Source organism: Lepisma saccharinum, chromosome 23, assembly GCF_977018435.1.
Source record: "Lepisma saccharinum chromosome 23, izLepSacc3.1, whole genome shotgun sequence".
Taxonomy (NCBI): Eukaryota; Metazoa; Arthropoda; class Insecta; order Zygentoma; family Lepismatidae; genus Lepisma; species Lepisma saccharinum.
The window spans coordinates 13,521,733-13,810,090 of NC_139251.1; the positions used below are offsets into that span (position 1 = coordinate 13,521,733).

Below are 288,358 nucleotides of genomic sequence, written 5' to 3' on the forward strand. Positions count from 1 at the left end.
CAAGTTAGAGTTGAACCAATTTATGAAATGTTACAACGATTTTTGGGATCAAAATATTTCTCTTCTATTGATTTATCGTGTGGCCATTTCCAGATCCCATTAACTCCAGAATCACATCTTTATACTGCTTTCTCATATCGTGGTAGACAATATTTATTTCGAGATCTTCCCTTCGGTATACGATCTGCTGTGTCCATTTTTCAAGACAGGATGAACAAAATTTTCACGAGAGAATTCAACAACTTTGTTGTTTGCTATTTAGACGATCTCTTGATCTTTAGTAAAACTTGGCAGGAGCATTTAACACACCTGGAAGCTGTTCTGAAAAAATTGAAAGATGTTAATATGTCCATCAAGTTTTCAAAGTGCAAATTTCCTTCTAAAAAAATTGCTTTTCTTGGACATATTGTTTCTGGAAATGAAATTAAGGTAGATACGTAGTAGCAAGAATTCTGCTATAATAAATTTTCCAACACCAAATAACAAAAGGTCACTTCGAAAATTCTCGGGTTTAGTTAACTGGAGAAGAAAATTCGTGAATAAATTTGCAGAAGTTGCCCATCCACTTTATGAACTTCTAAAGTCGAATATTCTCTGGACGTGGAAGGAAGTGCATGTATAAGCTTTTGAAAGGTTACGTGATTTGGTTATATCTCTTGAAGCTTTAGTACAGCCTAATTTTTCTAAACCTTTTAACATAAATGTAGATGGTTCAAAGAAAGGTATTGGAGGTGTTTTATGGCAAAATGGAGAGACACCAGAAGATAATCCCAGGATTATTCAATATGCAAGTAGAGTTCTTCGTGGTAATGAGTTATCTTACAGTACCCATGAAATCGAATGTTTAGCAATTATTTTTGCTTTTGAGAAATTTTATATTTATGTAGCCGGAACTAAAATTAATTTGTTCACAGATCATAAATCTCTTTCTTGGCTGGAGTCAGCAAGAACTTTAAATCCACGTTTAAATAGATGGTATTTAAAACTGCAAGGTTTTGATTATGATATCCACCATGTTTCGGGAGTAAACAATCAAGCGGCTGACACATTAAGTCGATATCCCGATACTACTACAGGAAATATTTCTTTATCCAAGTTGTTTATTAATAACTTAAAATTGGATATTATTGAAGAAGCTACTTTGGAATTCTGGAAGGAGTCTCAACATCGTGACGCATATTGTAGTGCTTTAATTGAGAAGATAGAGAACGGAAATCTTTCCAAGTCTTGTAAGACTCTGTATGCTTTCCAAGATAGCATTTTATTTTTAAAATGTGTTTCTGAAGATAATTGGAGATTAGTTGTGCCAGTTTGATTAAAAAAAGGTAAAGTGTTCCCCTGTGCTTAGCACCACGCCATGAAGGCGTATAGGGGGTGTGGGGGTAACGCCCCACACTTTCTTGATCCGGTCGTGAGTGGGGGTGATGTGATCAGCATCACGCCCCTGACCGCCTTTACCCCCCAGGGTTTCCCCCAGGTACCCATGTTATTCGACACTGGGTGGGCGCCGGGGCCGCTTCCATCGTTAGAAAAGTTCCCGGATTTGAACCGGCCGGGGATCGAACCCGGGACCTTTAGCATGGTAGTCAGACGCGTTACCGACTGAGCCACCGCGGCCAACTTGATAATACCGAAAATCTTACATAAACTGCATGATTTGCAAGGACATTTTGGATATAGAAAGGCTTTCAGTAAATGTAAGAAATTATATTATTGGCCAAAGATGAACTTCAGTATTAAACAGTATTTGAATAATTATTTAACTTGCACCAGAACTAAACAAGCTGTTTTGAAAAATGAAAAGGATGATTTACACGTTTATTCTACCAGTCCACATTATTTGATTTCAGTTGATTTGATAGGACCACTTCCGAAATCTCAAGGTTACACATTTATATTGACTGTAATAGATGTAATGTCTAAGTTTCTTATGGCATATCCTTTAAGGAAAGCAACATCTAGAGAAGTAATTAATAAATTTAAACTGCAATATTTTTATCATTATCCTGTATGTAATACTCTACTGTCTGATAATGGTTCGCAATTCAAGTCACAAGAATGGAAAACTTTTGTGGAAGAATTTAAAATGAGGCATATCACAACTTCAGTTTATTCTCCGTTTGCCAATCCTTTTGAACGATACAACAAGGAGTTAATTAGATTATTTAGACTGTACATAAGCAAAAATCATGAACATTGGTCAAAATATTTAAGTTTTGTTTTAGGACTATTAAACTCCGTATCTGAAGTAACGGGATATACTCCAAATGAATTATTTTTGCATTATGAAATAAGAGATCCTGTTTTAAACCAAATTGATTGGCCTGAGACATTGAAAGCAGTTCCTTGGAAATATAAATGTTTAATTGCCAAATTTCGTGTGAAGGAAAAATATAAAATCAAGCCTAAGGAAACTAGTGATAGATACAAAAGGATAGAGACAAATGATATAGTATTAGTAAAAAACCATGGACAAAGCAGTGCTGAGTGTAAACGAATACACAAATTTATGGACTTGTGGCTTGGCCCATATTTAGTTAAAGAAGCCAATGGTAACTGTTGTGAACTGTTATTGTTGGATGGAAAGGGAACTGTACAAACACATAATGTATCCAATTTAAAGAAATTCAATTGTAGTCAGGAAAGAAAGGACGAATTATGTAAACTTAAGTAATTTCAAAAGATTTCAACATCCTTTTATTAAGAAATGTTAATATGTTTTAAATAATTATGATATGTTTTAAATATTTTCTGTGTTAATTAATGACAATATGTATGTCATGAGAAAGTTTGTTTTCATTGTAATTTTTCACGTTATCTAAAAATTTTAAAACCAATGGTCTAAAATTTTTCTCCGAAGGAGGGAGAATGTTGTGACTGTTTTCAAATTGTAAAATGTATAATCACTTCTTGTGTAAAAGAAAAAGAAAGAAATGATATAGCATACTGTTTTGTTGCGTAGCAACCAGTTGTAAAAAACAAGTAAAAAAGAGATAACAAGAACGTTTTGCATATAGTTCGAATCATAGTAATTGGTGCATACTTTACATATTTTTTCAGTGCAAATAATAAGTATACTCATCAGAGAACAGTGTTGTGATTTTGAACTATATACATTATTGTTATTTCATAATTTGCTGTGAAGTAGAACAGTGATTTACTGAGTATAATGTAAAATGCCTCTACGACACTAGCATAGTGAGAAATGTTTTTTAGACGAGGATGATAAATAAACACCCAGAAATAATCACCCTCTCAAAAAATCCAGAACTCAAGCCTGAAATCTTCGATGAGAGGTGTGTATCTTGTTCTAACTATATTTGTGTGTTTTCGTGAGTAGATATGAAGAATCGTAGCTACGGAACCATTGAGAAGATATCCTTCGCCAAGATAGAGAATCTCTATATCCCTTGTGATAGAGAACCTATTAGAAGAATGAAAGGACAGATTAAAATATTAAATTTGATGTTTATCCTTTCGTCAAAATGCCTAGAAAACAATATAATATACTTGTTCACTGCTAGAAAAAAAAAGTTTCCCATGGTGGTGATCGAACCCAGGCCTCGCTGATGAAAACTCTGCACGCTAGCCAACACACTATCAATAACACTACATTTTCTTTTCTCCAGTCAGTCTGTTTCTTCCTCAACACATGAAAAAGCAAATTCATCTTAATTTCACTGATAATTGTTTCATTGACAATTGATAGAAACCACGTATGTCAAAAATAGACGCATTCTTTCTGTGAAATATCCCATGCTTCTCCGTTTACTGTTATTTGGACATTCACTTGGAAGTTAAAATTTAGCTTTGTCTGTGTGTTTTCACCTGCATGTGTGTGACAAGAGTGGTGTGAACGTGTGTTTGATGTTGTTCTAGGTATTATTTTCGTTCAAAGCATTAATATAATTGTAAAATATAGAACTTAGTGTAATGCAAGGAGTGAAAATATAAACCCAGTCCGTCAGGTTCGTTCCCAAACAACATTAAATAAAGGAACGTAACGTGGACCGAGTATTATTCCATGTCGAGAACACGAGACATTAATTCCGACAATCTTCATCTCGTATTTCTCTTTGGCATCACTGCTCAATTTCCCAAGATGTATACCCTTGACTGGTATACAAGCCGCAGAATTACAATGCTGTTTGGGTTGTCTACTCACAAGGCGCTTGGTGGTCAGACACCGAGGGCTTGCTTCAGTGCTTCTTCAATAGGGTCGTTACAACCCACCAGTGTCCAAGACTGTACAAGATATGAGAGTTTATGGCGGCCAAATCAAGTAGGTTATAAAAGAGCTGTACCGGCCACCTTCTGCTAGCAGCCTTGACAAAATATTTACGAGCCATTTGGTCTACAATGTCTACACCAACTTTCTGCTGGTTGTAAAACAAAATTGTTTCTGGTTTCTTCTTTTCGTGAGCAGTCATTACCTGTACGTCAGTTTGAAGAGTGCTCAATATCAGTACGTTTTTGTTTTTCTTGCATTGATATGCGGTTAGTGTGATATCGTCCACTGTTTTGAGTACGTCTGTGGTATACAAATCTTTATTTTGGGAACGTACTGAAGCTGGAATTTCCCTCCTGATGCTTCGGATAATACCAAGGAATCTTATTTCGTTATTTTTTAGCGAACTACATGTTCAGAAAGAGAGATGTTTGTTGGCCTCTTTTCATCTTTTCCTAGATATGGAAAACTCTTTACAGTATATTTGTTTTTCACTTCAAACAAGCATCCAAAATTTGACGCCATATTTGTCCGGCTTGGTACCCATGAACTGAATAAACGGACAGTGAGATTTCGTAATTTCATAGGAAAGAGCTGCTCATCAAGTATCGAGATTGTAGCACCTTTGGGAATTTTCAATGCACTGATACCAAATATCATAAAATAAGCAAAACCTGTCAGTTTTACGTCTTTCGCTTCTCGTAGATTTGAGATCAAATCTTATAAATCTCATTATTTCTTCAAACCTATTTCTGGACATGACATTCCGAAAGAAGCTGCAGCCCAAGTTTTCAGACCAGAGACACTTTACACTTACGCCATTCATCCGCATTGCTCCACGGAAATACAACAAGGCAATTAATGCATCAAGCTCATCTAGAGAAATCGACCAGTTAGGATCATCTAAAACTCGACGGGCCTCAGCTTCTGTACACTTTTTTATATTTCGCAACATGGTATCAGTTACAACCAGTCTGAATGCACTTGCACAAGTATCATCCACATTACGCGTGGCATGTGACGTGGGTCCTGATTTGGTACGAAGTATATCATGTTTTTGTAATCTTCCGCATGTCTTGTTGTTTACATCCAATACCGTCCACACAGTCTGATCCGGAGCCACTTCACTACCACTAATGTGAGTAGAATTCCCTTGTTCAGATTCTTCACTTGAATCACTTGAATCACAATCAGTACATTCGACATTTACGTCAGAACTACTGAAGACATCTTCTTTGTCAAGGTCTGTAACATCTTGGCTTTCAGTCCAGCTGTCACCAGAAACACTATCGTCAATATCCTGCAACTGTGCTAGAATCTCTGCCCCTGTAAGTCGTTTACTCCCTGCAGACTCCATAATTTACAAACACTAAAACACCTTGCTTGAAAGCAACCACAATGTTTGTTCACAATTGTTTCATGGGCATCTATAATACACCTTTACAAAAAGGTATCTACAAGAATCGAAAAAGTCGTGTTTTTTTTATCCAGGGTTAAAAAATAGGCAGGTGTCAAAATGACCCCCCTGGTAGTTGTAGGTAAATCATCAGTTTTAAAGAAAACCAATAATAATTTAAATCTGATATTTAGGGTGTAATCACAATGATTAGAGAGAAGAAAAGTGACGCCACCTGTTGAGCACATTTTAATTAATGTTCAAATTAAAGAATGATGAATGACGTTGAGGGGTCAAAATGACCCCTTTGGTAGTTCGTGTGTTAAGTATGCGTTATAGGCCAGCAAGTTGTTGGTTGAAGTTCTTCTAATGTGTGGAAATATATGTATAAGAACATATGAAAATGTTATGTGATTACTATGGTGAAAAACAAGTGTTTAAAACGCGGGGAAAACAACGTGTCCTCAGTTATATCTACCGATCGCTGCAGTCGAAGTGCAATTTGAAATACTTTGACTTCCAGTCCACAACTTGAAGACCGCACTGCAAGACCATTCTCGGAGGATGCTCGCTTCAAGTACGGTCTCGGACACGGCCATAGTGTTTTCATTACTTGCACTGTGCTTTATTCTTTTGGCCATAGTTATAAACCTACGTCTCATCCTGTGCAATTGTTGTGATTGATTGATTTAGTTTATTTTACTTCGCGTTTTGTGTTTCTTGGCTAATTTGCGAAGATGAGGATGAGTGATGAAATTATGAAATTGATGAATGGACATTCACAAACAACCAAGCCCCAGCGGGACTCGAACCCGGGACCCTTGGCGTCGCAGCGCGATGTGCTAACCATTCGGCCACAGGGTCCGGCGCTCTGGTGATAAATTCCTCTTGGTTTTCTTAGCAGGTCGGTAAAAGGTTTTGGGAATATCTGTCTCGGTCGTCCCCAGTGTTGCCACATGAGGAGAAATTTCCCTTTTGTAGGGAAAATCGGACCGAATTTTAAGTGAAAAGGGAAATTCGATTAAAAATACAACAATTTCAGGGAAATTTTAATACATGTGACTACATTATTACAGTTTATGTTAAGTTCAAATTTCGTATCCACATATTTAAGTTTTATTTATTTATTTTGCTGTTCCTTTTTATTTCTTTGAATATATCTATTTATATATCTGTTAAGTTTATTATAGGTCGCTTTTCTGAATCATCGGATAATTGTAGCCATGAGGATTAACGATTAAATTGATTCCTGAATAGGATTCGAACCTGGGACATCTGGCCAGAAAGCGATGAGCTAACATACTTGTGAAAAATTTGTTTAACATTTTTTTATTCATACGAACATGGACGAACGGAAATATTACTACTACTGCTGGCACTACTACTGTTGCTAATAATAATTGTTGTTGTTGTTATTATTATTATATTTGTTAAGACCACTTTGTTAAGACCACTTTGTTATGTAAACGGGTCTTTCAAGATGTTGTGTACACTAACGAACTCTAGGGTTAAATATAAGAAGTAGAGATGACGTCAGGCGTGATCTGATTGGTGCTGCACAAGACGAGCTCGAGTGTTCAAGAGCTACCAGGAAGGCTGAGGCACTCGAGGTCTGGATAGTACGCCGATCTGATACACTGCACGTACACTAGCGTTATTCATGTAAGGTAGAGTTCGTTAAGTCTAATTGGTATTTGGTATGTCTTTAATTTAACTTAGATGAATTAATGGAACGATAGAATGGTTCCAAAAGATTTGGTTAACCTTATTATATTTTTCAAGTTGGTTTCAATACATGCAATAAAACTCATGTTAATATATAACTTCATCTGGTTTCTTTGAAACATGCTGGTTTTAATTGTAACATCTGTATTTTTCAATGAACATTCTCGAGACGCATAGGACTATCTATAGCATGCTCCACTGCGCGGTCACATCAGCCTCGTTTCCTCACGGGAGTTTGGTTTTCTCGAAGGAACCGAGGGTGGTGATAGGTGAAGGTGAAGGGCAAATTCGGTCCAAAAAGGGACATTGTTTCCTCAGATTGTGGCAACACTGGTCGTCCCTCTGGAAGGGTGTGATAAACCGGGAACCCAACGAGCTGAAACCTTCATTGTATACAGGTGGCCCATGATGATTTTTCCACAGACTTCATACTATTCTTGACTCTGACAGCTTGTTCCCGAGTGCTTATGAGGCGATCTTCTACGATTGCACCCTCAATTTTATTGACGTTGTCAACTTGTCACACCATCCCGGTCCACAGGGAACAGGAGCCTTTTCCACCTATGTCCGACCAAATTTGAATTGTTATGCAGGTGCTTTATGTCCTTAAAGAATGAGGCATCTGCGCCGTACAGCGTCGTCATCTCCTGGAAATGGTGTTGGGAGTGTGTTGGATTAGAGAAACTAGAACCTGATAAATTATCTGTACTCCACTGGCTTCATCCTCACACCTTCTGATAACATTACAGACGTAAAACAAAAATGGTTATTAATTCATGGCTACAAATTACAGTGTGTTCCACGTAAGGGTGCATGTTTATTCACATGCACCTTCATCTTTGTACGACTACTGTAAGTGATTTGGGACATCTTTATTGAACGCCCCTCGTATATATAGCCTATACAGTGGGCGCCCTCTTAACCGGTGTCGCTTCAACCGGTCGTCGATTTAACCAGGCGCTTAGCTGAGGAAGTGCCTCATACGGCACTTGTCGCGACGGATTCTTCCAGTTTTTGTTAAATTCTCTATTTTCAGTTAAGCAGTGGACGTATTGTTGTGCGGACGTTGTTATTGCTTGTTTAATTGGCGAGATTGATTTCTGATTGATTATTGATTTCTTCTACTCTAGAATACAGTACAGCCTTCTTTAAATACGTGTAGTACTGTGTGTTCTTTTAAAGATGTAGTCTACAATTGTTTAGTTTTAAAAATGTGTCATACTGTACGTTAATGCATGCAGTAGTTTTCTGGTAACACTGTTTAGCCTTGTTTCCATGTTAATAAAACAATCAAGTGCTGACTAAGGCAAAATTTATTGTAGGAAAAAAATACATTAAAACGTAACGTTTACACCCTCTAACAGGGTCTCCTCAGACAGAGATTCACAATAATTTCACTTATTATGTCCACTGTATATATGCACACACAGTTTGCAGGATTTTTTTTCAGAGAGTGTGGAAGTAGAGCTTAAAGCATATCGCCCATTGAGACGCGAGGAAACGCGGCAACAGAACTTCTATTGTCTGCTTCTATTGAAATCAAATGGTGTAACGCCCACTACACGGAAACGCGCCATCCCGGACTGCTGAGTGGAAAATTCCATCTGCTTTTCATAGGGTAGTCCGCCCATGTACCGCGCCGCCATGCTCAGAAACACGCCGCCGAGCGGAACATTTTCCATGCTCGGCTACAGAGGGGCCGAGCATGACGCTTACCGGAGCTAAACGAAGAGACGCGGAATTACACGAGAGGGCATTTGGAAACGGGACCAAAAATTCCCACCCTGGAAATCCTGCAGACGTCTGACACAGAAATTCAGAGTATCGGTTCCGCGCGTTTCGCCGTAGTGGGCCTTATACGATTTGATTTCAATAGAAGAAGACAACAGAAGTTCTGTTGCCGCGTCTCAGTGGGCGATATGCTTTAAGCTCTATCCTTTCGACATCTCCTACTCTGTCCACAGTGGCGGCGATTAGGGGGCGAGGGGGGGCAGTTGCCCCCAACTTTTCACAACTTTTGCTCCCTAGGCATCCACTATTATCATACCTGCACATTTGTAGAGATTACACACATTAATTTATTATATTGATGAATCTATGATGAATTTTCCTGGAAATGTCACTTAATAAACTATCATCACCCTGTTTGCATTTGCATGAAATACATTCAAATTAGAGTTCAAGATTTCCTTCTGCCCGCAAAGCATAAAACTGATCAGCATGTTAGAATATCCGCAACAAAAAGTTGTGAAACCAACAATACAGACTTGTTTCGTAGTAGCTGTGTTTGTCATTGAAAACAATTACAGGTAGGATGGAAATTTAGTACCAATATATCAAAAAAGTATGTTGTATAAGAACACTGTCTTTAGAGTGTAGGGTAAATTATGTCTAATTATACACATGATGACCATGGCAAAAAATCCTGTGCACGTAGAGGTGAATTTACCACGGTGGTAAAATTATACTACGAGCAATCACACCCTATTAGCCAAAGACAATGTGCGACATAGTTAACTTTTAGTCCACTTTATGCTCAGATATGTAAACCTGGGCTGGACATCATACAGTTTCAAGTTGAATTCAAACTACTGTGCAATGTGCCTTCACTTGGAATCGAACGCAGATCCTTTGCAAAGCGAGATCTTTAATAAAATGTAAGTAGTGTAGGAATTTATTATGAGGAATCACAGGCTATAGACCGTGTTAAAAATGTAAACATAAACATTGGTGAGGTCTTGCCCGGTCCCCCCGGAACTTCCGGTTTAGGTCAGTCCCCGTTGTTGCCAGTGCAGATTCACCGGCATACGAAGTAAGAAATGAGCGCTTGTTTTCATGTGCGACGATAGTCAAGAAAGGTATTTGTTAAAGTTCTACTATGAAGGAGTGGATGTCTAGAATCCGTTGGATGATCAACTGCAGAGCAGATTATTAAAATATGACGTGTCTTTGTGGCCGCCAGTTGTACCCTAACTATTCTATGGTATAGCATACTACATACAAGTGTCTCATATACACGCACGACGAACTCAAAACGTACAAAAGTTTAGATATATTCAATTATTTTGTAAATAGAAAAGTGAGGGAAAGATAAGTGTATAAAACTAGTGATATTATTATATTATAAAGTAAAGTAGAGTAAAGTAAAGTAAAGCTTAAGTGAATCTTTGCCAACAAATCTGCAGAAGTAATGACACATAACAAATGCTAAAGTAAATATATGTGCTTTCAACGTCGCCTTTCCGCCTGAGAGATTTAGGGAAAACCTATGATATGGCTTGCCACTTTCACTTTCACGAATATACTTCAAACAACAAGGGAGTTTTCAGACTGAAGCAACAAGCGATATCGGGATTTCGCACAGAAGCATTGGATCTAAAGCAAATCATTCACCATCCACGCTTGCGCAAATAACAGGCCGGGGTAACACAATGCACGGTATTGATAAAACGGCCCAGTCCGAGCGACAAGCGACACCTCCAATTTGTCGTGTCCCTTTAATTCGGAAGGTGTTTTTTATTTTTGAATGTTGGTTTCCAAGAAACATGTATCGCTGCAGCCTGAAAGCTTCCTTTCGAACCAATTCATCAGGAGAAAATGCACGTGTCGCTTGGACTGGACTATTGTTTTGTCAGCACCATGCATCGTGTCACCTCGGTCTGTTGTACTCGTATGCAAGGTGAATTGTTTCCTTTAGAGTAAAGGGGCTGTCGCGTGTCGCTTCGGTTTGAAACCTCACTAAGAGGCGTGCTTTTCACCACAACACAATACGCAGATAAACGATCAACATGCTAAACAAAATGCAGGTCGTACAAATACTTTCCGGGTACCAATCCTTTCTTCGTTCTGCTTGTATCAACAGGTTTCGTCTCTCTACGTCCTTCGGAAACCTACGAAGTGATACTCGACTCAATAAATTTGTTCCCGATCGAACTGTGAAACCATATCCTACACAGTTGACACCCTATTTGCTTGTAAAAGAATCTCCACCTTGCTCTTTCATATTAACGTCCATAGCACCTTAAGCGTAACCGGATGTTCGAGGGGGACCAGACAAGTGCGCATGCTCCGCAGTAGCTCCGCCTTTAACACCGTCAATAGAGTGTCTCAACCTTAAAAGTCAGTATGGAAGTAAATGGAGTACTTCCCTCTCTCTCTAATATATGAGTTTTGCCAATAGCTCTGTCCTTCTCTACCACCGCTGCGTTGCTAGATGTTACAACATTTACAAAATGTAAAAGTAAAAAATTTCAGTGAAATCATTATCCTGGAGAGTTTTTTATGCTCTATTTACTGACGGCATTATATAACCTGTCATAAATTCATGTGATCTGAATTTTTCATAATTATGCAATTTTGCAAAACGCTTAATTTTTTTTCTAGTAAATACTTCAAAAGCCATAAATATCAAACCGCTTGAACAACTTCGCCAGTTTTTTTTCAACGGGATCTATGATGTTTGTAGATATGATATTCCTCGCCTGAGTGAATTAATTTGCTTACGAGGAGAGTTATATAGTTATACGTATATATATATATATATATATATATATATATATATATATATATATATATACACATTGGATATTTTGTATAAATCATCAGACCGTAACACGAAAAAGTTGGTTAGCGAGAAACTTTTCGGTTTGTCGCGATATAAATGTATACCAAGCGAGAAAAGTGTTGACCATTGTTTGAAGTTATTTTTAGAATGCATTGTTACTCCACACCACCGTTATTTACAAGGTTATTAGGTTATTTATTCCACAATTGTAGTTTGTTTATGCGGGCTGTCTCGCGTATGAAATTCATTGCGTGCCATCAAGGTTACAATTCAGTTGCAGGCAGGTGCCCCGGTTCGTAGGAAGTGCAGTGTGCTTTATTTTCCGTAAAAAATGTATCTTAATGTTTGTTTTTTCATTTTTAAAATTCTGTTTATGTAAAGAATACAACATTCAACGAAAGAAGTTACAATAGTTGCGTCGTGTAGTACATATACATTGCAAATGTAAAATTGTAAATAGTTACGTCGAAATATAAACATTTACATGCAAATCTTGAGGTAACTATCGTTTTTTTTCCAAAATGCATCAAATACATAGATTTTGATGATATCCTATACGATATTAAGGAAGTAAATTTGTCGCAATCATTAACAGCGACTCGATGCGACTCCGTTTGTTGATCTGGCAACGCCGCGCTCCATTTAACCCATACTGACTTTTAAGGTTGAGACGCTCTATAGTATGGGGTTGATATGTTTCCTCTTACATTTCTCTCTCTCTTGTTCGATCCACCACAGGATTTCGAGGGTCCTGGATTCAATTCCCGGACAGGTGATTCGCATCTCATTGTATTTGTTCTTTAATTAATCTTAACTTATCATAAAATAAGCAGAATAAAATAAACTGACACAACAATATTGATTTGATTATATGTGTGCACTAGTGAACGTAACGTAGAACTTTCTCAATATATCAATTTCTCCTTCATTGCAGTCATGAAGCTATTGTAGCCTTTCAAAGATTTTGTTATGGTATTACCATTCCTGAATGGCTCAGAGTTTTTTTTCACTTACAAGGTCTAATTTGTATTAATCAACACAAAATTAGTGTACAAGACGAACTTATCACAGGACCTGGATTACTGCGATTTTGAAGAGTCGGTTGTTGACTGTTGTATATTGTTGGCATGCTTCTGAGCCTCATATTTGAGGTGTTGTTTCTATTTATTATTATTTATTTTCCAATTCGAGTTTTAAGACTATCAACCGTCCTCGTGACAACGTATTTTCCCTGCCGAAAAGAACCACTCTTTGGTAGCTGTTCGAAATCTTCCGTTTCTTAATGGCAGTGACCATTTATGAGAGAGATGGATATTATGTATGTGGATAATCCTAGGAAGTTGTCGAAGTGCACTGCAGACTCAAACAATCATAGTTCAATTCTTCTCAGTCGTTTGGCAGGTGACAAAGGTAGAGACCAAGGTATATCTCTTGAATTAAACATCAACGTTCTCTTCAACCTGATGATTTATATCTGTTCGATCACCCCTCTCGAAGCCCATGGTCATAATGGCCTTGAAAAGATTATAACTGTACTTGTAGTACACTGTAAAAACGACGTAGTCAAAAACGAGCAAAATTTAGTAACTTTTGACTAAATCAAGTACTCAAAATAGCACCGACCCGATTTTCGTCAAAAGTGACTACATGCATTTAGTCATTTCATTTCAGTGAGTTATATAGTCAAATGCAAGAAATCAACTTAGTCATATTTTGAATAAAATGTAGTCAAAATTGAATAATCATCACTTCTCAAGCCTGAGGTGGATTTATTCATTTTTGACTAAAATTTAGTTAAAATTTAATAATTATTGCTTCTCAAGCCTGACCTGGATTTAGTCACTTTTTGACTAAAATGTAGTCAAAATTGAATAATCACTACTTCTCAAGATTGTGGTGGATTTATTCATTTTTTTACAAAAATTTAGTCAAAATTGAATAATTACTGCTTCTCAAGGCTGGGGTGGTTTTATTATTTTTTCATTAAAATTTAGTCAAAATTGAATAATTACTGCTTCTCAAGTTTGAAGTAGATTTAGTCATTTTTTTACAAATTTAGTCAAAATTGAAGAGAAACTACTTTCCAAGATTGAAATAAATTTGTCGTTTTCAAGTTACCTTTAATAAAGACCAGTAAGTAGCATATCTATTAAACGGATAGGTGTGTTAGAGAAGAAAACTTATGGATATTTTTGTTACTTATTTCTCTGTATCTATTTTAAAAAAATAATTGAGAATGGATATTTTTGTGAGGACAGACAAGGGACACACTGCTCTGCTTGAATTATTTTCCGAAAATAAAGTAATAAATATTGAATTATTGATTGATTGAGTTGAATTGTTTTTAGGAAAGAAAGTACAAAGTCGGTGTTATGGACATAGACAAAGAATGTGCCAATCAATCGTAATGTTTGGAATAAAAAATGACATAACAAAATGGGGATTAGGAATTGTAGCTGGCTCCAAAATGGGGTGTGTTTTTTGATTGCAGGTTCCAGTAGAATGCCGAGAAAAATGGACACATCTCCCTTATCCCTGTATGTTAATAGCCTGAACGCTACACTGTCGATGCTAAAAAAATTGCGAGCTCCTGATATCACATTCGCTAATAGAGAGTGGATCATGGATCGATTTCCAGGCTCCGTAATCAGCGACCTCATGGAAGCTGCCATTATTAAGTGCTGCGTGTCCTTCAACAGAATACTTCGAGAAAGCGCAACAAATGAGAGGCTGCTTTTCACGCCACGAGTCACACGAGGAACCATTTTCTGCAAACCAGAGGATTTTCTTTTGCTCTCTGTTAGGTGTAAGAATTTGAAACAGCTGGTGCTCGTCAAAACCGATTCCCAAGGAAGCATAAGCAACATACTGAACATGCCTCGTCTTTCTCAGGTTATATTTATACATTACCCACATCATTTGATAGTGTACAATCAAGATCTGAGACGCCTATGGCCCCCTAGACTGCTGGACTCCTCCAGGAAGATAGTTGAGGAGCATTTACTCAGCGTGGGATGTCGGCTTTGCGATGCGATTCCCTTGACAACAGTCACGAGTGTCGCCAGTTCGCTGATACCTGTTGAACTCTATCTTCCGGGAATACCCTTGTCGCCTGCGGAAATTCAACAACTTCTTGTCGTTTATCCACGGATCAGAGTCCTCCGTCACAGACACCTGTTGTCTGCTTTGTATTCCCTGCATAAGAATACAGACGAAGCCATGCTGCGTCCTCGCTACGAGCTGAGGAACCTCGACTATGTTAGGTGGGACATCCATGATCTTCTTCAGCGTTCGACCACTGAGGAAATCCTTAAGACCGAATTAGATGTCCTCGAGGCCGTTCGGTTGGCAGTGCGCCTTTGTCCGAGAATAGGCGTGGTGTGTGTAACTTACAACTTCAATGGTCCTCCTCCAGCACATCATGTTTTGGATATCTTGTACACTCTCGATCATATCCAGGGACTCACTGTGTCAGCGAACTACAACATCGTAGACATGAACAGGAAGTTGTACACGTGCCTGAAGAAACACGGGAGAAATATAAAAACCCTTGAACTCAACAACTTCATATCTTTGGACGCAGAGTTAATTGTGTTCTACTGCCCGAACATGATGGGTTTCTTCTTGTACGATGTATCATTGACGCACGAGGTTGTTCGTCCAAAAGAATTTCAGCAGACGGAACTGATTAACCTTCGAGATCTGTGCGTCTGCAATCAAATAGACTTCCCCTGCATTTTGTGGCCAACCATACTGACCTCGCGATTGCTCACCATCATAAAGCTCTTCAACATTTCTGTAGACCTGAATGTGTTGGATCAAGTGACGGCATTGAACTACTGGAGGGATTTACGAGGACTTTTCGTGGTAAACTGCGAGAGCCTGAGAAGACAACATATCATGAGCCTACTTAACTCTGACAATAACTTACGGGAAGTCGAAATCTTATTTTGCACTGGAATAACGGAAGAAGATAAGAACACGATCGAGAGACGCATATCAGAGATGAAGTTTGACATAAAATGTAAGTTTCGTTGCTGGAATTAGATTTTCATAGAATATGTGTTTCACTCCAGCTCTGTTTTACAACCAGATATTTTCTGATTATGATTGTGGTAATCCCTTCTCTTCCTACATATGACCTGCAAAACACCCCAACAAAGAAGTGAGGTTGATTTGACTAACTTTATGATTTTAATGCATGTTGTAATCTAGAGCATATAAATGCCAGAAAATAAACCACTACTCTGATGGTACAGATGTTTCAAACCATTAAAATAACCACAGGAGCGATAGTCTCGCTACCATTACGGCCATACGAAATGAAATACAATGATTGTTTATATTTGTCAGTAAAGTGTGACAATGTGTTCGAATTGAGAAAATGTGGGGGAATATTTACGCATATTGTAAATGCAATGCAATTTCAAGTACATGTAAAGAAGTTGAAATTATGTTGAAGCATTTACTTACGATACGGAACAAAAAAATATGTACCCATATGAGGTAAAAAATGTATATGGATTAGAATTGCGAGCTAATGATGATATAAATGCCTCAAGTTATAAGTTTATAACTTATAATAAACGAAATGACCTGTTGCTTGAGCCGATATATCATCTGAAAACTGTGATCAAACTCCCTTCGTTGTGCGTGTACACAGTGGCGCAGGAACGGGGGTTACAGGGTATATTGTACCCCCTAAAGTTTTCGAGAGGTACAGTACCCTCTAAATTCGTAGATTCAAATTCAAATTCAAATTTTCTTTATTAAAGGGCGAGGTTCAGGCTGTGGCTGTTCTCCCACCTAACCCCGTTTGACATTTACCTAGTGTATATAAACAAAATCATAAAAAAGAGAAGAAAAGACAAAATAAAAAAAAACAAAATAAAAAAATGGTTACAAGGAAAGAACAAAGACGAGATTTTAAAAAATCAAGACAACACGTAAAAAAGAAAGAGAAAAAACACATTCATTCACACGCACACACACACATTAAAACACACATACCAAACATTTCTGAGCAGGACATTCACGCACGGATGTTGAGATTGATGTACATGATTATGCTAGTTTTGTGAGGTACAATAGAACAACGCATACGTAAATATTACAATATAGTTGTAGATTTGTCAAGGATTGGATTGGATTGGCGAGGCTCGTATGTAATCTAAACTGTATTGTGTAGTGTTACTCGTGGGAGCTTGAACAGAGATCAAGTTGTACCCCCTGTACCCCCCTAAAATAATTTTACAGGCGCAAGGTGCTGCTGTCAAAATAACCTACGTCCTAATAGCTCAACACAAAAATATTATATTGTTTACAATCATTATCTTCCTTTGCAATAAAATTCAGATCACTTTAAACTTATTCTATACATTGTGGTACTAGTTCGCTTCATTTGTGTTCTTGGAAATCTTTTTAAAGGGATGGAAATTGTTTTAAAAAGAGTGTGAAACGATGGAATAAGATAAAGTTTAATTTCAGGAAATCACGCTGCAGGCTAACTCTTCGCTTGTGTAGGGCAGGGGGGGGGTACAGTTTTCTAAAGAGGTAGTCGATTGATTAATAAGATATAAACTTGTTTCAGAATAATATAGGATCAACTTCCTTCCTATCGATTTTTCAAATAGGGTTTTCCTAAAGTAAATATTTTCAGAATTGTTAGAAACAAAATTGTGGGAATTTTTACGACCTATTAAATTACATAAACTTTTCATATTCCATCACTATAAACAGAATTTATAATTTTCCCATTTTATGCATATATAAATCCGTTGAAAATTCCACATAATTTAATCAATTAAATTATTTGTAAGATACTTCTATTTCTATTTAAACTGTAAATCCTGTCCCGATTACCCTATCTGAGCATAAAGTGAATGTAAAACAAGTTTTGACAAACTTCTGAATCGAGACCAAAACGAGAATAAGCACAAACAAGAACGAGAAGGGCCTCTTCATTCAGGAGACAAGCGGAGAATATGGAAACCTATGTTTCTGGTGAACTATTGTCAAACATCTATAATCCTATTGAGAGATAGGAAACGCACTAAGTCCATCCCTCCCTCTGATAAATCACAAGTCACGCCCTGTTTTAATGCCTAGGCAATATCATTGTTCCATTTTAACTTATAACGATATCGAGATGAGTCAAGTTAATTAATAAAATCAAACTATAAGAAAATTATATAAGTCAGGCGAATACACAAGATGTTCCTGTAGGTTCGATGCTTTGCCAATAGCTTCGTCAAGAGCACTGTGGTGCTTAGATTTGATCCATTTTGTTGCGATTTTTTCTGCATCAAAGCAATGTACTGGAGGTTCATTAATTGTAAGGAAAAGCAAGTTTAAAAGTATCACAAGTTCTAAATAATTTCTCTGATTAGTTGAGGATAGTTTTATAGCACTGAATCCGCTTTCACATTGAGCTGTAGATATTGGTATAATTTCGATTGTATGCATAAGGTCTTTGAGTGAGACGGCAATGTGTTAGAGGTGTTTACCCAGCCACTTGGCAAGTAACAGCAATCGGAGCAGAACGGGCTGCTTATACACTGAGTCCTTTGGATTTTCTTTCATTAACATCCAACCTCTCTTCGCGATTAGCCAAAGTTGGCATTATAGCGAAGAAAAATAATTCAATGAAATATACTTGCTGCCGTGGAGCATATAGTACAAGTCATTCCATTATAAATAACTGCTATGTCAAATGTTTTATCAGTCGATTGGGAACAATCACGACTCAATTTTTAAAGCGATACAACAAGCACAACAGCTCTCAACAAGTGCTCTAAGTGCATTAAAGGAAATCTGCCCAACAAGGCACAGTTTTTAGTTTTCGATAGATAACTACTTTTTGGAACACGCTCTAGAAGTCTGAGAAAATAACGAATATATCTCAAAGAGACTAGATATGGTATGGTACACATCCACCACAAATTGCTTACGATATTTTTATGGGACTAAAATTATCTGAAATGAACTGGAACTCTATAAGTATGTTATATTTAATAATACCATTTACATATCCAGTGAGTCCCTGGTTGGGATTTGTCCTGCAGGGTTGAAATGGCTAAAGACAGAGTGTGGGGAAATTTCTCCCATCCCCCTTCAAATCGCACTCTGCATTAAAATGAATAGATGTGTGCTTGTTCTTGACTTTCATATCACAAACTTCTGATTTTGTGTTCAATTAAATTACAAATGAACCAATAACGATGTCTAGATATGTTTTGTTATTTGTTTTTGAAAGCTGTTTTTAAAAATATCTGTAGATTCTAAAAAGTTAAGAAAAAAATATTATTTATCAAAACTTTTAAAAAAAATAATCGTGTGTGCTGTTCTAAAATTGAATTTTCCATGCTCCCTATATATATGTGGGGGGGATGCATGAGAAATTCAATTTTAGAAATTTGTATGTGTGGAGGTTGAATTTTGTACCCCCCCAAACGAAAAACGTTCCTGGGCCACTGCGTGTACATACCTTTAAATACTTTTAAATTTGTCAAGAGTAATGCATATAATGCAGTTTAGAAGGAAACTGGTACCGTACTACATTTTACCAGGATGCGTAATTCTACGGAAGGCACCAAGATTAGTTTTCTTTTATGTTTAGTATTATTTTAAAATATCTTGTACATTAACACTAGATCAAGATGCTGACGTCATTAATCCCTATCATGTTGGATAAACATGGCTGAAAGTATAATTGAACATCGTAACATATAAAAAAAATTGAAAGACCAGCGAACTTGCAGGGAGGATAGTAATCTGTGCAGGCCTACATGATGCCCCCTGCGTCATAGAAACTTCTGCTGGACAAAAGTAATTGAATTTTGAAAACAAAATAACTAATAAACAATTTTAAAATATTTTTATTGATTATATTCCACTGCTGTTTATCCTCGTTCAAAAATGCGAAACTGGTGGATTGGTTTATTTATTGAATTGTGAATATTTAGCATTGCTTGTTTCTACTTGCGAGCTCACCGCGACGATAGAAATGAGTAGACGATTAATGAGACGATGCCGGTGAGAAACTTTGTAAGGGGAGAGGGGAGGTTCTGGGTTCGAATCCCAAGAATTTGTGTGCGTCCCTTATAGTTTCATAAATCAGACGCAGACCATTAGGTAGTAGTGTTTTGGTATCCAAGTTTTTTAAAAGTAGTCCAATGCAGCATGCAATCACTGGTAAATCGTGGGCGACTTAAGGGGCTTAAAACTCCCGTCCCCCTGCCGGAATTTTTCATTTAACATTAGGGCTAATAAGGTTCGTGGTTTCTCGAGTAGGAAATAAAATCCCGTAACCTAATTTAACAAGACAAATCATTTGTTGTTATTACACATGAAATTTCTGATTTCGTGATCAAAACGAACGTCGGTTTGGAGATGATGACAGTGACTCACCGACTCTCTAAGATCCAAGTGTAAAAGGATAGACAAATTCAGTAATTTAACGAAGTCCTTTATTATTATTATTATTATTTGGCTTCGATTTTTTGCCATTTTTGACTAATGATGACAATTATTGTAGTGGTGATTACATATGTAATTACATTATATGTTGCTGCTTTGGCAACATTGATGGAAATTTTGAAAAAGTACAAAAGCCTTCAAAATATCAATGCAAAACTTTAACACCGTTTATAAAGCTGGGGAGCGTTATCCAAAAGTAATTAGAAAAGTGCATTTCATTTTAGCGAGTGTAATAATTGTCTATGCTTTCTGTTTCGTGCGAAACTGTGCATTCTCAGTAGAAATTACTCCTGGTTTTAAAACACTTTTTTTAAAAAAAAAAATTAAGTGTTTGGTTTGTACATATCAAGATAATAACGTCAAAGAAACCTCATTATCCTTTTTCTTCTAAAATTAGTAGGAAAGAGAAAATAGGTGTTTTTCATGTCTATGTTGGAGATTTATTATTTATATTCAGCTTGAAATACTTGAAACTATCATTAATACTACAATAACAAATCCTCTTTGTGGTTGCATATAAACAAAAAATAAAACTTTATTTTGAAATGGCATTTCTTTAGTTTGAACATTGTAAAAAGTTGGACCATAAATGTAATACAAGGAACATACAACTTCAAAAATTTGGGCACTATCTTTTTATGTCCGGCAGAAATTATAATTGATACTCTTCCAAAACACAACAGCTTTATTGCTCTTTCACTAAAAGCTAAAGAAGGACATGATACTGTACAAAGGTGTGATTGAAAATGCACTTTCAACATAATACAAACCTCTCAACGTACTTAAGAATATAGCCTTAAGCAATATGACATGTTCTCTTCAACACTGTTAAGTTTATATCAACAACCAATGTCTAATAATAGTTATGATGTCACTATTCAATATTTATATCAATTCATTTTCGAAATTCCGTAGTTTAATAAAGTTTTCATATCACACGTTGATTATTATGATTCTTAATCAAGAATGTTTTTAAAACTTGTTATACAGTGCGTTCGTCTTGACTCCTGCCCGAGATAGCGCGTGACTGCAGAACGGCGAGGCACGGCGCGAATGCTGGTATTTTCGACACATTACGGCCCACTTATTTTTACGCACATATCTTTAGCATGCAGAAAAAATGTATTTATATTGCATAGTGAGTACTAGCCTGTGTTATAAGAGTTGTTTAAAGTGATGGCCAACTGCAGTCACACACTGAAGAAAATTTGCTTCTGTAGTCCAAATTTTCATTGTTTCAAAGCATGTACGTAAATAATAATATCTTCAATGATTAACCTAATTTTATTAAGTTTGTCCAGTCTCATAGATCACGTCAGTGTTCGTTTTTTTTCTGTGTAATCCCAGTGTGTGTGTATATATGTTTAATAAGATTGCGTGTGTGTGGGCCTCCCCGATGGTGCAGTGGTAGCGTTGTTGACTTGTAATCAAGGGTCCCGGGTTCGATTCCCAGTGGAGGCACATAGTGGCTCGGATGCCACTCTAAACTGTAGGTCCAGTCCAAATTACCCTTATTGTGTAAAAAGTGGACTTAAAACATCAAATAAATCAATCAATCAATAAGATTGTGTGACCATTGAAATGAGTGGCCGAAAAATTCATGTTAAAACTAAGAATCTTTACGTGTTGAAAACTGAATCATGCGGCGCCGTGGATAGCTTACAGAGGCGCCGCGAAATGTTCCATTAATTTCACTGAAATGACACTTATTCCAATGTATGTGCTTATTTAGTACTTCTTATGTGTAAAATATTTCTGAATTTGAAACATGTGTTTATTTTTTTAACTTAAGGCAAGCAACCTAACCACACTAACAGAGCGTTGCAAGTGTTAGATAGGTTTACATTCTGACTTGGGCGCCGCGGAAAAAATCTTGAAACGCAAAGGGCGCCTTGAAACGAAAACGTTTGGTAACAACTTCCTACACTATAGATAAACTGAAAAACAATATAAGAACATAACTTACAAAAATGACGGAAGGAACTTTTGCGTGTCAATCAAAATTTGATCAAAATATGCCGGGAATGTATGGCCATCACTTTGAACAACTCTTATAGCACAGGTTAGTACTCGCTATCTAATATAAATACAATTTTCTGCATGCTAAAGATATATGCGTAAAAATAAGCGGGACGTCACGGGTCAAAACTGCCGGCATCCGCGTCGTGCCTCGCCGTTCTGCAGTCACACGCTATCTCGGGCAGGAGTCAAAACTAACGCACGGTATTTTCTTAACTAAGACACGTCAGGCTACAAATATAACAGCAAACTCATTTATCACTGTTGAAAGGTACATGACTTGTCCATAAAATTACAAAAACACAACAAATACTTAAAGGGAGAATTAACTCATTGGTGATACAGTTAATTAGCATTAACAACCTTGTCCCTTATGCGAGAACAGTTCTGCACGTGTTGACTGAGCTTACATAAAAACTTCGTTCATGGCAAATCTACCAGAAGCTTCAGTCCATTTCGCTCGTGCATGGATAAATGAGTCACGATACATCGAACAAAACGGCCTGACTCAAGTCCTTGCAGCTCGTGGCTCGTGAGACCTCCTCCTCTCCATTTCCTGAGTCAAGACTCTGAACATCTCAGGCTGAGACCTCCTGCGGTACTCCTGCTGGGCGAGGTCAAACGGAGTCAGGTTTTGTTTCGTGCGTGCAGTCAAGTCGCAGGTCTCCGCCTCCATTAGCATCTGCAAATAAAGGGAGAAATCAACTCAACTTTCGAAACGTGAAGACATGAAAACATTGCATTTGTAATTTATATTCCTATTAAAGATAATGTTACATGGTTTCAAACGACTACCATCATTGGTGACGCTGCTGTCATGGACTTACAGCAGAAGCGGTTTACAGGTTGAATTATAGTTCTTCGACGTGTGTGTGTGTGTGTGTGTAAGTAAAAATTATATTAAATAAAAAATAAAAAGCAGACTTAATTCAGGAAATGCGTGTTTCTTTTCTCTTCATAAACCTTTACCTTCTGGTATAATACGTATCTAAGAAACTAAAAGGTAAAATACAGAAAACAGTAATTTTTCCTATAGTAGACTATTACGTGGACGTAAAAGTTGGTCCCTTCCATTAAAAGAGGAACATAAATTAAGAGTATTTGAAAATAAAATCCTTAGAAAAACATTTGGACCTAAAAGGGATGAGGAGACTGGAGAAGGTTACATAAATTAGAACTGCATAATTTGTACTCATATGCAGATATTATTAAAATTATTAAATCAAGAAGACTTAGGTGGACATGCCATGTGACACGAATGGGAGAGGAAAGAAGAGTTTACAAGATTCTTGTTGGGGAACCTGATGAAAACCTTGGGAAAAAAGGATGGAGGGGGGGTTATTTTAGGAATACAAAACAAATTCAGATCAACCACCATAGAATTAGCTGACCTACCAATTGAATGTGTCCTCGAAAAAACTGTAATTAACGATATTATGTCTCTGTATATATGCATAGTATATTTCCCACCCTTGTGTACTATTTCAATTCACGAAGCGTTTTATGAAGCGATTTATTCTGTATGTCCTCCCGGTTCACGCATAGGGGAAGGTGGGGGACTTTGCAACACTTTTCAGTTTAATTTTTTTTATTCAAAAACTGTTACAGTTGGAACAAGTTACAAATATGCTATGAAATGGTACATCTTTTGGCTACTTAAGAAACAAATATGAAATTTTAATTTTGAACCTCAAGTGAGAAAAGTCTGTTAATTTAAAGCAGGTCCGAGTGTTGCTATGTGCCCCATGCATGGGGTAAGTTGCAACAGTGTTTGGGGTACGTTGCAACAGGGATTATGCGTTGTCTGAATGACACTATTTGCAATCAATGCACACAATATAAGGATTTCTCTCCGCGCACAGCCAATGGGACCACATTTTGCATTGTTTGCACTGCACCCAGTCTTCTTCTTCTTTGTAGGATTCTCCACACACTAAACAGTGATATTCTTTGCAAGAACTTTGGAATAATGTTTCCTTGCACGTAATTTTCTTCTTGCCCTTTTCTTTTGCTCTACTCTTCTTTGCATCTTCCAAAGCCTTCAGGTGTGTCTGTTAGAATGGCACTTCGTTTACGTTTACGATTCGTCGTTTTCCTGGGTTCAGCCTTTGGGTATGGACGAACATTTTCAGAAGAGAAGGAAACTTTAGATCTACTCACTACTGAAGACATTTGTGTGCCACTTGGACCCGGCATTTCAATTTACGAAAGCAAATGTTCATTTTGAACATCACCTGAGGATGATTTTGTTGGCAGTGCATCGCACCTGGCAGTTTGGACTATGTCATCACTATCAGATACGGGAGGCCTACTATCTACCTGTCGTGCTGGATTTGGTCGATCTGAAACGAAACACGACGCAAAGTCGCTTTCTTCGAATACCTCAGAATTGAAGGGAAATATTCCTGTTTGAACAAAACCTGATGTTATGTTGGTAGGGGTAACTGTTTTCAGAAATGCTGTTTTAGCTATCTGTGGTATGTCGTAGATTGTAAGAGTTTTTCCTGGATGATTCTTATGCCAAGAATCAATTGCTCGGCCACACACTTTCTTAAATGGACCAAAAACACTGACATCTAACGGTTGTAGTCGATGCGAACAGTGTGGAGGAAATGACAAAAGGGTAATATTATTATTTTTGCATTCATCTAAAGCTTAGGATTCACCTGAGAAATGAAGTGTCGAATGAATTGGACAAACGTTTCCTCAATCATCCAACCTGAACCAGTAGCTGCTCCAATGCAGTCTGTTGGGCCATCTCGAATGAAATGGTCCCGAAAGTTCTTACGTGAAAATATTAGCATTGGAGGTATAAAAGTCCCTTGAGCACTAACTGCCACTGCAACTGTCACAAGTTCACCTCTTTCTGCACTGCTCACTATGTCAACCTGTTTTGTTCCTTTTTCGAGCTACAACCTTATTTTGTTTCATGACAGTTGTGACACCAGTTTCATCCATGTTCCAAATTCTTGAGGATGAATAATTGTTTCTGGACAGAACTTCGGAAACTTTGTCAAGAAACATGCGCACATTTTCTTTGTTGAAACTGGACATTCGTGCTAAAGAAGTTGATTCAGGCAAGCGCACCGATAGTTCTTTGTTTCTCTGTAGGAATCCCGTGACCCATTCAATACCAGCCATTCCGTTTACAGACCACGATGAAGGAGCACTTATATCAAACTTAACTGCATAGAGATGAGCCAATTTTCGCACTTCCTGTGGTGTTAATCCAAACATAATCTCACTGGAACGCTGCAAGTACATTTTGAAGATATTCTCTTCTTCCTCTGAAAACACTTTTCACGGTTTCGCATAACCACAACTTATGTTCTGTCCCTCATGAGGACCACTTTCTTGTAATTTCTTCTTTTGTATGTATCTTGAGAGGGTTGAATAATGAATGTTGAACTCTGCAGCCACTTGTCTTAAGCTGACATTTTTGTCATCTTCGTGTTCCAGGACTAAATTTGCTGCTCTATCCATCACATCAGGCGGTGTAGTCCCCTTTTGGGTCTTCCTCTTGTAGTTCCTCATTTTGCAGGCTACCTAAAACAATAGAAATAATAATAATAATAATAATAATAATAATAATAATAATAATAATAATACGGCAACAATTATACAGCAATTCGACAACAATAGTTGGAAACATAAGAAGGAACAATTTTTTAGAAATAAATCTGCAAGACGAAAGAGACCATTTCAGAAAGCATAACAATATTAATGTTCCGTGCTGCTACTAGAAATTACATGCACATGATTATAAACAAGAATTCATTCACAATTTACGTATTTATCTAGCACTACTAAGTGAAATATAGTGTTCTCTTGCCGTACTGACGTGCGTGTAATTTTGTATAACAATAAATAAGTGAAAATTCAAAATGTGTGTTGGTTACTGAATATAGGACTAAATATATGCGATCACATTTTTCTTTTACTTGAAAAGATTGTAAAATTAGTAAACAATAAACCGTATTTCGATTTATCACATTCGGGACAGTGAACAATTACATTCAACATCTTATTAAAGCGCTGGTCTGTCATGGGGCAGTTTGCAACATTGTGGGGTTAGTTGCAACATCCGTTGCAACTTGCCTCGCCGACTTGTTTGATTAAGAAAGCTATTCTTGGCTCCACAAAAATTGCATAACATAAATGGCAATATCACTTTCCACACCTTCAATAAACATGCTTTCAATTGACCACATGTCGCATCCTGTGGTCATTTATAGGAATTGCGTATTAAAAATTGTAAGAGATTCTTAAAAATTACTCACCGTCCTCAAAATTCTTCTTTCTTCCTCCACTCTGACAACATCTGAAAAACTGGTGTAACGAACGGTTCATCAGAGACACCTACCAACGTGTGTTGGAACGACAGTAAGCGCAACGCAGTAGAGCCATCCTACATAACAGAAAAAGCACTGTTGCAACGTGCCCATGTTGCAAAGTGCCCCACTTTCCCCTACTCCTCGTAGGTGATTTTAACTTGCCGGAAGTAACAGGTTCTAATTATGATTTCAGCAAAGGCTCGCAAAAATCTAAAACTCTCTCCAACTTTATGTCTTACTACAATTTAAGTAGTGTAAACAATGTGTTAAACACCAACAACAAAACACTAGATTTAGTTCTGACTAACGTCCAAAACGTGTCGGTCTGTAAAGAAACTGAAACGTTAGTACCGGAGGATGAATATCACCCCCAACTTAGCATCGAATTCTTTGTTTCGAAGCATGTTAAAGTAAATAAAGAGAAAACAATTAGCATGCGTAATTTCCAAAAAGCAAACTTTGAAGTAATGTACCGTGAAATTGCTACCATCAACTGGGAAGAAATATCCAATCAAAAGAATGTAAATGACGCGCTTGATATCTTTTACGAAAATCTTGATAAAGTTTTCGAAGTCACCGTCCCGTACAGAAAGAAATCCATAACATCACGATATCCTAGTTGGTTCACCAGTGGCATAATTAAAAACATTAAAAGCAAATCCCACCACCATAAGAAATGGAAACGTGGAATTGGTAATACCAACTTTCATCGTGCACAGTTTGAAACTCTCCGCAAAATAACCAAAAGGCAAATTGAAAAAGCTTACAGGAATTACATATCAGAAACAGAAAATTATATAAAACTCGATTTTAGACACTTTTGGTCCTTCGTCCAAAATAAAGGGAGGAAAAATACGTCCATGCCCCTCAAATACAATGACACTACACTAGACGATGACGAGGCAATTGCGAACGCCTTCGTCCAGCATTTCCTTTCCACCTATAAGAGCACGCCCGCGAATTACGACTGCAATTTAATCGAAGACCACCAAAAGATAGACGTAGGCGAAGAATTTGTACTAAACGCAATCAGTATTGATGATGTTGAAAAGGCAATAAAAAAGTTAAAACCAAAGAAATCTTGTGGCCCTGACGGCATTCCGCCCTACGTGTTAAAAGGTTGTGCAAGCTTATTAGCCCTACCCTTAATGAAAATATTCAATCTTTCCCTAGCTACGTCTGTATTTCCCAGGAAATGGAAAACATCTACAGTGCGTCCCGTACCCAAAAATAGTGGCACCGGTAACATTGAAGAGCATAGGCCCATATCTTTATTGTCTGCGCCCGCAAAAGTTTTCGAAAGTATTATTTATCAAAGATTGTTGTCACACATATCCCCAGTAATATCTGCAAACCAACACGGCTTCGTCCCGGGTAGATCCACTGTTACGAACCTATCCCTCCTAAGTCATTTCGTTGCAAGTAATCTAGAAGAAAGAAAGCAAGTAGATGTCATCTATACAGATATATCCAAAGCCTTCGATAGAGTAAACCACGATATTTTGTTGAGTAAACTCTCGTGTTACGACCTCTCCAAACCAGAACTAAATTTCTTTGCTTCTTATCTAAAAGACCGTAAGCAGAACGTATCTTATAATGGAATTTTAACAGAAGAGTTCGCAGTTTTCTCAGGAGTCCCCCAGGGTTCGAATCTCGGACCTCTGTTATTTTTAATTCTAATCAATGACTTACCAAAGTACCTGTGTGACTCATTCAGACTCTTATACGCGGATGACTTAAAATTCGGTAGGACTATTTGTAATATTGATGACTGCAAATCCTTACAAAATGAAATCAATACAGTAACAAAATGGTGCGAAATAAATGATCTTAATCTGAACATAGAAAAATGCTGCACGATGACATACTCGCGCAACAGAAAGCAAATTGAATTCGATTACAAAATAAATAACACAAAAATTAAAAGGGTTAACGAGATGAGAGATCTAGGAGTTACATTTGATTCAAAACTTACATTTGCAACACATGTTGAAAGGGTCGTAAATGAGGCACACAGGAACCTAGGGTACGCAATTAGAATGAGTAAAGAGTTTATGAACAAAGAAATAATGAAAATAATATTTAACGCTTTAGTCCGAAGTAAAGTAGAATATGCAGCAGAAATATGGGCTCCTCAGGACAAAAAGTACACGCATAAAATAGAAATGCTACAGTCTAAATTCGTAAGGTACGCCACTTATAAAGAAACAGGCATATATCCCCGATACGAATCATACACTTCCCTCTGTAAACACCACAACCTGCCTTCTCTCAGCAAAAGAAGGAAGATGCAATTGCTCTGTTTCTTATACAAAATCATGAACAATAATATTCAAGTGGAACATCTTCTAGAACAAATACACATACGTGTTCCTATCTCCAAGACACGATTCAAAGGGGGCCTCTTTTACTGTAGTAACAGAAGATCGAACATCATAAATAAATCACCTATCAGGAGAATGTGTGAACTGTACAACAGATGTTCCGAAAGGGAACCAAAATTAGACATATTTCACATGCCTATTGGGACATTCAAAAATGTTATTCAAGGAATGGAAGAATAAATGTCAACAATGTAAACATAAACGCAATATTTGTAAATATATATTTCTTTCGTAGTTTATACTCAATTACATATATGTACGTACTTTCTAGTGTGTCAATTATTTACAGGTCATTTATTACACACATAATTAATATATTTCTTTAATGTAAATAACTTCTATCCTTGATTTATCCTTGTTTATTTTATTCCATATTTTATGTAATTTATAATATATTATATCAGTATCTTATATATATTGTACATGGTGGTAAAGATCTGAAATACTGAGTGTAAAGATAAATAAGAAATGTAGAACAATGTAATTGGGCATTCGCCTGTTGTGTTCAGTAACAAATAAATAAATAAATAAATAAATCATGGTAAGAGACCTGTAGGAAGGCAAGACGAAGATGGAGGGATATCGTTGAGATGGACCTAAAGGAAGGAAAATATTGGATTGATTTTCCCCAGGATAGGGGGAGATGGAAGGCTTGTGTTGCTGCAACATTAAACCTTCGGGTTTAAGAATGCTAGAGAGTTAGTTAGTTATATACAGTGCTTTACGCTAAGGTGCGCGGTACCAGGTGAGAATAAAACTATTGATATTTTATTTTAACGAAAGAATCATGTGTGTAACTACAGATTCACGATCATTTACGAACATGTAGTACAATACTTGAATAATTCTTGTAATGAACAGAGTAGCATAATAAACCAAGTAGATGCGTACCGGAACCTTTCTTGCTAGATAAAACACTGTAAGTTTTATAAATACAAATATTATTTGTTTCCCCACATGTGAACTTATGAGTTGAGAATTTCATACCGAGGTTGAAAGGACTTGTCTCCTCTTCCCGTAAAAACCAACAATGAGAGCAATTTAGTAAGCATAGATAAATATCTCAATTATTCATTAAAAATATACCACCTTTGCAGTCTTAAGGTTATTGTCCAATTGACCAAATACCCAGTGATGTCTGTAGAGTTTCCTGTACAAGGATACTGCAGAATAGTTGAATTTTGTAAATAGTGAAATTAATTCTCCGTTCCAACACAAAAAACTGTAATCTTATGGCCTATGGGGAATGCAAGTATTCAGGTATTGCGCCTCGGAATTCATTCATTTGTCTCTTTCATCTGATCAAGAAAAATCCAGAGGGTAAACCCACCAATACAACACGAATTACAGTGCTTCTGAACCAGTAACTGTAACCCCTGACCCTTCGTGAGCAAACAAGACAAACTAGAACAATAAACACTCGCCGATCTCCGTGGCAGAGTTGTTAGCACATCATATTACGAGAAATCATCCTCACCTTCGCAATTAGCCTGGAGTGGCAAAACAGCGAAGTAAAATAAACCATATCAATGAACAATCAATAAAATTAATAACTATACGCTCTTTAACTTAAAATATGCATTTTTGTAAGGAGCTTAGGGGCATATTATATGTGACTGCACCCACCAGAAAATATTCCATCCCTCTCTCTGCCTCCAAACCTATTTTATCTCTTATGAATTCGCAAACATTGCATTGTTGATTGATTGAGTTTGTGTTTTCAGTCCACTTTATGCACAGTAAGGCTAATGGTGACTGGACCTACAGTTTAAAGTGGGATCCGAACCACTATGTGCCTCTACCGAGAATCGAACCCGGGACCCCTTTGACGTACATGGTCACAATCTGTATTGCAGCCCCGGAAAACCGGAATTGTGAGAACCAGTGAAATGACAATAGTGTACATTACAAGTGCTTTTAAGCTCGCTATTCTACTACTACTTCTTCATTTTAAAGATAATTTCAGAAATGTTAGAAAGAATCAAATGTTAAATATATATTTCATTGATTGATTTGCTTTATTTTACTTCGCTTTTTGTGCCACTTTTGGCTAATTGCGAAGATGGGGATGAGCGATGATACTGATGAATGGATACTCACAAACATTCATGCCCAGGCTGGGATTCGAACCCGGGACCCCTGGCGTCATTGGGAAAAGACGGATATAAGTATTTCGGGAAAAACGATTATAAATATTTCTGTTACAACATATGCAATATAGAACTTACATTAATACTTATTAGGTTATACATGTGTTCGTGTTTCTGTTCTAACAACCGCAGGAGGGATGTGGTAAGGTCCCTTTTAACATAAAGAAAACCACAGTTTCCGATGTTAAGAAATGTTATCTTACAACGTGAGGCGGAAATTATCACAACATACTCTTTCTTTCTCACGAAGGAATTGTACTATGCATGACTGCGTTCGGACATAAACCAGACACACTTTTCTCAGAACATTGTAAGAATGAAAATGTAATCGAAAGCACATGACTCCGGCCCGTAGCTAGAATTGATCTCCGGGGGGGGGGGGGAGGGGCTCACGGGTAATCAGGGGGCTTTGTAAAGCAAGTCCAATTTTCAAACGTTTAACAGTATTAAATGACGGTAAATTATGTGTGTGGGGGAGAAGGGGTCATTAAGTTATATAACATTTAGAAATATCATACAAATACTACATTTTTCTATATCTTTTAAAACATCCATTGTTGAAGTGTTGACTGCTACTGAAATCATGCCTTACAGCACACTTCATACTACCACAGAGTACATTCCACCCCCGGCGACAGCAATGAAACTCCCCTTCATTCCGAAAACTTGGAAGCTGTTTACCTTTGACGCAGATGTGGAGGGAATTTGCATGATGACATCAAATTGACAGATTTCTGTCTAAACGACAAGTTGCAACAGGGGCAGCAAAGGTACCGATAAAGAAGCTCCCCTCTGAAAGAACTTTCTGGAGTCTAGAGATGAGAATCTTGCAACTTCTTAGACTTTTTCTTATAAATAAGATGAACAAATGTATTAGCTGTTGTTCATGTTCTGAGAATTTATACTTCATCAAAGCTGTGAGCAAAATATTTGCTGTCTACATTTTTACTCTTCAGTGCAAACAAATTACACCAAATGGTTTTGCTTAATGTTAAGGGGGCTGATGGCAGTGCCAGGAGGGCTCAGCTCACCCTGGCCCCTGCCTGGCTACGGGCCTGTCATGACTTGGGGGAAGTTGTAAGTTGTAGTAGTCAGAATTTATCACTAGAATTGCTCAAATGTAATGTTCATTTTTTTTTTGAAATTACTTCAAGCGTGTACAGGGTCAAGGAAGTTAGTAATAAGGTGTGTTTTATACAGCGTATATTGATACATTTGTAGGTTGAATTGTATTTTCTGCAAATGTGCTGTATAAAGAAACAAACTGCCGGAGTACTAAGTGAGGCGACTGTACGAGATTCAGAGTAGGTATGTGTTCAAGATGTTCGTTCCGTTGACTCTTTTGTTTAGTTTCTAAAGACAATCTCAATGATTTGTTTATTATTTTTAACTTTGCTTTTATGCCAATTTTTACTAATTGTGAAGATGAGGATGAGTGTGATATGATGAAAATAATGAAGGGACACTCAGAAAGAACATCCAAGAGATTCGAATCCGACTCTCAGTTGGAGCTGGTTCAATAATGATGTGGGCACGTCAGAACTGCGAACATTACACCCATCACAAAATAGGGCAAATACAAAAAAATCAGACCAACACAATGTGCGTTTAATGAAGTAAAATATGCTAATCCTACATGGATGAGTCTTCTTACAATAATTGATTGATTGACTTTATTTTACTTCTTTTTTTTCTTGCCACTTTTGGCTAATTTGCGAAGATGGGGATGAGTGATGATATGATGAAATTGATGAATGAACTAACTAACTCTATAACCTTCCTAAACCCGAAGGTTCATGGCTGCAGCAACACAGGCCTTCCATTTTTCCCTATCCTGAGCAAGATCTATACACTCTTTTCCATCCCTACCAATTTCCTTTAGGTCCATCTCAACGTTATACCTCCATCTTCGTCTTAGCCTTCCTACAGGTGTCTTACCGTCAGGTTTCGCAACAAGAATCATGTAAACTCTTCTTTCCTCTCCCATTCGTGCCACATGGCCTGCCCACCTAAGTCTTCTTCATTTCATTATTCTAATAATATCTGGACATGAATACAAATTATGTATTTCAAAATTATGTAACCTTCTCCACTCACCTGTCTCCTCATCCCTTTTAGATCCAAAGATTTTCCTAAGAAACTTATTTTCAAATACTCTCAATTTATGTTCCTCTTTCAATGTAAGGGACCAAGTTTCGCATCCATATAATACTACAGCAAAATTACTGTTTTCTATATTTTAACTTTTAGTTTCTTAGATATTAAACGAGAAGACAAAGTTTATGAATGGACACTCATAAATATCCATACCCAGGCCGGGATTCGAACCCGGAGCCCTTGACGTCGTAGCGCGATGTGCTAACCACTCCGCCACGGGGCTCGACTCTTCTTACAACAAGAAAGCGTATGGAAGCACATAACACTGTTCAAGAACAAAAACAAAAAACAAGGATACTTGAATGAATCCAAATACGTATATAATCCAAATAAACCACTTCTCAGTTTTGGACTTTTAACCACTGTGTGAATTTTAGAAATACCAACGTTTCGGAGGCTGATTCTTCCTCCGTCTTCAGAGCAGTTTGTAATCTACTAAATCATAGTTCAGTCCCTGGATACATGATGTGTGTCCTTGTGACCGGCAGACGAGGTGGAGCCTTGGCCACCATTTATTCTCACTCTCCATGGATGCGTTCTGAAAGTTTTAACGAAACGAACGAATTCAACCAAGATAACTGGGCTCGTGAACCTGGTGAAACCAGTTATTTTACAGACTTCTGGGATGCTCTAGACGAAAGCGCAGGTGCAGCGTTTGTTTATAGAAATTTTCCGCATGGCGTCCAGTGGAAGACATGTCCTTCTGGCAGAAATAAACTCTACTGCGGACACTGTGTGTTACTCATTTTAATCACATTGTAAGAACAATTAAGGCACACTCATCTTTCGCATGTTGCGTCATATAGGTCTCGGTTAAAATTATAATACATTTTCCGAATTAGTGCAGTTTGAAACCATCATGCAGGCGCGTTGTTTGCAAGCAGCACACGATTCTCACCGAACAAACCAGCCTCCTGGTCTGTGCGTTTGGTGAATCTCGTTTTTTCACGAGACGCACGGAAAGCGACTTTTGGGACAGCATAACGAATCTCACGAAACGCACGGAAGCACTTACGGGACAGCCAGTTGTTATAACTCGTTTAACGCTTTAAACTCGTGCGACTTTCGGAATGAGCCCCATATGGACACAGTCCCAAAACACATCATGTGTCCAGGGATTGAAGTATGATTTAGTAGATTACACACTACCCTGAAGACGGAGGCAGAATCAGCCTCTGAAACGTTGGTATTTTTAAAATTCACACAGTGGTTAAATGTCCAAAATTAAGAATAAATGAATTACTACTGATCAGCTACAATGAAAACACTATAATTATGTTTTAAGCACAATATAGTCCTGTGCATTACGATTTGGTTTTACACTTTACTTTTAAACATTGTTTTCATCTAATCGTTAACCAAACTTTAACATTAACAATTATTTTACAAGTTCATCCAATTCATATACAGGGTGTCCCATAAGTAATAGAGAAAACTGACCCAGGTGAAAGTACACGATAATAGAAGCAAAAAAGTCCCAGTAAACATGGGTCTGCAAACGAGCCGTTTTCGAGATAATCGCGAATGTGTGATTACAAGCCGCCACTGACTTCATTGTTTGTAAACGTCGCCCAAGTTGGTAAAATGCTAATAATGTGTGCGAATGTGTGGTTACAAAGCCGTCATTGATTGCATTATGTAAACACCCGAGTGCTTTACTACTTGCGCGTCCCGAGGTTTGCTCTTTTTATCCATCCTGTTTGATTCCAACGCCACATCCAGGACGACGTTTACAAACACTGAAGTCAGTGACGGTTTGTACCCACACGTTCGCACACATTATTAGCATTTAACCAACTAGGACGACGTTTACAAACAATGAAGTCAGTGGCGGCTTGTAATCACACATTCGCAATTATCTCCAAAACGGCTCGTTTGCAGACCCATGTTTACTGAAACATTTTTTGTTTCTATTAACGTGCACTTTCACCTGTGTCAGTTTGCACTATTACTTTTGAGACACCCTATATATAAATGTGACCTGCACTTTAAAGTAGTATCCGAACCACTACGTGCCCCAATGTAAATATTATTTCTGAAAATGAAACTGGGAGTCTGGCAATGGCAAAGCTAAAGGATATCACGAATTTCTTAACTACCCCATTATGAGTCAACAGTATAGGTCCAAGATTAGTCATCTATTTGATAACTACGTTTTATTAATGTGTTAACAGCAACCCAATACCTCATCACTTGCACTAGTGGAAAATAAATTCAATTAGTCACACAACATAATGTGATACATTGTTAGCCACGAAGTGTGCTGTTTCATTAACCTCGTGACTTTACAAATGCAGTTGCAAAATGGTAAGATCAGGAGTGTCATCGCTAAGCCTACAAGAATTTAACATAATTTGCTGTCTCCATATTTCATTATTTTCGTTATTTTACGTGGCATTTCCAGTTATTCTCAATGAGTAATGATGAAGAACTAACGAAATGAATGGTGGAATAATTACAATGAAAGCTTAACCAGGGTTCGATCCTGCAGCCTGTGTATTCAAATCTCAGTACTGTCTGCAGATTTCATTGTCTGTAATTTACTTCATTCGTTTATTATTATCGTTTCTTTATTTCTCTATCTATTCTTCCTATCCTTCTTTTTCTAGTTACCTGCTCTTTTCCCTTCCTGCATCTTGATACTAAATTTCTGACTTACTCTCTGTTGGTGTATTGGTGTATTTTTTCTCTTATTTTATATTTCATTATCTTCCTTTTTTCTCCTTTTGTACGTTTTCCTTTATCGTATATTTTAAAGGTGTGTAATCTGTCAGAAAGAATGAAAATTATACTATATGCGGCTGATTATTCTAGTACACACTAGATGTGAAATATGTTATTTTTGAAGTTTGTATAGTAATTGGGGGCTCTCGAGTAGCCAAATCGTTAGCGCTCCCAACTTTGGTGCGAGTGATCCTGAGTTCGATTCCTGATGGGAGCACCCAAAATTTTGGCGTTTACCCAGCATCGTTAGAACAAGTTGGGAACTATACGTGGAAAGAAGTAGCGGGATCCCGTCTCGAAAGCCAGAAAACAGCTGCGATGGGACTCGTTCGCTGACAGCTGGCTCCTAAAGTGTTGTTGCACCACGGAATTTAGATTTAGAACAGTAATTGAGGTGAATGTTTGGAAAAAATGTGTTCTCAAAATACTACCATCACTGGGACGTGTAAGAGTTGGATCTCCAACGGTACTGATACGTTGAGTATCTCAAAGCAAGGAAGTTTTTATTGGCCTTACTCTGAGATGTGGAGGTTACAGCATGAACCTCTGTGAAGTCAATTACCTGTGCAGCAGGCAGAAGGCAATTTCATTGAGCACGTACTTGCCGACAACTGGAATAATGTGCAGAACGTGCCTGGACTTGTGTTTGTACCTATGCCTGTGGCGTAAATACAAATTGCCCTGTATCAGCGAGTATAAGATTTTAGAATAAGCCGTTAAGATGCAAACATAAACTAAAAACTCAATATGCTGAGCAAGGCAGAATTTATTTTATTTTAAAACATAATCCAAACGTTACGTTTCAACCTTCTAGCAACGGTAAAAATAGCGAAGAAGGCAAACAAGAAAAAGGAAAACAGGTAAGAAGAAGGGATTGTCTACGAAGTGAAGTGTAAAGAATGTCAGATTGGGTACATAGCAGAAACAAAAAATAGGATTAACGACAAGTTGAAAGAACATAAGGATGATGTACGACTTAAGAGAGAGAGAGAGAGAGAGAGAGAAATGCGATATTTAAGCACACAAGAGAAACAGGACATGACATAGAGCGAGATGAGGCAGCAGATAGGAAGGGAGAAGAGAGTACTAGTGAGAAAATGGAAGGAAATAGAGAAGAAAGGGGAAGAAGACACAATGAACTGGAATGGGGGACTGAAGATAAACAAAAAAATGGAAGAAGGTGTTACAAAGAGTGTAAAAGACAAGAAAAGAAGGAAGAAGAATGAAGAAAGAAAGGATAAGGAAAAAGAGCGTGAGATAAAGAGTCCAACCACGTTCCAGATGAAAGGAAATGTTTATCTAAATCGCCTGTCAGGTGAAACAACAGGTGGCAGGAGAAGGCCACCTGCTGGAACAACTGGAATGCAATGTTCCAGATAAACAACTTTCTAATAATCTTGTTTGGAGGAAAGTGATTTTTGTGTGTGTGTATATATATATATATATATATATATATATATATATATATATAGATATATATATATATATATATATATATCTATCTTTCTGTTTTGTACCTTATTTCATTTGTATTTGGTACAGAGTCTGAAGAAGACCTTGCTAGAAGGTTGAAACGTAACGTTTAGTTTATGTTTTAAAATAAAATAAATTCTGCCTTGGTCAGCATATTGAGTTTTTGGTTATAATGGAAACAAGGCTTAATGGTGTTATAAATAAACTATTTTTTAAGATATAAAAGAGGGGGAAGCCAGAGAATTTCCCGCCTTCTACTTTTTCATTCCCGACTCTACATTTATATTTTCATTCATAACCAGGGAAAGAAAATTCCCCCCTCTGAATGTGTACTCTATGATTTTTTTGTGAAGCATTATTGTTTGAGTCATAATTCGAGCTTGCTGTTCACTGTGTTGTGGAGAAAGATACAGTCATTGCACTTTAAATCTTCTATGGATACTTTTTATTTCATGTTCACCTAAAACAGCAAAAATCAAAAGGATGTGTGCGAGAGTGGTCAAGTAGTGGCAACAACAATGATGGAAATTAACATAATGACATTTGTTAGGTGGCACCTTATCAGTCTGTGTCGGCAGTATAAAGAATTATCTGGCCCTTGTACATTTCTTTTCGAGTCGTGAGCTCAGTGCAGCTATCAGTTGAAAAGAAAGAGAAAGTGGTAGAGAATGCTAAAGAAGATACCAACTTAGTTATTTGTAGTCGAACTTTGTCTTTCCAATGTTGTATTTCCTCAAACAGTTTTCATTGTTTCTGCAGGGAAGAAGTGCTAGTGTAATTACTGCACGGCATAAACTGGCTGTTTTCTCTAAACAAAGCATTTATGAGTGTACCACTAACTCAAACGTCTGAAGCTGATGAGAAAAATATCGCATTTCCTTCAGGGAGTTACTGATAAACATTAATTCCAGATTTGAAGATCATGGAACATTCGAAGAAGCATCTGTTTTGAACCATGAGGACTGGCCAGAAAATGAAACAGAACGTATGTTATATGGTGACAAAGAAATAATTTTCTTGTGTGGTAAAGGGCCTCCCCGATGGCGCAGTGGTAGCGTCGTTGCCTTGTAATCAAGGGTTCGATAATCGGTAGAGGCACATAGTGGTTCGGATTCCACTTTAAACTGTAGGTTCAGTCCCGATTAGCCTTACTTTGAATAAAGTGGTCTAAAAATAGCAAATCAATCAATCAATCTTGTGTGGTAAGGTTAAAATAGTTCGCAACGAATGCAAAAACATGAAGACGACCTTAAGGTGATTTGCTGAGTGAACCTACTGCAATTTTCAACTCTACCTAAAGGGACGATTTTCCTGTGACAAAACTTTCTGAAATAATGCTACAGGAAGGACAGCATGCTGCAACACATATTTATACATTGAAAGGGGGGGAACTGGGGGGGGGCAAGGACAGCTTATTTTTTCTTTGAAAACAAGGCTTAGCATTAAGAGGCCATAATGTGGGGACAAAAATTGGGGTAGGGGACTGCCCCACCACGCCCCCTTATTTGCCGCCACTGAAAAATAGTTCTGATGTTTCCCCCCTCTCTGCATTTTCTTCAATTCGAACACTGATCGCATAAGCACCCTGCTTGCTTTTAGTGACAGACCTGTTGATCGCAATGATTCCATTTTTTGGTTAGATCAGTGCTCGAAGTGAGGGAGGGTGTCAGGGGTTGGTATTCCCCAGCTTGCAAAATTTTCACAAAGCGTCCATCCCCCAACTCTCTCATTGTCATCACGTTTAACCACAGGAACATTCCCACGCTAACCCCAAGACCCGACTAAACACCCCCACTTCTCCCAGCTAATATTTTCAGCTTCAGGCACGTTCAGGCAGAACGTACATTTACAGCGTTACTTTTCTCAATGATACAAGTTGTCGAATGCGCAAATTTCTAAGTGTATATAATCTCCCTTATCCTTGTTTTTCTTATCGACATGTTGATAGTGCATTGTAGACTTGTTAAATTTCGTTTCATTATAACACAAATTAAAAGACTGAAATAGCATGGTGTACCTGTACGATTATCTCATTCTTGCATTTTCATGCCAATCACAACTTTGAATTAAGGAATTCAAAAGTCATGTGGCTCTGTTGTCAAATTTTCAACCGCAATCAAGCGGAGGGAGTGTTGGCGATGCAATGAGCTGTTTACATGGTGGATAAAAATCATGATTTTTTATTTAAAAAAAATAGAAAGGCCTTTTTTTGGTAAACGGCCTTGTAATATTCGTGTATATGAACGGTTTGATTAAAGCAAATTAAAAATATACGCTATGTACAAGGTGGCGCAAAAGTCATCAACTGATTTTCTTAGCCTATAGGGACGTTGGGTTTTAAATTAAACAAAGTAGTTTCTTTGCGTTAAACTTTTATTAATACTTGTAAATTTTATGTCCTCAATTTTTAAAGATAACATCTAATAAATTACCACTATTCGAATTGATGCAAATTTGGGGTCTTTTTATTGCGTTTTCCATGGTGTTGGAAATCTGCGGGGAAATGTTTTCAATTTCATGCTGAATATTGTCCTTTAGTTGCTGTAACGTCTCTGGCTTATTCACATAAACCAATGCCTTCAAATATCCCCAAAGGAAAAAATCTGAAGCGGTCAAATCGGGGGACCTGGCCGGCCATGGCAAATCACCAAAACGGGCGGGGAATGTTATGATTACTCTACCGAAAAGTGTCACGCAAAATTGTCACAATTTTTTCACGTTCTTGTGGGGTATACTTATTCATTTTCGCACACAATAAATTTCGTGAGTATCTTCTATTTAACTGACAAAACACTACTGATATAAACAGCAAGATGTCAAAATAAAGGTCAGTTCAAATAGGATGATGACTTTTGTGAGTGATTTCAATCAACCTGTTTTAAATCAATCTACCTTGGCTGTTTACCATGTAATCCTGTCCTTGCGTTGCCAAAAATGTGCGGCATAGTCGGTGGCAAGTGTTAGGATCATCATGAAAGGGGAAATGTACACAGCGAAAGCAGAAGCGTTGGTTTAAGTTTTTCACAACGCAAAGGAGGGAAATCATACATACGGCACTTGGAAACAAGCGAAGGGGAAGCGAGAGACCAAATCAAATTACTATCCATTTTAGTTCACGAGTTTACCGGCCTTCTTCTCATCTTGGTTTAGAACTTGAGCTCTAAACTGGTCTTGAGGGTAGACAGGGGGCAATGCAGCGAATCCTTGGTACACTCTCCGTGAAGGGACACGCTCTGTAAATTCCAAGCAACATAATCAATCAAACGAGTTACAAAGTTCTCGACACTGGGAAGGTTAAATCTGCACATGATCTCAGACAATGGTCCGATATGCTGGCATAAAACGAAGCAAGGAATGCAATTTCTTTCCTTAATGGCGCCTGCACAACGCGATTGGCTCTTTGCACATCGTCCGTTTCAGCCTCGCAACTGCGCCTTATCGCACAAAGGTCCCTCTATGTGCAGCTTCGAAGCGGTACGCCAATGACTAAGTCGGGATGTGAAAAGAAAAGGAGCCTGACAAGTAATGATTCATTACTATAGCCTTTGAATCTAGAGAAGAAGGCTTGCAGCTATTGATCAAATGTTTAAAAAAATGTACAGAACGAAACGCTTCATTCGCTTTCACGACCATTCCAACAAACACACTGAGGATTGTTATTGATTGGGCGATATATATCTCGGGACGATATATCGCAATATTGAAAAAATATCGTCCAGGCGATATTAACTAGACGATATATCGTCACGATATTTGGCGATATATGTCGTGGAGACGATCTATCGCCGATATCACGATACGGAAAAAAAACAAACGTATCGTATCGTCTGTGACGATATTTTCTTCACGATATATCGCGGTATCGTCCATCCCTATATTAGCATCCCGCCCCGTCCGAAATACATTTAAAAATAGTAATAGTAATATTGAAGCACGAATACCTTTATATGTACACAAACATGGGCCATTCTATATCATAAGTACCCCTGAATCTTATTTTTTAAAAATTAAATGCAATGCTGTAACTTTATCTTATCTTGTAAGTGAGGAATCTAAAATTTTCATTTGAATAAAAATTCAAGTATTATACATTTTAAGTTAGAAGGTAGAATATATTTTACATATTGTTTGCTTACATAAACTTTTATATTTACTTTTGCTTTCAACTGTGTCCCACCCGTGATACCAAAAAACAATTAATTACTACTTTAACAGTTATATCACTCAATCAACTGCATTAGAATATTCAAAGGTCAAGTACCTTTTCTCTTTGTCTTAAATAATTTATTTTTTTATCATTTGACAATTCACAGAAATTAAAATAAATTTCTAAATAAGTAAAGAGGCAGTGTTTCGTCTGTCCTACGTGACACAAAATTGTTTACTTTTAACTGTAAATCTGGGAAAGTATTTTAAGGGTAGTTATGTTTAATCAACAGTGTTAAGTTTCATATTTTGTAGCAGAGAAACTGTTAGAAAAATGTTACTTTCCCGCGTGTCCCATCCGTGACAATGGAATGCCATATATACTGTATATACACTCGATTTCTTTCCTAAGCACAGCTCTGCATAGTGTAAAGGATTGGAACTATCGATAAACCACTGATTGGAACCGACCTCCGTGGCGGAGTGGTTATCACAGCTCGCTATGACGCCAGAGGTTCCGGGTTCGAATCCCGGCCTGGGCATGGATGTTCTTTGTGAGTGTCCCTTCATCAATTTCATCATATCATCACTCATCCTCATCTTTGCGATTAGCGAAAAGTGGCAGGAAAGCGAAGTAAAATATATGAACCTCACGGCTCATATGCATGTGCCGTTAATTCTTCGCAATTGTTTATGTATTATTTGAATTATTTTGTACTTGTGAATCTTCTATATTCCATCATTGCATAAACAAATTGAATGATAGGAAGATTATTACTGGTCTTATAATCCGCTAATATTTTCTACTAAGTAAATCAAAAACAGGCAATTTTGTGTTTTCGCAGGAATAAACGAAGACTGGGTGTGTCTGACGTCACCACGTGTATACTTGGAGTGACCTGGAAGTAGGAGTATCCATCACTGCCCCATTCAGTCGAGTGTCGCGGAGCAAAAAGGCCGGGCACACGTATGGACGCACCACTCCACGAATGCACCATCGAGGAACAGCGCGCCGTCGTGCGCTTTCTGTGCTCGGAGGGAGTCAAGCCGGCAGAATAATAATAAGAAGCAATAGCGCAATGGAACATATACTAACTTCATCATCTGTATTAATTCAAAGTTTCAAATACAGTAAGCAACGTATGTGTAGAAGCTATATTTACTGAGGTATCGACATATTTGAAACGTACTTCAGGCATCGATAAGTTAATTCTCCGCGTTGTGGAGGGGAGAAAACACTGGTGACCAGATACATATTCTTACATTTGCGTGTTTGAAAATGTCAAAGAGGAAGGTATGTGGGGAAAATAATGAACGAACGTCAATCTAGCATATCGGGTGTGCAATCGCAATCTGATGTTCAACGGACATGACGCAATCACCGGATACTGCCACTCGTAACAAGGTCGAGTGACGATCTCAGATTGTGGTTTTTAGTGGAGAGATGAAAAGGAATTCGATTAAAGCTGTCATCTTTTACTCCGTGATCAAGTTCCTACTGACGCATAATCATTTCCTTTTTAGCTTAGGGACAGACCTAAACATATTTGCAAGTCACCAACTTGCAGACTCGGTAAAAGTGAAAGTGACACATAGTGACACAATTTTTGTTACTGGCATATTCATTGCCATATACAAATAAAAAGTTTGGGTGTCCCTGTTTAGACGGAATTGTTTTCAATATTTCGTCCTCTGAGAATGTAAATGTTCTACGTTCAATTTTTCATTTCTTCAGGAGAGCCCATAAAGTTTGACATGATATATTTATTGAACCTTTGTCACCATTGCGCTGAAAGTTTGTATCATTGCAAAGGTTGATATATTGAAGCCTCTCTAAAAAGAAGTAGTTGCTTGGTTAGATATTTATGCTGTAATTAATTATTGAAAATTCAGATAGAACAATTGCACGCAACACTAGTTTTGATTTGAGAGTGCCAGTGTTGTTACAAAATAGAACACTGCATTCTGGAAACGAGATGGAGATGAAACAATTTCATTGTGAATTTGCCATTCGCTAGCAAAGTAAAATAACTAATTTGTATTTTGGGAAATCAATGAACTAGTTTGATATGACCAACGACAGGTGCGGTCCTCCATTCATATTGAAGGTTAGGCGTATAGCTGACAACTCTGCACTGTAAAAAGATATGTCAAGAAACTGCAATATGAGGTCATGGATGTCCCCAAGGTAAAATATTCCGGAGATAAAATAGTCTCCCATTCGGATCTCCGAGCGGGGACTACTTTAGGAGGTCCCTGGACTAAGGATAAGATCTACATTAGGAATAAGGATATTAAATTAGGCACCTGGAATGTTCTGAGCCTTTACCGGCCTAGGGCATTTCAGTGTACAGTTAATGACATAGTTAAGTATAAATTAGATTTAGTAGCTGTCCAGGAAGTTAGGTGGCCAGGAGAAGGGAATTGTAAAACTAAAAATTATACTTTTTTCTATGGTGGTACTGAAAATCATAATTTTGGAACAGGCTTCTTCATAAATAATAGAATTATCTCTGCTCTTAAAACAGTAGAATTTATTAATGATAGGATATCATATGCAGTTTTACAGGGTAGGTGGGGTAAAATTATTTTAATAAACATACGAGTACATGCAGCAACGGAAGATAAAGATGATAATACTAAAAATGTTTTTTACGCAGAGTTAGAACAGGTCTTTGATAAATTTTCCCAGTATGATATGAAAATTCTGCTGGGTGACTGTAATGCACAGATTGGTAAAGAAGAGACATTTAAACCCACGATTGGTAAAGAAAGTCTTCATGAATTAAGTAATGATAATGGTATAAGATTAATTACTTTGCAACCTCAAAAATAATTTAATTGTGAAAAGTACCACTTTTAAACATAAATATAGCCATAAATATACCTGGTCTTCTCCAGATGGTAAAACTCATAATCAGATAGATCATATTCTCATTGATAAGAGAAGGCATACTAGTGTAATTGACGTTCGTACACATAGAGGTGCTGACTGTGCCAGTGACCATTATTTAGTAATTGCTAAATTAAGAGAAAGACTCGCAGTGATAAATCATAAGCAACAAAATCTAAAAGTTCTAAAATTTAATACAGGAAAATTTGCTGATGAAAGAATTAAGAAAGATTACCAAATTAAACTGTCAAATAGATTCGATGTTTTGCAGGATTCAAATGATTATGAAAATATAAATGAAATAGACGTAAATAAGAATTGGGAGCACACACACGTAATGCAATAGAATCAGCAGCTAAAGAAAGTATAGGATACCATAAACCAAGAAAAAGTAAGCCATGGTTTGATAACGAATGTCATAATCTAATAGAAATAAGAAATGAGGCTAGACTTAGGTGGTTAAATAACTCTGATGATACAAATCTAAGCACTTATAATAGAATAAAGCGAGAAGTTAACCGCACGTTTAGAAGTAAAAAAAGAGATTACTTGAAAAGTAAAATTAACGAAATTGAAACAAACAGCAAAAACAAAAATGTCAGAGATTTATATAAAGGTGTAAATGAATTTAGAAAGGGATGGCAACCTAAATGAAACTTGATAAAAGATAAAAACGGTGATTTTTTGGCAGATCCAAGCGATATTTTAAATAGATGGAAGTACTACTTTAATGACCTCTTAAATGTTCATGTAGGAGATAAATCAGAAGTAAATGAAGTACACACAGCAGAACCATTAGTTCCAGAACCTAACTTGACTGAAGTTAAAGATGCTATTAAAAGGCTAAAGAATAAGAAAGCACCTGCCATTGATTTAATACCAGCTGAGGTAATTAAATATGGTGGAAATTCGTTAATATGTCAAATTCATAAATTAATTTGTTTAATATGGAAAAAAGAAGAAATCCCTCAACAGTGGAAAGAATCCATAATTGTTCCTGTGTTTAAAAAAGGTGATAAAATGAACTGCAATAATTACCGTGGAATTTCTCTACTCTCAACAACATATAAAATATTATCTAATATTATTTTAACAAGACTAACCCCATATGCTAATGAAATTATAGGTGATTATCGATGTGGATTTAAACGTAACAGATCAACTACAGATCAAATTTTTCACATCAGACAGACACTTGAGAAATAGTGGGAATATAATCAAAGTGTCCATCAGCTATTCATTGATTTCAAAAAAGCATATGATTCAGTCAAAATAGATAAATTATATAATATATTAGTCGAGTTTGGAATACCTAAGAAGCTTGTTAATATGATAAAAGTATGCACCAGTGAAACAGAAAGTAAAATTCGTGTGGGTATTAATGTGTCTGACAAATTTACAATTCATGATGTGTTAAAACAAGGAGATGCATTATCTCCATTGCTCTTTAAATTTGCCCTAGAATATGCTGTTAGGAAGATAAAAGAAACTAACGAAGGACTAAAAGTGAACGGTGTGACTCAGATGGTAGCATATGCAGATGATGTAGACTTATTAGGGGATGATATAAATACAATTAAGAATAATGTTAAAATATTTTTCAAAGCAGCTAAAGAGATAGGTTTGGAAGTTAACAAAGAGAAAACTAAATATATGCTTACAGGCCGAAACCAAGTGTTAGGTATTAATCAAAATATAATTATTGATAACAACTCGTTTGAACCAGTTTCCAAATTCAAGTACTTAGGATAATACTAACAAAAGAAAATGATGTTAAAGAGGAAATAAAAAGCAGACTTAATTCAGGAAATGCATGTTACTTCTCTCTTCATAAACTCTTGTCTTCTCGTTTAATATCTAAGAAACTAAAAGTTAAAATATACAAAACCGTAATTTTGCCTGTATTATTATATGGATGTGAAACTTGGTCCCTTACATTGAAAGAGGAACATAAATTGAGAGTATTTGAAAATAAGGTCCTTAGGAAAATATTTGGATCTAAAAGGGATGAGGAGACAGGTGAGTGGAGAAGTTTACATAATTTAGAACTACATAATTTGTATTCATGTTCAGATATTATTTGAATGATTAAATCAAGGCGACAGGCCATGTTGCACGAATGGGAGAGGAAAAAAGAGTTTACAGGATTCTTGTTGGGAAACTTGAGGGTAAGAGACCTGTAGGAAGACGAAGATGGAGGGAGAACGTTGAGATGGACCTAAAGGAAATCGGTAGGGATGGAAAATAGTATTTAGATCTTGCTCAGGATAGAGACAAATGGAATGCCTGTGTTGCTGCAGCCATGAACCTTTGGGTTTAAGAAGGCTAGAGAGTCAGTCAGTCAGTCAGTTTGATAGTCTATTATTCAAAATGTTTGTCTGCTAACAACAAAAGTAAGAACTGAAGATCACTACTACAGCTAAGCAGCTCCCACAAGTGACAGGTTAGAATGCAAGTGATTAAACCTTGTACTCGGATGGCGCTTGTGGTTGGTTGAGGAAATTGTCGTAAGGTATCATTGGCTGTTGGAGTTTGCATGCTCGTGGCTGCTTCCAAATTCTTTACATGGACCAGAAACACTCTCAAGATATCAATATTGCATCAGATGAAAGCAGAGATGAAGCAATTACATCCTAAATAGACCACATTCAATTCACAGTCGATTTGTTTAGAATTTGGAGATAGAATATTTTTTGGAATCTCAATGGACGATTTGAAAACGGCAATTTGCATTTCCGAGTTCGAAAATGTACAGTTTTTTTCTGTTTTCCGGAGTTGATAGACTTGATACATATCTTTTATTCCATTAGTTTGTCAATATACCTGAAATCTGAAATAAACTTCACACCACTAACACTGTCGTTATACTCATTAAATTATCGCATTCAACTGATTTCTCTGCCACAAAAAAGATATCGACTGTTAACACGACGGGAGAAATATTGAGAAACTGCAAAATGTGTAATTTTTTATGGTTAGTTGACGATCGGGCATTCAATTTTATAAGTATTTTATAAATTCTATTTAGAATAAATTTAGCAGTTTATAATGACTGACCTTATACATGATGATACGCCTATTTTTCTGCAGTGCAAACTAAGAATTTGATTTTAAATTTGTTGTTTTAAGAAAGTTAGACTAATCGGGAATTGACCTGCAGTTTAAAGTAGGACCCAAATCATTGTGTCATGTGCCTCCACCAGGTATCGGACCTGGGATCCCTTGATTACAAGGCATTGACGTCACAACTACACTATTTTTTTAAAAAGGAAAGCCCCTAAGCGGCAGCTTCCCCTATCGCACTTCATTCACTCATATCCATTTCCTCAAATCTATATTTCAGTTCTTTCAGGACAGATAATCACAAACATCCATGTCCCGATTCGAACCCGGGACCTCTGGCAGTGCAGCGCGCTGTGCTAACCACTCTTTTTTTTTCCAAAAAGGAAATACCCCCTACACGGAGGTATCCCCCCGAACCCAGAACCTCTGGCGTTGTAGCGCGCTCTGCTAACCACTTTTTTTTTTTTTTTTATTAAAGGAAATACCCTCTACACGGAGATATCCCCCAGCATTCACTCTTTTTCTCACTTTTACACTTTTCAATTCTTACATTTTCTTTGTTTCTTATCAACTGGACGAACACAAATACCCATGCCTTACCCGGGACTCGAACCCAGAACCCCTGGCGTTGTAGCGCGCTCTGCTAACCACTTTTTTTTTTCTAAAAAGGAAATACCCCCTACACGGAGGTATCCCCCACCATTCACTCTTTTTCTCACTTTTACACTTTTCAATTCTTACTTTTCTTTGTTTCTTATCAACTGGACGAACACAAATACCCATGCCTTACCCGGGACTCGAACCCAGAACCCCTGGCGTTGTAGCGCGCTCTGCTAACCACTTTTTTTTTTTTTTAAAAAAAAAAAGGAAATACCCCCTACACGGAGGTATCCCCCAGCATTCACTCTTTTTCTCACTTTTACACTTTTCAATTCTTACATTTTCTTTGTTTCTTATCAACTGGACGAACACAAATACCCATGCCTTACCCGGGACTCGAACCCAGAACCCCTGGCGTTGTAGCGCGCTCTGCTAACCACTTTTTTTTTTTCTAAAAAGGAAATACCCCCTACACGGAGGTATCCCCCACCATTCACTCTTTTTCTCACTTTTACACTTTTCAATTCTTACTTTTCTTTGTTTCTTATCAACTGGACGAACACAAATACCCATGCCTTACCCGGGACTCGAACCCAGAACCCCTGGCGTTGTAGCTGCTAACCACTTCGCCACGAAGGTCGACCCCACTCCGCCACGGAGTTCGACAGTTTGGGGAGGCAATTGAAATCTATCACAAAGGAACTTTTCATAATGATTGTGTTTTAATGAGCATTTATAAACTAATTCTTCGTTGATGGATTCTTTATTGTCATCTTCGTAGCACTAAGGGAAGGCTCGGGAAGAGGTTAAAGGGAGCGCACATACGCAATTGAATAAATTGATGTAAACGCTTTCTTTCTACACTGAAGTTTCACACTTGTGAACTCTGATACACTGGCATTTTTCCAAAAGAAACGTTGCTCTTCGTATTCAGTCGTTTCAGAGGTTATCTCTCGCAAGTTTTTATGGTGTTAATCAACATAGCTAAAAATAATGGCAGTGTCCGTTGGTGCAAGTCTGCTCTAACCGTTTCTCAAGATCTACTGGAGCTGTATTCTTGATATATGAAATTCGAAAAATGTACGATGGCTGGAAATTTACTATTGGGAACACACATGTAGGTATTATCACAGTAAACACAGCAAGTTCTCGGAGCAGAGCTGTTGGATAAAAGTTCAATTTGCCGGAAGTCATACTACATCATAGAGTCATCAATGGCTTCTAGAGGCAACTGAACCACTTTTTGTAACCAATTGACATTCTATTAAACAGTGCTCAAATTGAAAACTCCTAGCTAAGGGCGTGTTGGGGGAGTTTGGGGATAGGTGGGGGAATGCTTGTCGTATGTATGAACATGGAGAAAATGCAGTAGGTGGGGGTTCCTTATGCAAATTATCATAGCTGGGAGATGCTTTATGAAAATTTTCTTGACTGAGGTATGGCATTCCCGGCTCTTGAACATTATTAGAAAGAAAGCTGAAATTAAAATTTCTCTACAGAAATGATTTTGCCACCGATTTTGCACAATATTCATTCACCATTGCCAGTACTTTGAACAAGATTGATTGATTGATTAAATTGCTTTATTTTACTTCGTTTCTTGTGCCACTTTTGGCTAATTTGCGAAGATGGGGATGAGTGATGACATGATAAAATTGATGAATGGACACCACTCACAAACATCCATGACCAGGCCGGGATTCGAACCCGGGATCCCTGGACTTTGAACAAGAGCATTAGATAAAATATTAAACGTACAGTCATGTGTTGTAAAAATGAGGCACCTAGATCCTGAAATACTCACTTCCCAGTGCCACATTATAATGAGGCTTGTTAGCAAAAACTAACTGTAGGCGGCAGCACGATTACGCTTGAGACAGGCAACTGTTTTATTTAAATGCACGGGGTAAGCGATGCTGGACGTGCTGTTATTATATTAAATTGCAGTTTAATTTGATATTAACTTGAGAAGTAATGTCATAACACATTAGATGAAAAATCAGCGCATTAAAACAAGAATTTAAAAAAAATTATCGTTGCGACAGAAGAAATTATCTCAAAAAACGCTAAATTCTTAGCTTCACACGTATGCAATGTTCGGAAACTTATAAATTATCACATTATCTACAAGGTTTACAACACATTTTTACTACCTAATTCGGTGACAAATTACGTTGAATAGCACACTACATTGCGCTCCAATGTAAAGTTTAAGGCAACCAAACGACGAACGAAATTCTCCTCGAACACAACTATACTAGCGCCACCACCGGAAAAGTTTGGCAACGAAGAGCCCCCATTCTACGGCAATGATCAAACTTTTTATTGAATACTTGCTATTCAAGTTCGCCCAGCGCCGTAGAGTTAGGCAACACACAAAACACCAAGTGCTACCGAAGGATCTGGGTTTGAGTCACGTCCTGGACATATGCATTTTTTTTATGTATGTTCCTTCATTGGTTTCATATATTCTTCATGTTTATACTTCTGTAATGAATACAATTTGTGAATAGATTGCATATGTATCCATCGTAATTGAAGTTGTATTGTAATTCTGTAATTTTGTAATTATTATTTATTATCATTAATATTAATATGTACGCCTTCTGTAATTGGAGGATATACCTCTGTTGAAGGTAATAATAAATAAATAAAATAAATAAATATTCATTCATTCTTAGTGAAAAGTGGAAGAAAAGCGATAAAATATAACAAAAATACAAAATGAAGCAATCCATTATTCAGGCAAGAGACTTCTATTCTCTTTCCGCAGTAAGAACGCAGTCAATATAAGCAAATAAACATGAATTTTGAAAGATTCTGTTGGTTGTTCGCATGGCAGCTGTTCAAGAATCTTGCGCGTTGCAATATAGTGCATGTGATTATGCAACAACACTGAACGTATCTGCTATATCGAAGTAGTGAAAACTTTTATTATGAGCTGTGCAATTACGACTGATATGTTCATGGCAAAATAACGCCAGAATTAACACATATTAAAGGAACTATTTCTCAAAGGTCACGTGGTTTTCTTTACTTTAACTTGATTCTCACAGTGAATGGAGAATACATGTTTGTTGTTATAAATTATATAACTCACAAAATATCTCGAGTTATCCACCTTAATTCCTTTCGCACACACAACGAAACAAATGAGGTGCCCGCGGGAATGTTCCTCAGGGGGGCAGAATCATACAAACTTTATTATTATTATTATTATTATTATTATTATTATTGTTTTTACTACTACTATTACTACTAGTATTTATACTTGTTTCTTTAAAATAACACATTTGTAATTTCCAAATTCTGTATATCTATAAACAATTTGCATAATTGTATACTTAATATATTAATTCATGACAAAATGTTGGTTTCTATACTTAGATCAGTGTAAAATAGACTGTAACCTACTTCAAATAATAATAATATCTGCTGTAACTTACTGTCACAGAGAGCAATATTTTTTGTTATTAAATATCGCTACAATTTCACTATTCGAATTACATTAACTATTTCCAGAAATCTCAGGGGGGGCAAGTGCTCGGATTGAAAACAAAGAACGGATGTCCTAGCTTTGTTGAATTATGAGCCACCAATTACCTAATTAAGGAATTTGGAATTTCCAAGATCTGACATCTCATACGATACTCACGTAACATAAAAACCCGTTTTCTGTTCAACCTATCGAAGCGTTTACCCCGCTAGCAATGTTAATTGAACCAAACACGCGAAAAAAACGGGAGTAAGCAAATATACACACCAGAAAGCCTTTTTTATGTAACATTTTGCGATATAGGCGTTTATAGAAACTATAGAAATGAGCAATCAGGCTCTAAGCAACGTGAAATCAATTTAAAATATAAAAGCTTATGTTTCACTACAAAAGAATTTTAAAATTTGTTACAAAAGGTAGATAGGCAAAAACCCGCAGTTCGACATCACTAGCTACAACCAGAGTGCTTTTACATGTAAAGTTAATTTTAAAACTTTAAAAATGGCTTAGCCTTTTCGCTCGGACAGGCCAATCAGGATTGGACTTAACAGTATGGTTCGATATCTGGATTCCTTCATTTTACAAGCTGGCAGCATTAGCTACTACGTCATCGGAGAGTGAAAATAAATATTGCACACACCATTGTCAACCCTAGAGAACGAAGATGAAAGATTGGTTGCAGAGAAATTAAATCATGCACTGGACAAAGAATATTAATAGGCTGGCGAGGGAAACGTCTTGTTATGTTCACCGACGAACTTCAATGAACTTTTTCCGGTGTCACAGAACTTCTTACGCGTCCTTCCAAGATTGAATATCCTGGCTGCATGACTTGCAGATGAAACTAGGCTTTAGACTAATGGATACTTACGAGTGCAAAAACTATAAACAAAACAACTAACTGCAATAACTGCAGGGACGTTTCCGGCACAGAATCCTCTTTAAACACAGATTTTCCTTTTAAAATAGATTGTCAAATTAATTCGAAGTTGGTAAGAAATAAATTATATGGCAAAGAAGCTATCGTAACCTTATTCACTAAATTTCTTAGTACACCACTGAGTAATACAAGTATTGCTCGTTGCAGCGCTGCATTCTAAATTCATTTTCGTGACCATCCCGATCTAGTGGTAACGTTGTTGCCTTGTAATCAAGGGATTCCCGGTTTGATACTCTATTGAGGCACATAGTGGTTCGGATCGCAATTTAAACTGTAGGTTCAGTCCGAATTAGTCTGTCTGTACACAAAGTGGGCTTAAAACAAAAACTCAACGCATTCGTTTTCTTTACAACGTAAGGCTTCTCTTCATTTCTAGTCGAATGCTATCAGTTATCCGAAAGAAATCCAAGATCACTGTTTTACTGTTGCTTGGTTGATTAAATTTCCGTCTTCTATTACATTTGATTAATCTCTGCCGGAAGGTGAAGGAAGTTCAAGTTGCCATCCCAATACTTGATCCGGCTTTGATATCTCATTGGGTGTAAGTGGTGGCCCTTCCACGTGGTACACCCAATTGTCAACCTCACTTACACGTAGTACACACTGGACTGCAGACTAACGAGGCTTTGTCGTCTGGACCTACGGCCGCTATAATCCTCTGTAGGGCTGTGTGTGTGTTGTCCAGTGTTTTTTCCTTGTGTGTGCTGAGTGTCACTATACAGCCTAAGCTTCTAAGCCAGGTAAGAATATTTTAATCCCTCGACTATACTATTATGTTATATTATGTTATGGTAAGGGGCTGGACCCCGTGCACGGGAGCAAAATAGCTTAAGTGATGACGCACCAAAAATTTCAAATTCAATAAATCAATTTGTTACCTCATTCTAGAAATGGAAAAGAGTTTCAAAAATTTTGAAGTCCATCATTCCCATTATTGGTTAGAACAAAGTTTCAGAAACGACTGTGTTACGAACCCAAATGTTTGAGCTTCGTACACCACGGAGCAGTTTATTGCTTACACTGATACTGATATTGGTCCAACACTGAGAACAACTGCAAAACTCTGGCAAAAAACAAACCATTATTATCACTTCATAAGTCGCTGGAATGTCTTCTTCCCAACATGATATTTTGTTGTTTGTCGTGAAATTATCGTGTTTCTTTTCTTTACGCAAGGCTCGGTTCCTGAATTGAATCCTGAACCACGCAGGGTATTAAAAGCAATGCTCGAAGTGAAGGGGAATGTGGGAGGATAGCATCAGCTCCAACCAGGAAAATTTACGCAAAGCATCCCCCAACTTGAAAAATGGGAGCACACCATCCTTTACTAGCCCCACATAATAATTCTCAATTCGAGCACGGATTAGAAGTAATAATTGCTAGTAATACAAGTAGTAATTACTCGTATGGCGTATTAAGATTGCTGCGAGTTTCATATCTAACTCTCCGAAAATGCAGTCTAGCCAGATATTTAGATATAAACAAAATTTAGACCGTTTTCAGCGTTAGGAAAATCGGTTTCATTTCCACTTTGAAACGCCGCGACGAACCTCTCAAATTTCGTTCAAATGCAATACCAGACCATTCGTCAATATGTAGTCGTATAAAAATGTTATACCTGTAAGCTCTAAATTTATGGCAGTTGACGCTATCACACAATTTGTTGACTCCTCTCACCCCTCCAATGAACACAGTGTGTAGAACAAGTGATTCCTTTACCTCTAAGATTTTCATTCCCTTAGCTTCATACGTATAGTTCACGTGACAATGATTTGCTAATTTAGTCTGCTTAGTTTTTAAAATGTCAAAAATGAGGGGGAGGGGTATTAGTACTGAGAACATTTTGAACGCCATTTATACCTCTTTGTGATTTTCACCTCGAGATCGATGTATAGAATAGTCCCAGGTTCAGAATTCGAACATGGATCTTCTGATTACCAGGCAATAAGTCAAACTGTATAAATATAAACTTTGAGCCTGTGCTAAGTAAAAATGATAACTAATAACCACCGTTTTTGGTGTTACTTAAGACTTGAAGCCGAGGCTTTAATGTAGTTAAAAGTAGCAAAGTCAGAACGTAAGATTCTATAAAAATTCTAAACGTTTTCTGCTCAGTACGTTCATTTTGTTTTCTCGGAACTATTTTCTCAACTATTAATTAATTTATTAGGTGTTTTTTTTCGCGTTAAGTGTTAGCCCACATTATCTTAATATTTATACTTAGCATGTTCTGAGAAAACACATCTTTGTATTGTTCTAAGAATCACCAAGTGTCTCAAACACTTCGGAGGGCGATTTGTACTTTTAATTCCGAAGCGTGTCGAGAACTGCATTCCATGTAGCACGGGCTGGAGGCCAGCTATTAGAAAGCAAGGCGCTTGAATATATTACGAGCTACGTGGAAAGAGCTGCCCGGGGGATGTGGGCGACTTCACAAAGAAAGATGACCTGTGTGCTTCATCTACCATGGAGAAATCTTATGCCATCGCCTCTTAGAGTGACTTCTACTTTTTATGCTTACAATGGCTCTTGTCACAATATAAAGTATAAGTATCTTATTTCGCATGTCAAATCTTATTTACGCGTATTAGCTAGATTTCGCAATTTAGGTATCTTTTGAAAGGCAATTTTGATTTTCCTTTGAGAAAACTTTGCGTTATAGTATGAATACTAAACTCCATACCAGCTAACTGTAGACCAGGCGAACGAGAACAAGTAGTGACGCGAGACGGCTCCACCAATGAACAGTGAGAGAAACGGGATTATGTAATGGGCGACGGGAGTTACCCGATTTCCCCCTTCGCACTGTAAGCGTTGCAAACTTTTGAAAACGATAATACCGAACGCACATTGCACATTTTTGTCTCCAGGTTCGTACGATTGGTTTAAGAATTTCTTAGGGAAATATTAGGGATAAAACTGCAAGAGCAAATTTTAACAAGCCGTGCCTTAAGCGTACGGACTAAGGTCTGTACCGTACGTCCGTACATGTGCGGTCAGGACCGTACTGACCGTACGGTTGGCAACGCTGCACTTTCACCACTCGATTTTCCTCCTACTCCTCCTCTGCTGATATACGCGGCCCTACTCTACAGTTAGCTGGGACAGAGTATAGGTGTTTTCTGATAACGTACCCTAATTTGCTCTGAGGGTTCAGATTTGGTACAAGCAAAAGAAGAGAGCGGTGCTTGCCGCCTTCATACATTTTCAAGAAATTTGTTCTCTATATTACAACATATGTGACTGGCGAACTTCTCCTCTCCCCCACCTACACACAGCAGATGAAGATCTGTCTATCTGACCGCTGCTAAATCTACTGATCCGATGTCGTTTATGTAAATAATGAATATAAGAAGCATAAATCACATACAGACCTCAACCAATAATCAAAAAGTAAATTGTGTATGGTGTTGGTGTGTTATATATCCTAACCCCAATAGTTTAAATATGTAGGCCAAATGCAAATATCTCTAAGCGAAGCAGAATTTGCTAGAACAGTTATTACATTATTATCGGGTATACTTGCAGCTACATTTTCTTATTCCTGAAGCTTTTTAACAGTGCAGAGTGAAATGATTGTTTTTTTAATAATTGGCAGTACACTAGGGCTATGTTATATTGCAGAATATAAAGAAATAAAATAACATAATGAAAATAAGTCATCGTAATTAAATTAAATTTGATATGCGTGCTCTTCGTAGAAGGCAAACACAAGGAAGGTACATTCGGAAACCAGAGTTCAATGATACGGCTTTATTAAGAAAAGCCACAAGAGAATTATCTTGGCAGTAGTCGGGAATACCATGATTCACTGGGTGCTGATGTAAGGCTTGAAGGAAGAGGTAAATGCTAAATAACTCTTTAAAGGAAATGCTGCTTCCGTTGCATCAGTCTTTGCCTTTATTCTGCGTCATGTATTTTCCTTTAACAAAGTTCCATTTCCACCAAAGCGAAGAGCAATGTCACCATAACTAAGCGAGATAACAAGGTTCCGGAAAGTGAAAGCATAGACTCATATCTCAATAATGGTGTCCGGACACACCTCCCCCCGAAAGACTTACCAAGCATAGAATTAAATAACTATAAAATGAAGTTGATTTATTTCCGCAGAACTTACATAAATATTAAAATGAGGTTGTGATTATACAGCTTTGAATTTATAGTGGCTGTGAAAATTTAAGTGTACTACTACTACCACTAATCATATGCAAAAAAATAATGATCAGGACTTTAGTTTTCATAAGCTGGACCTAACAACATTTTCTCAATTAAAACAAAACCAATTTTAAAAATTTTTCACATAATTTATTTGGTAGTTTAGTGATCTTATCTACGCATCAGCTAGATCATGAAACAATAATATGTTAACATGTAATAACAATAATTACTATAACTGGCCTATTTCAATAGTGTTAACATACATAATAATCTTATTAATATATTAATTATGAGCTTCATTATTATTATTATTATTAATACATGTTAGATACTTGGGTTAGACCCCCGCCGCAATTCAGTTATAGATAACATGCCTGAACTAAATCTAGTGTAATACTTGAAGGGTGCCGGTAAGTGGCTAATATGTTTGTCTCCAAAAATGGAGGAAGCGAACAGTTTATCACTAAAAAGTGTGCTTCCTACAATAATATAAATGAATGCAAGGAAATAGTATACCTTAAGAAAATGCACTATAGTCATTAATTTATTTGGACATATTATACGAAAACAAAGATATATATGGCTCACGTGGGTTACTTGCCTTGTCGGGAAAATGGGACACTTAATATCTATTTCATAAATATTGATTCCTGACTTCACGCTTCGCTGTCAACATGTCAACGTATTATACCTTGTTCTTTTTGTAATCGTTGAAGTGTGAAGTATATATATATTTTTTAATTTTGTTATATGTCCAGGGACCTCCTGATTACAAGGTGACGATGTTACCACCACGCCATAGGTGAAACTCGAAATGTGAGTAAAGAAATCGGATTCAAATGATAATTAATGTTGATATAAATTATTTTCCTCACTATGTATCACTATGTAATATGGACTTCGGAAAAAAAAGTTGCAACTATCTTCACTTTCAACCAGTGCTGCAAAATTACCACACATCCATCTGTGGACCATATTACAAAATATTCAGTGAAAACATTATCGGAAAATTATATCGTAACCTTGTATTAACTATTTTCCTTTAGATTGACTTCAAATCGCTGTCAAATCGCTTTCATGCTAATGGAAAAGGAAGGTTAAAAAAGCTATTGAAGCATCAAGTAAACTAATTCATTTCGTTGTGTGTTTCTATCATAAAATACAAGGTCGCTTGAAGTGAAATAATGATTAGCTAGCAATCTACAAATGTCTAAATCTACACAGGAACGTAGAAAATCTTCATTGAAGGAAACTTCAAACGAGAAATTTGGCCTCTTTAGTTTCAAATGTTTCTTTGATTGATTTGATTTATTTTACATCGCTTTTCTTCCACTTTTAGCTAATCGCGCAGATCATAATGAAAATATCTAGTATCAAATATCCCTTTGCTATCGCAATTTGTAACAAGCAACACAAAATTACAAAACATATAATTTACAAATTATTACAGTAAGGAGGGACAAGAGGAGCATGATTCCCGGAAGATGAATGTGAACGTGAAAGGATATATTTCACACTTACAATTTCATGTTAGTCACAATAATTAATGTCAATTATTATAAGAGCTTCCCCCCTTTCAGGAACATAACTACCAACTGAAGGAATGCTTTTATCAGGGAGAAACACTATTATGGAGGGAATATGTTTCGTTTGCCCCCCCCTGGAAAAAATGCTTTGCTTGCTTGTCCTTCCCTGGAAAAAAATCATGTACTTATTTATTATCAGTAGGGCTCAGAAGTTGAGAAAAGTTTGCTGACTAAAACAGACACTGACTAAAAGAAAGACAAGAAGGTCTTCAAGATATTAAAACGGTATGAAATGGAGAAAAACAGGCAAAATAAACCAACCTCTTTATTTTTATTTTAAACTTGCGTTTGCTAAATTTTATTCCTAATGATGGAAATTAACATTTAGCGAATTCCCTTTTCACCTTCTGAACTTTGGAATTGAACGCTTTAATGATACCAAACCCAGCAAGCAACTTCCGTAAGGTTCCAGGAAAAAATGCTTAGTTATAAGTTACCAATTCTTATGCTTTATCACTCTTTCAACGTGGAGCCATAAATGGAAATGAACGCAATATTTTACGACCATTTCGAAAGAACTTAAAATGCCGCCTATGTCTTTTTCTTCATTATTTGGAAATGGAAACCTTACAGTCAATATGTGCAATAGCTTCGAGTGCAATTACGGCAATCAAGTATTGATGTGCCTAGAACGAAGATTATGGGAACATAAATGTCTAAAATTACTTTGCGTTAATACAATACTCGCATTCGTTCGTGCTACCAAATCCACTATTCATACATTCCTTTCATCTTGTACGGGCTCTCGCGTATAATCGTATCGATAGCGTCCTCGTCTTTGGTATTAGCAATCGCGGGTACGATTCTGGTGAACCTTAGTGCCCACATTCAGCATCGTGACTACAATATGGAAGGAGCTACGTGAAAAGAGAATGTAGGAGACTTCGGTTTAGAAAGCCAGACAACAGCGGTGATGACACTATATCAATGACCATGCTCATCGAATGAAAATGTTGCTTTCCAGGCCTTAACCTTCAAAGAGATGTGTCATTGCGTTTAGTTTTAGATTAGTTTAATTTCACCTAGGTATGTGTCCAATAACGTCTAAATCATCATAGGAACATAGAATTTTAAAAAAATACCAAGAATGATTATTTCAAACTCTACAAAACCTCTGTCCGTCGGATCGAGATTTGTATTTTTGTACATGATTTGACTTTTTTTTACTACTACTTCACACCAGTTGCGGAAATGAGATCATTAGATGAAACTAGTGAAATAAAACCTACAAATATCCCTGTTTGGACAATCTTACTTTCATCAATCTAGTTGTAACGCCCCTGCGTGATCGACATGTTTGTTTACTTAAAGCTGGGTTATTATGAGTTATAATGTCAGTGGCGCAACCACAAGAGGGGCAGGGGGTCATTCCCTCGACCACAGACATAAACCAAATAAAAGGGGCAAACACTAAAGAAACAAGAAATACTAACATAATCTAACAGAAGTATGACGAAATAGAATATTTAAGATGGAATTATACAGTGTCTAGAAAACAGAAAGCACCTAGGATACTTGAACATACGCCTAATCCAACACATGAAACAAACTTTGAAACATCCAATGCTTAGAGAAATAGATTATGAAATATTAGATACTATAACCTACCAAATGAAAGAACGATTCTTCCAAAGCTACGATGAAACTCTTAGCAATTGCGTTACCATCCCCAGTTGCTGAATGGGAGAATGATAAAAAAATTGAGATCGAAATTACTGCGAATGGAATTGAATGGGATTATTACATCCAGGAGATGAAAATGTTTCCCCGACTTTATGTTGAATTGCCGACATTCGCAAATTAGAAAATCTTCGTCAAGAAAATTAAACGGTTTTTTCCGTGTGTGTGGAAAGTCATTACTGTTGGTCGTGCCAGCAACGACGACAACATTAGAACGGTCCTTCCATAACAAATAACAGAATAAAAACTTCTATGACTTGTTCATGTTTAATAAAACAGTCAAAATGTTGACCAAGTCTGAATTTATTGTAAAATATCACAATATAAACATAACGTTTCCACCCTCTAACAGGGCCTTCTGATTTCATTTTAGTGTGAATCTTTGTCTGAAGAAGTCCGTGTTAGAGGGTCGAAACGTTATGTTTATATTGTGTCATTTTACAATAAATCCTGCCTTGGTCAGCATTTTGAGTGTTTTAATAAAAACTTATTTAAGAAGCACATTGTCACCATGGATGTCCGCAGGATATCTTCCAGGGATGGACAAGCAAGGTACGAGTATGTTTCCCAAGAGTGGCAAACGAGACACATATTCCGCCATAAAAGTGTTGTCCCCTCAAAAAACACTGCTTCAGTTTGAAGTTATCATGTTCCTTGAATGGCCTTGTAGTAATTAACATATATTACTGTAACTGAAATGTATATTTTTTTTGTAGGCCGTGGCTCCCATTGCTCCCCTTCCAGACGTCCATGCTTGTCACAGACAAGGCTCAACTTTCCGTACTTCAAGTAGGCTATATACGGGAATTGCAAAAACAATCAACGTAGAAGCAATTGCTGCAGAATTCTGGAAACTGAATGCTTGATTGATAGAGTTGGAGTTTTAAGTCCACTTTATGCACAGTAAGGCTAATCGGGACTGGACCTACAGTTTAAAGTGGGATCCGAACCTCTATGTGCCTCCACGCCTTGATTACAAAGCGACGTCGCTACCACGTCGCCATCGGGGAGGCTGGAAACTGAATGAGGACCGATTTCAGTATTTGGATAATAAAAAAGCACCTTTGTTGTTGCAGGGTTGATAAAGGTCCAGGAATTTTAAATAAATTGAATTCAGGTCCAGGAGAGAAATTCAGCAAGCGTAAATGGTTTCTGGACTGTAAAGAACCTTTTTATCTGTAAAGTATTTCAATTCGGTCCAGGAACATTTTCTCCGGCTGAATTTAAATTCGGTTTAGGGACCTTTTTTTCGGCTGAATTTAAATTCTGTCCAGGAACCTTTTTTCCGGATTAATTTAAATACGGTCCAGGAACGTTTTTTTTATGAAACAATACGCAACTTCAACCTAATTTAAATTGTGCGAGAGAAAAAGCTTCCGATCCTGCAGCAGAACCCAATAGAACCCATTAGAATTTATGGGTTCATGGACCTTCAACAACCCTGGTTAAACAGTGTCATCACCTCTCAATATTGATGAAAAGGAGTCGAGATGTTGTGAATCTTATCTCTTACTCTGATTTGGCAACATTCGTTCTAAGTGTGAACGTCTGTACTAATTTGAAGTTGACAGCAATAAAAGATAATGAGAAAGTTGCAGCTGGAACGAAACTGCAAGCAAACGAACCAAGCCTTCCGTGCAGTTGACGCACGGACTCCGCTCGCCGGCCACCTAACGACACGAAAGCCCTTCGTTCCGTGTTTCCTACAGCACAGCAGAGGGAAAGACTGAACTTGGGGGACATTAATCAGCTCGAGGACGGAAAAGTTCATTACCCCATCCGGTCTTCGCGCGATATTAGTTTCCATTGAAGCGAGGAACCAGTTTCTGCGTTGGGCAGGTTCCTATCTTGTGACAGAGACTTGAAATCCAGCAGAATGCAAAAGGCATACCTTTCCTAGACAACTAAGACACCTTACATGTTGATGCGGTTGAATATTAATGGAGTCCGGTAACCATATTTTATGTAGCTCGTGCACTGTCTAATACTACTAAACAGGGGCGTAAGGGGCGACCTTCCACGTAGTACATTCAATGGCCAACCTCACTTCCACGTAGTACACCCTGCACAGCATTTTGCTGACGAACGAAGCTCTGGCGTCTGGACCTACGGCCAGTATAATCTTTGTACGGCTGTGTGTGTGTTGTCCTGTGTTTTGTCCTGATTGCCCCTTTAAGACTCTGCTTTTATCATATTTTAACATTTTAGTTGCACGACATTACAGTTACTTTAGTTATGGTAAGGGGCTGGAGCCTGTATAATGTTACGGGTGCAAAATAACCTCAGTGCTGACGCACCCAAAATTTTAAATTCAAATTAAAAAATCAAATTAAATTATACTATTAAAACGGTAATTTTTAACAATTTTAAGTCCATATCTAACTCCATGTTTTGGTGAAAATAACTAAATATGAATTTAAATATTAAGCACATTTTTACTACATATGAATCCGTCCCCTGCTCATTATTCTACGAAATGCATTGCGGGGCTTCCCCGATAACGTAGTGGTAGCGTCGTCGCCTTGTAATCAAGGGGTCCCGGGTTCGATACCCGGTGGAGGCACATTGCACAGTGGTTCGGATCCCGCTTTAAACTGTAGGTCCAGTCCCAATTAGCCTTACTGCGCAAGTAGAAGTTGAACGCGATAAGGACAGTTTTCTTCGTGGGTGGTCCTTTAATTGCACGTACTTATAACTAATTTGCACGGGTGTTAATTAATTCGCACGTACTTAGAATTCATTTGCAAGTACTTAGAATACTTTACATTTATGTATTTGCATGTTTATAACTTTTATGAATATATATTTATTTATTTTATGAAAAAATATGTATATAGAAGGTAATTAGAGGTACTAAAAGCTATGCATATGGTTTTATATTCATTACTGCAAAGTATGTAATGTATGAAACTATAATAATTAATGTTTATAATATTGAAAATAAGTTTTCTATGGTTTATGAACCGCTATGAAAGGTGTTAATGGTACGAAAGAAGACGGTCCCGGTACTCGAACCCGCGATATGTAACGGTAATAAATATAGTGCACTATGTAATACTGTTATATGGCATATAATATATTGAGCGGAGAAGAACTATGTATAACGTGTGAGCTGAGTCTGATGCCAGACAGACAGAATGAATTAATATTCCGCGCAGGTAGAGGAGAAAGGAATTTGGGGGAAGCGCGTTCAAGGTCAAATGACGTCAGAACGTCAGAACAAAGGAAGAATCTGATTGACCAATCAGAGAACGCGTCGGTAGATTTTCAGAACCGGTTTTTTCAAGGTTAACCAGTACGCAAGAACAGGGGAAAGCTATGCAATACTGTAGGGCAGGGGAGGGATTGATCCAGACAACAAAGGATGTCTGGAAATGCGCAGCAAGGGTCAAATCTCTGAAGCTATGCCTCATTTGTAGAACTGGTTTCCGCCGCCAATTAATATTCCGCTCAGGGTTGCCCCAAGGCACAGGACGCTTTAGCGCAGGTTTTTTTTATCTGTACTATGAAGAAGGGAGAGCTATTAGGGACGGGGCCTACAGTTTTCACCATTTGCTTTTATCACGGGGTAACGAACCTAGGACCCTTTGATTATTGATTTAGGTAGTAAATGTATGTTACTGTGTGCTATTTAACTTAATTTTGAGTTTATTTTTTACCAAACTTTGACTTTATGTCAAACATTTTCACAGCTTATCTTTATTTTTACAAAAATAACACTATTTGTACTATTCAGGCAACATTTTTATTAAATTTTGGACTCGCAAAGATATTTTTACAACTTTCTAATTTATTATTTTACAATTTTATGTTAATTTTTTTACCAAAATAACACTATTTGTACTATTCAGGCAACACTTTTATTAAATTTTGGACTCACAAAGACATTTTTTTCAACGTTTAACTTATTATTTTACAACTTTATATTAATTTTTTACCAAAATAACACTATTTGTACTAATCAGGCAACATTTTTTATTAAATTTTGGACTCACAAAGACATTTTTTCAACTTTTAACTTATTATTTTACAACTTTATGTTAATTTTTACCAAAATAACACTATTTGTACTAATCAGGCAACATTTTTTATTAAATTTTGGACTCACAAAGACATTTTTTCAACTTTTAACTTATTATTTTACAACTTTATGTTAATTTTTACCAAAATAACACTATTTGTACTATTCAGGCAACATTTTTTATTAAATTTTGTATTTACAAAGAGATTTTTTCAACTTTTAATTTATTATTTACAAGTTTATGCCTATTTTTTACTCAAATAACACAATTCTATCTGGTCAGGAAAGACTTTTAGTTACATTTTCGACACACAAAGTGTGTGTTCTCAACTTCTATCTGTTTATTTCACAAGTTTAGGCTTATTATTACCAAAATAACACAATTCAATCTGTTCAGGAAAGACTTTTAGTTACATTTTCGACACACAGAGTGTGTGATCTCAATTTCTATCTGTTTATTTCACAAGTTTAGGCTTATTTTTACCAAAATAACACTATTTATACTATTCAGGAAAGACTTTTAGATATATTTTCGACACACAAAGTGTGTTTTTTTAACTTCTATCTGTTTATTTCACAAGTTTAGGCTTATTATTACCAAAATAATACAATTCAATCTGTTCAGGAAAGACTTTTAGTCGCATTTTCGACACACAGAGTGTGTGATCTCAATTTCTATCTGTTTATTTCACAAGTTTAGGCTTATTATTACCAAAATAATACAATTCAATCTGTTCAGGAAAGACTTTTAGTCGCATTTTCGACACACAGAGTGTGTGATCTCAACTTCTATCTGTTTATTTCACAAGTTTAGGCTTATTATTACTCAAATAACACAATTCTATCTGTTCAGGAAAGATTTTTAGTTACATTTTCGACACACAAAGTGTGTGTTCTCAACTTTTATTTGTTTATTTTACAAGTTTAGCCTAATATTTACTCAAATGACACTATTTATATTATTCAGGCACCATTTTTATTACATTTTGGACTCTCAAAGACACACACACACACACACACACACACACACACACACACACACAGAGAGAGAGAGAGAGAGAGAGAGAGAGAGAGAGAGAGAGAGAGAGAGAGAGAGATTTTTTCCAAGTTTACAGGATTATTCTCTAGTTTACTCAAATAACACAATTTAGATGTGTTTTGAATTATATTTTGGATGCAAAAGTATGTTTTGACAAGTTCTACCCTTTTATTTTACAAGTTTAGGCTTATTATTACTCAAATAACACAATTTAATCCAGTCAGGAAGGATTTGTTATTATATTTTGGATGCACAAAGAGAGGTTTTCAACTTTTTTATTGATTTTTTGCAGGGTATGTATTAATTTTTATTTATTTTGTTTTGTATCATATATACATTTACAAATTTTTAACTTAGAGTTTAGTATTTATTTAATTTTTTTTCAAAAACACTAAAAAAAAGTACTTTTAGCTAAAATGTAAGCCACAGAATATATTATTATTATTATTATTATTATTATTAGGGTTTACTGATTTCCACTATGCTATTTTTGGTTCTGTATTTCTATATGTATTTATTTAGGGCAGGTTACGCCTGCCACGTAGGAAAGTTTGTTTATTTTAGAGTTTGCTGAGTATTTTGTTACTGCTATACTAGGTAAAAGTTTTCTAAATATACCAGATAGAGCTCTATATACTTTTGTTTTTGCTATTTTGGAGATGATGCGATCAGCACCACTCTCCATCTGCTTTTTATTTTATGTACCCAATATTATTTTGAGGCTTAGTGAATTCTAGAGCCTATTTATGCAGGAGAGAGGACTTGAAAATTTTGATCTCAGACAACCCACAACTATTTGTCAGAGTATTTTAAAGGATATTTTATACTTATTATGTGCCACTAGAATATCAAAGCTTGCTTAATTTTTATGTCTGTAACGCATTTATTGTATTTCTAGCTAAGGCTTACTGGATAAAGTACACGAAATGTTTAACATTTCAACTATTTGCTTTTATACGAGGGCAATTTTTAGTGTAACGAAAATTATGATGTGTCTATGAGGTCTGAAACCCCTTTACCGAGGGTCCATATTTGGACGCTTACTAATATTGTTTTTTTCCCTTACATATAACAATTTAACAATATAATTACAATACGAAGTTAACAGACGGCTTAGGGGCCTAGGTCCACTTTCCAAACTTTTTTCTATGCTAGAAGAATAATTTAGCTTTATAACCTTTTTCAAGGTATTTTTTTAAGTATTACTGGATTTTTTGGGTGCATCAACATTTGGGTTATTTTCATTTGGCTTATTATACGAGGCTACAATCACTATTTGAACACTGAAATTCTCTGATTGAAACTAAAAGCTTAGGCTGTAACTAGGGACTTAGTATGTATATCGACAATTTATAGGAAACACGAACCGTACAAAGGATTGTAGGTGACGTAGGACCACACGCCAGAGCTTTGTTAACCTGCAAGAAGCTCTTACAGCTAATATTACGAGGAAATGAGGTTGATTTTTTACTGTTTCACAAGAATGCTATTTTTTATACAACCAATATTTGATTTTTCAAGTAACTACATGTACCAGAAGTACTTACAGGCCAACTCTAACTAGACTTCGACTTATTCTATATCAGGTGCTAAATTTATAAAGAACTATGATTGTGTATATTTCTGAGGAAGTAGGCAAAAGCAGATTACCCGATTAAAGTATCTGAAAAACAGATTTTTCTGTGTAAGTATATTTTTATTGACTGGATTATTTAACAGATCAAACAGGAAGACTGCAAAATTCATTAAATGTAGTTCTATAGTATAGGTGGTTTCAGAGATATAAAAAGAACAAATATAAGATTTCGCTTTTTTTTTTTGCTTCTGAGGCTAATCGCGACGCTAAGGGTAAATGGCCAGGAAATGTAACGGAGGAGAAACAATCCCAAAAGTTATGGGCTGCATGTAAGTTAATACCACAGAGATATTACAGTAGGTGTAGGTTCTTCCACCAGAACATTTCTATTATAATAATACTGGTTATGCTGTACTGTTAGCTAAAGATGCTGATATTTGAGAAACTTAAAAGCTTATTTGCAAAAAAGCTTACTCACGACTTACTGTTGCAAAAGATCCGATGACAAAATTTAAAAATTGTAATCGCCCAGACAGGGACTCGAACCCTGGACAGATAGGTTAAAAGCCTAACGCTATACCAACTAAGCTATCTGGGCACAAGGTATTTTTTTCTTGAAAAGTTAGTTATGTTAAGAAATATATTGAAACATTTGAGAACACTTTTGGTCTGGTTCGACAGAGAAGGAGACAACATTTCCAAATTTTTACAGACTAGGTGTATTTTTCCACTATAGAGGCCTTCACTATATGTAATTCGAAACGCTAAAGTTCAGCTAGCTTCCAAAATCCAAAATTGAGGCAAAGATTGTGTTTGACGAGATTAACAAGTTACAATTATATCCAGTTACGGACAAATAAAGCTAAAACTCTCAGATTTACTGTACTAGCCAAGTTTTAGTAACATTTTCTTCACTTTAGTACTAATACCAAAGAAATAGGTATATTTTATTTATAATTTGACAAAATGTACTAGTATTTAATTCACAAAGTTAGGTAAAAAAACAGTATTTTAAAAAAATATTGTTACTGCCTTCAAATTTTATGTTATTTAGCCACTAACAACTGGTTTACACTGTTTGACATCCTTTAAATAGCAAAAGAAGGAATTATTTGTTTAGTATTTTTACTACTTTATATTTATTTAAGAAAACAATACTACGGTTTAACTTAATTTTTAACAAATTGTTACTAATTTATATATCAAAGTTATGTTATTTAGAGTGTTTGAAGGCGTATAAAGTTAATATTTGTACTTATCAGTGCAACTAACAATTATATTTTACACACAAAAGATAATGTTTACAGTTAAATCACTTGAATCAGAGAATAATATTTTACAGTAATTGATTCATTCAGCACTAGTCAGTACTTTTATGCATCAGAAAGTTTTCTTAATTTTCTATTATGCATGCTATTTTGTGCTATTCTTAAAATGTATTTCTAAGGCAAACTGGTTTAATTTTCTGCTTATAATGGAAAGTTGACATAGTTTTCGCACAATGCTTTGTACATTTGTTATATTCACTACTTACAATTCAAATATTATGCTTATTTAATGTATAACTAACTAACTCTCTAGCCTTCTTAAACCCGAAGGTTCATGGCTGCAGCAACACATGCCTCTCATCTGTCCCTGTCCTGAGGAAGATCTATATACTCCTTTCCTTCCCTACCAATTTCCTTTAGGTCCATCTCTACATTATCCCTCCATCTTTGTTTTGGTCTTCCTATTGGTCTTTTACCATCAGGTTTCCCAACAAGAATCCTGTATATTTTTTTTTTCCTTTCCCATTTGTACCACATGATCTACACACCTAAGTCTTCTTGATTTAATTATTCTAATAATATCTGGACATGAATACAAATTATGTACTTCTAAATTATGTAATCTTCTCCACGCATCTGCCTCCTCATCTGTTTTAGGCCCAAATATTTTCCTAAGGATTTTATTTTCAAATACTCTCAATTTATGTTCCTTTTTCAATGTAAGGGACCAAGTTTATTTACTGTATTTAACTTTTATTTTTGTAATTAACAAAAATTAAAAGCTTATACTGTAGTTATTATATTTTTTCTATCAGCTTATTTTCAAATTAATATTATTAGGTATAGTCTTTGATTTATAACTATATTGCTTTTTTATCAATTTATCTAAGAGTACACGCAGACAAACACATGTGTACACACTTTTATGTAAATAGATATGCCTTTTTTCAATATTTTAGTATGAAGATTGCACTTTAGCTATTTAAGCAAGGGTAGGAAAGGTAGGATTTCTGAGAATTTGTTGCAGGATTTTGTTGTCCAAGTATAGATGAGAACTGAGCTGGGAGACTGTTTTGAACCTTTTCATGAGAGTTTGCATGTGAACTGTATGCAAATTGAGCACTATTGACTGTGCATGCTTCTAAGTTTTGCTGTTATTTTGCATCAAGTCTGTGAGACTGTAGTCAGTTTTCCCATTTCAAGTAGTTTTTATTGATTGTATTTGTATATGTTGTGGGGACTTAGCAGTTTTATGTTATGAGGCACTTTGTTGTAGAATATTTTTACATGATTGTTTTGAGATATTGAGTGTCTGCTGTTTTACTTGTAATTATTTTCCTTCTTGTGTTGTGTATTTGACTATATTTTGTCCAAGTTCGTATTATTTAGAATAATTGTTATTGACTTGTAGATGTAGGGAGTAATAATCCTTTGCAAGATGCCCTATACTTTAGTCTGAACATTATTCTTAGTGTTCACTTTTGAAGCCTTAGTATTCTGGTAGTATTATTAATGTAGAGGTAAATTAGGCTGAAACGTAGGCATTTTTTCTGATAAATTATACTCACTTAGTTGTTTCAGCAGGTAGAAGTTGCATGATGGTTTACTGCTGATGATGTTCATTTGCTCTTTTTATGTACTACGTATGATGTAGCTTACTTGAGTAACTGGAATTTTCTACTGAAAAAAGGATTGCTTGTCTATTTTATTCCTATGTTGTTAAGTTTGTCCATAAGCAAGCCATGTTTTTACTCTATTCTATGCCTTGGAAGAATCTAGATATATTGTGTTTGCAGTTTTATGTTTCTCTAAGGTTTCAGCTATGTAGTTTTTTAAACTGTGCTATGGCTTAACTATTGATTTCTTTTTCTGGAAGCCATGTTGGTTCTGTGTATTCCTTTTGCTGCTTGAATTTGACTTAGGTTGTTTGCTTTTTTTCTTAGATCTTTATTTGTTCAGTAATTTTTAATTTTTTTAATATTCTTTTACATAAAAAAAATCAAAGTACATTGGTAAAGTCAAAATGTGTTAAAAATCAATTTTTCAAAGTTAAAGTTTTAAAAATACAATTTTCTAAAATTAAAAGTTATAATAGTACATTTTTGTTAGTAGAAGTTTTTATACTAGGGCAAATTATTTTGTTGTTAATGTAAAATTTGTTAGTTAATGTAAAATTAAAGTAATTAAAAATCAATTTTTCAAAGTTAAAGTTTTAAAAATTGATTTTTAACACATTTTGACTTTAACAATGTACTTTGATTTTTTTATGTAAAAGAATATTAAAAAAATTAAAAGTTAGAAAATTCCAGTTACTCAAGTAAGCTACATCATACGTAGTACATAAAAAGAGCAAATGAACATCATCAGCAGTAAACCATCATGCAACTTCTACCTGCTGAAACAACTAAGTGAGTATAATTTATCAGAAAAAATGCCTACGTTTCAGCCTAATTTACCTCTACATTAATAATACTACCAGAATACTAAGGCTTCAAAAGTGAACACTAAGAATAATGTTCAGACTAAAGTATAGGGCATCTTGCAAAGGATTATTACTCCCTACATCTACAAGTCAATAACAATTATTCTAAATAATACGAACTTGGACAAAATATAGTCAAATACACAACACAAGAAGGAAAATAATTACAAGTAAAACAGCAGACACTCAATATCTCAAAACAATCATGTAAAAATATTCTACAACAAAGTGCCTCATAACATAAAACTGCTAAGTCCCCACAACATATACAAATACAATCAATAAAAACTACTTGAAATGGGAAAACTGACTACAGTCTCACAGACTTGATGTAAAATAACAGCAAAACTTAGAAGCATGCACAGTCAATAGTGCTCAATTTGCATACAGTTCACATGCAAACTCTCATGAAAAGGTTCAAAACAGTCTCCCAGCTCAGTTCTCATCTATACTTGGACAACAAAATCCTGCAACAAATTCTCAGAAATCCTACCTTTCCTACCCTTGCTTAAATAGCTAAAGTGCAATCTTCATACTAAAATATTGAAAAAAGGCATATCTATTTACATAAAAGTGTGTACACATGTGTTTGTCTGCGTGTACTCTTAGATAAATTGATAAAAAAGCAATATAGTTATAAATCAAAGACTATACCTAATAATATTAATTTGAAAATAAGCTGATAGAAAAAATATAATAACTACAGTATAAGCTTTTAATTTTTGTTAATTACAAAAATAAAAGTTAAATACAGTAAATAAACTTGGTCCCTTACATTGAAAAAGGAACATAAATTGAGAGTATTTGAAAATAAAATCCTTAGGAAAATATTTGGGCCTAAAACAGATGAGGAGGCAGATGCGTGGAGAAGATTACATAATTTAGAAGTACATAATTTGTATTCATGTCCAGATATTATTAGAATAATTAAATCAAGAAGACTTAGGTGTGTAGATCATGTGGTACAAATGGGAAAGGAAAAAAAAAATATACAGGATTCTTGTTGGGAAACCTGATGGTAAAAGACCAATAGGAAGACCAAAACAAAGATGGAGGGATAATGTAGAGATGGACCTAAAGGAAATTGGTAGGGAAGGAAAGGAGTATATAGATCTTCCTCAGGACAGGGACAGATGAGAGGCATGTGTTGCTGCAGCCATGAACCTTCGGGTTTAAGAAGGCTAGAGAGTTAGTTAGTTATACATTAAATAAGCATAATATTTGAATTGTAAGTAGTGAATATAACAAATGTACAAAGCATTGTGCGAAAACTATGTCAACTTTCCATTATAAGCAGAAAATTAAACCAGTTTGCCTTAGAAATACATTTTAAGAATAGCACAAAATAGCATGCATAATAGAAAATTAAGAAAACTTTCTGATGCATAAAAGTACTGACTAGTGCTGAATGAATCAATTACTGTAAAATATTATTCTCTGATTCAAGTGATTTAACTGTAAACATTATCTTTTGTGTGTAAAATATAATTGTTAGTTGCACTGATAAGTACAAATATTAACTTTATACGCCTTCAAACACTCTAAATAACATAACTTTGATATATAAATTAGTAACAATTTGTTAAAAATTAAGTTAAACCGTAGTATTGTTTTCTTAAATAAATATAAAGTAGTAAAAATACTAAACAAATAATTCCTTCTTTTGCTATTTAAAGGATGTCAAACAGTGTAAACCAGTTGTTAGTGGCTAAATAACATAAAATTTGAAGGCAGTAACAATATTTTTTTAAAATACTGTTTTTTTACCTAACTTTGTGAATTAAATACTAGTACATTTTGTCAAATTATAAATAAAATATACCTATTTCTTTGGTATTAGTACTAAAGTGAAGAAAATGTTACTAAAACTTGGCTAGTACAGTAAATCTGAGAGTTTTAGCTTTATTTGTCCGTAACTGGATATAAATGTAACTTGTTAATCTCGTCAAACACAATCTTTGCCTCAATTTTGGATTTTGGAAGCTAGCTGAACTTTAGCGTTTCGAATTACATATAGTGAAGGCCTCTATAGTGGAAAAATACACCTAGTCTGTAAAAATTTGGAAATGTTGTCTCCTTCTCTGTCGAACCAGACCAAAAGTGTTCTCAAATGTTTCAATATATTTCTTAACATAACTAACTTTTCAAGAAAAAAATACCTTGTGCCCAGATAGCTTAGTTGGTATAGCGTTAGGCTTTTAACCTATCTGTCCAGGGTTCGAGTCCCTGTCTGGGCGATTACAATTTTTAAATTTTGTCATCGGATCTTTTGCAACAGTAAGTCGTGAGTAAGCTTTTTTGCAAATAAGCTTTTAAGTTTCTCAAATATCAGCATCTTTAGCTAACAGTACAGCATAACCAGTATTATTATAATAGAAATGTTCTGGTGGAAGAACCTACACCTACTGTAATATCTCTGTGGTATTAACTTACATGCAGCCCATAACTTTTGGGATTGTTTCTCCTCCGTTACATTTCCTGGCCATTTACCCTTAGCGTCGCGATTAGCCTCAGAAGCAAAAAAAAAAGCGAAATCTTATATTTGTTCTTTTTATATCTCTGAAACCACCTATACTATAGAACTACATTTAATGAATTATGCAGTCTTCCTGTTTGATCTGTTAAATAATCCAGTCAATAAAAATATACTTACACAGAAAAATCTGTTTTTCAGATACTTTAATCGGGTAATCTGCTTTTGCCTACTTCCTCAGAAATATACACAATCATAGTTCTTTATAAATTTAGCACCTGATATAGAATAAGTCGAAGTCTAGTTAGAGTTGGCCTGTAAGTACTTCTGGTACATGTAGTTACTTGAAAAATCAAATATTGGTTGTATAAAAAATAGCATTCTTGTGAAACAGTAAAAAATCAACCTCATTTCCTCGTAATATTAGCTGTAAGAGCTTCTTGCAGGTTAACAAAGCTCTGGCGTGTGGTCCTACGTCACCTACAATCCTTTGTACGGTTCGTGTTTCCTATAAATTGTCGATATACATACTAAGTCCCTAGTTACAGCCTAAGCTTTTAGTTTCAATCAGAGAATTTCAGTGTTCAAATAGTGATTGTAGCCTCGTATAATAAGCCAAATGAAAATAACCCAAATGTTGATGCACCCAAAAAATCCAGTAATACTTAAAAAATACCTTGAAAAAGGTTATAAAGCTAAATTATTCTTCTAGCATAGAAAAAAGTTTGGAAAGTGGACCTAGGCCCCTAAGCCGTCTGTTAACTTCGTATTGTAATTATATTGTTAAATTGTTATATGTAAGGGAAAAAAACAATATTAGTAAGCGTCCAAATATGGACCCTCGGTAAAGGGGTTTCAGACCTCATAGACACATCATAATTTTCGTTACACTAAAAATTGCCCTCGTATAAAAGCAAATAGTTGAAATGTTAAACATTTCGTGTACTTTATCCAGTAAGCCTTAGCTAGAAATACAATAAATGCGTTACAGACATAAAAATTAAGCAAGCTTTGATATTCTAGTGGCACATAATAAGTATAAAATATCCTTTAAAATACTCTGACAAATAGTTGTGGGTTGTCTGAGATCAAAATTTTCAAGTCCTCTCTCCTGCATAAATAGGCTCTAGAATTCACTAAGCCTCAAAATAATATTGGGTACATAAAATAAAAAGCAGATGGAGAGTGGTGCTGATCGCATCATCTCCAAAATAGCAAAAACAAAAGTATATAGAGCTCTATCTGGTATATTTAGAAAACTTTTACCTAGTATAGCAGTAACAAAATACTCAGCAAACTCTAAAATAAACAAACTTTCCTACGTGGCAGGCGTAACCTGCCCTAAATAAATACATATAGAAATACAGAACCAAAAATAGCATAGTGGAAATCAGTAAACCCTAATAATAATAATAATAATAATAATAATATATTCTGTGGCTTACATTTTAGCTAAAAGTACTTTTTTTTAGTGTTTTTGAAAAAAAATTAAATAAATACTAAACTCTAAGTTAAAAATTTGTAAATGTATATATGATACAAAACAAAATAAATAAAAATTAATACATACCCTGCAAAAAATCAATAAAAAAGTTGAAAACCTCTCTTTGTGCATCCAAAATATAATAACAAATCCTTCCTGACTGGATTAAATTGTGTTATTTGAGTAATAATAAGCCTAAACTTGTAAAATAAAAGGGTAGAACTTGTCAAAACATACTTTTGCATCCAAAATATAATTCAAAACACATCTAAATTGTGTTATTTGAGTAAACTAGAGAATAATCCTGTAAACTTGGAAAAAATCTCTCTCTCTCTCTCTCTCTCTCTCTCTCTCTCTCTCTCTCTCTCTCTCTCTCTCTCTCTGTGTGTGTGTGTGTGTGTGTGTGTGTGTGTGTGTGTGTGTGTCTTTGAGAGTCCAAAATGTAATAAAAATGGTGCCTGAATAATATAAATAGTGTCATTTGAGTAAATATTAGGCTAAACTTGTAAAATAAACAAATAAAAGTTGAGAACACACACTTTGTGTGTCGAAAATGTAACTAAAAATCTTTCCTGAACAGATAGAATTGTGTTATTTGAGTAATAATAAGCCTAAACTTGTGAAATAAACAGATAGAAGTTGAGATCACACACTCTGTGTGTCGAAAATGCGACTAAAAGTCTTTCCTGAACAGATTGAATTGTATTATTTTGGTAATAATAAGCCTAAACTTGTGAAATAAACAGATAGAAATTGAGATCACACACTCTGTGTGTCGAAAATGCGACTAAAAGTCTTTCCTGAACAGATTGAATTGTATTATTTTGGTAATAATAAGCCTAAACTTGTGAAATAAACAGATAGAAGTTAAAAAAACACACTTTGTGTGTCGAAAATATATCTAAAAGTCTTTCCTGAATAGTATAAATAGTGTTATTTTGGTAAAAATAAGCCTAAACTTGTGAAATAAACAGATAGAAATTGAGATCACACACTCTGTGTGTCGAAAATGTAACTAAAAGTCTTTCCTGAACAGATTGAATTGTGTTATTTTGGTAATAATAAGCCTAAACTTGTGAAATAAACAGATAGAAGTTGAGAACACACACTTTGTGTGTCGAAAATGTAACTAAAAGTCTTTCCTGACCAGATAGAATTGTGTTATTTGAGTAAAAAATAGGCATAAACTTGTAAATAATAAATTAAAAGTTGAAAAAATCTCTTTGTAAATACAAAATTTAATAAAAAATGTTGCCTGAATAGTACAAATAGTGTTATTTTGGTAAAAATTAACATAAAGTTGTAAAATAATAAGTTAAAAGTTGAAAAAATGTCTTTGTGAGTCCAAAATTTAATAAAAAATGTTGCCTGATTAGTACAAATAGTGTTATTTTGGTAAAAATTAACATAAAGTTGTAAAATAATAAGTTAAAAGTTGAAAAAATGTCTTTGTGAGTCCAAAATTTAATAAAAAATGTTGCCTGATTAGTACAAATAGTGTTATTTTGGTAAAAATTAACATAAAGTTGTAAAATAATAAGTTAAAAGTTGAAAAAATGTCTTTGTGAGTCCAAAATTTAATAAAAAATGTTGCCTGATTAGTACAAATAGTGTTATTTTGGTAAAAATTAACATAAAGTTGTAAAATAATAAGTTAAAAGTTGAAAAAATGTCTTTGTGAGTCCAAAATTTAATAAAAAATGTTGCCTGATTAGTACAAATAGTGTTATTTTGGTAAAAAATTAATATAAAGTTGTAAAATAATAAGTTAAACGTTGAAAAAAATGTCTTTGTGAGTCCAAAATTTAATAAAAGTGTTGCCTGAATAGTACAAATAGTGTTATTTTGGTAAAAAATTAACATAAAATTGTAAAATAATAAATTAGAAAGTTGTAAAAATATCTTTGCGAGTCCAAAATTTAATAAAAATGTTGCCTGAATAGTACAAATAGTGTTATTTTTGTAAAAATAAAGATAAGCTGTGAAAATGTTTGACATAAAGTCAAAGTTTGGTAAAAAATAAACTCAAAATTAAGTTAAATAGCACACAGTAACATACATTTACTACCTAAATCAATAATCAAAGGGTCCTAGGTTCGTTACCCCGTGATAAAAGCAAATGGTGAAAACTGTAGGCCACGTCCCTAATAGCTCTCCCTTCTTCATAGTACAGATAAAAAAAACCTGCGCTAAAGCGTCCTGTGCCTTGGGGCAACCCTGAGCGGAATATTAATTGGCGGCGGAAACCAGTTCTACAAATGAGGCATAGCTTCAGAGATTTGACCCTTGCTGCGCATTTCCAGACATCCTTTGTTGTCTGGATCAATCCCTCCCCTGCCCTACAGTATTGCATAGCTTTCCCCTGTTCTTGCGTACTGGTTAACCTTGAAAAAACCGGTTCTGAAAATCTACCGACGCGTTCTCTGATTGGTCAATCAGATTCTTCCTTTGTTCTGACGTTCTGACGTCATTTGACCTTGAACGCGCTTCCCCCAAATTCCTTTCTCCTCTACCTGCGCGGAATATTAATTCATTCTGTCTGTCTGGCATCAGACTCAGCTCACACGTTATACATAGTTCTTCTCCGCTCAATATATTATATGCCATATAACAGTATTACATAGTGCACTATATTTATTACCGTTACATATCGCGGGTTCGAGTACCGGGACCGTCTTCTTTCGTACCATTAACACCTTTCATAGCGGTTCATAAACCATAGAAAACTTATTTTCAATATTATAAACATTAATTATTATAGTTTCATACATTACATACTTTGCAGTAATGAATATAAAACCATATGCATAGCTTTTAGTACCTCTAATTACCTTCTATATACATATTTTTTTCATAAAATAAATAAATATATATTCATAAAAGTTATAAACATGCAAATACATAAATGTATTCTAAGTACTTGCAAATGAATTCTAAGTACGTGCGAATTAATTAACACCCGTGCAAATTAGTTATAAGTACGTGCAATTAAAGGACCACCCACGAAGAAAACTGTCCTTATCGCGTTCAACTTCTACTTGTGCATAAACTGGACTTAAAACACCAATTCAATCAATCAATCAAATCAAAATGCATTGCAGGGTGTACTACGTGGAAGAAAGGTTGACAGTTGAATGTTTTATCGGTCATTGTCTTACACCCCAGCAATGTTCAGGAAAGACACTCATATAACACCCACAATAAGCCCGAGATTCTAACCCAAGACCTTCGATGGCCAGATCATTAGTTCACCGTTTAGCTCGCTCGATCACCGATTGGACGAGGTTGATTGTTGAGTCGTAGTACACGAGGAACGGTCTGATCGACATTATTGCATTAAAGTTGTGTGTGGTATATTCTCCTATGTCATCCTCTTAGCTTTACATACTTCCGAAGGGCAACCACGAGAAAGTATTGGACATTGAAGTAAATACTCTGGTCCAAATTGTTGGAACATTGTTTGTCATTTACTCAAGGATGTACTACTGCATTGAAAGAATTTCACTTTAATGGAAAAGACTAATTATTATCCTAATGTGCAACTGTGTGCGGCGTCTGTCTGTAATCAGACATTGTAATTGTATATACAGGGTGTCTCATAAGTAATAGCGCAAACTGACACAGTTGAAAGCACACGATAAAAGAAGCAAAAAAGTCTCATTAAACATGTGTTCGCAAACGAGCCGTTTTCGAGATAATTGCGAATGTGTGGTTACAAGCCGGCACATACTTCGATGTTTGTAAACGTCGTCCTAGTTGGTAAAATTCTAATAAAGTGTGCGAATGTGTGGTTAGAAGCCGTCACTGATTGCATTTTATAAACACCGAGCGCTTTACTCCTTGCGCGTTCCGAGGTTTGTTCTTTATTTACAAAACAGAGCATTTCCGAAAGGTGGCGTTGTAATCAAACAAGATGGATAAAAAGAACAAATCTCGGAACGCGCAAGGAGTAAAGCACACGGTGTTTACAAAATGCAATCAGTGACGCCACACATTCGCACACATTATTAGCATTTTACCAACTAGGACGACGTTTACAAACAATGAAGTCAGTGGCGACTTGTAACCACACATTCGCAATTATCTCGAAAACGGCTCTTTTTGCGGACCCATGTTTACTGAGACTTTTTTGCTTCTTTTGTCGTGTACTTTCAACTGTGTCAGTTTGCGGTATTACTTATGATACACCCTGTATAATCTACAAGTACATAAGATCACTGCACTCGCAATACTTTTGAGCTACTTAATTTCTCTTTTCTATTATGGTTTTATCTTATTGAACATACGCCTCTAATAACAAAAGAAAAAGAAGCAATTTCCAAAAAGTTAAGTGGTTAGTATTCGTCCAACTGAATTGTAATGAATTATGGACATGATTATTTTTCGATTCTTCTTCCTTCCTTTTATGGTTATTTTACGTCATTTGAAACCTCTAGAATAAATTATGAGGAATAATAATAATAATCCTATAATACACTATAACAATTCTATGGCTCAGTCGGTAACGCGTCTGAGTACCATGCTAAAGGTCCCGGGTTCGATCCCCGGCCGGTTCAAATCCGGGAACTTTTCTAACGGTGAAAGCGGCCCCGGCGCCCACCCAGCGTCGAATAACATGGGTACCTGGGGGAAACCCTGGGGGGTAAAGGCGGTCAGGGGCGTGATGCTGATCACATCATCCCCACTCACGACCGGATCAAGAAAGTGTGGGGCGTTACCCCCACACCCCCTATACGCCTTCATGGCGTGGTGCTATGCACAGGGGAGCACTTTACCTTTTTTTTAACAATTCTATGTTTGGCAGTAACTTAACCTTGACGCTAAAGATCGCATAGAAAAAAATAATGATTTTTTTTAATTGCAGTGCTTTGCAGGCCGAGCACGTTGTTGAGTTAAAGCCCTACAGGAAAGCTTTCGGCAAAAGAACACAAAAAGACGACAAAGACACAAGCATTTCTGTAAGGAGCCTATTGTTACAATGATCCGAGCAGTTATCCAAACCTAATATGTAATCAGCACGCATCCAGGCCAGTCTATACCTTCGTTTATTCATCTTCCAGTTTTCGGTTCCAACACAAGTCCTCGGTGAGGGTGGCGAGGTGGGACAAGCAAGTAAAGAAGGCCTATTTAAGCTGGGAGCTGAGTTTCTTTTTCTTTCTTCTGAACTGAGGAACAACAAAAAAAGATCTTAACAGGCGATGATGTACGAGCTAACTTGCCTGTGCATGGAATAATGCAAGGACTGAGAGGGGCGACAGCTGTTCGCGGGAGCAGATGTGCGGGTGATGTAACTTCTGAAGGAGTCTACGAGAGGAAACATAAACAGCTACAAAATCTTAGCTTGTGCAGACATGTCGGTTTGCTTATATGCAGTTGATTTTTAAACTTCCACAGTTAAAAGTTTCTTGAGGCAGTTGTCATATATAGACAGTTCGCACGATACATGTACTTCAGAACTGAAATATATGGAACTATCGCTATTCCATCCTATATTATCATGCTGAAAGTAGATAATGGACAGTTTATGTCATGAAAAATGTTGGTATCGTAGTTAGCTTAAGCACGTTGAGCTTCAATATTCACCTTTCTTGTTTGTTTGTTCATTTTACTTCGCTCTTCCGCCACCAGGAAACGGATTTATATGGAGTAAAAATGTGTTAAATGTGTAAATACATATTAGTTATTTTCATCAAAATTTGGGGTTAAATATTGATTTAAAATTGTAAAAAATTACATTTTTAATAATACAGGACACTACATGAGCTACATAAAATACAGTACGTTTACATTAATATTAATTGAAAAACAACACAAAATATGTTTTCATTTTCTGTTTCCAAACAAATTAATAATAAAATTTTGTTGTAAGTGTTCGAACGTGAATTTCCTTTCGTTGTTTCTTAAGATGGATTTACTAGGGACGTTCAATATATAAGTTTCCCTGTGCTATAAAATATTGTTTAAAGCAATGCCATTAAAAAGAAGCACATGGTTGACAAGCAACATCCTTCGTCTACAAGGAACAACAATCGATTCGTTAGCAGACGTGAAGGCGCATGCGCTCAAGGGCGAAAAGTAAATGCTTGTTCGGAAAACGCGGGCTCGCGTCATAAGGAGTTCAGAAGCATGGATGCTAAGGGTGTTCTGCTTATGGACTTTTTGGAACGAGGAAGAACAATTAATGCTGACCGTTATTGTCAAACATTGGATAAACTGAAAAACGCAATTCGACATAAGCGACCAGGTCTCCTGTCAGCTGGTGTCATTCTTCTTGACGATGACGCTCGCCCCCACTCAGCAGTGCAAACACAACACAAAATTGAAGAATTGGGGGTGGGAACGGCAGCCTTACCCTCCATACAGCCCCGATTTAGCGCCGAGAGATTTCCATCTTTTTCCGGTGTTAAAGTCTGAATTGCAAGGTTATCGTTTCGAAACAGATGAAGAAGTGAAGCTTGTTGTGAGAATAGTGCTCAATAGCCAGAGCCCTGATTTTCTTGCAAAGGATATGGACAAATTGGTGCAACGGTGGGACAAATGCCTGAATCTCTATGGGGATTATGTGGAGAAGTGAGGAAGGATCCTCCTACACATGTATGTATGGTTTTCTCATGTATCTTAAAAATAAAATATTTTACAGCATACGGAAACTTCTATATTAAACGACCTTCAGTATCGCAAGAAGTAATGGGAGTGTATTTCATATTTGTCAGTCATTCACAAGAAATTCACGAAGTAAAATGAACAAACACTCAAGAAAGGTGGAAATTGAAGCTCAACGTGTTTAAGCTAAGTGGCGGCGATTGGGTCCAAAAACTGGGGGAGGGGGGCAAGGTGCCAAAACTAGGGGGGCAAAGACAGTATATTTCCCTTTGTAGATAAGATTTAACATAGTGCGGGGGCAAAAGTGGCGAAAATTGAGGGGCAACTGCCCCCTTCACCCCTCCTAATCGCCGCCACTGGATACCAACCTTCTTCATGACACAAACTGTCCATCTCTACTTTCAGCATGATAATATAGAATCAAATAACGATAGTTCCAACATATATGTATTTCAGTTCTGAAGTACGGGGAGATGTACAGTAGTAATTGCGCGAATATGGAGTATATGTTGAGAAATGTTCTGAAATGTGGAAATAATGTGTAAAAAAAAAAATATGTAAAATATGAGCCAAAAACTAATATGTGTACAAATATGGAAAATAAAAACTTAATTTTTCAAGTCTACATGCCGTGATGCGCAAAGATAATATAAGATATAACTGATTTCGGCTTCATACATAAATATGTACGTATAAATCCGTTTCCTGTTCATTATCATGCTGAAAGTAGAGAACGAACAGTTTGATGACATGAAGAAGGATGGTGCCGTATAGTCTGCTTAAACACGTTGTGTTTGATTTTCCATTTTTTTGTATATTTTTTTTAGGAAGGGAGTATTTTACTTCGCTTTTGTGCCACTTTTGGCTAGTCGCGAAGATGAGGATTAATGGTGACGAGATGAGATGGATGAAGGAACAGTCACCAATACACATGTACAGAACACAACACAAGCCTCACAGAGGATTCTACTTACTGGCTGTGAGTCGAGACGCCAGAGCCTCATTTGTCTGCAGAATGCATTGCAGGGTGTACCACGTGGAAGAGAGTTTGACGATTGAGTGTCCTCAACGGCCACCTCAATGATTAGATGAAGTTAATGACACTCACAAATAACACCCACACTCAGTGCGAGACTCGAACCCAAGACTTTCAATGGCCAGATCATAAGGTCGACCGCTTAGTGCACTCGGCAGGGTTGTTAAAGGTCCAGGGATTTTAAAAAAATTCAATTCCGGTCCAGGAGAGAAAATCAGCAAGCGTCAATGGGTTCTGGACCGTAATGATCCTTTTTATCTGTTAAGTATTTCAATTCGGTTCAGGAAACTTATTTCCAGATCAATTTAAATAAGGTCCAGGAACTTTTTCTCCAGATAAATATAAATATGGTTAGGCCCGACCCTGTGGTCGAGTGGTCGGTCGACCTCCGTGCCGGAGTGGTTAGCAGAGCGCGCTACAACGACAAGGGTTCCGGGTTTGAGTCCCGGGTAAGGCATGGGTATTTGTGATTGTCTGTCCTGAAAAGTCCTGAAAAAGAAATGTAAATGATGTGAGTGAATGAAGCGTGATGGGGAAAACTTCCGGTTAGGGGCTTTCCTTTATATAAAAAAAGAAAAAAAAAGTGGTTAGCACATCGCTCTGCGACGCCAAGGGTCCCGGGTTCGAATCCCGGTAGGGCTTGGTTGTTTGTGAATGTCCATTCATCAATTTCATCATTTCATCACTCATCCCCATCTTCGCAAATTAGTAAAATAAACTAAATCAATCAATCAAATATGGTTAGGAACCTTTCTTCCGGATCATTTTAAATATGATCCAGGGACCTTTGTTCCGGATCATTATAAATCCGGTCCAGGAACCTTTTCTCCGGCTGAATTTAAATCCGGTCCAGGAACCTTTTTTCAATTGAACAGAACACAACCTGTACCGAATTTAAATTGTGCGAGAGAAAAGGTTCTGATCCTGCAACGGAACCTAATATAACCCATTAGAATTTATAGGCCTTTAACAACTCTGGCGCTCGGTCACCTGTTGGACAAGGTTGATTGTTAAGTCGTAGTGCATGAGGACCAGTCTGATCGAGATTTTTGCATTAAAGTAGTGTGTAGATCATCATGTCATCCTCTTAGCTCTCCGATGCATTAATAATTGGCCATTTGGACGACCAAGAGAAAGCACTGGAAACAGTCTGGTCCAAATCGTTGAAGCATTGTTTGCCATTTACTTAAAGAAAAGCAAGGAAGTCCTACTGCACTGCAAGAATTTCACTTTAATGGAAAAGACAAATTATTTTCTTAATGTGCAATTGTGTGCGGCGACTGTTTGTGTCTATCTTCCGCCATTCTTCCTGCCCAGCGTTACGCACCACGCGTCGGATGCTTGTTGCCCGTGAAACAAGGCATCGTTCGTCCCCTGCTCGTGTCGAGGTTAAACGGAACCAGCGTGTTTTCTCACAATAGCCAACAGCTGGAATTTATGCATGCTCCCTTTGCTATGCCGGGAGAAATATTTTGTTGTCTTGCTCTATTTGGAAGGCGAGGAAAAGAACTAACACAAGAAAACAAACATTTTCCTATTTTGTGTTTAGTTGCCGGGGCAGTCCTTTATTTTTTCACCCTTGTCCAGATTTTGTTCCTGGATGAAGTCGGAATGTGAAAATGCTCTTTTTTTATATATATATGTTTTTCTGTTTCCTTGTAACAATCTTTGCTAATAAGCCTAGTTAATTTAATTACATGTAATCATGGGCGTCGCCAGAAATTTTTGTACGGGGGTCAGGCAATGGATAAAACTTGAACAGTAGAAATAACAACAATAATAATAACTATTATTATGCTCATGATTAATGATATTATAAACTAATAAAAAAAATATTCCAAATGCATTATTCTTATTATATTCGATTCGCTAAATCCAGCAAATGTGTTTTTCTTACATTTCAAACAGTTATCTACCAAAATGCACAGTTATTCTCAGTGCCGGCGATTGGGGTTCCAAAACTGTGGGGCAAGGTGCCAAAACGGGGGGCAGCGGCTAGGACAGTTTACTTTCCCTTGGACCTTGGTAGATAAGGTTTAAGGCAAAAGTGGCAAAAAGTGGGGGGCAACTGCCCCCACGACCCCATGATCGCCGCCACTGGTTATTCTATTTCGTTATTAATTTTTACACACCTCGTTAAAAAAAAAACTTTAAAAGTTGGGAGGACATTTGGCCATAGTGTTTGTTGTGTTGGAATTTTGAGAATTGTGAAACCATTCATTCTTGGGTTTAAATGTCAGATGACGACAAATATACTGGTTTCTGTATTTAACTATCATCTTTTCGATTTAATGCAATTTTTTTCTTCGTTATTCCATTCGAATAATAAGTAACTGAACTTTATCTATGTTATTAACAATAAAAGTAACAAACTTTCTGTTTTTTGTAACTTGAAATGAACAATGCTAAATCCTATGGGGGGCAACGGACCTGTTTGACCCCCCATTCTCGACGTCCACGCATGTAATACTTTGTTCAAAAATGTAAGAGAAAAATACTAATTATGTTATATTGTCTCATGATAAGAGAAAGTGAAAAATTGTTGTGACATTTTTAAAAAATTATTTCAGTGGGTGGGAGAGTGGGGAGTCCTTGAGTAAGGCATGAGTGCTTGTATCACTGTATTTGTCCCATCACGAATTTTATCAGTTCAACATTCACCCTCACCGTTGCGATTATCAAAAGGTGATAGAAAAGTGACGTAGAATAATCAAAATAGAAATCGAAAAGCTTTATGTTTTCGTAGTTTACAGCAGCAACTTCGTCGTAGAAGAACAACAAAACAACATGGCGACAGAATGGCGATATATAGACCCTATTGGTGAGTTTCTAGGAAAACGTCCGGACTTTACGCTTTGAAAAATGGTAGCCTTATCATAAACCAATTCCTCTTCTACAAATATCATCTCATTTACTTAAATCAATTGAATATAAATTGAACGATTTCTCGTGTATATTTGCTTGAACAATTAAAAATTTAACATGATCTAACTAAACAAAAAATATAGATTTCCCAGATGGATCAGTTGTAACACTCGTCGCCTTCTGATCAATTGTAGACACATGGTGATTGAAATTCCACTTTAAGCTACAGGCACAGTCCCGATTAGCCTATCTGTGCATAAAGTACACTTAAAATTTTAAATAATATTGATAAAGTTGTTATAACACCAGTAAGCCTTGGTTCCATGATAACCAAAAACTCAATATGCTGACCAAGGCAGAATTTATTTTATTTCAAAACAAACTAAACGTTATGTTTCAACCTTCTAGTAAGGTCTTCTTCAGACTCTGTACCAAGTACCAAATGCAGAGTCTGAAGAAGAACTTGTAAGAACGTTGAAACATAACGTTTAGTTTATGTTTTAAAATAAATTAAATTCTGCCTTGGTCAGCATTTTGAGTTTTTGGTGATAAAGTGGATCAAACTTGGTTCAGAAATACAGATCTGAAAATGTTTTAGTGTCAGTTGTTGCAATATTCTGTTCGTACTGTGTAAGCTTCGTAAATTTTCGATTCTCCTTCGAAATAAGTATTGTTTTTTTATGTGTATCAGGAAGATTGGGGGGTAACCTCACTAAATTGTAATTATCATGAACTAAGAAAATAAAAACGCGATGTAAAAGATCTGCAATACAAGAGCATTGTCACAGGTTTTCTCTTTTCTGACGCTTAAAATGACTCTTACGGGCATTGACTCTTACTTCACAGATAGCAAAATCCTGAGACTTTGGGGTAGAGGTTGAGAGTTTTACTAGTGTGTAGGTTATTCGCACGGTATATAGACCGTGTTTTATCCTCTACAGGACAAGCATATTTGGTGAGTCTTTCTTGTGGCTATTCATCTTCAAGAATCCGTGAAAGGAGTCCAGCCAGTACTCTATTGTCACCTCAAAGCACGCTATGACTCACGCTGGAAGAGTCAAGGTCAAACTTTACACGGTTGTGCAGCGATCTGTTATGAATTTTGAAAATCCAGTTGTTGGGTGAAATAGAATGTCTTTTAACCTAAATAATCTCAGGCAGTTTCGTTTCGTGATTAGACCAGATTAGCAGCGAAGCGGAGTAAAATATAAACAAATAAATCATGCAGTATCGTAATTATTCGAAAAGGACTCTCTTCAGTCTTGTTCGTTCGTTTAATGAAGGGTGAGAATTAACCGGGAGGATGTGGGGGTCCCCCCCCACACCAGCCCCAAGTATCACTGACGACAAAGATAAATCTTCTTCCCTGTCAGGGTTAATTTTATTTCCCACAACAATATTTTATTAACATTTGCAACACATATTTCTCAAATGCAAACTTCTTCATGAAGTTCGGGTCTCCCCGATGGCGTAGTGGTAACGTCGTCGCATTGTAATCAAGGAGTTCCGGGTTCGATACCCGGTGGAGGCACATGGCAAAATGGTTCGAATCCCACTTTAAACTGTAGGTCCAGTCCCTATAAAGTGGACCTAAAACAACAAATCAATCAATCAATTCAAGAAGTTTGAAAATATGATCCTTAGGAAAATATTTGGACCTAAAAGAGATGAGGAGACAGGCGAGTGGAGAAGGTTACATAATTTAGAAGTACATAATTTGTATTCGTGTCCAGATATTATTAGAATGATTAAATCAAGACGACTTAGATGGACAGGCCATGTGGCACGAATGGGAGAGGAAAGAAGAGTTTACAGGATTCTTGTTGGGAAACCTGATGGTAAGAGACCAGTAGGAAGACCAAGAAGAAGATGGAGGGATAATGTTGAGATGGACCTAAAGGAAATCGGTAGGGATGGAGTATATAGATCTTGCCCAGGATAGGGACAGATGGAAGGCCTTTGTTGCTGCAGCCATGAACCTTCGAGTTTAAGAAGGCTAGAGAGTTAGATAATAATAATAATAATAATAATATGAAATTGTCTGTCTGTAAAGGATAATACATTTCCTAGCTTCTCCAAAAGCAAAACGTTTAATGTGTATATTGGTTTAATGTAAAGTTTTATACTTAACTCAAGATCTGGGGGTTGGTCTCCGTGGAACAAACAGAAATAATCATGTCTAGGTCGGGACTTGAACCAAGAACCATTTGCAACGAGGTAGTAAGTCGAGCACTCAACGCGCTCGGCACATGTTGCTGTGAAATTATTCAGCTGGTCTCAGCCTGTTTTTGGGCGGAAAGTTGGCATAAATCCAAACTTATGAACTCGGGATCAATATTACAACACTATAGAAAACCTGACGCGAGTCCGTCAGATTCACTTGACAATTTAGACTTTTTACTAATCATTCTAACATTTGTATTTCCTAATAGGAATCTCAGTATTCCACAATGACGACACAATTCAACTTTTGATGTTTGTACGATATCGTGTGTCACCAAACGTGGCCCGCCTGACGTATTCACGTAAGCTGTAATATTTACTATCAGATTTACGTCAAATTAGTATGTAATAAACAATTCGGTAGCTGTAACAACTATATAAGGACCTCCCCGATGGCGTAGTGGTAACGTCGTCGCTTTGTAATCGAGGGGTCCCGGGTTCCATACCCGGTGGAGGCACAAGTGGCTCGGATCCCACTTTAAACTATAGGTTCAGTACCGATTAGCCTTCCTGTGCACAAAGTCGACTTAGAAGTCAATCAAATATATTATTTTCTATCGCAATCAACGAGCTTACCTAATGTTTGATTTAATTTATTTTACTTCGCTTCTTGTGCCACTTTTGGCTAATTTACGAAGATGGGGATGAGTGATGGTATGATGAAATTTATGAATAGACATCACAAACGTCCATGTCCAAGCCAGGATTCGAACCCGGGACCCCTGGCGTCGCAGCGCCAAATATCAGACACACAACTCTAGATCTTTCTTTTGAGTTTGTGTCAAGATGCAGGAAATTTAAATTCTTCTTGCAATTCCGTAAATAAACTACTTGCTCATTCACTGTTCTTCTTGCATGAAATGTCTCTCAAACTTAGACTTAGTTGTCTCTTATACTTGGCGGCGATTATGGACAGTCCCCTCCCCCCCCCACACTTTTTGCTACTTTTGCCCCTGCACTATGCTAAACCTTATCGACCAAGGGATAGCACAGCGCGCTGCGACGCCAAGGGTCCCGGGTTCGAAACCCGCTCGGGCTTGGTTGTTAGCGAATGTCCATTCATCAATTTCATCCCTCATCCCCATCTTCGCAAATTAGCCACTAAGCACAAAACGCGAAGTAAAATAAACGAAATCAATCAATCGACCAAGGGAAAGTAAACTGTCCTTGCCCCCCTAGTTTTGGCACCTTGCCTTCCCAGTTTTGGAACCCAATCGCCGCCCCTGGTCAAGTTTATTGTTCACGCAATGATTAGTATACATTACACCAACTGCACCTTTTGCCTTCTTACTGTCTTCCTCTAAAAGCTAATCAGAACGATGAGGATGAATGGTGATTAAATGAAACAGATGCAAGAATCGGCGACGACATCGTGAGTCCTGCCATAGAAAAAATCTCTCGAGGCACTTGGCCTGAGAGATGACCGAAATGCATATGAACCATAAACGTAAACATACTGTACAAATAATGCAAAGACGCATTTGTATTCTGTCACTTCACGTGGCTATTTTACATCTACGTTAATGGCAATCTGGGTACCCTTGACCCTCTGTACCCCCTAGACAAAGTGAAATATATATTGCATGGTTTATGAAGATGTTGTTGTTTATGAACGTTTTCAGTTGATTTTATCTCTCGGAAATGTGTTATTATGAAGTAAAGTACGTCTGTTACTTTACTGTGAAGCAGAACAACCCAAAGGTTTCGCGCAAGTTAATATAGCACCCAAACGGACTTTCCACAACAGCGGCTATAATTTTACGTAGTTAGGTTAGGATTGGTACTGATAGTTATTTTCGGCGTGTTCTTTCGCTATTTTAGTGTGCATACAAACAGTCTTTACTAACAGAAGGCGGCGAAAGTACTCCGAAATTGCAGGTTTTAACTTACGTGGGCCATTCTTTGGACTCAAATATATCCGTTATTTCTGCTTTCCTAACGCTGGAACCACTTTTGCATTACGTAAAACATTGAAATCTGTTAAAAAATAAAAATCGACGTAATTCTCGAAGGGGTACAGTGGGTAAACGGACCCGCAATCTGAGCTTCAGCACCATATCCGAGTTTTTGCTGTAAGCAATGAGGGGATGCGGCTGAATGGTAGCAAAGTTTTCGCAAAGCATCCCCCAGTTGACCCACTGTCACCATGTTAAACCATAGGGGCATCCTCCTAATCCGAAGGCTCGATCGAACAAACGCCCCTGTCCCCCCACCGCTAAGAGTTACCATTTCAGACGCTGTCGTTAATTTCACTTTATACACAGAGGTTAATCGGGACTGGGCTTACAATTCAAAGTGGGATTAGAACCACTTGAGCCTCTGCCGGGTAACGAACCCGGTACTCTTTGATTACTGGATGACGATCACGTAATGACCACATCATTAATGAAGAATTTAAGAAATACATACATTGCCTTACCCAATATTCAAACTTGGGATCTTCCGGCCTCCGATTAGCATAGTGAGCTGCGACGCCAGGAGTTCCGGGTTCGAATCCCGGTATGGGTGTTCTTTGTGAGTGTCCCTTCATCAATTTCATAATTTCAACACTCGTCCTATCTTCACGATTAGCCAAAAGTGCAAGAAAAGCCAAGAAAAATAAACCAAATCAATCAATCTAACCTGAGACCCTTTGTTTGTAACGGCCTACGTTAACCACTCTGCCACGGAGGTTGAGTAAAATGAACTAGCGTTAACCGAAACGACAACGGCAGAGCGAAATTGTACATTATTCTGAACACGGAGAACATGTTTAGAACTGGAAAAAACTGAACATTTACATTACCTGCACGACAGCGATGAATCCACTTTCCACAGCAATGTGTAGAGGCGTGAGTCCCTCCCTGTTGGGTGTGTTCACCTCCGTCCCTTTGCGAGCGAGCAGGTGCCTCACCACGTCCTTGTATCCCTTGCCCGCAGCCAGGTGCAGGGGCGTGTTTCCATGCAAATCCTGAGCATTCGCGGGGGCGTGGTACTCCAGCAGCAACTGCACCGTGTCCGGAAGATTCTTCCTGGCTGCAACGTGCAGCGCCGTCTCCCTGTACTTCGTGGCTTTGGACAAGTCCGTTCCGGATTCCACGAGCACTTTTACAGCGTCCAGGCTGTCACGTTCCAGCGCTTCCAGAAGCGGCGTCTCTCCGCGATCGTTCTGGAGGCTGGTATCGGCGCCGCGACGGAGCAGTATCTTCAGCGGTTCTTCCTCCCTGCAGCCGGAAGACGCCAGGCGGTGCAGCGCTGTGCGACGCCTGTGGTCCTGCAGGTTGACGTCACTCTTCTCCGCCAGGTGGCCGAAGGTGTCCAGCGGAAGTTCCGGGCAATCGTGGCGAGCGGGTGCCAGGTGGCGTATCAGCGCGTGAAGGGCGGTGCTGCCACGAAAGTTTTCTTGGATCGACGTGTCGCACCCGGCGTCCAGCAGCGTCGACACGACGTCGGGAATGACTCGACGCGTCGAGACGGCGAGGTGCAGCGCGGATTCGCCGCGGGCCGAGCGCGTGTTGACGTCGCAGCCGGCGGATATGAGGGCCTTGAGCACCGCGACGCTTCCTGACGCGGCGGCCTGCAGCAGAGGTGCGTTCCCGCTCCCGGCCCAGTCCGGTTCGTCTGGATCCGCCCCTTCGGCCAGGAGCTTCTCCACGGTCTCCGCGTCTTCCCTGCGAACTGCCTCGTGCAGCTGCGCCGTCTTGTCTAACCCGCTCATTGCACTCGCATTGACTGAGCCTCTCCGGCAACTGCACTGCATCATCGGTGTCCTTGGACGAATCGATTCGTTCGAACGAGTCGTTGCGACGAATCGTAAGAATGGATCCGAGAAACGAATCGCTACGGTGATTCACTTTCGACTCTAGGATTACCGATTCGCGAAACATGGTCGAGTATCCCGATTTATCTACAACCATAGGCGTGGGCAGACCCTCTGATTAGGAGGGGGGGGGGAGGGCAAAAGCTTTGATGAAAGTTCAGTCAGGAAAGTTAAACCTAATTTTATCTCAATGTTTTAGTTTTATTCTATTAATGGTTATATATATATATATATACGTACATATATATATTAAAGGCACAACATAGAGGCAGCATGTGAGAGTGTTAATAACAAGAAATTTGCCTGAGAACGAAGCGGGATAGTTCAATTAGATAGGAAATAATGTACCCCCTTTCCCCGTAGTTGCTTTGAACTTTCAGAATACTCCATTTTCTATAAGAGTATAATATCTTTTCATAACGGCGATAATATTCCTCAACACTAATTTTTTAGTTGAAACTAAAATACTTTGGGGGAATTGGCGTCGGGAAGAGAGGGGGCAAGGATGGCCACACACACACCCCAGGCACGTATCTAGAAATATGTTTCGGGGAGAGGGGTTCCGAACCAAGTGTCTCAGGAATAATAATAATAATAATGTTTAAATTAAAATAATTATATTAAACCAAATTAATACCAATTACAATACATAAATTAATATTACATTATTATTACACGAATCGGTAAAAAAACTGTATAAGAATATAGATATAACAGCGCATAATCATTACGTAGCTTACCTGTAGTTAAGATCGGAATAATTTACATAAAAACAAGTGCCCTGGCAATGATTTAATGTCAAATAGATGAATAATTGAATATTTATCGCATAAGAAAAATGATGTTACATGTAGTTGGAGAAAAGTAAGTTTCTGATTAATATCTTATGCATATTATTTTGAGTAGTAGTGTACATAAATCTTTGTAATATCATTCAAAGCCGTATGATCCCAATATATTCCTTGCCTTCTAAAAAGTTCAGAGGAAATTAATAACCATCGATTATGCAATGCAACAAATGCTAATATTTTCATACTAAATTTTCGTACTTGGTAAATCTATCGGTGGGTCCGGACCCCTGAACCCCCCTAAACAGTCCTTCCTGTTTTTCAAAGACGTATGATCCCAATATAATCCTTGTCTTCCAATAAGTTCAGAGGAAATTATACAACAAATGCTAAACCAGTATTTTCATTATTTAATTTTCGTACTTCATAAGTCTTCCGGTTGTGTGTGTGGGGGGGGGGGGTCCGGACACCTAAATACGTCCTTCCTGTCCTTCAAAGACGTATGATCCTTGTCTTCCAATAAGTTCAAAGGAAATTATACAACAAATACTAAACGAGTATATTTTCATTATTTCATTTTCATATTTAATAAGTCTTTCGGGTGAGGAGTGGTGGGGGTCCGGACCCCCTAAATACGTCCTTTCCGTTCTTCAAAGCCGTATGATCCCAATATAATTCTTGTCTTCCAATAAGTTCAGAGGAAATTATACAACAAATGCTAAACGAGTATATTTTCATTATTTAATTTTCGTCTCTAATAAGTCTTTCGGGTAGGGGGGATCCGGACCCCCGAAATACGTCCTTCGTGTCCTTCAAAGCCGTATGATCCCAATATAATCCTTGTCTTACAATAAGTTCAGAGGAAATTATATAACAACGGCTAAACGAATACATTTTTCATTATTTAATTTTAATACTTGATAAATCTTTCGGGGGTCCGGAACCCCTGAACCCCTCCCTAAATACGTCCTTGACACACCCTTAGAAAAGGAATATCAAACTAAAATTATATATTTGACACGTATAATTTGATTTCAGTCACAGTAACTTACGCTATTTATTATAATGGAGATGCAGGAACTCGATAATTTCAAATTCAGGTGGTGTTTTTTTAAATGGGGGCAACATTGTAATCGTGGAATTGTTCTTAAATAAATACCTTAGTTGCCCCTCTGTGGAAAGAAAATCTGCGAACGTCCATGATTAGGGGGGGACAACTGTCCCATCTTACCCCCCCCCCCCCGTGCGCACGCCTATGCCTACAGTGTGTGTCAACTTTCTTGATGAGTACGAACGAATAACATGCAAACTGGAGCAAAGAGAAATTATTCACAAACAACCAAAAGTTATTGACAAACAACCAAAGCTGAAATACGGCAACCAAGTCCCACCTCCTCCCCTAACATCGAAGAAAATAATTCAAATTCATGGAACAAACTTTTTCATTTCTTGCAGTGGACGATTGAAAAGGAAAGGGAAAACTTATTTAAAACTGGAAGGAGCTATTAATTTAGGACTATTTTTCTTTTCGCACTTTATGAAATTATTTATCAGTTACATAATAGATACAGATGCATTTAGAACTAGGTGGGGGGAGGGTCAGATCACCGGAAGCAGTTGCCAGGTATTAAACTTAAATAAGCAAATTAGCTGTATGCTTTGTAATATGAAGTTTAGTTATTTCCGTCATATTTATATTAACATGGTGTTCATGAAAATGAGGGACATTACTTGATGTTAATTTCTGTCATAGAATAGCTACGTTTATATAACATATACAATATTAGTGGACTTAATTGTTTGGATATACGAGTATTAATGTATGCTATTATATTTCTAGGTAAATTTCTCGTATCGGACAAAAGGATGAAATTTGCTAGTTCTTGTAATTTAAATATTCCTACTTACGTACTTTGCATTGAGAAACAATGTTGAAGGTGGCATTTAGCTTATTTCACGTAAATAAGCTCTATTTGCGACATATCGAGTAAGTTTTCTTCGTTTCTTTTTGCCTTCCGTAACATGCAAAATGGAGGTCACAGTTTCACTACCGTACTCGGCATGCAGTGCATCCACCCCACTGCACCCAAAAATACCTACGTAGCCCCACAAACCATTGACGCTTAGCCCCACGAACCATTCATACATAGCCCCTCGAACCATTCATACATAGCCCCACGAACCATTTCCAGTAAGGTTAGGTTAGGGTGGGTCATGTTTAGGTTACAATAGTTAAAAATTGGTTTAGAAAAAAGCATGCGTAGCCCCACAAACCATTCTCGCATAGCATTGACACATAGCCTCACAAACCATTTGCGGAAACGTACCTTCTTCAGTTACAAAAACACGTGTTTGGAATCACTGACCAGGATTACGTCATCACACACAGGCAACATCCGGCTGGAAGGAAATGGATGCAAGAGCTTTCGTGCATCGGTCACTCATTTATATCGAAAAATGCATGATTTACCGGCAAAATTCAATGAACGATGCGAGAAAACACTTCCCCGAACTTCCACAAGTATAAAGAAACTGCATTCGGTAAGTAATTTCTCCTGTAAATTTGAAGAAATCCGTTTGTCCGATACGAGAAATTTACCATATTTCTATTTGACTCCAGTTGTTATCCTCTTCACGTCATAATAAAATATTATCATTACTATTATCCCCTTAATGATTATTTTGTCAACACACTACCTCTGTTTAGCTGAGTTTCTGACCTTCCTTTTTAACAACACGACTTAGTTTTCAGTGTTAGTCAAATCTTCGATCCATTAGGGGGGGATTGTTGAAGCACCCGGTCTCTGATCATCGGCGCACTCACTTTATACTGAAAATCCGGTCTGCCGTTCCCTGCCTTTTTTTGTTTATTTGTGCGTTTGTGATTTTCATTAAACTGTGATACTTGTGCAATAACTGAACAGTTTGTGTAATAAGATGGACAAAATGCAAAAGGAGCGGATAAAACAGCTATTCCTGGAAATTTCGAGGGGAAGTGACTTAACAGATGGACAATTTGATTCAGATGACCAGAGAGCGTAACATTTGTATAAGAGTGCCGTGAAAAATTATAAAGATTTTCAATCACCAATTATTTAATTTGAAAGAGAAACTATTTTTTTCCAATTGCCTCTCCGATATCGCAGTGGTAACGTTATTACATTGTAATCAAAAGGTCCCGGGTTCGTTACCCGGTGGAGACACATATAGTAGTTTTACACACTTTAAACTGTAGGTCCAGTTTCGATTAGCTTTTCTGTGCATAAAGTGGAGTTAAAAAAAATAAACAAACCTCATCTTTCCAATTTTATGGTCGCACATATAATATTGATTTTTTTAATTTTAAATTGGAATATTACTTATTTTATCCTGCGTATTTAATTTGTTAACTAAAATGTACATTTTAGTTATATACAATCTCAATTGTTTGGAAAAAAGATTAATCCTAATAATTGATTGTTTGTCGTTTTAGACTTTTATTTGAACATATTTAAAGAACCCATTCTTAGGCACCGTACGAAATCCTCTACATAGCTTTTCTCGCGCGACCCACAAAGGTAGGGTGCGCATAAGACCCATTTTATTCAGCTTTTCTACAAAAACAATATGGTAGAATATAGCACTGAATGCTAAAAAGATACATATTCTTTCATATTATTGTCATGAGAAATATATGTGCAGGCCACTGATTGCAGAGCATTACGATATCCGGCCTGTTCCACACAATAAGACCAGAATTGAAGAAAAATGTCAAACGAATACAAATATGAACAATATCAAATATGTATATCTCTGAAAATGTGGTTCTATAAGGTAGAAAAAGTTCTGGTAGAAATGAGTCATTTGAACGGTTCATTTAGGAATCGAGTCTTCCTCATCACTGGGCTGACATACAACTAGCAGCCGTCGCATTGTCCCTCCCATGCAAGGTTTTTTTTTATCGCTCTCGCCCAGCGTAGGAGACCACACTTCCGCCGCTCCCTCCCCTCCCTTCCCCTCTCGCATAACAACAACCATTACTCAGATCGCCCGCAGCCCTGTTGGTCTTCAGGCTACCAGTTCACAGACGATGAAATCAGGCTATTATCCCTGTAATCTGCATAAACAACACGTATGAAAGAATGGCATCTCGTCCTTTGCTGGAAAACCCACAACTTCTAAGCGTAGCCAAGCATTGACTGCTGCCAGCCTTGCAACAAGTATACCAGCGTGACGTTCCTTGTCAGTGTCTGCTGACTCGTTTCATTATGGGTCATGTGTAGACACTAATGCCCCCCCCCGTACATTGAGACGCGGGGAAACACGGGAAAATCCGGCAACAGAACTTCTGTCGTCTGCTTCTATTGAAATCAAATGGTGAAACGCTTACTACAGGGAAACGTGCGGAACCGAAGCACGCTAGAAGTCTGCAGGTTATCATGACGGTTATCGCCCACTGAGACGCCGGAAGCGAAACTGTTCCGTTCTGTTCACTTCAGATCCAAGAAATGTAATATAGAATTCTTTTTATTACATTTCTTGGATCTGAAGTGAAAGAAAGTAATCATTCATTTGACCCATGCGCTCAACAGGCGCCACTGGGCATAAATTTGAAAGGTGTTTGTGTAATGCTTTGAGTGGTTCATTGATTGATTGATTTGATTATTTTACGTCACTTTTCTGCCACTTTTGGCTAATCGGGACGATGGGAAAATATAAACACGTTACAATCTGACTTGATATTCAGAATGAACATACCATATTCATATTTCATTGTGAAATTAAAGCAGTTAATACGATATTGCTGTTTTCTGGGGGGAAAAACTAGACGTGATGGGTAAAAATGGATTTCATTTTAGGAATCAGCATGCTCAAATTGGTAGCCGGACAATTGTGATGGCGGACAATTGCGATGATGGACAATTCCGATGAACACAGAAGAGAAAGAGCGGATGGACAATTGCGATGACATTTTAAATCTTCTATGAAATTGAAGGGTGGCTTAACACCCCGGACAATACCTCTTACAAGAGAAGTATGTGAAATATTGATATTTTCGGCTAGGAATTTGGTTCAATCAAGTTTTGAACATGGGCTTCAGCCAACGAATACGCAACAAAACGTACCTAACACCTGGGCGGCTACCTGCGAAGGATCTTCTAATGGGTCTTAAAATATTTGCGATGCGACAAAACGTACCACTTGATGGGACGGCATCAAAAATCATTTACCGAAATTACGATTTTCTATAGTTTTGCTGATTTCCATCACACTTTATCCAGGCTTTGGACTGGCAAAATTTTCGACCTCTCCTTTCAAACAAATTACGACGTCCTTCACTCTAGGGTTTGGCCTTCCTAAGAGTATGTTCAGTCGGTTGTTCCAACCCTCTACGGCATTCGTATTTTGGTGTCGTTTGTTATTACAGTTCCACACTGTTATTGGAATTTCCGCGGTTATCTTCGCTGATTCTGGAGCTTGAGAGTGTAATTCTTGGCGTGTCTTCCTCTCGAACCCTTTTCTTCGCCTCTTGCATACGCTTCTTCACATCTAACTGAGCATCATTCGGGACTCCACAAACGTGATCACTCACCACTTTCGATTTTATGAAAACACAACACTTATCAGATTGCTGCCTTACGCAAATCCACGTGATAGTACCATCCTTCGCTTCTCTTTTCTTCCTGTAAGCGTATCCCTCGAAATGAGCACACAAACCGCCCTTATTAGTAACACTTAGCTCTATTTCCATGTTCATGCTCCCAACTGAATATTCCACCTAAGAGATCAAAGTCGTAATGACTAATGAGGCAAAACCTAGCTGGGTGCTGGATAGCGCACTGTATTGGAATGTCTGACATGTCAAGGGCAAGTTCAAACGTTTTCCTTGAAGTGACCTGTTTCCTCATATATGTGAATACACTTCCCAACTCTCTCGTCGATATTAATGTTACGTTTCTTCCCTTTCTGACCTTCTAGAAAATTATTGATAAATCAATAAAAATGACTTATTTTATTTCATTATGGTAGTGGAAGTGGTGCTTAAAACATTTATTTCTATTCTACAATATAAACTTGAAATTCGGATATCCGCCATTCTTTAGCTACTATCACTTGAAAGAAGTGCAATTTTCTATCCTTGTATTTAGAAAGAACACTCTATATATTTCTTGAAACTTGTACAATCATTTGTATTCTACTGAACTCCAGAATCCAATTAAAGATCAAAGAACTGAAAAAGCAAGCCTAATTACTACTTCAAAATGCAAACGATCGAAGTCCCTTGTACTTAATTCCTGCGAGATAGAGGGTTCACTGCTTTGCGGTCACTAATTCTGAAATCTTCACGTTGAAGAACTTGACTGTCGAGTTTAAGTTGCTTCCAGCATTTTGTAATAATTTATACCAACATTTACTGCACGCGGTAGGATGGAATTCCTGCTCAAAAACTGGTTAAATCTTGCTGACCCTCAACCCCCTCTCCTTGAACAGCAACGACATGAGATTTCACAGATATCCTTATTCCTTCTTCTCCCATGTTTTCCTGTCATTCACTTTATCAGAGTTTGTTTTATGTACATTTTTATGTTCACGTAGGCTAATAGGGACTGCGCCTACAGTTTAAAGTGCAATCAGAACAACTGTGCAATGTGCCTCCACCGGAGTTGATTACAATCCACTTTGGAAGTCGAAATCCACAGCAAACCTTCAGTTTAACTGATATATACTGATAGACGGACAGTGGAGGGGTGGGGAGGTATTTATGATAGATATAATTTTTCAAGCTCCATTATAAAGTTACACACACACACACACACACACCCCCCCCCACACACACACACACACACACATATATATATATATACATATATATATATGTATATATGTATTGATTTGGTGTTTTAAGTCGACTTTGAGCACATTAAGTCTAATCGGGACTGGACATACAGTTTAAAGTGGGATCCGAACCACTATGTGCCTCCACCGTGGAACGAACCCGGATCCCTTGATTACAAGGCGACTACGCTACCACTGCGCCATCAGTATATATGTGTGTGTGTTGAAAAGATTCTCTAGGGCTACCGATCATATGAATTGTGGAAAAAAGATTCCAAGCTTTCAAGAGCTAACGTTACTCTCATCATCAGGATAGAAGTCTTCTTGGAATCCGTGAAGACGAGGGTGAGGTTATCTCTCGAAAGCTTGGAATCTTTTCCACAACTTACCTGGTCGATAGCCCGAGAGAATCTTTACACCATTCGTCGCCAGGAAAGCTTCAAGACGTACTTTATATATGTGTGTGTGCGGGGGGGGGGGGGGTGATGGTGTGCGCATGTGGGGAGGGAGTGGGCGCGCACTAGAAAATACATGACCATATCCTCTCAAATTTATTGTGTCGTTGGGAAGAGAACGTGGAAGAAAATTGTCACATTAGATGAGTGAAGTCTATACTCTTCAAGATTCCGCCAAGATTAAGAAGTACAGGAGACCATGATTCATAAAAAGTGGCCTCCCCGATGACGTAGTGGTTACGTCGTCGCCTTATAATTAAGGGGTCCCGATTTTATAGACGCCCACAGGATTTTTTTCAGGGGGAGGTGGGGTGCAGAAGACCAGTACACAAGGGCAGTCTTGAAGACACACATGCACACACCTTCTCAAGGCAGCATTGTGAAGAAGGAACTATTTCATTACAAAATTAAATAATATGACTTTTTGATTGATTGATTGATGTTAATTCTTTATTTTACTTCGCCTTTTGTGCCACTTTTGGCTAATTTGTGAAGATGGGGATGAGTGATGACATGATGAAATTGATGAATGGACACTCACAAACATCCATGCCCAGGCCGGGATTCGAACCCGGTACCCTTAGCGTTGTAGAATAATATGATAAATGTGTACATGAAACAAAACTGCTCTACCCTTTGTATTAATTTTATGCGCAGATACTACAAATTATCGACTTATTTAAACTTCTTTCAGGAGAACGTCCTTATCCTATAAAAATTATCCCATTTCGAAAACCAATGGGGAACAACCCCCCCCCCCCTGTGCCGGATTCAATATCAGGTAGAGGCACGTAGTACTTCGGATCCCACTTCAAACTGTAAGTCCAGTTCCGATTAGTCTATCTGTGCATAAAGTGGACTTCAATGAAACCAATTCATGAACAGAGAAGAGTCCTAGTCATGCATATCAGGTGTGTCCATATAATCTGTCTCAATTTTCCATCGAGACCGGCCACATTTTGTAAAGATTGACTTGATGAAATAACCCAGTGATTTCGTCCTGTTGAGATTGCACTGCACTGAAATTCATGAACGTTCGAGGGATATTTCCGGAGAGAGGCAATTAATAACAATTTCCCCAAATTAAATGCGTGCAAACTTTTAATCTATTACATTTAGAAAATTATTAAGTTCAGATTGAGAGTATTTGACCTCCGGTACATTTTAATATATATGTATTATTTATTCATGTATTAATTACAATTTATTTATCGGTTATTCATGAAATGTAACGAAGGAGAAAAACAAAAGAATCAAAAGGAGAATGCCTTAGGGGGGCTCCACGTATCAGTCCTATTTCACAAGATGTTTTGTATAAATACTTTGATTTTATCTCTCAAGGTTGTTAAATTAAAAATTTCCAACCACTCCATATATTTTAGTGACATGTAACTTTTCTTCATTTTCATACAAAGTTTAACTAATCTGTGGTTTAACTACGCCGACCTTAGTGTGTATGACGACGCTCCGGCGGTACGTTACATGGGTAATGTAAACAAACAAGAAACAAATGAACAATAGGTAATGATTAAAACAATATTTACCTTTTGTGCCAAGGAAGGTGCCATCAGTTGGAGCCCAAGAGATTGTGTAGGGGTAGAATAGACGTTACAGTTGCAAATTACACACCACAAGGTTAGTTAACTTTATATGATATAATTGTTAGATAAGAGAACATGCATAAAACACTTACATTAATGCCCCTTTCATTCCTACATTCACTCTCTCACACATACTTCGGCATTTCAAAAGACATCATTAATTAATACAAATTTAGTTTCGGCTGATGTTTAAAGACCGTAGCATTTTTTCCTTCACGTTTCCGTTTCCGGGTAACTTACGTTCAGGTTGGAGCCTAAGCATGGACGAAAACACTACTCCTTTATGCAGGTATAATCGAATGGTATTAGGTTTACCTTTATATTGTTACTTTTTCAGGTTAAATTTGATCACCGTTATATAATTACATCGACAATTTATAGTGTACAATTTGAACGTTAAGTACTTTCCCTAATTGAATGACTGAAAGTTGTACTCTGACTTACATGGTAAAATTATCGCTGGTATACGAACTAATCACCGTAATAAGCAATGTCAATAGTAATTTATACGTAAATATGCGAGTTCATTGGGCGTTTATAGTTACGACGGGGCGAACGAAGCTTATCCATCGTGTCAATTTGTGACACTTCGGTCATTCTTCTTCATCTGTTCTTAAGATTTGTAACATCCTATGTCATTGGTTAGCAGACGAATTACGTGGCAGCAGCAAATTTGACGCTTATTCTTGCTGCTGCCACGCGCGTGTCAGCAGACTAGGCCATTTTTTTTTTCTGGATTGTTTGGCGAGTTTCTCCGATTGCGACACACTCGTAACCAGAAAAAATAAGAAAATAAAACAGCGTTGTATTTGTAGGGGGGAGATTTCCCTCCGTCTGGGTACTTGTGTCCCCCCCTCTCCTTCATAAATTTTATCCATGGGGGAAAATGTTATATGGCATAAAGTCATTATCTCATGCTGTCCCTAGACAGTCAGTAGAATCCCCCCCCACTGAAAATTTCTAAAATACCACACTGGATAGAATAGTAAGTTCACGACAACTGGGAACGCCTCAAATCATGCCAACTTTAGTGCTCTTTGTGTTGCAGGTGTGCCCATCCCCCCAAGGCCAGTGGCGCAATCCCCCCAAATCTCGTCATGTGTCCCCCCAAATCATGTGGTAATCCTCATGAAGTATTTAATTACGATAGCGTGTCTACTGAAAGTAATGTTTTTTTAAGCTTTATTGAACACGATACTTGATCTGCCCGTCCTCCTTAAACAGAGGTTTCCATCCCCCAGCTAGACCGTGGAATCATTACCCCTCAAAATATTTTGGTGAATACGTAATAATTCACTTTATTTTAATACAATAGCCTGTTAAACTGTCCATATTTGTTAATGGTTCAAATTTTCGAAATAACGGTAAGATAGCAATCTCAAGTGTCATAATTATATAAATATGTATTTAAACAGTGTTTGTGGTTACAGAACAAGATTTCAATAACCCACAATTTGAGTATTTAACACAAAGTCTTATACAACTTAAGATCGAAAATTACAGAACCCTAGCTATAGTGGAACCACAAGGAAAAAAACCTGCGCAGAACCTCATCGCGCTGGGGGGTGGGGAAAAGGACAGGGGAAGGAACCTTCGGCGCGGCCAATGTCAGTGTTGCCAGACCTATTGATTTCTCGGGAGAATTCCTTAATAAAAAATTGCTATGGAACCTCCAACGGCCTGCTCAAAAACACGTTTCCTGCTCATCTTACTTGAACATGGAGGGGAGAGATAGAGTGGAACTCCACCAAGCCAGGAAAAGTGCTGTTTGAACTGTGAAATTATGCCAAACGATACTCAATTGTGCTAGGACATTATTATTATTTTATTACTATTACTACATTACTATTTTTAGATGGTTGTATTTTATCCCACCCGAAAATGTATTTCTATTTTAGTTATTTTACGTCGCTTTTGTGCCTCTACGGGTAAGTACGACAATATGGATGAATGAAAAACTGATGAAATGAATGAAGTGACACAGACACAGTGAAACGTCCTTGCCTTACTAGGTAGAAACATTGACTTCGTAGCGTGGGCAAATTATTTTATACATGTATGTATATATATATATATATATATATATATATATATATATATTAAATGCAGCAACATAGAGGCAGCATAACTGACGAATAAAGCATGTGAGTGTTAATAACAAGAAATTTGCTAGAGAACGAAGTGGCATAGTTCAATTACAAAGTAAATAATGTACCCCCTCCATCGTAGTTGCTTCCAACTTTTATCGGCTTGAAAATACTTAATTTTCTATCCTCAATATACTATTCTATACTTAAATACTTAATTTTCTACAAAATTATATAGCGGCATGGACGTCCAGAAGGAAGTGCAAGGATGGTCGCCACCCCCTCCCCTTCTGGAAAATGAATTTTGACATAAAAGTAAAGTACCTATTATTTCCGATGTATGAGTTGATTTCAGTCACAGTAATTTACATCCACTATTATAATAGGGATGTATGAACGTGATAATTTCAATCTCAAGTGGCGTTTTCTGAGAGGGCCTTGTTTACCCGCCTGATAAAAATACATTGTTTCCCCCTTCGCTGGAAAAAAAATTGCGAACGTCCCCTTGGCCCCCTCCAGTGCGCACGCCTATGCCGTCCCCCACCCCCGAGAACGTCGTTCATCCGCTACTATTAGATCATCGGATTTTGTAGCAGATCTTCTTGTTTCCCTAGGAACAATCTCCCGATTTTTTCAAGTCTGACCTGGCAACACTGCCCCGAGCACCGATACCGGCAGAGAAGATGTGCGAACGCTTTTGACGGAAGGTTATTTTTCCTTGTGGTCGAGCTATAGAAATTCCTAAAGCCGGGACGAGAATATAATAAGGTGCCTCCTTCAAAGATCTCAGTCCCTCTGCTTGGGGTAATTACATTTTTTTTAGTAATCTATAGCAAAAATTAATAATAATTCATCTTAAGGACAAATTTCACTTGCTAAAGCAAAATTACTCTGCAACAAAAAGTTAGAAATGCGAATTTGACACTATTTACTTTCCTGTTTTATCGAGTAATGTGCAAGGCGTTACTATAAAGTACACAGTTAGTACAACTATTGCAGCATAGCCTACAGGGAATCAATAATAGAATAATATTGCTAATAGAACCATATCATCAAAATGACTCACCTGCTTTAAATTAAGCAGTATACCGACACTAATCATTATATTTTAAAAAATTATATTATTAATAAATGTCGAGAATATTGTTTGTCTTGTAGCAGCTACAGTATAATTCTTCATAATCGTCTCATGAAAATGCCAGACACACATTTTTGTAACGCAAAAGTGCGAGCGAAGGGAGCAAGACAATTTTTATATCCCTTTCTTTGCAGGCTTGCAAGAATATTAATTTAATGGGACTTCAATACTTTCATAGGATCCCTCGATATTTACTCTTTTCATATGTTCGGCGCCGAAACGTGCGCATACCATATCGCTAAATATAGACCCCAAATACGTATAATGTTCGAAACCTGAAGAAATCCCTTGACAATCTAAGATTTTACATGTCTCCATATCTCCTCGCCTCAAATTTAATATTCAATCCTTCAACCTAGATATTACTCCCTCCAAAAGAAAAAAATCTCCAAACCATATTTTCCGCTACAATCTCAGCCGTAATGTTAATCCACGATAATCTAAGGTTTAACAATGATACTCAATAGTCGGATATTGCCCCCATCGTTTAATCCTCAATTCCCCACCAGAATCCACGTGTCGATTTAAGACCCAATGTGTAAGAGTTGGATATTCCCCCCTTCCTTAATAATAATATTACCCGTTTCAGTTTCCTTGGCAGTTGCTATTTATGTAACAGCAATGGATAGTTAATAACCAGAGCTAGGAATTTTAGGTGCAAAAATTTGCCAATAAAGGTGCAAGAAAGGTACCAATTTTTGTACAAAAAAGGTGCTAAAATAGGTGCTAATTTTGAGATGTAAAATTTATTGTGAGCAGTGCATACATATATGATTGAACTTGTGTGGATAAACACATAGAGTAATCTCTGGTTTTACATCGTTTAATGTAACTAAGCAAAGAAAATTCTCTGATACATTAGAAAGCGACATAAAGGAAAACATGCTTCTTCTTACTTGCTTAGAATTAGTCATCTAGAAAACTGTTAAAACCGATTACATTCAAAATTTCTATGTTCTTCTGAGTGAGGCTACATCTAAGCAGATACTTGTAAGTTGAGAAAGAACATTCAACGTCAACAGACACAAGTGGCGCGTATTTTGTTTTCAACCAGTAATCCACATCCTTGTGGGTTGAGACTTCTTGAACATCAGGGTTTTTGGCTAAACTTTGTTCTAACTTCTCTTTCCCGACCCCTTGCAGCTCTCGTTGCACATCCATCAAAACAGCCCACTGTGCTTCCTTTTCAGGACACTGCTCCTCCAGTTTTGTGATTGCAGTAGTAAGGAAAGAGAAGCCATGCAGGGGCGGCCGCTCATAAGGACGATACGGACGCCGCACTGCCGTGTGTAACCACAAGTGAACAAACATTACATTAACATTTATATATTAGCTTTTACATTGTCTGAATTGCAAATATTCCATTTCATACAGATCGTTGGTTAGTCGGTTCTGTATTCATTCTTCCGCGACAATTGCGAAGTTTGCACGCCACCGTGCGGGGAAATACGGAACTCGAGAGAAATCTGGCGGTGCGCCGTCCTCCCACCTTACGAGACGTAGAGCATTCTCAGGCGCGGCCGCGAGGGGTAAGAGGCGAGGGAACTGGAGAAATAACACGCGCGGGATCTGCGCCTGGGAGGACGGAGGGTTTGTCGTCCGAAACCCACCCCCTAGGCGAAACTGGCACTCTCTCCGGAGAACAGTGAACAATGAAGAGTTGTCAGAAGCAATAAAGTTAACATAAAGATAATTAAATTACCAACCGTTGAAAAAAATCATTCTGTATTCCATAATCTTATTCACTTATGACATAACAGTAGAGCAATAAATAACGCAATTTCCAATGAGGAAAGAACATATCGGTAACTGAAAATGTACAGACTCTTGCTTGATTTTTGTTATTTACCGTCGCTTTCTGCTACTTTTCGGTAATCACGACGGTGAGGATGAGTGGTGATATAATGAAATTGATGAAGGGGCACTCACAAAGAACACACATACCCATGCTGGGATTCGAACCCAGGAGACCTGGCTTTGTAATGCGTTATGCTAGCCACGGATGTCGGCTATAGATTCTTGTTACATGCAAAATTATCCTATATATGCGCTGTTTTTTTCTGAGTTTAGTGAAAAGTACATTTGAATTACAATGATGTGGAGTACACCATGTAGATTTAATTACATGTTTTGATTAGCACGTTTGAAAAAAATCCTGTTAATGTGACAAAGTTGTCCAATTTCTTTTCAAGGCGGATGTTAAATAAATTAGAAATTCGTCATCTAAACTCACCATGAGCCGTTGCAGGAACCTGTGAACTACAAATTTCTTAAAATTTGGCAAAATTGTATGGCAACCCTGAAGCAATAAAACGACCGGATGATAGTTGACACTTGTTGTTTCTTGGTTTCCCATGGAAAAGTGAAGCTTTTTCGGTATTTTTGTGCTGTAGTTGTTCATTTGTCTATATTCCTTGATTTGTCGCGATGAACAGTGTGGAGAAATTGTTGGTGCGAAGTTTTTCTACCAGTAGTCTGAGTAGTCTGGATGAAAAAATAAACATAAAAAACCTAGGCCGAATTTGAATCTACAACTATCAAATAAAAAAAGGGCTCGTGAGTTCACTCGCAAATTTCGCGTTGAGGGACAGAAGGTTGAATTTCAGTTTGAAGTTTTTACTTTAGAGCTTCTGGTAAAGCAGATATCACCTTTCCAGTGAGATATTTATTTTGGTGCCCTATTTCAACATACATACACATATCGATTAGTAATGTTGAACAGGAAACTTTCTACTAGAAATTTTCACGATCAATGCACGTAAATATTAGTATTTGTGCTTGTCAAGTTGTGTAAAAATTAATATCCCTTCTTCTGTTAAACGACTAAATCTGCTATAATTCTATTTCTTCTTCCATCTTCTTCGCATTACTGTTAAATAATTATTAATTTATAATAATTTTTGCAAACGTGTAAAACATGATATTCGGTAAACACTAACGTATCAATTTCTTATCACGTTGGCTGTTATACGAAATTCATCATTTAAACTCACATTACTAGTACAGCAAATTTGTGCCGGCCTCCGTGGCGGAGTGGTTAGCTACGACGCCAGGGGTCCCGGTTTCGAATCCCGGCCTGGGCATAAATGTTTGAGAGTGTCCATTCGTCAATTTCATCATATCACTCATCCCCATTTTTGCAAATTAGCCAAATGTGGCACAAAAGGCGAAGTAAAATAAAGCACATTTGTGAGCTATCGCCCCTCCACTTTGGTTCACCACGAGCCGCCACTGAAGCCATGTACAATATAGAGTTCATCTTGCAATTCCTGTTTAAGTGCAAGTTTTTATGCTTTTTCTACAGCTGAGGAATCACTAGGCAAAGCATCTAAAAATTTCGATATTGTACGGAAATTATTGCAAATAAGCTCTGCAGCTTTTAACCATGTTTGTCATCAACAGCAATAGAAATATCACACACATCACACCTCAGAACAGATCCATCACTCTGAATACCATCACCGCTTAACTGTTTAACAATGTCCTGCAGTTTCGCAACATTTACTTTATGTTTTGGCATGGTTACAGCGCCTTGAATAACGTAGTGTGGAAAACGACCCAAGAAACTGGTTCCCCGAGACGATGACAAGTACTCGTAGATGGCAGTGCGATCGACCCAGGTGCTAATTTTGTTATGAAAGTAATGCGGCTTAGTTAGTTTTTGGAATATATTGTGTAGATTTGTTTCTCTAGAAAGGCGGTAAGTGAATTGATGGAAACAGTTATATTTGTGGAGTGATTTGCAGTCACGAAATGGCATTAATTTGGAAAGAAAAGTAAAATAAAATTAATAAATAAATAGCATGCGTAACACAAGAAGAAACATCGCAATGTGATTCCGGACGTCACGTCTTGGACTGTGTATTAGAGTTTATTTTTCTATGTTATTAGAATATAAATAGTATCCTGAGAGATATTTCATACCGAGGCGACAAACCACAAATGTCGCTTGAAAGCGAGCAGTCGGAAATCAATGCAGCCTTTCGAACCGTAGGGACACAAGCTCTGACTGCACCGTTTCCTCAAGGAGATTTTACACCAAAGCGACACGCGACAAACGATAGGAGGATTTCACACCAAAGCGACACGGGTCATTCGGTCCAAAGCAACTTTCATACCGAAGTGACACATGTTGCTTGGAAAGGAGCCAATCAAGAGCAACATTTCACATCGTAGCGGCATGACGGGAAGCACAGGCAAGCATTCGGTTGGTGAAAACCTCAAGCCACAAGTGTCGCGTGCCGCTTGTCGCTTTGGTGCGCAATCTCCCTAAAGCAAGACACTCATTGCATCGCGTATGCGCGAACAACAAACCACGGCAACATGTTGCAAGCTATTGAGGAAATGGCCCAGTTTGAGCGACGCACAAGCGACAAAGCGACACGTGTGACTTATCGTGTCGCCTAGATCTGTTGTTGTAATGTGCGGTTTATCGTGTCGCCTATCTGTTGTTCGCAAGCAACGCTTGCTAATAGACTGAAGGCACCATGTCGCTTGTCACTTAGTTGGGAACTCCCCCTGTAGCGCGTCGCTTCGGTCTCAGCACCCTTCCTTTAAGGAGCTTTCCGACCGAAGTAAAAAGTAGCACGCCAATACGCCATATGAACGTGTCGTTTGCTGTTTGGACCCTCATGTGCAATGAATGCTATTTTACAGTTTGGAAGTGTGTGTCACTAGTGTGACAGTGTGAACATCCCGTGTCGCTTGTCCCATTGGTTTGAAAGTTGCCTTACACTCATGTCGATGGCACTAAGAAAGTTTTGTGGGGTTCCCCTTGTCGTTTCATGCAATCATCATTATCATCATCGCCGCGATTAGTTTAAAGCGGAAGAAAAGAGACAGGAAATATCAAAAATACAAATGCTTCAGTGTGTATATCTTTAAAAGAAATGATGATGATGATAATAATGAACCTAATTCATACACAAGAACATTCCACGCGTATTTTTTCTCCCGTATTATTAACGAAAGTATGACGATAACAGGACGTGGTCGACTGTCTAGAATGTTCGTTAATATCTTTGCGACCACTGTACCAAATATCATAGCAATTATCACATTCATAGAAATGCTTCATGTAAAAGAATCAGACGTTGCAGCGAAAACTCCATTTACTTCCATTATAAGCAGTCGAACACCAAGCACCGGGGTCAACACCAGCGCCTCTAGCGGATCATTTTCGAGTGGAACCAGCCTGAGAGCGCAGAAACATGCCGTTTTCCACACTACGTTATTCTAGGCGCTGTAGCATGGTGAACAAGCAAATCCGATGCATCGATCAGTCGATCACAGACTGCAGTTACCTTGCTTGCTGAGACGGGAGAAGGAAACGAAAACAAAACAGCTTTCCTACAACAATTCGTAAACAATACAGCATAGCACAAAAATAGCACAACTTCATTTGCGGAATACAATGGACATTTCCACTCAATTTTTTTACAACAATTTTAAAAACTAAACCCTGGAAAAATGACCCCTGCAAGTTTTCGCGTTTCTCTGAGTCCAGTTCCGGATGGGTAGCCCACGGTGAGCGAACACGTGCAGCAGTTTTACAAATCTGTACCGATTTAAAAAATGGAAGAAGGAGCGATAGCAGAAAGGAAAGCTATGCTTTGTAATGATCATTCTTGTATGAAATATCCGTGCTGCTCACGTGCAAGATAAATGAAAGGGTTCAGCTGCGTGTGTGTTCTCAGGTCATGCGAAAAATATTGCTTATAAAATTGGTTGCTGACCAGACACTCAAAACTATTTTTTAAACTTATATTTATCGATATTTACCGTAACCTATGTAGTGCAAAATAGGAATTTTCCCATTCTTCACTTTATTTATAAAGCCTTTTTAACTTTCTTTTCCATAAAGCAATTTCAGTTTGTGTTCCATTTCTGTTGCGCAAATTATGATCAAATATTTTTATGCAGATAAGAGAAAATACACTGAGAAGATTACATTAGTTGCACAGTACATATCTATACTTAGTTTATGTATAATTATTACAAGGAAATAATGTGTATAACCATGGCCTTATTTAAGTAGGATTCAACGGATCCAACCCCCCCTCTTTTTTTGGTTCACTAAAATTACCAGTTTCCTTGTTCTATCCGCTTGTTCATAAAAAATTCCTTCGGACTTATTTTCTCTTAAATTAGAGACGTATAGGACGGGATACGGATGGGAAGGAAATTTCGTAATTCCACACACCAGATGGGACTGCAGACCAATATCTGCAATTCAGGCGCGGTTGGCTGTATAGCGCAAATGTGCAGTGAACCCCCAGTAATATACAAAATAAACAATAACTGAGATGTTCATAAACGTAGAGTGGCAAATTCTCTTAGTGAGAACAAGAAACCGCGGGCCAGAGCCACTCAGCTCCCCTCTAGTTCCGTTTCGTGCAAAGTCTCCGCTGAACCTCCGCAAGGCAACCCCTACCATGCTAAAAGCTTAGGACGGCTAGCAGAAGCTCGACGCGTACATGTGGCGAAAATACATGCAGTCTGAGACTGGAGGAAGGCCGTCTCGTCAAAACGGACATGCGCAGTTCGTAGGATCACCAGCGAGCTGGAGTGAATCACGCTCTTCTCTCTTCCAGTGTTGCACTATGTGTTTCAATTTGAATTCATTTGACATTCTCTTTGTATTTTTATATTTTACAAGACTTATTAGATTAATGAAGAGGGTGTAATACAAATGTAGAGGTAACACCGAACGAAAGCTAGAAGTAAAGATGATGGGACAAATAAGATAAATATGATAGAAAACAACTTGCCTACACATTCAGAGTTTTCATCTTTAAGATGGAAACACTTCAGGTGGAAGGAGCCGAAAAGTCAAAAATAGCGCGAGGGCGAGGGGTCGCTTATCGGACAAGACTTAAACAACCTTTTGGTCTTCTTACGTCAGACTAAATGCTTTCGTTGACATGTTAGGCTTTTTAGGTTTAGTTGTCTTAGAATATATACACTCAATTTTCGGGGCTTACCGTGCTTGACCAAAAATGTAATATTTGCTATTTATTCAAGCCTAACCTAACAATGAAGGCATTTCGCACTTACGTCAGAAGACGACCAAAAAAGTTGTTTGGGTTTCGTGCGATCAGTTATACTCTAGCGCGAGAGGGTGTTCGAAGGGACGCGCGCATTTAACTTTGTTACGTGTCATTGTCTCCATACTTGTTGGTTTGTTTTGAAGTGCATGGCTGGTGATTGAAATATATATGGCATAGTGATACGTTGAGTGAAGTGAGGTGGATTGTGTATTGGAAGGAGTGTAGTTGTTGCTGTGCGAGAAGTTAACATATTGCATAGAATAGAATCTAATCGCTTTGATTTAGCGACATACTTTCGAATAGTTATATGAGAATTATCTTGTAATGATTACTTGGGTTCGATTACTGATACATACTCATTTTAGCAGGCAGAGATTTGTATTTTTTAACTGTAGGTTCAGGATCCAGTTTCAATAATATAGTCTATTTGACAGTGGTGGGACCAGAAAAGAGTTGGCAAGAGTGGAAGAGGCAAAATTGAGGCGAGAATATTTTCTGAATTCTGAGATACCCCTAAATACAATACCATACGAAAATCTTAAATTAAAATGATCGCCCCCTACAGACACAGTCCTTGGTGCTGTCACTGTTATCTGAACATAAAGCAAATCAACTTTGTCAGTAATCTACCGGCCAAAATTTGATAATTTTCCCAGAACTATCTCTACGAACCAAAGCGTGTAGTGTCTCAAAAGGTTAAGGTAAGTCCACTTTTCATAATTTTGGTGAACCCCCAGGAAAATTATGCACGAGCCGCGCCTGATCCACGTAGGCATATAATAACATAAATAAGCATGTAAATAGGTATGGCAAATTATAATTTGTTTATTTAAGCTATTATATACATACGTGGATAGGTTAGGCAGGCCATGTTTGGTGTTGTTAGCATGTATTACCCAAGGTGCTAATACTGTCCCTATCCGCTCGTCTAAAAAGGACCACATCTTGTACGTACGTACAATGTATATTTTCCTGGTGAATATTACTGTTTTTTGTAAAGAAATATATACGTTCTTGCATTGCACTAGCATATAAAGCTGCATTATACATAAAGAAGAAACCTATAAGATGGTCAACGTTGATAATACTAATACTCGCTATTCGCTAAAGAAGGGGTTACGGATTGATAAATTATTAACAGAAACGAATGATAAATTAGTAAGAGCAGAATAGAAGATTGCTCTTCTCATTCCGTATATTTACACAAACTCAGATATGTCAGCCTTTCACTAAAAATTGAATAAATGTAACTTGCATTTGTTACGACTTCGTAAAATTTTGGTCACTGTTCAGTAGTGTTTAATATTTTTAAAAAAGTGACCGTATGTCTTACTGAAAGATAAGACGAGGAATATTCTTTTTTGCATTATGTTAATTGGAGTACGTGAAAAATAAATTGAAAATTTTGTAAGCTTCCCACTACTTCGAAAGATTACGGGTTATATTGTATCATATAACATACATTTGATATTATATGAGAGTACGACACATGCATTACCTACTTCTATCAGCTGTTTCATTTTATTGCAATAAATATTTAGTTTTTTTAAACATATTTCAGTTGAAAAAGCATGCATTTGGAATTGACAAGCAGATATTAGCACGTCATAAACAAACAAAACACAATCGAAAACACAACTTTCTCCAGTTTCTGTTGCCAGGTCGTACGGCAAGCAGGAGAAAGTTCCACCTTACAAGGCCGAGGATAAAAATGCTTGGTGCAACCCACCGCCGCCTAAATCTCCCGCCTGTCGTTATCCAGCACTTTGTAAAGTGGCAGCTTAAGTGGCGATGGTGCAACCGGCCCTAAGGATCCTATCGAGACGAGACATGGCAGCCTTGGTCTCGTTCTCGTTGAGAGTTGTAAATGTCTGTCTCGTGTTTATTTGTAAATGTCTCATTGACAGTCTTGTCTCAATTTATAAACATCCGTCTCGGTTTGGGAGGGCAATTCTCGTCCTCGTCTCAAGTCTAGAAAAATATAGAATTAACAACGTATGCAAAGGCTTATCATTATAAATACAAAAAAACCTTTCTTAATATTTTTTTATTATTATTATTTTTTGACTCCTCGTTTCGACGGTACAGCCCTCGAAAACTAAATATTATCCTGCTTATATATGCAAACCAAACTGCAGATTCAGAATTACCAGGAATGAACTGGCGTTGTAATTATTATACACAAAATTCATGATTTATCTGATGAAGTCGCATGTTCCAGGTTTGACTCTCGACCTGGGCATGACTGTTTCCTTGTGAGTGACATTTCATTGAACTGGAAATTGTTACATGGGAGGATGTTTGCTCGAGACTTTGGAGACAGCTAGGGGGATGCTTCTATTGTTAATGTTAGTGTTGCTCACGAGACGAGACATTTTCCGTCTCGTCTCATAAAAGGAGATGGGACAAGTGAATGTTTTCGAAATGAGATGGAACAGAAGAAAAAGTTCGTCTCTTATCATGGCAGGTTGGGTGATACTTAGATTGTGCAGTTGGTGGTAGTGTGTGTGTGTGTGGGGGGTACTCCTGCACCCCGACTTCGAATACTGCTTGTAGTTATTCATCTTCATTGCAGCGATTAGCCAAAAGTGGGAAGAAATGTGATGTTAGAGATGATACATAATAAATTAACCATGCGTTCTCATCGTTGCGGTTAAACAAAGAGAACGGAAAAGCGATGTAAAAGTAAGCTAAATACAAAAATTTGCAATATATATATTAACTGAAGAAAACTGTCATTTACTGCAGGAAATTAAAAAACTCCCCGTACCTTTTTATACCGTATCACCTCTTATATTGCAGAAATTGGCGTGTAAACCAGTGTGTTCTAAAAGTATTATATTAAAATTTGTGAAGAAAATATTATGACGAAAATAATTGTAACAAGGCTGTTCATGTGTTCAGCCACTGACTGTTACAAGGTTTGCTTTGTCACCCTAATGGGAAAACCCTCTACCGAGTGGCTGAATTATAGTAAATACTACTACAGTATACTGCTAGGGCATAATTCATCTCCAAGAAATGGAGCACAGATTTTTGCACTGGAAGTTGTAAGATACTTGTTTTACACAGTAACAAGTGAATTTTCTGTCGCTTCCGCGGCTCATGCTAAGTTGAGGGGACGAGCAGAAGCCCCGCCTGCACGCATTTCTAAGTGATGACGTCAGAGGACCTCGTGTCTATGGAGAGGACGTTTTGAAATCCGTGACGTAGACGTAGTAGGTGAATTTCAGCGGTGTTTGAAGGCGTGTTTCTCGAGAACCGAAACAAATATCGCCGAGATATTTTGCACATCTCATGTTTGTGTCATTATCTGTAAAATGAATGGATTTAAAACGTTTTTCATGTCAAAGTGGAAATGTCCATTGTAACGCGTCATTGTTGGCACTGTTTAAAGTCCGTGCGCTTACTACATTAAGTCCAAGAACTGAAGAAAGCCAATTCATTGTTGTGCGGTAAACAAGAATCACGTGCCAAGAAGCCGTGCCTCGAATGTGGGTGGGGTTAAACGGCGTGCAAGTTGTATTTAAAAAAAATGATAAAGATGCAAAAAGGGCGAAAAGGTGCAAAAGGTTCTGAGATTGTGAAAAGGTGGAAAAGGTTCTGAGATTGTGAAAAAGGTGCAACCGAAACACCATGAGTAGAGTTCAATACGTGCTTATTTTGGGGACACAAAAAAAAATTAAGGTGCAGCACCTAAAATTCCTAGCTCTGTTAATAACGTAATTCAACTTGTGCCAAATGCTGTACTGTTTCACATCAAATTTCCATCACAAAAAATCGCCCCCACCAAAAAAATAAGTTGCTTGGACATAACGTGATTTCACAACCCCACCTGTGGGCATCATCGCTACCTCTAAATACTTCATTTTCTTCATCTATGGATTAAATATGGTGTACCTAAGGTGTAAACGTCTTTACATTTATTTTGGAAATTATATATAAATTATATTACATTAAGGACCCCCCCCCAATTTCGATGGCGCAATCTGCGCCACAATCCCACCTGTGGGCACCCCTGTTGTGTTGCATAAACATTTAATATTTAGCCCGTTCTTAGCTTCACAAGAATATCATTTTCGGAAATGTATGACTTGCTGCATTATCTAAACGGTTTACAAACACATTATAAATTTGAGCTTGAAACTGTTCAGTGTTCACTCAATGAAAATAGTTGAATAGCAACTCCATTGCTCTCCAATGTAAAACTTAAGGCAATGAAATGACGAACGAAATTTCCAAGGACAAAGGTTTTGCTGGCTGACACCCACAGATTATATGCTACCACCGAAAAAATTCTAACTCGTAATTTCGTACCCTGGTGGCTTTATGGGGTTAAGTAACTAAGTTTAGTAGAGTACCTTGAGAAAAACAAATACGTCTGCAACACCAGAGTTCATATTTGACCAATGTGACACTTCCCTGAAGGTGTCTTGTAGAGAATCCTTTATGACATGATTAGGAAAGGTCAAAGGTAGACAAGTAGCAAATGCAAACATCTGTAAAATAATCTGTGATATGTACACAACAAACGAAGGAAAGTGTTAAAATATCTAGCAAAGTCTGTAAGTCTAGCGAATGTCATGCGAGAGAAAGAAGATATGTTTGTAAATACGTTTTTGTTAGATATTGGTACATGTACTGCAATGTCTGTGCAAAATGACTTCTGTTTATGTTATTTTCCAAAGTGACCGTCTTTGATGTTCAGCATAAGGGGTTAGAATCTGTTACAAAAATATCATTTTGAGCCTGAGAATGAATGGTGAAGTGGAATTTCACATTCGCAATAAATATCCGTGGTCGAAGCTTCCAAACAATGTCAAACAGGTAAGCTTGTGCATTTTTCTTGTTCAAAATTTTCTGTCTGTACATAGAGGTTTGTGTCGAGCAGACCTAGTACTATATTCGATAATAGCTATATTTTGTTACATGATGACATTCATGCTTTTTTATGAATAATGATTCAACAGGCATGATATTTTGTGTGTGTTCAGAAATTGTTAATTGTTGTGCGCCAATTTTATTTCTAACTCGAAAACTTTTACACCCAGATACGCGAACTCCAAAATACTATATGTGGAAATTACCCCCCCTTCTCTTTCAGGATGACAAAAATGGTGCTTCCTTATAATTACTTAATATGTCCACCTAGTCAGAATCTTCAATTATTGCAGACATTGACAACACAGTGGCTTGCCTGTTTACTTTTGGTATTAGTGAAGGAATAACTTTTGATGTCTCATTGTACTTTTTATTCATCTTCACCAGTATAAGTTTCGGTACTACTTTACTATAGGGGTGACACCTATAAATAATTTATTTCGCACTTTTTTACATTGCTAACATACTATACTGGAATGCGGAACATTTCTTTAGGTGAAATAATGAATGTCTATTTCTTACATTTACGAGTACTTACTGTTACTCGTTATTTCGATTCTGTAACACACATTATGGAGATAGCGTACTGGTTCATCACACGTTCTGATAGTGTTTTGTCGATTTATGCAGTGTTGCAACCTTGTTCACTGGAAAATACCTACTTTCGTGCCTGGATTTGAAATTATGCTAATACCTCGCAAACCATTGACGTTAGCCTCACAAACCATTGACATTAGCCTCACAAACCATTGACGTTAGCCTCACAAACCATTGACGTTAGCCTCACAAACCATTGACGTTAGCCCCCAAACCATTCACGTGAGCCCCAAAAACCATTCACGTTAGCCCCACAAACCATTTTTCGTAAGGTTAGGTTAGGCAAGGCAAGCCTAGTTAAAAAATATTAAAAAAAATTAAAAATACTAGACACGTCATGTTATAGTGAAAACACGACGAGTTTGAAACACTGACTACGGGGTTTATGTCATCTAACACACGGAACATTGTGCTCTTGTGCAGAAAGCAAATGGCGGCAGCAGAAACAGCCTGTCGGACAGAGATTTTCGGAGAAAACAACATGCTTTCGCATTAAAATGGATCAAAACTACATTCACGAACTTTCACAACGCTAAAGAAAATGATTTGCCTAAGTACTTTCTCCTGTAAAAAGTAAGAAATCTGTCACCCCTATAGTAAAGTGTTACCGATTATATGTTATTGCTCCTAATATCATAAACAATTTAGAGAAAATATTTTGCCATAAAGTGATCAGACATGTACACACTCATGAGCAAATTGACTTTTATGTATAATTTTTTGGTACCAGTCTGTTATAGGGAAAACACATTTCACTCGTCCATTTCGTCACTTTTTACATTCGTACTTAAGGTAAACGTCCCTAATTTCGACAATGTGCCTAAGTTCGACAGGGTGTTTGAAAAATCGTAAAAAATAAGGATACTATGCAATGCAGAAAATCGTGCATGTATCATGGGACAGTGTACAGGTTTACCCCACGTCGTGAAAAGGGCGGTTGAACCAGATGAGACATAGCAGCAGTGCGGGAGAAATTATGACGACACTATTTGCTAACTGTGAAAAATCAATTGATTTTTAGTGTATTTCGTAAGAAGGTAAATTTTCTACGTAAGGTTTTTACCAGTTTTGTGTTGTTTCAAAACAAATTTCAATACTTTATTATTGTTTTAGAGCTGTTTTCTGAGCTTCCTAGTCTGTTGCGGCAGACAAAGGTTGTTCATGTAACAAAATAAGGGGGGTGTCGAACATATGAGCACAAAAATGGATGGTGCACCAAATTTCGACAAGTGTCGAAATTTATTCGAAAATACACAATGTTGGGTTTTGATGTGCATTGAAAGGCATTTTGTTTACCATTCATGAAAATACCAGTTTCATTGCCCTACGGCAATTGGAACATTAATCCGACAGGGGGGTGTTGAAGTTTGGTGCCGTGCATGTCGAATTTTGGGACATTCCCTGAAACGTCATTTCTGGGCTTTTTGCATACTTTATCTCTCTAGTGTCATTGCTATTTTCATGAAATCACTCGTTCTTCCTTTCGTCACTAACTGTGAGGGACCTGAACTATACAAAATTGCAATAATAATACCAAAAAATGTCATGTTATAATTAAGTGTTTATATTGGCTTAATGTGATAAACTGAACTAAAACTCCATGCAAATTAAATAGCTGAATGATGAAAATTTTATCTTGTGTACGATTTTTTAATGTTCTTAACAATTCTGCGAAAATGTTGCAAAATTTGCCTCATTAATGATAAATATTACACAGAACTAAAATTTGGCCTCATACAGTACACAATTTTCCTTGTTCTACGATTTTGTGAAAAATGTAGGAGTGTGTGGGACAGAATATTTTGGGTTGGGGTGGGAAATGTTCCAAATTTCCCAAAGCTCTGGAAATCTCAAATTCTACACGTCATTTTCACTTTAAGTGATTGTTTTTGCATTTCTGGTACAAAAACGAACAATTTTCGTTAAGTTCTAGCCACTTACAATGCAGAAACATCGAGGAACAAAGGTTGTACACTTGAGCCGCTTGATAATTAATTTACATTAAACTCAGCTTAATTTGTTCCTTACTTTAGTTTCATTTGGCCAAGTTCAAAAACTTCCAAGAAAGCAAAGAGAAAGACTGCCTGCTGTGATTACATCTCCTTAAATGATCAAATACTTTACAAAGGAGGAGGATTGATTTTGAGTTTTAAGTTCACTTTATGCACAGTAAGGCTAATCAGGACTGGACCTTCATCTTAAAGTGGGATCCAAACCATTATGTGCCTGCATTGGGGATCGAACCTGGGACCCCTTGATTACAAGGCGATGACGCTACCACTGCTAACAAAGGAGGAGAAAAAGCATCAAGTAGATGAAGCAGAAGAGCTAGAGAGCTGAAGAAACTTGCTACACAGAACTAGAAGACAAAGAGTTTAGGCAAAAAGGGAAAGAAATTGGTTGATGTGAGTGACTCAGAATCTTCAGATGAAAGTGCACTGTCTTTGAAAAAAGTGAATCTCACTGGCAAGAGGAGGAGTCAGATGAAATGACATTAGAGATTGTCGATGAAAGTGATGTAAAAGAAGGGCATTTCATTTTTGTGGAATTTTTAGGGGGGAAAAGAAATGCATCAAAATTTAATTACGTCTGTGTTGTTCAGGAGATGCTGGAAGATGTAATGAAAGTGATTGGACTTAAGAGTGTTGATGTGGCCAAGGAGGAATTTGTCACCAATGAAAGTAATGTTTCATTCATGTCAGACCCTCAAATTATTGGTCGTGTTGAGTTGCCAGATTTGGTAATGAACGGGGAAAGGGTCAGATATGTTTTCAAGAAAAAAGTACATGTCTAAGAGTTAGGTCTTTGATTTTGAGGACTCACACCTAACTTCAGACAGAAAGTTGTTTTGCATTTGTTTAAAGTTTATGTTAATTAATTATTAGTGTTATATATAATGTTACCAATATCCCAGATACCAACAGCAATTGTTCCTTAGCATCTAGGCTTGGCTAAGTAAATGTTACAGTTAGTCCTCAAAATGTTTTTTTTGTTTTTGATACACCATTGGGAATCACCCTGTAAAACTATGTTTCAAAGTTGTAATATAAACGCAATCAACATTTTCAGTGTTTTATTTGCTTTGATGTACCTAGCCTTTGGCATGGTAAGTAATTCATGTTAATATTTGAAAATTTTGTGGAGCATAAAAGAGGGGGGTTAACAACAAATCTTTTTTTGTTCAGTTCATGCCCTGATAAATCTGTAAATTTAGTTGAATACAATGAAATGCCAATAGAAGGACATGACCAGTTATTGGTATTATTAACATCTGCATATTTAGTGTCTGATGTTGAGATATAAGGGGGTGTCGAATTTTGGTACACAAACTGTCGAAATTAAGGACAGGGTGTCGAACTTAGGGACATATTGTAGGATTCACTTTTTGATTTTTTAATAATTATGTAACTTAACTGTTGGAATGCAAAATACTTTTTGGGTGAAAGTAGAATCTTTAAACGTTAAGGCAAAAAAATAATTACTCGCATTTATGAAATACGAAAGCCACTACAAGCAATTAACTGCAAACATTTTCCTTAACCTGTCGAACTTAGGGATGTTTACCTTACCTATTATACATTGTGTATTTATGCAACGAGTATTTACTGTTCGTTGCTTTTTCGGTTCTGTTACATGCAATATGGCGGGCAAATCTTGACTAGCGTTGTCTATCATCTGTTGGTATGCAATGTTTCCAACCTTCTTAACCAAAAAAATCATACTTTCGTGTTACAGATTTTGTATTTTTTCCGGGTTCCAAAACTTCACGAACCATGCATGCATAGCCCCACACACCATTTATGGATAGTCTTACAAACCATTATTTGCCCCACGAACCATACACGGCAAGGTTCTGTTAGGTTAGGCAAACATAGTTAAAATTGTCATGTTCTGGGAAAATAATGGCATCGTTGGAAACACCGGATAGGGGTTACATCATCGAATGCACTGAACATTTGGATCACATAGTCGAAGGTAGTGGAGGCAAGAGCTTTTGTGCATCGGAGAGACATTAATGTCGAAAAATACGTTTTACCGGCCGAATACTTTCTCCTGTAAAATTGCCGAAATGTGTTTTCCCTATAACAGACTGTTACCAATTTTTCTTATATCCTTCCAACTTTCTATTTTCTCTCAGTTTGGTGAAAGGCAGGTTCCAAGAAAGCAAAATCTAAATTCCAGCCTTTTTGCTTTCCCATGCGACCTTTGGGGTTGTCTCGAAGGGGGCTATTTTAACAACATATTTTCCTTGACACAACTGAAATTTATAACTCGGGGGGGTCTGCATCTTTTCATAGGTTGGCCCTGTGGGGCTCGCAGCTACTATGATGGGTAGTGCCAACGGGATCAAAAAATCGAAGGAAAAACCCTCTGCAATGCCCCTCCTTTTGGTTGCGCCACTGGTCAAGATGTTTAGCTTTTAATTTATCCTCGTTTGGTATCGTGGAAAACAGTGTGCGTAATAAGTAATAATGCACTAATCCGATTCGTCTTCACTCACTAACCTATCTTTTATACACTACAGGACACTTCCCTAAAGACACAACAATTACAAGAGAAAGGGAAAAATAAATCCTCTCACCTTCTCCTCCCCCATGCACATGTATTCCAACTGGACGTCGAAAATATCCTAGACATATATATTAAATAAATTGTCGAAATGTCAAAGGAAACTCGCATCACCATAGGATTTTTTGCTATCTAAAAAAATATGAATGTCTGGATGGCCCTTTAGACGCATTTACCTTATATCTAAATGTTCATTTAACTTTGGCTAAATACTACGTTTTTTTTCCAAAAGTAGGCAGAAAAGTAGATAGTACCTTTCTGACGAATTGCTTCCCAATGGGTCTTACAAATCAGTCACATTTAGTGACTTATCTCCAAAGGTGGCAACTATGTCCCTCGTCGCCGAAAACGGGCTCGGCTGGTGTGTCATGACCAGCATGGCTATCCCCCTCCCCTCCCTTGTTTCCAGCTGAGACTTCTTCCACCCTCTGCTCATGTGTCAACTTGGTCAGGCCAGCTCTTGGAGGGCTCGGGCCTCGCGAGAGTACGAAACAGCTGGCGATGCAGCGTGTTGGTTGGGGCGGTCGTCAGCTTGACCCAAGTCTATCCACCACGAGCTTGACGGATTGCGAGATTCGAATCTCCTTGTCTGTAAATTGTAAATGTATTAATTTAACAATACTTTGGCGAGGTATGCATTTCTCTTGAGGGTAGTGCCACGGCACGGCGGCTCTGCCCTTTCAGCTGCCGCTGGGTCGGCCCAGTCAAACTGTCGATTTGTCGAGGGGAACTCCCATCTGTATATTGACATGTCGGTGGTCGTTCGAGAAAATGTATTGTGCTGGACCGACCACACATGCAGCTGTCCCATTAATCCCCTTTGATTTCTGGTGGTGGTGATGATGTTGGTTTCAGAGATCACACCAATTTTATGTGCAAATACTCTGTAACAGACATCCAGTGAGGACGTAGGAAATATTTGGCTGCTGGTTAATGTTATCAATCCTAGAACATTAACCTTATTTGCTAGGCACTTATTACTAAAAGTATGAATACTGTGCATACATGGACGGCTTTATTACAGAAGAATAAGCAAAAAAAAAAAAAGAACATTGTTGGTTAAAGTTTATTTCACAATGTTGTATTATGAACAATTAACAATGCTGTATTATGAACATTTAACCACTTGCTCATAATTTTTCATTACTATGTAGGATCTTTCTTATAGGAAATTTTGAAGTAGGAATCAATGAGCCTTGAATATGGTCTACAGAGCACATAATTCATATGGCAGAGAATTCAAAAATACTCTAAAACAGGTGTAGTGGAGCATTATGAACAATACATCTCTGGTGCTCTGCGAATCAGTTTGTTACATTTGTCTTAACATGCACTTCTTTGTGTAGCTTCACATGCGGTAATACTTCTACTTTCCTGTTTGGTTGTGGTTCTCCTTGGTTTGTTGGTTTCAGGCCAAGAACTGTCCTTATGAGGAATGCCTACACTAGATCCAGCCAACTTTTGGGTTTGGATGGTTTCTGTGACCTTTAATATACCACCTGTTTTCTATGGTATCAGCTTCAGTGCCAAGGAAGGCTGTTTTTCAAGGAGGAATTTGAAATTATGTATCACTGTAAATAATTTTATATCTTATAAACTAATGATAGTAGAGTAATGAATGATACCTATTATTTTGGCTCCTAGAATTGTTTTATTGTTATTCCCATCAAGTAGTATTGTGGCTCTTTCAAATAAAAATAGACTGCAAACATTTCTCTCTCTTCATTCCTTCCCAGCGTAACTTTAAAAAGAAGCATGAACAATATGCACTTTTTGTTACCGGTACATCTTTATCAGCCCGTAACTTTATCACATACAGGAAAAAAAAAATAACATTTCAGGTTTTAATATACCGCGTGAGGCACCTAAAAGTACCACCTGAAATAGCGAAGAAACCAGAAACAGTAGCGATGTGAGGTTTGCGGGAAACAATAATATCAAATGGGGCTCGTAAATCGGAGGTATGGAGTGGGTTGAAAAATATCGACAAATGGGGCATCTGGAGCAAAGTCATATTTTTTTAAATGGAACGATATACAATAACATGCATAATATAAAAGAGCACACGCAGAGAAACACAACGCCGTTGGTCTCATGCATCTACTGCACATAGGAACGAAGATATGGCCATGTGAAAATATGTAAACAAACTAACAAGTGGCCCACTTGACCGTCAGTACCACGGCATGTACAAGTATGAGATGTCGGAAGCCATTGAACAAGATGAAGACAGAACGTGTTAAAGGAAGAAAAAATACAGTAGACATCGTCAGCACCATGTATTTGACAGTGTTACAACATAATGAAAATGACCATGACAGTATGTCGAAGAACCACTGCGTAAGAAGCGAAAACCTGTCAAAGTGTGTGTTCAAAGTGGTGGCTGTCAGCTGCGATACAGGCAACGAGGCGCCCACGCAAAGATCGTTGCACAGAATGTAGCATCTCGTAGGGAATGTCCCTACAGGCCGCAGTAATGCGGTGTTGCATATCCTCTGGAGTTGTTGGCACATCCCGGTAGACAATGTCCTTCAGCTTTCTCCACAGGAAAAAGTCTAACGGTGTCAAATCTGGGGAACGAGCCGGCCATTTGACAGGCCCTCCACGTCCAATCCAACGATTTGGAAATGTATTTTCCACACATGCTGTAGCGCGTCTTGCACTGTGAGCTGGGCACCCGTCATGTTGGTACCACATGTCCTTCCTTGTCTGAAGTGGTATGTCCTCCAATAGTACAGGCAGTTCATGTTGTAAAAACTGTATGTATCGGTCAGCATTCAGTGTCCCTTGTATAAAAAAAGGGCCAATGAGATGTTCACCCACTATACCACACCACACGTTCACACTCCATGGGCGCTGGTGTTCCACTTGGCGAAGCCAATGTGGATTCGTCACCGACCAATAGTGCATGTTCCTTAGGTTGACATTTCCATGTTTGGTAAAAGTTGCCTCGTCAGTGAAGAGGATACGTGACAAATCGGGTGTGTCCTGTCGTAACAACCATGTGCAAAACCGAACACTGTCCACAAAATCATTCCCGTGAAGTTCCTGATGGAGGGAGATATGATATGGGTGAAACTTGTGTGTGTGCAGAATGGGCAATACACTTCGCTGACTCATCCCAGCCCAGCATCCCTGGCAATTTCACGGGAGCTAACGTGTGGATTCACAGCAACAGCGGCGAGAACATTTTTTGCACCTGCCCAGTGGCATCTCCTGACCCTGAACTTCAGGCGTTGGCAAAGAAGGAATGTTAACCCCCTCCACCTCTCATTTTTGTGAACCAATATTACAAATTTTCTCCGTACCTTTTTGGTGTAAATTTATAAATATTTAGAAAAACATTAAATTACATAAATTATTTTAAATGAAGTAAATACTTCATTTAAAGTATTAATATATTTGAAGGGTAAGGAGAAAATTAATATGTTCAATACTTCGCCATACAATTAATTTTTAAAGCACGAGTTTGCAACCAGAGGGGTTGCTGGAACTCCTACCTATCACCCATAAAAAAACACCGTGGACATAAGAACGACCCGTTCATTGAAAAATCGCTAAAATGCACATTCCCGGTTTTTCCCCTTACCCTTCATTTATCCTTCCAAAAAGTAAAATTTGAAAAATCAACTGCTCATTACTTAGTTACTTGAATTCCAGTCTATTCTTCTTTCTTTAGAGAGAAATGCGCTGATCACCGCCTCATAAAATTTGGATTTATCCCCTTCTCGCAGCTTAGAAAGTAATTCTTTCTGGATGGAGATAAGACTTAAATTCGTCATCCGGTTGAGTAGATCGGCAGAATGTGTGGATCCTCTTCAGTGATGAGAACGTTCTCTCGACAGATGACGTCGTGGAAGGAATTGTTGCGATCAACACTGCTAATTTATATATTTATGTAAACTCACCCACTAGATTCGTGATAATTTACAATCTCAATTGGTGTTTTCTCTGATCCTTCAGTGGAAGCATACCAAACATAAAGTTCATTCTTCTGCAGTTTGGTTAAATTAAACACACTGCCATAACTTTCCTACAATTTATGTACGAGATGGTAAGGAAAGTTTTGTCTTTTATTCAAGTTTTGTGGGATTTAGTAAATCAAAATATTGCAATTTTTCAAATGATGCGAATCTAATTGTTATCTGGTTGCTGATATTATCAATGATTTCAAAGAAAATCCTCCGGCAGTGGTCTTTCTGTGATTCGTTGTTCAGTCGCCTCCTTTTCATTTCAACAATCTCTTCCTCTTCTACTGCACCAGTTATAGAATTCCATAGTGTTTCGAAATTCTCACTTTCCTTTTTCAGCTGTTGTTGAAATTCAGTAATTTTATTACTGCAATACAAAATATCAACATTTTTAGACTGCAATATACTGAATAATACGTCTGAAAAGGCAAGCAAGTTGGATAAAGCCATTTTTAAAAATATATTTTCGAAGTCCTTCAAGAAGCTAGAAAATCCTCTGGAGTCATTGCAGTCAAATGATCGAAGTCTCCACTTTCACTAACATGTTCAAAAAACATAAGCAGTGCTTCTCTGTTGTCATTGACTGTCCACACTAACCTAGAGGTAAAATTTCATCTGGTAGGAGCTAATAACGGGAGCTTTCTGGACAGGAAAGCAGAAAGTTCGTGTAACATCTTTGGAGAATGAGATTTAAGTGATTTAAGACCACAAAAGAACACCTTAAGCTCTTTGTTACATTCTAACGATTGTTGCAGCACCAAGTTCATTACATGAACATAACAATTCGTATAAAAAGCTTTCGGATAATTTTCCAAAAATTTACTTTGAAGGCCATTCAAATTACCACTCATTACAGAATAGCCATCGTATGTCTGGGCAATTAATTTATCCCCACACTTATATTTATCCATTATTTCAGTCACGTGACTAAAAAGAGCTCCTGCAGTTTTATCGGCACTCATGTCATGAAATCCAAGAAATCTTTCAATGACTTTTTTTCTGTGAGGCCGAGAAAAAACGTAACACTGTTGACACCTGAGATTTTTTGCTAATGTCTGATGTTTCATCGACCATGTTAGCCACAAAGTCTGTGTTTTGAATTTCATTGTAGATTTCATCTCTCAGAACATCCGAAACTGAATTTATTAAATCATTTTGAATGCCTGCCAAAGTACCGCGAAAAACTGTAGAATTTAATAAATGTTATTTTAATGAGGGATCAAACTCGGCACTTGCAATAAGGAATTCCATGTAATTGCCCTTATTTAGAGATGCTGCATTTTCCTCATGGCCTCGGAATGGCAGTTCTTGCTTTGCTAAATAGCAGACGGCGTTAATCAACCTCTTTAATATTTCCCTGTTCTCTTTTACTTTTTCATTGTGTAGCTCTATTTCAGCTTTTCGTTGAGTATCCAAAAGAACGTCAATTCTAGTAGGGGTGGCAACAAAACTACTAAATTTAAAGAAACTTTATTATAAAGATGCAATTCAGACTCGCTGTGTTTTCTCACTGTAGTATTGAGATGATTCAAATCCGCATACCCTTGAAAATTCCCAACACCTTTTTTAGTCTAGAATAATAAACATGTCCAACAGTAAAATTTATTCACCACATCACACCCGCAAAGCCAGTCTGAAATTTCATAGAGCTCTTTTCGAAAATGTCTATCAAAACCTTTTCCAGCACAACTTTTTCCTTTAACACATGTTGACATCGTGAGATTCGAACATGGTCGACTATTGTCAATCACTTGTTTCTTCTCTGAATACGAAAGCGAAGAAAATGAATTATTTAAATACTTTTGCACAACCCTTTAACTATTATCCATCTTAAAATAATCACATCACTTCACACCACACGTTTAAAAAATAATGCACAACAATCACGAGCAAAACAACGCGGGGCGAATGAAAGCCAAATCGTTGGGAACAAATACAATGCCTTGAGAAGGTAACCATGGTGGTGGGTGGCAGGGTGCGCATGCGCGGTCATGCTATGTTTTGGCAGTGGTAAGACGTTGGATTTCCTCGCAACGCCTTGCCCGTCACGGACCGATCTGCCTGCCTGACAACCACTGCGTGCTGCGCCACGTTCGAAACTACCGGGCACTCGTGACTGACAATTGAAGAAAAACGCTCAAAATCGTAATTTATAAAAGTACAGATACTTTCTTCTTTATTTCATTTTCCTTTGGCCGTTGACACACGACTTACACACCCAGAGAAATCGCCACTGCACCTGCCTCACCTGTAGTTGGCTTGTTCCGCACACGTGCTCGTGGTGTTACACTTCCGGTGTCTCTTAATTTAATAAATAACTTACTAAACAGACATCGAGATGGCTGTCGTCTGTCCAGATATCTCTCTGCGTACACATGATAGGCTTCTGAGGCATTCTTTCGGCATTCCCCATAAATCAGGATCATGTCCGCTTTTTGTATGTTTGTGAACACCATAATCTTCGCTCTTACCACTACGACTGCTTGCTATGAACTAACACGATCTCATGGACCTGCTATCAAAACTTGCTCTGCGTAAAGGCAGTTCTGTCAGGCACCTGAGAAGTCTTAAATGCCGTGGTACTGACGGTCAAGTGGGCCACTTGTTAGTTTGTTTACATATTTTCACATGGCCATATCTTCGTTCCTATGTGCAGTAGATGCATAAGACCAACGGCGTTGTGTTTCTCTGCATGTGCTCTTTTATATTATGCATGTTATTGTATATCGTTCCATTTAAAAAAATATGACTTTGCTCCAGATGCCCCATTTGTCGATATTTTTCTACCCACCCCATACCTCCGATTTACGAGCCCCATTTGATATTATTGTTTCCCGCAAACCTCACATCGCTACTGTTTCTGGTTTCTTCGCTATTTCAGGTGGTACTTTTAGGTGCCTCACGCGGTATAGTCATGCATCTTACCTGCCTTATTTGAAATGGAACGAAACAGCTATATAAGATCTTCAGTACATTCAATGTTTTATAATTATATTTTTATTTTGTTAACTTTATTCTTCCTAAGAAGTACTAACAATTGTAACTTCAGTAGCATGCTCTATTTTGAATACATAGATATGTGTTCATTTTGCATTATAGATTGATATTGTGCTAATATGTAAATATTTGCTTGTCAAAAGTGTAAAAATATTTAGATGCATATGTTGTGAAAAAGTGCCCACTTCTAGAAAACTTGTAACCTTTGTACTTACCACATTTCCAGACATCTATTCTGAACAAACTACTCATTGTTCCACATATAAAGTTAAAAACACCATCAAATTTCCAACTTTCTGATATGCCTGAGAAACCCTAGTCAGAAAGGTAGCAAAATCGATCATGCTTTTTTAACTTTTACCTAGAACAATATCTAAGTTGTGGAGAATAAATTATCTTCCTAGTATTTACCCAACCAATTCATTTATATAAAATGCCCAGATATGTCATTTTATTTTATTATTGAATTTGTTTTGTTATTTATATCACAAAATAGTATTAAATAAGTGATTGCTATAAAAGCTATTGTAAAGTAAATTTCAAGTGGCAGTGTACTGAGTACTCTGTAAAAAATTGAGCATTATGGAAAACTTGGAGAAAGTTCCATTCAATAAAAATATATCAATTATAGCTAGAGCACTGGTAGATAAGAACATGAGCCATTGAAGGATGTGCTGCACTGCAGGATGCCTGGAAGTTTGAGATTCCAGACTCTGGAGCACACTGGTTGAATCGGTGCAAACAGGACTTTTTTCATAGCGTGAAAGTGAGCAATGTCCAATGCCTTCAGAATTTCATACAGCTCTGCTGTGTAAAGAGTAACTGGAACTTTAGGAGTCCGTAACAAATGCACAACCAACTGATTTGACTGACTTGGACCCATCTATATAAAATACATTAAAATTATTGCACTGCCAACGAATCTCTAAAAATCTCTGCTGGTGTTCAACCATTGGCGTTTCTGCCTTTTGGAGGGTAGTTAAATACATGTTAATCAAAGATGCAGGAAATTTCTAATTGGAGTGCATGCTCTAAGGAGTGGGCTCTTCTGAAGGTACTCAAAAGCCAACCTTTCTTTCATGTGGTGCACCCTGGGATAAGTTTTTTGTGGGCTGGCACTACACCAGGGTAATTCTTTTCAGGGCAAGTGTTGTGTCCTCTATATGTGTTTGTCCCACCGTTTGTCACCTCTGTCACGATTAGCCAAGAGAGGCAAAAGAAAAAAAAATACTATGTTAACACTTTGCGGATTGACAATATCGTATTTTTCCATGTGAACTGTATTTTTTGTTGCAAAAGTTGTTGTTTATAAATCTAGAAAACACCCTCTTTCCAGAGATATTATAATATGTTCCATGTTACTGGTTATGTACATTTTCTCACATTTCTGATGTCTTTTCTGTAACAATTCTTTGAAAAATATATAAAAAAACATATTTTTGATTTGTAATATAGAAATAATCATTAAAAAATAACCTAAATTCTAAAGACAGCATTTCCTCTGCAGATCTCAGTTTTTTTTACGACCGTAGAATCTGTGAAAACAAAAGCGACGGCTATACTGGCATCTCATCTCTTGTGCACATGTATTGTAACACCTTCATTCATATTCCAACCATTAGATGATGCATGTGTATTGTTTTCAGCCCTGGTGAGTTTTACAAGTACTAGTGTCGAAAGTACTTTGTGATTTTCTTTGCACTCTTGAGAATGGCACTGAACAATTAAGATGCAGATCATTGTGGAAATTCTTCATGAGGTTTCAACTGGACGAACACATTGTTTCAGAAAATGATTTCCAGGACTGCTTCCAGCAATGGAAGATTTGTATGGAGCGGTGCATCCATAGTTCAGGGGAGTACTTTGAAGAGGATAATGTTCGTATTGTACAAAATAACCAATAAAAGATTTTGTAGCAACAGTCCGGTTTTTTTCTAGCACACCTCGTACATCCAGTGAATGATTTTGTTGTGTATTTAAGTGAAATCACTCAAAGCATTTTAAGATGGCAAACAAAATAATTTATTTTTCATGTGTTGAGATAGTTTCAAATTCTGGTGATACTTTCCAATCATTATCTAAACTACAGTTTTGCAGATTAAGAAAAGAGAGACCATTAGGAATAGTTTGGCATGGTTGGGGAGGAGGAGTCAGTAATGTTTTGACCATGAGAATACCATAAAAACTGAGCCAGAGGAGAGGTTTAGTTCACGACAACTTCATGGTCTGGACACATGGAGAACCATCCACTGCTTCATCAAGTTCACCTGGACCACTCCAGCAACTAAATCACCTTCCTGGATGTGAACGGTCACAGTGAGGAAGGCAATTTGAAAACAACCAACCCACCAACCAAATGCAATACCTACACTTCTCCAGCTCCCACACACTCCACACCAAGAAAGCCATCACATTCTCTCTAGCCCTCAGAGGACAACACCTCAATACCTCTCCCACTTCCCAAACACCAAGCCTGGTCAACCGTGGATATCCATACACCCTGGTCACCAAACAAATATCCTAAGCTGCCTCTTACACCACCCCCACCAAGAAACCTGCTGCCAACCATCACCCCCACCTCAACAAAATGAGGCACATCCTTTGCTCTCTGCTCCCCATCCTCCACAGTGATCCTTAAACCAGAAACATCTTTCCTGACAAATCCAGAGTTTTCAAACATCCCCCCCAACCTCTAAAACACACTTCACCACACAACCAATATCAGTTAACTCACAAATGTAATTGTCCAAGGTGAAAAACCTGTCCCATTTTCATCATTTACCACACCCTTCAGTTTCACACCACTGGCAAATTTACCCTTCACACCTCAAACCTAATCTATATTCTCACCTGCAACATCTGTGGTGGCTTTTACGTGGGGGAAAACATCCAGAGCCCTCAAACTCATAAGAACCACCTCTCCATCACCCACAAGCTGGACTTCACTGTAGCCATCCATACCAACGATCACAATGTCCCTTTCAGTGAATGCTTCTGGGCAGTGACCATCCACCCTTTACCCCAATGCAACTGATATGACTAAATGTAATTTGTGTTTAATATAATAATGTATAATTTTATGTATACGGATGAGTGGAAGAAAAGGCTTTGTGCGACCTTAACTCCACCATTTAAAACAAGATGTAAATAAATAAAACACCTCAATATGGAAAAGATGGGAGAGGGTTTACATATCAGCCATGACTGCAAGCACATGCTCTGGCCTGAACAAGACCACCCAGTAAGTCTCCCAACTACACCCATCTCCACCCATAACCCTCGCTTTACAACCCTCTCCCCACACCCATCAGGAAAGTGGTGATTAGCCTGATGAAAGCGTCATCTTTGATCTAGACCTGGCAAAGCTGTAGATCAATAACCTCTGTTGCCACCTTTTTTCTATCATTGAAGATGCTGCTCTCAGACACAAAAATTTGAACTTTCCCAGTGTCTGTTGCATGTTTCCTTTTTTTTTCCTTTTTACTTGAAACTTAGCCCTTGTGGTCCTCCTCCCTTTTATCCACTGTACATATTTAATAATATTTTCTTTTTTCTTTTCAGCTTCTGGGAAACTCCCAAAAAGAGTATGAAAAATGCATAGTAACCTTCAGTATTAAAAACCAACTGCGCCACAAAGGAAACTTAGGTAAGTTTATTTTTAAAATGGTTTTGTTGTATTGTATGGTACAGAACATTTGACATCCACACTGTGATAAGATAGAATTGATCCTAATAATACCCGGGAAAGTTAGTTTCATTTTATACTGGAAAATGTTCACAATGATTTGGTTAATTGCTTAATAAAATTGTAGGGATGGGCCAATATGAAATTTTGGCTGATACCAATAAACTATTCACCTCTTTAATAAATGTGTGTTAACACACGACTGCAATGCAAACGAAGCTGCATATTTAGACATTTACTTTTAAGAAAATTAGAGCATGGAGATTGTATGTTTCAGAGGCGAAGCTTCCAGTTATCGGGAGATGCGGCGATGACAAAGCAAAATAATAAAAAGGTCCTGGTCCTTCGACTTCTTTTCTCCCGAAAATATTGAAGAGCATCGCAACGCAACTTACACAGAATACATGATGAAAGTAATGGTGCATAGAAAAAAATATAAGTAAGCAAAAGCATAAATATCCCCACAGTTAGTGCTAGAAAGAACTGAAAAAAAAACCAGTTCTGTATCCATTCTATTTTCTTCATAGTATTTCTTCTTTTAATTTTTTTTTTGGATCCTGCGGTTCAAATATCGATTTTTTGGGGGAAAAAATGTTCTTGGTTTACAAAACATGAAGTACTTCCTGCTATTTTGTGTTTACTATTCTTACAAATGACAAGATTGATCAAAATTTTTGTTCTCGAGGTGATAACAGTTGGTCTGAAAAGTTCATAGGCTGACTCATAGATGGCGTTACTAGAATTAAATCCATGTGATTTTTACTTAGTACTAACCTTCAAAAGATACGTGTATAAATTTCACAGCTGCCGGATAATTAGTTCGTGAGATATAGCATTGTGAGTGAAGCAGCTTTTGTTATTGTGAAAAAATGGATAAAAAAGAATTTCGTGTGTTAATAAAGCATTGCTTTTTGGCGAAAAAAAATACTGTTGAAGCCAAGGCTTGGCTTGATAAACATTATTCGGACTCTGCACCAGGAAAATCAACCGTTGAGAAGTGGTTTGCTAAATTTAAACGAGGCGAAATGAGCATCGAAGACGATGCACGCAGTTGACGCCCCAAAGAGGCTGTTACCGACGAAAACATCAAAAAAGTCCACAAAATAATTTTAAATGATCGTAAAGTGAAGTTGATCGAGATAGCTGAGACTTTAGAAATATCAAAGGAACGTGTTGGACATATTGTGCATGAATATTTGAACATGCGAAAGCTGTGTGCAAAATGGGTGCCGCGCGTGCTCACAATCGATCAAAAGCAACAAATCACAAATCAATGAAACGATGGCAAAATTATATGAATTAGACTACGAATTGCTTCCCCATCCACCATATTCTCCAGATCTGGCCCCCAGTGACTTTTTCCTGTTTGCAGACCTTAAAAGAATGCTCGCTGGAAAGAAATTTAGCACTGATGAAGAGGTAATCGCCGAAACTGAGGCCTATTTTGAGGCTAAAGAGAAATCGTACTATAAAAATGGCATCGAAAAATTGTATGACCGCTATAATCGATGCATCGCCCTCAAAGGCAACTATATTGAATAATAAAATCGAATTTTGTCAAAAAAATATTTTTTACTATGTTAGCCTACGAACTTTTCAGCCCAACTGTTAGACATACTTACTCAAACAGAATCTTTTCCCTAACATATCTTGCTTTCATACCAGGATGGCCAAAAATATCAGGATTCCAGAAAATCTAAAAATCTTGATTCAAAAATTCTATTACCCGGATTTCGGAAGCAATCCGAATTTCGGAGAGAAAAGTTTAACAACTTTTCCATTTTTTTTTTGTAAAGAATAGATTTAGCCATCTCTACTTCACACATCATGTTCCAACACTGTTATCATCATTATCAATGTAGGAATGCCCCCTCCCCCTTCCCATTCCTGGGTTGAAAGATTGACCGTGACGTTTAGCAAGTCTTGCGATGACTACGTAAAAATGTCACGCTTCACCACTGGTATGTTTATATCCATAAAAATTATAACTAAAATGGCAGAACATTGCACTAAATTATAAGATATTGATAAATATATCGGATCAGAAAAAATATCGGTAATTTTACCGATAAACTGATACATGTATGCCTATATCAGTGAATATCGATTGAGTACCATCTGTCCCATCCCTATAGGGATATTAATGTAAAGTGTAATGATATAAAAAGTTATCAGGAAAATATGATCTAAAAAGTTTGATTCTTCAAAAAAATGAATGTCTCTATTTCCATCCACTCTCTCTTGCTACACACACAAATATAATATCCATACAAGTTGGAAGCAATTTGAGTCGTACAAATCTAAGTGGAAAGCTAATTCACGTTTCAAATTTGAAGCCCTGGGCTTCAAGTGTTTATAAAAATAATTTCAATTACAACCTCATTTTTCAAAATGTTTCATTACATTCCATGTTTAATTTCCTCAAAACACATCGTTTTTGTTTCATCTGAACTCTGTATCTCTTTTCATCTCTGAGAAATAAATATTTTCATAAACATTTACAATTTATAAAAATAACATGTTTGGGAATGCGGCCACTGATGAAGGTCAACAGATGAAAATTATTATTATTTATTTATTTTTGATATTTATTATTCGCAAATTAGTTTTGCACTAGTAAATCATGTAGAAACATATCAAAATTGTTTCCTGTATCAATTCTGCTTTCTTTTTTGGAATCCATTAATTTCAAAGTTTCACCACCTTAATTGTCAAATGTTGGCATGTCTGATGGAGCTGGTATCAGATTGTTGTTGTGTTTAAAATCTGCTGCAAGCATTTGTTTTTTGTTACTTGACAGCACTGGAGCAGGAAAAAAAAAACAATACACAGATTATGCAGCCAGGTACTTCTCGAACTCCAGCATGGAACCAAATAATAATATGATACCACTTCCTTCTGAGAGGCCATAGATTTGTGGGAGTAAAGGCAATAGAATATTGACATAAACAGTTTAAAAAAAACTCTGTGATACAAGTAATCTTCATACATCTAACATGATTGTAGAAACATGTGTACAATAGGCCTATATCAAAATTTCTTAATTGGTCATGCAACCAGTTATTTTTTTAATTGTGTGATTTTACATGGAATGATTCTGTGATGAGAAGAAAGAAGGTGAAATAAAAATTGAAGCTAGAGTACTAGAAAACAATAGAATGTGAAGAGAAATTATGTAAATACAAGCAAGAAGTGGACCAAATTGAAAAGTGAAATATGTTTCACATTATCCTGGTTAATGCCATCCTCGTATAAGCATGAGAAACATTGAGTGATAATATAATTATGGTATGTTAGAGGGAGTGAAAGATGAAACAAAATGTTGAAATGAATGCAACAATGTAACAGTTTTAAGTTCCCTTTGTATGTTAACTAATTGAAGGAAAATCTTTTATTATCTCTTTTTAGGTATTGTTTTAGTGTATTGCATTTGCAACTCTTGAAACAATGCATATTTATGGCATCAAAAAGTGTATAGATAGTAAAGAATTTTAACACAGAATGGATATTATTTGATAGGTAAATCCACTCTTTGCAAGACTGAAGCAGTCGATCAAAGATTAATCAATTATAACACAAAATTAATATATATTTGTACTAAAATATATACCTTATGTACTATTAAAAGTTTTGATAAGATAAAATTCTATAATTAGTTATTGAATGGGGACATAACTAGGAAATTCTTTGTTTCAAATTTTTCCGAGGTTTGAGAGTCTGGTTGTTGTTTTATAAGTACAGTGTGTCCTAGAAAAAATATACCAATAAAGAATTTAAATAACTCAACAATCGTTAACGATAGAAATGTCAAATAACATTTATTTGGAAGAGGGAAGAAAGGAATTTTTTTTACCACCAGAAGGGAAAAAATCGTAACATAATGAAGCGCATGCGTGGCTTTGTTTACGAGTAGTCTGTACAATGGCGCTGTTTACTGTTCGTCAGAAAGTTGAGTGCTGCTTTTGGTTTGCAGAATTGAAGTCTGTAACGGTACAAAGAAGATTCCGGCAACAATATGGACAGGAAGCACCAGAACGTCATTACATTGTTAAATGGTATAAACAATTGCTGGAAACAGGGTCTTTGTTGAGGAAGAAAGATAGTGGTCAGAAGCGTGTGAGCAAGGATAAAGTGGTTGCAGTTCAGGAAGCTTCCAGAGAAGCCCGCTTAAATCTGTGAGACTTGCTAGTTCTCAACTTAAAATTCAACGTTCTACTGTGCATGATATCGTACATAAAAGGTTAAGGCTTAGAGCCTACAAGTTCCAGCTTGTTCAGAAACTAAAGTGCAGTGATAAACCTGCTAGGTTTGATTATGCTAGTGAAGTGCTATCACGCATTGATGATGACAATGAATTCCTGACACGCGTAACATTTTCAGATGAGGCTACCTTCCACATTTCCGGAAAAGTGCATAGGCATAACTGTAGAATATGGGGTGAGCAGAATCCCCATGCAGTTATTGAACATGAAATCGACAGTCCAAAGTTGAATGTGTGGTGTGGTTTGACACGAGATTCCGTAATTGGGCCCTTTTTCTTTGAGGAAACTACAGTTACAGGTGCAAGTTACATGCAAATGTTGCAATAGTATGCTGTACCTCGTATACCTCATGGGTACATGTTTCAGCAGGATGGGGCCGCCCCACATTATGCCCATTGTGTTACTAACTTTCTTAATAACAATTTCGCTGGTAATTGGATTGGGAGGGGTTGACCCATTAAATGGCCACCACGGTCAGCAGACTTGACTGCTTTGGACTTTTTCCTTTGGGGTTATGTGAAGACTATGGTTTACCAAACACCTGTGCAAGACCTCAATGATCTCCGTGAAAGAATTATTGATGCATGTGGCTCCGTCACTCATCAAATGTTGAAGAACACTTGGATGGAGGTTGAGTACCGCCTTGATGTTTGTCGCGCCACGAAAGGAGCACACATTGAGATCTACTAAGGTGAAATTTTTTTCTTGTTCTTTGGTTAAAAAAAAAAAATCTATGATTTTCTCTTCCAAATAAACGTTATTTGACATTTCTGTCGTTAACGATTGTTGAGTTATTTAAATTCTTTATTGGTATATTTTTTTTCGGACACACTGTATTTTGCTAAGCACAGATGGAAGTGGCTTGTGGTTGCCTTCAAATGCTGAATACAACTGAGAAGTCATGTTCAAACCTAAGAAAGATATTTCAGAACTCTCTCTTATATGAAATTGGAGACCGAAGCAAGTTTGCTGCTCCATATATTTTAGAATTTTCTATTATTTCCAGTGAGAATTGTTCGTAAGGATGAACGAAAGTACTACGAAGATGTTCTGGGTTATAGTAAGGAGAGTCTCATGCTGTATCCATACCATTTGTCAGATGTTGTGGTGAAAGGCCTAAGGATGACACCTTTCCAATATTACATTGAAGTAATGGAGAACATCATGGAGCAGGAGAAGAGTTACGATTCACTTCCAAATTTTACAGCAGCAGATTGTAAGTAAATATTTTGCAGTGTTGTATTTTCACTTTCACTTTAGTGTCTGGATGGTTGATTCTGGAACCATGCCTGTATTCCAATTGAGTACAAATGGTTGATATTTTGACCAGCAGCTCACGTCGGCAATTAAAAGTTGTGGCATTACATATCCTCATAGAGTGGTCTATTGTCGTGCTTCCCTTCAAATTTGGTCCATCCAGCGTCCACAGGATGGACGCTTGAAGCTAAATTCCGGACATTGTCCTAAAGCTGGCAAACTACACTTTATGTAATGTTTTATTTTTTACTCAAGAAGTATCAATCTGATTTGAATGAAACTTTGTACTTTGTAGGAATGTACCACTGCTACAAACTATATTTTTCATTCACTTTTGGCTATTGAGGTGGCACGGGGGGGTGGGCCATATGCCAATGTTTTAAACGTTAATCAACTTTCTTTTTCTTTAGTCGGCCCCTCGTGGTGGAGTGGTTTAGTACATCGTGCTATAATGCCAGGAGTCCCGAGTTTGAATCCTGTCCTAGGCATGGATGTTTGTGAATGTCCATTCATCAATTTCATCATATCATCACTCATCCATCTTTGCAATTAGCCAAAAGTGGCAAAGCAGAGTAAAATAAACTAAATCAATCAATCAATTATTATTTTTCTTCCTTTAACACTAATTAAGCACAATGTATAAATTTTGCCGCCCTGTCTTTAAGAAAGAAAACAAAACCAGTTTCATCTGTCTACAACAGTAAGTTGTTGACTTACGATTTTTTTTTATACTTTGCGGCAAGTTTGAATAAGTGCGAGGCTCCGGATGATGAAGGTTAATGGAGTGGCCTTTTTCATCTTCACCAAGGTAATGTTTGTTTTTGGAAGTATTGAGAAGATCCACTATTGCTTGAAATTTCTTTTTGTTTAACACCACACCACTGAACACACATTTACAGATGCATTTGTTCACTTACTAGACCTGCCCACAGCCAATGTGTTCAAGTGGAGGAGGATACTCATAATTTAATCTGCAGAGATAGATAATATCAATGGGGCATTCCATAAAAAGTGGTCCTATTTCATGTAACAAAATTATTTAATCTGGAAATTATTATTGTTTTTTATTGCATTAAAGCTTAATTATTTGTGAATTCATATTTGCATTTTTCACCAACAAGAATTATTAGTATCTGTAACCTGTATGCTTCACAGACAAAGTCAAATTTTGCTACATTTTTAAAGCATCACACATGTAACACATTTTCGTTAATACTTCTCGTGTATTGAGGTTATATCATCATACTCATTTTTTAAAATTTGTTAGCAGACAACATAAAGTATTTCATAATTCTATGAAATCAGTTCATTATCAATAGTTCAATCCAATCATATATCTAGAACCTTACATTTTATGTGTGAATGTCACAAATGTAATGCTGGAATGCCTGTAATCCCCAATACAAGTTGGTTAGTGAATGATTGAGTTGGTGTTTTAACTCCACTTCATACACAGTAGGCTAATTGGGACTGGACCTACAGATTAAAGTGGGATCTGAACCACTATGAGCCTCCACTAGGTATCGAACCAGGGACCCCTTTATTACAAGTTGACGACGCTACCACTGTGCCATTGGGAGGCCCTATTTCTCAATGATCTAGACACCATCATATGGAGAGTTGAAGAGAGTGACTATGGAAAGTTGTTCACAGATAAAAGAGTGTTCTAAATGTATGAATTCTCTCCTCCACTGCTACATACGTTCTACTATCAGACTGAATGGGTGTGGCTGTATGATTGTTCCACTATTTATGCCATGCAGTTGCTTCACAGCATTCTGACAGAACAGAGGAGACAAAGCTGAGAAACAAGTGCTAACGCTTGATATACTACACCATGGGTCCCAGGTTTTAATCTCGGCCTGGGCATATAGGTTCTTTGTGAGCGTACCTTCATCAGTTTTATCACATCATCTGCAGCTTTGCGATTAGCCAAAAGTGGCAAAATGGCAAACAAGGAAAAGGCCTAACATTTCACAAGTTTGTGAATGGGTCAAACTTCATGGGGGCTGTGAAAATGAAGACAGTGGTTAAATCATTTAAGAAGTCTGGCATTAGTAATGCTCTGGTTGGTACAGAGGACAATTTGTTGCATGAGGACTCAGATTTAAATGTAGGAGAGATTTCAAGTGACTTCATTTAGCTTTCCAGATGAATGTCTGGGATTTCACGATCATTAAGATGTATTCTTTCCTAGTTAGAATTCATAAGTTATTTGTTGAAAGTGGACCTACATATTACTTTATTTATATTTGAAATACTGTAAATTAATTATATTATTCAACATCTTATACGTACGTAGACACATACGGTAATTTATTACGCAAAATGAAGTTGCAGTGAAAATAAATATAGAGAAGACATCGTGGTCAACCAATTCTGTTTACCTATCTCACTAATCACCTTGGTAAATGCCTTCGGTTGATTCTGAAGTCCTGACTGGCACATCATTTTACATATATACCTATCTGGTGTGTAATATTAACCAATCAGAATTCAAATTAATGTGTTAACACAGTAGATGCTGCATGATGAAAAGAAATACCAGCTTACATTTGCTATGGAATAGCATTCATGCTGAAACAATTATAAATATTTTTATGCTAAATATATTGATAAAAACAAGAAAAAATGAAAGTTACAAGAACATCAAATTATGCATTGGTTATCACTAGGGGCAGATTTTTGCATATTTGCATGTTTTTTCCTTAAGGAGAATTCATATGCTCTCAACTGATTTATCCATTTCACTTGGTGCCGATTACTCTGGTAAAGTTTTATAGTGAATATACATGTAAATGCATATTTGGAACGTTAGTGCATAATTTGCATATATTGGGTGTAATTTTCGTGTAATTGTTAGTTTCAAGTTTGTGTACTTAATTTTCCCAGTTCTTTGTGTCAGCATTAAAAAATAGCCTACTTCTGTCTGCTCATGGGCACTGGTTGGGTCAAGAACATTATGAAAGTCATCTCATAGCATTGCAGGTGGTCTGGTTGGGAAGATAGAAAAACCCCACCCTTTCATCAACCAACGACCTTTCAGAGATGTGAGTCACATTTTTAAATTTCAGTGACAACACTGGGGTCGCGTTATTTGAGGATTATCTGTTAATGTGACATCTTGATAAATCTCTCTCTCTCTCTCTCTGTGTGTGTGTGGGGGGGGGGTGTGGGGGGGGGGCACGTTGGTTTACCCGTGTAAACGAGGACTTCCATGTGTTAACACATCAGCAGTCTGAGGACATTTTTTGCCGACCGTAGATGCGAGGACGTCCTCGGATCGTCTCGACAATATATTCAAGCATCCCAATGCTTTCTCAGTCTGTGGTCCTTTTCCCAGGCGTGGCTCGGAACGTAGGTCTGGTGCCGGTAGTGATATACACACTCACACAAATGTCCCTATATTAACGGTCTGTAGGCATAAGTAACACATCTCGGATTTCACACTCCGCTCTCCTCAAGGTCACGAAAGCCCGCCAAGGGTCCGGGGCAAGAGGGGGTGAAGTCCTCGGACTCACTGTCGCGTGCTCGTCACAGTACTTCTCTACCGCCCCCACCTCCTTTCCACGCAGGGGACAAAGACCTCCCAGGGTGCACCGTGGACATGTGTTTACTATAACTCCCCCTCGCTTCTGGGAAGAAAGTTTCCACTGAGTCCATGCCCTTTCACGTTTGCCTTTTGGTCATGTCGACGAAAACACTAAGAATGAGAATTTTCCAGTTTTACTTCTTTTTGTAATCTGTACCATGATTTTTAAAATCATTTTCCCTTTTATACCTTTCTTTGTTTTTCTTTGCTTTTCACTCAGACGCATATGAATTATTCAATTGGATGACACACCAAAGAGGACAAAAGCATTCATAACTTGCCAGTGGTTTCAACGCTTGATTCGTAGCTCATTAGGGGCGTAACTGCAGGGTGGATGGAATCACAAGAGTCAGAGGTCGTGATATGAAGTGAGCCAACCCGCTTTTCTCTCGCTATTTATGTTTCTTTCTTCCCTTCCTTCCTTCCAATAAACCATTTTTAACCATTCAATTAAATACATAGCGCATGAGTTCTAATATCTTACAAAGGAAAATCACTTTCCTTCATCCAGTTTTCCGGAAAAATGAAATTAATTAATATCTATTTTTGGATATATTATATTTTCAGTAATGTATTTTTCATATGCGTGGCATAGAAATCAATTCAGAACATCTCTTTTACACGTAAATTATAGTGTAGAAAATTCAACGATCTTTCAATTTACGAACAAGACGCATGGGCGGTAAATTGTACAAATCAATTGGGAACCTATCTTGAAACATTGGCAGGGGTCTCTACGTTTGTAGTTAAGCCTCTGTAGCTCGTACACTGTACACTTCCATTCCTTCGTGTTCTATATCGCTTTCGTGTTTAGGATTTAATTGTTCTTACGATTCTGCCGACAAATCAGGAAGCCAACAGCATATATTTTTAGTAATTCTGAAAATTACGCCCTACTGTGACAGTAGAAGCTAAACAAGTTTCAGCAGCATTTACAAGGTAAACGCAATACTCCACAGGCCTTTATCAATCGGAAATATCAATATTTAACTCTCATTTCAGATAGACAGACGAGCAGGTCGATATATTATATCCTATTGTAGAAAGTGATACTATTTTTAGTTCATAGAATTTTATCTCTGTATCTGTAATTGATTCCGTTATTTACCTGAAAGAAGGATCGGGCGTGCCAACGAGAACATCTTATCTAATGAAGATTATCAAGGGTCAATCGAGAATATATATATATAATGCATCATGTTCGTGTTCAGGAGGTGTTTCAGTATTCTAAATTTCAAAATCAGAAAACGAATAGTTTCCGCGATATTCAAACGTTAAAAATAACAGTTGTTTATTTTCGGGGGGGGGGGGGGGGGTTGTCATCGGCCTTGGTGAGCGGGTAGAGGAGCACCTACACGACTGCTACACGAAAGGTGAGAGAGAGAAATGTTATAGGAGAGTTAAGCTGCATTGTGTTCTCCAAATACGCAACTATAACATACTAACTGAAATATTCATATTTGTTCGAAACCATGTGTAAAGATCAGCGCTCGTACTGGAAATTGTTAGGTGAGAGAAGTTGTTCTAGCCTTGGGGGTATCTTTGCATAAAGTATTCTATTGAGGAGGAATACAACTCCCCGAATACCCAACTTAGAGCATTGGTAAAGATATAATAGCAAACACATTTATATTTATATACGTATATGGATATACATTAACACAGGGTGTCGTTGTGAAACACCGACATCCTTCCACAGCATGTAAACGACATCAATGTGAACGAAATTTTTTCGATAACATTTTGTTCGTTGAGGTCTCATTTTGACAGTACGAGCCCTCAAAATATACCACTTTTATCCTGTGTGCTTACAGCCATGAATCACATGCCGATGCCACTAACATTTTTTTCTATTGTAAAACGACAAAATTTTTAATACACTACTGACAGACAAGGAAGGATAGCCTCCAGGATATGAATATCTCTTAATAAAACTCAGAAAATTTGTAACGTAAAGGTATCAAACACGTTAAGCAACGTACGTGAATTGAACAAAATTAAAATCAGGAATGTCGTTCTGTCAGATTCTCTGCTACCATGATAGGCCAGTCAACAAAGGGGTCCAATAAGGAAAAAAAAACAGGGAAAGCTGGAACAAATTTTATTATCTTCATAAAATGGTTCTTAACAATATATTAATTTTGCACGCCTGTACCACCCCAGATTTGGCCGCCATCTTGGAAATTGGCCCCCAAAATAAGTTTTTTTTTTCCAAATATCTAACTTGGAAAGCATTTTACAGCAGAAGACGTTATAACAAAAGTTAATCTACATACAATTCTCTAGAAAAAGGTTCTGTGCATTTTTCTTCTAGCATGCACCGTTTGGGTGCTAGATGAGCGAGAAATTTTAAGTCCTTTTTCAGCCCCGATTTGGAAGTGCTGAGCTCATGGAAACATGTTTTACATGAAGTTTTGGTAATTCTCTTCTATAAAACTAGATTTTTTACGTTTGTTCTTTCTCATAGAACGTCATTTATTGGTTCAATTGCTTTTATCACTGCATGCAGTACTTACAGGATATAGTTTAGCGTCCCTGAGTGCAGGAGATAATATATTTTGTCAAAAGTAGAAGATAACTTCAAAGGAACATATTGACTTTGTCCAAAAAGTTTATTTCACATTAAAACGCCCTTGTAATCGAGGGTTCCTGGATTCAATGCCCGGTGGAGGCACATTTCTCAGTGGTTTGGAGCCCACTATAAACTGTAAGTCCAGTCCCGATTGTCTATCTGTGCATAAAGTAAACTTAAAACAACAATTCAAACCACAATAACACGATCAGAAAAGGTTTGGTCTGGGATCTTGTCAGATACGACGATGGAGCCGTCCGTGATGCGCTCCAAGAAGAGTTGTGTTGATGGCAGAGGAGTGATCAACTCAATTTTAACCAAGTGGATTTTTGGCATGTCTACTAGTTCACAGATAGGCAATTGGGAAACTGTTTGGGAAACCTGATGGTAAGAGGCCTGTAGGAAGGCCAAGAGGAAGATGGATGGATAACGTTGCGATGGACCTAAAGGAAATCGGTAAGGATAGGAAAGATTGATCTTGCCCAGGATAGAAACAGATAGAAGGATTGTGTTGCTGTGGTCATAAACCTTCGGGTTTAAGAAGCCTAGAGAGTTAGTTAGTTAGTTACCAGTTCACAGATAAAATAGATGAGCTGCATGTCGATGCACGAAAGTCTCGTACATAAAGAGATAGACAAGACTCTCAGTTCTTTTGTCAGTGATTCTCATCTTCTCCACCATTCCCTGCTTTTGATTGATTGTCTTGATTACATTTGAGTTTTAAGTCCACTTTATACACAATATGGCTAATCGGGACTGGACCTACAGTTTTCAAGTGGGATTCGAACAACTATGTGCCTCCACTGGGTATCGAACCGGGGACCCCTTGATTCCAAGGCGACAACATTACCACTACGCCATCGGGGATCCCTGCTTTTGATTGTATAAAGCCAGTAGTTACAAGAGTAATAGGGAATAAGAAAACCAATCATTCCAATGCTCATGATGTTGGAATGTCTTCAATGTTGAGTATTTGGGAAATGTCAAGTTTGAACAAAATCAGAGAGATTCACTGAAGCGATCACTTCTGAAATAAAAATCAGAGATGCGTTGTATCCAGTTTTAATTTAAATAATATTTTACTAAAAAATCAAGATCAATTCAGAGAAAACTTTAAGTACAAATTTGCCCCGTACCCGTTATAGCTGATGAGGTAAGGATGTGGAAAAATCAAGAAGTCTTATCTTTATGATCTCTGTGTAGCACTCTCTGAAAGTATCACAACAGACAAGAAACTGCACAGTCTGAGCTTCTTCGCATTATATTCTGTAAAAGCCTAAAAAGTTTCATAAGGGGCCTTGTAGCTGTAGGAAAATTGGGCTAAATTGTTGAATGATCTGTGAACATTGCAATATATTCATGTGTTCCAAATCTGAACTGTTCTATCCTCTGTCCTGGGAATCTCTGGAGCAAGGTCGTGTATTACAGTAGAGAAGGGAAGAAAGCGAGTGGGCGGAGCGAAGCAGTACACGCTCCTGTAAACGGCTAGTCCTTTCAGTTATTTTCCCATGCCACGCAATCCCGTTTCCTCTCACGTGTTCATTCGTCGAGCCCTCTCGAGTTACTACGTGCGCAGAGACTTGTTTTCATTCGCTGGCTCCATAGATTCCCGGGACAGAGTATAGAAGAGACGGAAGCTAATCTTAAGAGATAAATGCAACTTTTCGAAGCAAGCTGCACGTATCGCTCCAACTGCATGTTCTCAATACCGTGCATCGTAGCACGTCTGTTGTTTGCGCTTGCACTGGGAATGTTTTACTATAGACTAAAGGGGGACATATCATCATCACATCGGTTTGAAATCCCTGGGTAGATTATGGTCTGCTTCGATCTGAAAGCTCACGACAACTGTGATGATATTTTTCATACGTATTTCAAGAATTCTTGCTGATAAAAGACAAGGGATGGTTTGGTTTCTAACAGTAGCAAGAAATACAGACATTATATTCATTTGTTTTGTATTAAATACTATAAAATTATTGTTTACGAGTGATTAATATACATATATTACCACTTGAAAATACGTTTTCAAGAAAGTCCTTAGAACATTTAGAATAGGTATTTTAGTACCTATGCAAGTTACAGTGCAAAAATGTTTCTTTGTCTTTCTCTCTTGCAAAGTGGAGTGAGGAAAAAAAAAAGTAAAATTTCTCGCTCATCTAGCACCCAAAAGGCGCATCCTAGAAGAAAAATGCACGAGAACCTTTTTGTAGAGAATTTTATGTAGATTAATTTTTCTCATAGCCTCTTTTGCTATACAATACTTTCCAAGTGAGATATTTGCAAACAAAACCTATTTTGGGCGCCATTTTTCCAAGATGGCGGAAAAATCCGGTTGTAGAGGCGTGCAAAATTAATATGTTGTTAAGAACCCTTTCAGGAAAGCAATAAAATTTGTTCCAGTTTTCCCTGATTTCTTTCCTTATTGGACCCCAAAATCATTCCTTGTTGACTGGCCTATGATCCCGCTTCATGTATTTAGTATGTTGGCAACGATGAATCTGCAGTGCATGGTTACATATACACAAGATAAGAATATTATGTTTTACGAGGGCTGGTGGACCTGAAATAGGTCCTAAAGTAGCAATAGTTATTACGGAAAATTGTTGTCTTGATATCCTCTACACGCAGCCAAATTTCGTTGATGGTTGAGGGGAAATTGAAAAGGGGTAATAATTACGCAATATTAATAACTAGTGTGCAGATTTTAGCCCATTTGCCTTTTCTATTCTTCTATAGCATAACGTAGGCTTCAATGTTTTAAGTTCGTTTCATGCCGTTTCTAGTTCAAGAAAGCATTTTCATCCTGCCTATAATTGCCTATTTTTTGGGTTAGTGCCTATTTTGCTTGACCGTGCCTGAAATGCCTATTCTGCAATTTCTGCTTACTTCGGCTTTCACCCCCCCCCCCCCCTTTGACTTACCCTGCATTGAAGAAGGCAAGCCTGTGTTTAATTTGAACTGACTGAAATCTGATATTCGACAGATTTGAGGGAATGTCAGATCTTTGAAAATTCCAAATGTCGCTTAATCAGGGTAAGCAAACTGGAAATAGGTTGTTGGCTTGTACTCCGACAAAACCCTGTTTTATTTCAACTGGAAGCTTGTAGGAGTCACAGTACTCATTTGTTTTGTTGTGCTTGTAAAAGGATATAAGGTGGCTACGCTTCAAATTTGTGAAGATATCCTTGGTTTCAAAATACCAAAGGACTAGGAGGCCCAAGGTTCCGCGTGCGATTCCTGTACTCGGTATTTCAGCAATTTCATTTAATGATCCTCCATCCTCATCGTCGCGATTCAGTAAAATGGCGGAAAGCAACGTAAGATAAGAAGCATATGAAATAACGGTTCACAAATAGTGACAATTTTTTAAAGGCAGAATTTTTAGCCAATTTTAGTGCAATTTTTAATTTTTAATTTTAGGATGCCTTTTAAGTGCCTATTTCAGTGCTTTTTAAGTGTATTTTGATCCTTTTGGGTGCCTATTTTTCTGCCTATTTGAGCTATTTCTAGTGTCTATTTATCCGCACCCTATTAATAACTATGTGAGTTTTAGTGTATAATTTTACGAAGAATTCAAGGTGTATACATATTCATTTTTCAAAATATAAGGGCCTCGTGCTTCCTAACAGCGGCCCTGGCATCGGGCACTGATGTAAGTCAGCCATGTCAAGCTCGCGGCCCACAGCATCTCTTGATGAGGCTCGCCTTGGCCCTACCTACATTTCATGCATAGAGGACTATATATACCGGTACAATTGAAGTTACCCCGTTTTTTTCCTCATAAATAATGTATTGCTGTACTAATACTTTCAAAGTAATAGGAGGTTCCCTTACAAAGGTTTGTATTGCGAGAGGAGTAAGCACAAGCAAATTTGCTGAATTTAGAGTACATTACTGATCTGCTATCATATCTACAGGAAATACCGAGCTTCCAATCTATGGTAGCAATTACATCCACGGTTTTCTTCAAGTTACTTTGATCTACGCTGCGAGTTTTGAGTCAGGAAAAGTGTGTGTGGGGATGGAGAGAGGAGGTAGACGTGTGTCTGGCGGTTTGTGGCCAACCCTGGCCACCCCTTAGCGTTGCCACTGATATGAACACTACACCACCCCTCCCAAATACACTTATCGCTCACCGAGAATACACATACTTAACATGCTATCATTACGCATCGTTCATGCACCAGCAAAGTAGCAAATACAGTTAAGAAGTGCAATTTTACATCACAAATTGCACAAGGAACGTTTCTCCAAAAGTAAATAAAATACCAGAGCATTTCATCCAAAATTATCCATCACTGGTTCGGAAGAAACAAGATAAAAGAAAGGGACTTCGGTCCCGAGGTAACACCATTTGCGATGAGCGTCGTACCAGGCTGCACAGCATAATTCTCAGCAACACATTAGGCACATTACTCTTCATGCTGAAACTTTTCTTCCACACTTTAGTACTAGACCTTTCTCGACCTTAGTTGACTGATTGATTGGGTTGGTCTTTTAAGTCCACTTTATACACAGTAAGGTTAATCGGGACTGGACCTACAGTTTAAAGTAGGATCCGAACCACTATGTGCCTCCAGTGGGTATTGAACCCGGGACGTCTTGATTATAAGGCTACTTGGATTGGATTGATTTGGTGTTTTAAGTCCACTTTTTGCACAGTAAGGCTAATCTGGACTGGACCTACAGTTTAAAGTGGGATCCAAACCACTATGTGCCTCCGCTGGATATCTAACCCGGGACCCCTTGATTACAAGGCGAGGACGCTACCACTGCGCCATTGTGAGGCCCTCTCGTCCTTAGTGATAGACAAAAATTCTTGACTACAAGAATAATTTCTTCTGGACTTTCTTGACCTACTTGTTGATATCTTGACTTTTTCTTGATTTTCTTGACATTGTTGACTGGTAGACACCCTGTAAATACTCGGGAAAAGCCAGAGTGGTAAATGCAAGCCCCATAAAATGACCCCCAGTTGCCATTCTTTATAACATTGGGTTCTAAGTTAAGAAAATATCTGAAATTCTCCTTATGCATCATACTCGCTATTTTCAATCTGTTATTTACTGATTTCAATACGCAAATACATAATAACAAATAATAGTAATAACACGACAAATTATCCCTACAAGTTTGCGCCACTGAAAGCATCCAGTTATTAATTTCCAGCCCCTCCCGAAAAAAAAATCCTGCGTACGCCAGTGCTTACAGTAGATTTAAACCATTCGTTGTTACAAAATGGGGGTTTACCTCTCCCCTTCTAAACTATGCATTTTCGTCTCAAAGTTTGTTACTAATTTATATTCCAAGCAACATGCTAAACTTCGAATAAGAAAAAGTACTGTAGTTCCATTGCTTCACAAACGTCTGAAGTCCGTGTGTTATTTTTTAAAAAAATAATTTGCATTGTTTCTAAATGATCAAAACAATATACAACATACATTGAAAATTATAATATAAAATTTGTACAGGTTGATTATTTTTCCGCCTCCGTTACGATGTCATGAGTGTAGCAGGCTTCGACGCCAGAGGTTCTCTGTCATGTTGGAATCCTGGGGAGGTATTGGATTTGTGTCTATTCAATGATGTTTTTCATCGCTTCATCATTCATCCTCAGCTTGTGATTATCCCAGTCCTTTTTCGCTTGAAGCGGGCGACAAAGGCAGTGGAAGGGCAGACGAGATGTCTTTCGGGGGGAATGGTTGGCAAAGGGACAAGGTTACTGATGACAGTTTTATGAGGGTCGCGTCAGCCCCAGGTTTCCATTGCCGAAATACTATATACATATACAACACCTTTGCTGTTTCCTGCGTGCGCTTGCTGTCATGGTCATCAATCATGAGCCTGATTTCCTGCATTTGCAATATATCATAATATTTTATAAAGAAAAAACAATTTGAAAGCTCATTCAGTACACAATTGAATCGTTTATTTAAGAAACCGCCTATCGACCACTTTTGGCCAAAACGACATTTTTACAGTTTCATTTAGCCCTTACCAAGATGCATCATTTGATGTAGAAACCGCTCATATAACCGCATCCGTAACGAAGGTAAGTGGCCTTGAAATATCCGTTTACTGCAGAAACCCCTCAGGCGCCGCAACATAGAGGCTTTCTACAGTGAAGATGCAACTCAGTTGGTACTAACTGATTCAATCGCACGTAACGTACAGTTTGGAAAATACTACGTACATTGTATCCAAGAACAAGTGTTCTCCTGTGGAGTGGTGTGTTTAACATTGTCGTGAATTCAGTGGCCTGCCCAAGGGGAAGGGGGGTTGGTGGAGGTCATGCCCACCCCCTTTAGCCCAGCATTCAAGAATAAAAGAACATCAAAAGCAGGAAAAGGTGGCAAAATGAAGGCTGCGACTAAACAAATGTATACGCAAACCCCTCCCCCTTTAGAAAATCCTGAGCACACCACTGCGTGAATTGTTGCCTGACAAAGTTCATCTTCAGCTAAATTCACCAAAAGCCAACAGGAAAGGTTCCCATAATCAGGAAGAAACTGGACGATATTCGTAAGTTGCTGGATTACACACGAGAATATGACAACTTCTACTACAACATTCTGCTGTGGCCAACAAGACATGCTGAATGCTTCAACTTGGTCTAGGACAGTGGCTGAGCAGCCGCCCCCGCAAAAACCCCGCAATGCTGGGGGGGGGGGGGGGCGAGTTATAGGGGTCCCACTATGTTATCTCTCTGTCATCCTGAAATTTTATATAATCCCAGAAATTCAGCAGTTACTGTCGCTTATTTAAAAAATGGATTTACGAAACAGAAAGTTGGTTCCCAGTAACATATCATATGACGACGTCTGCGATAATAAGCAGAGGGGCCCGAGCAACTTGACATTATGGGTCTCTTCCGAAAATCAGAATTAAGTTACTTGCTCATAGATGGCAATCGGTAGGAAGATTCTCTCATCTCATACCTTTATACCTACGTGGTTTTCGTAATAGTAGTGTAGTGTAGTGTAGTACAGTTGTGAATCGAGTAGAAAGTTTCAGTTGCTCAACCGGTTGATGTCTTATTGTTACACAATACCTAAACAAGCAAACTTGATAATTTATGACATTTTTATTACCAGTAATATTACGTGATATTTAAAATGTAACTTCCCACCAAATATTTTCAAGCCCCCCAAGTCTCAGTATGAGATTGAAATAAGTTAAATTTCCCACATTGTCCACACCTATTACATTTTACTTCAAAGGGGCCCAAAAACTCGGGATGTTGAGCCCAGGGGCAATTTTCCCTTTGCCCTTAGGTCCAATAGCCCCAATTCCGCCACGCACGGTATACAACGTATACAGTACTCGAAGTGCTCCAATCGCTCCAATAGGCATTTCATTGAGTGACAAATTTTCAGTGAATAAGTCCAGTCGCTGCTTAATTTTCTATCTCTCAAGACTTGAGTCCACCTCTATTTCTTAGCAGCAGATTGCAATTGACCCGAAGATATTAGGTCACCATTGACAATGTAGAGGTCCAGTTCAATCCTCGTAACTGAATTGATAAGTTTGCTTGAGTATATAACTCACTATTAGTATTAGAAGCATATGTGAAGGCTCTTACGTTGAATCTTGGCCTGGCATAGCCAGAGGATGGCTTTTTGGGCTGAAGGTGCATCCACCTTTAAGTCCAAAAAAGGAGTGTTTACTATCCTTTAAACAATTTACCTAAAAAGTATTTTTTTAAAATATATATGTATTATATGTAACCTACATTAAAGAAAAAAGCTTCGAACAAAAAATACAAAGGATCACGAACAAAATAGTTGGCTATGTGAAGCCTCCACCCTCCTTAAAAAAAGAATCTTGGCCTTGCCACCGCGTTGAAGTAAGAGAAAATATTTCTAATTTCTTCATCCACTTATTTATGAGAGATTTAGACAACCCTTATTTAGTTTCGACAAATTATTAAACTGATATATAGCCTAAGTTGATGTCGAAAAATTGGAGGGAAGGGTTAATTCATTTTACAACTTTGGAGGGGGGGGGGTGCTAACTATTGTGCGTCTGTCCCAGGCCCGTAGCTAGAACTGACCTCCAGGGGGGGGGGGGTTTATGGGTATCAGGTGGGGCTTTGTGAACCAAGTTCATTTTTCAAAAGTTCAATAGTATTAAATGAAGGTAAATTATGTGTGTCGGGGGTTATTAAGTTGAATTAAAATATAAAATTTAGAAATATCATACAAATACTACAGTTTTTTTCTATATATCTTCTAAAACATATCTTGAAGTGCTAATGACTGCCACTGACACCATCCCTTAACACACTCTCCATACTATTTTTCATGATACAAATATTTTTATCATACATGTTAAAATTTACAATATTCACTTCAATCATAGTGCCTACCGTACATTCCACCCCCCACCCAAAGCAATAAAACTTGGGATCTGTTGACATTTGACGAAGATGCGGAAGGAATGTGGATAATGACATCAAAGTCACAGATTTCTGTTAAACGAGAGGCTGCAACAGGGGCAAGGAAGGTACAGACAAAGAAGGCTCCTTATGAAAGAACATTCTAAAGTCTTGAGAATCTTCTAAACACTTGCCGCTGCTTAGACTTCTGCTCATAAACAAGATGAACGAAGGAAGTTGTGAACAAAATAATATATTCTGTCTAAATTTTCGCTCTTCACCTCAAATTAGAATACAAAATAGTTTTACCTAAAGTCAAGGGACTGGCGGCAGTGCCAAGGGGGTGGGGGTGGTGACCCTGTTAGGGGGGCTGAGCCCCCCTGGCCCCTGCCTGGCTACGGGCCTGGTCTGTCCCACTCTGGCATCATCTCGATGTTTATTCTTTTCCACTGAGGGGGGCCCAGTATTTTAATTGCAGGGGTTCCAGAGAACTGCGCTACGCCACTGGTCTAGGAGAAAGATTAGGTACGTTAGATTACTACCTATTTTGTTCTCTGAAAATGCAAATTTTTTAACTGATTACGTAGAAGATTTTTTCTTTTGTTCCCCTTAAGTATAGCTCAAATAATTTGAATAGCTAATGATTATTATTAGAGCCCAGAAGTTCAGGCATTTATTTTCGTTAAAATAGGCAGGCAAAAAGGCATTTATAATGCGGAAAATAGGCACTAAAAATGAAAAAAGGCAAAATAAACCGAAAAAAGGCACATTTGGAAGTCGCTTACTTTTATCTATAATTTCTTGCAAAATATTAAAATCTACATTGGGAAGAACATTTCAGTTTTCTCCGTCTTGATTGCACATAACTACAAGGTGTTTTTTTTTAAGTTCTCAACATGCATTGATAGTCGTCTTGTCAGAGAGAATGTTTTTCATAGTAGAAAATGATCTTTCTACTTCGACAGAAGTTATTGGAGCATACATAAAACAAGCTAATGTAGCTGGACTCATTTTGGTAACAGCATTTTCACCTTTAAGAATATCACAAATTGTTTTCAATTGTTTCAAGTCATCTTTAAGAATATCACAAATTGTTTTCAATTGTTTCAAGTCATCATTTGCACTCACTACCCGTTTGCACTTTTCCGCAACAGCTGACCCCTTTTCTCCTGGCACTTCCAACATCTGCTGCATAGATTCCTCGTAGATTTTCATGGATGCTATAATTGTAATTGTCTCTGGCAATGCACCATAATGTGCAAAAATAAACTTGAATAGCACAGGAGTTTTTTCACTTCACAAATTGAAGCTGCTTCATTTTCTGGAAGAGCATCGATCGCCTCACTGATTTTTTCAAGGTTGTTAGCATATATAAAGACAAAACTCTAGATACAGTGGCGTAACAAGGATTTACGAAATGGGGGGCACTTATACATTTTTACAATAGTCAGTCATCATTTCACCACCTTTTTCTGCTTTGACATTCTTTTTACTGGGCCAAAGGGAGATAATAATTTCCTCCAGCCCCCATTTTTGGCACGCCACTATATATTTTTTTGGAATTCATGCGATGAGAGTATGTTTGTAAAAGATACTGTATCATTATACCAAAGAGAACAGAACTTTCTTGTAAAATTCTGTACTTGTAACACCATACTGTGTGAGAGATTCCCAAAATAAACCAATATCAATTCAGGTAGGCATAGGAGCGGACTTCCTTGCGTAGTGGTTTTCAGAGCACGCTACGATGCCAGGGGTCCTGGGTTCGGATCCCTGGCTGGTGTTGATTGTTCTTTGTGAGTGTCCCTTCATCAATTTCATAAATCATCACTCATACTCACCGTCTTGATTAGCCAAAAGTGCCAGAAAAGCGACGTAAATAACCTAGTATCAAGTAATCTCAAATAGGTCTAGGAAAAGCAGGTTTAGGATATTTCCATCATCTTAATATTGTTCCTGCAAAAAAATCAATTTATTTTTGTCATAATCATGGCCATTGTTTCAAAGGAATTTAAAAATATCAGACACAAATTTATATTTTCGGGTGCTTTACCTTGCAAGCATAATGGTGTACTCCAGGTGCGCTTGGTTTTCTTTGGATTGTGGTGCGGCGATCAGTTTTTTTTTAAAGAAAAAATAACGTGTAAGTAGGGAGGAATCCAGAATTTTTCTAGCAACATGTTAATATAACCTCAGCGACAACTGTTACCGTTGCACACGGACATTGGATTTCGATTTAGAAACCATTTGTTTTTGTAAATCCGTTTCTCTTCTTTTGAGTTTTGATTGAGTTGGTGTCTTTATTCACAGTAAGTCCACTTTATTCACAGTAAGGCTAATTGAGACTGAACCTACAGTTTATAGTGGGATCCGAACCACTATGTGCCTCCACCGGGTAGCAAACCCCTTCATTACGTTTCTCTTCTTTTGACTGATGCCAATTACAAGGGACGATTATTGTGTTGGGGCAAGGGGAGAAATGCATTCTTGTCCCAATAGCCAGTCCGTCCTACGGCCGTATAGTATTTTTCACATCTTTGGTTCGGCCTTTAATAGTTACGTACACTCATTGAAAGCGTTTGTAATCACATGTGATTGAAAAATTCAGATGTTTTTCACAGCTTCTAGAGTTCCACTTCATACTCGTCAATGTGACATTTTATTATTATTACGTGCCACAATCCAACTTGTCAGGTGCAATCTTCGAAATTCGAATATCCTTGAAGATTGATTGATTGATTTGGTGTTTTAAGTCCACTTTATGCATCGCAAGGCTAATCGGGACTGGACCTACAATTTAAAGTGGGATCCGAACCACTATGAGCCTCCATCGGGTATCGAACACGAGACCCCTTGATTACAAGGAGACGACACTACCACTGCGCCATCGGGGAGCCCCTCAATCTTTCAAATAAAAGGTCAAGTAATACCCAAGCTAGACAGAAATTAAGAAGTAGGAGTTGTAATGGTCGGGTTGACCAGTGTTAAGTAATATGTTTTCCATGTGTGTACTTTTATCATATTATTACATGTAAGTGTATGTGCTTAATGAATAGTGATTTTTGCTGGATATTAGATTCCACTGTTTTTTAGCTTCCCGGTTTGGGTCAAGCTACGGGGTTCACGTTCACGGACGTTTACCCCGACTATGAAAAAGGGCCAGTTGGGCTTTAGGAAAAAAAAATAGTTTTTTACTACCTTCACAACGACGAAGACCCTTCGAAAGTCTTGTCCACTCAGGGTGGCTAGACTGAATGATTGAGAAGAAAATGTAATACTTGGCAAATGAACAACTTCGAGAGTCTTAGTCCACTTATGGTGGCTAGACTGGTGACTGAAATTAATGTATCATTTGGCCAAGGAACCTACTTCGAAAGTTTAGTTCACTTATGGTGGCTAAACTAATGTAGCATTTGGTAAAGCTAACCCCTGTTTGAAATCCCCAAGATTCCCAATTAGCAAAAGATTTGCATTTGTACGATATTGCTGAGTCGCATCATAATGCCTAGCGGCCTGAATGAGGATGCTGCGGCGTAAGGAAACGCAAAACTAGTCGGAATATCAAGTAAGTCGAGGGTAGGCTACAGAGATAGTTAGGCTAACTCTGTGTTAATGAAAGTACCAATGGTTAGGCCATAGGTACACCTTTGCTTGAATTAAGGAAATTGGTTGATTATGTAAATGCATATAAGTATGGGAACGCTTTGTAAATATGTAAATAATAGCAACGTATAATAAATCCATATAATCCTACTAGAAATGTTATGATTTGCTGAAGTAACTCCAAGAACTACAGTTACTGTCCATTTTTAACAAAATATTTTTTCACTTTCTGTACATGTGTAATGAACCAGGGACTAAAAATATAAATGTTATGTGCCCCCCCCCCTTCCCTTCGTAATTCCGGCACAAATATAATCTGCTCGCTTGGCACGCAAGGTGAGGTGGAAGGAGAGATTGAAAGGAAAATTCAAGGGAAGGGAAGTAATCCCGAGGGCCGGAGTTAAACCAGGGATTGGGGGGCCGAACTTTCACAGAGTCTAGTGGTGGTGTTTTAGCTGTGTGTTAAATTTAACAATCCCCAAATTTTCTCTCTCTGGCTGTTGTAGTTTCTGAGATACTCACTTATGAGTGTCTCGGAAGCTATGGTTGACACGGAGGTACACGATGGATCTCGATGTTAATGTAGAACCTAACGTTGTGACTTTTAAATCAAGGCTTATCGAGTTTGATCCTGATGGAGGAACGTTGCACAGTGGTTCAGACTCATCATTTCGTTCGTTGCCTCATTGACTTTTCAAATTTCACCCCTAACGATCGAAAAGCAAGTAAATAAAGTAGATTAAAATAGTCGCAATCTCGTACTATATGTTCTGTTGCAAGTTACCCAACAAAGGCCCTTAAAATCTCATGCCAGTGACGTTCTCTGTGCCGTCAAACAAATTCCGGTAATTGCACTTCCGTAATTTATTACTTCATCTTTCTTTCTCATGGTCAAGCGAAACCTGTAAACATTGATGTAAAATAGCCAGAAATATAAATAAATCATGCAATTCAACATTTAGATTTACTATTGTATCGTTAAAGATAATCAGGTTGCACATAAATACCATCAATATCAATATAATCTATAATCTTTGTGGCCCTTTGAAGATCGTTGAATATCTTAAAAGAAGCCCCACGAAGTGGTACATCCACAGGGTAAAGTTGGTACCGCCTTTGTTCGTAGAGTGTTTACTCCAAGAAGGGAAAGTGTTAGAACTAACAAGGGAAGTACAATAAATGTGAAGAGAGTGACGGTTTTCCCTTTCTGAAGGGGGAGATCTCTTCACTTTCTCTTCTTGCGCCCCAGCCCGCTAACTCCACACGTGCCGTTATGTAACACCTTAACCATCTGAGGGATGTTTCTCTCATTGAGGCCAATTCTTAAACGCAGGCTCCATTTTATTGTGTTTTTGAGAGTTTATGTGCAACACGCCTCTTGTTCCCCATCCCTCTGCACGCTTTCTCTGCCGACCCTTCTCTCTTAAATGTTCTAACATTTTCATCCCTATCACAGCCTCATCAATTTTACCAGAAGGGTTGGACATTCTGGTTCGAAAGATCGGTAATTTATGACAGCTTTCCCCATCTTTAGTGAGTTTTCGAAAATTACTTGATTGACCCCTAACGCATTTCGTTTGAGTCGCACCCTTTTTTTCCTCGTAGTTCCACGCTTTTCACTGAAAACAATATAAGGCTGAAAGGTCTGTCTTCAGTGTCCCTACACTGACCAATCTCATGACTCTAAACTGCACTAGAGTTTCTAAAGTTCTTGCCTGAATTTATTTAAAATAATCAGTATTTGCTCACACATTGGAGTGTTCAGAGGACGGAAGAATCATACGTACTGAAGGGTGAGTATTCTCCTGAATAACCACCACTGAAAATATTCATGTTTTTATATACTACAGTGCATATGCTATTTGTTCCAAATTGCTTAGCTTTTATTGCTATTTTTATTTAGTCTTTTTTTATTCCAATTCGCACGTTCAGAATATTTCCTTCTGATGTTTTTAAAGTATCGTGAAAGAGTTTTTGCAGACTAATATGAATATGCAAACGGAAATTCTGTCTTCCGTAGTGTTTCTGGTAAAATAGATGCCAAACTCTGACAACATTCAGGCCTGTAGCTTCGAGTGATCTCTTGACGAGGTGTTCACGGGTTACTGGTGAGTGGGAGTGAGCTTGTTTCAAACATGTAAAACATAATACTTTTACTTTCAATAGTTAAACAGAAATGAAACATGAACTGCAACTAGAGATGTTTTTTCTTTTTTTTTTTGTTCACAATGAGAATAGAATTCTGTGCTTCTTGAATTCATACATATAACTAAATTCTTCTATCAGAATTGTATTACTTTTGAGAAAAGTTGTTGTGGTCGTTTCAAGAGCACTTTCATTGCGAGGAGAGCAAGTGAGAAGATTTTTACTCTTCTTTCTATTTTTTTTTAAAATGGACAACAATATTAATTTTACCGGTGAGAGGGCTAGTTTTCATAGTAATAAGTATGAAGTTGATATGACTAATATACAAATCAACGTGGTGCTAGCGTATTGAGCAAGAACAAATTAGGGACTATTTTTTCTTTTAAAAAAATCGATAATTTAAACTGAATTATTAGTTACAATTTTGAAATTGAAGAGAAGGCATTGTTCCTTCTCACTTGCCCCTAGTAAATGTTCTCGTTTGCGATATAAGAGATGCAAATTTATTAGATATCAATAAACTTGTAAATTCTTTCTGACATGCATGTGAAGAAGAAGCATGGAAGGACATTGTGAAAAACGATGAAAGGGGTCTCGGTCCAGGTTAGGCTAAGCCTCCCTCGTCCCTGCCTAGCTACGGGTCTGACAACACGACATTAAAAAAAAGTGTAGAAACCCCAGTAAGTGGATGGCGAAATACATATAATTTCATTTGGAATGGTTCCATATTCCATACTGCTTTTCTACTATTTGCTACCTACCCTATAATAACTATGTCGTTTTATTTTGAGAATATCTATACCAAAGGATCAACACTGGTAGCAATGATAAGTTTAATTTTCCTGCTTGCTGCTTTCGTGCGATTGTAATAGTCAGTTTATACTCGGCATATGCGTGTGCTAGCAGTGCAACTATTTTACCAAAGTGCTTAATTTCAATTTGGACTTGATCTTTTTTTACGCTGATTTTCTACCAATTTTGACTAATCGCGACGATGAAGATGAATGATAATCTGATGAACTGCATGAAGAGTCAGTAGTTTACGACTTTTGAGGCGAGTTTTGTAACAAATAGGAGTCCCCGAAGAGCCAGTTTCCAATTTCTAAGCACGGGTGAGTTTTCTCACACTAGTCTAGGCTTTGTAATTATTCCTCTAGCAAATGTATGTGGTGAATATGCTTACCCTGGTTAAGGGAGTGTATTTACACCCTTTCATCTGCATACAGTACAAATGCACCCCCTAAGCTCGGGTGAGTATAACCACCCCTCATTTCGCAGGCAGGTAAATGCGCTTCCCAAGTTCATGAAGGAAAACTCACCTTTGTTTAGAACGAGGAAACTTGCCTCTTGTGGACGTCTATTTGTTACAAACCAAAGTCACCCCTGTAAGGTGAAATTACAGTGTTTGTTTATCAGTATACTCAAAGCACTCGGTTACCAGGGCGTACTTCATTTCAGTTCAATATCTGATGCTACATATAATTGTATGTAATAATAATAATAATAATTAGAAATTCAAATGAACGTGTGTCGTGATTGCAGGGGTTTGGCGAAGGGTGTGGTCAGTAAAAAAAGGTTGGGAACTACTGCATGAATATAGCCAAAACCTTCGGAATCAGAATCATGTGTACATTTCTGTGTAGTAATAATACAACTGGGATGGTGTTTTAAATAATACCATGAACTTTGGGGAAAAAGACCCCCTGCCCTCCCTAAATACATCATTTACAATGAAACCATTACTTTTATATATTATTATTAATGTTATGATTATAAACTTAGTGCATTTCTCTACTCGAAACAGCCGGCCCTCGTGGCGGAGTGGTTAGCACATTGAGCTATGACGCCAGGCATCCCGGATTCAAATTCCGGCCTGGGCGTGGATGTTTGTGAGTGTCCATTCATCAATTTCATCATATCATCACTCATCCTCATCTTTGCAAATTAGGCAAAAGTGGCACTAAAGGCGAAGTAAAATAAAGCAAATCAATCAATCAATCAATCAATCAATCCACTCAAAACACCTGATGAGCTAATATCTGGCATAATTGTATTTTGTCAGATGTCAATGAAGGACAATTTTATTCATGAAATTTATGTTGTTTTATCTTTAACTTTATCGGATTTGATAAACCCTTTCAAGTAACAATTTCATCATTCATCATCATCGTCGCGATTAAACAAAAAGGTAGAATGGCGACGTAAAATAAGAAAAATAAATTAGAAATAAATATAATTTCATTCTGGCATGCACTACAATGTATTTTCTGATGATTGTAAAGTCTCATACACATCAGTACGAAATAAAAAATCCATACAGTGCAATTTAATGGAATGCAAGTAGAAAGGAAGATTTCTACTTTCGCTAATATTTCTAAGAAAGTTTCCATGTAATATTTTTGGAAAAGTCATACATATGTAGAAAGTACAGATGGCCAAATCCGTTTTTTTTAAAAAAAAATCCGGAATCCGTATAGTAAAAACGGAGAATCCAGATTTTGGAGGGAATCCGGATTTCGAATGGAATCCAGATTTTGAATTCGATCCATCCTGGCTCACGCTTATTATAAATGTTTAAATAGTACGTAACTAAGTCTACTGAATATGTTTGCAGCTAATTCCAAACTGAGAAAGAGGAATAGTTGGCTAACTGAAAAGCAATGTGCAGTAGTATTGTACAACAGTTCTTTCTTTCCACCAAACATGCCCACATTGCTCGATGACTCCTTATCTGTCGTAGCAGTTACACAAGAGCGATATTTTGATAGATTTCAAAAGTAACCGATGTCGTCCGTCACCTGTTGTAAAGCCTCTTGGCTATCATTCCTATCTCTCCTGTCGGATCACACTTTAAACTGTAGGTCCAGTTCCAATTGGCCTTACTGTGCATAAAGTGGACTTAAAACACCAACTCAACCAATCTATCTTTCCTGTGTGAATCTTGATATGGTCTCCCTACCTCTCTCATGTATGTGTCCCTTCCCTGATGCCCTTCAATTGTTCCATTGAGGATGAATTGTGATAAGATGAAGCAGACGAAAGGACAATCACAAACACACATGGGCAAATCACATAACCACAAAAAAGCTCCACGTAGGATTGTACTGCCTGTGAGTCCAGACGTCATAGTCTTGTTAGTCTGCTAAATGCAGTCCATGGTGTACTACGTGGAAGACAGTCTGATATTGGGTTGGAAGATTAGAGTATATTGTTAAATTCATGAGACAATTATTGAAAATATGGGTCGAAATCAGTTTCCCTCCAAAATTTGCTTTCTCTCTGTAATCCGTTATCATTCCAGAACCTGTCTTGCTTCCGTTATTCTTCGCTCTGAAATCAGGATTCCCTCCGAAATCCGGATATTATATTTTCCGAATCCGGATTTCAAATTCTCCGAATGCGGATTTTTTTGGCCATCCCTAGAGAAAGGTGGCTGCTTGCAAGTACGATTAAAAGAGAGATACAATTTATTACATAAGATGAATTATATTAAATTAGACTATAATTAGAAACAGTATCACGTTATACATTCTGAGAAGGTTCAGTGAAACTACCTGGACAACTTTTTTTCTTGGATCAGAAATTCCATTTCTGGCATTGTTTCTAAAATGGAATCCAGACCCTCAGGAGTCTTTTAAAGTTGTAAGTTTGCTAACCGCAACACGGTCTACTTCAAAGAAGGAAACATGTGGTCTTCATTTAGAACACTTCCCTTCGCGATAGCCACATCCCTCCTTATCCGACCCTCTTCCTCCCCCCTGTGGTGCACCAGCTGCGGCAACATACATACACTCAGGTCCTCATTTCGTTTGTTGCAGAATCTACAGTTCGAGGACATCAATGTCCTCGCATCGTTGATAGAATTATGTGCGATGCGAGGACCTGTGCACACAAAACACATGTGTACATTTGGTTATACAGATGACCTACAGTTAGAGGACCGTCCTCGTAATGTCTGTTACATGCCTGTAAGGAGAAAAGTTGTCATATCTTCGTTATTATTTAGCCATTTAGTATGCCGATGCGCGTGGTGTTTCATCTCAATAAAACGTCTTTCTTGAGCGCTACTAATTGCAGTTGAGCCATGTCCTCGTATTGTATGTGATCTGCTCATGTCCTCGCATGGTAGGGTAGACAAATCTGTGTGTGTGCATGTGTGTGTGTGTGTGTGTGCGCGCGCGACAAATGCCGAAGGAGAGAAGAAGTAATATTGCTCCAGCAGTAGGTAAAAGGCAACGATGCGTTTACCATTGCCGGCAGAGTAATTTATTGTCAAGTATGCTCTAAACATGTAATACATTTCAAGTATTTAGAGCAATTTTTGGCAGCTTAAATGGAAATTTGCCGAAATGCAAATTTAGCATGCTCAAACAGAGCTTTCATTTTTGGTAACAGAAAACATTTGTTGCTTGTGTAGGCCTGGACACTGATTTTTATAAACTTACATTAATTTTGATGAACAATGCTGCTGTCTAGAACCTAGTGAAGGATCATTCTGTTACTTGAGTACAAAATAAGAATACAGTAGAAACTAAGGGAGTGATGGTCAGATGATGAAGTTATGCACTGTGAGTGTATTTTATTCTTAAATTAGACATAATAAAAATACAATAACTTTTGCAATTATGTCTGTCGATGGATTGCAGCCAAATATTCAAACATACTGGTGAGGATGAAACATGATTTTTGGTGATTTTCCTCACGAAAGTAGTAGTGATTTGAAGTGCTAATTTTGGCTTTTTTTAGTGCATATAAATCTGCCCCCTAGTTATCACTATCATTTATAACATATACATGTAATATAAATAAAGAAAATGTTTCTTTGAAATTCTCTCTTGATGAAGAGCAAGTCTTTTTCTTATATTTTAGCATGCATCATTTCTAATTTGAGTATACTCAATATATCACTTTCTTCATCCAGGTTTTCTTCAAGATGGCTTCCATTCTTCCATTTTTAAAACTCCACATTTGGTTAAATCACATCCAAAATGTAGATGATATTTTTATCATTTTATGTCTTATTCCTCAAATCTTTAATTTGAGGTATTGCATTATTCATATACTTGCTTGATAATGCAGATTAAAGCATATAACAATTCCCTGCTTCAAATTAAACTTAGCACTTTTCACAAGTTCCAAATCTTTTTTAAAGATTATGCCATTATCAAAGTACTTTCAAGATTCAGTTATGTGAAAGAATGCCTCTTTATAGTTTAAACAAACTATTTAAGATTAACTTGTAAAGTATAATCCTTTAAAAATATCAATAATTGTACAAATATGAATCCATCACAAATTGCTACATTTGTACTTATCTTTGTTCCATCATGAGATCCTCTTAATGTCCCAGACCACTAGTATCAGAGAAACTAGTTCAAGAAATTTTTTTAGCATGTGTCATCTTCAACTGTTTTTTATATTTTTGTCCCTAAGTGCTTAACATCCTAAATGTTTGTGAAGTATATGTACATATTTGCTCTGTTACAGCTATTTTGCAATGTATATAACAATATACTTATCTAGTGATTACAAGTACCGTTTTTTGAATGTTGATTCAAAATTCCAAGAATGACATCATATTATATGCTGAACTATTTTAAAGAGTTGACCTCTGTATATAAACCTTGATGCCAATGCAAATGTACACAATTTCAATAAATTTAATTATAAATTTGAATGTTTCTTACCTTGTCTGAAAGAACACACATAATTGAAGTTATTGTTTTTTTCATATTATCAGTCAAAAATAACTGTTATAAATATGAATTCAAAATATTGCACAATTTGATAATTTTGTCATGATATACAAATTGTTTTTTTTTTAAAACATCATATTTATTCAAGTTAGTTCAAATAGTAATTTCAGACACAGTTAATTCTATTATGTGAATAAATTAAGAGTAATCATATGACCAAAACTATTATCAATATTGCATAAATGTGGAACTCTGAACTTAACCTAACCATTTCAAATCTTAATATGACAATATAATAATTTTATTGTTGTGAATTGCTTTTTAGAAGGTTAAAAGAAAATTAGTATTGGTAAAGAAAAGAAAAAAGTAAAGTGTTCCCTGTGCTTTGCACCATGCCATTAAGGTATAGGGCATAAGGTGTGAGTGATGTGATCAGTATAGGCATATATATTTGGTAAATAAAATAGCAAAATTTCGATACAAAAACTGAGCCAATTTCGGGTTCAAAAGCGGTTAATAAAATAAAATTTCACTGTTATAGCGGTGAAAAAGCGGTATTTAAAATTACGTTTTAGTTTTAAAAATGTGAATTTTATCCAAAATTTGATTTAAAAACTGCACTTACTACACAAAGTAAACATATCCCTTCTAATAGCACATTTATGTCATTACCAATATTAAGTTTATTGCTGAATAAAGGGGCCCATTTTTGCTTCTCACATATTTACAGCAGAATTAATCAATTTTCCATGAATTGCATAACTTATAGGAAAATTCTGACTTCAGAAGGTGTCGCATCGGTAAATAAACTCTAAATTTCATGTTTAAGAGTTTATTTCGCATTTTGCAGTTCATTTCGAATTATTTCGTGACAAAACAGTGTAGGAAAATGCACCTCACACCTTTCAGAAACATGAAAAATGAACACTACGATGTGTTATTTCACATTTCGTGTTTTCATCAAAAATGAAATGTGCATGCTCTAGTGATCAGCGTCATGACCCTGTCCCCCAGAGTTTCCTCCAGGTACCCACTTTATATCATGCTGGATAAGTGCCGGTGCCACTTGAACGGGTGGAAAAATTCCCGGTTCACCCCTGCTGGGGATAGAACCCGGGTCTCTCGAATGGTAGTCAGATGCCCTAACGATTGAGCTACCACGGGTGTTGGTTTAAATATAGTATTTTTATCAATGTTGATTCCGATTCAGATGTGTAAATTTTGGCCGATATTCAAATATCGGTAGGTAATTTCCTTTGTCACATTCCTACATAGCATCATCACTTACGTTTTAAGCAATTGCACTGACGGTACAGAATTTCTAATGTCGTTTAGTCAAAATGAATTGCATTGTTTCATAAATTACGCTTTATTGTAGGTTTGAGGCTCTTGGGAATTGGACGTAATGAGTATATTGATCTGATGAACCAATGCAGATCCAGTAGGAGGCTCTTCCGAAGAAAGAACGTTAGAGATCTTCTTCCACCAAAACCAGTGGACATTAACATTGATCCATGGTGGACAGTGGAAGTTGGATGTGTTACAGAAGATGATGTAAAGGTAAAAATAAAATACATTCACTCCAGTGCTCGAAGTGGTGTGTGCTCATTGATCAAAATATGAGTGCCTTTGAGTAATCTGTGATCAATGTGGCTGCCTCGAGTGGACAAGATTTCAGTGATCTTGAAAAGCTGTTAATTATGAAAGTGATTGATGTGTATTTTTTTAATGAACGACATTTCCCTTTTTATATAATTACCAAAGTGGAAAATTATATTACCTTCTGTTACTTCCTCTGTAATTACGCTGTATTGCAAGCTGTAATTCCTGAGTATTTCACATCCTGAAAATATCCTTACTTTCTCGGGAAATGGTGAACATTTTCCATCCTGAACATCAAGATGTCCTCCCCCCACTTCCCGATTGAAAGATTTCCATCCAGAACACCCTGATTGTTGCTATTGCTGTTGTTGATTACTGTTAGAATTTGGTTGTGGGTGCTAATGATATGTGAGGAGGATCTATTGTAATGCCTCTCTAAATTGTTGAAGAAAAAAAAAAGAGGCATGCAAATCCACATTCAGTTGTACCCATTGATACCAGATACTACATTGGTTGAGAGTTGTCCGATACTCGCCTGTTTGAAAGAGAGAAATGCCCTTCCAAAATTTCATTTGAAGAATGTTATATATATATAAAGCATCCTCCTGCACCCCCCCCCCCCCCCTCTGAATCCAAAGTGTCCCGGGAGACAATTGAAAGTGAATTAGCTGGGCAGATGCTTTTGGTAATATGCACTTCCAGCACTGATTCGCTCATATTATCATATTGTTAACTCCATGTTCTCAGTAACTACAGGGTGGCGCAGAGAAACGACAAAATTAATTTCAATTGATGTAAAATGCACGAATAATCACAGGAAAAAATACATTTAATGATGTATATGCATGTATGCCATTAACTATGACATTTACATGTCACTTTACTTCTTAAAGATTACATCAGAAAGATGTGTCCCATCTCGGCTTACACATTCTGAAAGTCTGCTGTGGAAACTCTGGAATGCCTGCTGTATCATGTCTCGATGGATATCAGTGATTTCTGCTGCAATCTTCTGTTTCAGTTCAGCAATGGTTGCAGGACGTGTGCTGTACACTTTACTTTTGAGATGTCCCCACAGAAAGAAATCGCAAATCCATTCTGCTGAAACCACATATTGTCGGTGTCAAGATGTGCGTCGTGCAACTTCGGTGCAAAGAATGTTTCAAGCATAGCAACATATCGATCTGATGTCACTGTTGTTGCAATGCCTTCCTCACTTTAAAAAAAATAAGGGCCTAAAACACCATGACTTGACACTGCACACCATACTGTAACCTTGGTGCTATGTAATGCACCATACTGTAACCTTGGTGCTATGTAATGAACGCTCGTGAAGCTGACTATGATTTTCCTGTGACCAGTAATGGAAATTCTGTTTGTTAACATAGCCGCTAAGGTGGAAATGGGCTTCGTCAGACATCCACAAATTTTTAAGGAAATTGCCAAACCGATTCGCAAAACTTCTTACGAAACACAGGGTCTTTAGGATGTAATTGCTGCACAATCTGTAACTTATTGGGGTGGAACTTCATTTCATGCAGTTTTCTTTGTATGCTTCTTCGACTACACTGTAGGGCTGATGTATGTTGTCGAACAGAGCAGCAAGGGCTCCTCTGAATAGCAACTCGAACTGCTTCAATATTCTCTGGTATACGCACTGTTCGAACTCTACCTGGGGGCTTCTTCTTCAGGGATGAACCAGTTTCTTCGAAATTACGCACCCATGTTGTAATCGCATGAGCCGATGGGACACGAGCATGACGTCCTAGCTGGTAATGCTGCCGAAATAACCTTTGCGCTGCAGTCACACTATCACCGTTCTTATAAATAGCTTTCACAGCGAAAGCACGCTCCGAACCATTTCAATGCTGCATCATTACTAAATGGCAAAGCCTCCTCAATGATGTCGCATCGGTTTTGAAGAAATGCCGGCGCTACAGTGTTGCCAATTCCACATTAAATTTTGCTGTTTCTCTGCACCACCCTGTATAAATATGCCATCTTTGTTGTTAATAAAAAAAATGCATTTAAGTGTTGGAACATCAGTAATGAATTGGTTTACAGCAGTGGCATGGCGTGACTTTTTCAAAAGTGTTACCTGCCATCAGTACGACAATTATTCTGGTAGACGTTATCATATATGCCCCCCCCAAAAAAAAAATATGCCTTCGATCTAGATTTTTGTTCATTTCGTTCTTTTTTTGCAATCCGCTCAGTAATTTAGCCACAAACACTCTTAGCAAAAACTACCACTCATGAGACAGTTACCACGAAAATTCAATGAATAGTGTTAGAGCCTTGTGAATTATTAATTTATTTCTTTGTAAATGAGGTGGAAAGGAGAATAAATAGAACACACATTTCTCGGGTCAGTTTGACATTTGTGCGGCGAGCAGACGACAAAATTCCGCTCCTTCAGAGTGTGGAAGGGAACTCCAGCTGTCCGTACTAGCGTTGCCAACTTAGTTTTTTGGAGCAAGGTTTGTCCAAATCACGAATTGCACCAAGAAACTATATTTTCGTCTATTATCTGACCAGTCTCAGTTGTAGTTCAATCCAGCCTTGGTGTTGCAATGTAGCTCTAGTTGCTTCAGAGAAATAGTATCCTCATTTTAGACGGGTCTACCAATCCAATGTGACAACACTGACATATACCGGCATGCCTGACCTGTAACTGGGCCCCTAAACAGGCATATGAATTACCCCGTAGCACACTTTTCCCCAAAGCTTTCCCCTGCTCTTCCCGTTCATTGGCACCCTTTCCTCTTGTTACCTCTTCAGGGTAGCGGAACGGCCTGCCTTTTCGCTTCTGTCAGCTGCAGAAAAAATGTCCTCTCTGCAATATCTACTCGACGGCAACGCTATTGGTTAACGTATTTAACAATGTTGTTATTTTACTGAAACAACTTAATTCTTCACATTTTGTTGTTACTGCGGTAACACCGGTAAAGCCTCTGGTTTGCAGTAAACTTGCATTCTTTCTAATTCCTTTTTAAAATAAAATACATTGATTATATTTGTAAATATTGTCATTTCGCATCAGTAAGCCAAGATTCAGTGTGTGGTAATTCTACTAACATCGCAAGAAGAAGCAAATACATGCAGTAGCTTTACGATCAGTAAAAATCAACACATTTTATTTAGTTAAATACTTTTATCCAACATCTTGTACTAAAGCAGAACTATCTAAAAGTAATAATTAATTATAAGTTGTAATTATTGGCAGACTAGATATGCTGTTATTACATCATGTTATAGTGCTGAGTAAATGTGGGTTAAGATATATAAGACTATTAACTGTGTTTCAGCTTGTATCTTCAGGGGAAAAGGAATTGATTGACAGAATAATAGACCATGGCTGCCAAAAAGCGGGTGACCTGGATTATGAACTTGTTCATACTTTATACAAGTAAGTATTATTAATATTGCTTTGATATGTTTTCTGTCTGTTTTAACTATTAATCTCACGCGACACTTTTTTTCATCTCTTATTTCACAATGCAAGCTGTATGCCCTTTACATTGAACAGAACTTTTACAAATATGTGCTATTCGCAATATACTAGAATAATATTTTATCTTATCTGGCATATCTCACCATTTTTTCATTGTCTTCCACCACTCCTCTCTTTCCAGTGTTCCAATCTGTTCCTCTTCTCCTAACACTTTCTGCTATCTGCTCTTTCCACCGACATCTTGGTCTCCCCCTTGGCCTTATTCCCACTCCTTTTGCATTGTAAGCTCTTACTGGTAATCTTTCTGCATCCATCCTGTTCATGTGTCTGAACCTGTGCCTGATCTATCCTGTCCTGAAGCTTCAGCACCCCCACAGTCTGTTAAATCTCCTCATTCCTTATTCTATCCCTTCTTGTCTTCCCCAATATACTCCTTAAAAATGTCATCTCCACTGCCTGCATCTTTCTTTTGTCTCTTTGTCATTGTCCAAGTGTCTGCTCCATACGTAATTATTGGTGCATAGTAAGTATGTGTTGCATATTACCTTTTTGCATTTCATAGGTACTACATCCATGTACCTTCCATAATGAGAACTACAATCCTCAAAATATTACTTTTATTTAATGTAATAATTAAGCTTTCTGTAGTACTACTTTCAACTGTGATGTCATCATGATTATATTTTGATTAAATGCAGGTACATCTGTTAAATAGATTTGCTTTTTACTGTACTAAATACTGAGTGATTCAGGACCATAGAGCCAGGTAATTGAATTATTTGCCGCAACTCAAATAGTGCACTACTCTCTTGGAATCTTAGCCTGCCTTTTCCCAGAATGATTCCAATATGGTTTATTTTCCACTAATTTATATACAGTATAGAAGCTGTGATAGTGCCTATTTTTGAATTTATACAAAAGTACTTCCAAAAGATGTTGCAGAATGAATGTTAGCAATGCAAGGTAAGGAATTAAAACAACTTTCAAAGAGTTTATATGTGACACAATGCGAATTTATAGTATTTTCTTATGTAGCTGAGCCAGCCTCCGTGGTGTAGTGTTTAGCACAGCATGCTATGACACCAGGTGTCCTGGGTTCAAATCCCAACCTGGACATGGGTCTTTGTTATTGTATCGTCACTCATCCTTATCTTTGTGATTAGCCAAAAGTGGAAGAAATGCAAAGTAAATTAAACCAAACCAATCAATCAATATTATGTAACTGAAGGGGTGAGAGAGTTCCATTAATCCATTTAATCACTGTATGGAGTGACTTTCAAAAGAATCAGTGTTGTTTGATACAGTGGAAGTTTTTTTTAAGATAGGTGATACTATTGTAAGGCCTTGTTAAATCTTGAAAACAGTTGTTGAACTTACACTGAATAACCCTTGTATCTCATTACCAGGGAACGGACTTATATGTAGTAAAAATGTGCTAAAGATGTATATACTTATTTAATTATTTTCACTAAAATATGGATGTAAAATTGTAGAAATTTACTTTTTTAATAATATAAGACACACACGAGCTACATAAAATACAGTATGCTTACATTGACATTAACTGTAAAACAACATAATATGTGTTTTCATTTTCTGTTTCCAAACAAATTGATAACAAAATTTTGTTGTGTAACTGTTGGAATGTGAATTTTATGATGTCTCTTAAGATGGATTTATATTATGGGGAGGCCAATATGAACTTTTGACAGACACCGATAAAGTACCAATATAAAATTTACCGATACCGATAACCGATATTCTACCGATCCGATATAAAATTAGAAATGGTCCGTGAAGAACGTGAAAGGTTCATTGACCTCCTTAATAAATTGTTTCAAGGTGACTGCAGTGCAAAAGAAGTTGCATATTTAGACATTTACTTTTTTTGAAAGTAGAGCATGGAGATTATCCATAAAAATTACAACAAAATGGCAGAATTTTGCCCTAATTTATCAGATATTTATTGATATTTTGGATCGGTAATTTTACCGATTCACCGATATACCTATATCGGCTGGTACCGATAGAGTACCGATTAATCGGTCCCATCCCTAATTTATATTAACTAACACTGTGTTCAGCATCACAAGAAATAATGGTAGTGTATTTCAAATTTGTCGGTTATTAGCGAGAAATTCACCCAACTCTTTCAGTCACATGGAGACATGTAGTTATTGCGCGAATATGGAGTATATGTTGAGAAATGTTCTGAAATATGGAAATTATATGTAAAAATAACTAAAATATTAAAATATGAGCCAAAACCTAATACAAATATGGAAAATAAAAACTTAATTTTTTGAGTCTACGTGCCATGATGCACAAAGATAATACAAAATATAACTGATTTCAGCTTCATACATAAATATGTATTTACATATAAATCCGTTCCCTGCTTATTACTAAATTTATCATCCAATTGGTTTCTTTGTGTTCGCATGTTTGTTACTACTGCATGTCAATTATATACATAGAATTATTCTTTCTAATTTGTAGGAAAGGCCTAATTTATCTGGATGTTCCAGTAGATGATGGTGACTGCATTGTTGTACCACCGCTGGAGGGCTTTGTAATGAATAGGGTACTTGGAGATTACTTTGAAACTCTCCTGTACAAGATATTTGTCTCCATCGATGAACATACAACTGTTGGAGAGGTAAGCAATATTATTATGTCATTTCTGTGAAAAGCTTTCAAATGCAAGACAATGAAAGTAAATGTTAGTATATAGGTTGTTGATTATGTACATCTGTGCATGTGTACTTCTAATTATAGTTGAAAAATCACTACTGTGTTTCATTCCATAAACGTTGCATCTTGTATTTTCAGTCCAAACTTGGTTTATAATGTTTCACTGTGTAATTATTGTATCGGCGCATCAGATAACGAAACCAGTGCAATGCAGATTCTTAGGACACAGAAGATTAGATTTTATAAGTCCATACTTCTCAACACTAGAAAATTTTCTCAAGTGTAATATTTAGAGTATCATACAGAAATCAATGACAACTAAGTAGGGATGTGATGAAGCTGAAAATTTACCGATGTCGATGTACTCACCGATAATTTTTGGAACCAATAACAGTGCCGATATTTTAACCTATTCCGATACATAAGATTATTCAACAGAAATGGGATGTTATGTTCAGCATGACAAAAATAAATTTGCTATGTACATTTCTATTGCATATCATATGTATATACATATATATTCTCAAGAGATGCAAATATTTGCATCTAATAGAAAGTGGTTATGTGAACCTTTAAGAACAACATAGATTCTCAAGAGATTTAACATTAGTACACAAGCAGTTCTTTGAAATGCAAATGAAAACCTGTTTTTAATGTTGTAAATTTAATGCTGACAGATTCAACTTCAGAAACACGAGTTTTTGAAGCACTTCTGGAAGTAACCTACTTCTTCTCTTATCGCAAATCTGTCCAGCAGCACTGAATACTGATGCAGCAGGTATGCCCAAGTATTTTCTCACCACTTGTTTCAGGTCTGGATACTCACTTTTGAATTTCCAATACAACAATGGATCCTGGTCACGTGGAATAGTTGGTTCAGCAATGTACTGTTTTATTTCTGATTTTGAGATAGGTTGATCCTTTGAATGAGAGTTTATAATAATTTTATTACAAAAACTCGACAAGTGATGAAGAATTGTAACCTAATTTAAAATATAAAACTTATTAGAAGGTAAGGCTCTAGTATTATCTGTGCCAGTTTTAATATAGAATTTTTGCCGATGACGATATATCAATTTCTGCTGATTTTCATACATCTGTAATCGGCTTCGGCACATCCCTACAACTAAGGATTCAATACTCGATGGAGGCACATGGTGGTTCGGATCCCACTTTAAACTGTAGGTCCAATCCTGATTAGCCTCTCTGTACATACAGTGGACTTAAAACACCAACTCAATCAATCAGTCAATAACAACAGGTCGATGTAATATACACGGACTTTTCAAAGGCCTTCGACACTGTACACCACGATACTTTAATTCAGAAACTAGCTTACATCTGCCTCTCCCCGCAACTTATAAAACTACTTGCTTCATATTTACAGAATAGACGACAATATGTCATGCACCAAGGACTAAGGTCCTCCTATTACGTAGCCAGCTCCGGTGTCCCCCAAGGTTCGAACCTAGGCCCCCTGCTGTACTTGATTTTCATTAACGATTTACCAGATGCACTAAAAAACTCCGAAAAATTAATCTTTGCTGACGATGTCAAAATTTTCAAACAAATTAAAAGTGATCACGACTGTACGAAATTACAAGACGAACTTAACGAAGTACTTGATTGGTGCAAGAACAACAAGGTTAATCTCAATCTCAAGAAATGCAAAGTAGTGTCATTCACACGTAACAAACATCCCATCCAATATTCATATAACATTTCCGACGTAGAAATCCTAAGAGAGAATACTGTAACTGATCTTGGAGTCACATTTGACAAAGTTTTAAATTTCCAGACACACACTGCGCGCATCCTCAGTGAAGCGCACAGGAACCTAGGATTTGTGATGAGAATGTGTAGCCAGTTTAAGGAAAAAGAAACCTTTTTACTACTTTACTATACGTTTGTCAGATCAAAACTTGAATGTGCCTCAGTCGTTTGGGACCCATTATTTATAAAGGAAATCGAAAAAATAGAAAAACTCCAAAATAAATTCTTAAGGTATTTAGTATATAAATTAGATGGCATGTATCCAAAATTCACTTCGGGTGACATCTTACGCAACATGCTGAGTGTCCCGTCCCTTGAAAAAAGAAGACAGATGCACCAGTTAACATTCCTTTCGAAACTTGTCAATGGAAAAACAGACTCCTCCGCACTTCTCGCAAAAATAAACTTTTACGTTCCATGCTCAAAATTAAGACCCAGAAATGACCTCTTTAAAATTTCACGCGGTAGAACCAGGATGGCTGAAATGGATCCCATGAGGAGGATGTGCGCGTTGTACAATATAGTCTCCAATAATACCCCTGACATTGATCTATTTAGACCTAAAAGCAAACTTATTATGTGAACCCTGTATATAATGGCATTGTAACCAAATATGTTGTATACTTTATGACATACCACCCTTGTATTATATATTGTTGTTATGTAATGATTATTCTGTTCCGTCTTATACGTAGTTATTTTCTACTTGTCTTTGTTGTTTTCTCTTACCAATTTTTAATTACTTGTTTTGTCAATATGTATGTAAACTGAACTCAGTTAACCTCAAAGCACTGTAACTGGGCATTTGCCTGTAGTGTTTAATAAATAAATAAATAAATAACTATTCCTTCACTGGAAAAATGTTTGCTAAACTGTCCTGAAGAAATGATGTGTGTCAATTTGGACTAAATGATTTGAATAATTTTAATGTATATTCTCGAGTATTTCGTGAATCCTAATCTTGCACGAAAAACAGTTTAAATAGTAGTAACAATAGAGCAGCACAATTTTTTTTGTAAAAAAAGCTTCACATAATGGTGACACCCTACTTTTTTGCAGAAAGAATTTGGTCATTATATCTGACAATTATGTGGTGAAATATGGTAATTTGATAATGAAAACTAGCACATGAAGATATGATAGTGGTGCAGAAGAAAGAACATTTGCACACAACACATGTAGATCATAGTTCCATGTGAGAAACTACGCATTAGTATTCATCTTTTCTGTGATGATTTGTCCAGTGTAGCTTTTTAATCTGTACATATTTGTCATACAAAAAGAAATTGCAGGGAGAAATTGTAACTAGGAATGTGCTGAAGCCGATTACAGATGTATGAAAATTGGCAGACATTGATATATTGGCATCGGCAAAAATCCGATATTAAAACCTGTACAGATAATACTAGAGTTTACCTTGTAATAAGTTTTATATTTTAATTTTGTAAGATTTATTGAAAATTAGGTTATCATTCGTCATCATTTGTAGAGTTTTTGTAATAAAATTATTGCAAACTCTCATTCAAAGGATCAACCTATCTCAAAATCAGAAATGAAACAGTACATTGCTGAACCAACTATTCCACGTTGTTGTATTGGAAATTCAAAAGTGAGTATCCAGACCTGAAAGAAGTGGTGAGAAAATACTTGGGCATACCTGCTGCATCAGTTTTCAGTGTTGCTGGACAGATTTGCGATAAGAGAAGAAGTAGGTTACTTCCGGAAGTACTTCCAAAACTCGTGTTTCTGAAATTCAATCTGTCAGCATTAAATTTACAACATTAAAAACAGGAATTCATTTTGCATTTCAAAGAACTGCTTGTGTACTAATGTTAAATCTCTTGAGAATCTATGTTGTTCTTAAAGGTTCACATAACCACTTTTTTTAGATGCAAATGTAATCAAATGTACAGTCAACTCTCGATTCAATGACCTTTCACAGTTCCCGGGAAAAGGGTCGTTATTTCGAAGGCGTCGTTATTGGAATTTGCACCAATTTTCAACTTAAACGGAGCTCAAACGGACACAAAGATTCATAGGAGATGGTAACACCATTTATCCTGGTAGTTATACAACCTGTAATGCACAGGATGCGTGTTGTGAGAAGGAAAATAGAACATGAAAACGTTTTCACAAAAAAGAATTTAAAATAATGTTACTTTCTTTCAATTGTGCACAGTCGTTGCTTTTCCAGGAAATTTTTACAATTCTAGTTCATGAGAAACCAGTTTGCACTGAGACCAATGGAAAGGAAAACAATCTCTCGCTTATTGCAAGCGAAACTCTAAGAATCTTGACACCAGTCAGACTGGTGCCAGCAAAAGTCGGGAGATAATCGGGCAAAATGAATGTTGGATTTTATACGGGTCTACTGGAGCATTGTCTGTTACAAAACTGGTAAGATTAGATCTCTCGGGAGAAACAACACAACCTCTCTAGGCACCAGACAAAAAGGAAATAAAGGCAGGGCTGTAATTTTTGTTCTGGCTCTGCTGTGTAAAATACACCGTAAAAAAAAAGTAACTTTGCCTTGCTTCAACCAACTTCATTCTCTCTCCTCCCCATTCAAGGGAGCAGTCCAAACTCCTTCCTTGACTTGCATTGTAATCCAGCGTGAAAAAGGAAATGCACAACTTGCGATCTGTTTTCACCCAATGCGTATTCTAGGACATGTCATTAAGGCGAAGAGGGACAATTACGCACCAGGCATGCATTTATTCCAATATCGTCGGAATGAGCAATGCTACTAAAAAGATCTCCGCCAGAAATGAAGAGTATGAATTTCTCCCCATGTGGCAAGTGGAAGCGGTTTCCTAAGTTGATTATTAAGCCTTATACGATTTTTGAAAAATATGATGAATTAGTATTTACAGAATCCCATGTATTCCTTATGGGACATCAACTTCAAGTTACGGCTCATCAAATGGGAGTTTCGACTTTTCCTACTGCTATGACATAGTTCTACGTGTCCTTTTTCCGTCCATGTACTTTTCTACGTCATCGGATGTTTGATATTCCCGAGAGAAGGAATAAAATAATGGTCCCATAAGCCTAGTGCATTTCTCCTTGCCTCCTACGGCCATCCTGGCAGTGTTGCCAAACTTGATGTGCATAATAGAGCTAAATTTCACCATTCATATAGCTAAAGAGGACTTTCAAGGAGCTAGATTAACGAAGGCTGCATAAAGTGCCTACTAGGGTAATTTTAGTTGTCAGAGGGGTAGGAGTGCTGCTATTGCCGTTAGCTTTAAAGTGATGGCAATTTATTCTTTCTTAGTTTTCACCGCCTAGATTTGGCCGCATCACCCATCTCAATAATCCAATGATGCTAATATAAAATCGAAAATAAAGGGTTCCCGGATAACAAAATTGTCATCTTCATCTTAGCCACAGCGCTATATATAAAAATACATGGGGGAGGAAACAAAAGGTGGGTGACGCAGCCTATAGCTATACGAATATCACGTCACGTGCAAAATGTACACTCATGGCAAAAGTTGGTATTTTTGGGCCGGAGCCAGTGGTGGCATCATGGTGGGGCAGAGGGCGGGTGCCACAGTTCACAGTCAAACGAGTGCACGAAAGAGCCAGATTTGGCTCCAAAAGAGCAAAGTTGGCAACAGTGATCAGAAGCTGCCCCAGCGAGAAAGACCAAGGGGAAATTGTCCCTCCTCGCCTTAAGCGTCGCAGTCGATAATCATTCGGGTTTAGATTGAATTTCACTTTAAACTGTATATTTAGTCCCGATTAGCCCATCAGTATAAAATGAACTGAAAACAAGCTTTATGAAACTGCGCATTTTCACATACCAAATGGTAGATCGTTATTTACTGTCACATTAATTGACGATTCAATGTTGGATTTAGGAGTATTCTCAATGTCAAACACCCACCCCTCCAAACGTTTTCCCCTTGAATAATGTATTTTCAATCGGTCTCAGCGACCATTCCTACATTGAACACTTTTTTTTTCTCTCACATGAATGGTTCTGAAGAAAAGCGGATGCAAATTAAATTTACAGATTTGCTTATCAGAAGGTGCAGAACATGAAGTTATTTTAACTCTTGTTTTCCTTTCTGGAGATCGAATTTCGTTATCTTCAAATCAAAACAGCTTTGCGAGATTCAAAACAATAACTTTTTCCTTTGCGCTGGATGAGTCATCACTGTTATCGGCAAGCAAGAGCTTTGCAGATGCTAGACAAAACACGCGCCAGCTGCATCGTAAAAACAAGGAGACGGCTGGAAGTTCGAGCAACAGGTGGCGGAAGAGAAAAATCCCTGCATTTTAAAGATAATGCAACTGTCGAAGACGGAACTTTTAACAGCAGTGTAAAGAAGAAAGAAATGACCCTTGCTTTACGTTTTACCATGCAACAGATAATAATATGGGAAATATTTCCTATGCAGACAACATCATTAAAAAAAAAAAAATGCCGTGCACACCAGTGGCGGAGAATTTGCTGGGGAAAGGGGGGGAGGGTCACTTTTTTTTACTTGTTCTATGGTTTTTGTTCGTTTTCAAGAATATATCCAGAACTGGTTTCCATTTTAGACGTCAAAGGTAAGGAAGAGGGGTGGGTCCTTTTCCACCCTCGCCTGTAATCAGCCCGTGTGCACACACGCGAGCAAGAAAATCGTGGCTGAAACAATCAGCATCGCCTCCCCCCTCCCCCAATGTTTGCTGACAGGAAAAGAGGGAGAATTCAAGTCAGCCAACGGAACACTTTTTTGGCAGATATTACGACATCAACACAATTAGGAAAACGTATGAAGTGGGAAACGGGAGTTATGATGCACGTAAGATCGAAGTAAACTTTTGTGGAAACCCGGATGACAACGCATTAAGCAGATTGACGATCTTTAGTTCGTCTATGTGGTTTTGATTATCTCTAACAGTTTCGCTTTTTTAATAAGTGTTACAGGGAACAAAGAACACACTTTGAATGAAAGCGGTTACCAAAAGTTGTCGGCTACAAGGCCGAGAGTTGCTCACTCATGGGAACCTGCTGAACTCTAGGTCAGAGCTGGACAGATGGGCCAGACTTCCAGGCACCACGCATCTGTATTTTCGAACATTCCTGTGATCTTATCTCAAGGTGGTGTATTTATCGATGAAAGAGCTTGACCTGCCGTACACATTGGCAAAGACTGCAAGTCCAGCAGTCATTTCAGGCTGCTCCCCCCTCCTCCGTGAGTTTTCAGCAGCTCTTAGGACAAGGAAACAAGTCAATTCAATTTAAAATAACATCCAAGCACATTCGATCTTCTCTTCTCGCGTATCCAAGAGCAAGCCTGGTGCGTTGGGTAGGGGCAGTTGGGTGCGGGGTAACATTGGTGAGCTTGAGGGAGAGGAGGGCAGAGGTCAAGTGCTATTGGATATCACTCAAGCATTGTGTGGTGGTGTCTATTTTTAGTTCAGACCTAATTGTGAGCGGTAGAGGGAATGAGTGGAGAAACAAACAATGCATTTTTCGGCAGATTTCCGTCAATTTTTCAACTTTTTTTCCAAATTTTTCTAATTTTTTCTAAATTTTTCACGGTTCCTGGGAAAAGGGTCGTTACTTCGAGAGGGTCGTTATACCCGGGGTCGTAGAATCGAGAGTTGACTGTACTTAGAAAATTTATTTTTGTCATGCTGAAAATAAAATCCCATTTCTGTTGAATAATCTTATGTATCCGAATCGGTTCCAAAACTTACCGGTGAGTACATAGACATTGGTAAATTTTCAGCTTCGTCACATCCCTAATTGTAACCATCAGTAGCATGATGCAACTCTGATACCTTCATCTGAGCAAGGTGAAGGAAAAATGTGCTTGTTTAAGGTAGGTCTGCTGCAAGATCGCACCAGTGAGGCAGTTGGCTGGTTTGCAATGCAACATAGTGTCTTGTGTGTGACATAAAACACCACACACACTTCATATGCAATTACTTTTTAACATTTAAAATACATTGTGACTAAATTTTTGAAATATAAGTACAGTATTTATTATAACTAGTGTTGGGCAATACATAGTCCAGACAATATTTCACGATATTGAAAAATATCATCCAGGTGATATTAACTAGATAATATATCGTCATGATATTTTAGCGATATATATTGTGTCAGCAATATATCATCATGATATTTGGCAATATATATCGTGGAGATGATATATTGCCAATACCACTATATGGAAAAAAATATCGTATTGTATTGTCTGTGACGATATTTTCTTGACGCTATATCTCAATATCAAATTTCCGATATTGTCCATCCCCTAATTATAACCAATGCCAAAACCACAAACGTGCAAATTTTGACTTTTTCAACTAGTAGTCATAAGAAGACACATATTTTACTGTTGACAACATTTTAGAATAATCTGTGTAAAGTATAATAAGTTTATTTATTTTTGTCTGTTTTAGCTGGCAAATGTACTTCAAATTGATCTTCAATCTGTGAAGAATGCAGTTTCGTTGTATTGTAGGCTTGGATTTGCTCGTAAAAAGAATCATGAGGCAGATGATTCAGATGTGAATCCAACGTGGAGGAACAACATCACTCCTAAGAGAAAGTAAGTTATTAGATGTAGATATATGTGTGTGAAGATACTTTTTCTTTTAATTTAAAATTTACTCTTTTTGTGTGATTTCAAGATATTTTGTAATTTTTTATATTATCCTTGTGTTGATAATTGAATTAAACAAAACAATATTAGGGATAAGAAAAATTAATCTGTACTCTATCAACTCTATTAAATTTACCTGTCCAATATTTCTATTGCTATATTTCCCAAGCCGGACAGTAGAGTGAGGATGCTAAATCATGGGAGCTTGTGTTCTCCCCCTCCCCCCATTTCCTACTCCAATTTCCATTCGATATTAAAGACTGTTGAAAAAAGAATAAATCCTCAATGGTATATCCAGATGGCACCATCATTTGATAGTTTCCAGAGAATAACAATAGGTTAACTAGAACTTGTTCATAACAACAATAACCCCAATTTTTGTAAATCTCATTATTTTGTATTAGTTCTTAATTAGGGCTGAGCCGATACCGATGTCGATGTATCTGTATAGGCCGATAACAGTGATATCGGTATCGGTAAGTATCCGTTGAAATTCACCTATCGCCCGACCCTGTGGCCGAGTGGTTAACACAGCGCTGCGACGCCAAGGGTCCCGGGTTCGAATCCCGGTCAGGCTTTGTTGTTTGTGAATGTCATTCATCAATTTCATCATTTCATCACTCATCCCCATCTTCGCAAATTAGCCAAGAGGCACAAAATGCGAAGTAAAATAATCTAAATCAAATCAAATCAAATCAAATTCATCTATCGATACCAGTCAATACTTTCCATCATATTGATATTTCACAGAATCTGCAAAAATGCCGTGCAGCACCTTGGCAGAGTCTAATAATCCTGGAAATTATGCAATATTGAAACTTCCTTTTTCTTTTTGCACAAAAAACTGTATTTTTTGATTACATAATATCTATTTTAATATTCTGATGTAATTTTTGAATATTCTAAAGCACTTGGTAAATTGATGCATATACTCGGAATTGGAGAAGAAATTTACACACCAATTTTATTCAATATTTTGAACAAATTTTAATTATTACAATTTTTGAAGTATCGGCATCAGTAAGAGTATCTGCATTGTTATCGGTTCAAAGTGGTGTCTAAATTAAATAGCAAGTTAAAGAAAATGTGAAGTGCATGGGGAAATGAACTCTCAAGCTGATGGATGTCCAGGACGCTGTTAAATACTGGTTCCGTAGGCAACCACAGGCGTTCTTTGGTCTACTAATGTTCTGGAACACTTGAAACAACAATGCAACTATGTGTAGTGGATATGTATCTATTACTTTCTGTATGTTAACATATTCCAACCAATGAACCATGCTTGGAAAAAAAACAAAGTACCACTTTCATTGGGTGACACTTATATAGGGAGTCCCAATAAAAGTGGATTTATTATGCTTAAGAAAATACTGTATATTTACGAAATGGCAAATATTTTTACATCATTACAACAGGTAAATGTTCTGATTTAAGAATGAAAGATGACCTCCAGCATACGTCCCCCACAACTTGCTCTGCAGGACTTCACTCTCTCAATGAAATTTATAATCACTTTTTCACATTCTTGCTTATCGATGTGGCTGATAATGCATTCAATTTCCTGCTTGAGTTCTCGCACTGTTCTGGGTTTGTTTGCATAGACCTCTGATTTCAGGAAACCCCCAATGGTAGTAGTCACAAGGAGTAAGGTCACATTCGCGAGAGAGGACTCGGCCACTGTCCCGTGGGAGGTTTGGCAGGTATCGCCATCTTGTTGTAACCACATGCGTTCAATATCAATTCCATTCAAATGCAGCCACACAGAAGTGCTAACCATTTTGCGGTACCATTCTCCATTAACTGTCATGGCAGTTCCATTCTCGTCTTGAAAAAAAGTATGGTCTTATCACTCCACTTGTAAGAACAGTGTTACCAACCCAACCACATAAAATTTTGCGTAAATCAAACTTGGCATTCTTAAATCGGAACATTTACCCATTGTAATGATCTAAAAATGTCATTCTTTTTTAAAAAAGTATTTTATTACGCATACTAAATCCGTCGCTTTTGTTGGGACACCCTTTACAATAAAGTAGAGCTGAGCTCACAGTGTTAGATAGTATCAGTAGGAATTTGAAAGTGTGGGGCGTTACCCCAACACCCCCTATACGCCGTCATGGCATGGTGCTAAGCACAGGGAAGCACTTTAGCTTTTTTTTTGTACCAGCTGGTGCTTCCTTAAGTCAGGTGTCTCGCAGAGTCCACAAAAATGCCATTGATTGAATCTAAATATCCTGGAAATGATGCTAAATGCTTAATTATCATTATTTTTGTAACAAGACTATGGTGCAAATGGAATTTGTAATCATATGATTATGTCATATGAAATTGTATTTAACCCTTTCTGCCCTTATGATTCCAATTGGAATCAATAACTTTCTTCATTTTGATAGGGCATATTACATGATGAACGATTCTGAAATTGTATGTCCTAGTAACAGTCATTGCCGACAAATGACAGCTGTTTGCTCTTCCATTACGATTGACAGTTCAGGCCTAGTTTTCTTTTGTTTGTTGACATACACATGGCATTTCGACTTCATACTGCACTTGAAACTGTCGAAAATAATAATCGGTATGTTTTATACACATAAATCTTATCAATATTAGTTTTTATTACTTATATAATTTGAGATTAAATGCTCATATTAGATTATCAAGTATAAGCACACAAGCTTGAATATTTCCTATGAAAATGTAATGATTCCATTTGGAATCAACAAGTCACATGTGTAGTCAGTCATAGGGTCAGTTGTCCTCCCCCACTTTTTGCCACTTTTTCCTCTGCACTATGCTAAATCTTATTTACCAAGGGAAAGTAAATTGTCTTCCCCCCCCCCCCTATAGTTTTGGTACCCAGTCGCTGCCACTGCATGTCTATAACAACATGTTAGGTGTGACCTTGTTGTTTATTAGCAATTACATGGATATTTAGCGAATTATTTAGTTCTGCTACTGAGAATATTGTCACCAACATGATATACAAGGTGCATTCAATATATAACCGGAAAAGTTGTATAAAAAATCGAAAATAGGACCATGTTTGGCGTTTCCTTGTTATTTTGTGGTGGCATCCTAGAACTATTAACAAATGGGCCTTGCAATCCTGCCTCGCAAACAGGGTGCTGGGAATCAGGTAAAGAAGATGGCGGCACCCTTTCAGGTTTGCACCAACTTGGAGCAGTGAAGTGTCGTTAGATTTCTGTTACCTGAAGGGTTGAAACCAATCGAAATTCACCGTCGGATGGCAGTGCAATATGGTGAAAGCTGTTTGAGTCGAACACAAGTGTACGAGTGGGCAGAGAAGTTCTAACAGGGTGTAACAAGTGTTCCTAGATTTGCCACGTCCAGCACGCTCTGTCTCTACAGTCACGGAGAACAACATTGCTAGAGTTGACGAGTTGATACGGGAAATCAGGCGTATTACGGTGAGTGAGATTGCATCAAAGATGAACATTAGTGTCAGATCAGCCCACCATATTGTTCATGACGTACTGATGTTCAAGAAAGTGTGTGCGAGGTGGGTTCCAAAACATTTGACACCAGAAATGAAAGACAGGCGAATGGATGTGTGCGTGGAGTTTTGCGAAAGTACGAGGCTGAAGGGGAGACATTTCTTCACCGTATTGTCACGGCACCTTCAGATTATCACAGTTTTGGCCCACTTAAAGATGCTCTTAGTGGCTCAAGGTTCGAGGATGATGATGAAGTCCAGGCAGCAGTGCTTTGCACCTGGAATTGGGAGGCTTGTCGAGCGCTGGCGCAGGTCCATTAAACTTGAGGGGGACTACGTTGAATAATTATCATGTGTTGTATTCCATTCGAATAATAGATTATGTAAAAAAAAATATTTCTGGTTATTTATTGAATGTACCTTGTATATTGCCAAATATTGTGACGATATATCACCGACATGATAAATATTGCCAAAATATCATGACAATGTATTACTGACACGATATATATTGCCAAAACTTCGTGACGATATATTGTCTAGTTAATATCACCAGGACGATATTTTTTCAATATAACGATATATCGCACAATATCACCAGGATGATATTTTTTCAATATAACGATATATCGCCTGTACGACATATCGCCCAACACTATTTCTATCACATAGATTACAAAAACCAACTCTGCAACAAGATCTTTCTTTCTCTTAAACCTCGGAACACACGGGGTTGTGCTCCAAAGTGGCACAGTGGAACTTCTGCCACCTGCCTCATTTCATGGCTGTGCATATAAATAAAAGAGTTTATTTTTCTTGTTCTTGTACTTGATAACGGAGGGTTTGTTTTTTTCACCATAGGCTCATAGCCTAAGTGTATTGAACAAAGCGAGGTACGGTTTGTAAAACTACCATTCACAGTTTCCAAGACATGAATTTTTATTTCAAACAGTATGGAATTTATAATTTCCCACTGGAAACTTGCTCAGTATTAGTGCAAATACCAGGAGTAACAGCCTTGGCATTTAAGGATTAATCCATTAGTTCAGATTGAATATATATTTAGTGCAGTGGAAAATGACCATAATTAAAGTTCATAGACGTTGATTGTTATTACTAGACAAGCATCTTTTATACCTAAAATTAAGCATTTTCTTATCCTTTCATCAGAAAAAGCCATTGCTTTATGTGTTAATCAGCCCCCACAGATAAATCCACAACAAGCAGCCAACACATTAAACACAAGATGGAAGGAAGCACTGTTAATAGAGGACCAATATAAAAATTATCGATACCTATAACAGTGTACACTGTATAGCCAAAAGTCACTGGACACCCAGTGCTGTTCATTCCAAAGACTCTAATAATAGGTAAATAATAAGATGGACCTCCCTTTGCTTTTAATACAGCAACTCTTCGGGTCAGGGTTGTCACTAAGTTCTGGAATATTGCTGGTGAATATTTTTTCCATTCATCCTGTAGTCTTGTGAATAATTCATGGTGGTTTTCGGTCGAGTGGGTCTGTCACGCAACCGACATTCGAGTTCATCCCAAAGATGTTATATGGGGTTCAAGTCGGGGCTTTGAGCATGCCAGCTGAGCACATCCACCTGATTGTCCTCAAACCACGATGCAATGGACCCTGCTTTATGGGCAGGGGCATTATCGTGCTGATAGAGAAAAGGGCCTATTCCAAACTTTTGCCACAGTGTGGGCAGCATGCTATTGTCTAAAAGGTTCTCATAAACACCACTCTTCATATTGCCATTGACCAAAACTAATGACTCAAGCCCAAAGCAGGAAAAACAGCCCCAGGCCATGACACTAACACCACGTTCACTTGGGTGTCTGGGGACTTTTGGCTACATAGTGTGTATTGTATGTAACACAATATATTAAATAAGAAATTGACCACATTATTTAGTACATGTAATTTGGTGTTGAAAAATGGTGGTGGGAAACATATAACACGATTAAATTATCTTCCAATTCACATCCTTCAGTTGTTGAAGGCGCAAATGAGATGTGAAGTTGGAATATTATGTGCTAATTTGAATGTTAATATTATACGTAATTGACTAAATGTAGAATTTGGTTGAATGTGTTCGTAATTTGTTTATTGCAGATCAGTTACTGCTTTAACTGATGAACCTATGATAGCTGAACTTAATGCAGCTCTAATAGAGGCTGGTCTAACCCCTGAGGACACTACATCAAGTGGTACAGAAGAATCAGATCCTACATTCCTGGTCATGCAATCTCACACAAAAAGAATAGCATTTTTATTTGATTCAACACTCACCGCCTTTTTGATGATGGGAAACTTATCACCAGTAAGTATAAGAAAATTCCTTCACATCTTGCTGAAAAAATCATAACAATTTGTAATATTGTCTGCTCTTATATTTTGTGTTTTTCTTAATTTGTATTCCTTTTCTGCCTCTTTAGGCTAATTGCAGTGGTGAAAATGAGTGATGATTAGATGAAATTGATGAAACAAATGTAAAGAACTATCTATACCTAAACCAGAATTCAAACTTGGAATCTTTGGTGAAAAGAATGACAGCTGTAGTAGGGATAATAATGTATGGTAGATACACTTTCTTATTTGTGGAACATTGAAAGAATAACATTGCCTGATTTTCTACTTGAAGTGCCTGCTATAATGTGTCGAGGAACACATTCATGTAGAAACAAATAATGCCACATTAATGCCATGTATATTAATTTTATATTAAGTGAGCTGTGCTGTGGCAGTGCTAATGCAATCTTAAAATTAGTACAACTACTACACCAGTTATTTTAAACAACTCATTAGGCACAGAGAATACCTCACCGATGGCATAGACAAATGTTCTGTCTTGGCCCACATTGGAAGATTAGTAATTAATAGAGGCACATAATTTTGGTAAATAAAAAGCAAAATTTCGGTACAAAAACAGTCAATTTCTTGTTCAAAAGCGGTAAATAAAATAAATTTTCGGTGTTATAGCGGTGAAAAATCGGATGAATAGAGGTATATAAAAATACATTTTGGTTTTAAAATTGTGAATATAATCCTAAATTTGATTTAAGAACTACACTTATTACACAAAATTAATGTGAATATAATCCTAAATTTGATTTAAAAACCACTTATTACACAAAATTAACATTTCACTTCTAATAGCACATTTATGTAGTTATCAGAGTATTAAGTTTATTTCTGCGTAAAGGAGTCCATTTTTGCTTTTCAAATATTTACAGCAAAATTTATTTATTTATTTTTTTATTAAACACTACAGGCAAATGCCCAGTTACAGTGTTTTGAAGTTAACTGAGTTCAGTTTACATACATATTGACAAAACAAGTAATTAAGAATTGGAAAGAAAACAACAAAGACAAGGAGAAAAGAACTACGTATAAGACGGAACAGAATAATCATTACATAACAACAACATATAATACAAGGGTGGTATATCATAAAGTATACAACATATTTGGTTACAATGCTATTGTATACAGGGTTCACATAATAAGTTTGCTTTTAGGTCTAAATAGATCAATATCAGGGGTATTATTGGAGACTATATTGTAACGCGCACATCCTCCTCATGGGATCCGTTTCAGCCATCCTGGTTCTACTACGTGAAATTTTAAAGAGGTCATTTCTGGGTCTTAATTTTGAGTATGGAACATAAAAGTTTATTTTTGCAAGAAGTGCGAAAGAGTCTATTTTTCCATTGACAAGTTTCGAAAGGAAAGTTAACTGGTGCATCTGTCTTCTTTTTTCTCAGCATGTTGCGTAAGATGTCACCCGAAGTGAATTTTGGATAAATGCCATCTAATTTATATACTAAATACCTTAAGAATTTATTTTGGAGTTTCTCTATTTTTTCGATTTCCTTTATAAATAACGGGTCCCAAACGACTGAGGCACATTCAAGTTTTGATCTGACAAACGTATAGTAAAGTAGCAAAAAGGTTTCTTTTTTATTAAACTGGCTACCCATTCTCATCACAAATCCTGGGTTCCTGTGCGTTTCACTGAGGATGCGCGCAGTGTGTGTCTGGAAATTTAAAACTTTTTCAAATGTGACTCCCAAGATCAGTTACAGGATTCTCTCTTAGGATTTCTACGTCGGAAATGTTATACGAGTATTGGATGGGATGTTTGTTACGTGTGAATGACACTACTTTGCATTTCTTGGGATTGAGATTAACCTTGTTGTTCTTGCACCAACCAAGTACTTCCTTAAGTTCGTCTTGTAATTTCGTACAGTCGTGATCACTTTTAATTTGTTTGAAAATTTTGACATCGTTAGCAATGATTAATTTTTCAGAGTTTTTTAGTGCGTCTGGTAAATCGTTAATGAAAATCAAGTACAGCAGGGGGCCTAGGTTCGAAGCTTAGGGGACACCGGAGCTGGCTATGTAATAGGAGGACCTTAGTCCTTGGTGCGTGACATATTGTCGTCTATTCTGTAAATATGAAGCAAGTAGTTTTATAAGTTGCGGGGAGAGGCAGATGTAAGCTAGTTTCTGAATTAAAGTTTAGCTGGAGCTGACAGTTTCGTGATTGGTCTGTAGTTACTTATGTCTGTCTTATCTGCTGCTTTGGGGATTGGACAAATCTCCGTCGTTTTTTCAACTTGCGGGGAATTTTTCTGTTTTCAAGATTAAGTTAAAGAGGGTGTGGAGAGGGAACTTGAGCGCCTCTGAGCAACCTTTAATAACGTAGGGGGGGATTAGGTTCGGTCCAGCTGCTGTTTTTGGTTTGAGTTTCTTGATGGCTTTTTCGATTTCTTTTATGGAGATTTCTGGGATGCTTAAGAGACTAAGTTGGGATTTCGGGATCACGTTCGTATGTGTGGTTTCGTAAGAGGATGGTTCCGAGGAAAAGACATTCGAAATATGTAGCTTAAACATTCTAGATGTTATTGTTATCAATAGGTTCACCATTGAGTTTGGTTGGTTGGGCTGGTGGATTCTTCCTTTGATTCTTAACTAAAGACCAAAAGAGATTTGGGTCGCGAGTCAGATTAGCTTCGCAGCTGTTAAGGTAGTTTTGGTAAACTTTGTTTATTTCCGCTTTTAATTTCGTTCTTAGGGCTTTAATGTTAGCTTCATGATACCCTACATTTCCTTGTTTTTGTTTCCATATGATAGTGTGACTTAATCTTTATACCTTTTATAATATCTAGCGTGAACCAACATGGGTACTGATTAGAATAAGTTGAGCGGGAGAATGGGATGCATTCATCAAATATATACTTAATTATTTCATAAAATTTGTCCACTGCAAGATCGATATCGTTGTATTTATGTAATTGTTCCCAGTTAGCTGATTTAAATTTGTGAAACGTACTGACGAAATCAGCTTTCTTAAAATTGTATCGCTTAATACTAGACTTTGAAGTTTTACGCTTAGGTTTGGGGTATGGTATAACAGTTGGGCTGAAAAGTTCGTAGGCTAACATAGTAAAAAATATTTTTTTGACAAAATTCGATTTTATTATTCAATATAGTTGCCTTTGAGGGCGATACAACGATTATAGCGGTCATACAATTTTTCGATGCCATTTTTATAGTACGATTTCTCTTTAGCCTCAAAATAGGCCTCAGTTTCGGCGATTACCTCTTCATCAGTGCTAAATTTCTTTCCAGCGAGCATTCTTTTAAGGTCTGCAAACAGGAAAAAGTCACTGGGGGCCAGATCTGGAGAATATGGTGGATGGGGAAGCAATTTTATTACGGTTGAATATCGCTAAACATTGCTCCGAATCATCAAAACGTTGTTGCTTTTGATCGATTGTGAGCATGCACGGCACCCATTTTGCACACAGCTTTCGCATGTTCGAATATTCATGCACAATATGTCCAACACGTTCCTTTGATATTTTTAAAGTCTCAGCTATCTCGATCAACTTCACTTAACGATCATTTAAAATTATTTTGTGGACTTTTTTGATGTTTTCGTCGGTAACAGCCTCTTTGGGGCGTCCACTGCGTGCATCGTCTTCGATGCTCATTTCGCCTCGTTTAAATTTAGCAAACCACTTCTGAACGGTTGATTTTCCTGGTGCAGAGTCCGAATAATGTTTATCAAGCCAAGCCTTGGCTTCAACAGTATTTTTTTTCGCCAAAAAGCAATGCTTTATTAACACACGAAATTCTTTTTTTATCCATTTTTTCACAATAACAAAAGCTGCTTCACTCACAATGCTATATCTCATGAACTAATTATCCGGCAGCTGTGAAATTTATACACGTATCTTTTGAAGGTTAGTACTAAGTAAAAATCACATGGATTTAATTCTAGTAACGCCATCTATGAGTCAGCCTACGAACTTTTCAGCCCAACTGTTATTTATTCCTAGAGGTGGGTGGTGAGTATCTTCCAGTACCAGTGCATCCTGCCGGAGTATCTTTACATTATCTATATTTGTTAGGACTAAATCTAGGGTTTTACCGTTGGCATTTTGTATAGAATTTAAGTTTTTGAGATCATTAAAATCAATAAAGTACTTCAATTCATGACAGTGGGAACCTAACGTGAGGAGATCGTTAGTAGGATGAGTTATGTCAGGGATGTTAAAGTCACCAGCGATGAGCAATGGGGCCCCTAGAGGACAATGTGCGGCTATGTGGGAGAACAAAGTTTCTTATACCAGTAGGGGTGATAACGGCTGGATGTATATTACAGAAATATAGATGGTATGTCCATTTTCCGGTTTTAATTTTATAATTACACAGTCTATGGTTTGTTCAGTTAATGGTAAATCCACCAGTTTAGGGCAATGTTCTTTCTTTACACCAATAAGAACACCACCGCCTAGGGTTTTCCCATTTTCTCGCAGGTTGCGGTCCGATCTAAAATCATTGTATTGTTCTGAAAATATTTCCGAGTTGGATATGGAGGTGTTGAGCCAAGTTTCAGCACACAAGACCACATCATAGTTATTCGCCAAAATGCTCAGAATAAACTGATTTGTTTGTTGCTTATACCTCTTAGGTTTTGATAAATAATGCTCAAGGGTACTCGATTTGTTTGATTCTCATGAACGGTTTTGACTGAATGAACATTCTCTGGCAAGTTATCAGAAACGGAGTGTGCACTAGTTACATTTGTACTCGTTCCACTAGGTTCGAGATTGTCAGCTGTTTTCAGTAATACACCAGTGGATCCTGAGGGGATGTCCTTCTTACCTGTCAGGTTGCGATGGGCGTGGCTACGTCGACATCTTCAGAGAGGCCAAATCAATTTTCCGTGAATTCCATAACTTACAGGATAATTCAGACCTCAGAAGTTGTCGCGTCGGTAAATAAATCCTAAATTTCGTGTTTAAGAGTTTATTTCGCATTTTGCTGTTCATTTCGCATTATTTCGCGACAAAACATGGTGGCAAAATGCATCTCTCACCTTTCAAAAACATGAAAAATTAACACTATAATGTGTTTTTTGACATTTTGTTTTTTCGTCAAAAATGAAATATGCATGCCCCTAGTAATTATATTAAATGAACACACAATAAAATTTAGTTTCATATTTAATGTAAAGTTGTTCAGAAATTGTTTCTCTCTTTTCTGACTTCCTACAATAATTCAGGGTGTCTACCAAAATAAATCCAAAATTCTTTTATTATGACATTTATGTCATGACATTTTCTTGATCTTTTTTTCTTTTTCTTGACCTTTTTTTTCCCTTTTTTTCCTTTTTCTTAACATTTATTTAATTGTCTCCTACTAGGTATAGTTGGAAATTAAGAAAATATATATTTTTTATTCAAAGAAAACCTCCTTCCACAAGGCTGGTTAACTCCTTAAGTGTGGAGGGTGTATATACAGGGTGTTGCAAAATACCTGTTACAACGCTTGGGAGGTGGTTCGACAAGTAAAAACGAGGAAAAAATGTCATGTGAAAAAATGTCGAAATCGGCACCGTTTGCGAGTGACAGGCGTGCGAAAATCGCCTCACACCATGCGTAAAGTACAATAACTCAAGAAGGAAGAAAGATATCAATGTCGGAATAAAAGAATACAAACAAAATCGTGCCTGACGAATACAATGGTGCAGCAATTGAGGCCCAGTGTAAATTGCGCAAGGTGACTCTCAAAGAAAGTGGGGAATCCCGATGGAAAATATAGGAAATTTACTACTATTTTCTACATAATGTTGAGATCGGAATGTAGGCAGTAAAAAATGACGACGTATGTCCACATGTCCCACTACTGCTGGGACACCGTCCCACACTCGGGAAATAGGAAATTCACTCGAAAATGACGCTATGCCGTCAAATTACGCTCAGATTGATTTCAGCTAATTGGTACAGAAAGCTCCACTAGAGGCGCTGTGAGTGTAGGTCACCTGTTACGTATTAGTGTTGGTGGATACTACGTAGAGACTGTAGTCGACCGTTGTTTTTCCTGTCTTGTTCTGCGTCTCGCAGCGTGGAGTTTAGTCTGGCGTGTGTGTATGGTTGAATTGCGCTAAGGAATACTGTACGTAGAGTACGTATTCCCGTGTTCTTTCTCGGTTTGCAACAACTGCGTGGACACCTGTGTGACATTACGTGGGTGCTAATCACGGTAGTTGTGATCCGTCACTCGGAGGGAAAGTGCCCCTGTTTCTGGGCAGTTCTCGAACAAGACAATGGTGGAGTACTCTACCCACGAGCTTGCTGATATGCATCTCGTTTATGGAGAGGCAAACCGAAACAGCCGTGAAGCACGTCGTTTGTATCACGAACGTTTTCCCAATAGGCGATTACCAGCACATGCACTCTTTCAAAGACTTGATGCTCGACTGCGTGAAACTGGATCTCTACTACCCCGTAGGTGGGATTGTGGAAGACCCCGCACTGTGCGCACTGTGCAATTTGAAGAGGACGTGTTGGACGCGATACGAGACCGTCCTGACACCAGCACACGTGTCATTGCTCGTACTCAACAAACCCACCATAGCAATGTGTTCCGCGTTCTTCGAGAGGAGGGATTGCACCCATACAAATTGCATAAGGTGCACCACATACTGCCCACGGACTTTCCCCTACGCATGGATTTCTGCCAATGGTACGTGCAACAAACTCTTTCCATTCCAGAGTTCCCAACAATAGTTTTGTGGACCGATGAGGCAATGTTCACCAGGGACGGCATGTTCAATAGCCACAACAGCCACGTCTGGGATATGGACAATCCGCATGCAATCATTGTGCGCCATCATCAACATAGGTTCGCAGTGAATGTGTGGTGTGGCGTAGTAGGTGACCACTTGATAGGCCCGTACATTTTGCCATCTACTTTGTGTGGTGGGAATTATCGGGTGTTTCTACATGACGTATTACCTGAACTTTTGGAAAACGTGCCACTGGCAGGTAGACAACGTATCTGGTTTCAACACGACGGCGCCCCCGCACATTTCGACCGGGGAGCCAGAGCCTTACTCAACGATATTTTCGGCGATCGTTGGATTGGCAGGGGTGGACCTTTACCGTGGCCACCTCGTTCCCCCGACCTCACACCACTGGATTTCTTTGTGTGGGGAGAAATGAAAAGGCTCGTGTATGAAACCCCTGTGGAAAGTGCTGAGGATCTCGTTGCTCGTGTTAGTGCCGCTGCTGGGACAATTGGTGACATGCCAGAGGTATTTGCACGTACCAGACAATCAGTGCTTCGCCGATGCCATCTTTGTCTTGAAGTCAATGGCGGACATTTTCAACAACGTCTCTGAGTATACCGGTGTTTGTGTGAGCCCCTATCAGCACCACATAGTGTCCTTTAGTGAAAGGTACGAGTGAAGATGCTGGATATCGCTGTACTTCATACCGTCGATCTGCATGTGCGGAGGTTGTGCGCTTCTCAGTGGAATCCCTTCCAGATGTGCTGTGCCTGGAAATGTTACATGCCATTGTGTGCGTTTTCTCGCCATTCTCCGTCTTCATTCCTTCGAGGATTACCCACTTTCTTTGGGGAGCTCTCTTGTAGTATATGTACAGCCTAACGACATGTGGCCATTGTTTAACTTTTGTTTTTCGTACTGCAAAGTAGTGTGTCAACATTAAGGGATTGAAAACTTTTTTTTATGATTTTCCAGTATTTTTTTCCATTTGGGATGGTGTCCCAGCAGTAGTGAGACATGCGACAAATTGGTTTCTTTTCTTCAAACCGCAATGTGAACCGTGTACAACAGGAGATTTGCAGTTATTTTCCTATTTCCCGGGTGTGGGACGGTGTCCCAGCAGTAGTGGGACATGTGGACATACGTCGCCATTTTTTACTGGCTACATTCCGATCTCAACATTATGTAGAAGATAGTAGTAAATTTCTTGTATTTTCCATCAGGGGATTCCCCACTTTCTTTGAGAGTCCCCTTGCGCAATTTACACTGGGCCTCAATTGATGCACCATTGTATTCACCAGGTACGATTTTGTTTGTATTATTTTATTCCGACATTGATATATTTCTTCCTTCTTGAGTTATTGTACTTTACACATGGTGTGAGGCGATTTTCGCACGCCTGTCACTCGAAAACGGTGCCGATTTCGACATTTTTTCACATGACATTTTTTCCTTGTTTTTACTTGTAGAATCACCTCCCAAGCGTTGTAACAGGTATTTTGCAACACCCTGTATATGCCCTCCGCATTGTGCTGCTGTAGTGCGGAAGGCGTTTATATATATATGCCTTATGTTTTGTTTCAAGTATATTTGATTTACTGTGGCGTATGTAGTCACACAGACGTTGGGTGAGATAGTTCTAGCTGTAATAGAATCAAAGAATAGTAGCAAGAGAGGAAAAAGATGAAAAAGAAGAAGACAAAACTAATTATTCCCTTCTTCTTGTTTCTTTTCATCTTCTTCTTTTTCAGCTTTTTCCTGTCTTGCTACTATTCTTTGTTTCGACTACAGCTAGAACTATCTCACCAAACGTCTGTGTGTGACTATATATGCCACAGTAAATCGAATATAGTTGAAATAAGCATAAAGCGTATATATATATGCCTTCTGCACTACAGCAGCACACTGCGGAGGGCGTTTACTGAATTTGACGAAAAACTCTGCATTTTCCAGAAAAAAAACTACATTTTCCAGTAGCGACTTTTTCAACAAATTGTACACTTAAGGGGTTAAGATGAAAACTGAAGCTGTACTTTAACAAGAGATTTAGACTTGCTTTGCATGTAAAAAATAATGCTTCAGACTTCATCCTGGATGGAGAATGGCCACATTACTTCATTTAATATTTTTACAAAACTTCACGCATAAAAGAATATATTAATAAACCCCCCAAAAAGTGCACAAATCTTAACCACAACTCAATACAATTTAGATTTCCAAATATTCAATTTTTTCAAATCCCAGTGCAGATACATAACAATTTTTCTTGTACGTACGCGTTGCTTGCATTGTAAAATTATTTCTCTTGCAGTCTACAGTTATTACAAGCAAAAAAACCACAGTTTTTTTAGGAGAACACATGCTCCCTTCATCAGCAATTTATTTATTATTTGATTAAAGATACAGTTATAACAATGGTTCAAAATGTTTTTTAAGCAAAATATAATCAGTTATGCAATGGATGTTGTCAGTGTTACATTGTTGTAATATAGCAACTTAACTGTGAAAACAAGCAGTCTGTTTTTGTTTTTTTCCACAAGTGGAGTAAGCCACCATCTTTAAAATTTAATGTAACTGAAAACATCAAGACACTCTGTGAAAGCAATGATGATTTTGAATTGCCTGATGATATTTGGGATTCATAATTTTTAAATAAAATATAATGTGATCAAAATTTTTATATGAAATAAAAATAAAGCAGACTGCTTGTTTCCACAGTTAAGTTGCTATATTACAACAATGTAACATTGACAACATCCGTTGTATAATTGATTCCTTTTTGTTTTTTTAAAAAAATAACCTTTAATCAAACTAAAAATAAATGTCTCATGAAGGGAGCGTGTGTTCTCCTGAAACGTTACAATGAAAAACTGTGTTTTTATGCTTGTAATAACCGTAGACTACAAGAGAAATATAATTCAAGTATATAACAATGTAAAATTACTATACTGTAAAAAATTGCAAAAATCCTTGACCGCAAGTATATTTACTTGACTTTTTTTGACATTCTTGACTGGTAGACACCCCTGTAATTGGAGCAAAACTCATGCGCCCGTTTCTTTTAGGGACTGAAGAATCATGCAGTAACCATGTTTGAAGTTGGAAAATTATCTGAGGAATCTCTGGAGAGCTTCCTGTCTGAACTGGAGAAGATCTCCACAGATGACAGTGAAGGAGAAGCCCAGCGTTACTTCGACCATGCTTTAATTCTCCGCAGCACCATTCAGTTCTTGCGCTTCAACAAGGACATGGCGGCAGACAGTGACGATAATATGTGCCTTGGATTGGATCTCATTCGTTGCGAAAGCCTGCAAAGTCTGGAACCTGCAACTGCAACACGGTTATTAAATAAGAACTATAAGTAAGTATTTATGAATAAATATGCACTGAACAAAGAAGAGAAGGACTTGCTGATGTGTATTGGTTTAGTGTAACAACATATTTATTATTGTTTCTGTTGTACTCTACGGTTATTACAAGCATAAAAATAGTTTTCGCTGTGACATTTCAGGAGAACACACACTTTGTTCATCAGACATTTATTTTTAATTTGACTAAAGATACAGTTATAACGATGGTTAAGAATTTTGTAAATTAAAAAGAGAATTTGTTATACAATGGATGTTGTTGTTGTAATATAGCAACATAACTGTGTAAAAACAAGCAGTCTATTTTATTTTTATTTCAGATAAAAAAAAATGATCACATTATTTTTATTAAAAAAAAAAAAATATGAATCCCAAATATCATCAGGCAATTCAAAATCATCATTGCTTTCATAGAGTTTCTTGATGTTTTCTGTTACATTAAATTTTAAAGATGGTGGCTAACTCCACTTATGAAAGAGAAAACTCCATAGTGGGTCTATGTTGCCATTTTCATTATTTCATTTATTCCACTGTTCTTCTGCAATGAACGAAGCTTCCCAGGCATTCATATCTATGTTTCCCATTACTCTTTTTAATCAAATGTGTTCTCCTGAAACGTCACAACATAAAACTGTGTTTTTATGCTTGTAATAACCGTAGACTACAAGAGAAATAATTCTAGAATGCAAACAATGCATACATACAAGAAAAATATATTTAGTACTTAAACATGGTATTTTCTTTGTTATATCCTATACCAGGGTGGCTACTTACCGGGAATTCCTTGAATTCCAGGGAATATGCGTGAATTATTGGTTGCAGGAATTATGTGTGCATTTGCATGAATTTTTCTCCGCAGTCGTGAAAAATTGCAACTTTTATTAATCCAAATCCCATTGCATTTATACATATTTAAAAATGCCCCGAGGCAAGCTTATAAATGCCACAAGGCAATCTTTTAACAGTGTAGCCTTTATTTTTATTGAGAAAGGAAAAGAAAGGTGCATGGAAAATAAAACAGCATTCTCTCAATCTGTTTACTTTGTTGGTGTCCTTTGCAGAACAATCTATCTGACAGACGGAAGATTATTGCAAGATGAGATATCTTTAACTTAATTAAGTAAATCTGAGTTTGAAATTCTTATACAATTATTAATTTTTCGTAGATTTGTACATCCTGTAACATTTGTGACTTGTGTTTTAGATGTATTTCAAGCCTGAATATGTGAAGTGGCAAATGTAAACTTCACACCTTACATTAAATATGTTATATATACTGTTTAATTGAATTGAATTAGAATTTTTGGAGAGTTCACCTTGAAAACCAGGAATTATACTTGAATTTTATCATGATCTTAGAGTGCCCCCTTCCCATTCTTATTTCATTCCTCTTAACACTTAGTTATCTTCAAAACATATGGTGGAGACTATGTCTTCATACTTGTAAACAGTATAACCTTGATTATATATTTTTCAGGGGACAGACAATAAAATCTTATAATGTGGGAACATGTAATGTCAAAGAATTTTTTTTTTTGTTTTCTTCATTGGAACCAGGAAAGTAAAGTATATATTCCACAGTGTTTAGTACGGTCCATTAAGGAAAACAGTTACATTGGATTAAAGCTGCAATCTTTACACACTTAATCTACTTCACTTGCATCTTGTACCGTCTTGAGAACCATGAGACGTATTTTAACAATAAAACAGCTCAATTTCAAATAAATGAAAAAAAAAGGGTCATGGCTTGAAGACATATTCTCTTTTAGCTTCACCTCAAACCAAAAATTGTTCTTCAGATACTGCACTTTAAAACAGATTGATCCTTAAAATTCAATATGATGTTATATGTCAAGATAGTACAATGTCTAAGCAGGCCATTGAGCCAACATGTGAGAGGTGGTATTTACTCATGTATAATTCACACTTTTTTCCAAAATTTTTGTCCCCAAAAACTGTTGAGTGTATTATGCACGAAATTATTTGGACAGCCAATATGAAACTGTACAAGGATATTCCATGATTTTGTGCCACTTGCATTGATTTTTCATGTTTACGGAACCCTATCATGATACACATATCGTTGCAAAGCTTAAATCCAGTTTCTGAATGTCAACAGTATTCCATTCAAGATGGTAACACCAATGTGGAATGCGGTTGAAATAAGCTCATGACAAAATGAAAGAACATTCTGACTTTTTTGTACTGTTACTTTGAATGAAAGAATAGATAAGGAAAAAGAAAATAATAATTAAATTGTATTACTGGCCAAATAATATGACATATATGGACTGTGTAAATGCCTTAATGGAAGAAATCTTGTGCTGCTATCTGCTACAGCTGGGAAGGAATAACCTGGCAGTGACGCCACTCCCTGCTAAGTCAGCGTTGCCAACTACTATGAAAGGAACCATGGCACGAGTAAGAGTATGAGCAGTAAAGATCGCGGTGCAAACTACCAATTTTCAATTTAATGTTAGCACTGCTAGATGTTTATTTTATGTTTCTTTATTTTAATTATTTCATATAATACGGCTTTCAGCAAACCTTCTGCATGCGGAATATTGTGAGATGATAGCCACGACTTCATTTCATCCTTCTGCTGTTTGATGTTGGGACTTTTTTTTTCAGTAACTTGTTGTGGTATTGAGGATTGTCACACACAATAACAAGTTTGGGGGCAGATTGGAAAGAAGCTGTTCTTCGAACTACAACATAAAATTGTTAGTGTTCATCTCCCCATGATAGTCACCAGAAGTTGTTTTTGAAAGGAAGGAACACTAACTTCGCCCCCTCCACAAATCCACTTTCACCATCGGCATGCACAATAATAAACCTGGGACCCTTTCCTGTTGGCACTTTTACACCCCCCCCCCCCCGAATCTTCGTAATCCAGCCAAACTTTGAGGACAGTGTGGTGTGTGTTCACGAAACTTTCATCCATGTGAATGAAAGACCGGCGGGGTTGCTCTCTGCGCAGTTCTTTAACTTCACGCAAAAATGATCGCCGCAAAGCAACGATGCTGTTTCGTTCAAGGAGTAGCTTCCTGCTGTTTACGCTGTGCTTTTTAAATTTGAATCCTAATTTTCTTATGATCATACGCAACGACCAACGCGAAACCTTAAAATTAACATTTTCTTGCAGTTCCTTCATCAGTTTATGTACGGTGACAACAATGCCTTTCGTGTATAAATCATGGGTTGTTCGGCACTCAACTGCTTCATCAAAAGAATCCAGATTTGTGACACGTTGCTGGGCGTTCGGTCGGTTTTTACCCGCCGTTGAAAAAGGTTTCCCCGCTCACAATCGCAACACTTTTGTCTTTCTACTTCAAAATTCTCCACACAGATCTTTCACTGACACCTGTCGCCACGGGCGTTCTGTGAACAGCTGTGGTTTTGTTTTCATCGCAATCAAAATACTTATACACATTGAAAACTATTTATCTTGCATCGCTGTGCAAGGGCTTGCCTTTCTTTACTCCACTGCTCATTGTACAACAACGAAAAAACCAGCCAGAAAAACCTCCCTAACAAAGAAACAAAATAGCCTGCAATCCCTCGCTCGTAGCTGCGGTTTGTTAGACTATTGTAGCAGTGTGGGAGTTTGCACGCCTGCATCACCCCTCTCGGAATGATTTCGATTGGTTTGCACGTCACCTTGTCGTCCGCTCTAGCGAATGAGCCTTCGCTTCTGGAAGGAGAGGTGAAGGTGGGAGATGACGTCACTGCCAAGCTATTTCTTCTGCGCTGTAGTTTGAGGGTCCTGAATGTGTGTCCTATAAATGTTACGTTAGTCATGGAAAAAGTATATAATTTGAAGTTTTGTTAAGAAATAGTAAAGAGGAAATGAGCAAAACCACGTACAAAAGTTTAGTAATGTTCTGCGACACCAAGAAAAGTAGTGCCTTTCTGACAGAATTTGAGCCCGCGTCTTTCATCAGCGATTCATATCAGTGCTATTTGTTGGACGAGAAATAACAGAAAGTAACTTCCTGAGCACAATGATGCTAAATGTATTGGCAACCCAAGCTGTGGCCATCTTTCACTGAAAATGGGACTGTGGCAGAGTTATATGGAAAATTTTTAAAATAATAATTTTTGCAAATTTGAAATACCTCTGAAATTTTCCCACCAATCACGAGAAGAGCAATGTTATTGTGCTATATACTGGGTGATTTTTTTAACCTGAATCATTTGAATATCTTGAAAAGAAATCATCCTACAAAAAAATGTTTCAAATAAAAAGTTGATAGTTTGGAGAGGGAAGTTTAGTGGTGCAACAAAAGAACACCCCCTCCCCCTTTTGTAGGTGGGGTGGGGGGCAACTTTGAAATTTCAAATAGAAACCCCTATTTTTTATTACAGATTCGGATTTTTCGGAAAAAAATACATAAGTTTTGTCTGAAACATTTTTTTCGATTCGTGATAGATGGTGCTATAATCGACAAATTTTCATGAGCTGACATGAGGATCATGGGCCACAGCAGCTAACACATTAATTTCATTTTCTTCTCCAGTAACTGTTCTTCGACGGGTCCTTTGTTTAGGTTTAACACTTCCTTCAGTAGTAAATTGATTGACTGTACGTTGAAACGAAGCGAAAGAACGCACCCTGTCTGAAACACGTTGAGCATAAATAACGACAGCTTGACAGAGATTCCTTCCAGATTCTCCATACACGAGAACCATTTCAATTTTCTCTTCTACAGTTAATACATCCATTGATATTAAAAAGTATCAACAGCTTAGTCAAATTAATCGTTCGGACCATTCTTGTGATCTAAAAAGCAATGAAAAACAAACAATGATTTAACAGGAAAAGTCTAAAAAGGAACTGTTTCTTGACATTGTTTTATTTTTTTTATTTTTTTCTTTTGTAGCTTTCTTAAGCATCTTTCACACAACAATAAAAAAAAATTAAACAAATATTGAATCTAACTTTTAAATGTTGTAAATAGGCGAATTACCAACTTAATGAAATCTCAAAAGAGTTGTCAAGAATTAGTACAAAGTTCATGCACGAGAATGTTTTATTTTTTGACTTTAAATGAATTGCGAAATGAAATACATTGGTTTTAAAGTGTAAACATTCAAGAAATGAAAATTTGTCGATTATAGTGCCATCTATCACGAATCGAAAAAAATGTTTCAGACAAAACTTATGTATTTTTTTCGGTAAAATCCGAACCTGTAATAAAAAATAGGGGTTTCTATTTGAAATTTCAAAGTTGCTCCCCGCCCCACCTACAAGAGGGTGAAGGGGTGTTCTTTTGTTGCACCACTAAACTTCCCCCTCCAAACTATCAACTTTTTATTTGAAACATTTTTTTGTAGGATGATTTCTTTTCAAGATATTCAAATGATTCAGGTTAAAAAAATCACCCAGTATAATTCAGCATTCGATAACCTGACAAAATCCCTCAAAACATAGAAGTACTGATTTACAATATCAATACTCTTGTCTAGTTACAAAATATTTAGTAAAAACTTCTTCCCTCAATCCACTGTTAATAGTCAACAAGGAGAATAATAGCATTGGCTTACGCCAAAGAAGCTGATCCAACTACTTCATGAAGTAAATCAATTGTAATCTATCTACCCGTTGTTTATTTCTAATAATTTGAAATCAAGAGAAAAAATATTAAAGAAAATAACAGTACTTACTTATTCCACACTGCCCTGCTTCCTACTTCAGAATATTTCTTTCATTTCCACCGTGTCTATATTATTGTTGCAGTCGCTGCATGCTTTGAAGCTAACTTTCCTCTGAAAATTCAACAAGGTTGAATGTTATGTCTGCTTTCGCTATGTACTTGTACAGTTTCCCCATGATGAAATCAAACACTTCACACTTACAGGAATGTGCGTTTGACAATGCTGAACAATTTTGCAACGCAGAACCAACTGAACAAAGGAAACATCTGACTGATGTACGCTCATGGTCTCGAATGGAATGGGTTTGCAACATCACACTCCGGTGCATGACTGCTACTACTAACACACCGACCGCTGCGCACATAAATTCCCTACATCTCCAGGCATAGTACCCGAGCCAGAAGACCCAATCAGTATTATCTATGCAAGCGTGAGTGAACAAAACTCGACTTGTGTGAGTATGCCACGGTCTTCACAGGTGGATATCACTGACTGATTGCACGCTTCTCTGTCACCTTTCTCGGTGAGCAGCGTGGGAACATTTGATGTTTTGAAGGAGGTAGCGTTCAATGAATAAGCATAATAATAATGATTTGCATTACAGATTTATTTGGGTGTGCATGTGCGAATAGGCAAAAGCTGCTACTATCCTTGCTTCAATTTCAATTAGAGTGCTGCAATGAGCGTTTTTTTTTTGCACGAACAGCAAATAGTTCGCATGGGCAATGCTAGATGGGATACAGAATTGGTAGGTCTTCCACTTGAGCGAAAAATGCTTGAACTCTCAAACCCTATAAGTACACATATTTCCGTGATTTATCTATTATAGTCGGCCTTCAAATATGGATCATGAAGTAAAAGACAAAGTGAAATTGAAAAACAAGTGAGCATAATCATCATCTCCATGTTAAAATGCAGTTTTGCATATCTTACAATACACAGTGATATGTGAAAATGAAATAGATGATCATGAGCTGAAACTACTTAGGCTGACGTTTTATGTTTCTACGATTATTGTCACATTAAAATGAATTAAAATGATTTTTGATTGAATAATATAACTGCATTTTATTATTACGCAGAATATGATTATCCTTTTCGGTAAGTGAACAATGATGTACACGTACTTGTTGCACTGTGATACGATATTTGTAATTGCTTAGGCAGGTCTGTCAGCAGGTGCATCCATTTTACATTTCGGTCTGTAGATATTGCATACTTTCATGTGTGTTGTATTTGAGTCTTGCATAATAATATATGGAATTATGATTTAGAATTGTAATTGCATAGAGTGGTTTCCTTCCATGTATGGGTTTTAGGTTGACAGTGCAGCTTATTAGGTTCTGAAATATGCATCTTTGCCAATCGTTCCACTACGAGTGTGGGAGACTGAAATGAGTTGGAGCGAGCGAAAGTGGTCACATGCAGTATTCTAGTTTCAATCATATTGACCAGGAAAGTAAAGGTACATGCTTTGCTAAATGTTCCCAAGCCACCTAACTTCTTACTTATCTTCACTGTCAATGAATTTTAGTTCAAGATTAAAGTATTTGACGTAATACATTGAAGTAGTTTGCTTCAACTCAAATGCTACATTGCAGGCTCCTGGTTTCCATGTCACCGTTGAGTAAAGAAGTGAGGCCCATCAGCAGTTGTGCGCCTCCTCACCTGGGACCAGCAATACCCGAGGTCAACACTGTCTGGTTTAAGATGTTTATTTATCACCTCACAGGCTACGGCCCACCATCAATTCTGCTTGCCAAAGGTATGTTACTTCGATAATCCTAGTTCTAGTTGCAAATAATACGAGGCGTATTCGTAAAGTAAGTACCGTTTGCAAATATTGCCGATGTAGCGCTGCAGTCGCGACCGTGTGAGTTCTCGCTGACGTCCTTCATCCGTTAGTAAGCCGCAGGCAGTCGTGGGAGCAGTTCATGCTTTTCCTTCGTTGGTTTATGAAGGTTTGAAATGTTTAAGAAAGTCAATCGGCCCGCCGACTGTGAAGTCCGGTCTGTGATTCGTTTTCTCAATGCAAGAAACGTGAAACTGGTAGACATCCACCGTCAACTGTGAGAGGTCTTTATTTTTTATGTTTAAAGAAGGTCGTGAGACAGTTCACGATGAGCCAAGGAGCAGTCGGCCATCTGTTGTGACCGAGGATTTGGTGCGTGCGGTCGACGCGGAAATTCATGAAAACAGACCCTTCACAATATCGTCGCTTTCCATGGATTTTCCACAAATTTCAAGAAAACAGTCCTCTACGAAATTGTGACAGAATCGAAAATTGTGGTCAGCGTTTTGAAGAGGATGATAACATCGAAGCAGGAGTGCATGGATGGCTTTCATCACAGGTGGGAACATTCTATGACGATGGGATACAAAAACTAGTTCCGAGCTATGACAAAATGCTTGAAGAATGGTGGAAACTACGTAGAATAGTAGTTTTAGGTCTGTAGAATGCAATGCAAATAAAAAAAGGTACAAAACTATTTTACTTTATTTCTTACACCCTTTCGGTACTTACTTTCCGAATACGCCTCGTAATTACTAGGGATGGACAAATATGGTATTTTTGCTGATATGGTTCGGGCCCTACCTCTCACACCCCCTAAATTGTGTCTGAGAGAGAGTGAGTGAGTGTGTGTGTGGGAGCCCTGACAGGATAAAGGGGAAGAAATAAGGCAGAACCCTTTCCATTCTGTGTACCTCTTTTCTTCAGTGCTACCCCTCTCTCTCTCTCTTTTTATGAAAGAAGAGAAGGAAAGACAGAAATAAAGAAGGAATGCAGAGTGGGGTCCTGGGTTCAAATCAAATCCTGGACATGAAAGAGAAAGAGAGAAATAGCATGAAAAAAATATTGCCCTCCCCCCACAACCTTTCCTCCTTGTTTTTAAGAGATAGGAAAGAAAGAAGGAAAATTGAAAGAACAAGAAGAATGGCCCACTTCTTTTTCTTATGACACACACAAACACACACACAATACACTGATCGAAATCTCAAGAGAAAAGTTGTTACCCTTCCTCCAGGAGACTCGTACCTGCATGCATCCTGTAGCCAAACGCATGACGCCTTAGACCGCATGGCCAATGTGCGGGACAGCATCAATAAAGCACCAATGTAAAATCTACCATTGCTAATAAATGATATTCTACTGTTTCAATACAAAAGTGCAGATGTTCCATGAAGAAGCTGATTCACTCCTTAACACATTGAAGCCCAAAATAATGCTAACCAGCATAATCCTGCTTTTTGGAGGATTTTGTCATATTTCACTATTTTATTATAAAAAAAAAACTTTTATAAATATGTCATTTTATTGTCTGCAAATATCTCTGATCACTTGTGTATCACGCTTCACCATTCAACAGGAATTATTGATACAATTTTTCTTCAAAATGTTTGTTTTCAGACACACAGTGGGAAATAAAATACATAAAATAAATAAACAATACTAACAAAAGAACTATGGAATTACTAACCGGTTGCTATTCTCTTATATATTATTTATTTATTTACAATTCTATGAACCTGTGAATATGTGTCAAAATTCTGATGACTTGAAAGTAAATAATGTATGTGGATATATCACTCCATGCAGTAGTGAATGTATGTAGTACACTCGTAAGTCTCATTGTGTTATTTAATTTGATGTAATCTCAGAATACTGCCACATGTTTAGCACTTGAGAAATACTAATAACTGTATTCTTGCATTAACTTTACAAAACAGGGTATTTGGATTATATGTTTATATTCATAAAAATAAATATAAAATGAGGCCTCCTGATGGCAAAGTGGCAACATAGTCACTTTGCAATCAAGGGATCCTGGGTTTGATATCTGGTGGAGGCACATGTGGTCGCAATTCCACTGTAAACTGTAATCCTATTCTGTGCAGTTTAGAGATTTGCTAAGTTTAACACGGTCGTGTTTTCCGTATGTATGTCTCTAAGTTATCTCTTTTGGGCCTCCCCGATGGCGCAGTGGTAGTATCATCGCCTTGTAACCAAGGGGTCCCGAGTTCGATTCCCGGTGGAGGCACATAGTGGCTTGGATCCCACTTTAAAGTGTAGGTCCAGTCCCGATTAGCCTTTCTGTGCATAAAGTGGACTTTAAACACCAACTCAATCTATCAATCAATCAATCTAAGGTATCCCTTCCTCTCACCCAGGTTCGATACCTGGTGGAGGCACATAGTGGTTCGGATCCCACTTTAAACTGTAGGTCCAGTCCCGATTAGCCTACCTGTGCATAAAGTGAAGTTAAAACAATGACTCAAACAAATGAAAAAACTACAGAACTTTGCACTAAGTTCCAGGCAATTTATAGAAATGTTAGATCTGTAAAATTATTGGTAATTTAGCAATGCCTTTCACTAGTTTAATTTTATCATCGTCAGAAAGTCATTTTGTGATATACTGTATTTTATGTTTCCCTTTTTAATTAATGGCGGATTTTTCTGACTTCTCTTTTTCAGGACATAATTATCTGAAATGTAAATTTGAACATAAAGGTAAAAAGAATTGCACATGAAGGCTATCAAAATTGAGCAGCGTTTGCGTAAAGTCAACTTTATGATCAAGAGAAAATACTTGTAATAAAATGCAATAATGTAAATTGTGCATGATGTTTGTATATTATGAAGTGAGTAAACATTTGTAAAAGTTGAATAATAGGTTCACACGTACACTATATCTTGTTACTAAAAAATAGTGATTAGAGATTATAGTATCTGCTGTAAAAATTTAAGTCAACATTAATTCAATAATGCCGCTGTAGCTCAATCGTTAGGGCATTTGACTACCATGCGAGAGACCCGGGTTCGATCTCGGCGGGGAGAACCAAGATTTTTTTCCACCTGTTTAAGCAGCTCCGGCACCCACCCAGCATCATACAAAGTGAGTACCTGGATGAAACTCTGGGGGTTAAAGGTGGCCAGGGGATGGTGCTGATCACATCACCTCCACCCGACTATGATCACGAAAGTGTGGGGCCCTAACTCCACACCCCCTATATGCCTTCATGGCGTGGTGCAAAGCACAGGGGAGCACTTTACTTTTTTTAAATTCAATTGGAGTATAATTTTGAACATTATTTTCAAGTTCGTACAATATGCTCACTTGTGTGTAAAAATAAAGGAAATGCATAGCATTTTAAACTGGGTGCCTTCTCTGTCCACACATTGATGTAGACAACTTTATCTTCTTGATGAAGTTACCCATAGCTCGCTGCAGTTCCCATTGATTTATGTTGGTAATTTCTTCGTGGATGTACCATTTCAGTTCTTTCTGGGTGTGTGGGTTTGACTTGTATGCAGCATTTTTTAATCTACTCCAGAGATAAAAATTGCATTCAACTTTTACACCTGTGAAGCTTGTTTCAAATCGCCTTTGAACTTCACATGCAGATTGAGTTAACAATAAATACACGCTGTGCAGTTGAAAAGATTTGTTGAGCCATAACACACTTTGTGGTTGAGTACACTAGAAAAAACACTACAAAACAGGGACATTTGTCACTTCACAGTCTCGTGTGCACTTTCAGAACCTCTGTAAAAAATCATTTCTAACCCCTCTCGCCAGATTACGTTTGTGGGTGTCTAATAAAGATGTATCAAAAATGTGTGTGCATCGAAGGCGACTAGTTTGAACACCTCCTTTTATCAATCTGGAAAGTAAATAATATTATAATTATAATAATTACTGGAACTGTTTTGCAATTGCTTCATCAACAGTCTTTGATGCCGACAAATGCCGTGAGTCCCTTACAGTTCGATTGACCCTTACATTAAATTTTTGTACTCATTTTTCATCTACTGTGTGAATATGTAAATTTGCTAAAGATGTACAACAACTTTTGTTTTGGTTTTAACAGCACCATACAAAAATAATAATAATAATAATAAGAAGAAGAAGAAGAATACAGTTCTTGAGGTATTGAGCTCCCACTTCCAAACACAGAATATTTCATGAATACACACTGCCATGTTTTCCTTAAGACAACTATTGATTTTTTATTTTCCAAGTCACAACTGAAAAATTTCTTTAAACAACTTTTATGTTCATGCTTGCTCTTGCACAAGTTGACAATGGAAGAAAAATATAGTGGAAACAGTGTAAAATGTTTATGCAGATAAAAGTCAGACTGACTATTGTTATATGCAGGGGACGGATTTATATGTAGTAAAACTGTGCTAAATATGTAAATACATATTTAGTTATTTTCACCAAAATATGATTTAAATATGGACTTAAAATTGTAAAAAATTACCTTTTTAATAATATGAGACACTACATGAGCTACATAAAATACAGTACACTTACATTGGCATTAATTGTAACACAACACAAAATGTATTTTCATGTTTCCAAAACAATGCATAACAAAATTATGTTTCAAATGTTCGAACATGAATTTTCTTCTGTTATCTCTTAACACTTTCCGGTCTGACGGTTTTCACATATCTTTTACATGTGGACGGACGTTTTAGGGCATTTTTAAAAAATCCAGAAAAATACATTATTAATGGTATCACAATGTATTATATATCAAATGAAAGCTCAGATTCTGTTCTAATAGATAATTCAATTAGATGTCCATGACATTGCGAATACCACTCATTTTCTTGGCGATAAGCAACGGACACGACAGCTACAACACAGCGTCAATCAGCATAAACAGGCACTGTGCATGTTATCAAGAAACAACAAAATAATGGTAAGCCTTTACCCAACCAGCATAAGATGCTCTCTGGTGGCGAAAAATAGAACTATCTCCAAGGGTGTGCAACGATAATCGCATAAGGTTCGGGCAAATAAATTTAAACACAATGGAAATACAACGATCGTATCCTAACCGATTGGCATCCGGAACGGGTGTTTTACTCTGCTCGCATCACATCCGAATTCCCGACCAGAAAGTGTTAAGATATGTTTATATTGACTAAAACTGCTTTCCATATTGCAAGAAGTAATGGGAGTGTATTTCAAATTTGTCAGCTATTCGCAAGAAATACACCCAAATTTTTCAGTCACACAGAGTGATATTGCACAAATATGGAGTATATGAAAAAAATTCTGAAATATGTAATTGTAATATATAAAATATGAGCCAAAACCTGATATATGTACACCCAACGGCAAAAGAAATAGTATGCAAATTGCCCATCACCATTTTCATTTTTGAAATATAACTTTCTACTAGATTGTACTGACATCCCAAGCGTTGTTAGACTTGTATCGTATCTTCTTTGCAGGTACTCGCCTCAAGCATCTTCCACAGGTTTTCCAGACTTATGACAAGTTGTTGGTTACAACATGGGGCCATGATCCAGGTGTTCTTCCAGTAGCAAATATTGTGTTCACTCTTAATGACGCTCTTTGTCATTCGGCTGTGCTTATACAGGTAAATGCTTTGTAGAAACTTCTATAGATCCAAAATTTTGCTTTTCCATCTCTTTGATTCCATATCTCTTGTCATAATTTCACTGGCAGCACTGGTTGTAGTTGCCTCAAGGTTGTCCAAGGGCAGAACCATAAATTGCTACCTGAAGGAAGTATCATCTGTTGACCTGACCATACATATCCACCACCTTCCTTCATCATCATCATCCTTCACCGTTTCCTGCCTCTGGCTGGGTTGGCATAGAAGTCAAACCTCTCCATTTTTCCCTTGTCTTCCACCACTCCTCTCTTTCCACCGACAGCTTGGTCTCCCCTACTACCACTCCTTGTGCATTGTAAGCTCTTACTGGCAGTCTTTCTGCACCCATTCTCCTCATGAGTCCGAACCATCTCATCTGTGCCTGATCTATTCTGTCCTGAAGCTTCACCATCCCCACTGTCTGTTGGATCTCCTCATTCCTTATTCTATCCCTTCTAGTCTTCCCCAATATACTCCTTAAAAATTTCATCTCCACTGCATGCATCTTTCTTATGTCTCTCTCTGTTATTGTCCAAGTCTGCTCCATACGTAATTATTGGCACATAGTATATGTTATATATTACCTTATTGCATTTCATAGGTACATCCCTGTTCCGTATTAATCTTTGAATGCTTTGATAGAGTATACCACCCATTTGTCCTCTTCTGTGTACCTCCTCGTCTATTATTCCACTTCTCTCAATTATGCTTCCTAGATATTTGAAACTCTCCACTACCCTCAACTCTTTCGTGTCCACCTTTATTCTTGGTTCATTTCTGGCTCTGTTTCTTGTTGTTATTATCACCTCACTCTTTTCTGCACTGAATTTCATTCCTATTCTTCTAATTTCCTCATTCCAACTATCAAGCTGTCTCTGTACAACTTCTTTCCTGTTTTCCCATATTACTAAGTCATCAGCGAACAACAGGGCCTTCATCTCCTCCTCTCCTATCTTCTTTCCCCACCTGTTCGTTAATTGCCTTCCTTCATGTCTCCATTAATTAAATCAAATAGTATTTTTTTTTTCTCAGAAGCTTTGTGTTTAAATGTTCTGCCAATCATAATTCATGCATGTATACCTTAAATTGTCAATCATAACCACTCAGGGCTTCTCGATGGTGTAGTGGTAATGTCACCGCCTTGTAATCAAGCGGTCCCAGGTTGCACTGATTGCTTGTTTGTTGTTGTAACCCCTATGAATTGGTGTTTCAAAACAGGCATTACTTTCCACACCTTGGATTTGTTTAAAAATGGTAGCTAGTTTTGTTTCATGGTGTCTGGCATTTTTGGCCTTTGCCAGGACTTGAATTTAACCCTTAAACACCGAGGCCCATTTTACGCAATAAGGTCTGACTGTGTTTTCAGTAGGAAATTCAAAAATGTGGAAAGTTTTAAGTAAAAATGTATATCTCGGTAACTATAAATGTTAGAGTACAAATGAAAGTTATTTTTTCTCAGTACGATCTAAGCTATGAACCAAAGATCGAAGAGAGAAAGAAGACTACAGTAAAAAAAAATAATCTTTTTATGTAATTTGAACTTTGTTTGGTCCGAGATCAAAATCCACAACCAGGACATGGGGTTCAGAACAGTACCTACATACTGCTCAATATGTGGTCCATTCTCGCAACTAAAAATGCTAGAGTTACAAATATTAGTTTCTTTTGTTCAGTGCAGATTAGGCTATCAGTCTATGGTTAAAAAAAAGAACAATTTTTATTTATCAAGTAGAAGGAAAAAAAATGAAAAAAAAAGCTATTTTTACAAAATTTGAACTTCATTGGCACCTCATGCAGGCAATGCCAGGATGTGAGGTTTAAAAGCACTTGTTGCTGATACAACTTTTTTAATGAAAAATAATATATTCGAACAGGTATTCTCGGGTTACCAGCCAGGTTCAACTGGCGTTAGCTTCCAACGTTTCAAGCACATACATTACTCTCATCTTCAGGGAATGTAAAAATGGAGACCAGTGTAGGGTTATACGAGGGGGTTTTGATAAGTTTCCAGCCTCTGCAGGTAATAATGGCACCAGTGGCAAATGAACGTCATTTTATTCAACATAGTTCCCTTTCAGGTTGACACACTTAGCACAAGATTGTGATAAAGATCATTGTCTTGGAGGAAGAGGATGCCTTTTGACAGTTTTCCCCACCTCTTATCCTTCAAAGTTGAATGTAATTTATTCGTCACGACTACATAAAGTTGAGCATTCTAGGTTGTGCCTTTTTTCCAGACATACGCTGAGTATCATCCCCTCACAATCCCAAAATATCACACCCATTACTTTTCCTGCAGGTTTCTGTTGGTGACATCTTTTGAGCCGTGGTGATCCACTATGGCAACACTCCATGGATTGATATCTTGTCTGAGGATCATACACATGCAATGGAGTTTCATCCACTGTCACTATTCATTCAATAACACTGGCTGTACTATGTGAAAAATGATCCAACAGTGCCTTAGCACTGTCCCTTCGTTTTCACTTTTGATCAGCTGTCAAGAGGTTGGGCACCCACTTGCAGAAAGTATTTTCATCTCCAATTCTCATGCAAAATGTAATGCACCCACTCTAAACTGATGCCTAGGGTGTCTGCTATAGATTGCAGACCAATCCTCCTGTCTGCAAGGATCAGGTCGTTGACACTATCAACAATTTCCTCAGTCACTATTGTTCTGAGTCTTCCTGGTTTTTCCTCATCTTCTCTGCTTGTTCCCCCCCTCCTGAAATCCACCACTCATGATTTTACTGTGCTGTATGAAGGACAGTCATTGGACATTGTTTGTGTCAATTCATTTTATATTTCCTTGGCTCCCATGTTCTTCAAGAAGAGGTACTTGATGACAGCTCTCTTCTCCAATTTGGAAATCTGTACCCTCTGTGCTGCCATGGTCACTTCAAACCCGTAACAGAAAAGTATTACTAGCAGTTTCGGTCTGAAATTTTGCACATGTTCTGAAACATTAACTCACAAGATACTAAAAGGATTTTAATCTATTCCGATACTTTTGCTGTCAGGTCGGATACTTATCAAAACCACCTCGTATATATGACTATGATGAGGCAGAGCTTGGATGCTGTATTCCTATTGGCTCGTTCTGGATACTGTTGTTCTCATTGGCTGGTGTTGTGTTTTTACGGAGGAAACCAGCCAGTAAGAACACCAAGACCCAGAGCGAGCCCATAGGAAGACAGCATTCAAGCTCCACCCCATCATAATCATATACATATATAACCCTACACTGTTCTCCATTTTTTACATTCCCTGAAGATGAGAGTAGTGTATACGCTTGAAACGTTGGAAGCTAATGCCAGTTGATCTTGGCTGATAACCCAAGAATGCCTGTTCGAATCACATCACCAGGAAAGCTACAATTCCTAAATGTTATATTGTAAAAGTCATGACATGCTTATTTTTGGCGGGAAATTCAAAGTTCTCTTTTTTATATCTCGGAAACTATGAATGCTGAAGTTAAAAATTATATCTCATTTTTTTCCATACAGACTAGTCTATAAGCCTATGGTTGTAGAAACCTAACTCGTATATCAAGTAAAAGAAGCTGCTAGGATGTAAATTACCTGAAATTCTGGTATTGATTATCAGCATGATGTGATACGTTTATTGTTCTTTTGTAATTACCAATTTCTGACAGGCTTCACCTCCCGTCCTTCCTGCTCACACCTTAGCTCTGGCCATGAATTACATGGTGCAAGTTTTATTTAAAATTCAGAAGAATATATTTTTCATTACAGAGAGAAATAAAAGCTGCCAAACAACATGTACCAATGGATATCCACAGTACTCCAATCAATTTCAGCAGCTTTCCAATTTTCACTGTCGCAACAACAGATCATGCAAAGTGTGTCTCTTGCCCATTCCTCTCCACAACTAAGCAGCTTCCCCCATGAAATCTAAACCTCTTCCTCAGTCATAACATTTAAAGAGCCGGCCCTCATGGCAGAGTGGTTAGCACATTGTGTTACAACAGGAGGGGTCCCGGGTTCGAATCCTAGCCTGGTCATGGATGTTTGTGAATGTTCCTTCATCAATTTTATCATATCATCACTCATCCCCATCTTCGCAATTAGCCAAAAGTGGCACAAAAGTGAAGTAAAATAAAGCAAATCAATCAACAGCATTCAAATAATATACTACACGTGTTGCATAAGTAAATGGAGATAGTTTATTTCTCAGGCTGGATGACGTGTACACAGAAAGACATAAGAAAATGGTATAGCCACTATTATAGATCGATTTTATGGATTTCTGGGGACCAAGCTTAAAAAACTTAAAACGTGGGAAAATGTAAAATCGAAGGAAATTGTTAACATTTTCGGAAATGTATATGTATCTTTTTGTAATATTTGGTGATATCTCTCTCTCTCTCTCTCTCTCTCTTTCTCTCTCTCTCTCTATCTATCTCTATCTCTATCTCTATCTCTCTCTCTCTCTCTCTCTCTCTCTCTCTCTCTCTCTCTCTCTCTCTCTCTCTCACTCTCTCACTCACTCACTCACTCACAGTTTTTAGTGGCATTTCTCAAAATTTCATATGTGCTTTTTGGCTATACTGCATAAGCGACGCTTGTGCTCCAGCATAAAAAAAATATACTGCTGGACAATGAAAACCGGACAATTTAATAGTTGACATCTGAATTGCAATAACAGCTCGCAGGTATATTACAGAATGTTCGGCAGATCATGTAGTACCATATGCACCATTCATAGGCTCGGACTTTGTTTATGCATTCGTACTTAATTCAGTTTCTGCAACATTTAGTTAGCCCTTGTACCAGAGCTTTTATCGACCCATTGCGTTATCACAAAAAATGCAAGTGTCCGGTTTTTTTTGTCCAGCAGTATATATTTGCTCGTAGTATTTAATTTGTGCTTTGAATTGGCACTGCATTTTTCACTTAGAAGTTCCTGTTCTGTGAAATAATATAAATTTTCTAACATTACTTACTGCTTTCCTTCTTTGTAGCTAATCAGTGGTGATTTTTTCATTCTAGTGTTTTGGACTTTTAACCACTGTTAATTTTTTACAAAAATTTACCTACGTTTCGGAGGCTGAATCTGCCTCCGTCTTCAGGGTAGCATGTAGTCTGTTATGTCACATAAATGGTTGCCTAGGTGGATTATTCTTGGTGGCCTAGGCTCCACCGCGTCTGTAGTCACAAGGACCTCTATATACAAAAAAGTGCCATGTTACTGCTTTCCTGTATCGAAATCCATGTTGTAAACACACAGTATTGCCAGCTCGAACTTTGATTTTTAATGTGGATATGTATGTGAATTTTCACTTGAATTCAACTTACTTTATTTCGTGTTTTCATCGATTATACATTTAGCCTTACGTCTGCACATAAATTAGGCTCATTATGTTTAATTTATAATGGAGGTTCCTCAAACTTAAACTTTTTTTTTGTACTTCCAATTGTTTCCTCGCCTTAAATCCTACATTTCTGGAATCCTTGATTCACACCCTTTCCAATGATGTATTATACATATTTCTATTAGGAAGGGTCAATTCAACATCCTTATCATTTGTTAATGTACAAGATTGTTTCCAAGATGATAATTTTGCTAACCGAGTTTTATTCTTTTTTACTGCAGGCATTTGGAGTAAACAGAGGAGCAGAAACAGTCCTTGTCCCTTTCCCTCTGGAAGGTATGTTTAGAACTGGAACACAATGGGTTATATCTAGTGTTGGGCAGTATATCGTCCAGACGATATTTCGCTATATTGAAAAAATATCCATGCAATATCAACTAGACGATATATTGTACGATATTTTGGTGATATATATATCGTGTCGGTGATATATCATCATGATATTTGGCTACATATATCATGGAGATGATATATCGCCTATATCACGATATGGAAAAAATATTGCATCGTATTGTCTGTGACGATATATTGTGATATCAAATTTCCGATATCATCCATTCCTACTTATATCAATAAAACTGCTATGAAAAAGGCTGAGAACCTGCTCATAAAGTGAGTACTTGCTACCACGGTAGCATCCAGTCTCAGTTTGACACAAATAATAAAGACATTCTCACGGGTGCGTGTGTACACACACAGACATGCACCCACGTATGAGTGTACTCAGACCTCCCAAATGGTGTAGTGGTTGCACCGTGACTTTGTAATCAAGAGGTCCTAAGTTTGTAAATGACATCAAGGTTTTCCTGTATTACTCAATTTGGGATGAATTTCTAATATAACGATGTTTTCATATTTGTGAACAAATTCATGCATATCCAAATTATTCTTGAAGATCCTTAATGATTCATTGATCTCCTTTATAAATAGAAAATGCAAAAGTTATCTTTCTAATCCCTTTAATGCCAAGGATGATACAGACAATATTGGCACCAGGGATTATGATGTTGCAGACTGAAGACTACAGTGTGTCCCAAAATAGTGTTTACACTCTTTGAACGCCAATAATAGGCACACTAAAAACAGCAAGCACGAACTTTGTTTGGTGTTACATACCTTAAAGTTATAGATGCTCAAAATTACCACCATTGCCAGTAATAGATTAGGTGCAATCTGAACAGATTGATAAACAGCAGATACGGTTTCTGCAGGAAGAGAAGCATAGGTTGTCTCAATTGCATGTCTCACGTCACTCAGTGTGTGTGGCTTTGTAGCTTAAACAGCATTCATCACAGTTCCCGACAGGTAATTTAACTGTGTTAAATCACATTGTATCTAAAGTTGTCTGTTTGGCGGTTACGTGGAGATTGATAATTTACTCTGATAAGCTTAATTTTCATTTTTCCATGTAAATTTTTCTCACGATCTCAACACTAACTGCGGGGTCCTCAGTAAAACCTGGCTTCCAGCTGTCAGGAATATGCACACCCACCCAACCTGCTCCTCCCCCATGACAAGAAACCAAGCACGGACCTCAAGTGTATGCAAGAAAGCCCAGCCCGCCTCCGCATGCGAACAAGCACCGTTCCAGGAAAGTAGATGACGAGACTGGGAACCATCGTGTGCTGCAAAAGAAGGAAGCACTACACCCACACTTCCCGCCACGACCACAAGCGGAAGAAGTAGGAACCACACTGCCCGCAGGACGACAGTAAATGCCTGACGAAGCTACCAGACAGGTGGCGAAATCGATCGCGAGAAAAAAATTTACACGGAAAAATGAAAAGTAAGCTTATCAGAGTAAATTTGTTAAATCAGGATATCTGGATGGATATTTGACTCGTCTTACTTTTCTCGAGAAAAAAAATATCTCACCTCTGCCATTTTGTGTACACTAATGACTACCGCTTGGCAGGCTTTGACGGGACTGAAAACAAATGAAGGCCTATTTGCTCTCACACATGCTCAACATGGACATTGCAGCTTCAAATGCAATATGTCCAGTCAAGTCATCTTCACTAGTTTCTCTGTTATTAAAGTTCAAGAAGTGTAAGCATTATTTTGGAACACTCTGTATTATGTTTATGTCCATAAAACTATATCACTGAATTGTGAGATTTTTATAGACATATCGGATTGGTAAATTTCTTGGTAATTTTCCTGATACACTGATATATCTATATCGATTAATCTGTCCCATCGTTAGTACAAATTTTTATCACTGGTGAAAGCACATTGCATAGTGGTTCGGATCCCACTTAAAACTATAGGTTCAGTACTGATTAGCCTGATTACTGAACAACACAACAATTCAAACAAGCAAACAAATTTTAACCATGAATTTTCTGTTTCAGGAGGAGTATGCAAGGGAAGGGACTGGTCTCAGCATGCAGTCGTGCAGAAGCTCTCAGGACATGTTGACTTGAAGCACAACTGCGGCTTTATTACAATGGTTAATATCGAGACGTTCACACAGGCAGACAGCGGTAGTGAAGAAGAGTTCAACGTGTTATCAGATCACAGACTTTCGAAGTTAGAGTTGAACTTTTGGGAGGATGGAAGTCCAGGCCATGCATCAGTGGGCTCTGGCAACGACTCTGAGGAACTTTCCAACGGACCTTTGAATGGAATCAAGGATAAAGAGTGTGCCGAGATGTTGCAGGAGGAGTTGGATAACTTGGACTGTGATTCTTGCGAATCGCCTGCACGGTTGGTCAACGTGAAGAGAGAAGGTGCAGAAAGCGCAATTTCTGAAGACGAGAACAAAAGGTGGACTTTGTTGGATTGTTCGTTCGGCATTCCCTTGTTCGATGCAGAGGCCAATAAGAAGATATGTGATAGTATAATAAGTAATCGATTGTGGACAATGGAGAGGTAAGTTTTTACCTTTGCATTGTTAAGTTTTCATGTGAGAGCCAGAGGAACATAAATCCAATTTATTTATTGGGTTGATGCATAAGTTCGTAGCATTTGTGTTTGGTATGGCAACACTGCAATGATAGTAGAATTTTTGTTTATCGTTTAATGTTGAATTGGAGTGGCATTGTTGTGCTTGTGAATACGCATTTGAAGAACGACTTGTGTTATTTATGGGCTAAAGAACAAGAAGTGTCCAGTGGGGAAAAATAAAACATTTCCGACATATTCTCCTGTCTGAGTTTAATATAGGGGCAAAGTCAGTGTAGGTGGCTCGAAACATTTGTCCTTTGTACTAGAATGCCAACGGGGCAAGAAAATGATTTTCTCATTACAAAGGGAATTTTTGACTTAAGCGTTTTTGCACGTTCAGTAGACTTTCGGGCTTTAATGAAGGCAGTTTAATCACTTTCATCCACATCAGTCGACTCGAGAATTAGCAAATGTGACAAACTGTGACCATTGTGCGATATTTGCATTCCATGGGTAAGGTACAGGATACCGCACGCTTTACATGAAAACAACCAAATCATCGAGTAGGCCAGGAAGACAGCATCAAGTGCTGTGACATGATAATGCACACCCACACTCCGCTTACATGACAAAAGCTGCTATCCAGGAGCTTGGTGGTTGGGTAGTTATTCCACATCCTCCTTACTGCCCTGATCTAGCACCCTCGGATTGCTTTTCAGCCGTCAATCCATGAATCTTCAAGATGAAGATGTTCTTCAAACTTGGCTTGAAGATTATTTTAACCCCGAATCAGCTGATTTCTTCAGGCATAGAATTGAAAAACTGCCCCAGTGTTGGTAGACAGTCATAGACAATAAAGGAAAATATATTACTGATTAATTTATGTCTTTTGTTCATCTCAAAATAGTATCAAATATAAATACTTTTGCCACAGTGAAAAAAACTCTACGAACTTATGCATCAACGCAATACATGAGAAAGGAAATTTGTTATTCTTAGGAGTATGTCTGACTCTTAAAAAGAGTCAATAAATTGGAGATATGTGACTTCACCTTAGATTTGATGAATCCATTGTGAACACAATTTGCGATAGTGAAGTTCTGAGCATTGCCTTTTGAAATTCCCACCTCCCATTTAATTCTTTCGACAATCAGTTCGTCTGCATTACTGTATCTTCTTTGATTGACATGAATGGCCATCCTACCCATTCCATACTAGGGATGCACGATATCGGAAATTTGATATCGCGATATATCGTCACAGATGATATGATACAATATTTTTTCCATATCATGATATCGGCGATATGTCATATCCAAGATATATATTGCCAAATATCATGATGATATGTTGCTGACACGATATATATCGCTAAAATATTGTGATGTTATATCGACATGATATATATACGAGGAGGTACCCAAAAAAAAATGGAATCATAATGTTGCGTGGATTACTGATGTAGTTACGGCTTGTGCCGCTAGGTGTCATTAGTATGGGATATCTTGCAGCAGTCTGCAAGTTGGCATTATTCTGTGCTGAGCGGTTCGTTCGTAGTGTTGCATTGTTTGTGCTGTTGCGGCAAGAGTCTGGCGATTTTTGAGTGATTGTTGAGATGCCGGACCACAAGGAGCAAAGGACCTGTGTTAAATTTTGTTTCTTGTTGGGAAAAACGGCTGCTGAGGTTGTTGTTATGCTTCGCCAAGCTTTTAATGAAGCTGCTTTGGGAAAGACACAAGTCTACGAGTGGTTTTCCCGTTTCAAAGATGGCAACATGTCAACTGAAGACTTGCCAAGGCCTGGCTGTCCTTCGACAGGCAGAAATGAAGAAAACATTGGAAAAGTTCGAGATGCCATTAATGAAGATCGTCGAAAGACCATCGAGCAAATTTCTGAAGAAGTGGAGTTGTCCTGGAGTACCTGCCAACGCATTTTAACTGACGATTTGAAGATGAGACGGGTGGCTGCTAATGTGGTTACTGCACCATGACAACGCCCCAGCCCACATGGCCATGTCAGTGTGACAGTTCTTGGCAAACAACAAAATGGTGCTTGTGCCCCATCCCCCGTACTCACCCGATTTAGCACCCTGTGACGTTTTTATGTTCCCGCGGATGAAGAGGAATGTGAAAGGGAAGCGATTCCATGAGGTCAATGAGGTCAAAGACATTACAGACACAACCTTGAAGAGTATTCCGCCAGAGGAGTTTCAAAACTGTATTCAACAGTGGGAAAAACGTTGGGACAATTGCATTAAAGCACATGGGCAATACTTTGAAGGTGACTAGAGTAGACATGCTTACCTGAATGTACCTACAACATGTATATGTACGGTCAAAATAAACAACGTGACAAAATTCCATTTTTTTTGGGTACCTCCTCGTATATTGCCAAATATGATGATATATTGCCGGCACGATATATATTGCAAAAATATGACAATATATCACTGACACAATATATAATGCCAAAATATCGCAATGGTATATCATCTAGTTGATATTGCCTGGGCAATATATTTTCAATATCACTGTTCCATACCAATCAGTTTGTGTGACTGCAGATAAACTGCTAGCACCTCTTCACTGTGGCTAGACTTGACATTTCATACACTACCATAATTTCATGATGAACCTCGAAACAGTCAAAATGTTTCATCTACATAAAGCATCTATTGCTGATGTACCACACAAATGTTACAAACTACCTGTTACTATAGTGTCTCCCAAAATAGTGTTTACACTCTTTGAATGTTAATAATGGGAACACTAATAACAGCAAATATGAACTTTTTTGCGTGTCACATAACTTAAACTTGTAGATGTTCATTGGCAGCAATACTTCGTCTGCAATGCTATAGAACAGATCAACAAACAGCAAATATGGTTTCCACAAGAAGGGAAGCACAGGTAGTGCCACATCGTTCGTCAGTTTGCCAGTGGTAGAAATTTAATGGTGTTAAATTGAGAGATCTGGGTTATTTGACACTTCTTACATTGCTCAAAAGAAAAGTTGCTCACCTCTGCCGCTTTGGTTACACAAATACCTACTGGGCTGTGATGGAACTGAAAATAATAGATAAGTACACACGCTCTCTCGCACACACGGACACACACACACTGAATGTATTGCAGTACAAAAAGTTCAGTCAAGTTATCTTTTAAGAGTTTCTCTGTATTAACATTCAAAGAGTTTCAACAGTATTTTGGGACAATTATGACAATTTTCCAACTATTGTTAACTTCGAACAGGTGTTCTCGAGTTACCATCCAATGTTTCGAGCACATATAAGGGTCGTTCAAATGAAATGTAGACTGGAGTGTAAAGCTAACACTGTTTATATGCAAGAAAATACACAATATCACGAAGATAGCGTACTGGTATTACTTCGACAGAGGCTACAGAAAGCACCCCCACTGTTCAGGCAACTGTCCCAATGCTGAACAAGTTTCTGGATACCACCTGCAAAGTAGGGTGCTGGTTGCATGTTGTACCACTCGCACACAGCATCTGGAACCACTTGCTCGGAGGCGTAACACTTACCCTTCAGGCACTTGTCCTGGTTGTGGGAGATCCCCCGTCAATATTCGTCCACCTCGAAACTCAGCACATCACTTAAACACTGTGCTTCTTTTGATACATGCTTCCCCATAGACGGCTTTCATTCACCGAAAGATTTCACTCGCTCTCAGATGCACATGAATTGAATGATGCCTCGTTGTACGTACTTGGACGTATCCATTACACACCCCTTGTGCTTTGATTTCCCCCTCTACTCAGCAGACGCATGCAACAGACTGCACACATTATGTTCTGTTACTACGAACCACCAAGCCGTACAGTGCTGCTATCATCTAGCCTCCCTGTCAAATACTTGTAATGTTGCCGGTTCTGTCTATGTTTCACTTGAACAACCCTTATACATTGCTTTCATCATCACGGAAGGAGAACAATGCCTGTGTTCAAAACATTGGACGCTAGCACCGAATTAACCTGGCTGATAACCCAAGAACACTTGTTCGAATCATGTTGCCAGGAAAGCTACACAATTCCTATTGTCAACTTGTTATAATACCCAGTCATTGATATGTCCTGATTGTAATACAACTCGTATATTATAACTAGGGACATTGAATTTTCGTGATGCGTGAAATCACGAAATGTGAAAAAAAGATGCAATTTTGAACATTCTGCACGTAACTACACCCCCAATGATGAAATATGCATGAATTTTATTCGCGAAGTAATGCAAAATGTGTGCTTTTCCACGATATGAATTCTTTTTCACGAAGTAACCATGAAATATCATCAAATTAAGTAGAAAACATGCAAAAACCGGCAATCGAGGTTGTGCGCACAAACTGTCGATTTGTAACGAAACTTTCCTACCACTTGCAGCTGAAGAACGTTTTATCTTCGATCACATCAGGAAGATGCTGCAAATTTGGATTTCCCATGCATATAATCTAGTGGCCGCGGTGGCTCAGTCGGTAACGCGTCTGAGTACCATGCTAAAGGTCCCGGGTTCGATCCCCGGCCGGTTCAAATCCGGGAACTTTTCTAAAGTTGGAAGCGGCCCTGGTGCTCACGCAGTGCCAAATAACATTGGTACCTAGGGGAAACCCTGGGGGGTAAAGGCAGTCAGGGGCATGATGCTGATCACATCATCCCTACTCACGACCGGATCAAGAAAGTATGGGGCATTACCCCCACACCCCCTATATGCCTTCATGGAGTGGTGCTAAGCACAGGGGAGCACTTTACCTTTTTTTATGCACATAATCTCAGTTCGAAAACTTTGCTCCCTGTCAAGCTGCATTCCTTTTTTTCCCCGAATGCCTATTCAACTTCCAGTTTCATTGAACTTGCTAGCTGTAGCAGCGATAAGATTAGTCTGTTCTCACACATCAAGGGAAACAATGGTGCCATTTGTGTTCAGTCATGAATGAATTTTGTTTATCATTATGTGATTTTCAACTTGTGTTTGTGTATGTACAGTACTGATTATTTTATTTGTTGGACAGCAAGGATATCCTTTAAATACTTACAATGAATAAATCACTTGAGATATGCAATTTAGAAATGAAGTGATTTCGTGTTGATGTTTTCTTTTTGGTTGGACAGCTAAGTACTTGTGTATGTGTACAGTATATAAAAATGAAGTAGTTTATCAATTTATAGCTCTCTTGTATGTTGTTTCCTCTCATAATGTAAAAGTGTGTGCCAATTTTTTTTTCCACCGCTGGTATATACCGCTGATCTAACATTTTATTTACCGCTCTCCTCAGTTTTTATTTACCATAAATTTGTCTCCCTAATTATAACTATACAAAGTTAACTAGAGTTTCAATAATACATTTAGGATAGTTTTGAACATATGACAAGTAACTTTCCTATTGATTTGCATTTCTTTGTGCAGCACTCTGATAACACATTGTTTGTTTACTTTCAGTTTGCAAGAACAAACATGCTCCAGTAGAATGCTGTGTTTGAAACTTTTAGATTTTATATCAGAACATCAGGTAAGTTCAAAACATATTAAAATGGACATCATTAACTTTCAGATATTATTAGGGTGAAACCTAAATTTTATGTTTTTCATGTGACAAAGGTGAAAAAATTAAAATACAGGACAATCTAAAAAATAGGACATTTTTACAAGATTTCAGTCTATGGATTCCAACTATTTTACAATGACTGGAAAGTGCAGAGCAGATCCACAGCTACCCTATGTCAGCAGTTTGCCCACCCTGAAATAAAGTAATTGTCCAGCCTCCTCTAGAATCCTGACTATGTTACTGAAAGTGTTAATGAATTACACATAAACAGGGTGGCTACTCACCGGGAATTTCTTGAATTGAATTGTGCGTGAATCCTGCATGAATTTTTCTCTGAAAAATTGCAACTGTTATTATTCACATAATACGTAGAGGCACATATTTTTGGCAAATAAAAGAGCAACATTTCTGTACAAAAACAGAGTCAATTTCAGGTTCAAAATCGGTATGTAAAATAAAATTTTGCTGTTATAGCAGTACATAAAATTACGTTTTGGTTTTAAAGATTTGAATATAATCCAAAATTTGATTTTAAAACCACTTACTACACGAAATAAACATATCCCTTCTAATAGCACATTTATGTCGTTACCAGAATATTAAGTTTATTCCTGTATAAAGGTGTCCATTTTTCTTCTCAAATGTTTACAGCAGAATAAACCGATTTTCCATGAATTGCATAACTCTGAGGATAATTCTGACTTCAGAAAGTGTCGCGTCGGTAAATAAACTCTAAATTTCATGTTTAAGAGTCTGTTTCGCATTTTGCAGCTCATTTTGCATTATTTCGTGACAAAACAGTTTGGGAAAATGCACCTTACACCTTCCAGAAACATGAAAAATTAACATTACAATGTGTTATTTCACATTTCGTGTTTTCGTCAAAAACAAAATATGCATGTCTCTAATAATACTTTTGCCCATATTGTGTGACCAAAGTGAATTTCATGATTGCCTGACAACTGTTTTAATATTCCTATTTCCTCATATGTGAGTGTGAATATTTTAAAGCAATTCAGTAGCAGATTGTATTCTTACAGTATTAACTATTCTGAACAAACTGAAATTGCCACAGAATGCAAGTATCAGTAGATATATGTAAGAGCATGAACACTAGGCTGGTGCAGTGAAAGCTTTTTGTTCGAGTGTGTAATAGTTCGCACTGATGATGCTAGGTAGCGTACAGTATTGACAGCTTCTTCACTTGAGCGAATAATGCTTGAACAGGCAAAACGATCAGTATACACTCACAGTAGTTCACGTATAACCTTAATTTGTTTGTGCTAGTGGGCCTCAAATATGGATTGTGAAGAGAAAGACATACTGCAATTTAAACGTAGTCATCATCTCCATGTTAAAATATTATCTAGTCTATCTTACTAATACATAGCAATTCATAATTAGGAGAAGATAGATGTGGTAGTATATAAATGCGCAGAAACTAGTACTCACTTTATCCGCGAAAATTTTCTTTTTTTTTTTTTCTTTGTTCTATTAATTTCCGTGGCCACTGCCACCATCCTCGTTGAACCTTCTACTCTTGCTTGGCGTGCTTCTATTGTTCATAGTTCTCCGGCCGCCACTAGGTGCGCTGTTGTTGACTGTATGTCTGTGTCCGTGTCATCTATTTCCCGGTACTAGCTTTTGTAGTAGGGGAATCCATGTGTGGTGTGCCTGTGGTGTACTACAACAGTTAGTGCTGGAAAATAGCAGACGACACGGACACAGACATACAGTTAACAACAGCACACCTAGCGGCGGCCGGAGAACTACGAACAATAGAAGCACGCCAAGCAACAGTACAACAAGTTCCAACGAGGATGGTGGCAGTGGCCACTGAAATTAATAGAACAAAGAAGAAGAAACAGTTTTGCGGATAAAGTGAGTACTAGTTTCTCCGTATTTAATGCATAGCAATATGTGAAAATGAAATAGATAATTATGGGCTGAAACGTCCAGCACAGATTTTTACATATGTATTTCTACGATTATTGTCACATTGAAATAATATTTCAAGCGTAGCATGCTTGAGCATGGAAGACTCGAATGAGTATGAGTGCCTCCCCAATGCTGCAGTGGTAGAACTGTCGCCTTGTAAACTATTGGTCCTGGGTTCGATACCCAGCAGGCAAAGTGGTTTGGATCCCACTATAAACTGTAGATCTTGTCCCAATTAGCCTTTCTGTGTATAAAGTGGACTTAAAAACAACAATTCAATTCAATCGAGTATGAGTGAGTGGAAGTGGTCCCGTCCAGTACACTAATCAACACTGGTGTTGGCTCAGCCATGCTTATATCTACAAAGGAATTAGTACTGTTCTCTGATGTACATGTATTGAGAGGGAATCAATGTAAGGTTACCTAATTTCCTTGTCCTCAGACATTAATTTGATTATTTTTGGGGAGCCGTGAGAGGCAGCACAATGTAGTTGTTCGCATCTTGCTTTAACCTATAGGTCTGGTCCTTATTTTCCTATCTGAACACACAAATTGATTTAAAACAAATTTATTTTTCAAACTGATTGATAATTTGGAGTAGGCTGCAGTTTACTCACTTGGATCATTCATAACATTCTCAGTGACTTAACTTTAAGTTAAATGTCTCGCTCTTCTACACAACTCACAATTCATCAGAGATCTACTTCAGTAGGAATTGTAGCTGTGCTGGCGATGTGATTCAAACTAAGTGTGAGGGCCTCCCCGATGGTGCAGTGGTAGTGTCGTCACCTTGTACTCAAGGGGTCCCGGGATCGATAACCGGTGGAGGCACATAATGGTTTGGATCACACTTTGAACTGTAGGTCCAGTCCCGATTAACCTTACTGTGTATAAAGTGGACTTAAAACACCAAATCAATCAATCAAAGAAGTATGCTAACCCGAGAACTCTCTTCTTGACAGGAAGAGTGGATGTGGTAACAGGGAACAAGCTTCATGCTATTAAGCCCACCACATCCTCATCCCGTCCCTCGTCGAGAAGACAGCTGTCTAACTCATAGTCAATTGCTGTAAGGGCTGGACCCTCCGATGTGTCGTGTTTGTAATGCCGTTTTAAGTACGAGGGTCACTATTTATATTTTGAGCCTTGGCAACACGGATTGAAGTTAGGCGCGATTTGACGTTTGCACGGAATTGTCTGGCATTATTGACCATAACGTACTTCAAATGTTTTGTCAATAGCTTGATTTGTGTTGTTTATGTTGCCTTGGAGATTGCGCGACAACAATAAAATGGAATTAACTCGTGAACATTTTCGTGCGATGATTTTTTATAATTTTCGACGTGGATTATCAAGACAAGAGTGCATCGATCAACTTACTTCCACAATTGGCGATGAAGCCCCATCCTTTGCCACTGTGAAACGCTGGTATAACGAATTTAATCGTGGCCGCCATTTGCTCACCGACGAGATTCGCGAAGGTCGTCCAAAATCAGTTGTTGTTCAAGAAAACATTGATGCTGTGCAAAACCTAATACTGCAAGATCGTCATGTGACATACTGTGAGATTGAGGCAACCATAGGCATTAGTTCCACCAGCATATATAAAATATTACATGATCATTTAGCTGTGAGAAAGGTACGTTCTCGTTGGATCCCACACAATTTGACAAAAATTCAAAAAGATGCTCGCGTCAATTGGTGCAAACAAATGCTCAATAAATACAATCGTGGTGCTTCAAAAGACGTATATAAGATTGTAACAGGTGACGAATCATGGATATATGCATATGAGCCGGAACGTAAACAGCAGTCGACTGTATGGGTGTTTCAAGATGAACCCTTCTTCTCCCTTATGCCCACTTAGGCATCGGGTCCTTTCAGCCACTTCTTGAAAGAAGTTCTATCCTGTGCCAGTCTTTTCACTTCGTCCGGTGTCTTCCCTCTCTTCTGTGCCAGTCCATAAATGTACTGGTTCCAGTTCAACCTGGGTCGTCCCCTTCCTCTCTCCTTCTGGTCGGGCCTCAAATATTTGTTTCGGTTTACATTCTTCCTCCATCTTATAAGATGTCCCAGCCAGCCTAATTCCCTCTTCTCGATGATTTCAATCAGTGGTTCCTGATTCAGGCATTCTCTTCTTATTGTTGTGTTTCGTATCATATCTCTCCTTGTCTTTCCTACAGTTTTTCTTAAGAATTTCATTTCAGTAGCAGTAAGTCTGCTCTCCAATTTAGTTTGCATTATCCAGCTTTCTGATCCATATAATAGCGGGGGGAGATAGACTGTTTTATATATTTTCATTTTTGTTTCTTTACTAATCTCCTTTTTACCTATAATGGTGTTACTAATATTATAGTACAGATTATTTGTTTTCTGAATTCTGTGATTAATTTCAGAGTCCATTTTCCTGTCCGCAGTTAGTATGGTTCCTAAATATTCAAACTGTTCTACTTGTTCTAAGTTCTTATTATTCCAATGAATGCGCATCCTTGCTGATTCTTATTTAGTGAAGTGCATGACTTTTGTCTTGCTAACATTGATTTCCATCTTTCGTTCTTTGAATGCTCGGCCCCACTCTAGGACAGCATTTTGTAGGCTGTTGCTATCTTTTGCTAGGAGAACAATATCATCAGCGTATACTAATGTTTGTACCCATACCGGTTTCATCTTATAATTTCCAATTTTACATTATCTTGTTCTTCTTTTGCATTGCTTTATAATTTGATCCATGAATAATATGAAAAGAAGAGGACTAAGTCCATCACCTTGTTTTACACCTTTTCCCATATTAAATTCCTTGGAGGATTGTCCATTTATTCTAACAGTTCCTTTAACGTTCTTATATAGACTTTGAATTATTCTAGTCAGTTTTGACGTTACTTGGAACTGATGAAGGGCCTTCCATATTTGTCCTCTTGGTACTCTGTCGAAGGCAGACTTTAAGTCAATAAAAGCTGTAAATATTTCTTCTCCTCTATTGCGTTCCTCAGGGAGAAGATTAGATCTTGAGTTTGACAATGAGGCCTGAAACCTGCTTGCTCTTCCAATTTTTCTTCCACTTGTTGCCTTAATCTTTTTTCTATAATGTGTGAATATAGTTTCTGGGCCACTGGCGCTAAGCATATTGCTCTATAGTTTGAGCAATCGAGGGTACTTCCTTTTTTATGTATAGGAATTATTACAATCTGTTCCCATTCTTTTGGTATTCTCTCTGTTGCCCATATTAATCTGTATAAGTCCTATATCCATTTTTCATAGTCAATTGCTGTAAGGGCTGGACCCTCCGATGTGTCGTGTTTGTAATGCCGTTTTAAGTACGTATTCCAGCATATTCTCGTTGAATGTGCTGATTTGGCTTTCCTCAGGCAGACTTTTAATCTTCCCATCTGTTTGTTATCCCTGTTGGGAGATGACGACAGCGTTTTATCCAATGTTTTTAGCTTTTTTGTGAAGAGCTGGTCTCTTTCACTGTCTGTGAAGAAGCTTTCAGGTAATTCTTACTTGTAAATGTGTTGTTTGTCTTGTGCAAGTCCCTGTACAACCTTGCACTTCTAGCTTTTCCTAAAGGACTTGTTACATCCCTTATTTTATCATTTTAAGTAAGAATCTTAGATAAAGGGATATTTCCTCATATACTTTGAAGGGTGCAAAATGGCCTAAAGTGCCGACGCACCCAAAAATTTTAATGCAATCACTCAAATGAATATGTACTAATGATAGCACAAAGGGAAAATAGTTAAACTTGAAAAGAAACCGGGAAATAACTGATCAGTACAAGAAACTCAATCCCCCCATCCTCTTCTCCCTTTTTTACTCATTCTATATGCTTGCTTCTATACATATTATCAAGGAACGAATATGTAAATATGTAAATATGTAAATACATATTTATGTATGGAGCTGAAATTAGCTATATTTTGTGTTATCTTTTGCGCGTCATGCCATGTAGACTCAAAAATTCAGCTTATATTTGTACATATATCAGGTTTTGACCCATATTTTTACATATTTACTTATTTTTGCATATTATTTCCATATTTCAGAACATTTTTCAACATATATTCCCATGTTTGCGCAATAACTACATGTCCCCATGTGACCGAAAGAGTTCGGTGAATTTCTTGTGAATAACTGACAAATTCTGAAGTGACGTTAAACAAAACAAATGAAAGTTTTCATCTAAGGGGACCAAATATATTTTTTTCACGATTTTTGGTGATGACATATTTTGAGATATTCAAGGTCAAAGGTCAAGGCCACGTGACAAAATTATATTTTTATCCAAAGGTAGGCTTGTTATATATCTCTGAAAAGCTTGTTCAATTCCCTGTACAATAAACTTTAGGGGCGGAGTTACAGCAGATTTAGTATTGCTAAGCGGGCTCAAAAAGAGCAATTTATGCGAACTTTGGCCTCGTATAATTTAACAATTACAAGATGCACGAAACTAAAAATTTTCATAGTTACTAAGTTCCAGTCATAGTTTCAAATCCCCAAATTTCATGAAAATCGGAGATGGTCAAGTTGTGGGCTGTGTTGATTTCATATAGAATGACTTATATATTATTTTTCTTGTGACTACTGAATTGTTATGGAAATAAATTAACTCCAAAAAATTGGTAAAACAATTATTTTATAATGTGTGGGTAGATGGGATGGCTATAAGGGGTGAAGGGAGGCCATAAATATTTTCACATAATGTGACAATGAAAGCTTGCTAGTATATTCGTAAATTCCCATAAATATACAGGTACAAGAGCGTAAAGTATGTTTTGTGGTGAAAAGATTAATCTGATGTACTACAGTTTACGGTTTTAAGTGAGACTAAGTGTGAATTTTCATCTAAGTGCTCTGGTTTTCTTACATATATCACCTTTTACTGGGTGCCAAAACTTCGGGGTTGGGGCAAGGACAGTTAATTTTTTCTTGTTAGATAAGGGATAGCATTAAGAGACCATACTGGTGGGGCAGAAAGTAGGGGGACATTCCCCCCACACACACCCCTAATCGCTGCTACTGTACATACATGTTCATGTACATTAATTGCCCTAATGACTTGCTCTGGAAAATTTTTGTTCTTGGTTTGGAAAACCTGGAAAACAGGGACGGTGACAGGGGTGGGCACGGGTGGGCAAGCGCCCACCCAAAAATTCCTGTGCCCACCCGATTGCCCACCCAATCAAACTCACTAACTAACTAAACTAACTCTCTAGCCTTCTTAAACCCGAAGGTTCATGGCTGCAGCAACACAGGCCTTCCATCTGTCCCTATCTTGAGCAAGATCTATATACTCTTTTCCATCCTTTAGGTCATCTCAACGTTCTCCCTCCATCCATCTTCGTCTTGGTCTTCCTACAGGTCTCTTACCATCAAGTTTTCCAACAAGAATCCTGTAAACTCCTCTTTCCTCTCCCATTCGTACCACATGGCCTGCCCACCTAAGTCTTCTTGATTTAATTATTCTAATAATATCTGGACATGAATACAAATTATATAGTTCTAAATTATGTAACCTTCTCCACTCACATGTCTCCTCATCTCTTTTAGGTCCAAATATTTTCCTAAGGATCTTATTTTCAAATACTCTCAATTTATGTTCCTCTTTCAATGTAAGGGACCACGTTTCACACCCATATAATATTACAGGCAAAATTACTGTTTTGTATATATTTTAACTTTTAGTTTCTTAGATATTAAACGAGAAGACAAAAGTTTATGAAGAGAGAAGTAACTTGCATTTCCTGAATTAAGCCTACTTTTTATTTCCTCTTTAATATAATTTTCATTTGTTAATATTACTCCTAAGTATTTGAATTTGGAAACTGGTTCAAACGAGTTGTTATCAATTATAACTCCATTAAGCCTTGTTTCCATGATTATGAAAAACTAAATATGCTGACCAAGGCAGTAATTTATTTTATTAAAAAAAACATAAACTAACGTAACGTTTCAACCTTCTAGCAAGGTCTTCTTCAGACTCTGTATCAAGTACAAAAGTAACCAGATACAACAAGAAGGGTAATATATATACACAAACATTACTCCCTCCAGACTATTTAGAAAGTTGTTTGGAACTTTCTAGCAGATGACTTTCACTTTCCAACTATACTTTCACCTAAAAGGCTAAACACAATTACTTCCATATAAAATGTGGTTGGACTTTTTAATCTCACGCTCTTTTCCCTTCATTTTTCTTCCTTCTCCTCTCCTCTTTTTCTCTTGTCCTTTCCACTCTTTCCAACATCTTCTTCCATTCTTTGTTTAACTTCAGTCCCCCATTCCAGTTCATTGTGTCTTCTTCGCCTTTCTTCTCTATTTCCTTGGCTTCCTTCCATTTTCTCACTAGCATTCTCTTCTCCCTTCCTATCTGCTTAGCCTCATCCCACTCTATGTCATGTCCTGTTTCTCTCGTGTGTTTAAATATTGCATTTCTCTCTCTCTCTTAAGTCGTACATCATCCCTATGTTGTTTCAACCTGTCTTTCAGCCTTTTTTTTTTTTTTTTTTTTTCGTTTCTCCTATGTACACACTCTGACATTCTTTACGTTTTACTTCGTAGATAATCCCTTCTTCTTCCTCTTCTCTGTTTTCCTTTTTCTGGTTAGCATTCCTCGCTATTCCTAAGATGCTTCTCCCTCCCTTCCTGTAACGTTACGTTAGTTTATGTTTTTTTAATAAAATAAATTACTGCCTTGGTCAGCATATTTAGTTGTTATCAATAATTAGATTTTGATTATTACCTAACACTTGGTTTCGGCCTGTAAGCATATATTTAGTTTTCTCTTTGTTAACTTCCAAACCCATCGCTTTAGCAGTGTTGAAAAATATTTTAGCATTATTGTTAATTGTATTTATATCATCCCCTAATAAGTCTACATCATCTGCATATGCTAACAACTGAGTCACACCATTTAATTCTAGTCCTTCGTTAGTTTCTTTTACCTTCCTAACAGCATATTCTAAGGCAAAATTAAAGAGCAATGGTGATAATACATCTCCTTGTTTTAACCCATCATGAATTGTAAATTTGTCAGACACATTAATACCCACACGAATTTTACTTTCTGTTTCACTGGTTCATATTTTTATCATACTAACAAGCTTCTTAGGTATTCCAAACTCGACTAATATATTATATAATTTATCTCTTTTGACCGAATCATATGCTTATTTGAAATCAATGAATAGCTGATGGACATTTTGATTATGTTCCCACTTTTTTTTCAAGTGTCTGTCTGATGTGAAAAATGTGATCTGTAGTTGATCTGTTACGTTTAAATCCACATTGATAATCACCTATAATTTCATTAGTATGTGGGGTTAGTCTTGTTAAAAGAATGTTAGATAATATTTTATATGTTGTTGAGAGTAGAGAAATTCCACGGTAATTATTGCAGTTCATTTTGTCACCTTTTTTAAACACAGGAACAATTATGGATTCTTTCCACTGTTGAGGGATTTCTTCTTTATTCCATATTAAACAGTACATATACTTAGAGATATGTGAATATTGCAATAAATTAATGGTGTGCATTACTTGTATATTTTACTAATGAATATTATCTATACTAGAAATGTTCGCATACCATCATCCCATAAAAAGCTGATTTAACTTTGTCATTAGAAAGCAAAAGGAATTACTACATATCTTGAAACATGAAAACTGTGACCAATTGAATACTTCTATGATTAGAAGCAGCTAGTAGGCTTAGGAAACGCAAAATTATGCAGGGTATGGTCAAGATGAAATCAGGATTTAGGGTGACCTTGAGGGCTGCAGCTCTGAGCCTTCACTGGGGAAAACTGCTTGGAAAAGTACTGCATAAAGAAAAAATTAGATACTTCGGATGTGAAGAAAAAATGTCGAAATACGTATAATTAACCACCTCATGTAGCTTGGCGAAAAGTTATAACTGAAACTGTGAAGGGGATTGAGGTGAGGTCTTGGTGTTGTAAGCTCCGGGCCTTCACATATATAAATCCCGGCCTGCACATGATTAAAATAATCTCTAAATTAACAAATAAAAACCTCAGCGTTGCTTTCTCCAGCAACTCATTAAATTATTTCGACTTTTAATTAGGTCTACATTGAAATTCCAGAAGTATCTCTTTCTTTCTTTTATTATAATTTTTATATTTCATTTTGAAATATCTACATGGTATTCAAAATAACAACTTTGTATTCGTTCTACTAATAAATACTAATAAGAAGTAATCACAATAACCACTACAATACCGAGGTATATTAATTTTGATGTAACAGTTATTTGGGTATGGATAAAGCAACAGAATTATTGAATTGTTAATGGGTGGCTAATTCTATTTAGAAATCCTAGTTCCACACATAATTTTGCCTATCAGTTACATAATCATGCGATGTTTCTTGTGATTAACTTACGTACAATTAAAAGAAGAAGGGGTGGGTTGGAAGGAAAACTTTGTTTTGAGGGCGTCAGAGAACTAATCAATCACGATGAGAATGGTTTAAACTTTAGAAGCATCAGAGGTTTAGCCGAAAAGTTCAACAAAATCTGTAGATGCAGATGAAGTAAAGAAGAAAGGGTATGTCACGAAGTATCCATATGAAAATTTTGTTTATTTGTTTTTAAGTCGAATTTTATGCTCAGATAGGCTAATCTGGACTAAAACTACAGTTTAAAGTGGAGTTCGAACCAGTGTGCATTATGCAGAAGCTCTTCATTATAAGGCGACAACGTTATGCCATTGGAGAAAAAATATACAGAACTCACAGGGAACGTGTTATATCACCACCATAAAAGATGCGTTCATGTAAGAGGGTCAATTACCAGAGACAAATATTTGAGACTTTCGGAGAACAACGTTATTGTTCACGGAGTTATCTGCCTTGATCCAACAATGAAACACTGTGAACTTGAAACTACCACTTCAACTTTCAAAGTGGTATGAACTAATGAAACTCCACTTTTGGAAGAGTAATTTGTTGCTGATTCGACTGATTTGTTCTATGTGAAGTCACTTTTCTGCTAATTTGGCTAATGGCGACGATGAGGTTCAATGGTGATTAGATGAAAGTGACGAAGGGCGAAAACAAATACACGCAGACACTGAAAATACAACCCCCCCCCCCCCCACAAATTATTATTTTGACTGTGGTTCCAGGCACCAGAGACTCGTTCGCCTGCAAGATTAAAGTTTCCAGGATATATTGCGCAGGATAGAGGTTGACATTTGAGCGCTTTCGAAAAGGTCACGCCATACAACCCAAGTCGTCTGTGAAAAAGAGATGAATTACCGGGTATAGTGATCAATTTCGATGAATTCCTTGTGTCCAAAATCACATTCTACAAAATTTAAACTATTTGTTACCTCAGTGTGTGTGTTTACCTAACCATACGTGTGTTACTTCTCCCGCATGAGTAACGAAGACTTACTTCAGAAAACGAATAACAACTTAGTTAACAAATTTTTCAATGTTACTTGATTATATTACTTTTGGGCGATATTTTGTCAAAATAGCCTTTCATAAGCCTGTGGATACTTTATGCAGAATGAACAAAGAATTGGTTTTTCCGTGGGTTTGTGTTTACATTCCCAATAAGACATTAATTTTAATCCAAATATCCAGTGGCGACGATTAGGAGGAGCGAGGGCGGAGTCCCCGCCACATTTTGCCGCTTGTTGCACCCGCACTATGGCCTCTTATTGCTAAGACTTTATAGCAAAAAAGTAAACTGTCCTAGCCCCCAAGTTTTGGCACCCGATAGCCATTACTGCAAACAATCAGATGCATTTGTCAGTTGTAATTACCTTGTAATATAATCATAACCATATGATGAAAATAATATGATCAGGAAACATGCATTTAAATTACGAAAAAGTAATTTAATTTAATTCTTCACCATTGTCTACCATCACAATTTCTATCACTGTCGCCTAATATATAAAGTGGAGTAGGTATGTGCCTTGTATTTTTGCACTTGAAGGACAAAATGTGATGCTACCAATTAACATTTATTTCTCTACATTGACATGAAGGAAAGAATGTGATTAGAATGTATGTCTGCGCGCACACAAACACTTCTTGAAATAATTATGTCCATCGGAGACAAAGAAGTGGATCAAGATGCGAGAATAGATTAGAATAGAAAGAGGGAAGGCACCGAACAGACACGCACATTCATGTGATGTGTGTGTGTGCATGAAGAATGGAATGTAAGAAAGTGAAAGGGAGAAAGAGGTAACATGCTGAGAAAGAAAGATATAAGAAGGCATTAGGGAGTAAAACAGAAAAGATGAAAAGGAAAGGGCAAAGAAGTGAAGGGAAATCGGGAGTGAAAGAGAGAAGGGGATACATATGTAGCAGTAGCGTATGCTGGTTCTAACGAGTGGGTAATCTCCGACTCTTGATCCTCAAACTCCAAAAGTTTCCGTGCAATTTATGTCATGATCCATATTGGATTTAGGAATATTGTGTCGGAATGTTTGTCTTATTGCTACGACCACAATCAATTAATTCTCGTTATCGTAGTTTAATATACGTGTAGAATTTCAAATAATAAAACAAGACAGTATTATAAAGCTATAAAAAAACAGCCTGTGAAATATAAAATGAAAGACTTGCACTAGTGAAATAAAAACCCGCAATATTAATTTAAGTGCAAAATGCAACTTACTGCAGGACCCGATTACTTGTGCCGTACCACATCCAAAGCACGCTGTTTGTCCAGTTCACGTCAATACGTGTCTGTGCGAAAGATTGCAGCTTAACAAAGGAAGTTATGTAACTTTTGGATTTTTCATGTTTGGCACAAGCGTTGCAAAGATTACAGTATCCGCCACACATCCATACATTCTTTTCAGCCCCGAAAAGTAAGCACGGCCAACAAAAAAGCAAAGCTCATTAACACTTATACTTCCTGTCAACCATGGTGTTTTGTCATAATTTGCTTGCGAAAATGCCTCACATATTCCCGATTTTTGTCTTTGTGTGTAAAAATAAGTTCAAGCGATGACACTGGCCTACCTGTATTAACAATTTGCAACTTCTCCTGAAAAGATCTTGTTCCAAAAGGTTTCACCAGCAAATCTTGTATCACATCCATTACCCTTTAACACAGCACTATCACGACAAACACTAACACCTAAATAAATAATAAACACGAAGCACAGCACGAAGCCAACGACTACACGCATTCAGTTTCATGCGCCAAACTTCTGTTGTTGTGTTCCTGGCTCAGAATGAAATTCCCTATGAATGATAAAAAAATCCCTTTCCGAGCTTGAAATGACAGGTTTTAAAAGTTCGAATCATTGCAGGCCAGAGCCAGAATTTTATTTCGGGAAGGGGATCATCTCTTATTAGCAGCCGCTACATAAAGTTGAAACAGTGGGGTTAGAAGTCCTGAAGATGAATCTCAGATTATTACAACGTATTATGCAAGGTGTTTAATCCTGCTAATGAAGTAAAATTAATTACCACTATATACTTTTTAAATTAGATATTTATAGGATTTCGGGGAGGGGGGTTTCAGCCCCCCGAGTCCTCCACCTAGCTACGTGCCTGATGTGTTTTTTTTGTTTTTTGTTTAATTCGTTCATCTTCATCACTATTAATCTAAAGAGGCGGAATATAGCAACTTAAATTAACTAATATATATAATTTATTTTTGATATCTTTCCCTTTAAAAAATATTCAGTTCCATGAAAGAAGTATTCTCGCTGCTTTTGAAGATTAGAGAGGAGAAACAATCACTATTTTTGTAAATACAAGGATGGGGGGAGTCAGCATATAGGTGCTTTAATTGCTTAAGCTTTGAATTTTAATTTAGTTTGCTTCATCTTCAATATTTAAGCTTTTTCCTTTTGATAAATTTATGTTCAAGTAACAGAAATCAGCAAGACAGAAGCAAATGTAAAGTGAAAATTAGCGTAGACTTGGTTTGCCCATGTTATTCAATTTTCCTGTTCTTCGCACTCTACCGGGTATGTTTTCCCTAGTTCAGAGGAGGGAACGGCAAAGGCTCTGAAGGTTGAGAGGGTGGAGAGTGCGACCGGTGGACTCTCACAAGAAGGAGCTTACCCTGGCCACGGAATCACTGCGCAGTGTTTCCTCCCCCTCTTTCCTCCCTCCTCGCCAAGGGTTGTAAGGGAAGCGGGAGGAATGACGTCAGGGTGAGATTCCCTGAAGTCATTCCACCGGCAGGAGCAAGGTTCCCGGACATTCAGCGGCAAACGGTTGGAAGCATTCGCACGCTGGAAGTAAAGAAATGTATGCATCGAAATTGGTTTGGAAGAATATTGCGAAGAAATGTATATATATATATATATATATATATATATATATATTTAAAAAAGAAATACAGCCGGGTCATCTGCGATTACCTAGATGACCCAGAGTATACGCCGCTGATATGTAGCTATGTATGTCGTACATATAAGTGTCTTTCATGCGCATATATATATATATATATATATATATATATATATATATATGGCCTTACATTTATGCCTGCCCACCATAATCTATCAATATACAACTTCTGCCCACCCGGTCGAAAATTTCTGGCACCGCCCCTGCTGGAAAAGTCTGGGAATTTTGTTTTCACAAAATAGTAGACACCCTGTTAATTCTAGCAGTAGGTCTGAAAGCTACAATCATTACTACTTTTGTTTTTTCTTCTTCTTTTGGTAGTTGTAGGCCCAAGGTGATAACACTTTGAACCATTTTGCATGATTTCCAGGATATTTACACTGCGAAAATGTTTAGTGACATGCCCTCCAAAATACCCGGAGTCAGGAACGTATCAACTGGTATCAGTGATGAAGTTCCATCTAATACTTTCCAATACTCATTCTTAGTGGTTTGTTCAAAAAAAGAATAAAAAACATATTCAAATGCTCTATAGTCTCTGGCCATCTTGCTTAAATATTTCCATTAGTACATACATGTGGAACAATTCATAATTCTATATATATAAAAATGGATGTATGCGTGTGGGTTTGTGTGTGGGTGTTTATATTTGTTTGTTCCGGCATAACTCTCGAATGCCTGAAGCAATTTCAACCAAACTTGGTACACGTATCACTTGCAATCTGGAAAGAATATTTTTGGGGCAAGACACCCCTGGCACCCCTAGGGGTGGGGTGGGAAGGGATGATGTGTAAAATAATCAATAATCACCGATATTAAATTCTGCACAAACAGACATCCGTGACTGTATGCAATCCTGCACAATGATAGTGTTTCTCAGGTTGTCTAACATGAAAGACCAAGTAAGGAGAAAGTTTTGAGTCTCACAGCAGGTGACCTTTCCTGCATTCTGTTTTAACTTGTCATATTCATTCATATGCTCCTGATGTTGGTAGAAGTATACGAGGATTTTACATAAAGTACATACACATTGTGAAAATGCTTGTGTGTATATGTGGGGGACCCAAAAGTATCTGGAATTTTGTAATAAAAAATTGTGTATTTATTTTTAGGATTTTACAAATTTTTAATTAAATTATCCTTCAAAGTACTGTGCCTTTCAATGCCTCCGTTGTTTTTTTTTCTTCTTCACCGCTTCCATGTCCACAAAATGATTTCCTTTAAGGACTTTTTTTCATTCAGGGAATAAAGAGAAGTCGCATGGAGTAAGATTGGGTGAATATGAAGGGTGGATAAGCTGGGTCATGCTGTTTTTAGTTAAAAATTGTTTCATACCCATGCTTTGTGCGCTGGCACATTGTTGTGCCACTCCCCCACTTTGCCACAACTCGGGACGTTTTGATCTCATCTCGTGAAGCAAATGTTTCAGAACTTGTAGGTAAAATCCCTGGTTAACAGTTTGACCATTAGGAATGAATTCTGAGTGAACCATGCTGTGTGCATGAGAAGAAGGAATCAGTATCATCTTGGCATGTTGCAATGTTGGTCTGCAATTCACAATTCATCATTTCTGAAGTGGGAAAACCACTCATAAGGTTGTGTCTTCCAAGCTGTTTCAAGCAGTACAACTGTTTTCCCATTCCGTTTTCCCCAACAGAATTTCACAGCCACATGTTGTTCAAACTTTTAAGCCATCACAAAAATCGGCGAACAAGCGAGAGGCGCTTAACTAAAAATTTTACTGTGTGGCACCACAACTTCACTCAACAACGACAGTCAAGAAGGGATGCAACGGGCTTCTAGCGGTGGAAGCATGTACTACAATGGGCCTGCCCCCACCAGAGAACAATTCTTTTGGGTCCTTCCACGTATGTTGGAGGCATGTATCATCAATATAAAATTGTCCATGTGCCTAAAAGTTACAGGTATTAAAATAGTAATTTGCATTTCAGGACCTTCCCTTATTCCACGACGACATCAATAGTTCGTCAAACAGAAAAGCAACCATTTCATCAGTTTCATATCCTACAAGGAACTTGTTGTTCGTGAACGGGAAACTAAGTGTGTGGAATGGAAAATAAGACACCTGGAAACATCAATCATTACATTCCATAATGCAATACAATAAGCCGTACATCAAGAAGGTGCATTTGATTGACCAAAGCATATTTTTTCTTGTGGAAAGGATTCATGGTGCTTCTCTTTATTATTTCTGGTGCCTTCTAGTCGTATTTATATATTTTTTGTGTAGTAATTCAGGTAGTGTATACATTCCACAGTTGTAGTTATTTTATAATTTCATATTTTATGCAGTTGTTAAATGATATTGAATTACTTTCACTTGTCACATGATAAATAATTAATAGTTTGTATGATGTTAAAAAATAATATTCATGATTATGAAGTAGTATGATGCTAATTGTTTAGCATTAGAAGCATTTAACTCTAATTTTATACACTACAAACAAAGTGCAGAACAGTCGAGAATAGTGTAAACTTTTTCTTTCGTGTGAATTTTACCTACATAACATTACATCATTGCATTTAGTTATAGCATTTTTGTAGCAATTTCTTTGTTTATGTACTAAGTACTTAGCTTTTATTGTACAGTTGAGACTGCTTTATACGTAACTTAGTTCGGCAAAAAATAATTTAAAAACTTGTTAATTAAACCTTATTTGTACATAATTTGTTGTTACACGTACTAATTTTTTAAAATTTAGTTGATTTGTATGTAACTAGGCTACAACAATGTCACAGAAGTATACATATCGTGTGATTACAAAAATACAAGGCAAGTTTCAAATATGAAACAGGATAGGCATGCATAGCAGCGGTCGGTCTTGAGTTACGAGAAAGATGAGTGTGGCATGGTGGTGTCACAGAGAAGGCAAGGAGAGGCAGCATGACATTCGAAGTAAAGCTTTGTTGTAGTTGTTCAGAACATGAGATGCATTTTCTTTTGTACATGATCGTGATACCAAAAGTATGATAGCATCCTTTGATAATGAAAACAGAACGCGGTTCCTTCAGTGAATGTTTTCATTTACTTCTGGTCAGTCATGGAGAACAGAAAGAGGAAAAGTTACTCGCTTGACCAGAAAGTAAAATTTATGCGGGAAGTGGTTGCTAATCGACATAAAACTGAAACTGCAATAGCTGCAGATTTAGGCATCGCGTATACCACACATTGCACAGTCATTAGTAAAAGAAATGCTAATGTAGACGAATTTTTAACATTGGGTAGTAAATCAACAAAATGCACCCATCAACAGCAAGGTTAATTTACAATTTTATGACCGAAATAACATTCATTATACTGTATCTTGTTCCTACAAATAGACACAACTACAGAATTTTAATAATGATGTGACATGTTCTTCTTAAAGGTTCGCATAACCACATTCTATAGATACAAAATAATCTAACAAGGTTATTTTTAGTGGTTTTTATTTTATGTGTGACGTTTTGTTCTTGTTTCCCAGAACTTTTTCAAGCTACACTAATATATACATACAATAACACAACCTCACATGGCTAGCCACTGTAAGTGTAGAGTAGCTTGAAAAAGTTCTGGGAAACCAGAACAAAATGTCGCAGATAAAATAAAATAAAAACCACTCAAAATAACCATGTTAGATTATTTTGCATGATGTGACATGGTATCTAAATCTGATTTGTAAGTAATTCTCAGTTACACATATTTTCTCTTCACCTTGACATACGTATAACTCAGGTTCAACTGTACTATCACCTCATGCTAGTAAGAGTGTTTGATCATGCATTCCATTTTGTAGCTTTTATGATTGGTGCTTTCGTTGCGTCAGCTTTTTAAGACCCCATGTTCCTGGCGCATGACTGTTACAAAAGGAGTTGAGAATTTTGATATACAATGCTTGTCTGTCAATTGGATCATAACGATACATGAACAATTGACTTGCAAGCATGTGTTGAGTTTAAGAATGTGATCAACTATATTTTTATACTAATTTGAAGTTTGACTGAATACACAGCATATGTTATCAGAAAATGTTGAAAAGTGTATTTCATTTAGATGAATATTTATATTGTATATGGTATATTGTACAGTGTAGAATACAAAAAGACTATATTTAAACAATAAATCTATGTAATTTGTACTAAATAGGATTAATATTTTCCTCACTGCACACTTGTGTAAATATCGTTATGGTGTAAAATTAATTTCTAACTTCTTTTAAGGGGGTTCTAAAGCCATGTTAAAGCATAGGCCCAAATTTGAAAATATAATCGTACAACTAATATAGATTCGGTAAGGAAGAAATTTTCCGATATAAAAGATTGTTTTATTCACTAAAAAATGTGAGCCTTATAATTTTGTTACGATTGAAGGTATATAAGTAAATAACAGAAAATAAAAGGTCTCCGTCATGTTCAAACTTCTGCGTACAGATGGCGCTGAAGTGGTAGTTTTGTCAATACCAGTGCATTTTTTTTCTTTTATGACTAGTATGGAAGATTTCGTGGTGAAACAAAGATCACATTTTCTTCCCGCAAGCATCTGAAATACTGTGTGAAAAAATGAAAACATTTCGTACCTTCAGAGAGTAGTGCTTATCAATAAAAGTTTTGAATTGGCGTTTCGTCGCAATATACTCCGTGGTGCAGATTTTAGCCTACACTGTTGCCGATATTTCACGCCGTGTTTTCTAACGATATGATCAATACAAGTGCGTCGAAATCGTGAAAGTTAACCCAAGTTACCAGAGAATAACGAATCCAGAACATGTTGGAAGAAGGTAACATCGGGAAAAACTGAAAGGTAAGTCTTATATTTAAATGGTTGTTGCTTAATCCATCAAAAGTAAAACGTTTGCAATATGCAAGAGTGATGCAGAATGTGATTTATTTATATGTTGAGGAAATACCTGTGAGAATATCGCTTCAACGTCTCAACTTTTACAATGCAGCACGCATTTTTCCTTACAAACGAAGTTCATAATTATAATTATTTGCAATTGTAAAATCAGAAGAGAATGTTATATTAAATTAGGCATAATGCAGATATTACAGTTTTGTGATTATTACCAGAGCATGAAATACCTTGATATAGATTATATTCTGGCATTAAATCGATATTGCACAAAATGCTCTACTATCGTTCCTGGGAGATTATTTTCGTATTTCACTGGTGCTATTCAAATGTATGTACATCGGAATTTGTATTACAAATCAGTCGTTCATTATAGGTTCACTTTGCCCTTGTACAAGGTGGGAACGAGTCGTTTCTGACCTGTTTTGAACAAGATTTTTCTCTTTTATGTTTTTGAAACTTGAACACAGTTCATAAAGCTCGCAAATGTTAAGTGCAATAAGTAGGCTGAGCTGTTAGGTTGGATTGGAATAGATTTAATGTGAGATCCCCGAATTTTGTGCAAGTTTTTGAACGCCTTGTAATGGTAGTGCAGCATTTCCAATAAGTTCAAGCTTTATGTATTTAAAGTGTAAAAGTACACCCTAACAGCTAAAAGAGTAAAGTCCTAACAGTCTGCCAAACAATAGTTTGCGTGTTTACTGAGAATTTACAAATTAGTATAGATTAGTAAATATTAGAAGTTCACATATTTTACAAGTGCAAGGCCAATAATTTATTTGTGGGTAAGATTGAGTGATTTTCAGAGAAATCATAATTTGTCCAGATTATGTTACGAATATTTGATTCAATAACCTATTGAAGTCCAAGTTATATTAATAGGCGTGCGCACGGGGGGGCAAGGGGTTCTCGGACGTTCGCAGATTTTTTCCACATAGGGACAAGCAAGATATTTTTCCGTGGGGCATATTACCCCGATAATAGTGCTGCCCCCTCAAAAACACCACTTGAATTTGAAATTATCGCATACTTGCATCCCTCCATTACATAATAATTAATGTAAATTACTATGACTGAAATCAAATTATACGTGTGAAATATATACTTTTAGGTAGATATTCGTTTTCGAAGAGGGAGGTGTGGTAATCCTTGCCCCCCTTCTAGACATTCCATGCCCCTACATTATTATACTTTCAACTAGAAATTTAGTGTAGAGGAATCTTATGACTTATTAAATTATATTATATTATTGTAGAAAATGAAGTATTTCAAGCCAATGAAACTTCAAAGCAAGTACGGGGAAGGGGTTGCAGTGGCGCAACCACAAGGGGGCAGAGGGGCATTGCCTTATCCCAACCTTGGACGGAAATCAATTCTAAGGGGGCAAACATTGAAGTAAGGGAAAGTTAAGACTAGCAGAAATTAAGAGTAGCAGAACAATAGGATACTCAAAATGGAATTAGTTTTCACATCTTTCTATCATCATTTTTTCCAGGCCGCCAGGAGCATTTGTAGGGTGGCACAGAGGGGCAATTGCCCCCTCGACTTCAAATTTTATATACAAACAAAAATACATTTCGTAAAATTTTCTTGCTCGGTTTGCTCGCAATATCTGCTTTTCTTACAGTCTTGTCAAGTTCATAGTCATAGCTAATAGACAGGGGGAGTTGTCCCTGAACGCTGAACAATCTGAATGAGAAAAATTGTAAAAGAGAACGCCATGGTATCCCGTGATATTTTTTGCGCCATATTAAATCAATACAGTTTTCACTTTGCAAAAATTTGGATCGAGAAATTTTCTTGTTATAAAAGGACCACTTCGTTAACCATTATGGTGCAGTTTAGATCAATTATATTCACATCCACTTACACAACATCTCTAAGTTTTCATTTTATTATTAACTCAACTTGTCTGTGGTTGTAACAATGTAATGAAAATTATTTTTTTCATCTTTGTTAAGTTCATAGTCTCATACACCATATTAACAATATTTTTTTTTGCTCCTTTTGCAGATGAACATTTGAGAATCTATTAGATGTGTCTTCTAAGAATACCTTGAAATGTGTAAAAAGGTCAACAGATTTGACTAACAATCGTAACCCAATACTGTGGAAGTTTGTGGATATGCTTGTATGGAATAAAAATCGTCTGTGTGGATTGTTTGAACTGTACGCAATTTGCACATACATGGTTGGATGGTGATGGTTTACAAGATATCAAGAGTCCAAAATATACTCAAGAAATGATGTTACAAGACTTCCTAATATCTGGTTGCAAGTAGTCAGCAATTGGGAACGGTATATTTGAGAAACTGAAAATAATGCGAATGGTATAACTTGTTTGTCTTGTCTGTCAAGTTATAGCACACATTCCTTGCTTTCTGAATGGAATGATGATTTCAAGACAGCAAGAAGCATACGCATCTATGAGAGAACGACATAATGTTGCAGGATGGGCAAGAAGGAGAATGAAGTTACATTGAAAGAAAAATGTTAATGTGAATTTATACGTATATCCCGAATATAGTTTTAGTAGTCCCTTCATGGAATGATTTTTGAATGATTTGAATTTTATTCTAATGGTAATTATTACCATATTGTATCTTAGAAAACTTCTCTCACAATTCTTATCTGAGTATCTTATCTAAGATATCGACAGTGTTTGGAAAGTTACTTCTCAAAAGTAATTCAAAGTTAATCACTTGAGAAATTAATTCAGTTATAATTACTGTAGCTTTAAAACATATCTAATTTAGTTACTATTACAATTACTTTATTCTAGATTCTGAAATGCAAGTGCACTATTCATTTCATCACAGATGACCACCAACAACTTAGCATTAAGTTCATATATAATTGAGGACTAAAAGTGGTAAACGTTGTAAGTGCCAAAAGCGAAAGTGTCCAGCCACATTTTACATTTACCACATTATAAAGCATGGCACATTTCACAGTTTAACGTGGAAAACGGTATTTGAATTATTGTGCCACTTACAGCGTTTACCAATTTTAGTCTTCAATTAAAACTGCTGGTGTCCATGTTGGAGTGGTTAGAACAGTGCATTACGATGCTAGGAGTCTCTGGTTCGAATCCCGGCATGGATATGCTTTGTGTGTGATCCTTCACAAGTTTCATCATTTATCACTCGTTCTCATCTTTGCGATTAGACAAAAATGGCAGAAAAGCGTAGTAAAATAAACTAAATCAATCAACCATATAATTATAACTAAGTTAATATATTTTGTATGTAAATACAGAGGCAATAAAATCCACATCTTTTACTTAAAGATGAAAAAATAATATTTTTTTGTATTTCTGTTGAGCAAACAATATATTATTCAGAATTACTGTTGAACTGTGGTATACCAATGAGGATTGTTGGAGATTATATAGCCTTATGTCGAAATTATTCTAATTAAAATACACTTGGAATAGATACATTCTGGTTCTTGGCAATAAACAAGATTGTTCTCATGGTCTCACGATTTCAATAATCACTAATTCATCCATTCTTTCAGGCGAGGATATGATTCAACAAATTGTAAAAATGGAACATAAGAAAATTCCTTTCTATGCGAAAAAATAGTAATTGTACACTTCTGTTCACATCAATTGGTACATACTTCAACTGTTCGACCCTATAAAGAGTGACACTTTATGTGAACAGGAGTGTACAACTAACTTTGAACTTAGTTACTAGTTAGGTGGAAAAATAACTGAATTTCAGGTACTAATTTCATAAAGTAAGTAGTTTACAGTTAATGTTACTCGAAAATGTTACTGTTACTTCCAAAGACAGCTAAAGAACAAACCTGTATAATTTGTGAAGAACTGTGAAACAGGACTTTGGACATTGTGCGGAGGCAACATGTGTAAAATTGTACTTGTTACGTTCCTAGTAACTTTCCTCACCCTTTACTCCTATAGCCGGGAGCATTGAGGCTCTAAGGGTCTACACTGAAACCTATCTTCAGGGTAGGTGCAGAACAAATCCAACCAACGTCGTGAAGTTTTAATGAAATGTTTATTTACTGCTTGAGTACTTACAGCCAGTGGTTAGGTAATTCATAACTGGAACTTCGAGATCAATTGTTAATAGATAATTTCAAACTTACTAGAAAGGTTAAACTAGGGTGGCCTAAACCTAGGTTTTACAGAAGAGCAGCATACACGTATTCACTTCTTCCTACACTTGGAGTTATCACCCGAGATGGCCAATTTAGGTTTTTACAGAAGAGCGGCTTGCACCTATTTACTTCTTCCTAAATTGGAACTTATATCCCATTCGGCTAACCTAGGTTTTACAGAAGAGCGGCATACACCTATTCACTTCTTCCTAGATTAGACCGTTCCTATTTGGCCAGTCTAGGTTTTACAGAAGAGCGGCTTGCACCTATTCGCTTTTTCCTAGACTGACACCAGAACAGACCCAGGGGGTGCTCGTTGCTATGTGAAGTACGTATGCATTACGTCATCTGGGAGGATCGGGTTTGATGGTGCTCGTTGCTATGTGCAGTAAGTTTGGTGCGGGGTCCATTTAGCTACTAACACATCGCAAAAATCGGAACAAGCAGGTTATTGATTTTGTAGCGTTCGATTTATTTTTATTGTGTTTTTGTACTTTTAGACTGCAATCATGTCTAATTGTGCAGTAGCAAGCTATGAAAACTATAACCAGAAAACTAAAGGAACTGACATAAAATATCATAGATTTCCAGTCAATAATTCCGTAAGTAAACAGTGGATTCATGCTTGTAGACGAAATGTAAAAATGCAAGTGTGCAGTGCCAATCATTGTGAAGAAGACCATGTGCGAGATCTCAAAGCAGAATTTCTGTATTTTCCACCAAAGAATGTGCTGAAGCCAACTGCAGTGCCATCGCTAAAATTACACCCAATTTAAGAAATTTACCTACTTTAGTACCCTAAACAAGCTAAAGACTATGCTGCCAGAAAAAAGAAAAATATATAGACGAAGATATATATACACAAACTGCAAGCAATGTTTCGTAGTTGGAAAACATATTCGATCGTTTACAACAGTATATCAGTATAATGTTAATACTTTCTGATGTTATGTAAAATTTGAAATGTTCTCGGAAATGAATTGCAACGTTCTGAATAAATAAGAAGGAACGATTCAGTCAGAAAACTAAATATTAGGCTTTTGTTGTATTAAATGTTCTAAATTGATTATACCGGACTACTACCGGATTGAAAATTAGGGATATTCAAGTTTGGACTCAATTAAAAGTTAACCAGTAGAACCACATAAAAACGAGTTACATCAAAATTCAGCTTATTCAATTCTGTGTCAATCTATAGTTACCAATTTTTTTTTGGATTATGCCTTCTATTTTTATCGTCGTGAGAACAAAAGAGGATTTTTTTTTAGTTTGGCAAACTATCGTTCTCTTTGAAATTCTATAAATAAAGAACGTTTTTTTTTATTTATAGATTATATATTATATAATTTATTTATTTATTATCCAAACTTTAGTATCCATAATTTATAATCCAATAGTACTCCTGTGACGTTCTGTGAGGCCCACAGTACCTCGGAGGTCTCTGACGATCTCCATGGGGGAGTTGTTAGAACAGCGCACTACGAAGCCAGGGGTCCCGGGTTCGAATCCAATCGGGTAAGACATTGATTTGTCCTTAATGAGAAAATTGAGAATTTAGTAAATGTGATAGTATATGTGGAAACAAAGATTGATTGATTGATTGATTTGCTGTACTTTACTTCCCTTCTTGTGCCACTTCTGGCTAATTTGCGAAGATAGGGTTGAGTGATGAAATTATGCAATTGATGAATGAACACTCACAAACATCCATGCCCAGGCCAGGATTCGAACCCGGACCTCTGGCGTTGAAGTGCGATGTGCCAGCCACTACGCCAAGGAGGCCGGCTTGTGGAAACAAAAAAGAGAACGACGGGGGGGGGGGGGACTACCTCTTATGGGTTTTCCTTTCATATTTAAAAAACACAGAAAAGCAAAAATAAACCAAATCTGTCAATCAATTCTTTCTTTGTAACTCTTTCACTATGCAATTCTTCTTTAGCATGCAACGTTTTTTATTAAAATCATAATACGATTTATGAAATGATGAAATCTGAAATGCTAATGAGAACACGGACAACCTTCTTTGTAATATAACGATCAGGTTTCAGAAACATGATTTTTTACAATACGTTTGCATGTGTAATTTTTCGTCTTTTAAAAGTAGCATGTTTTAATTATGTTACTAATCATTAAAGGAATACCTCAATAACATCCCGAAGTATGATAATTAATATTTCCCCCTCAAAGTAATGAAACACTTTTCCTCTCTGAAACTCGCATAGAAATGATAGCGGCCGTTTGCTTCGGCCAAGCCCCGAACGAACATAACCGAAGGGGCAACGAGCATAACCGATCCTCCCACATGACGTCACGTGCTCGTGCATGATCGGCAATTTTCGGATGGCGCTACCTTATATATTAAGTTACCTTGGAACAGACCTCCTCGCAGACCAAACTGCTTCGTATTTATACCCAAAGTTCCAGCCTCGAACCCCTGTCTTTAGGTATTTTCTTATTACAATATTCTAAATTACAACAAGAGGATATTTGAAAAATACATAGTTTGGCTATCAATAATTTACAAAGAAAGTTTACATATTCATTTGAGTTAACAATTATTTCTTTAACGTTTATAAAATCTTACATTTTGGAATTATACAAATTTAAATGTTCCGCCATTATTTAATTACAATTAGGTTAGTTCATCAAACATTGATAATCTTTGATTGGCAAATCTATATTTACATGATAATAAATGCCCGTTGTCTTAAGCGAGCTGACATCATTAGATTGCTACAGGAAGGTTAATACATTAGTTCAACAACGCCTTGATTGGCAGGTTCATATTTGCGTCACAACATGTAGTATCATAGACATTAACAAGAACTCGAGGTAACAGTATATCAATTTCTCTTTTAACATGGAATTGCAAAGTTACAAAATAAGTAAGGTCGTAACATACTTAAGTATTTTGAAACTAACAAACAATCACTCTGTTGCTCATTTACCTTTATTCCCTGTTCTCAAATAAAGGCCTCCTTGATGGCGTAGTGGTAAAATCGTCGCCTTGTAGCTACTCAAGAGGTTCGATACATGGTGGAGGCGCATTGCACAGTGGTTCGGATCCCACTTTAAACGGTAGGTCCAGTCCTGATTAGCCTTTCTGTGCTTAAAAATGACTTAAAACATCAATTTAAGTTTTTCAAATAAATAATTTTCTTAAAGTATAGTAATTTGAGATTTAATTTCCATTGTAACACTTGTTAAGTCTTGTTTTCATGTCATTAAAATGTTGACGAAGGAAAGCTTTTATAGTATAAAAAATATACATAAAAACGTTACGTTTCCACCTTCTAACAGGATCTTCTGCAGACGAATATTCACAATTGATAATAAGCAAAGATTATTTGGTCTTATCGTCATCCTGAGAAAATGGAACACTTTTTTTGTATCAATTGTAATTCTGCAAGAAAAATACATTAGGAAACTGAAATTTACGGCCTTGTGGAAAAATTAACATTAATACTTTTAAGCATTTTTCAACAATGTTTATAATTGAAAAAATTGAAAATGTGTTTTATCTTTAATTTCATTTTACTAATACAGGGTGCGGAAAATAATATCTTGCAAATGGCACTTCAACAATGAAAGCACGGTGCGTTGCGTTGCGTTCTACCCAAGAATATTTTGAACGGTCGCTCCATACACAAGAAAAGTACTTCGCTGGAGCAAGCAAACGAAAGCAAGTCTCGGCGCAAGTAGTGACGCGAGACGGCTCTACCAATGAACACGTGAGAGGGAACGGGATTGTGCGGAACGGCGGAAAGCTGCTGTAGTTACTGCTTCGCTCTGCCCACTCGATCCCCCACCCCCTTCTCTGCCACTATATTCAGCCTTGCTGCAGCAGAGATAGTTGGGACAGTCTCCAATCAAAATTAGAATGTACGTACTGTCATACAAAATGAAGTGTACAGTCAATGCAGGCACGTATCGATAAAATTCCTTTCGGGGGGAGGGGGGACATTATATTTTTAAGGGGTATAGATAGAACCTCACAGGTGTATATTTAAGGCCAGTGATGCCCTTTTGGTGGCAAAGCGGGGAGAGAGGGTGCAAGGAAAGTTTACTCTGGTAGACAAGGCCTAGCATTAAGAGGCCATAGTGCGGAGGCGCTAATGTGTCTTGTCTTCCCTTGTATGCAGCTCTTATAAAAGCTGAAACCCACCAAATTGTTCATATTCAGGCCTAAGAACTCGCAAGTGTTCAAAATTGTCCGTCACAGCTTCCACAGTCTTGTCATATATCGGCAGGAAACAAAGGAAGTCTTCTCGAACACAGCTGGATCGAGAAACAATTAATGCACAGTGAAAACCCTTCCGTTCCCAACACATCTAATGTTTGGACTTCCAATATGATAAAATGCTCACTCGTTTATCTCCAGTGGCGTGATTGGGATCATAACTCTCCATTGGCCTAGTATTTCTAAAAAAAATGAACGTCAAAGGCAGAGAAAGATGGCAAAATAAAGACTGACTACCGAAAAAAAGTATACGTACCCCCCCCCCCCCTTCGAAAACCCTGGGTATACCAGTAGAGCAACGACATGACATGCCAGAGACCATGGTTCGGGTCCTGGCAGAGCCTGAAAATTCTGCTAAAATATATACATATCCAACATCTTCCTGCTTTCTCTTCTCGACATTCATATAATTTTCGGCTGTCCCTTTGTAGTGGTTAAGTGTTTGAGTGTGTGTCGAACCCAGTTGGCTTAAATAAAAGTCATTTTTATCCCATGAAAGCCTCCGACTGCAAACACGAAATTTGGCCCGGGTCCAAATAAAATTACAGTTGATCTGTGCAACTTATTTATGTCTTAATAAACCGCCCCAATATCCGGTACTCCTGAAATATTCACTTTAGACCTTCGATCTCTTCGGCTCATGCCCCGAACTAGCACTACACTGAGGCTCCTAGAGTTCCACAGACGTCAATATCTTCAACTTTGGACATGACCTAGAAGTAGACTTCGGTAGTTTACGGGAAATAGTCTCACTAGTCCTCTTCATTTTCGAATTACTAACAGATTCTGTTGTACTTATCAACCGGGAAATTGAAGCCGGGTGTTTACGTCTTCATTATATTCTAGAATGTTCCGCAGGTAAAATGTTTCGTTAATATCACCAGTGGTTCAACTCCACCTCTTATTTAAGAACATTTCCTTTCCCGCTTTCCAAAGAATAAATAATACAAAGAATCGTAACGAACCGTAAAGTTCGTGGGATCTTACGAGTACCTAGAATGTTAACCAATTAATCAATGGGTGATGTAAATTACTCATCATTCATCCTCTGATGAGAGCACTCGTCATGCCAATGACGAGTTAACGCTTGGCAATGCGAAAGGTACAAAATCACACTAAGGAATTAAACTGCAGAAAAGTCACTCGTTGGGTTTTGTGAACCGTTGAACCTGAATCATGGCTGGGTGTTAGGATAATTACCTGTCTATCTGAATTATTAGGCTGAATAGAATATGCGAAGTCCTCTGTTAGCTTCTCCAATTTGTCGACCAGAGCGTCGTTCCACTTCTGACCTACTGCTCTGCTAACCACCTCTTCTCTCAACTCCAATCCCAAAAGTCAGTCCCCTCTCAGCTTGTCTCACCTCTATATCACTAGGCCATCGAGCTCTTCCCCTATGCCGAATCGTGTTATTAATTGCCACTATGCAAACCGCTGACTCAATAAACAGAAGGAACTACCTGTTTTCCTGAATGCTCAGGATGTTTGCATAGCGCAACACTGTGCATTGATTACATGCCTCAGAGGCTGAGACAAATGAGAAAAACAAGTGAATGCCCTGGTCAACGTGATGCATTCAGAGAGACTTAATAAAATAAACATATAATCTTAGGGATTGATACGGAATCGTCCTACTCATGGCACACTTTGTTGTGCAGCTTCCAAATGATGACAAATCTTTACACAATGATGGTGCTCGCTGCGACAAGAACAATGAAAACGCAAGAAAAGTTTACGTGCAATATTATCAATAAAAGGGTTATAGAACATTCTCCGGCTTTCCTCGATAATTACTCTCCTTAAATTATCGTCACATTATTCAAGAAGCCAAAAAACTCATTTATCCAGTATAAACTGATAAGATTTCCTGCGGGGGCTCGGCCCCCTGATCTCCACCTTGGATACGTGCTATGATCAATAATATGCTTATGGAACATTTTCTACCTTGCCTCGATAATTATTTCTCTCCTTAAATTTTCGTCACATTATTTTATTTCACACACACAAGAAACCAAAAAGCCTCATTTTATCTAGTGTAAAAGGAAAACTAACCCCCTGAGCCCCCTTGGATACGTGCCTGAGTCAACGCAGCATTTGCTTCAAACTTATTCACAAAATTTTTCAATTATTTCAATTACTGTCCTCACTTGATTCGTTTCGTGTTTGAATTAACTACATTTATTATTGTATTTTCTTCTCTGCGTTCTGAATATTAAAACAAATACTGAACATAAAACAACAAATTTTATATTAAAATTAACTACACTCATTATTGCATTTTCTTCTCTGCATTCTAAATATTAAAACAAATACTTAATATAAAACAACGGTTTTTATATTAATATTTCGACTGTTACTACCCTCCACTGATGATATATTGCTTATTTCTGTAAGAAGAACATATAACTAAAATCTCATGATTATCAATTTCCCTGATTTACTACTATTTTTTTAATTCACTAACTCACCTGTAACCAATATGGCGTCATCTCACATCGAGTACCCTAATCGACCTACCTGTATGTATTTACCTTGCTTATATTTACGTGGAGATCTGGCAACATGGCCCTCGGTTGCCATGGCAAAAGGTGCTGCCATCTGTTATCGAAAAATTACCACAAAATTGCCTTTAGTACGGTCTTAAGCAACTCCCTAAGAAGATTTAGAAAATAAATTCCGGTGGCTTACTGGGACACTAAGTCACTGTCCTTCAAATTTAAGTGTAACAGAAGCAGTAGCGTATGCAGGATTCTATCGGGGGGGGGGGGGGTTATTTCTAAAATTTTATCCAAATTCACACTACCATTGTTTTATTATACTTTAATTAAATAATAGGCTAATACTCATAATTAATTAATAATACTTTTAATTAATTAGCTCAATTACTAATAATAATACTACTAATACCACTATTACTATTAAGTAGTAGAGATCTATATAAATATAGTATTTATGAAAGCAATAGAACAAAATTACTTTATAGTCATTCGATTTTTATCAAATTCTGGGAGCATTTTTTTGTTACGAAATAATTGTCTGGTCAATGAGATGAGACATTTTAAGTATGAAGAAAATCCATAAAAACAAGAAAAATGTATTAAAATAAATTGGAATAATCAAAGTATGGAACTCATCCAAGGAGATGCGGTGGTCTGGTCGGTAGAGCGTCTGACAACCACGCGGCGGGAGATCCGGGTTCGATTCCCGGAATTGGTTGGAATTTTTCCGGCTTCTTCCCCGCATAAATGTCCCCGATAAGTAACATCTCGATTGTCTCGCTGTTCTTATCAACAAAACATTTTGCAATAGTTAAGCTTTTTGTAGTTTGAATAATAGTCTAGTCAACAAGGTGAGACATTCAAACGTTCCAAGCTAAACAATGGGAAGGCGGACTGGTGACTGTATTTTTGTACGCCTAGCTTTTGTCTATACATTAGCAGCTTACAACGAACCAAGAACTTTATTTAGTTAATTCTCATTGTTCACACAAAAAAATACATGTTCATTGAACACTGGCGTACGTAGAGGGGTGACTGATGGGGTTACAGCCCCTACCGTTACCATTTTTGTATTTGAATACAATTTTAATAGCCAAAAGTACGAAATATTTTATTATGCATCCTGCCCTCGAAAACGAAGCCATGTGCTATCCACATTTACTAATCCATCCACTCCCGAAAAAAAAAATCCTACGTACGCCAGTGTATTGAACATTGTTGCAACTGAGATACAAAAACAACTTTTCTCTCTTTTACATGCCCTCATATTTTATTTTCAAAAATTCGTGTTTATTTTCAAGGCATTCACTCTGAAAGATGCGTGTGTTTGTAATACTGTGCTTTTCTCCGTGCTGCATGGAAAAAATAAATCAAATTATTATTATTTAGTAGTTATAGTTATAGTATTATCGTAGATATTTGACTGTGATACATTGGCCATTTTGAATTTTTCGCACAAAATTTGTCATATTATTTCACAAGCCCCCCCCCGAGCCATGAAATATTTTGATGCAAACCTACAAAAATAACATGGATAATTTTTAAGATGTTGCAAGAATTTATATTTTCTTCTTGTATAAATGAATGGGTTGTCTCTGGAGAGAGGCAGACTCCAGAAGTCTGCATTCTACTACATTTAGTAATTTTAGTTTTATAACCATTTATGCGAAGCTACTAAATGTTCCAATTTGGTCGGGACAGTTCACCATATTTTGTTTTGACATTTTCGAACTGCAGTCTTGATGAGAAAATGTCCCATCTTTGTGGTTAATTCACATTCAGACATGTTCTTCATTATAAGGATAATTCCACAGCATTGGTGGTAACATTCACGGTACGAATTCCCATGGTGGAAGGGGGATCTCCTACCTTCCAACCAACAATCTTTTTCTATTAAAATGTTTCCCCCACTAAAATTTTCCAAGGGTAAGAGTTTGTGTTTTAACAACTAAGATAAGCAATTAGTTTGGACTTCAAACATACTTTACTAAGAATAACATCATAAACACATAGAAGAAGGAATAACAAAGAATGGTGTCAGACTGTGTGTGAATGTTGCATATATCTCTTGCTCTCTCTCTCTCCCCCTCCATGTAGGACTGCCTTGATGGGGCAAGGGGGCTTAGTAGGGAGGCCATTTTCATCTCATCATTTCACCCATTCTTCACATCCATATCTCATGTTTTCACCATTCCATCACTTCATTCATCTCCATATCTTTGACCTCCCTATAACTAAGATAGGGAGGCCATTTTAATCTCATCATTTCACTCATTCATCACATCCATGTTTTCACATTCCATCACGTCATTCATCTCCATATCTTTGACCTCCCTATAACTAAGGGTCCTGCTACAGGAAACAACCTCGATAAAAAAAACCCTATCCCAAGGTGTGAGTTGCACGTGCCAATGGGACAGTGTTGGCTGCAGGGGTAGGTGCAGTCGCGATCGTGGCCTGGGGGATTTCGGTTTGGTCCTCGAGTAGCCTCCATTTTTGGGGGTAGGCCTTCCTCGGCATAGAGGGCATGTCGAGGCGATAATTTAAGGACCCTCCACAATAAAATAATTTTGTATATGGGTACATAAAACAACTCAAACGGGGGGAAACCCCCAAAATGAGGGCAGCCTTCAAGCCCGCTTCAATTAGTGGAAAAGACAACTAACGTTCCACGTTATCTTGTAATTAGTATTATTCAGAAGACCGACGATGAATCCGGAACAACAACAAAGAAACGTGGAGCTGCTACATTGAAGGACTTGTCACCATTTCTTATCAAGAAACAGCTAGACTACTCCGCTGGTTCAGATGTACCAGAAATAAAAAAGCTGCAAAACGGGAGTCTACTGATCCAGACCAGCACAGATCGCCAGACAAACAACCTTTTAAAGCTAAGATTAACTTCCCTGTTAATGTTGAACCTCACCGTCAACTTAACAGTAGTAGAGGTGTGATTCGCCACTGGGATCTGCTAAATGCTGAGGAGGAAGAGATTCTTGAAGCACTCTCAGACCAACATGTCACCGCAGTGCAGCAAATAAAGATGCGTAAGTCCGGAGAACTAGTACCAACTGCTTCACTTATACTGACGTTTCAAACGACCACTCTCCCAGACAGGTACGGGCTGGATATTTGAGACTCAAAGTCCGTCCGTACATCCCTAACCCGATGCATTGTTTCAAATGCCAGCACTTTGGGCACACTCAGCCTTCCTGCAAGGCCACTACCGCCCTTTGTGGTAAGTGTAGTCTGCCTGAGCATGGGACCGAACCTTGTTCTTCTGGTCCCAAATGCATAAACTGCCAAGGCAAGCACCCAGTCTGGCATCGCGACCCCCTCTTTCCAACAAGAGAAGAAAATCAGAGAGTTGGTCGTCACAGAGAAAATCTCTGCTGGTGAAGCAAAACAACGTCTCCGTGAAAGTATACGCACCACTTTACCTGTGTCATTCACTACAGTTGCTGCAGCTGCTCTTACCCGTCGCAGTGTAGGTGTACAAACCAGCGACGTGTCAACCCAAACGACAACGCTTCCCGTAGTAGCTCACCCTGCTTCGAAGAAACCAGCAACTACTCCTCGCTCCACAGAGAAGAAGTTCAAGCAGGTACACACAAAAGAATACTTTCTGAAGTCCAGTAGCTCTCCAGTCAGGGCGGCATCGACCACCCTGAGACTTAAAGTGCAGCTGAAAGCTGCCCGGCGGGCACTAAAAGCACCCGCCCCCACTGCCCCTTCTTCATCCTCTTCGCCCTCTGTGTCCTTACCCGAGGACATGATACAGGACGAAGCCGCGGATGAAGAATTTATCAAGGTGACAGAGCCTAGAAATAGAGTACGCCTCAAAAGGTAACTACAGGGTGACAAGAAATAACCCGTACTAATGTTTGTGATCATAAAGTTATTAAACCGAAACAATTGAGCAAAACAACACTGAAGAACAATGACATGGGACCTTAGGAACAAGATATTTCAGCCGGTTTCGAAGTGGCCTCCCTGGGTGGCGATACAGAGGTCCAAACGTGCTTTGAAATTTTGTGCGATGGGCCGCAGGTCCTCGGGCGACAATCGGTTCCACTCATGACGCAGCGATTGCTTCAGCGAATCCAAACTGTGGTGGCGTTTAGCACATACCCTGGCCTCCCAAAATCGACCAGACACTCTAGTCCATTGGGTTGAGGTCCGGCAAGTAGGGCGACCATTCCGTCGATGCGATGAAGTCCGGAAAATGGGTTCTGCACCACGCTTGCATCATTTTCGCCCTGTGGGCCAGAGCGGAGTCTTGCTGGGATGTCCATTGCGTATCGCCGAAGTGCTGCTGGGCCCACGGCACGATGACGTTCTCGAGAACAGGGGCATCTTGCCGCTTGCGCAAATTCCTCCCCACACCATGACCAACTGCAGATTTTGGCGGTGTTCGACGATGGCTGAGGTACCGGGAGCCTCTGCAAACCAGGTTCTGTTGTTTTGGTGGTTGTGCGCCTGCTTCACGGTGAACAGCTTCTCGTCTGTGAAGAGAATGCGCTCCCATTGCTGACCTGCGGCCCGGCGCTTCAGAAGGCGGCATCTTTTGAGTCGCAGGCACTTGCTTTCATCCGTGAGAAGCTGAACTTTTTGGAGCTTATACGCCTTGAGGTTGAGGTTCTTTTTCGCCATTTGCCGCACCGATTCAAGGTTGATACCGATCTCGGTTGCGACTTTTCTCATGGAGACCCTCGGATTTCGCTGAACTCGCTTTTTGATGATCTTGCGGTTCTGGGACGTGTTGACGGTAGGCTTTCTTCCTCTTCCGGGACGGTCACCTTCATGGCAGAGCTCCTTGAATCGCCGAACTGCGTCTGAGACTGTAATTTTTGGAACACCCAGCAAACGAACAATTTCACATTGACGCTTTCATTGACGCCACAGTTCCAAAATAGCCGTGCGTTTAGTTGACAGTCTGAAACACAAAGACTGTAATCGTTATGAAGCCGAAACAACAGGTACAGTTACAAAAGACTATGGAGAATCCAATAACACAACAATTATTTGGCTACGGTACACTACATTCTTGGCAGGATACGCCAAACTTTGTACGGGTTATTTCTTGTCACCCTGTATAATACCTCCAGCTATGGCTTATTGTCTCCAATGGAACCTTAACGGTTTCCGTACTCATCTTGAGGAACTTCAAATCTTAATATCTGAATTTGACCATGCCATCATAAGTCTCCAAGAGACACATTTTCGTCCAAATGAATCAGTGATTCTGAACGGATACACGCTTTACCGCACCGACAAGCTTCCTGAGGGTCGTCTTGCACACGGTGGAGTTGCAATCAGTGTTCGAGATACCATCCACTCAACACCAATCTTTCTCACCACCCCACTCCAACCTGTCGCCGTGCGGGTTCATCTACCACAGCCAATATATGTGTGCTGTGTCTACATCACAAGGGAGGAGCGATTCTCTCTTGAGGACCTCCTTTGTATATTCGAACAACTTCCGTCTCCTATAGTTCTTTTGGGCGATTTTAATTCCTACCATCGTTCGTGGGGCTCCGTTCGTAAAGAGCCCCGGGGTCAAATTGTAGATCAATTCCGTGAGGCATCAGGTTTAACATTGCTGAATGATGGAACTCCCACATATTTCCCTCCTTCCTCAGGCACACACTCTGCTTTGGACTTGTCCTTCTGCAGTCCCAGCCTTGCTCCTACCACATCTTGGAGTCTTCACCCTGATCTCTGTGGGAGTGATCACTTCACACTCATTCTTACCTTCGAACATCTTCAGCAATCACATGAACAACACCCTCACTGGCATCTCAGTCGGGCCAACTGGGATACCTTCGAGCGTGCAGTGGACCTTGAAGTCGATCTTGCGTCGACTTTACCACCAATCGACGCCTTAGATGTCTTTGTGTCACGAGTGCATGATGCTGCACGCACCTCCATTCCACATCCCAGTGGACCTGCGAGGTGACGCCCAGTCCCCTGGTGGACTGTGGAGATCAGTGCAGCCATCAAGGACCGCAATCATGACCTAGATCGATTCAAGAGGAACCACACTGCCGCAAACCTCGAGCAGTTCCGCATTAAGCATGCCCGTGCCAGTCGGCTCATTCGAGCCAGTAAGAAGGCTGTGCTGGGTCCAATACGTGTCTTCTCTGATGAAGCAGGCTTCGTCGAAAGCCGTTTGGACCAAAGTATGTCACATCCAGGGGGTTGCATCTACTCCTCTGAGCGCTCTGGAGCACGATGGGACGTTGTACACCGATTCCGGAGACATAGCTAATATCTTGGCCACGCAGTTTTCTGATGCGTCTCGCTCTGAAAATTATGAACCACGTTTCCGCCGTGAGAAGAACCGTCAGGAATGATGCCCTCTAGTTTTTCGAAGTCATAACACCGAGCCATACAACTCTCCATTCACTGAACGGGAGTTCGATCAGGCACTTCGAGATTCTAAGAATACATCTCCTGGAGTGGACAAGATCCACTATGAGATGCTTCGTCATCTGCCCATTGAAGCAAGAAATTTCCTTCTGGCGGTATTCAACAGGCTTTGGTTGGAGGACTCTTTCCCTACTTCCTGGAAAGAAGCTATTATTGTTCCCATCCTGAAACCAGGTAAACAACGCACCGTAGCCTCGAGTTATAGGCCTATTGCCTTAACTAGCTGTGTGTGCAAGTTGATGGAACGCATGATCAATAAGCGTCTCACCTGGTTTTTGGAGGAAAACTCATTGATAAGTAATTTTCAATGTGGTTTTTGCTCCAACCGTTCCACACTGGACCATCTGGTTCAGCTGGAAACATATATTCAGGATGCATTCCTCAACAAGGAACATTTAGTTGCAGTTTTCTTGGACCTCCAAAATGCATATGACACAACGTGGCGCTTTGGCATCCTAAAGCAGCTCCATTCTTGGGGCGTGCATGGCCATATGGCGTACTTTATTCAAAACAGATCGCTTTTTCCGCATATGTGTTGGGAACTCCTTTTCGGATCTTCACGAACAAGAGAACGGTGTCCCGCAGGGCAGCGTATTAAGTGTGACTCTATTTGCCATAGCAGTGAACAGTGTTATGGCAAACATTCTTTCCCCTCTACATGGCCTCCTCTATGTAGACGACCTCACGATCTTTTGTTGCTCACGGAATCTCACGTCAGCTTCTCGTCAACTCCAACTGACGATAAACCGTTTGGTTGAGTGGTCCTCCCAAACAGGTTTCACCTTCTCATCCGAGAAATCCGTGTGTGTTCACTTTTGTCGTCAGCGTACATGTCATTTCGATCCTGATCTGTACATGGGGAAGTCTCCCCTGTGCTTCGTGAATGAGGTCCGCTTCCTGGGCCTCATTTTCGATAAGAAATTAACATGGCTACCTCACCTTCGCCAGTTAAAGTTCTCTTGTCTTCAAGTTCTCAACCTTTTACGTGTTTTATCTCATATTTCCTGGGGTGCTGATAGGATGGTACTGCTTCGCCTGTACCATGCACTGATTAGGTCAAAGCTTGATTATGGATGTGTTGTGTATTCTTCTGCCCGCCCATCTAGACTTCGCATCCTAGACACCGTCCACCATGCTGGAATACGTGTGTGCTCTGGTGCCTTTCGGACCAGTCCAGTCGCCAGTTTGTACGTAGAGGCATCGGAGCTGTCGCTGTCTCTGCGAAGACAGCGGCTGGTAGTGAACTACTTCCTCCATCTTCGCTCGATGCCTTCACATCCTTCATTTGACACCATCTCTGACGAGAGTAGGCTGGCAAGGTATCGGCTCCACCCTAGTGTCACTAGACCATTTGGTGTTCGTGCAGACGAGATCCTGTCAGCAGTTGGTGTTGACAGTGATCTTCCTGGCGTCTCTCCACTCATTCCGCCTCTCCCGACCTGGGAGTTTCCTGCACCTTCAATCGATTTCTCTCTGACTGTCCTTCCAAAGGCAGAAACACCAATGGTTGTATACCAGCAACGGTTTTCAGAACTTTGTGCGAAGCACCCCAATTTTAATGTGTTTTACACGGATGGGTCCAAGACAGTGGAATCTGTTGGTTGCATCTTCGTCCTAGACTCTCAAAGTTCCAGTTACTCGCTACATCCTGCCTGTTCCATCTATACGGCAGAGTTGTACGCCATTCTAAAGGCACTGGACTTTGCAGACGTGAATGGGCTGAAGAAAGTCCTTGTGTGCTGCGATTCAACCAGCACGTTGCAGTCTCTGGATTCGCCGTATTCCCGGCATCCGGTAGCGCAACGCATATTGAGACGGATTGTGTCCTTATCTGCCAGCGCGGATGTAAACTTCTGTTGGGTCCCTAGCCATGTGGGCATCCTGGGGAACGAAGCAGCAGATGCTGCCGCCAAGTCTGCTGATGCAGATGGCGACGTTCTCGTCCACCTTTTGCCAGCTAGCGACCTGCGGAATGTGTTCCGTTGTTGCTTTCTTGCCACTTGGCAGGCCGAGTGGGATGCGGAAACGGGGAACAAGCTTCACGCTGTTAAGCCCACCATAGGTGCTTGGCGTTCCTCGTCCCGTCCCTCTCGGCGAGAAGAAGTTATTCTTACCTGCATGCATCTAGGACACAGCCGTCTAACGCATGGTCACCTGCTCCAAGGGCTGGACCCTCCATTGTGTCGTGTTTGCAATGTTTTATTAAGCATTCGACACATTCTCGTTGAATGTGTCGATCTTGTTTACCTCCGGCAGACTTTTAGCCTTTCTGGCTGTTTGTCATTCCTCTTGGGTGATGACAGCAGTATTTTAACAAATGTTTTTAGTTTTTTGCGAAGGGCTGGACTCTTCCACCGTCTGTAAGGAGGTTTTTTTAGTTTGTTCTGACTTTTTAATGTGTCGTGTTTGTCTCGTGCAGGTCTCTTTACAACCTTGCACTTTTAGTTTTCCCAAGGGGCTATCTACACCCCTTTTTTAAATTTTCAGTCAGAATTTTAAATAAGGGGACATTTCCCCGTATACATAGAAGGGTGCGAAATGGCCTTAAGTGCCCATGCACCCAGAAATTTTAATTCAATCAATCAATCTCTCTCTCTCTCTCTCTCTCTTTCTCTTTCTTTTTGGGGCTGGTAACAGCATGGGGATTAAATGTACTTCTACAGTCATAGATAAGATTTTAAAAGATTTTCAACGGAAAAGAGTAAGTAATTACATAAAATTTCTACAATGTATGCCAGCTACATCTAGGTAGGGGGTGTGCAAATTCGGTGCGGGGGGTGCGAAAATCATTCTCGTCCTGGACGCTGAAATCTCTAGCTACAACTCTGACAAAGAAATATTTTCTTTCGATAAACCATTAATAGATTTACACCATTATAAAAACATAACACAATAAAATTTTGAAAATTTAATTATCATTTTTAATAAAAAGCAATAATTAAATAATATCTAACACTTATTAAAAACATTTCACCTATCTTCTAATTTCTTGACATTTTGAACCAGTCGTTAAAGAAATTAATTTGCTACTTTATAAATGCAGCAAATTAATTTGTTTATAAATATATATAAATAAATACACCAATTAACTAATTATATTAATTAATTATTTAATTGACATATTTCATATATACTATATTGTTATTGGTTTCCCCCCCCCTCAAAAAAATCCTGGGTACGGGCCTGTTCCGCATACATATTTACTCCGTTTGAATAAAAATCTGTATAAAATCAGTTTCGCAATATCATTTGACAACAATGATTGATTTTGAGACGAAAATTGTATATGTAGGACTACCCATTACACAAAATTGATCAGAATGATTTCTTCATCAATTTAAAAATTCTGAAAATTAAGCATTGTGTTTAAAACCTTTCTGTCTGCACCGTATTAGAAAATTCATCACGATTGGACCACCTGTTTTTTATTTATAGAATTTTAAAAAGAGCGATTGTTTTCAAAACTAAAAAGACAGTCACTTTTTTTGTTCCCACCACGATAAGAAATCGAAGGCATGCTCAAAAAATTGTTTCCATAGATTAACGGAGAATTGAATAAGCTAATTTTTATGTAACTCGTTATGTAGGTCTACTGGTTAATTTTTAATTGGAGTTCACACTCCTGTTCTACACACTTGTAAATATCCGGAACATTTAAACATTCAAAGAAACTTGCATGCTGCTATAATGGTATTTTGGAATTTTCATATTTTCCGATGACGCTATAATCAGTTCTATAATAATAGCTGAATGATCAGTCAACAGACTATCAACTATTGATGAGAGAAAGAATCCAGTTACCATTGGACTACATGGATTAAATATTTTAAAATCTGCAAATTGTGTTTGTGGTAATTCAAGAGGTGATGCTCATCAAATTATTTTGGAAGGTCTTATGCATGCAGAGAAACGAAAGATTTTGTACAAAACATTATCAAAAGTTAATGTGTCTTTTCCAATAAATTTTACTTCATTATTGTTCACGCACCAGATATGCGTATTGGATACATTATACTTGCTTTTTTGAGGCAAGCTAATATGAAATAGTAATATTTAAACGAATGAGTAAATGTAGTTATATACAAACAAGTTGTTTAAGAATATATCAAACTTTACGTGTAGAAATTTATACCAAATGTGTTTCTCTATGTATTCAAAATGTATGCTCGGCATAAACAGCCAAATGTAAAGCTGCAAGTCTAATAAAATTTATTGATGATGATCAACTATTGACGACGACACATAACGTCGGTTTCCGTATGAGGATGAGCTTCAAATCGTGAATACAGGTAGGCCACAACCATAACTTCTTCTTCTTCTTCTTCCTCTAGTCCCCTTCTGCCATCATAGCGTATGGTTGGTTGCCTCGATCCATCTCCTCCATTCCTGTCTGTTTCTCATCATATTTATTGTCTTATTCCTTTCTTTTCCAATCTTTTCCATTCTGTCTTCAAACATTATCCTTGGTCTTCCTTTACCTCTCCTACCTTGCACCTTTACTTCTAGAATTTGCTTTACCTTTTTGTCTTCATTCATTCTGAATACATGTCCCCACCACTTTAGCTGTCTCTTTTCAATTATTTTCTCTAGCGACTCCTGTTCCACTTCTCTTCTTATTCTTTCATTCCTCACTTTATCTCTCCTAGTCTTATTAACAGCTCTTCTCAGGTATTTCATTTCACTAGCCTGAATTTTACTCAGATGTTTATCTTGAAGTGGTAAACTTTCCATTCCATATGTTAATGTAGGGACCAATACTGATTTGTATAGCTGCATTTTTGTCTTTACTGCCACTTCTTTCTTTCCCATTATTGTTTTACTGAACTGATAATATACTGTTTTTGCTTTTCTTTTCCTATTTAGCTTTTCTTTTCCTATTTAGTATTTCTTCATCACACCTACCATCACTTGTTATGATGGTTCCTAAATATTCATATTCATCTACTTCCTCCAAGTTCTCGTTTCCATATCTAATTGCTATTTCATGATCATTTTCTCATTTTGCCACCTGCATAACTTTACTTTTCTTAATATTAATCTTCATCCCTTTTCTCGCAAGTTCTTCTCCCCATTCTATTATGCTCCTCTGTAGATTCTCTTCACTGCTAGCAATTAAGACTATATCATCAGCATATAGCAGTACTTGCAGTTGTACTACTCTCATATTCCAATATCCTATTTGTACTCTTGGGGTTCTTCTTTTGCAAATTTTAGTTATTTCATCCATTACATTAATGAAAACTAAAGGACTGAGACTATCTCCCTGTTTAATTCCTTTTTCTATTTGAAATTCCTTAGACTCGTTTCCTTCTATTCTTACTATTCCTTTTACATCCTTATATACACTTCTTATTGCTTTAATAAGTTCCTTAGGTACTTCCTTACTTTCTAATGCCTCCCATAGATATTTTCTAGGTACCGAGTCAAATGCCGCTTTCAAATCTAGAAATGCTAAGTATATTCTTTTATTTTTGTCCAGCATTTTCCCCATCATTGTTCTTAATATAAAAATGTGATCTTGAGTCTGTCTCCCAGGTCTAAATCCAGCTTGTTCCTCTTCAAGTTTTCCCTCTATGATTTTTCTCAGCCTCCTTTCCAATATATTCGTATACATCTTATATACCACTGATGATAGACATATTGCTCTATAATTATCACATTCCTTATTACTCCCTTTCTTGTGTACTGGCACAATTATGTTCCTTTTCCACTCTTCTGGTATAGTCTCAGTTCTCCATACTTCCCTTAATATATTCAGTAATATTTCAACCATTCTTGGTCCTCCATATTTTATAAGTTCTGGTGCTATTCCATCCCATCCTGCTGCTTTCCCAATTCGTATCAGTTTAATTACTTCTCTCACTTCATTCTCTGTTATCATCATATCTTCTTCTACATGCTCCTCCTCCTCTCTGTTTCTTATTCTCTCATCCTCCTCCTGTTCTTGTTCCTGCTCCTCATCTTATTCTTGCTCATTTGTCCTATCCTTGAACTTTTCTTCATAATATTTTGTCCATTCCTCCATCACATTCTCCCTTCCCATGACTAGTACATTTTCCTTATTTCTTATAGCTCTTGCTGCTTTTCCCCATTTTCCTTTCAGATTTTTGACCATATTCCAGAACTGCTTTCTATGTTCTACAAAACTTTGTTCAATATCATTTCCAAACTTCTCCCATGATTTTCGCTTTGCCTCCTCTACAGCCAATTTACTCTCATTTTTTTTTTTTGCACCTATGTTCCTCTGATCTTAATTCTAGGTAATTCTTCCATGCTTTCTTTTTCTCTTTCACTTTCCTCTTTACTTCATCCGTCCACCAATTAGTTCTTTTCCTTTTTGTATTCACCCTAACTTTGCCACATACTTCAATTGCTGCATACAGTATCACTTCCTTAAATTTGTCCCACATACTGTCAATTTCCATTCCTCTTATTTCCAATTCATTCAAGTTTTCTTCTACTAGTTCCTTATACTGTTTTCTCTTCTCTTCCTTAGCCAGCTGCTTTACTTGCATCTTTTCAAACTTCCTATCTCTTTCTCTATTATTCCTCTTAAATCTTGTTATAGCTATTAGCAGTCTGTGGTCAGTACTCAATCAGCACCTCGAATTACCTTTACATCCATAAAGGCATATCGAAGTGCTCTTGCGTAAATTATGTAGTCTATTATACTCTTTGCTTCCCTTCCCTCAGCTTCATAAGTGATTTTATGAATTTTCTTATGCTGGAAAAGGAGTTTCCTTGTAGCAATTGGTTCTCTACACAGAATTCTATTAATCTTTGTCCATTTTCATTTATCACACTTTCCCCTCCATATGGTCCCATACAACCATGTGACCTTATCCTATTGTTTCCAGATCTACCATTAAGATCTCCCATCAATATTACCTTCCTATTCTCTTCATTCTCTTTATTCACTACTCTTTGTAATTGAGTATAGAAAACTTCTTTCTCCAATATGTCCTGATCGTTTGTCGGGGCATAAACTTGTATTATTGTTATTCTTTCTTCCACTTTCAGTCTAACTACTATTATTCTTGAATTCACTGGCTCCCACGATTCCACCCTTTCTTCCATTTGCTCATTAACTATTATTCCAACTCCCTCCTTAGCTCTTCTTCCTCTACCTACTCCAACATATCTCAGCACATATCCTCTTTCAAGGCACATTATACCACTGCCTTTCTTCCTTACTTCACTTAGTCCTAGTACTGCTAGTGTATACTTTTCCATTTCTCCTACAATCTCCACTTCTTTTCCATTAATTGTTTTAATATTCCAAGTTCCAATTCGGATGTTCCATTTCCTTGCTTGTCGTCTTCTACTAAATCCATCCTTTCCGAGGCTACCTTTATTTCTCTGAATCCGCTAGATTTAGTCTGGTGTGGGGGATTAGCCCAACGACCAGGCTGATTTTTATTTTCAGGGTTTTCTCCCATTTCCTTTGGTGCTCCCACACCCCTGCAAGGCAGCAGTTGGTTTTGGATATTTGACGGAGATATCCAATCTGCTTCTTGGTGGCTCATATTGGCCACTAAGGTCGTAACTCTTCCGCTTCCGTTGCCGTTGGGATTTTCTCTATGATCCTCTTCCGCCTCCGGAACCGTTGGTCTTCGCCCTCCGGGCCGGCTCTCTATATTTTAACCCCTAGAGAGACCATAACTTTCACAACTTAAAATTGAGGATAAAATAAGCATAAGATTCATGAAATCCTCTTCCTACTGTTGTTCTTTTAATGATACATTTTCGTAATTATATCTGTGTTATGTAGGCCATTTTTAATCACATCGTCACTTCACTTAGAAGTCCAAAAACAGTGAAGGAGAAAAAGACTCCCAGCATAGTTCCGTGCATTCTAACACTATAGCAATGTGAGATGGCAAAGGTTTTTAACCCAGCCTGTGCCACTTTTAAATCTCGCTTCTTTGATTTTCAACAACGTTGGCAATAGGTATGTATAATACAAGAATGCCTGCACGTAGACACTTCATCATGTTGTTCACAGTGTTCCGGGTTCAAATCTCTGCCTGGACATGATTGGTCTTCGTGAGTGTCCCTTCACTAATTTCATTATGTCAACACTCATCATCATCTTCTCGATTAGCCAAAAGTGACAGTAATGTGAAGTAAAATAAACTAAATCAATCAACCAATCATGCTCTTTGCAGCACTGAGATCTTAGCCCTGATACCCACATTTAAGGCAATATTTTTGCCCCACATAAAGTGTCTTCTTAGTGGATAGTTCAAGGCCACCTTTCAGAGTTTCATTCTATTGTGCTGACTACTTGAATCCACACGCATGCTTTCTCCTTACCTTACAAAAATATTCTAGCAATAAATATTGTAGGTAAAGCATACATTGTTTACAAATGTTAAATGTTTATTTTTCCCTTGACGTGTACAGTAGCACCTGGGATTGAACGAGGCGGTCTTAGTTTTCAGTGGTTTCGTTCCTGCAGGATCTTTGTCTCTGGACTCTGGAAGAAAAACTTTAAATTATTTTCAACGCATGTTGTACTGAAAAATGCAAGCTGAAAGAAATACACTCTGCTCACGTTAATAGACTTCTAGTTTAAATTTATTTATGATCATGTCTTTGTAATTTCTATCCAAATTATGCACATCACGCTCAGTGCTATTTACATATAATGGTATACTACGTGATGGTTACGAATTGTCAAACCCTAAAATTTGGTGACAAATACTGCAAAATGGAATTTAATTTCGATGATTCAATTCATGCAAGTACAAAATATATTTGTAAAATAAGAAATAATGTTACTCTAAAATATAACTGTAACATGTTTTTGAATGCATAATCAACATCATACGTGCAAATTGTTTACCTTCTCAAGCGATACATATTTTACATGTGTTACATTACATTACATTGTACTACACAAAGTACTACAAAACTTACCTGTGTATGCTGCACTCCTTGTTCCTGGATGGCTGCATAATTTGGTGCAGATCGCTGCCCTGACCTTTTTTATAATTATAATATATATATATATATATATATATATATATATATTCTTTTTGCATGCTCCCGCGGAACTGGAGTTCTATTCTCAGCCTTGGATGTTCCCTCCCTGGCTCCATGAGTCTCCCTCCCTAAGAACTAAGTGCCTCCTGGGTCCTTTAAGACCCAACTTGGCCCTTTAGTCCCCCTGGGCCCTTTGTGGGTTCCCCTAGGCCCCTTTGAGGGCCCCTTGAGACCCCTTTGAGCCCCTAATGTCCCCTAGGGGGAAAACAAGCACGCAGAGGAGATCCTGGCCAATGGGGGAGCCCTGGTCGGAGGGGGATGTGGGGTACCTCCATGCCTTCCACCCTCCTTCCCTCCTAAACCCCCCTCCACGTTGGAATGAGTCCCCCAGAGTTCCCGGGTGACGTGCAAGAGAGGCGCGCCCGGTACCCAACAATCCGTAGTGAGCACCGAAAGGGACAAGAGAGGCCCATGCACACACACATACATACATACATACATACACACACACACACACGCATGTATGCATACACACTCTCTCTCTCACACACACACCTAAAAAGAAAATATAAACCACGATCTACCAGCAACTAAGAGGGGACTTGGAGGGTGAACTACTATGGGCTCGGCAACCAAACATCAGCCGAGAACAACTATTAATCTATATGCGGTCTCCAGCCACCTCTAAGCAGCCGGAGACCCCCCTTATACTCTATGTGGTGGCTCTAGCTGCCATACAGCAGCCGGAGACCACTCTTAGTATCTATGGGGTCTCCAGCCACCTCTAAGCAGCCGGAGACACCCTTATACTCTATGTGGTGGCTCTAGCTGCCATACAGCAGCCGGAGACCACCCTTAGTATCTATGGGGTCTCCAGCCACCTCTAAGTAGCCGGAGACCCCTTACTCACTAAAGTAAGCATAAAAACCCATACTCTATCTCAGAAATAGCGGTAGCACAAACTCTCTGGTGTGGAGATAACTTTAGTGTAACAGCATGTTTGGACCCAGCCTCTTCGCCGTTCCCACTTGTCTCTCGATGCCAGTGCTATCCCTAACCAAGAAGAGATGCTGGAGACTATCAAGGCTGGAGGCCATGGATGCCTGCAGGAGGGGAATACCTAAATAGACTTTGTGCTGATATCATTATCTCTAAAGTGGAAAGTACTGGTTTTGAAATAGATGAAGGGTATGGACATTTACTTAATTTTGGAATCATCCGTCCATTAATATCATCTGCGTTCACATTAGGGTTGTAAAATAATTTGCAAAGCATATAGAATAGTCAAGTCTGTGCTTATCACAGAATGCTGAGACTACAGGGGTCCTTGGCTCGAATCGTGGCCTGAGCATGGTTGTTCTTCGTGAGTATTTATTTGTCAATTTCATCACATCATCACTCATCCTGATCTTCACGATTAGTCAAGAGTTTCAGAAAATGAAGTAAAAATAAACCAAATTAATCAATCAACCTGTCAGATTATGCTTCCGATTTTATTCCCAGTAAAATGCAGAGATTTCATGGTCAATGTTGCACACAATTTGTTAAACCAAATCCTGATTAGCCTTCATGCATTTCATGACCTTCGAACTGAGATAATTAACACTTGAACTACACCATACCCATTTTATCAAGTCTAAGCTAATGCTCAGTGCCATAATCTTGTAATTTTAGCCCAACGCCGACCTCCGTAGTGGAGTGGTTATCATAGTGTGTCAGGAGTTCCACATTGAAGTCCCGACCTGCCCATGGATGTTCCTTGTGAGTGTCGCTTCATCAGTCTCATCAATCACCATCATCTTCATGATTAGCCAAAAAAGTGGCATAAAAGCGAAGTAAAATAGACAATACTAAATTCAAATTCAAAATTCAGTTACAATTATGAATATGTTTTCACCTATTTATTGTCTTTGTCATCCTGCACTATCCTCCCATTCGTTTTACTTGTCACATGTAACCAAAGGGTTGCTGGCCCTGCAGACACCCATGCCTGAGCCTCACGATGACAAGGAACAATGCAAAATGCAAAAAATCGAAATTGGAAATCTTGCAATGATGATGGTTAGCGAGTGCGATGGCTACAGATTGGATGTCATGGGGACAGTTGCTTAACCATACAGCAATTTAATTTGTTCTCTACGAGACTTACACATAACCTAACCTGCAACTTATCTAAAGCTAACCCAACTATCCAGTGACGGTATTTATAATATCTGAACCTTTTACACATAAATCTCAACACAGCAGTAACTTACGTATTTCACTTTCATTAAGTGATCATGTATCAAAAATTACTCATGTATCCAAAATTACTCATGTATCCAAAATTAACTTAACTCTATATATTGCAAAACTGCACTTTTCATAGTGCGACCACAACACCCTATTCTCCCTAACTTTCAATTCCTAAACCTAACTGAGATTAATGTCTCTCTTTCCTTTCCAAATTTTTTATCCTATTAACTTAACTCTATATATTTCACAACTGCACTTTTTAGAATGCGAACAGCGCATCCTATTGTCCCTAACTTTCAATTCCTAAACCTAACTAAGATTAATGTCTCTCTTTTCTTTCCAAATTTTTTATCCTATTAACTTAACTCTATATATTTCACAACTGCACTTTTTAGAATGCGAACAGCGCATCCTATTGTCCCTAACTTTCAATTCCTAAACCTAACTGAGATTAATGTCTCTCTTTTCTTTCCAAATTTTTTATCCTATTAACTTAACTCTATATATTGCACAACTGCACTTTTTAGAATGCGAACAGCGCATCCTATTGTCCCTAACTTTCAATTCCTAAACCTAACTGAGATTAATGTCTCTCTTTTCTTTCCAAATTTTTTATCCTATTAACTTAACTCTATATATTGCACAACTGCACTTTTTAGAATAAGACCAGCACATCCTATTGTCCCTAACTTTCAATTCCTAAACCTAACTGAGACTAATGTCTCTCCTTTCTTTCAAAATTTTTTATCCTATTAACTTAACTCTATATATTTCACAACTGCACTTTTTAGAATGCGAACAGCGCATCCTATTGTCCCTAACTTTCAATTCCTAAACCTAACTGAGATTAATGTATCTCTTTTCTTTCCAAATTTTTTATCCTATTAACTTAACTCTATATATTGCACAACTGCACGTTTTAGAATAAGACCAGCACATCCTATTGTCCCTAACTTTCAATTCCTAAACCTAACTGAGACTAATGTCTCTCCTTTCTTTCGAAATTTTTTATCCTATTAACTTAACTCTATATATTGCACAACTGCACTTTTTAGAATAAGACCAGCGCATCCTATTGTCCCTAACTTTCAATTCCTAAACCTCACTGAGATTAATGTCTCTCTTTTCTTTCCAAATTTTTTATCCTATTAACTTAACTCTATATATTGCACAACTGCACTTTTTAGAATAAGACCAGCACATCCTATTGTCCCTAACTTTCAATTCCTAAACCTAACTGAGATTAATGTCTCTCTTTTCTTTCCAAATTTTTTATCCTATTAACTTAACTCTATATATTGCACAACTGCACTTTTTAGAATAAGACCAGCACATCCTATTGTCCCTAACTTTCTATTCCTAAATCTAACTGAGACTAATGTCTCTCCTTTCTTTCCAAATTTTTTATACTATTAACTTAACTCTATATATTGCACTTCACTTTTTAGAATGCGACCAGCGCATCCTATTGTCCCTAACTTTCAATTCCTAAACCTAACTGAGATTATTGTCTCTCTTTTCTTTCCAAATTTTTTATCCTATTAACTTAACTCTATATATTTCACAACTGCACTTTTTAGAATGCGAACAGCACATCCTATTGTCCCTAACTTTCAATTCCTAAACCTAACTGAGACTAATGTCTCTCCTTTCTTTCGAAATTTTTTATCCTATTAACTTAACTCTATATATTGCACAACTGCACTTTTTAGAATAAGACCAGCGCTTCCTATTGTCCCTAACTTTCAATTCCTAAACCTAACTGAGATTAATGTCTCTCTTTTCTTTCCAAATTTTTTATCCTATTAACTTAACTCTATATATTGCACAACTGCACTTTTTAGAATAAGACCAGCACATCCTATTGTCCCTAACTTTCAATTCCTAAACCTAACTGAGACTAATGTCTCTCCTTTCTTTCGAAATTTTTTATCCTATTAACTTAACTCTATATATTGCACAACTGCACTTTTTAGAATAAGACCAGCACATCCTATTGTCCCTAACTTTCAATTCCTAAACCTAACTGAGACTAATGTCTCTCCTTTCTTTCGAAATTTTTTATCCTATTAACTTAACTCTATATATTGCACAACTGCACTTTTTAGAATAAGACCAGCGCTTCCTATTGTCCCTAACTTTCAATTCCTAAACCTAACTGAGATTAATGTCTCTCTTTTCTTTCCAAATTTTTTATCCTATTAACTTAACTCTATATATTGCACAACTGCACTTTTTAGAATAAGACCAGCACATCCTATTGTCCCTAACTTTCAATTCCTAAACCTAACTGAGACTAGTGTCTCTCCTTTCTTTCGAAATTTTTTATCCTATTAACTTAACTCTATATATTGCACAACTGCACTTTTTAGAATAAGACCAGCGCTTCCTATTGTCCCTAACTTTCAATTCCTAAACCTAACTGAGATTAATGTCTCTCTTTTCTTTCCAAATTTTTTATCCTATTAACTTAACTCTATATATTGCACAACTGCACTTTTTAGAATAAGACCAGCACATCCTATTGTCCCTAACTTTCAATTCCTAAACCTAACTGAGACTAATGTCTCTCCTTTCTTTCGAAATTTTTTATCCTATTAACTTAACTCTATATATTGCACAACTGCACTTTTTAGAATAAGACCAGCGCTTCCTATTGTCCCTAACTTTCAATTCCTAAACCTAACTGAGATTAATGTCTCTCTTTTCTTTCCAAATTTTTTATCCTATTAACTTAACTCTATATATTGCACAACTGCACTTTTTAGAATAAGACCAGCACATCCTATTGTCCCTAACTTTCAATTCCTAAACCTAACTGAGACTAATGTCTCTCCTTTCTTTCGAAATTTTTTATCCTATTAACTTAACTCTATATATTGCACAACTGCACTTTTTAGAATAAGACCAGCGCTTCCTATTGTCCCTAACTTTCAATTCCTAAACCTAACTGAGATTAATGTCTCTCTTTTCTTTCCAAATTTTTTATCCTATTAACTTAACTCTATATATTGCACAACTGCACTTTTTAGAATAAGACCAGCACATCCTATTGTCCCTAACTTTCAATTCCTAAACCTAACTGAGACTAATGTCTCTCCTTTCTTTCGAAATTTTTTATCCTATTAACTTAACTCTATATATTGCACAACTGCACTTTTTAGAATAAGACCAGCGCTTCCTATTGTCCCTAACTTTCAATTCCTAAACCTAACTGAGATTAATGTCTCTCTTTTCTTTCCAAATTTTTTATCCTATTAACTTAACTCTATATATTGCACAACTGCACTTTTTAGAATAAGACCAGCACATCCTATTGTCCCTAACTTTCAATTCCTAAACCTAACTGAGACTAATGTCTCTCCTTTCTTTCGAAATTTTTTATCCTATTAACTTAACTCTATATATTGCACAACTGCACTTTTTAGAATAAGACCAGCGCTTCCTATTGTCCCTAACTTTCAATTCCTAAACCTAACTGAGATTAATGTCTCTCTTTTCTTTCCAAATTTTTTATCCTATTAACTTAACTCTATATATTGCACAACTGCACTTTTTAGAATAAGACCAGCACATCCTATTGTCCCTAACTTTCAATTCCTAAACCTAACTGAGATTAATGTCTCTCTTTTCTTTCCAAATTTTTTATCCTATTAACTTAACTCTATATATTTCACAACTGCACTTTTTAGAATGCGAACAGCACATCCTATTGTCCCTAACTTTCAATTCCTAAACCTAACTGAGATTAATGTCTCTCTTTTCTTTCCAAATTTTTTATCCTATTAACTTAACTCTATATATTGCACAACTGCACTTTTTAGAATAAGACCAGCGCATCCTATTGTCCCTAACTTTCAATTCCTAAACCTAACTGAGATTAATGTCTCTCTTTTCTTTCCAAATTTTTTATCCTATTAACTTAACTCCATATATTGCACAACTGCACTTTTTAGAATAAGACCAGCACATCCTATTGTCCCTAACTTTCAATTCCTAAACCTAACTGAGATTAATGTCTCTCTTTTCTTTCCAAATTTTTTATCCTATTAACTTAACTCTATATATTGCACAACTGCACTTTTTAGAATGCGAACAGCGCATCCTATTGTCCCTAACTTTCAATTCCTAAACCTAACTGAGATTAATGTCTCTCTTTTCTTTCCAAATTTTTTATCCTATTAACTTAACTCTATATATTGCACAACCTCACTTTTTAGAATGCGACCAGTGCATCCTATTGCCCCTAACTTTGAATTCCTAAACCTAACTGAGACTAATGTCTCTACTTTCTTTCCAAATTTTTTGTCCTATTAACTCAACTCTATATATATTACACAACTACAATTTTTTAGAGTGCGACCACGACACCCTATTGTCCCTAAGTTTCATGTCTAACCATAAGTAAGGTTTATGTCTATATCTTTCTTTGCATACTTATAACTATATATCTTATTGATAATTTTAGTTATTTACTAACTTGTCTATATCTTGTCATTCTACCTATTCCAGTTTTCTTCCAGCTAAAAACTTAATTCCACGTATATCCTTTTACATAGTAATCCTTAGTTAATTAGTAATATTGTTTGACTCTCACGTAGAGCCATTTGGATTTAGGTACAACTAATCGATAATCGTATAACAGAGTTTAATGGTTGAATAATTATGGAAATTGATTGCGGAAGGTGTGACGCCAAAATGAAGAATCTTTCGTTATCAACTCAAGAAGTATGGCGTTCGAAACGTGGAGAGTTCACAAAGAGAGTAATCTAGTGGAAGACTGGAAGCATGGCGACAAGAGGCAAAGAAGGAACACAGAGGCAGCCCGATCTCCTTTTCCAAGGGTTTGTTAATAGACGGGAATGCCACCCGTTGTGGCGCAGTGGTTGTGCTACGTTCGAAATCTGGGTGAGGCATGGATATTTCATTGCACTGATCATCCATCCTCTTCGTCGCGATGAATCTAGAGATGTAGAACAGAATATAACCACAGAAAGGTGATAGACAGGTCGCAGGTTCACATCCTGGTTAGGATATGCACGATTCATCAGTTCCCCATTCATCCTCATTGTCACGATTAATGTAAAGAGGGAAGTGACATGAAGAAACTATGGTGAAAGAGAGAGAGAGGATACAAACAGCGAGAAATGAGGGTAAGATCATGAGTAAAAGGACAGCGGATGTAAGAAATGTCCAATTATAAGAAATGACAGGAAGGTGACTTCCGATGGACAAAAACAAAAAATGTCTAAGTGACATCGAGGCACACACAAGAAAATCTTCGATCTCTAAATCTGCTTACAATAGGTGTGTTCGACGAAGCGGTTAGCATCTATCTCAACAGGAAAGGGGTTCTAGTATTGAATCCTGGGTAAGCTTAGATGTTCCATTATATGTATATCCTATTAATGTTAAGTTCTTCACTCCCATTTTATCGTCGCGGTTAGCATAAAGAAGTATGACAGCAACGAAAAGTTAAATAACAAGAATTGAAAGCATTAGAATGACAATAAGGCCCCTTTAGACGTAAGCATTTTCTTTAACATGTCTTGATAGCATAAATACTTCCAAAAACCTCATATCATTGCTGTTAGTATTTGTGATTGCAATTGCGTGCAGAAAACATAAGACAATATATACAGCACGAAAGGTATACCGAGTTAGTCGCTTTTCATTTAACAATTAATAAATTAAAAAAGGAAGAGATGAATTTGAGAGAGGAAATGTTTATTTTGTTTCTGAGATATCACGTAAACTAATTAAGCTCCACACATGTTTCTTGCAAAATTAAGTAACCACGAACCTGACCTATTGTGATATTTCCGTCCATGAGCCAGTGCCCATTGTTTACAATTGAAACAAACAGTACTCTTTCAAATGTGTATTTTTGCACTATAAAGTATGCATTTAAGCAACGCTATTGATGTGCATCAAAAAGCTTATCGTAGAAAATGATTTTTTCTCTTGGTGTTATAGTTATTGTCTTTAAAAAATGTGATGTTGTACATCGTCTACGTCGCACTAAGCCGCCACGCTTGTGGCATAAAACTCTCTTCTAATTCATTTTGCAATTGGAGATGATAAGACACTGAGGACCGATTCTATCTGTGAAATATGCTATGGTATAGAGCGACCACAAGGAAAAGAACCTTCGGCCAAAAGTCTCCGCCCACAAGGGGGCATGCTCCACTCTGCCCCTCCCCTCCAGAGGGAGTATGGTGTGCAGGAGTCGTGGGTCTGCGCAGGCTCTTTTGGCCTAGGTTCTATTATATGCTACAAGATTTCTTCGGTTGCAGAAAATGCTTAATCTGAAACATTCTAACAAACACACGCACAAAAGAGAGTACTGTATTATATGGAATAGTCAAACGAATGAACAAAACGGGAAAGAGATGAGAAGAAGAAAAGGTGTGTGGTCCAGTGGCTCGTGGTGTGTCACATTCAGTAGCCAGTTGCTTTTGGATATCTACGTCCTGGGTTCGAATCCTACGTAAGGCATGAACAGTGATCTTGTTCGCAATCAGTTTCATAAATTTACCGCTCATCCTCATTGTAGTGATTAACGTGGAGATGCGAGGCATAGGGGAGCACACTGGGGGTGCCAGGGCATCTCCTAATGCTTTTCACTTTGAAAGTTCAAAGTATGTAAAGATATACACAGTCAGACAATTAACTAATGAGACTGATTTTATGTTGTCCCACGTGTGCATTCTATCTGTAGAGTAACGTGTTCATGATGTAGTGTGATCCATAATCCCCAACCTGGCAAACATTTCATGAACTTGCGATGGGCATGCTGGGAATTATGCCGCCATGTTTTGAGCGAGGTGTAAAGATATCGTTCCGTAATCACTATGAAGCAGCGAGTGAACAAGTTTCCTCAAAGACATTCCGAAAACTGCTTGCGGGCAATAAACATTTCTTGAATTCTATTGTTGTGAAGGATGAATTGGAGCATTTTCTCTACGGTCCTCCTACGAAACAACAAATCGGAGAATGGAAGTCCTAAAAAAAATTATATAAATATGTAAAATGCGGCCAAGCACCTCCGTAATACTTAAGCACCATTGCACCTATATTGTAACAAGTTAAATATATCTGTTTTGAGTGGAGAGTACCTGAACATTTTGAATGGGGGTACTAACGATCTGGCCATCAACATTCTGGTATGGAGTTTGTGCTTTAGAAATGAGTTTGTGTCTCTTGATGCATTTAATTTAATTATCCGTTGCCTCCTTGCAATCAACGACCCTCGGTTAGTGATTAGGATTCCACTTTAAACTACAAGCCCAGTCCCGATTAGCCTATCTGTGCATAAAGTGAACTTAGAAATTTAAGGAATACTCGTCAATTTCAAATAATTTATCGTCCATCCTCATTGTCGCAATTAACACAGAGAGATGAAGAAACTAAACAAATTTTCCATTTCTCTATCGCAAGTACTCCTAGAACAGAATATCACACTATCTCTAGGTATTACTAACTGTTAATGATAATATACTGTTAGTGCAAATTGACCCTAAACATCTATGTCAGTGTTATTGAAAATTAGTGATAATGTTATTCATATCAACTTGCAATCTATTCATAACCTTCGGGAAGAAACATTGTGCAAAGAAACATTTAGAATGTAAATAGCGCCTTACTTGAGAAATCATTACAATGAGTAAATGGAAAATATACTTCAGAAGAATTGTCCTGGGGGGGGGGGGAATGTACCTAGAAATAGTTTCAGTGAAAACTTTCTGTTGTTTGGTAATAATTATTAGGGTATAATATCTTCGTTATGTAAAACTAACGGATGGGAATACAATGTCCATAACTAGATTGTCAGAAGAGATTTGGGTCTAGGAGGAATAATGTTCATATAGAGGGAATATTAATAGACTTTGAGCCTATCTGTGGTATCTAAAAGGCATTGATTACTAAAGTAAGTTTGGGAGGCAAGAAATATATAAATGTAGTTTTATGTGTTCATATGTAGAGTGCTGTACCGAAGTATAAACAGGCTTGTTGTGTCAGTGATTCAAGCAACCACAACTGAACTCCTTGGCGCAACTGTACTTTAAAGCCAAGGTTTTCCAGCCGGGTTTTCGCATCCAGTCCCATCGTCGCCGTTTTTCTGGATTTCGAGATGCGAGCCCGCTACTTCTTCTTTTCCAGTAGCTCCCCAATTGTCCTCACGATGTTTGGTCAACGCCGGGAATCGAACCTGGGACCACTCCCAACATTTCCATTCCCCACACACATAAAAACAAGTGTCAATCTTAACCCGAAAACATCCTCTCAGCCTATGTTAGAAAATGCTGAATAAATTAATCCTTTGAATGTTCTTCGGGCCCGTGACTGTAATGGCGGAATGGTTAACTTAACGTCAGGTGATTTAGGATCCAGACTGGAGGAAGGGCCTTGAATGCCTTGCCTCAGGGTTCGCTTTCTCATTCGTGCTTGTTGTAACGCAGACAGGTAGAATAGAGAAGTAAAATAACCTATCCAAAATAGAGTGTTTCCTATTATCAACTGGCTGTTCTGATTGTGGACCACGAGTCACTGGAGGAATCGCTGGAACTGCTGGAGAAAGGGAAAAGGAGATCGAACTGCTTCCAGGCGACAGAGGACCAAGCAGCGTAAAGTGTAGAGGAGAGAATCGTGCGAGTTTCCATGCAACCACTACACCCCTGCAACCCTTCCCTTACAGCTTAATTCCTAAGGCAACTAAGAAGGGAGAGGGGGCGGCCTCCCCCGCCTCTCACGAATGCCGACAGAGGAGAACTGTTTACCACCTCAATGACACCCAGCAGCTCCATGGGAGCCATTGCCACCTGGCTCGTCTAAGGGTGGAAGTATGGAGTTTTCACCAACGACTGCTTTTTCAGCAACTCGCTGGTGCCTACGTCCCTCCCGGCCTGGGTTACGACCCCCAAGGACCATTCACCCCTCCGCAATGCTGTTTCTCCCCCTCTGTAACCCCCCCCCCCTGCCCAGCCCCTTTCTCCTACAGTTGAATCAACCCTTAGAGAATGGACTCCAGTTTTTGTCCTGGCCCAAAACAGGCTCTAAATCGAGGGTTGAATTGTTTGATCAAAGAGCAGCGATCTGCTTTTTTTTACCAAAATATGTTGTTTTTTTTGTTTGTTTTTTCCATTCCGGAATCTGAAAGAAAAAACATCGCCTTAAACATGTTGTTGGAGATGTTCTACTCGTGCTGTACAAGAAGCTAACTTACCTCAGAGGAGGGGAAGGGTGGTTGCTACACATGATTTTATCTCTAAATATCAGGAAGCAATTTTGATCACTGCTTTCTTTGTTGCTTACATAGGTGAAGTTACATAATAGTTACAAAAATTATCATCATTAATAAAAAAGTAATAAGAACCAATTGTAGAAGGAGTGTTACACACATATTTTGTCATTCACTAAACCTAAAATAAAACATATATTTGTTGCATCATTGCTTTTATTGTTGATTTACTTGCAGTAATATGTACTAATTATAAAAATTTACAAAAATTACCATCATTACAGGCATGGGTGTCATGTCGGAACAGGGGTTTAAGGGATGTCCCTTTCTTAGAACCTCACTTCGACTTAGTTACCCTGGACTGCACTTCGCAGACTAACAGGGCTCTGACGTCTGTACACATGGCCAGGATAATCCTCTATGGTACGTGTGTTGTGAGCAGATCATATCTGTTTCTGATTGTCCCTCAATTCATCATCCTCATCTTCGTAATTAGCCAAAGTGTCAGAAACGCGAAGTAAAATAAATCATTCATTCATGTCGGAAGAAACTCCACGGGAAAGGAGGAGTGGCTTAAAGACCCACAAGGAGAATGTGTACGTTACCTTTATGAATTTTATCAACAAAAGTAATACTGAAATATTGGGAACACCCTAAGAAAGAATGTAATTTATTTTCAATTCTTATAAATATGTTCGTAGTTGAATAATAAAAACAAAAACAAGAAGTGGTGTGCCTGGAAGCCCCCACGCGCTTCAACTAAGTGAATTGTATTTTCATTGTTACATATGCTGCATTGGAACCAATTCCCGTTCATAACATTTCCCTTACATTTTACACAGTGCCAAAACTACGGGGGCAAAGGCAGTTTATTTTCTCTTGTAGACAAGGCTTAGCATTACGAGGCCATTGTAGGAGAGCAAAAGCTGGCAAGAAGTGGAAGGCAACTGGCCCTCATGCCCTCATAATCGCTGCCACTTACATGTAATGTGTATTTGTGCAATTATGCATAACACATCTGTACATTTCATCTCGATCATTACACAGAAACAGTCGGTAAACGTGCCAGAAATTTTGTACACGGGAATATTTTACTATCACATATCTTACGTCGGTTTATGAAACAGGAATACAAAAAAGGCTATAAAAACCCCACCAAGGGTCCTGTGCACGCCACTGTATATGCCACTAATGAAGAGAATCATGAAATGTAACATTGTAACGTCAAGCGTGTGTTCAGTGATATGAAGCAAGTATATAAAATAGTGACGTTAGCTTTTCTAATCCTTATACAGGGTGACCATGTATTAAGGGACACATTTTGTCACTAATTTGTATTAATTGAACTAGTATTTTTCTTATCTTTCTTTACACGTTTGTAAAATATAACTGACATAGACTTTTGTTTAGATTGACAGCAGGTCATTAATTAGCAGCACCCTGTATTTTCCATTACCAGTAATGTGTAGCTGAAGTTCGCCGACGAATGCTGTAGGAATGTGGACCAGTAGAACTTTAAAGTGACTATATTTCAAGAATCAACAAGTTATTTGATGCAACCGGAAGTGTTTCAGACCTGAAAAGTCTGGTAAGCCACGAACAGATAGAGTTTTGCATTGATTTAACTGGAGCAGTTCAAATTTATAATTACGTGCAAAACAGAAAAAATTGTCATTGTAATGTCTAAGCTACTATCTTCAGATAATAAAAAGTTGCCAATGCTATAAGTATGTTCTCATTGTTAAACGTAATTGATAATCAAAAGGTGTTCCCTTAATTCATGACCACCCTGAAGGTTAAAACTCTGTTATTTGGGAAAATAACATACAATGTAGCTAAGCTATTGACCTGAAAATAAAATCACCACAACAATGAAATATTTTTTATGCTGGTTCTCAATTCGCTTTTAAATCTGTTGCACTTGGCCAGGCAATTACAATTTTGATACTAAATAAATTTAGTCCCTGTAAGTTTTACTGCAAAAACAGCAAGATGAGATTTTAGGATTAGCTAGCAGAAAATTGATATCCAAGTTCATTAGGGTATACTTCATTTTGAGTGGGAACTACGGTCTGAAGTTTCAGCGATTATAGAGAAATTTAAGAAGTAGTACTCACCAATCGTCTACGACTGTTCCTTCTCGGAAGTGCATCTTTTTGAGTCTGTCCCTGGATCACTGTATTGCCTCTGAAAGGTACAAGTTAAGAAACAAATAATCCATGCTGTAATATTGTTTATTAACAACTAAAGTTAAATGTAACTGAAGTTTCACGTACGAGAAAGCTCCACATATTGCCCAGACTTTTAAGAATGCAGAATACTTCAGGAAACTTTGTGATAACCGCCAAAGTGTACCAAAGTTTTGTTACTGTAAGTTTGAAAGCTATCATCTTGAAACAATTCTATCAATTTCTCCAAATACAAATACCAATTATTACCCTAAAGTGTCAAACCTTCAGACTAATATCTTCAATTTACTGAATTTGGAAAAATCCAACACATGGAAAATCGTGCATTTCTCTAAACTCTTAGATGACCTGAGGGTTTTGATTTCTAACCTCCAAAAATGTAGGCAGGGAAAATTTTCAAAACGTGGAAGCTGTAAAGAGGTGGCAATCAATGTACTATATCAACAGTGGTGTGCTGAGAACAATAGCGTGAAATAAACTAGAGATTTCACTGATTTTAAACAACAGCCAAGTGTAAGAATCACATCTAGAATTTTATTTCATGAATAAAGCAACGCCATTAAGGAATACAAAATGACCGAGTGGCTTCTGTAGTCAAAGTCCCAGTGAATAACTCCACTACCCTTGTGGGCAGAGGCACCTATTTTGGAATTTCTCAGGAAACCAAGTTTGGAATACAAGGCCTCTGCAAAAGTTTAAATGAGCCAAAAGACAGATTTTCAAATATACACTTCTCTCACCTTTCCCATTCCCACACCCTAATCATGATACATTTTTTGATTGCAACAACTCTTAACGATGACAAAACACGTCATCAGAGTTCACTTCAAAGGAATTGCTTTGATCCAATCCTAGGCACATGCTTTCCTATCTCCCAGAGTTCTATTTCCATTCAATGTGTTTGATTCTTGCTAGGGAAACATTTCAGTGTTCAAGCCCCTATTTTAAGCTACAGATACAAATGCCTGTCTCGTCTCCATGTAGCCAAGTTATCATCTTGGCCCCTTCTGGAGTCTGAAAGTAACATGGGAAACATTTTCAAAAGGTTGCCCAGGTCTTTCACGAAGCTCTTATGAACTCAGAAGTATACCCTGTTTGTATACCACTAAACAAGTAAAATATAAAAAGGAAATCTCACCTACTGCTTGTACAGTACTCCTCTTGCCAGGTGCTATAGACTGAAGTTCGTTCTTCCGTTTGATTGGCTTCTTAGGAGACGCCGTGAAGTCCAATGTAGCAATGGAGCTTCTCTGTGTTTCCTCAGGCAGCCTTGTCGAAGTCTCGAAGAGTAATGAGACTTCTTTCCAGAAGAAAAGCGTATTTGCTTGAACTAGTTAGGCCATGCAACAACTCTTTCTGTGAAGAAATGTATATTATTACTATTTTGCCGCATCTATAGGACATATCTAAATATTTAACAAGTTTAAAATTAAATTGAAGCGATTTGTAATTTTACAGAATGATCTCACATTTCTTAAGCAGACCTATCTAGACTTACAACAGAAACAGCTGTGAAAATCTGTGTAAAGCATCTCCCAGCTAAGATAAATTGCCTATAGGTCCCCTGAGCTAAGAGTTTACAATTCCAGCATTGGCCTTAACAACCGAACGTCTTGGATTTATTTAGATGCAAAGCCTTAAAATAGGAAAAGGTTTTGCAATTGTAACACACATGAAGTTTACTTACTTGAAGTTGCAAAAGCCATTCTGTTACTGTGAGTTAAGGGCTATTCTATTTTAATTTCTTTGAAAGAAATGCTCCATGGTAACGGTTAGCATGCAATAATTGTCGGACTTTCAACAATGAATATTGCTAAATGTTTAAAGTCAGGGGTTAGACAATTCATGCTAGAATAATCTCTACACATAGGCGCCGACTCCATGGGGCTTAGGGGGGATCGACCCCCCCAATGTTAATGATGTGTGGGCAGAGCCCCCCCCAATAATTTTGCTTAAGAGGATTTAATGTATTATTTTTCTTCTCTTCTAAAGTTTACTTTGAATTGTGCCACATGAACTTAAACTTAAATACACATTTGAAATGTTCTAGACCATCAACTTTGGGGACTGAGACCGCTAAACCATCAACTTTGGGGGGGGCTATGACCGGAGACAGCAAAACACACGACGTATTACTATGTACTAAGTATATAATTATTATTTACTATTATATTAATCAGAGACATAATGAATTTAGCCAAAGACTTGTTAAAGACTGTTTGGGAATCCCCTAAAAAGAATGCAAATATTTAGGAATATTATTGATGTGAATGAGAAGGCTGGCCATACTGGACTGCGACCACTTTGCCCTCGTCGGTGGACGTTGAGAGCCTCCAGTATGCAGCAGATCTTAAGGAACTATGAAAACCTTCTCAATTTTCTTGAGACATTTTCTGAAGAAGATTCTACTGACGCAGCATCAAAATGTGCTGGATGCCTGGATACAATGCTTCACTTCAAGACATTTTTCTTTCTCTCCCTCTACTGCCATGTGATGGGTCCAATAGAAGAGGTAAACTGTAAGATTCAGTCTCCACGCATTGGCTACAGATGTGGAATCAAAACTAAAATACTTGACTGACATCTTTCAAGAAAAGCGAATGTGTTTTGAGCAGTTCTGGCAGAAATGCACAGAGGGCAAACCCAGCCTCGTTGATGAGTCAGAATTGCCCCAGCAACGTCACGTCTCTGAGAGACTTGAAAATCCTGATGCTGCCAAACATCACAAGTTCTACACTCCAAAATAGTACACATGTCCATGCTTGGTGATATCGCCAAACAGAAGAAAGTAGTTCTAACTACCATGCGTGACATAAGGAAGTTTCTTTTGGAAGACAGCACCCTCCAGGAGCCAAATTCATGATGCTCCTCCTCATTGTGCCAGTGACGACAGCCACAGCCGAAAGATCATTCAGTGCTATTAGCCGAATAAAGACATTTTTGAGATCTACAATGAGGCAGAAGAAACTAAGCAGCTTAGCAGTACTCCACATACATCAAACTATGCTTGATAATTTGGACCTGAGACCGCTCGTTAATGAGTTCATAAAAAAATAACCCACTGCGTAAAGCAACGTTTGCTATATTTTGAAATCATGTTCATATGTTTTTGTTGTGTATGTCACTTTATATCTTAGTGTACATGCTATTTTTTTTATTATTGCAAAATTAAATTTAAAAAGTAAAATATCGTAGCAAGAACAAAAAAGTAAAACTATTTTCATGCGATTTGTGTTAGCATATATGTAAATAATTAAATAAAACTGTTAAATATCCGTTATTTTATGGGTTATTTGCAACCCATCACATGTCTCTTGCGGACATTAAACACACCCATGCCCTCGCCGGGACTCGAACCCGAGACCTCTGGATCAAAACAAGTTGAGTCGACCACCCAATATGCTCTGCTCGGCTACCGAGGCCGGCATAAGACTGTTAGGTTCGTCTCTTAATGTAAATACATACTTTTCAATAAAAAATTTAATTGTTATCTAAAAAACAAATGAGCAGACACGAAAGACATAAAGAGACTTTGAAACATTTTCTAAACGTTTTTCATGTTACATTTCATTTGCATGAGGAATATAATAGCTGCTTCAAAACTGCTATACGAAGACGTAATTTTTATTTTTAAAAAAGGGAGGGAGTGAGTGAGTCATTCATTCATTTATTTCAGTGATCAGAGACCCCCAATAATTTTGACCAGTCGGCGCCCCTGTCTCTACAGACTGCATATGTGAACCCTTAAAGGAGCAAGACCTGTTCCATTTGCCAAAAAAATATGACACTTTACAATCAGACTACTTGAAACTCAAATATGACAAAGTTACATAAAATTTGTAAATTCCTATTGCAACTTTGCCAATTTTTTTGTATCCTGAGAGATACGAAGTTCCTTTCTGGAAAATTTTGACAGCAAAGCGCAATGTATCCTTTAGAATACAAAAACAGAACATATTTGTTTTTACTTTTTCACAAAATTAAATTTTGGAAATTATTATATTATTATATGCTATTGTAATAAAAAATATAGCCATGGTACCTCAGTCGTACGTTGTGTAACTACCATGCAAGAGGGCCAGGTTCGAACCCCTGTGAGGGAGAACCGGCATATTTTCCACCTGTTCAGTAGCTCTGGTGCCCACCCAGTATGTTTGTCCTTTGGACAATTTCTACATGTACTCTATTTGCCCAATTTTTCCTTTGGGGCAGTTTCTGTATCTATCTATCTTCCCCCCTCATGATCTAGATATCATCCTATCGGATATGAGCCAGTGACCAAGTGGTCTCACAGCAAAGTGCTTCATCTTTTAGTTGGTGGTGATGGAACATCTTCAAGGGATGGGTGGACACTTTTCTTTCTGTGTTCAATTTACGTCAAAATATCTTTAGCGGATCATGGCAACCGACTTCCAAAAATGAAACATGGGGACAACTAATATAGGATCACAGTGATTTGCAGTATCTTCACCTTCACTTGAAGAATTTCCAAAGTCAGGTGGAATGATACTCAAATTTTTTCCTGGTTTCTAAGAGTCTCATAAAACATGCAAAGTTGAATTTTTTTTAAAAAAATATAATAAATAATTCGAATTTGAAAAGTATTTTTGTACGCCTGTATGGTAATATAAAATCTGCCATTTCTGAAAGCTTGTCCATTGAGGGGTCAACTCAATATCTTGCCATGAGAGGTTCTGGATTTGAATCCCAGTCATTCACATGTGATCCTTTGAGAGTGTCCTTTTATAAATGTCATCTAATCATGAATAACATTCAGCACCATCATTAGCCAACATTGCTTCATTTTCCTTGCCTTTTCCAACAAATAAAAGAAGAGTGAATTATGAAATAACATCAATTTCTAATGTCTTTAGTAGGTAATACAAAAAAGCTTATAAATCTTATAACATAATTTAATTTATGCATAGAATATAGTCCCGGATCAAAAAATAGAGTTTTGAAGTAACTCTTATTGAAAGATAGTGAAAATATAATACTGTATGTGTACAATATCACATATATTCATCACAATCTGGTCCCAAAATCAAATTATGCTAAAATGAGCAATTTATCTTCTCGGACACGTTCAATTTTCATTCCCTGAATTTAGCCAAATATAATAGATGAGGCTATATTTTTTATCTCTTATGTTTTATACAGTATGTAATATTCTTATTCGTACACACGGATTTTCAAAGAAAATTCTTTAATAGCTGAAAGGAAATACACTCTTTTGAAATTGTTTCTTTACAATTCAATAACTAATATCATTAGGAACATAAAATCTTACCCAAATTCTGTATAACCAATGACAATAATAAATTAAATAAAACTGAAAGAGAAACATGCCATTTTTTGTACAACTTTTCTATTCGTACACTTAATAATATATAGGTAAGAAAAAAGTATATTCTGCAAATTGACTGACAGTTCTAATACTTTGAAGCGTATCCTTTGACTTTAATTACTGCTTGACACCTGTTCTTCATAGAATTAACTAGTTTCCGACATGTTTCAGAGCTTATTTTATTCCACTCGGCTTGCACAACAGTTTTCAACACTTGTTTGGACTTGACGCCTGCTTTATGGACTTGCCTCTTCAAAATTGCCCATAAATGCTCAATGGGATTTAAGTGTGGACTTTGAGCTGGTGTTTGTAGTAGTTTGGGCACATTCCATATTAGCCAATTCATGTTAACTCGAGCCTTGTGCTTACTGTCATTGCCTTGTTGGAATCTGTAGATAGGCGGCATGTCCATTTTTTGGGCACTCTTCTTTACATTGTTCTTCAATATGTCAAAATAGATATATGCATCCATGATACCATCAATAAACTGGATGGTACTAACACCTTTGGACGACATACAGCCCCAAATCATTAATGACCCACCACCGTGTTTAACTATTGGAACTGTGTTAATGTGATTATTGTCTTTATTTGATTTTCTCCAGACCCTATTTATCCCATCTGACCCGTATATATTAATCTTGGACTCGTCTGACCATATGACACTATCCCAAAATTCCTGGTCCTTGTGGATGTGCTCTTTCGCGAATGAAAGTTTATTCCTGCGATTCACCTTATTTACATACGGCCTCTTTCGTGGTATTCTGCCATGATATCCATGCTTCCACAAGGCACGTCGGACAGTTTGATAGGACATCATCTTGCCAGCAACATTTTCTACTGACGGTCATAACTGAGGAACATTTAGTCGGGAGTTTTCTCGCACTCTTTTTAAAATAAAGCGTTCGTCACGTTTATTCAACCGTCTCTCTTTTGGTTTTCTCGGCAATTCTGTGTTGAACCTTCCTCTCTAAATTTGTTTACTATGTATTGAACTGAGGAGTGTGATTTATTGACTGTTGTCCTATTTTCCTTAACGAATAACCTCTAAGAGCCAAATTTATAATTCAAGTTCCTTCACCTTGCACATTAGATAGATAGACGATAGGCCTACAACAATACCTACGCCAGCATTCCATCAGCATTGACGGGGAGCGCGCCTGCATGTTTAAACTTGTTACGAAGTTGCAAACTGCACGAAATCGCTCGAATAGTGGTGACGTTGTATGCGAGGTAGATTGAAACTCTTACCTGTACGAATAACAATGTTGCATGAAACAGTGTGTTTTTCTCTTTTCACACAAATTATATGCTCTGTTTATACACTTTGAACATACATTTTTATTGACATTTGTTGGTGAAACCTTCATTAACATTAATTTCCAGGTACATATGAAAATCATTATATTTACTAGTAGATATGACATTTTTCCTCGGAAATTCTATGTGTACGAATAACAATGTTACATACTGTAGCACATTTCTGTTAAATATTCAACAAAAAAATACATGAAAATATTATTTGGAAATTACAAAAGAAATAAACCATCCTGCAGCATGCCTTACTGTTTGTTGTACGCCATCTTGCAGCAAATAGTATTTCATACTTCCTTCTAAGTTCTACAAAAACTCAAAAGATGGCACCACTCACCAGTATGAAACTATACAAGTATCTTGTAAGACACATTGCTACTCCTGCGAGAAATCTCAATATGCTTGCCGTATAGAGTCTCCTATA

At 37.6% G+C, this 288,358-nt stretch overlaps 2 protein-coding genes across 3 annotated transcripts; one reads left to right on the forward strand and one right to left on the reverse strand.

Annotated features, from left to right (window-relative positions):
* Positions 1-20,823: 20,823 nt before the first annotated feature.
* On the reverse strand, positions 20,824-91,005 carry LOC146005428 (uncharacterized). The gene is made up of 2 exons (XM_083144670.1): positions 90,049-91,005; positions 20,824-23,092 (listed from the first exon to the last, which is right to left on the reverse strand). The coding sequence occupies exons 1-2, from the start codon at positions 91,003-91,005 to the stop codon at positions 22,919-22,921; spliced, it is 1,131 nt and encodes a 376-aa protein (XP_083000796.1). The 3' UTR covers positions 20,824-22,918.
* A 24,348-nt stretch (positions 91,006-115,353) lies between these two features.
* On the forward strand, positions 115,354-239,931 carry LOC146005236 (protein FAM91A1). Of its 2 annotated transcripts, XM_083144320.1 has the most exons (16): positions 115,354-115,663; positions 115,741-115,823; positions 131,573-131,657; positions 136,965-137,174; positions 164,582-164,763; positions 168,114-168,214; positions 170,759-170,918; positions 179,138-179,286; positions 184,920-185,127; positions 194,958-195,253; positions 202,520-202,683; positions 208,173-208,321; positions 213,956-214,010; positions 216,089-216,608; positions 222,076-222,145; positions 238,423-239,931. In XM_083144320.1, exons 2-16 carry the CDS (start codon positions 115,752-115,754, stop codon positions 238,549-238,551), a joined length of 2,550 nt encoding a protein of 849 aa, XP_083000446.1. In that variant the 5' UTR covers positions 115,354-115,663; positions 115,741-115,751; the 3' UTR covers positions 238,552-239,931. The 2 variants fall into 2 exon arrangements, with proteins under 2 accessions (XP_083000446.1, XP_083000445.1); XM_083144319.1 differs by having other exon boundaries at positions 115,354-115,823.
* Positions 239,932-288,358: the final 48,427 nt, after the last annotated feature.

Bases quoted from the DNA above. Each gene is read 5' to 3' on its own strand.
- LOC146005428 (XM_083144670.1), bottom strand. From the start codon at position 91,005: ATGATGCAGTGCAGTTGCCGGAGAGGCTCAGTCAATGCGAGTGCAATG. The intron at 23,093-90,048 runs GTAATGTAAATG...CTTTATTTGCAG, and splicing joins GATTCATCGCTGTCGTGCAG to ATGCTAATGGAGGCGGAGAC.
- LOC146005236 (XM_083144319.1), top strand. From the start codon at position 115,752: ATGAATGGTGAAGTGGAATTTCACATTCGCAATAAATATCCGTGGTCG. The intron at 168,215-170,758 runs GTAAGTATTATT...TCTAATTTGTAG, and splicing joins CTTGTTCATACTTTATACAA to GAAAGGCCTAATTTATCTGG. The intron at 202,684-208,172 runs GTATGTTACTTC...TCTTCTTTGCAG, and splicing joins ATCAATTCTGCTTGCCAAAG to GTACTCGCCTCAAGCATCTT.